This window comes from Meleagris gallopavo, chromosome 1 (genome assembly GCF_905368555.1).
Source record: "Meleagris gallopavo chromosome 1, MGAL_WU_HG_1.1, whole genome shotgun sequence".
Lineage (NCBI taxonomy): Eukaryota > Metazoa > Chordata > Aves > Galliformes > Phasianidae > Meleagris > Meleagris gallopavo.
Window position 1 is genome coordinate 69,678,945 of NC_139404.1, and position 288,358 is coordinate 69,967,302.

Below are 288,358 nucleotides of genomic sequence, written 5' to 3' on the forward strand. Positions count from 1 at the left end.
CACAGTGACCCTTGAAAAGAAAGCCAGAGCTTTTCACTTTAGAAGTATTAAAATTTTTCACTTTAGAAGTATTAAAAGTTTTCACTGGCAAATTTCACATGTATCCCTGTACCACCTCTTTATTGACATTGGTTTTAATTTTAGAACAGTCAATATCTTAGTTGGACAACGGAGAAAAAAGGTTAATTTAATGCAGCGTCACAATGTCTTTGAAATGGTTGCTGTGAAGTTATCGTGTAATCTGTAAAATAATTTTTAGGAAAAGTCAATGAGAAGTTACCAAGATCCGTTTTAAACATGCACACACAGGTACATACACATACATACTCATGCTTCTTCCTGTGCTTTATCCTTCCAGTGGTAAAGTGAATATTTATTATCATCTCACATAAAAATTGTAAAAAAATGTAGACATTACTGTTTTTGAAGCAGTCAATTATAATTAAACCTGTAAGGATGCCTTTGAGAATATTTATTGTTACGTGTAGAATGAATTTGAATGATCGTAGTATGACAGAGGATCAGGCAGTGATCACTGATGATACAAGAAGGTATCAATATCTTCCATTTACTGTTCATAATTCAGCATGTCTATGAATGAATTTAGGGGCCAGAGAAAAATGAAAATGCATGATGTAATGAAAGACTTTGCAACTTCTGCATTTTTTGGAAGTAAAGTATACTCTCCAGTTATTCAGAGACTTGAGAATGCTGCTATAAAAAAATAATTAAAAGGAAAACAATCACATATATCCACCACATACTTTTGTTTCATGCAAAACCACATAAAATAAGGACTTTCTCTTTGATAAAAATTCAACAAAAAGTGACAGAATGAAGAAAGAAAATGCTACTTAAATTGACAATGACTGTACTGTGACTATCCTTGGGACAAGACTTTGAAGGCTGGCTTCTCATCTGGGATGTGTTGGCTATGTACCAATGGAGCTATGCCAGTCTAGAAGTGCTAAGGATATGCTCATGGGTTAATAACTACTATAAATCTTTAATGTAACTATCTTGGATAGGCTATCTGCTTTTTATAGCATGCAGCATACTTGGATTTGGTTGTTAATGAAATTGGAGTGAAATTTCACATCTGATTATCTAAGAGGCTTATGAAAATAAAAACAGAAAGGATAGCTATAAAACAATATGACATTGTTTCAGAAACAAAGCTCGTGTTCCATTGTAGTTACCATTTTCTTTTGGGGCTTTTCTGATCTATGTTATTCCTAATATGTACATTTTTCCTATACTATCGAAACTCCTTACAATTTTCACCCTGTGTGGTGAGATTATTCCATTTGTAACTGAGAGGTGGGATCCAGCCTCAAGCTATCAAGAACCAGAGCAGCACTTCACCTCCTTTCCCTATTATTGCAAGCAATGACCCTTAACACCTAACAGGAGACTGTGGTGATAACACCTCTTAGGGATTTTTCACTAAGAAGCTGTTTCTCCCCTGCCAGTCAAAGCTACAGCATATATAGTCAGTAAAAGACAAACCTCTCAACGGATTCAGTTTTTGCATGAAGCTATTAAAGCTTTGCTAAAATTAGAAACCACAAGAAAAAACAACCCTAGTGTGACTTGCTCTGAGCTACACAGGGTATAGAACAGTTGGAAAAAGAGTGACGTCGCTCAGCTTTCAAAACACATGGTTAAATGTAGACATTGCTTTGATTTATGGATACACCTGCAGTATGCTAATTTCAGAGTAGGTTTTCCAAGTTTTCATATGGGACAAACCAGGACTGCAAACATGACCTATGATCTTCCCGCTGCTATTACAGGAATCCTACTTGTGCCTCTGCCTGGCCACACTTGACCCAGTAATGACTCAGGCAGCGTATGTCTGTGTTTGTGTCTGTACACGTGTCTGTCTGTGTGCTTGCAGGGCTGTGAGGTCTTTCTTACAAACAACACTCACTCCTTTTTCTTATGCCCTCTGATAGCAAACAGTATTAGGGTGGGGTGCTTTCTTACTTGGGCTTTATTGTTTTATCTCCTTGTCTAGCAATAGCTCCAGAACTGCAATAGATAATTCCTTTCTGAGATGAGACTCAAACCATTATCAGTGTTTCTCAGTTATACCCAGTGGAATTAGAAAAACTTGTTTTTTTTGCTGTCATGGCTGCATGGATGGAATTAAAAGAGTGCAAAAGTAATAACATAAAAGCAGCTATGCTCTCAGTTCTCTCTGAGAAACAGAGGCAGGATTTAGGAGTCACGCTTCAAGGTAAGTTCTGGCTGGATATATGTTCCTTTTTCATGTGGAAAAAAAATTCCCAGATAGTGTTCTTTCCATGCAGCTTGAGAAATGCACTCAGCCTGGTGCTGTGGAGCTTCTGAATGATTTCATTTTCTATAAAAAGAAGATGATCTCATCCTCAGTACTTAAAGATATATCACCCCATCATCTTCCCTTGCCTAGCACAAAGGGGAATTTGAATTCATGAAGCTTGAAGCCTGATTTGACTATAAAAGGACCGACCTGAATGGCATAAAAGCATTACCTTAAACCCCTTCCCCACTTCTAGCCTGCACATGCTGGTGTTCTGGCAGGAAGAACAGCCTGAAAGCAGGCAGAAGAGAAGGCTGATGAGAGCTTTGTATGGTGGGTGGCAGAGACACTGTGTTGCTTGGTTGCCAGTAGCCTCACCCTTCAAGCTATAGAGCCACTGACTTGAGGCCACAGAGCATACAGCATGCTGTGCTCTAGGAATAAACGGTGGGACAGACTGCTCACTATGTTATCTGGATGGACTGTCAGGGGACTGACAGCCTCCCAGAAGAGAGAGATTGTCTTAGTTTCAGGTGAGATGGAATTGTTTTCTTCACAGTGCTTGGTATGATGACGTCTTGGTTCAAGGAGATAAACAATGGTGATAACTCAATGGTGTTTACAGTTACTACTAAGCGTTGTTGTACAGAGCCAAGGCCAGTCACAGTGAAGGGCCCAAGGAGCTGGGAGAGAACAGAATTAGGACAGCTGACTTAAACTGGCCAAAGGGATATTCCATACCATATGACATCATGTGGAAAGGAGTTTTGAGGCGGGTGGGAGTTCATCTCACTCACTTTCACTGCTTGAGGACTGAGCTGGGCATCATTTGGGGGTAGTGAGCAATTGCTTGTGCATCACTTGTAATATACAGATATATATTTGTTTATATAATCATAACTATTGTCCTCTTCCTTTTCTCTATTTTAGTAAATAATTTTATGTTAACCCATGAGTTCTACCTTTTTTTTTTTTTTTTTTTCTGATTCTCTCCCTCATCCCACTGAGAAATGGGGGGTGAGAGAATGAATATGTATGCTGAGCTACCAGGTTAAACCAGAACAGAGATTCTGTATTTCAGGGTTTTATCAATGATGTCTTCAAAACTGGGAAAAAGTGCCTTGAACTCTGAAGTCATGCTTTTCTGTGGTATCATTTAGTAAGCTTAGTCTAACTCCGGCATGAATCAAACAAAACCACAGAAGGGCAATATAACTGTGGTGAGAAAAGTATTGTGTCCCATACTTCTTACATGCTACATTCAGACTGTTGTGTATTCTACAGTAGATTCCCATGAATAGAAGAACTAAGAGGATGCAGACTACAATGCAGGAATTGTAACCAGTATTTTACTAATTGCATTTCTAGATAAATATTCAACTCTTTATTACCACTTTGTTCCAGGCTACAGCTGACAGCACATACGCTCAGACTGTAATTGAGCCCAATGCTTACATTTCCATTCCCTCTATTGCACTGCTTCTTGAAGAAAAACCGTTATAACTTCATTAAGCAGTTTTTAAATGGTCAAAAGAGATACTGCATTACTCTGAACACAAAAGTTGTACTAACAAGAAAAGAAGTTCCCAATATTACAAATTGTCTTTTTCTCCCTTTCAAACTGATTCTATCCAATAAAGTTGAGTTATTTCAGTTTACCTCAGCCAGCACCGTACTCAGAGGTTCTGAGAAAATGTTCTATGAAGACAGTGATGCTCTGTACCAAAATTCACTTTCTACTGCCTTCAAGTTGAGGCTCAGTTCTCACTGCCACTTGCAGCACCTCTCATTAAGAGTAACATGGTTAATCTATTACTGCAGCAGAAGACACAGCTCACACGGAAGCCACAGAGGCACTGTAGAAAAGGGTGACTTCAAAAGAAATTATTTTATACTTTGAGCAGTAGATGAGCTGATGTTATGATGCCCATAGATTTTGTTTGGTGGGGAAATTGGGTTGCTCTTGCACAAAGCTCATTTTCCTTTATTTTTCTCATTACACTTTCCTCAATCCTATCAGAAACAATTCAGAAGCTTCCCAAGCACTCTGAAAATGACCGAATTTAACAAATTAGAGAAATAACAGGAATAAAAAAGGACAGAAATAATGACAATTATGAGTAACAATATTTTGCTTGTGTATTGTGTCTTTCAACAAGACATTTCAAAAAATCTCTTAAAGTGTTAATGAAGCCTTAGAAATCTCTTAAAGGAAGATGTTTGTGTGTGGTTTACTGCTAAACCTTTATTGCTGTCAGGGTTTAAAAAACAGCCACATAATAACATACTGCAACGTTACAGTTCAGAAAGGAAGATATAAGGATTACACAGCTGAAAACATAGGGTGAGTTAGCAGGAGTAAAATGCACAGTGATCTTATCTGCAAGTTGACCAGAATTTCAGGAATTATAGCTCTATGAGGTCTCTCATGGCTGACAACTGGCATCACATATAATGTGCAGTTGTGATCTCCCTAAAATGTCAGTAAACCAGAGGGTGATGGAAAGTGTTGTATACTAAAAATACTTTTATCATGTGATTTTTTAATACATATTTATTTAAGGGGATGGTTCAGAAGGTGGGAAATAGGGGAGCAATGCTCCTCCTGCTGTAATTGAAGATCAGGTTTGTGACTGCCTGAGGAACCCAAACATCCACAAATCTACGGGTCCCAGTGAGATGCAGCCCAGATTCCTGAAGGAACTGATTGAAGCAGTCACCAAGCCACTCTCAATGGTATTTGAAAAGAAATGGCAATTAAATGAAGTACTGGGGACTGGAACAAACATGATGTCATACTCATTTCTAAGAAACACAGAAAGGATGACCTTGGAACTTTCGACCTGTCAGCCTCATCTCTGCCAGGGTCCCTTCCAACTTAAACAATGCTGTGATAACATGATATTATAGCTATTAATGAAAAGTCTTCCTAAAATAAAAGATAAACATGAGGAGAGGAAGATGCTTCCTGAAATGTCCTTCTACCCTTCAGCCATTCTCAGGCAATCTTGAAGGGCATCTTGTAAGCTGTCTCACAAATGCCTTAGGTTGCCCTCAGGGAAGAACCTTTGAAATAAAGGATTTCTGTGATAGACTTGTAAGCATCGCTGACATTCAAGAGCAATCAGAAGGCAGAGACAATGAGCCCCAGGCAGCACCCTTGAGGCTTAGTTCTGTTGAGTCAAGCCCTGGAGACTGCTGCAGTGGTGCACCTCAGACAACTCAGATGAAATCCTAAGGCAAGGCCTATTGAAACTCTCTCTTGCTTTCATGCTTTCATTTTCAGTTTTAAATAACAATTTAACCATCTTGTTTGAATAAACTGCATTGTTTTCATTTTCTTTTAAAATGAACTCCAGTGAGTCTGATAAATGAGGAATGCCTTTGATTTTTCAAATGAGCCACAGCAGGACTGCAGAGAAACCAGGTGAGTCTTGGATGAACTGGGGTAAATCTTCACCAAAGCTGAAATGCCAGCATGTAGCGTTGTTCAGGGCTAGAAGGGGAAAAGTCTCAGCAACTTAGAGAAAGACAATCAGCAGCTTCAGAAAATCCCAGATCACTTAATGTAGTTTGCAGTTTGAGTTCATCTCAATAATGTATTGGTGTTATGTCAGCAGGCCCTGAATCAGCACTGTTATTATCACCAGTAAATGTTTGCTGTGAGAAAAAAAAAAAAAAAAAAAAAATATTTCCCCCCTTTCTTCCATGCTTTTTGTCTTTATCACTAAGAATGACATTGATAATGCATTTTTCAAACTCATTATTGCATTGAGAGCTAGAGTCCCCAGACGGGACTGCTGAAAGTACGTAGCCAAAGGATCAATGAACCAAAGTGAAAGATGCTAATATAGTGTTATTCAAATGACATTTTAGTGCTAGCAGTTTTTTCTAATTGCAGAATCTACAGAATACATTATGGTGCATTACCTGAATAATGATTTTTAAAATAATTGTGAATCACACCATAGATGTATGACTATATAATGAATCTGCTCTATTGCCAATTATACAGAGAGTATGAGGTGATAAAATACATCCGAGTTTTAAAGAAAATGATTTGTTTAAATCCACAAGAAGCATATTTTTAGTAGTCATTATCTCTCACTTACATTAACTGGAAATGCAGGTACCAGTTCTGAGAAATAGTTCTTAGTCATCTAGTTCTAATAGAAAGCAAGCGGAAGTAATCCATTACAAAAATAATATTTGAAAATCTTGGTTTTGAGTCCCCAAAAGAAGACTTTTACCAGAAATGTGATAGGTAGGAGAGTACATTTAGTGTAGTAATAAAACTAGCATCTCTGTGCTAATGTTGGGCAGAAAGTTTTTTTATTCTCTCACATTTCAAGCCCAGTGACCAGTAGTAGTTAATCCCACAAATCCTACAGAACTGATTCCTTGTTTGTGGGCTGTCTGGGTTCATCCTGGATGGCCAGCAGAATTAGGGGAAATCATTCTGAGTTTGTCTTTTAGGAAGAAAATATGGGACAACCATTTCTCAAAAACTGAATGCAAATCCTTTGCTTATTTTCTGCAACTACAGAATTGAAGTTTATGCTGATGTTGAAAAAAACATTAGTTGACTTTCATTTCAAATTCAAAGTTTTTTTTTGTTTTTTTTTTTTTTTTAATCTTGCAATAAAAAGAGGCAGTGAGGAGTAGCACAAGTACCCTGGTTTGTCATGTTGTCCAGCTGTGCAGTTACCCACACTGTTTGCATGGGAGTGCACCCTGTAGGGGAGGAGCCCCTGTACGTTTGGCACTTACTAGTGCAAATGCAAATTCATCATTTACAATGCAATGTACGTATCATAGCTGTTAACCAAAGATGAAGATGTTTTATAGAACAGACAGAGCTCTGGATACATGCTGGTTTTTATATGCCTGTAAGGCCAAGCAGCAATAAACTGTGTTTCAGCTGAGGAAGGCTGTTGTTGTCTCATCTAATTAAATCCCTTTTGAATCATCTTTATTACTGTTAATGACACCTCTCAGAATTCATATTGAAATTTGTTAAGTTCCCACTAAGTTTTGTTACTGCTATTTATTAAGGCTAGCTTTTCTAATGTTGGTCAAACTCTTATAACCACATCAGTAAGGTAGTCACATTATCATCTACAAAATGTAAATCTCAAGTGTACTATTGTTGAGCTGTCTGGTGTGTTAAACAAATGTTAAACCATTTTGTATATAATCACTGTAACACTGTAATGTGATGGAAAACACAGCAATAATAGCAGGGCAGCAAAGTCTTTAGCTACAACAAACAAGGACAAACCCAAATTCAGCAGCCATAGATACAGAAATAATAATAAAATAATAATAATTAAAAAAAAGCTGCTTATCCATAGAAGGCCTCAAGTAGGGAAGCATCTCCAGTGAGATACCCTCACCTCCACTTCCAACCCTTAAATGAGGTCTGGGAAGGGGTGGATCCTGTCTCCACCCCTTCTGGTCACTCAGGTACACTGCATGCACCTGAGCTCCCCTGGGTTGGCTCTGCCTTTCCACCAGGTGCTCAATCATTGGTTCAAGCCATGACTTATCATTTCCACTACAATTACCCATTCTGAAAATATAAAAGCAATGTTATAAAGTTGAAATGAAAGGATGTTTCCATTTAACCATGAGTTCTATTTTATACCGTTCACCGAAACTATGTTGAACTAAAAATACTGTCTTAGCTTCAGGTGGGATGGAATTATTTTCTTCAGAGTGTCTGATATGATGCTGTGTCTTGGTTCTAGGAGAAAAACAATGTTGATAACATGCTGATTTTTACAGTTACTGCTAGGCAGCATTGTACAGAGCCAAGGCCATTCAGCTGGGAGGAAACAGAATTAGGACAGCTGACTTAAACTGTCCAAAGGGATATTCCATACCATATGACATCAAGTGGAAGGAGTTTTGAAGGGAGTGGGAGTTAATCTCCCTCTCCTCTACTGCTCAGCGGCTGAGCTGAGCATTGTTTAGGAGGTAGTAAGCAATAACGTGTGCATCATGTGCCCTTATTTTTTTATTGTTTGTATATATAGTCGTAACTATTATCATTTTCCTTTTCTCTATTTTAGAAAGTAGTTTTATCTCAGCCCACGAGTTCTACTTTTTTATTCCTCATTCTCTCCTCATCCTACTGGGAAGGAGGGAGATTGAACAGAGGATTGTGTCATGCTCAGTCACCTGCTGGGCTAAAACACAACAAATATAAATCTAAGTCTTGATACAATATTTTTATATCTTTTATTTTCATTAGGTACCAGAACATTCAAGATGTTCTGGAATAATATTGGCGATGAAGTTTTTTTAAAAGCCTTCTTCCAGTATGAGAAGTTTGAGAGTGGCTTTTACTATCCAATTATCACTTTGAGAACTACTCCTACGGTAAAAGTCTAATGTCTGCATGTTTTTCTAGAAAGAAGAGCTACTTACTCTTTCTTTATTTTTCTGACTTATTTTACGCTGTTCAAGTCAGTGCTGTATTTGCCAACTGAAGAACGACCCATACACATACTTAGGTCATAACTGGCATTTTGTTGCAAAATCTCCTACTTATCTCATAGGTTTTTGTTGTTGTTGTTTTGTTTTGTTTTTAAACTCTTTGATGATTTTACTGATAACTATGTCAATTTCAGCATTTTGCATCTGATTTCTTTCGAAGCTTGTCATTTTTACCTGAAATTGCATTGGTTTTACCCAGCAGAGAGATTTTTCCACAGCTTTATTACGATGTGAAATGATTCAGTTTCTAGCTCTGGCTGTTCAATCGTGTTGTAGAAGCCATTGGTTTCCCATGATGCTTGCCAGTGTTCCATCTCTATGTATGATTTGTTCATTGACTTGTTTTCTTTTTGCTATTTCTAACAGTTTCCTGTTTATTTGAAACAGGTCTTCCAGTTTATATAAACTTGCCAGCTTGAACATTGCTTTCATTAGTTAAGTGCTTTATAGTGATGCCTTTCAGAAACTGTTTCAGCTTTTGTAGCAATGTTAATTCACATATTCCTGGTTTCCCCTAGTGCTTCCTTTTCCCGCTGTAAGTTAAACAGTGTTTGATATTTTGTCTTGTTTTCTTTGTTGTTGTTGTTGTTTGGTTGGTTGGTTTTGCTGCTTCTTCTGGAGTTTTTTTTTTAGACATGGATACATGCTTCAGCTTACAGCTCTTCTTTCACACTGCCTCATGTACCTTAATTCATCATACTTCAGATCTGCTCTTCCTCAGTATTGTCACAGCAAAGGTGCCATGGTACTGGTCTGAGAATCTCAAAACTTGGAATTTTTTTTTTTTTTTTTGGTTCAATTTGATATTGCTATGCTTGTATGTTAAGCTTTTGCTCTCTGTAAAATGCTAGAGCTATGAGGATTCATGTTTCTTTAAATTTCACCTCAAATCTTACTACACATTAACTACTTTTGCTTTCCATGGCAGCACGTGCTCTACTTAAACATTCCTATGGGGTTTCTGCAAGGGCTCTTTTAGGAAGGTGATCGGGATTAATAGCAGCCTTTTGTTTTCATTGGTTGAATTTAACCAATTCACTTTTCACCATCCAAATGCTTGTGCAGCCACAAGGGACAGCAGGCACTTGCTGATGAGCACAGGTAAGTAAGAAGCACCTCTACACAGCTAAGACATTGGATATGCCAACTTCAATAGCTGGTGGAGCTCTGTTGTGAGGAGATGATCCCGTCAGCAGTGCCATCAGTCAGGACCTGAAGGCAACTGCACATCTGAGCTTCAGCTGTACCCTATGTGAGAGCTCATCACAGTGTAAATCGTTCTGCATGCATCATGCTGGGATGTCATTTCACTCTGGTGGGCTTCCGGATTGGAAACATTTCACAATTAATGCTAGTTCTACTGCGCTTTGCTTCCCTGAAAAAAATTCAACTCCATTGTCACCCGCCTGTTACTATTATCAGCTCCTGAACACTGATGGTAGCTTCTTCCAACAGTTCTGAAACTGCACTTGTACATTTTTTGCCACCTCATAGCATACACTGTTGTACCCATTTTTCTACATGACTCAAGCCTACTTTGCCTTGTCTTTAAAACAAAGGATTCTCAACTCTGCAATTACCTAGTAGCTTTTGTACACTTATCAAGCGTGCCAAGAGAAAACCTATTATTAAAGTGGGCTGCTTGCCAGAATGGCTCTCTTAATATGTTCTTGCATCTTAATTTGTTTCCACTGGGATATCCCATGAGTTTATGAGTTTATGACCTTGATAAACTGGGTGCTTCTGATACCTTCTCTCAAATTATCCAGTCTGCATGACTCTGTCCAAGCTAAACGTCCTGTTAGTATAGCAAACAATAAGCATTTTCACCATAGTGCACACTACAGAGAAGGAATACGTGTGAAGCTGTAGGACTCCTCTCCTAGAAGGAACTGGAAAAGTTACAGCCCTTTTTCTATCCCATCTGTTGGAATAAATAAACAAAATTAAAATTCTTATCATTTTTTCATTTTTAATTAGCTGAAACAGTTTGAGCAATCTTAAAATACACTTGTTAGGCTCAGCAAGTCAGAATCAGATCTGTTGAAATGTGCTGGAAATATTAAACATATCCATATAGATTAGCTGCAACTATGTCCTACTCTCCCTTGTCATAGACAGTAATGTATTCTACCATTTCTAACGTCCAACATGATACAAACTTCAGTATATTTTCTTCTTAGAAAATGTATGCATTTAATTCTTATGGCAAGCTCAGTGAAATTTCTTGTTAGTTATGAAAAGCAGAGTTGTTCATAAAAATAGCTTGGGAAGACTGCTGAAGAAAAACAAATTTCCATCAGCTCTGAATACAGACAATCTAAGAAGTTCTACAATTTGTCTACGTAAAAATAACTTATCTTACACAAAATGCCCTGAACAAATAATTTTCCATGATAAATAATTCTGATGGGGAATTTCATCAGCTTTTGTGTAAGCAAGTGACTCTCATTACAACTCCCATCTCCTACCCACTTCCTCATCTGTGCCTGCTGGCACACAAGCCTACTTCTGCCCCATCCAGAGCATAGAATACAAAGACAAGGTGGTGCGGGAGAAGGGACAGCACAGGGCTCTTGCTCCTTGGGAGAGATTCTTACTTGGCTTTCATAATTATACTTCTTCAGAAAGTAGGAAGGAGGCAACGAATGTTGCTTAAGAAGACTGCACAGTGCTCTCCCTTGTCCTTCCTTCTGGCACTGAGGAGGCTGGTCTCACACACAATGCAGAGACACAATAGCAGCTGTTAGTCTGGAGTTACTGTACATTGAAAAACTCAAAAGAAAGGGTTGTTTATGAGAGCTGCTACAGCTGAGGTACTCTTTAACTTCCACAGCGAACCTTTATATGCAGTATAAAACATTAAGCTACTTTTCAGCTTTTTAAAGAACAACCTTCTCATGGGTATCTTCCCTCAGGCCTTTTCAGAGGGATTTGCTGGCAAGCAGCTATGGACAAAGTCATAAATAGGAGCTTGTCCAAGAAAACACAGAGCAGGAAGAGTGGTTGCATGACTGAATGAATCCTCCTTGCAAACGAAACTCAGTTCTTACTCCTGACACTGCAGTAAGTCAAGCAGTTGAAGAAAGCAGACTTCATGGCAGATACACCTCCCTGTAATGGCAGTGCATTTCCTCAGCCACTTCAGAGATTAGAGGACAAAAACAGTTTGGAGAGGCATGTGTACAGAATAATTACCAAATGCTGGCTCAGGCAAGAAAACAAGGCAGAAAACCTCTCTGAATTCTGTGGGAAAAGCTGACAGAAATAGTACAAGGGCTTTTTTGAGTAACAGTTCAGTCATCCAGCTGTGCTAGATATATAGGTCTCCATAACAAGATGTGAAAGGGCTGGGAAGTTCCATTACAGAGATTCCAATTAGACAAAATGGGGATAAAATTGGTTAATACTTATGCTGATTCAATGAGCCATATTTAAACTTAAAAGCCAGAATAGTAATCATTTCAAGTATGTTCTCAGTCATGCAAACACGACAGCCTGAGGGTGAGCCACTTGAGAAGATTCATCCGAGGAGGCTCGTCAAGAGCTGGTTGGCACACATCATTTGATTTCTATTTTGGCTTCTGCCTTTTGAGTCAATCACTTTTGTGTTGAGAATTTACACTGATACACTCATTAATGCACTGACTCACTAACATTAACACTTAAAAAGATATATATAACTCTTAAAAAGCGATAGCAAAATCTAAAGCAGAATCTAGACACGTGGCATCTATCGTAGTTTGTATAGCTAGTTTACTGTGGTTATAGACACACAGAACTGTGTTTTTTAACCTCTTTTCCAGTCCCCCAGAATATAAGCCAGACCCAGTCTGGTAGCCAATTTGCAGTATTAGCACAACAGAGTGACTGAGCTAAACTGCTTAGTTCTCTGCAAAACCCCTTCTTAAACTCAGCACTGCATGAACAGGAACTTCTTGAGATATTAGTCATTTGTTGAACACAGAAAATATCCCTGTTCTGAACACAGACTGGAAATATTTCCCACTCTTTCCATTAGTGTATCAGGCACTTGGAGCAGGCAGACAGCACATACACTATAAATTATTCCCTGAGTTCACACCACTGCTCTCCTTAGTCCACCATTTGGAGTGGCTTTACAGGATTCAGCTTGAAAGAACTGTGAAAAATCCCATTGAGAAAATTTATAAAAATAACCTATCAGAAGACTTTCCCTCTAAACAAAATGTTAGTGATCAGTTTGAGTCCATCACTTTCCAGCTCAGATGTTTCTATTTCATAGAGAAGAACAAAGATAAGAATAAAATTTGCCGACAGAAATATGAGTATCTTTATACCTAAAATAAAATTTAAAAGTCCACTTCAAAATATCCCTTAGCCACTTATAACAGAGTGTTTGTACCTGAAGAGAACATGTGTTCTCAATGTCCTTTTGTGGCTAGCATCTGCTTACTTTTGAGCCCATTCATGCTTTATAGAAACACACGGAATCTTTTGAATATGCCATTACCACTGAGATGTAGTTCATGTTTATCAGTATACATCCCAGTTAAGCGTAGAGAAATGGTTAGATGTGCCATGCATTAGCTTAGTGTTCAACAACAATTCCTTAACAATGTATATGAAATCTTGATATGCTGTTGCACGTGTCTACCTGCTCTAGAAGATGTCAGAGCTATTTTAAGATATACATAGTTTTCTGGAAACTTGCAAAGCATCAACTATTATGTCTCTGCTGATAGTTTCACTTTTGTATTCATTTTTGTTTTCATGCTGAGGCTTCAAATCTATTAGTAATATCCCTGTGGTATTGCACAGTACTATCAAATGCAGCTAAAATACCTCTCATTCCACATTTTCTGAGAGTTCTTCAATACATCTTTCTAAATTCTCTTTAATCTAGAAAACACAACATGGAAGATTCTTTGTATCTAACCCTGAGTACAATTCCCTGCAGCAAATCACTTATCAAAAGGCATTTCCTGTTCTTCATTTAATTATATTTGATTTTCTGTGAAGGATAAAAGGTTCCATTTTAAAGGGATACCCATGCAATGCAGTGCAGAGAATACTTTGCTGGAGGGCCTGCAGTCCTGAATTTGAGGTCTAATCTTCTACCAACTTTTTGGTTTGCTGGGATTTTTTTTTCTTTTTATGTTTCACTGGGTCACTTTCTCCTACAACCTTCTCTCCATGATCTTGGATCAGACTGCACTAAAAGAGATTCTTAATCTATGCATATGCAATAATGCTCAGGAAGTGATAAGCAAAAAAGGGCTTTGCATTCTTCATGTGCACTGTAAGACAGGACACAGCAAAACACTGCACAACACCATCATATCAAATCTGTACTGGCACTACTTAGTGTCCATGAAATCATTTCTCACTTTTCTGGTCCTTCTTTACCCCCTCGTATGGTCCTATGGCACAAAGAAATGGATGGTTTGATTCTGAAACAACAAAGTTTGACCTTCATTAATAAATTAAACTTACCCTTTAGGAAATTTGGACTGTATTAACTTATGTTATTTCCTTTTTTGTTTTGTTATTAAAGGATTTCTCCACTGGAGAAATCACACTGTTACTCTTCAGACTTCTACTACAATGTCCTTTTCCATTTTGTGGAAATTCTCTTCTTTGTTTTAATAGGCCAAACTACAGTAAAATGTACAATTTGTTCTGGCTTAGATGTTTTACATTATTATGTGGCTTCTGGGAGTAACAGCTTGGGAAGTGTCAGAGCTGAGAATGAACATGCTAAAACAAAAGGATAAAAATAAAGCGTGAGGAAGATAGCACAAGAACAGGAAGAAAACTAAGGGAAAAAAAGAAATATGCTTGTCTTTTTTATAATCACAAAGAAATAAAAGGCAAAGTAATTTAATAAGGACTACAAAACACACTCATTTTAATACAATTTCATTCATAACCACAAGTCATCCACATTACACAGTTTTAAGGTGTAGAAGCTGTTCATCTATAAACAGCGGCAAAAGTATCAGTTCAAAGCTATGGCTGGTTAGGCTGGTTAGACAAAGGACGAGCGTATGTGAAACTGTTGGGATGTGCAAAGCATCTGTATTCATAACTCAACATCCAGTAGCAACTGAGTTGTGCTCAGCTGTTTGCAGAAAGAAGGCCATAGAAATTTACTGCCAGCTGTGGTTCAGGATGTGCTGGAGACAGTACAGACTGCTACAGGAAGCTCTAGAGAAAGCATTTGAAGCAACTGAACCTGAATCTAGACCATCAAGTAGCTTTTTTTCAAACATTGTCATCATTAATCATTCTTATTTGAAATAATGTTGACTTTAATTCCTTTATATTTCAAAACAAAAACCAAAGCTATTGGAGAACTTCTTTCATTGAAATGTGGTCACTGAAACTAGAACGCTAATTATTTCACTCCTTCCTCAGCTGAGGAACATGGCTGAAGTCATGAACTTCTTCCACCTCTGTTAGTTCTGAGCCATGTTTTACATATTTTCTAGAGGTTTAAGCTGATACACTTTCCCTTCCTCAGTGTCCTTCAGCAGAAGGACTCTTGATTGACCCATTTCCTTTCATTCTTGGATTGCCCCCAATGGAGCATTTGTCTCAGCAGATATTTGGTTTCACTTCCTGTATGTCTCAGGACTTCTCCCAGTAAAGCTGGTGGGTTATACGGCAATTTTAATAGGATTTTGTTATGTTCAGACATATATTTTCCTGAGGCACTGCCTTTCAAATGGCAGTCCAAAGTTTTTCAGAACACTGGTGGATTTCAAAGTTTCATAGTTGCAGATAAATGGAGGAATAGTCTTTGAGATGAGGATTTGTAATTCTGTTTTAGTTTTGCAGACTCTGTATCAGAAGTTGACAACACCACTTGCTTTGTGTGTTCATACGATTTCCTTCCTTTCTGTCTAGCTTTCATGAAAGGTACTCTACTACCTAATTCAAGGTAGAAGATACACTAAGAATTAGACCAAGCTTATAGTGGATTTAATTTACTCCTCATTCATTTAATTTACTCGTAATTCAACACTAATGATATAATCCAGCCCAATACTTACTGGAATTTCTGCCATCAGATTCCCTTCCACCTCTCCCAGTTTCTTCCGTACCCCACAGAGTGTAAAAGCAACCCAACAGACTGCTATACTGAGTCTGCTTAATATATCCAGTGCTACACAAAAAGGAGGTGTGAGTCTTCCTACATCCATATCCATTCAAACTCCAAATTGTGTATCAAGTACAAAATTGTTCAGTAGTGCTCGTGAACAGCTGTGAACAGTGAAGACATTTATACTTCCAGCTGGGAACAAGCTCAGCATTGCTTTGTTAATCTCAGAGATCACAGGGGTTAAGCTTGGGGAATGTTATTTCTAGTTTAGTTACTGTCAAAACATGAGCTTAACTGAAGCACCCACAGACTCCCCCTCAATCTAAGTCTTATCACCATCTTTCCAGGAAGGGAAAAGTTTTCTTTCTTGGCTATAGGAGAACATTTAGTTGAATGGCCAAAAGCCACACTGATATGGAACACAGCCTACAGCTTTGCACAGTTAGATACATATTAATTTTGAGCTTTCTTAGAGTCTTAATGATTTCTATTTGAGTGTTTTATTTTGCAGTTAGTATTTGATGGTATTAAATCTATGAAAGAATTTGGAAGACGTTCCAGAAAAAAAAAAAAAAAAAAGCAGAGGCCCAGCGCTCGCACACCTGCACATCTGCACGAGTTCAGTTCACTAGAGGGAGCTATTGCCATTTCGTTTCAGTTAGCAGCTCCTACACCGAAATTGAAGAGCCAGAGGAGAAAAAAAAAAAACCTTTTATAAAATGCCTACTGATGTCCCATCATCAGCCAATAATTTTCTTATACACGACATAGACAAGTTCCACTGCTTTTGACAGAAAGACTGGATAAAAGGCAGAGAGCAAGTATGCCAGATTGGAGTCAAAACTTGACAACAAGAACAATGTTTTCTATGCTTAATAGTGTTCACCTCGCACCCATTTAAGAGTTCTGCTCTTTTATTCTTTCCATCTAATTGATTTTTTTTATAAGCAATATACTCAAGATGCAGAATCATAGAATCATAGAATTGCATTATCTGAGTAACATCTCCTTTGTACCTTGTTGTTATCCAATGATGACTTGAGTTCAAGAGTAATTAATTAGTACATCATTTATCATGGCTTGTTCAATTAGTTCCTGTTTATGTTTATAAAATTACACTCAGTTTTTCATTTGTGCTTAACACCCTTTGTTTTCCTTTGTCTCCTCTTCCTGCCCTTTTCTTTGATGAAAGTAATAGATTGGAGTACCCAGAAGTATTCCTGCTGTAACCAGATTGTCTCTTCATATGTTATGTTTTAACAAAATGAAATCCTTGTCATAGGAAACACTTGGCATTTTTTTCAGGCGTCATTGTTTCCATTTCCAGTGATCTTTATCTTACTGTCTTAATTTTTACGTAAAAATACCTCCCATTCTACTCACAATGAATTATATTAGTCATTTTTATTTCAGCATCCCAACAGCATTTTTCTCTCTCTGGTTCAATTGACTCCTCACTATAACTTTTCTGTCCTTCCTAGAGTGGGGTTTGATACTTTGCATTCCCTTATTCATAGGCAAGGTATACATTCTTTGTTCAGATGTGTAATGTTTGCACCCAGCTATGCATCTTATTAAGCCCTCAAACTCAGATCGTGTGTTGCTTTACTTCTGTCATTATTATATTTTTGCTGATTTTAGTGTCACTTGCAATTTTGTCAGCAGTGTCCATAAATGACTTGTTCTGCTACATTCATTTATGTTGCTGTTAACAGCACTGAGGTACCTCTGAGGTATGTGCAAATGAAATTGGAAAACGATTATAGACTACTTGGTAATAGTAACATGCCTATAGATGGAATGTCCTTGGTATACCTCCAAGAATGGTAACATAACCATATGGAAGCACTGAGTTTGGAAATCTTCAGCTACCTTGGAATTACAAGGTATGGAAATATCTATTAATTCTCTGACCTCAGATAAAAATTCTCTTGATCTCAGGTGCTAGTTTTGAGTCTGCCCTATCAAGACTAAAATAAATATGTGCTTTGAAAAAAATCACCTTTTAATTCTACCAGCTTTTTGAATCAGCAGATCTTTTATAACTTATAAATGACGTACCTCTGAAACTAAAGATCTCCACCAAAGATAGTTAAATAGATGTTTGTAGCTTCCAAGAGGTTGATTATTTTTGTTTCTAAGATTTTCAAGTCTTTCAGTCTAGCAATTTATTGCTTCATTTATTTTATTAATTGAACGGGAGATGTTTATTGGAAGAATTATCTTGTTGAGATCTTTCATTGATAAAATTAATAAAATAAATAAAATAAAATGTAATGTCAGAAACCTTGAAGAACTTAAGTGTCAACTCAAGTCAGTAAGATTGTTATTTGCAACAGAATTGTGGAATTGTGGTAAGTATTGACTCTTATTTTTCCAAGGAGTAGAAATGAAAGCTTTTTATCTGTTCTATATCTCATATTACCTTTCTGAACAGAAGGGACACAATGGAACAAATGAAAGAAAGAGTGCCAGGTAGTTAAAAAAAAAAAAAAAGCCCAAAGAAATCAACAAAGCTTTGTTTTGGTGCAAAGAGGTGTTTATTATATATCAGGTACTAGGATACTCTATCTGTTGACATGTTCTGTGATGCCTATTTTCCACCTTTTTTCCGTGAGAAAGGCAGACTCCCAATGCAAAGTATAAATACAAGGGGCACTCTCAGCTGAGCAGCTGAGATGAGTTACAATTTACTGACTTGCTTAAGTCAGACAGAAAACCAGAAGAGATTCAGGAACTGAATTAGGTTTCCAAGAACCAATTTAGCATCCTAGAAGTCATCCTTATATCGCATCTCTTTTCTGATGTTTCAGGGGCCATAACAGGAGTCAGAATTAGGACCAGTCAGAAGAGTTTCACTTGTATTGCCAAAACATATCATGACTATCGTGAGGAATATTTACTTCCCAAATACAAAATAGAGAAAGTGTCTTGCTCATTGGAAGGGCAAATGGGAGGGAAACAGCATAAGGACCAAAATTTGAAGGGGAAGGGAGGAACAGAAGCAGAAGGGAAGAAAAGAAGACCTTGGGGCAAGGGGTGATAAGGAGGAAGACTGTTGTGTCACTGGGAGAGTAAGAAACAACACCTTATGCTGCTTTACTGGTGATGTACCAGGCACCAAGTCTACACTTAGAATATGAAAAAATATCTATCAGCTGAAGAGCTTATGAGAGCTTCCCCGAGTTTGCCCATTTTGACATATAGCAAAATAACATACCAGAAAATCTGCCAGAGGAGCCTTTTTCCACTCTTTCCCTACAATGAATACAGTTTCTGAAGTTTCATTTTTTCTTTTTCTTTCAGAAAGCAAACAAATAAAAATCTCAAACAAGAAACAAACACACAAACAAAACACAGAGCCATCACGAATCACCCTTGAGTTCACTAGATGGCAACAAGAAGTAAGAAATCAGCACTGGAATCATTAACCAGAACATCTGGTTGGACCTTTGCAGCCCCACCACCCCTTCATCCCCGCCAAACAAACTGAATCTCTGGTTGTTCAAATGACCACCTTCTAAACACTAAATAAAACATACTCCCTGCAGATGTATAAATATTGTCTCAGTTGGCCAGTGCTCATGCTGACTGACTATCAATGCATTTATCTGGTTTTACTCACAGCCACGTTTGGGTGGCTTTGATGTGGCATTGGGGTTACCAGCTTTGACGTAAGCCCTATATCTGTACCTCTCTTTGCCTCCCAAAAGCAGAGCAATTACTTTCCAATCAAGCAGTTTAGGAGTGGGAAGGAAAAAAAAATCATTCATTTTTTTGAAGTATAAATCAATTACATCTGTTGATATGTTCCCACTTCACTGAATATGGGTTTCCAAGGAAGGCAGGGCCTTCTATGCCCTTCTTCACCTAAGATAAAGGCAGCTTTAAGTAAGTAAACAAAGTAATGTATAATTAAAATGTGTATTTCTCTTTCATTTAAAATACGCAGATTTTGTGTTTATTTTTCTGTGTAAATCCCTAAATTGAACCATTAAAGAAAGAAAGAAAGAAAGAAAGAAAGAAAGAAAGAGAAAGAAAGAAAGAAGGAAGGAAGGAAGGAAGGAAGGAAAGAAAGAAAGAAAGAAAGGAAGAAAGAAAGGAAGAAAGAAAGGAAGGAAGAAAGAAGGAAAGAAAGAAAGAAAGAAAGAAAGAAAGAAAGAAAGAAAGAAGAAAGAAAGAAGAAAGAAAGAAAGAAAAAGAAAGAAAGAAAGAAAGAAAGAAAGAAAGAAAGAAAGAAAGAAAGAAAGAAAGAAAGGAAGAAAGAAAGGAAAGAAAGAAAGGAAGAAAGAAAGGAAGAAAGAAAGGAAGAAAGAAAGAAAGAAAGAAAGAAGAAAGAAAGAAAGAAAGAAAGAAAGAAAGAAAGAAAGAAAGAAAGAAAGAAAGAAAGAAAGAAAGAAAGAAAGAAAGAAAAGAAAGAAAGAAAGAAAGAAAGAAAGAGAAAGAAAGAAGAAAGGAAGGAAGAAGGAAGGAAGAAAGGAAGAAAGAAGGAAGGAAAGAAGGAAAGAGAAGAAGGAAAGAAGAAAGAAAGGAAGAAGAAAGGAAGGAAGAAGGAAAGGAAGGAAAGAAAGAAGAAGGAAGAAAGGAAGAAAGAAAGAAAGAAAGAAGAAGAAGAAAGAAGAAAGAAAGAAAGAAAGAAAGAAAGAAAAGAAAGAAAGAAAGAAAGAAAGAAAGAAAGAAAGAAAGAAAGAAAGAAGAAGAAAGAAGAAGAAAGAAAGAAGAAAGAAAGAAAGAAGAAGAAAAGAAAAGAAAGAAAGAAAGAGAAAGAAGAAAAGAAGAAGGAAGAAAGAAAGGAAGAAAGAAAGGAAGAAAGAAGGAAAGAAAGAAAGAAAGAAGAAGAAAGAGAAAAAGGAAAGAAAGAAAGAAAGAAAGAAAGAAGAAAGAAAGAAAGAAAGAAAGAAAGAAAGAAAGAAAGAAAGAAGAAGAAAAAGAAGAAAAGAAAGAAGAAAGAAAGAAAGAAAGAAGAAGAAAGAAAAGAAAGAAAGGAAGAAAGAAAAAAGGAGAAAGAAAGGAAGAAAGAAAAGAAGAAAGAAAGGAAGAAAGGAAGAAAGAGAATACTAGCAGGGCATCTTTCAAGCTTAATGCTTTTTTCTGTTCTTGTGAAGAGCCAACTCTACAGAAGTGTCAAAACCTTGAGAGCACCAACAGACCTTAATGCCCTTGGTGACCCTGCCTGGGGCCACCACCATACTCCTACCCATATTCTATTTAAGCTCATCTCTGGGCTTTGGCCTCCTTCTGAGCTGTGTGGTAGGAGACTTGGTCTTCAGCCCAATTGAGCTGTGGCCTTGCCTTGCCATGGACTCCGCTGATCTGCACCTGTGGGCCAATCCCCTGGCTCAGCCTCAGGCCTGTTGTGTCACTGTAGAGCTGCCTGCTCTAGCTAATCATACTGCTATCACTGGATTGGATCCAGACTTAGGGATTGGTTTCTTGGCTGGACCTGCCTCATCACTGTGACCTTATTTGGTGACCTGCACCTTGAGGTGATCCTGGCTGCAGTTCTGCACTGTTTGCTTTGCTTGGGGCTCTGGGATGAGACCTGGTTGGTAAAACTGCTAGCCATGGCATCTCCTTGGCTCCTGGCCCTTATGGAGCAGTTGGCCCTGTCTGTGCTGTGTCCTGATATGTGGTCTACAGTTTGAGATGGAGAATAGAAAGGTCTGGGGAGGCCAGATAACAGCTTTTCTGTATCCAAATTGGGACTATAAGAAAGAAGGGGACAGACTCTTTAGCAGGGGCTGCTGTGACAGGACAAGGGGAAATGGTTTCAAACTGAAAGAGAGGAGATTTAGATTGGATATAAGGAAGAAGTGCTTTACAATTAGAGTGGTGAGGCACTGAAACAGATTGCTGAGAGAGGCTGTGGAAGCCCCATCCTTGAAGACAGGGTAGTCGGGGCCAGGCTGGTTGAGGCTCTTAGCAACCTGATTGAGCTGCAGATGTCCCTGTTCATTGCAGGGGAGTTGGACTATATGACCTTTCAATTCAAATGATTCTATCACTCTGTCACGCAAAGTACCTTGTTGTAGAAACAAGCATGGGCAGAAAATACAACTGAGCACAAAAGAAGCAACAGACCCCATCACATGCCGCAACTCAATCAGCCCATTGCCTGCCCCTAATGAGCAGGCTGAGATTTGGAAGCACTTTGTACAAAATGTGATGATGATGGCAGTCTTCTCCAAGCATCAAGTCTCACATGGACCATGCAGCCTTCTCCCTAACTGTCCCAATTGGATTCAAACTGGGAAAGGGTGTCACATTTCCAGCAAAAGACTTGGGCACTTCTGGCCCAGTGCCAAGCTTGGCACGTGGCTGATTTTTGGATGCCATAAGAGGGTCACCTCAGAACCTCAGAACCTAGAAATAAGATTCTGTGCTATCTTGAAAGAAGTAGCAATATGAGTTAGAGGCTGTGAGCTTCTGCTTTCCCTGGACTTTCCACCTTGGCTGAATTTCCTCTTAAAGAAGCAAGCTGTCTCCTCTTAGCTGAACAGCTTGAGATCACCTCAGAGCTCTGCTTGGTCTTCTAGCAGTGTATCAATCATTTATCTAAGGTATGATGAAAGATCTCTGGCACATCACCTTCATTGTCAGCCTCCAGTCTACATCTCATACAACTGATGAGGGATGGGAGGCAGATGTTCATTTCCATTGTCACCCCCTTAATTCCTGTGAAGTCCTGTATGCATGCCATTTTACTCTGCGCTCCAGCTCTGCATATGTAAAATGAGAATAGCACTCCTCAGATTCACACAGCTGGCATACAAATATGGGTCTTTCAGGCTATATCCTCTGTGGACTGTGTAGTGGGGTGCATCAGCAGCCCAGTTCATACAGTGAGCGATAATGAGAACTGCATACCAAAATGTCTTTTTCAGATGCAGTTCTGTACACAATATTTATTCAGCCATTCATTACCTAATCCCACTGTAAGATGTCAGCTTCCTTTAAAATGGACTCTTCACTGGCACTGCAATTTGAAAGTGCCAATACAGCGCAGATATGCACTTCATTAAATCTAAGCCAAATAAAAAAAGGTTGGTTAATTCATGGGTAGTAAGTGCTCTTTAGATTCCTTCATCTTCTCTTACTAAATTTTTAATCCTTATCTAGGATTGCTAGCACTATCAATGCTATGGACATCCTACTCAAAGTGCCTAGAATGTCAGTAAGCATTGTACTGGTTTTACTCTGACCAGGTGAGTGTGTGCTGCATTTCTCACTTCCCTTCAACCATGAGTAAGCACAATGACATCTTTCTGTAGGATATCTCAAAAGACACAGAGGCCCCAATGAATCAGCCATGAAAACATTCACACATTCACTTCAGTGGGCATAAATAGTATATAAAATATTGTACATATACAATAATGGTTATTAATTAACTTTCTGCTATTTTACTAGTATAGTGATATATCGGTATTTATATTTAATGAAAGAGAAAGAACTAAGTCACTTAAGTGCAGTGGTTAGGCAATGCAGTAGCAGTCTTGATTATTAGAATCTTGATTTATTTTTTTTGCCTTGCCTCCTAGTTCTCAACCAGAGACTCATAATCTAAAGACAATTCCCCTTCTAAGCTTTTCTTTCACATCTCTTAAGTATTGTCTGAAACACTGTAAGGGACACTAAGTTTGAAGTGCTTAGTTTCTGCAAATGCAACTAGAACAAGCAGACTTTTCACTAGTCGTGACCATGTATTCACTGTGCATTGCTTTAAGCATGCACCTGCAGACTGAAGGGACACCATCGAGGGAAAAATAACAGTTTAGAAACATCTGTTCCCAGAATCTTTGTGCCATAACTCTTCTCCTTCTGTTACGCGTTTATTCCATAGTATCAGCAATTGCAAGCACTGCCTTCCAAGCCAGATCAATGCCATCTGCAAGGTTCAATGCCATCTCCTGCAAAGACAGGAGAAATGGGCCTTCAGGAAGAGACAGATTAATGAGGTCAGGGCTGAAATCAAAGGTTGGATCAGTTAAACTTACTCTCTTGTGCACAAACAAGGGATGGTGAACTCTGCATGTTTTTCTCCATTCACGGTGTAAAATCGTTCTGTGATTTTCTGAGTAACTCATAAGCTTTAGCTGGAGGGAAGGCAATTCTGGGGAAAAGACACCTTGTCCTTCTATGGGATATAATGGAATAACACTCTGACAGAAGCATGCTACCTGCACAGTTCCCCCACAGATCATACTAACACTGGGAAGGAGTGTGGGTTGAGCTGTTCATAAATCAGCATATAAAATAAAGTTTAAATCCAAGGGATCATTTGGAAAATAAACCTCACGTTGACATTCATAGCTTTTCTAGAAACATCACCAATAAGACAACAGTTATTTCAAAGGATGTTCTGATTTGTAACATCTAGACTCTCTGCATGCTTTCTTTCCTCACTTGTTTATACTGCATGTAATGCTTCACTGGTTTGATGTCCTCAGATGCCGCTAAGACAGAAGAATACTGAACAATGAGACATAGAAACAAAAGGTCAAATTCTGATATATAGCTTCACAAATATATGATTACATTTCTGACAAGGTTGAATCTCCCCTTAATCTAATGAAACTGTAGGCACTAACTACCTTGAAATAACTTTCTTTAGCTATCACTAACTAAAGCCAAGTAGATTGTCCTCAAATCCTGACTTTCAGAATGAGAGCGCAGTACATTCAAGTACAAAAGCCAGTGAACTTCCATACCAACAGAAAAATATGTAAAATTCAGGAATTGTTAGGGAAACTAGGCAAATTAAGTGATATATAATACTATTCTTCAGAAGAGATCTTGATGACCTGTGGATCTCTGTGGAGAGGCAATGAATTTAAGAGGTACAACCTAGTACTCTATTTCAGAGTTCTCATTTCTTAGAACAGGCGTCTAGCCCAGCATTCCCAAAGGGCTCTCAAAAGCAGAGGATTGAGAGAAAAAAAGTCATAAACAGACAAAGAAAAAATGAATTTCTGTTCACAGATAGTATAATATAACTTCTTTCCCCAAGATCTCTTCAACAAATTCTTCTCTGTTCCTTTCTTTCCTGTTCAAGAGTCCTTTATAAAGAATTACTGGTGGCTCTAAAGAACACAACAAACGTCCGACATATGCAGCTTATTTGCTTTTTCACTCCTTTCTGAAGGAAGAACTCATACATGTGGAGTAACATTTTACTTCAGGAAGGCTTTGCTTGCACTTTTTTTATATATGATGTGTTCTTGGATGGAAGGCGCTTCATTTTCTGAAGTAATTAGTTGTCATGGAAGTTTATCTTGAGAGCTGAGAAGTCTGTTCCCCTCTCATGTGCTGTACAATGTTCTTCATCCAACCTCTCTCTTTGGAGGATGTACAGGTGTGCCTTCACCTTCCCTGTATCTTTCCCTCTCATTATTTGCAGGTCACTTAAAGAGACTGTCTATTAACAGAGATTATGACTTGGAGAATACTATAGATGTAACTTGGTATAAATTTCTGTATATCTACTGGGTTCAGCTCATCATTTTAGCTTTGTAAGTGGCATTCACATTTATGATGTTGGATTTATGATGCTATCCTTTCAGATGACAGCAATCTAGTGCTATGTTGCAACACAGCTGGAATAGTGGTAATAACTTTTTATAAATGTTTTATATACTTTTTATTTTAATATACTCTACAATGTACTTTTGCTGCCCTAATTAGTGAATTGCTTCAGTATTTAATGTAGAAAGCTGTGTATGATAATGTTAGAACTGTGTTAAAAATGCTGTATAAATTCCAGCATGTCAGTGCAAGTACCACTAGACAGCTTTTAGAGCAAAAATCGCCTTGGCCAAGCAAGACTATGTCTATGTAATACGGCAGTAAATGCCTGAGCTGCTTGATGGTAGTTATTAAACGTCTATGTTGCCCAATACATCCCCTACATTTAGTAGAACCAGCTCTAAAGAGCAGAGTTTAGGCCTATACACCAATTACTTGATGTAATCAAAACATATAATAAGCAATCTTCTTTGGAATTTGCAATTTTTTGTTAACTGATGCATTGAGATAAACAGAGAATAGAGCAAATGACATATAAATAGTGGTAGCTGAAATGTAGTCCTTTAGTAGGTAAACAAATAAAAGTATTGCTATTAGAAGTTAAATGTTAAGATACAAATGAAGCTTTGCTTGATGGAGATCTCTGAGTAAAACGTTGGAGATTTTCTTTCAGTTTTGTAGCAGCTTAAGTGCTGCCACTACCAGATGGGACATCTGGAATAGCAGAGCTACTGGTAGGAAATTGTCAGGTTGGACAAGTGCTAAGCTAATGTAACCTTTTTTTAAGCCAGAAGAACTAGGAAATAAATTAAAATTACTCAAACCTTTCTCTTGAAGTTACCAGTGAGACTGATGTGTGATCCACATGTACAGACAGTTGAAAATGCTCAAGTTTCTCCATTTTAATGCTCTGTTATTCATTAAATGAGATGGATTAACTGTGCTTTTACACTGTTGCAGATGTGTAATGAAACGATTGAATCAGATGATCTTGGAGGTCTTTTCCAAACTTGGTGACACTATGATTCTATGGCAGTTTGAGTGCTTTAAAATAACCCATTTTCCTCCACAGTTGCAGAGAGTCCACATACCTTCATTTCACATGGCTCAGCTGGAAAGATGGAAACTGGTAATCACAGGAACTTGTTAATTACCTGTGATTATTTTTACACAGTCACTTTTAACACTTTTTTATCATACCAGTTACTGTGAAAGAAGAAATTGGGTACATTTCATTCCCAGTTATTAAAAGTATTTGAGTCTAGACTAGCACATAATTCCTTATTTTTTAATACTGTCCTGAGATGCTGAACTTTCAGATTAACCTCTGCTGAAATTGAATAATTTCACCAAACATGAATGTCCTCTTGGAACTGCAGTTTGCTCTTGAGTACTTAACAAATAGGATGGGGGAAAATATCCTGAAAATGTAAAAGGCAAAAGAGCAATGAGCAATCTGGTCTGTCCAGTAAAACAAAAGTACAGCTAGACCAAAAGAGGATGAAAAGCTCTTACAGATTTGACAAAGTGTTCGATACCTTTTCAATCTCATTTTCAAGATTTCTGTATCAGGATACAATTTGGCAGGCAACGCACATTAACACTTGCTTTCAAAAATAAAGCCAGCATAGAAAATGAGGTGCAGAATTTATCTGTATCTGTTTTATCCCAAAGGATCTGACTGTATTCTTGACTTTGTATGAGAGTCAAGGATCAGCAAGGTTGCTCAGAGCCCCATCCAACCTGGCCTTGAATGCTTCCAGGGAGGGAACATCTACAACCTTGATGGACAACCTGTTCTAGTGTCTCACAACCCTCACAGTAAAGAATTTCTTGCTAGTATTTAGTCCCTTCCTAATATCTACCCTCTTCCAGTTTAAAACCATTTCCCCTCATCCTGTTGCTACATGCCCTTATAAAAAGTCCCTCCCCAGCTTTTCTGTAGGCCCCCTTCAGGTTCTTGAAGGCTGCTGTAAGGTCCCCCCAGAACCCTCTCTTCTCCAGGCTGAAGAGCCCCAACAATCTCAGCCTGTCCTCATAGGCGAGGCGCACCAGCCCTCTGATCATCTTTGTGGCCCTCCTCTAAACCCTCTCCAACAGCTCAATGCTCTTAATCTGTTGGAGGCTTGAGAACTGAATGCAGAGTAGAGGGGCAGAATCAACTCCCTTGACTTTTTGGCCACGCTTCTCTTGATGCAACTCAGGATACAGTTGGCTTACTGGGCTGCAAGCACACATTGCCAGCTCATGTTGAGTTTTTCATCTACCAGCACCCTCAAATCCTTTTCCTTGGGGATGCCTTCAAGCCATTCTTCGCTCAACCTGTATCTGTGTTTGAGCTTTCCTTGACCAAGGTGCAGGACCTTGCACTTGGCCTTGTTGAACTTCATGAGATTGGCATGGGCCCACCTCTCATGCCAGTCCAGGTCCTTCTGGATAGCATCCCTTCCCTCTGGTGTGTCAACTGCACCACTCAGCTCGGTGTCATCTGCAAATTTCCTGAGGGTGCACTTGATCCTACAGTCACTAACAAAGATGTTAAATAGCACCAGTCCCAGCACTGATCTCTGAGGGGCGCTACTCATCACCTGTCTCCACTTGGACATCGAGCTGTTGACCACAACTCTCTGAGTGTAACCATCCAGCTAATTCCTTATCCCGTGAGTGGTCCATTCATCAAATCCATTTTTCCCCAACTTGGTGACCAAAATGTCATGTGGGACAATATCAAATGTTTTGCACAAGTCCGAGTAGGTGATGTCAGTTGCTCTTCCTTTATCCACTGATGCTGTAACTCCATCATAAAAGACCACCAGGTTTGTGAGGCATGACTTGCCATGCTGGCTACCACCAATCACCTCATCCTTATTTTCCATGTGCCTTTATTTCCATAATGCTGACAGACACTCCATTGTAAAGTATTCAATTATGTTCATTAGGTTCTATTTTTCCACATGCTTCTTTCTTTGTCTACCTTCTAGTTCTAAGTGCCCCCCCATCAGGTGTTTATATGCATTAACCACATCCCTGAGCTTTCCCTACTTGAGGCCAAATGGCTGCAGTACTCAGCCTCTTATGACAGATACTCCAATCCTTTAATCTTCTTAGCAGCCTTTCCTTGGACTCATGCTGGTTATCTCCACCTCTCTCCTGCATGGGGGAGCCCAGCACTGAGTGCAGCATTCAGACGTGTCTGCACAGAAGGGAAAGATCACCTCCTTCAAACTAATGGCAATGACCTTCATGCAGCCCAGGGTGCTGAGGGACCTCTTTGCTGCAAGGGTATGTTGCTGGCTTTTCACTGACTTTCTTTCCATCAGGACCACATCTCTTCTGCAATGCTGCTTTCCGGCCATTTGGTTCCAAGTGCATACTGGTGTTTACATCCACCCCACTGTCCCCTGTTTTTCATCAGCTTGGCAATGAGAATGTGCATTAGGTTAATTACATAGATTAAACATTGTGTTTCAGAGTTTGAGCTCTTGGTATTTGGCAAAACTGAAGACAAATTACTCAAGTAACCAGCCCTGTCATGCTGCAAAATGCTGTGTGCATTGAAAAAAAAATAAAATAATTCAGGACTCCATTCTTGAGCAGGAATATCTGTTTAGACTATGTTCATACAAAGTACAGTCTTGCAAGCTAGATGTATTCAAATTATTTTGATATATTGTACATATAACAAGCTGTGGAGTATGGACTTTATTTCCAGACGTACTGCTTTCACGCTTGGAAGCTGAAAGTGTTCTTGAGAGTTGTATTCTATGCCTGCCCAACTTGATCAGTGAATTGTATTTCACTGAAGCCTAATTCTTCTTTTAAAGGCTAAAATAACCAATACATGTATATAATAAAGACTAATGTTTTCCCCTAAGCACATAATCTGAACAGACAGGAGCACCAAAACCTGAGAGAGAAAAAGTTTTATTCCTATCTCATAAATAGGCAGCTGGAAAGTAGAAATTCAGTAGGTTGCTTTCAGAAGGAGTCCCTAACTATGTGTAATTTTTTGGATCCTCAGTCAAGATTCTAACCACAAACCAGCTCTTCTTAAGGGTGTAATTAACAGCTGATGGACATTCAATGCCTCACTTGTGTGTTACTCCATCTTTCTGCACAGTCTGCACTTCAACCATGGACATGAAGACCAGGGACCCGTGTACCAGAATTATTTCGCAAAACTTCTACTCTTTCTAGAAGGCAACTGCATGAGGTGTTTCTGTGGTATTATCTGAAGAATGCAGACCCAGACTAATTAACATATAATTTGTATATGTCATTCTAAAGGGTAGCTCTGTTCTGGCATTTATCTGGATATTTTCGAACAGCATCTATCAGAATGTAACCTAAAGTATTTCAACTGCAACCTGTAGACTGTAGGCAGGATAACGTGTACTTTTTGTCCTCCTGGAAACAATAAATATTGTGGTTAAAATTCATGTGTAAATGAAGTCCTAATGGAAAGCTTTATCCATTTGAAATTATGACATTATGGACTTAATTCATCACTTTGTTAGAAAACTTTTACACTACTCTGACTGCAGTGAAATTCAGAGCACTATGATCAGTACAGGAGTCTGATGTTGTATTTCATGTTCATTTTAAACCACAGCTACTGCACTGATGTTCAGCTAGTCCCCAAGGTATTAGAATAGCTCCATGCAGTGACGCTTCAGGATGCTAGATTTAGAAGACTTCCAAGCCCTAAAAAAAATCTCCAAGAGCAAAAAACTTACTCTCCAGCCCTTACACAGAGATTCCTCTCAAACATCAAATGTTAATCTAGTTGGATTTCATTAAATTCACTCTAGGTTGCAAACTCAGAAAGCTAAATATTATTTACCTGGTAAAACGGAGTTACAAGGGCTCTATCATACAGATACTCAGGGCCATCCTGGAGGATTACACTGTTTGGAAAGGCCTGCTTCTCTACATCATCCAGGGAAGGGTCATTTCTTTTGCCCATTTCATGCCAATACAGTCAAGTTACTTCTGCACAAAGCCAGTAATAGAAACTGCAGCCTAAGGAATGTAGTCATAGGCCGGGAATATTAACTTGATCCCTTGTCATCTCTGCTTAGCTGTTCATTGAAAATTGTATTACCTGTTCATAGATATAACACACCATTATCCAACCACAATGAACTACCAACAATATTTTATCTTCTTCTTCTTCTACACCAGCGTGACTCCTGATTGTAAATGCTGTTTAGATCAAGTTTCTCAATCAATGCTAAATTAGGAAACTATTATTATTACAATTTTGCACGCGCAGAAGTGTGTGACTGCCCTATATACCTGTCTGGCACAAATGATCCATCATAACAGCTAGTTTTGAGAAGGCTGCAGCAAGGAAAGGGTACTTGGTTTTTATTAGGGGCATCTCTACTCTCACATAAGCCCAGGATTTTCATAAACACAAATACCTCTTAGATGTTCCCAGCAGTACGAGATTAAAGTTCAAACAGATATCTGTAAGCAGTAAGAAATTTCCTCAGCAAACACAACAGTAATTTTTGTGTAACAAAGGGGCCTTTCATTTTAACGTTCCTCCAAACTGCAGATGTTTCGGTGAGATTGTTTGGAGTTTACTGCAGTGATAAGATCTTACATGAGATTTCTGAGGGGAAAGCTAGAAGGACCAGTTCTGTCAGTAAGAAATTCACCTCAATGGAGCTGTGCCAATTTACATTAAACAGTGGTGCAGCCCTGATTTCTTATGTAGCAAGCTGTTTTTCCCTTCTTATTGTTACCACTGCTTGACCTTCCAAGTTTGAACCAAATTAATTGCCACCAGATGATAAGTTCTAAAATTTCATCTTTATAACTGAGCCTTCCCATTTCCTTATGGACACATGAAAGATTTCTAATTTAAGGAGATCTATGGTTCAGTGCATTATGCTGCCCAGATCTGTGCACAGATGAGATGCTAACTCAGCAGGTAGGACTGTTCCTGTGTAGAATGAGGATGGAGCTTATCTCCATCACTTCAGTCCCTTTTTAACATTTCAGAGATCATCCTGAGGCCCATAATCTTTAAACACAAAGGGACTTCATTAGGACAGAAAGAAGAGAGCCTCCCAAAGTGAATCCTGAAGCCATGTTGATAGGCATGCAGATTTAAAGATCTGAAGTGAGTGCCCCTTGTGGCAGCCACAAAGGACAGAAACACTCTCCCGAGGAGCCAAAGATGTATCAAAGAAATTGCAGAACTGCGCAAAGGTACCAGGCATCCATGTGGCCTCTGTGCAGCAGATCTTGAGATGTGAATCTCCTACTCTCCAAGTATTCTGGGATGACTTTGAGAGAGAAATGTCATAGAAGGCATTTTGCCTCCTGCTTCAGTGGGCAGTTTTATCCCTGGATAAATGGGAAATTTCGAACTTTTATCTATAGCCCTATGTTATAAATACATTGTGGCAGTGAGTGCAAGATATTTGTTGATAACTGGAAGCTTTAATTGCCAGGATAGCCTGGATTTCTAGGTACTATTATTATGTTATTAACACTGGCCACGAGAACAACCACTTCTGAAGTCTATAGCTCACAACAGACTTTTTGGTTTCAGTGCAGCTCTCAAAAGGTCAAACGCCTTTACCACCATAGCAGCACCACAGCAGCTCTCCTTGCAGGTACCCTCTGCAGGGCTGATGATGCATGACCGAGCATCAGAGGCAGTTACAGATCCCACCAGGCCATCTCAGGTAGGGCGACTGGCAGAAGGAGAAACATCTCCATTATTTCACATCCCACCTTGTCCTCACTTTCAGGATTTTTCACAATGTTACATCTCCATACTTGCCCATTTTTATCTGTCAGTTCTCCACCACTCATCAGTTTATCAGTGTTTTTAATGATCTCCAAATTCTCTTCCACATCTTTCATATTCATTGAATTATTATTATTTTTAATTAATTCACAAAGGCATTACTACTCTATTTTTTCAGCTCATTCCTCACAATCTATATCCACCAAGATATCTGCAGGAAATTGCAAGCTTATAATAGCTTTTCAGACAATCAGTGGTGATGCTCAAAGCACTTTAAAATGTATTCTATGTTTTACTTATTGTTTCACCCTCTTAACTGGATTATTTCTGAACTGACTGATGTCACCCTCATGTTTTTAATCTCTTTATTAAACACTGCAACGTTCTCTACAAGGAGCTGTGCTTACAAGCTGGACACAAATTTCAGGCTATGTAGTGAACCAGAAAGATGGAACACAGCAGAAAGTGGGGGTTATTTCCACCCTGCACACAGCTGAAAGATATAAAGAAGGCTTCAACTACATATCCTGGGAGACTCTATACACTTCATAGCCTTTGGAGTCCTATAATCCCCAGCTCATTATGGGCTTCATACAGCCCTGAAAAGGCAGGGATGGTTACAGATAAATTTTGTTCTCACAGAGCCATTAATCCAAACTGACTTTAAGGGCTTCTATGGATTACTCCAGAATTAACCACAAGGTAACACAGAAGAAGACCAGCATAGTTACTTAAACAAAGGCACAGAAGTTTACACTGATCTCATCTGCTTGCTTTAGGGGACACTATAGTTACACTGCAGTTAAGTTCATGGTAACATGCTGTAAATCCAGACCAGTTCTCCTGACTTCAGTGGAGACAATAAGGATTTACATGAGTGTAAGCAAGGATGGAATCTGGTCCTAATTTAGGACGAATCTGTCAACACAGATGGAGCTGAGAGAGCTTATTGTCATGTTATTTTCCTGTTTCTGTTTGAGATTCTATTCACAGTGGAGTAAACCCAACAATTTTAAAATCTCGGAACACAGGCAGTGTTGTCCCCCCTTTTGTGTGTCTAGTGAATTCTATCAGAGTGTGAGATAGTCTGGTACTCAGGCTAAGTTACAACAGCTTAAGAAATATTCTCATGAGAAATAATGGATTAAATTGTCATCCTGTAACCACTTAAAAAGTTGATTAACTTTTCTGTGATGAGCAACTCTTTTGGCATACTTCGGACAGTTGTAAAATTAATCACATGAGTTACAGCTTGTACAATCATATCCCATAGAGTGCTGTACTACAGCCTTCATCCAGGCAAAATTCCAAGAAAGTCATGTGGAGCTTTGTCTGAGTGGTGAATTTATTGCTTGGTGTCTGCAAATCTAAAAAATAATAATAATTGTTACCTTTCAACCAAAAGGTATGTTGTGATTCTGGGCCTTAACTTGTTGCTCTTTAAACTGTTATTCTTCCTGATGTCCATCTGTTCTAACCACAGAAAGTACTTTGATGCAAAGCATGGAAGAGCATTCTGTAACATTTGTATGTTACAGAATAGACTGTTTCTTTTTCTCTGACATCCAATACGTCCTGGTAGTTTATTTGCTCTGTTTTAATTAGGCAAATAATACGTGTATTTTCTGACTTAAAAAGAAAAAAGACTGCTGCTGTGAAATTACCTATCTAAAGAACTCATAATCTGGTTCCACGGGAATCAGTGTTTGGAGAAAGTAATGATTTTATGATCTAGAAAGAAATCATGTTGTTTTTTAAGCTGTGCTGTTGCTTTGTGGCTAGAAGCCTTCTAGGTTTTGGACATCACTGATAATGTTTTAAGGAATAAAAACACTCTTGAGCAGTTGAGTACCAATTTTATGCAACAAATAAAAAGCACAAGTATTAAAAGTCAGATTCCTAGTAATAAAAGACAGAAGGGTAAGTTTTTTTCTGATTTACATGAGTATTTTTAATTTGCTATACCTGTTTATGCCAGCAATGGCTTGGAGTGTACTGTGAAATGAAAAGGAATACCAAAACACATCCTTGCTCTAAAGCAGTGCAAATCTGGGATAACTCCAGTATTCAAAATTCTCTCTCAAAAGTAGTGTGACAAAAAAGTCAAACCAAATATATGCTGACATGCAGAATTTGAAACAAAATGAGACACATATGGAGAGAGGAAATTACATTATAATTATTTGATTATATAATTCAAATGAATGTCAGGGTCTCATGACATATCCACGAAGGAGATGGATTTGCTAATCTACCAGTATCCAGATTACTGTAAATCTGGAGTTGGTTCAATGGCTTCAAACTATTTCCAAATATTCTGTAAAATCGTGCAGATATTTTTCCCTGCTGTCTACTTTAAGCAGGTGGTTATTAGCTTTGTAATCTGAACTCTCATGTAATAGACCATTCTTAATTTCAATACTCACAGGCGTACTCTCAGATGAACAATTCAGTACAACAGGTTCAGCTTTCCCAGTGGCTTGTTATTTATGTTGTTGTCCTGAAATTTACTAAGGTTAAGAAGAATTAGAATCAGAAAACTTACATTTTTCAAGACCCAGTAAACACAATTCAAAATGCAACTGTGATCTAGTGGCTGGCAACCCTGCCATGACAGAGAGAGTTGGAACTAGATGATCTTTAAGGTCCCTTCCAATCCAAGCTATTCTATTATTCTATGATCTCTTAGTTACGGTTGCCCATATTTAAAATTCTGAATCAGAATCATTTATGATGTTGAATTGAAGGTTTTGATGTTCAATCCCAGAATTTCCGTACACAAGAGATTTCAAAAGCTTTTAGACAGAGAAAGGTAAAGAAAGTAAAACACCTAACAATTACGCACATGGGAAAAACCCTCTCTGCTTATGGCACTAAGCAGAGCTAAGATGCTGCCCACCACCAGGTAAAAATTATACAACACCCTACCTCAGCTGGATGCTTGTAAGATCTGGGATGATTGGCACTACCTGAGAAGGAGGGTGAAAAGCATAGAGGGAGGTGCTAAGAATGGAGAAGCTTGTGGAAGGGAGTGGATATAGGAGATCTTTAGTAGGGGCTACTTGCCAGTGTTATTTTTCTTTTTGTGGCAGGTGTTCAGGAGAGCTCAGGCATGCTCAGCCATTGGGTTGTGTTATTCCTCTGCTGTTTGGGACAGCTTTGTGCAGGTAAGTGGTACTTAACTCAAGTCTTTTCTCTTGCTCCTCTCTTTGTATCTTTGTTTTTGTTTTTGGTTTTTTTTTTTTTTTTTGCTTTTTCTTCAAGCTCTTTCCTAAGACCTGTGTTGAAAAAGATTTTCCAATATTATTTTGGCAACTTTCTTTTCCAGATCAGAGCATGAAACCTCAGCTTGCAGCCCCCCAGCTTGCAATAAACAATCCCACTCTCACTACAGTTGCCTTAGAGAAACCTTTCTGTACGTTCGATAGCTCACTACATCCAAACAAATCTTATGCCATCTACTTGTATGTAATGAAAAGTTCAGGTAAGTATCAAGCATTATTTCATCTCTAGAAATTAACTACATTATATGGCCATTGCATGCTATTCTTCAGAATTTGATGGGAGCAAGTATCAGTGGAAGAAAACAGAAAAAAAGGAAGCTGTAAGTTACATGTAAGCTTGACCTCTGGTCTCCGTTTTCTTCTAAGGTCTTACTATAAAATAGCTATAGGAATTCCATGGGACTGATTAAAGCTGTGTAAGCTGACTCTCTGTAGGTGTGGAACAGCACTATCAGTTATAAATAGTTTGCCCTGATCTTGCTAATGAACCCAAGTGGATCAAAATCTGATACTTTCTCTAAACGTGAATACCTTGAATAAAAACCCCAAGTCCTCTAAGTAAATATGCTGAGAGAAGATGGGTAACCTCTGCTGTTTGTTTTATAGTTAAGGTTGCATAGACCTAATTTATTTGTAACTAAGACAAGTTACGCTCATCTTGTGAGCAAAGATGCCCGGCACTTGGGTTCATTTGTAAAATTAATTTCATCATTGCTTGGCAATGAATCATTGCTGGCCATGACCAAGAGCTTCCTTCACTGCTTCCTGCTGTTCTGGCCGACTATACAGACTGCCAGCTAGAGATGCTCCTTAAGCTGACAGGAATGAATGACTTTATAACATATTATTGCTCCCAAATGCCATCTGCAGCTTCCTTTTTTGAGGAGAGTTCTTGTGGGGTGGGAGGGAGGAACAGGTCAACAGCTCAAAAAGGCTAAAACTTGCACTGCTGAGTAATGCTATTTTGGAAAAACGAGTTTTCTTCATTGCCTTGGACTGGTTGAAACCTTAACCAGACACACTGTCTGATACAGCTACCAGTGCAATTATGAATGTGCTGCCTTTTGAGATTGTTCCCAGTAATGAAGTACACCTCTTTGTCTGTCTAAAACAGATTGCAAGTACATTATGTGTATATAAAAGGCTACAATGACCTGAAAGCAGTTATAACTGCAAATATGCATCTGGATCTGACATTTTGTGTTAGAAAAGACATCAGCCACCCTGTCTCCTATGGATTCTGTGGGAAAAGCTTTCTAGAGATGGATGAATCTCGACAGAAGAGGTTTCATAAAGAAAAACCTCTTCTGCTGCTTTTAAAACAGGCAGATGCAGACTTGTTTCTTGGCAGAAGTGGAAGGAATTCTGTTTGGATTTTTTTATGGTCTGCAGAAAAGCACATTGTCTCACTCTTGGTTGCACTTTTGAGCAGGGAGAGGCGAAATTTTATATAATTTGATTTTCTAAACACCTTATGTTCAGCTCTGCTGGCAAGGAAATGCATTGTGAAATACACAACAAAACTAAGTGCCTAGTAAATTTCTGAAGAACGAATGTAACCTTTAGGTCTACTCTTGCTAATGACACTATCAGACTTGATCTACCTAATAAATTTAAAAAGCAAACAAAAAAAACTGCTTAGAGAATAGCTCACCACAGCCATGCTGAGGGTTACTGAAAGAGGACACTGGGAGAGCAGGGAGACCTAGGTATAATTATTCGCATTTAGGGAAGACAGCCCCAATAGCTCATGTCATGGCTAGTCTTCACTTTCATGTTCTTGACACTGTTCAAATAACTTGAGCACTGTCTCTGAAGCCAGATTTTGAACCCTTATCTTTCAAAACAAACTTAATTTTGCATTGTATCATACCTAAAAACTTCTCATGGTCAAACAGTTTCAAGAACTCTGCTCCAGGAGCACAGCAGAATGCTTGCGAACTTAAGTAGTTCCCAGTACACTGCAGCTGCAGAAAAACTGGCAATCCTTCAGCGCTGACAGCACTGAACAATTGGAAAGATCTCTCAGATTAAATTAACTCTCAGTTGCAGAGCTTGGGAGCATCTCTTGACACTTGTGCTTTGGCTTTGCAATAGGAAAAATGTGAGAGTTGGAACTGAACTTTTTAAACGATGCTGTAGAGTTGGGTGCAGATGTATAGTTGGCTTGAAGACATGAAGACTTTCAGACTTTCTGTCATGTCATCTGGAAGCATTAGCATGCCTGGCTGGTCAGGAATGCAGATACTGCATCTGCTCATGTATTTCCTACACACTGGTCTGCATATTGTGATGTTCTGGGAGGTGCTATTGTATGACTGAGGTCTCAGGGTTTCTGCTCCACTAGACAGCTTTGTGGCTCTATAGAAACTGCCTTGGCAGTAATATCAAATCAGAAGTGGCAGAACTTCTGGATGCTTTTTGGAGCCACATGAGGTAGGGGTGAAAAACAGTCTTTGCCATCACGGTCTGTCAAATCCTTGAAAAGAGGAAATGAGGAAAAAGGAGATTCCTTGAAAAGAGGAAATTTGGGAGGGTTGTAATGAAAAATATTGCCTGAGATACGTTGTATATGCTTCCTGGTTTCTAAGGAACAAATGTAAATAGCTTTGACAACAGATGAAGAGGAAGCAGTAGGATCACCACACAGACTGTTAGCAGATATTTGGCTTCAGGTGTTTTGGGGAAGAAGAGCAAGTTGTCAACTAAACAAAAGATAAAGGGAAAAGACTGCACTAGTTCTAACAGCCTTGTTAAAAACCACCTCTCCTGCAGCAAGCACAATAAGCTCTGTGGTAACTGACAGCAAAAACAAGCCACTCGACAGCACATTCCAGCAAACACTTGGGGGAAATCTTGGACCTTACAAGGCTGCTTCATTCGATGTACCCAACTGTGTGTCACCCCCCAAGCTTGCTGATGCAGGTGACATCAACAAAGTTTCCGATGTCCTGAAACAATACCTCTTCAGAGTTGGGGACGATGGGACTTGTTTGTATGACCCAAACTTCCTAGACGTCTGCAACCCACCTCTTGCACCAGACACAACATACAGGTATAACTCTTATTTCTTACAAGGTGATTGCTGCTCTTAAAACTCAATTAAGAATGAAAATCTACTCTCTAGAGTTCCCTTTTGATAGTATGATGTGAATTATCAGTACCTAACTGGAGGCTGAAATGCAACATTGCAAGGACAGTTACGAAGAAGGCTTGACTTTGGTCTACCACCCTGCAGATCGTGCCCTATGGTGCTCTTGCAAGGGTGAGCTCTATTGGGTTAAATCCATGGGTCAACAGGAAAACTCATGTGTGAACTTCTGGATCTATACCTAAATTGGAGCAGATGATTTAGGGACAGTATCTGACCAGAAACTGATGGAAGAAGTTTGAAGAATGAAGTTGAGAATATTCACCATGTATTTTGTGTTAGAGGGGTCTGCCAAATAGCAGACATGAGTTTGGCCCTGCTTGATTTGTTTTGATGGGATTCTGGGAAGCCAAAGTTTTCTGCAACGTCCTGCTCCAGGAAGGTCTCAATGTAATTGGAGACATCGCAGTAAGGGCCAGGCAGCTAGCAGGCTTGTCCAGCCCCTGCTGTCTGTTGAAACAAACCATCTGGGGAGCATGAGCACACTCACTGCTGTTACCCAAGATACTGGGTTTTGCTGTTATCTGCTATTTAAAAGCTGTAGTAAAGATGGCAGCCATATGAAGCTGTATCTTCTGTAGAAACTTTTGCTTCTGAAACAAAATACTCTGGGATCTTTTGAGAAAACTGTCTACCCTCCTCTGTCTCCAGGTATTTATTAAGACTCAAACTATTGTAGAATGGAAACTGAATTCCTTTGTCAAGTATTTTGTTGGCCTGTTTTTTCAATGCTTTTCCTATCAAAGAAAGTGCCAAAGGTTTCTGTTGTTGGACAAAATCTTTGACTTCCATATGGAAATCAAAACCACTTGCTGCTCTAAATAGTGAGGCTTTTCATAAGGGAATAGCAAACTGGGAAAAACTAGTTTTGGAAAGCTAATACCTGCCAAGGCTCATAAAAATGGAGTGCAAACTCTACATGTCATAGCACAGAACATTTCTTCTATTAATACTATTTGTTCCTTATAAGGTCTCTGAAAATAGTTATCTTTCACTGTTTCTGCCTAATGCTTCAACCAGAAACTGGAGTCTGAGTAGCTAATCTACAAAAGGAAGCTCAAATTTTGAAATACCTAATTTAATGCTCTCTTCCCCACAGGTTTAAATACGTGTTGGTTGATAACATTGAAGGTATCGTGAAAGACCAAACTCTTTGGTCTGATCCAATCAAAACCAGAAAAGGTAAGTAGTTTTGCTCAGGTCTTCTGAAGTAGCTTTGTTTGCCTTAGGACATTACTGATTTCCTAATGAGCATTGTCTAGTATTTTTCTACAGCTTTCATAATTCTGTCAGCCTTTCAGTACTGGAGTAGCAAATATGAGATAATGGTCTGCTTCTTTTGTGTACTTTAAAACTTTGATAAAATTTGTGCATGTGATTGCAGACTTGATGCCTGTTCATGTAATCAGGCGTTGCCAAAATTTCTAGGTAATACAGATATTTGTCAAGTTTATAACTTCAAAATGCTGACACTGAGTCTAAAGCTTCTTCACCATAAATCACCTAGACATCAGTTTTCCTCTCCTAAATCACCTGCTTTCCCCCATTTAGTAAGATTGTACGTAGCGAAAAAATGATTCCTAGGAACATTCTTTCCATGGTTTTCTAGCTAAACTTCCCATGAAAATTGATATTTGGCCTGGTCGAAGGAGTGGAAGCATGATCGTCATTACGTCAATTCTAAGTGTGTCAGTGTTCCTTCTGCTTGCTGGCTTGCTCGCTTCTGTGTTTTCTGCTCTTGTGTAAGTACTGCTACACCCTGCAACTTCTAGTAGTAGTACCTAATCCCCTGACAATCAGCATTCTTTCCTATGGTTCCATGCCACTGTTGCTAGTGGTGCTCGATATGACAGACCAGATGATATCCTTTCAATTTTGAACCTCTTATCAGGGGAAAAGGAAACTTTGTCAAATAATCTTCCTTACCAAGGCTAACTGAAATCAACAACTCTTGTAATCATTACGCATGCTAAAACGGTCAGACTTCAGTATGGACTGATGAAAAAAAATAAAGCCTATGCATTGTTTTACAGCTTTCCATCTATGTAGAATTTGGAAACTGTCTTAGGGGGTTTATGCCTTCATAGTGATCATATAGTGTTTTAATTAATGCCTGCTTGATTTTAATTGATTCAGCTCTTCCACAGAATAAATAAATTACCATTTTGAATTAATAACTGAGGTTTTATGGTGCTGTATAACTGAACAAGTCCATGCATGTTCTCAGCTCTTCCATACCTCCCGCCCCAGGAAATCAGCAAGGCCAAACTGATTTCCAAATTGGGGAATGAACTAAATTTCAGAAACAGTGGGTTTCAGGGATGTTGAAACCTCATTATTTCACTTGAAAGTGATGGCAGAACTCTGTATTCAGTCAGTTCTGTCAAGCTCTTGGATTAAAAATGTGGAAAGCAAAAATTGCACTGGCACATCATAAACAAATAATAAACAATGATTATTTAAAAAAAAATAATCTGTAGGCTTCTCTGATACTAAATGTTGTAAGTAGCAATTGGCCTTTGCAAAATATACTGACAATAGGCTCCACTCAGTATTGGAACTTACTGAATTCTTTCCCATGACCACTAGGGAATCAGAAGATCCTTCTGCAGAGACAAAGGACACATCTGGGACTACTCAACAGAGTGAACTGAGACCACAGCTGAGCTCTGAGTGAACAGTCAGGTTCAAGTGAATTCTGGAAATAAAGCTAAAAATGTGCCATGCTCTGCAGAACTGACTCTTCTACCAAGCACTGGCCCCCTGCTACAATATGCAACCAACTGGGCCTGTACAACACAAACAAAAAAAGGACTGTTTTTTAAGTCTTACAGTGGATGATATCCTGTCTTGTCCTAATAAAATTTTACTTAGGTGATTGCCTTTTATAGCACACGTCATGTGCCTGTTCTGAAGATGAAGGTTTGTGAGATCCTTCAGCTTCAACATTCCAATGATAAGTTGTCTAGCACACACTCACATGTGGAGTAAACATTACAGCAGACATGATCTGCTTCTCATGTTCAGATGAATATGACATAGCCATTGGAGTTTCAGCCTTTCTCTATATAGAATCTGCTGAAGAATTAAAGAAAAACTGACTGCTTTAGAAAAAAATGTTGTAAGACAAACGTAGGGATTGAAAGGTGGACAGTAAACAGGGTCTTCCTTCCTCAACATTTTAGTGACTATTTGTCATGCCTTCAATTTTTTCTCTTCTTTCCAGAAAGGAAGAAACTAAGTTCCAATTACCCTGCACATAGCAGAGTAATCCTGACCTCGTATGCTTAATTATCCTCAAATTGTTTTGCAGAAATGGTAGCTAATAAAATTGCTTCAGATTTCTTCAGAGCTAAGTATAATTGTTTATGGACTGGTAAAGGTGTTATACGGCTTTGATGGAAAAGCATAAGTATGTTCACAGCTATCAGGCTTAGCCTCACTTTCTGCCTTTTCTTTATCTTAGGCAGCAGCGTCTTCACATTTTACTATCTATTCTGGTGGGGGGCTTAGAGATGACTCTTTGTGTTATGATTTATTGGTGATTAAAAATAAATCTTTGCACCAGGTTTAAGTTATGTACTGCTTTTTTTTTCTTTTTTTTTTTTTCCCCACTAATACCAACTTGCAACAGGTTTGTCTCCATAAATGATTAATAAGGATTCATCTTCAGAGTCCTCTTCTGTATGTATGAGCAACTGTTCTACTGTAATTACTGGTGATGAGCAAAAAGCTCTCACTAGTTATTACTGATGTTCTCCTAGTTTATTATTACATTAGATTAAACTGTCAGGGTAACTGCTCTTTTTTGACACGTGCCTTCTGGCTAGAAATGGATACTCAAGTACCAGGAATAGTTTGGGTTTTCTTGTTTCTTTCTATATTTAAATTGGTGTCTTGCTGCTCTAAACACCATTCTGAGGTACTTTCCCATTCATGTATTGAATCAAGGGACATCTGGAGAAAATTGCACATCTACAACTCATACTGTCATGTTGAAAATTAGAGTGTATGAGAGATCCTTGTACTGTTCGTCTCCCTTATAAGCCCAAACAAGTACTTTGTTTTCAGAAGGCTGTAACTCCTTGCTCTGACCCATTTGAAGAATTGGCTAACAGTAGGATCATTAAAATGAATGAAGCCAAGTAAGTTTCCTTTCAACTGCAGGCAGTAAAAGCATTATATTGGAAGCCATATCAGTTAATTTTATTACTGAAATAACTTCTTAATTTTTTTAAGAAAAGTTGCATGAGACTGTCAGCACCTACAGCTATCATTTAAAACTAGAATAATCCAGTTTTGTTTTCTGCCAGTATCTTTTCAGACATTCACATCAAGCAGTTTATGTCACCCAACAAAAAACTGGTTTTATTCAGTTTAATGCCTTTAGTAGGTCTAGGGGAATAGCTTGCTTTCGTTTTTATGCTTCCCTTGCATCTTTCCTTCAAAAGATTTTCACTTTGCCTGATTTCTTTATGAAAATTTTTAGAATGGATGCTAGTTTTTTCCTCCCTCACTACTTAACTGGAATTAATTCTGTCTCAGACACTCCTATATTAGCATTCATACATGCTCTGGATTATTTTTACTTAAGATTTTCAAAACTTTTCCAGTGTTCAGAAAGTCTTTGGCAAAAGAATTCCGCCTTCTTAAAGCTCCAGATCTTATGACATTTCTTCCTCCTCAAAGAGAATGAAAAGAAAGAGAAACTCTAACATGGTTCAGTTCTTATCAGAATTTCCTCTTGAAAACATGAAAATAACATGACTAAGACTACTTTTTATGAAACTCCAGTTTTAGGCAGGAAGAACTGTGCTTGGAACAGCCTCAGATTTTCACAAGTTAATGTATGTCAAGTGCCTATTTGTTTTACTGTGAACCATATTTCAGGACTGTGCAAAGATAAAATGGCAGACAAGATGAATACCAGAACAGAATCCCAATTAATTTTGCCTCTCTATGTGGTATTTTCATTAATCTAAATACTGACTTTTCCCCTCTGCTTTTGTCTCCTCACTGAAGAGACAATATGAAAATTTCTGTTTGGATCCTATCAGAAGTATGTCCTGACTTTCATCCTGGTCACACAGAAAAAGCATAAGGTATCAATTATTACTAGCATTTCTTATGTATGCCGGTTTAAGAAAGAGAAAGGTTGAGGGACACTGATTTTGAAAGGACTGCAAAAAAAGACCACATCAAGCTTTTTCAGGAGTTGTAACCAAATCTGGCTCCATTTTTGCTCAAATATGATATAGATAAAACAAAAGGATGTTTTCCAACACTTACATATGTTTTCATTAGAAATATCAACAGAAATGAAATGAAATGGTTGTCTAGGTACTGTAGCTGTTAACATTTCTAGGTTGAGCTTAAGTTCTGTCAATATTGCACATAATGACTGTGAACAAGCTGAACTTGGAAAGCTCTGAGACTTTGACCATACCTGCTGTTCTGCACAGAGGTGAATGTAATCCTAATGGATTTAGGTTACCCATAGTTTTGAACTCCATTTCTGGTATCTTTTATTTGGTTCCTGGTACTTCTCTGGGTCAAGTTATGTAGAAAAATTAGTGCAAGGAAGCAGTTACGGTACACATTTTCAGCTGTACTCTAGGTTGAGATTTAAATGATGGACAAATTACATTAAATTATGTTTGCATCACTTATCCCAGTATGCTCTCTGCTGAGGTCCCAGCAGAAATGTTGCCTTAAACTTGCTAGCAGATGGACTGACTGCACTGAGATTCTGTACAATTGAAAGCTGAAGTTCTGCTATCTTGCATTCCTCAGTGGGTTTGTTGTCTCATCCCTGTTAGGCTGTAAATTCCCCAGGATAAAGACTATCTTTGGGTAAACATACCAGCACTCTATATTGCTATTTCGCAACTGGATATATTGCAATGCACAACTATAATGCTAATATTGACAGCAAGTATAGATACTCCAGGATAGAGTTCTGCCTTTGCAGAACATAAATATCTAGGAGTTTACATGGTGAAGGCACCACTTTATCCTGTGACATTACCACAGAATCACAGAATGGATCTAGTCAAATCCTCCAGTTATGGGCTACATCAAGCTGTTCAAAGCCCCATCCAGCCATCCTTTAAACACTTCCAATGTTCTTTTTGATTGCAAACCATAGCATGTCATCTACTCTCATTCAATTCCTCAACATACAGCATCAATATTTGCACATAATGCTTCGTTTGCACACCTCAAGTCCTAGACAAGTTTTAGTAGTGGTGATGAAAATCAAACACCCTAGGCCTGTCTTTTCTGTAGAAATGTTTCCAATATCACAGTCAGTATTAGAAAACTGAGGTTATTTGCTATCTATCCTTCCTCAGGCCTTCTAAAGTAACAAATACTCCAGGAAAGATGACTTATTTTCTCTAAACAAAGTCAATGGTCATTATCTGCATTATTGCTATATCTTTATTGATATAAAGAGTCTGTAAGTCTCCCTAAAAACTTCAGTGTCTCGTATACAGAAAAAACTACTTCTATATAGGATGGATTTTGCTGCATCATTGTCTCATGGACTGAATCTTAACAATCTCTCACGTGTGCTAGAGTAAACTGAAAGAATATAAATCTAGTCAGAATATAAATCTAGTCAGAAGGTATTGTTCCTCATATCTAAATGATAACGACTCATTATATTCATGCAATAGCCTTAATTCCAGATAATATTCTCAATCCCTTCTTTACATAATCGTGCACAATATTTGGAAAAGAAAAAATGGATGTAACACCAACAGAAGAATACTACTGCTCTGCCCTACAAACTGTACAAACTCAGCTCAAGCTTCCTCCATTGACAAAGAAGTTACTGAAAATTATATGCATCAGCATCTTCTCTTTTCTTTTTTCCATATCTTCCTTGATTTTTATTTACTGTACTTATTTATTTGGAAGTAAATCTGTCCCTCTTTCCAATGATGCAAACTCAACCTCTCAAATGTTTGATAAGCTAGGCTACCTCCCCCTCTGTGCCTTGGAATAGAGAGAGCTGTTCAGGTTAGACGGTGTCTCCAAATATCCCTTTGTTACTTTGCCATTTGGGTTTTATAACATAATACACACCATACTGCTATTTTGGAGTGTTGCAAATGGATGTTGTAACTGAAAAATTGAAATGCAGAGGATGAGCAAATGGTAATAATCAGTTTAATATACTGTAGCAGTTCCTAAATACCTAGTTCTGTGTGTCTGTTGGTTCTGATTATTTAGTTTAATGTTTCTTATTTTTTTATTTTAGATAGTCTGGATACATTCAGCTATAAGATATATTGATCTTTCAAACTGCGTCATAAAAGCACATCTGCTGAAGAATGAGAAAGGAATAAGAATATAATCATTAAGGAATAAGAATAAATCTTTATAAGTCTGGTACTTTACTAATAATGGTATTTTTATTTTGCCTGAATACAGGAACTTCTTTCTTCCAAGGTAGCTTGTAAAAGTATGTATGGAATAAGGATGTGCTGCAGTCTAAGTGTTTTGCCTAGCTCAGGCAGAATTTAGCAGTGTATATCTGAAGGCTCAAGAGCCCTTGGAAGAGTTTTCCTCATATTTCCCTGATGAAAGAAGGTAAAAAGGATGGTTGTTTACAATATCCAGTTCCACATCAGCAGCTTCAAGACTAAAAGTTTATACACAAGTACACAAGTGTGTATAGGTTTGCCACTTCTGTTCACCTGAATAGCTTAGGACTTTAATGTGTGATAGAGATGGCATTGTAATCTAGGAGATTGATGTTTTTGAGGGCAATGCTTCATTTCCTGGTTTAGCTTAAGCTAATATTTTTAGACAAGATCTGTGAGTGTCCACATTGTTCAACTGTTATGACATTTCATTCTTGCACCTAATCATGTGATGCTTCATGGACAAAAATGAAGTACCAGCTGATTTTTCTTTTAAATACCTCTTTTTATGACTTTGAGGAATTATATATACATTCTTTGAAACATTGCAAATTCCTTCTGGATGAAAGGACTTATGTCCTTAATGGTATAAGTAACACTGGGATAGACTCTTCCACACTTGCCAGTATAATACCTGCCAAATCCACTGCCTCTCCATTTTCTCTGCATTTATACAAGCATAACTTAGCAGCAGAATGTGTTCCAGAACTGTAACCCTTTCTCAAGAAACATCCCCACTTACAAAGGTTTGAAACCTCGTGCACAGTTGGATTCAGTTTATGTTCAATTTCTTCTTCTGCCTACTGGCATTAGCACAACTGGCCATAGCCCAGCCAGATCACACCAGAGAACCAGAGCCACAGAACATCACTCTGCAGACTCACTGAAATTGTGATCTGCTCTTTGCAGCCACAGGAGAATCCCAGCGTTTATCTTAAATTTGGCATAAGGAAAAGAATTCTCAGCTTAAATGTCAGTAAAGATTCATGCATTATTGATAGTATATGAGGCAATTATAGTAGAATATGATTGAAATAACACCATGTGTTCTTATATCCTTCTCAAACCTTAGTTTAATAAGGAGTTTGAGCCTGAACATAGTTTTAAGCAAGAGGTTAGAAAACAACTTTAAATACAAAGAATTCTCACAAAAAAATATATATTGTTGTAGTCTGAAATGTGTTTTTCACAAAAGGAAAAAGGAAACTGAGATGAATATGCATACATTTCTGTTGCATTGTTGTTTTGAACACATATTGTTTGGGTTATTTTTTACATTTGTATTTTGAATGGGTGAGGGGCAGAAATAATTTTCTAACCAGCAGAAATAGAGATGGTATACTTGTTTTTATTAGATGTCCATCACATGTTTACTTGGAAAAGAATTTGCTCTAGTGATGCCTTTTACCTTTAGTATTGCATCTTTTTGTCTAGTTGCAAACAAAATTATAGCAACAAGAATGTTTATTTCTTAGACTATTCATATTCCACAAAATATCCTTCCTTTGCAGTTTACACTCAAACACCATCAAAGCAGCAGTAAGACTCCTGTTTACTCTGTTAATTTTTGTGTTTGCAAGTGTTTTTTTAACTTACTGGTGCATTACCAGTCATCAATGTGGGAAGCATTACCACCTCAAAGGCATTTCTGATATTCACCATAAGTCAAGGAAATGAAAGTATTTTCCTCATTCATGACTTCTAGTAGATCATCCCTGTATGAAAAAAAGTTAGTTTAAGACTGTCCAGATTTTTGAAGACCTGGTTATAATTTGGCAGTGCTGTGAGGAATGGCTGGATTTCATATATGGTTAAAGGGAGTTTTATGAGAAATGGGCATACTCTATGAGTGACTGAAAGTCACTGCTGGGGTCATGTAGGGGAGCAGAATCTGGAAAGGTCAAGAGCACTCACCTAAGCCATCTCAATGATATTGTAAGGCCAAGATAACCTAGGAGACAGTATCAGAAATTACACATTTGGATATATGTATGGCAAAACTGGGATCAGTATGGAAAAGGGATGTTATCTAAGAAGGAGCTTAACTGAAGAAAGGGATGGATAAGAAACACAAAAAGGTAAACAGGGTATGTAAATGCTGTAACTGGGACTGTCCATAGCTCACAGGCAGCACTCTGATCATTGCAGCTTGGAGCAGGACATTAGCCATCACTGTTCTGATGTTACAACAGATCTGAAGCCTGCTTCCATAGTCAAGAGAGCTGCAGTGCCCGTTCTTCCTAGCAAAGAAACCCCCAGGAGAGACAAACGCTAGTTATCACTGTGTAGAAGCCCTTCGCTGGCCCAGCAGCTTTAGCACTATCCTAACAGAGTTCAGATTATGCCTTCCCCATGTTGAAAGGGATGGATATAACATGTGACAGCTATCTTCAGCTGGTTTCCTCCTCATGCTAATGCTCACACAGCCATTGTTTGTGTCTTGGAGAAAGAAGAATATAGCAAGGGACATTGCTTCCCCTCCTGCTTCGAGACTCTCAATGCCTATACAATAGATCTGTCACCAGCTGCCTTTTCATGCTTTGCTTTACAGTTTTATATCCTAGCTAACATACTCATAGTATAGTATAAATATTTTGTTGTGCTTCTCCAATTGCATAGTTAACACCTTTTCTATTATGCTTTTCAAGCTGTGATAGACTTGAGTCAGATCACATCTGTGCATAACTTCCCTTATGTACAAACACGTTCTGCAGAACTCCAGTGTCTTGTGTGACAGCTGCTAGGAATCTTCTTTGAATGCATTTTGATGGGAACAATAAAGTGATGACTGTCATCAGCTGTCAGGTGGGGATATTTCCACAAATAAGTCCTTGAGTCACCATCGTTTTAAAAGTACTGCATAAGCAAATGAAATAATATTTTTATGAGTTGAACTTGTTTAGAAGCCTTGACTGCTGAAAAATAAATAACCAAAAAAGAGAACTGATGATAGGAAAGCACAAGTTTTTCTGGTGGGCTAGGGTCATCTATTTGCCTAAAACAAACTTGTAGTTTCCTGATTATATTCAGCCCTTATGTAGAACCAGATATACCAAAGAATTACAGGAAGGGCTAGTCCATGGGCAGTAACTTTTAAAAACTACAACAGAACTGATAGTAACAGAGCTAGTTCATTCTTAAAACCAGAGATATTTTCTTGCTTTCCCATCACAAATTGTTATCTGAACACTCAACTCCCAGATAGTACAATATGACTAGTATTTGCATTGTTTTGCATGTTGGACCATTTTAAGTCCAAATGCTATCTAAAATGTAATGCATCATGTTTAAAAAGCACTCCCTTTTGCCAAATATCACAAATAATACCAAATTCCAGTCTTCCTTATGATAAATGGCTTTAGACCAGACTCTTAAAATGTCTTGAATGCAGAGTGATAAATAGCCTCAATTTAAATGGGTAACCTAAAAATGGAAGCATATGTACAAATTTAGAGTAGGTTTGAAAGTAAAAATAAACATTTCATAATTGGATAAGAAATAGTGCCAAGATTAAACAAATTTCTGTTTACAAAATGGTAAATTGAATCCTGTGGCAAGCTTTGATCTAGGTACTTCAATCAGCAGATGCCACATGGACCTATTCTGCTTAGTCTTCCTCTATTAAAACAATATTTATTATTGTTTGGACTGAAGTGATTATAGATTATAGATTAAAAATAATGCAGAGCTAATGAATCAAACAAATATAATATTTTAATTTCAGTGGACTCTAATATCTGATGTACTATTTGCTCTTAATTTGGTCCAGAGTTAATTTCTTTGTTTTGGATGAAGAAGCTACAGTTAAGTTTTTACACAGGTTGGTCTTTAAGGTGTTTGGATAATCTGTCTGCTAGACTCATTAATAGTCTTTAGTTTATCCAACCTTGCACTGAACAGATATCCAGTGAAGAAACCTTTTTCAAAATTTCTACCATTCTATTGCATCTCACATTGTGTCTATGTATGGATGTGTGGATGTATATCATATCCAAGAGGCAGTATTGTTTTTTGCAGGATCCCTGGCTCCATCTCTGCTGGTAAGTAGAAGAGATCACAGCTCTTTTTCTGGCCTTGTGGGCAAGAGACATAGCATCACTCACTTCCGTTTTCTCTGTATTTTTAAATTTAAATAAACCTGCTCAATAATTTAGAGTTGCACCTGAGCACGTATATTAAACTGAGCTGTGAATTCTTGAAATCCTGTGAATGTAGACTTACAAGAAAAGCCCTTGTTTTTTGTCATAAGTGCACGTTCACACTGTGGGGGATGATTCTGGTCATCTGTGAAGCACTGCTGTTTTGTGCAAGACAATCAGAGTGTTTAGTAAAATAGTGATTTAAAAGCAGTATATTCTGGCTGGTAGCATCTGCCATAGCATAAAGCTTGGCAGAGGTGTGGGTGAAGCAGAAGTTGGCTATTATTACATCTCAGGGAGGGCTGTAGTACATGGAGTTACATCAGGATGGCAGCCAGTCATTAGTGGGGTTTCCCAGGGCTTCATATTAATTTTCTTTAATGTTTTTATAAATGACTTGGATGTAGGACTACAAGGTGTTTTGAGCAAGTTTGCTGACAATACTAAAGTGGGAGGAGCTGTTGACGCTGTCAAGGGTGAAGAAGATTTTCAGAAAGATTTAGACAAATTAGAGAGCTGGGCAATCACCAATCATATGCTGTTTTCAAGATTAAATGCCAGGTTTTGCACTTAAGAAGGGGCAACCCTGGCTACACATACAGACTGGTGGATGAGATGCTGGAGAGCAGGCCTAATGAAAGGGATGTGGGAGTCTTGGTTGATATCAAGTTGAATATGAGTCCACAGCGTGCCCAAGCAGCCAGGAAGGCCAACTGTATCTTGCAGTGCACTAAGCAAGGCATTGCTAGATGTGCAAGGGTAATAATTGTCCTGCTCTATGCTGTACTCACCTTGAGTACAGTCTGCTGCTTTGGGTGCCAATGTATAAAAAGGACATAAAACTGTTAGTGTCCAAAGGAGGGCTGCAAAAATGGTGAAGGGTGAAGGGGAAGACCTATGAGGAGCTGCTGAAGTTCCTTGGTTTGTTCAGCCCAGAGCAGAGGAGGCTGAGGAGAGGCCTCATGGCAGCTTGCAGCTCCTTGATTGCACTTGTTCATATAGATATATCCTAACATCACGATAGTTTATATTTCTATATTATCTACAGGATAAGAGAAGCTAATATATTTCATTTCAAGCAGATGAACTGGTTTTGGACCCGGGGATGCTGAGTGGAAGAAGGCACTATAACACTTCTCAGTCTGCAAAAACATTGATAATTCCAAATATTGCCTTGAAAGTTTCTAACTGTCACCTTGTTACTTTTCCTCTTCAGCACTTTTAGATGATAATTGCTTACTTGGAACACTTTCAAATAAATCATATACAACATCTAACCATGTCTAACTCTCCTAGATACTAAAAAAATTCACTAGAGAAGTGTAAAAGATTCTCAGCTAACATGGAAATGTGCAGACAGGTGAGTTCATATACATAAGATTTAAGTTACATGTGTCCAAACTGTATAGAACATTTTGTGTGGTGCACAAAACACAGTAGATCTTGGGTATATATTTGAATTGGGAGGGGTGGCCAGCAGGGACAGGGAGGTGACTGTCCCTCTCTACTCTGCTCTGGTGAGGCCCCATCTGAAGTAATGTGTCCTGGTCTGGAGCCTCCAGTATAAGAAAGACAGGAAGCTGTTGGAGAGGGTCCAGAGAAGAGCCACTAAGATGATCAGGGAACTGGAGCACCTCTCCTATGAGGACAGGCTGAGGGAGCTGGGCTTGTTCAGCCTGGAGAAAAGAAGGCTGTGGGGTGACCTCATTGCAGTATTTCAGTAACATAAGGGAGCCTCCAAACAGGAGGGGAATCAACTCTTTGAAAGGGTAGATAACAGCAGGACAAGGGGAAATGGTTTTAAGTTGATGGAGGGAAGATTTAGGTTGGATGTCAAAGGGAAGTTCTTTACTATGAGAGTGGTGAGGTGCTGAAACAGGCTGTCCAGAGAGGTTGTGGATGCCCCGTCCCTGGAGGTGTTCAAGGCCAGGTTGGATGGGGCCCTGGGCAGCCTGGTCAAGTATTGAATGGGGAGGTTGGTGGCCCTGCATGTGGCAGGGGGGACTGGAGATTCATGATCCTTGAGGTCCCTTCCAATCCTGGCAATTCTGTGATTCTATGTGATTCTGTGATTCTGTGAATTCCATACAGATGTTTTTAAATATGATCAAGTGGATATTTTTAAAGTTATAAAATATGTCTCTAATTAGTGGTAAAATGTCCATTAGCTTGCATGGATTGAAGACTTCATTTTTCTTTTTCTCCAGGTTTTCTTTCCTGCATATGAAAAGTCTTGGGGTATTTTCTTTGTTAATTTTTGGAAAGTCTGTATACTATACAAGGAGAGAGAAGTGCACCTGGCCTTCTTACAACTGAGTTATCTCAATCCAGGGCTCATTTCAATAGCTTTATCAGAGTTAGCAGTTAATAAATAACACAAGAGTATCAAGTCTCAATATTTACTAATAACCTGGATGGTAGTATGTAGTATGCTCTCAGCAAGTTTGTGGACTGCACTAAATTGAGATGAGCAATCAATACACTGAGGTGCAGAACTATCTACTATTTTGTCGGACTATCCCTCTACTGCCATCTATTACATGGTAACAAAGTTACCATGTGGAGGCATTCAAGGCCAGGTTGGATGTGGCTCTGGGCAGCCTAGTCTGGTGGTTGGTGACCCTGTACATAGCAGAGGGGTTGAAACTAGATAACCATTGTGATTCTTTTCAACCCAGGCCGTTCTATGATTCTATGATTCTGTGAATCTATTGTTTTCCCTAACCTTGCTCTTAGAAAATGCTGAATTGTTTAAGTGAATTTTCTGGAGTATTTTCTACCTCTTGAAAAGTGTCAGTCAGCGTGGTTAGACATCGGGAATATCACAAAATATCTAAAAACGAAGTTCTTTAATGGGAAGTGATCGGAAAACTTCATTATCAATGCTTATAAGAAGGTAGCCCACAGAACAGAGACATGATAGGAATTCCAGATTATTTGTGAAGAAACTTCTGCCAGATATACAGTGGAATATTTAACCTGATGCCTATTTTCATATGGTCAGTAGTGATGTAGAGATAGCATGCAGTATGAACTGAAAATGCATGTGTTTCTGGTGTACGTGAGAGAGATTGGTGCATGCATCTCTACTTAAAAACTTAATTTAGTTGTCTGTCATCCAAAAATTTAAAAGGTGTTCTAAAAATCTCCCAGAACCTACTGCTTCTGGGAGTGAATCCAGGACTTGCGGGGTGAGTGCCCTGGGCACATTGTAACTGAGACAATATACACAGATTCCTCTGCAGATGATTCATTCTGAGTATAGATAAGGCTTTGGAAGTAATGACTTAAATATTCCATTTCGGCAAAAATGGTGCATAAAACTGGGAACGTGCCAGGCATATGCACTGCTCCAAGGTTTCAAATACAGTGGGGAAATAGAAAGGGACTATATGAGCTAGAAGTAACAAAATGCATGATACTAATATATTTTTATTCCTCAGGAGAAGTATCTTGATTAATATAAAGGGAATCCTGCAATCCATTTACGATTTTTGTGATACACTATATCCATACTAATAACAAGATAATACATGTACAACTGTTTGCAAAAATCAGCCTTTTCCACGTGTGGGATCTGGAGCTTTCCTCAGTTGTATAGCAAAGTTTCTCTGGTGCCATATGATGAAGCGTTTGGCTGCTTTACCCAGATGAACTTTGGGCCAGATTTGCTCTCTGTTTCTGGAAGAGATAGCACAGTGAGGTCTTGTTTTTACAAGAGAGGAGCTCTTAAATGTTGCACAATGCAAACAAGGGCAAAAGTATGTACACAAGTACTTTAACTCTCAATAGGCTTATTTTTTATGTATTTTATGTATTTTAATGGTTCCTAGGAATCATAACTGCAAACTCGAGCAATAATAGCTCCATTTAGAAATGAACTCTGTGCAAAATTTTATGATTTCTGTGACATTTTATGCATAGCTTGGCATAATGTCCTGGAGATGAGTCATCTGTCACATGGTAGTTAGAGAAGAGTAACTTACCATGTGATATAATACTTCAGAGGATGCCTTCTTTATTGGATGAGGGCTGCTCTGTAAATGATGCCTCCAATTTTATTATATTGGCCCATTACATCAAATGCAGATGTCTGCAGTACAGCAACAGAGGTTGAACTTTCCTGTCAATATTCCACTATGTTTTGTTATTGTGTGACAGATGGCAGCAGAGGGGTAGGCTGACAAAATGGCATCTGACATGGAAATGTATACAAAGCAAAGGTGTGTCAATGAATTACTCCACGCAGAAAAAAAATGGCATCCACTGACATTCACTGATGCTTTCTGAATGTTTATGGAAACCAAACAGTGAATGTTAGCACAGTGAGGTGGTGGGTGGTGCATTTCAGCAGTGGCAACAGCAACAGTGGGTCACCTCCACTGGTGCAGGTTTTGACAAGTTCAGCACACAGGCTCTTGTTCATCACTAGTAAAAATGCATAGCTAAGGGTGGTGATTACGTTGAAGAATAGTGTTTTGTAGCTGAGAATTTGCTCTATGAAATAGTGTTATTGTTATCCGTGTAATAAATAGGAAATAAATAGGAAGCATTACTTTCAGAGTGACTTATGTAGTTTTTAACACTACTGCCATGACATGAGCAGGGGTGCTAATCACTAAATCAGGCACTAATTCTCTGTGGAGGGGGCCATCATCTCCAGAACAATCAAACATGCCTTGTCTCAGTCTTACAACCTGGAGGATGCCCTGCCTGTAATGACTGCCCAAAGGCAGCTGAAGATTTCACTTGATGGGATTTTCAGACAGTGGTCTTGTTTCCCTCCATAGCTAAGTGACTGCAAAGGAGGTAGGGAAACATTTTGTTTAAATGTCTCAGAAAGAGAAGAGATAATGGGAGAGGAAGAAAGAGAGGGGAGCAATATGGTGGAGTTGTAGGTAATGCCAAAGGAAAGAGCAGGAAGTGGCTCTGAACAGGATTTACTGAGCAAACAGACTAGAATTAGGCAACAGGAAGAAAGGGCAATAGAAATGTATAGTTCGAGACCACTTAAATGGGAAAAAAACATGAACTAGAGTGAAGGCAGAGGAGAAAAAGGGGTAATAGACGGATGAAGTTGTCCATATATAAAACAGGAGGGACTCTGTGACTCCATGGTCAGTGGTAAGCCTGGTTTGGCAACAACAAATCTGACAGGGGGTCAAGATGCTCAAGGAAAAGGGGTTTTTAGGACACAGGAAGCCAGAAAAGGGACAAAGAATGGAACCTCGTTGTGCTGAGAGAAAAGAATAGTTTAAGTCCTGAGGGATAAAGAAAGAGGAAATTAAATGTGACCTGGTAATAAAACTGTATTGAATATATTATCAATCAATGGCTACCCCTAAAAATTAGAGAACAGCTGTCTGGGTAAAGAAATTAGAAATTAACTAGGGAGAGTGAGGAATGTGGAAGAAACTAGAAACAAAGTTCAAGATGGCATATAGACAAGACAACAAGAGGTTAGCAGGAGCAGAACAGAGGTGATGTTGCATGGACAAAATCAGCAATACAGAATATAAAACACTTCTTTATAAATCCTGAACAAGAACCCAGGATTCCTGAATCTTACCATTCCTCTGCAGTCCCCTGGTTATCTGTGAAACCTACAAGAAGAAATCACCATCTGTCACAAGTGTCTCAAATTTTAGGTACCGACTTCTATCCCCACCAATGCAACTCAGTTTCTGACTATTTAACAATACAGCTAAAATACTGACTTGAACTTATAAACCCAACAGATTCTTTCTAAATCTAATCACTGTGTTTCTGTATAAAATCATGGAACAGATCAAACACATGGACAGGAGGTATCCAATTAAAATTGCTGGAGGAAGTTATTTGACCAAGTTGCAAGCATTAATACAGGGCAGTTAAATTTGTGTCATCAGAATAGTTTATTGTTCTTTCCTTTCTTTAATTGTATTTGAGAGCTGGTGACATATTCTAGAACTTACAGGAGTACCTCTGGCCAACAAATTCTATGTATATTAATTTCATATTATCATATTATTGGATAGAATTCTTTGCCCAAATACTAATTTCTGTAACCTGTGCTATGTAAGAACATAACCACAAAGGATGGCTGCAGACTGAATTCGATTTTTCTCTGATTGTTAACAGCTGTGTATTACTACAACATACTCCAATGCCTTTCCAGGAAATAGTTCTTGGATGCCTGTATTTAGAACTATTCACTATAAATGTTAATCAGATGAATATCTGCGGTGTATGAACACTTATGCAGATAGTGAATATTTTCTTTTTTATTTCTGCAGGTCTTTTGTTAGATAATTTTTTAACAGCTTTTTAGTTTGCCGAGAAGTTAAAGAATGAAACATATAAGGCAATAGATTTTTGTACTGAGACTCAAGAAAAGCATTAGTCATAATGTTGGTTCATTTCAAGATGCCAAATCAAGTCTTAAATTTGAGTGTATTACTTATAGGGTCTCATTGTACAGGATTTCTTCTTGCTCAAGCATATTGTGGAGTGCAGTGCAAGTATTTGCTCTAACTAGCAGATGAGAAGATACTGAATGAAAATGAACAATGAGTCTGAACAAGCTTGAAATCCTAGAAAATTCCTGTTACTCAAACCTTTTAACTCTCTTATCTTCACACACATTTACAAAGGAAAAAAAAAAAAAAAAAGAAAAGAAAAAAAAAAGAAGAAGAAACAAAACAACAAAACAACAGAGTATAATTACCCAGGTGAACCTTTCTGGATTGTCTCACAAGGAAGATTTTCAGCCTGGAACATATTGCATAGGTAAATTGGCTTTGATATTCTTTTATTATGTTTTTCTTTTCTACTTCCAAGATTCATCATAAGGGAAGTAGCAGGAGAAGACTGACATGTATTAGAAAGCTAGCCTTTAACCACAAATGAACTAATCACGACTGCATTAACAGAGGAAAACTAATTCTAATTATATTGTTTCTTACTAAAAATAGGAATGGGGAATTCTGGAGTGAGTCATGTTGCAATATGACTGAATATTGGAGTTCATAACTTCCAGAATAAATCTAGTAAATTTAGTGAAAGAAAGGTATGGGAATACAAGAAAGACTATTCAGAGCAGCAGCTATGAAGCAAGATAAACAGCATGAGAAAGCAAGGCTGAGAATCAAGGACATCTCTAGAAGAAGAGAAAAGCAAAAGGAACAGCCTATGGCTCTGACTGGATGAGCACCTGTATGCACGGTTAAGGGGTGTTAAGGGGTGGAATACTTTGTTGACATGTAAAGAATGATGGGAAAGTGGTAAGGGAAGATGGGAAAGCCAAAAAAAGGAAACTTGTGAATGTATATAAGTTATGTGAGCACCTGGGGGATAAATGATTTGGATCGTTTACATCTGAGTCTGTGCCTCATTGCCACAGAAAGGTGGAATATGTTTAGATTATGAAGCCTTTTGTGCCTCATTGGAGACTTGGAACCAGCAAAAAAATAAATAAATAAAAAATGTTTCTTACAGAAATTTCTTTCTCTGTTACATTCAAGTGAAATTTTAAATCTCAAAAGTTGCCTAGTAGCTTTTTGATTTTTCTGTAGAAACTAGGACCTTCACATTATACCTTTTCAAGGTATATAATTTGTTAATTACCTATTTCTCAAATGGCTAAAGCAGAGACCTGAAGACATTGCCGTTATAATCTTCCTCATATGTCTTGCTTTAGTGTTACAGTATCTATAGGCTCCTGCATGAAAGCCCAGGTTCTCAAAGAAAAGAATGAGAGAGAACCCAAACATCCCTGAACCCTCGGCCTGGATCTGCAATTCTCATTAGAATGATAGGATACTAATTAGAATGATAGGATACATTATAGCAAAACACTTCATTACAACATGGTGTTACTGGAGAAACATCAGTAAATTCTGCCCATGGAAGAACTGACTGGGAGTCAGACAGTGTGAGAGAGCTACGTGCAAGGTAATGCAGAACTTACATGAAGCTATGCTCTGTAAAGTAAAAATCGACTGTAGGGAGAACTCTGTTGGTATCTGTCACTCATCACTTAGTAATTTTAAAAGTAAACTCTAATGTGCTGTTGCAGTTACATCCTGAGTTATTTTAAAGATTATGTCACAATGCAAGTTTTGTGCATATACAGTGCTGGAAGTGAAAACTCAAAAAAACTCAAGGTTTACTTAGAAAATTCATCTCTATATTCAATCATAGTTAAACTCAAAGTGAACTGACGCTGGCTTTTGAAAACATACTCTGAATTTTTGATAGTATCTTCCTTCTTCAAAGCATTTTACAAACTATTCTGCTTTCAGAGATGACAAACTAGTAAGATCCAGCTAGCTCTGCATTAGAAAAGAGCGAGCAACTATCAGGGAGTAACTAGAAGCTCAATTGTGCATGTAGAAGGAATTTTATCTCAATCAACAAGGGCATGCAGGTTTTCTGTTATGAAGTAAATTAAGATATGAATTTGTTGATCTGTTAAAGATGCTTTTCAATAAGCTCAATAAATTATCATTGTGAGTTTTGTTGTTTTCTTTTCAACCATGAGGATCTGGCGTATATATTGTAGAATTTACTCTATCAAAACTTATTGAACAGCTCAAAAATCAGACTCAGTGCCTCCTTTAGCCAAAACCAACCAGCTGCACTGTTTATCCTGATTACTTCACTTTAATTGGTATTCACAGAGGTAGCAATAAAGCCCAAAATAAATCACAGAATGAATATTTTTTTTGTACACTTGGATAAACATATGGATTTAGTATAATGTGGGAGATTAATCTGAGGTTGAATCAAGTGGTAAGCTTCTACAGTTATTTAATTTAAAATGTGTTCTGCCTATCCCTGAGTTTCTCACTTGCAGCAACAGTACACACCTTTCCTTGTTGCTTCTTGAAAGAAATTGCTTTCTATTTCAAAGTTTACATTTCAACACATTTTACCATTCTCTTCTCAGTATGGCTTTTGCTACTGAGCTTTTTTCTCCCAGTTTTCTAGCAAAATTATTTGCTTGTCTCTGTCATACACAGCTTGAATTATAATAAGAAAATGTAATTAAAAATGTAACGAAAAAATACACTGTTGCTGATTGTTGTAGATTTGGAAAATTATACTAATCCTTTTTAATTTTTTAATCACTTTGTGTGACTATGTTTGGATGTTATTTGGTTAGAAAATATTAATATTCCTCACCCTTAGTGACTTCTGCAACTCCTTGTGAGCAAATCTAGAGCTTACGTAATTTGTTACTGTTGTGATTACTGTTGTTTTTGAATAAGTTATTGTTGTCTGAGAATGTAAAAGGGGCAAGACGTACTGGGAAAAAGTAATAACATTTATGAAAGAAAAAAAAAAAAAGATATGAGGGCTTTTCTATTTTCTCTCAGTTTAAATTTAATCCGAAACAAAGAAAATTAGGTATCATAAGACGAGGGGTTGTGACCTTGAGTCAACTCAGGAAAATATTTAGCAAGCCTTTGTGACTCTATCTACAGCTGTAAAAATATTCAGAGATATTTATCAAATTATTTAGTAATACATTCCAACTGTACTGCAAGGCAGTGTCAAACTGTATTCCAAGCACAAAAATGCTGGTTTTTCACCGGGGCTTCAGAGCATAATATCACTGGCTCTTTTAAAACAGAACAGGCTTGACTTTCAGGCGTACTGAACCCAAAATACCAGCATGTTAAATTGCCTTTTGGACTGAGTGACCACAGTGAATGGTGAAAGGCAAAAGAGATGGAAGTACTGCAGGGCTTCTCTTAACTCACTCAGTCTTGAAATTTCAGGTGCCTCATTCTTGCTTCTCCCTTTCTGTTCTCTATGATCCTATCCTTCATCTTCCTTATGACTATGAATATGAATCTCCACATTGTTTTTTAAGATTTTCTGGGGACACTGTGATGTAGTAATATAAAAAATGACAAAGTGAGAAGTGATGTCTAAGGAAGATTACATGTATAGTTCACAAGGACACAGTGCTCTTATGTAAACTAGGAGTTAATAAAGCCAGTGGGCTGAATACAACTGTACTTGTAAAAGTATCACAGGATATGGAGTGAAAACCTTTTTTTGTTCCAGCTGTAAAACTGGCTGTCTTTATCAAAATTCTTCTTAAAACTATGCCAGAATGTCAATACAACTGACATTTAATAGACAAAAGAGAATGCTTGTATACATGCATACAACACTTCTGGATCCTGACTGTACACCAAAACATGGGACTACAGGAAAAAAACAAAATCATCTACAGCCTATGCTTAGGAAGCTTATGCCAATAAGCATTTCAGAAGTCTGTTACCCAGAACATGGTATCATGTTATCCAGAAGAAATTAAAATCAGGCAACGTCACATTTTCAAAAGTTTTACAGCTGGAACTGGGGTAGCAGTTCTTGCTGAAAGCACCCCTAGTTGCAATGTGCCTTTGCTCATCTTGGGTTTTCCTTACATATCTGAGCCCTCTCAGGACATGGCCTAATTGAACACAAAGCACTGCAAATAAACCTGGAAACTGCTCCTAGAAAATAGAATAGAACTGAGGTAAATGTTATTGATCAAATACTATAATAAACCACGGTGAAGGAACTTGAGCTTTTAGACTTTGCCTTTAAGAGAATTAAAAAAAAAAAAAAAAGTAATTTGAAGAGGATGAGGGCTGTAGCTATTGGCTTTCAAACGTGACTAGATAAAGCAGGCTATCTGTGTCTGAATAACACGCTGTTTTGCTGTCCCTGCAGACAGTGCATGCCACCTGCTGTTAGCACATCCCAATGCTATGCTCAGATCAGCTCAAATCGCTCGACCCTACCCATGGATGCATCCACTGATAGTAATTAAATGGTGTCTTTTCTTCCTTTTCTTTCTGTGTTGTTTTCTCACCAGTCTAACTTTACCATTTTTAATAGTTGTATGGTCTGTGATTTCAATTGCACAACGCCATTAATCTTCAAGGTTACCCCTACTCCCCTTTCTGTAACTGCAGTAGACTGCTAATCTATATTTTTGCCTTTAAAGTGTTTCTGGGATTTTTAGAGGCGTGCAAACATTGCGCAGCTCCGTTTTAGGAGTGAAGAGAAGTACAGGAGCGTCTCACACTTTGCCAACATCCCCTGGCATACATGGGAGCGGCTCTGTGGAATTCAGGTGCCTCTCTCACCTGACGGCTCTGACTGACTGACTGCCTTTCGTTTAAGGAGAAAACGTGTTGCAGCAACAACAGCAGGAGGGAGTGACGAGGGGAGCAGTTCATAGCAGAGGACGGAGGCTCCGGTTAGGGGCAGCACCCGCTCCACTGCGCTTTCTCAGGGAGGACACCGTCTGCTGCGGAACACCGCACAAGGGGCGGCCGTTTCCCAGCAGGCGGGGAAAGCTAAGGAAGAAGCAATGGGAGACCTCTGCCCTGAGGTAACGCACTGGGCGGGGCCGCGCGAGGGGCGCTATGGCGGCGGGAGGCGGGGCAGCTGGGCGCTGCCCGCAGCAGGTGGCTCGGGGCGGGGCGTGCAGTGCCGTTGTACCGCCGCGGCCGTTACACGAAGTCTGCCATGGGTGTCCGTGTGGCTGCTTCGTGAAATGCTGTACGGATAAAAGCAAAAACTAAAGCCTAAAATATTGGTGTTGACAGCGTCACGGGATGCGACTATTTAGAAGTTTTGGCAAGTTATTCATGTGATTATTGAAGCTTTTTTGGAGACATCTTCCCAAACACTTTGCTGGATGGAACAACACAGTCCTTTTCTGAGGAAACAATTTGCATCTCCTTTGTGAATCTTTTTTGCATTGTGAACCCTTCACAGAGGACTTTGTTCTGTAGATTTTAACGTGTTTTGCTGTAAATTGGTTGTTGTCTGTGCTCTGAACGTGCCAGAGTTCTTCATAGCGCAGTATGTTGTAGGATACTGACAGTGAAAGAAAATAGCTTGGAGATAATATTATAAGAAAAAATCTTATTTGCAGATGGGGTCTGTTGGTTTTCCTCAGAAATGCTGATGCCCCTCTGTAATAGGGAGCTTTTAACTTTCCTTCTTAGTCAGATGATTTCCAGACATAGGCCTCTTGCTTCCAAATGAGCTTTCAGCATGTGAACCTTGGAGTTGGCAAGCAGCCTTGTGAACTGTAGGCTCTGGCACGGTGCTTTCTTGAGGGATTGGGGTCTGAAGACTGCATTTTCCACAGCCACACACTGAGACGTGTTTCAAAGCCAAATAAAAAAAATACATCCTTATATTAAAAAAATAATAAATTTAAGGAAGAAACATAGCCACAAGAATTAATGTAATGAAACTTAGGGATTTCTAAGTGATGATGCTGTAGCCAAAGTTTCTTGCCAATATGCATTTTGTTATAGATTTAAATTGGCTTTAGAAGATTGTTGGAGAGTTAAAGGATGTTCTCTGTACTTAGAGATTGTTGTGGAAGGGTGACATTTGAGATCTTATGCCTGATGAAGGATCTTCTTGTGAGGAGTGTTATAGCAGCTTGCTAATCCTGTGTGGGAACAACAGAGACAAAGATCTGTTCTATGTGGATTTCAGGATGGGGAGAGATGCTGAATTGCCTGAGTACATTCTGTTAAATTGTAAAACAAATGAGATCAGAATCCTGATTATTTAGATTCTGTTTTTCTGTATCTGATATATCATATTTACCAGATAGAGCCTAGGGGAAATATTTCTGTGGTTTCATGGATTTCAGAGTATGAGACACAACTGCAATTTTGATGACAACAGTTTAAAAAAAAAAAAAAAAAGTAACTTCTGAGTGTCTTAGATTTATAGTTGCTAGCTGAACTTCTCTTCATTATGTTTTGAATAAGTAGCTGAAACTTGTTCTGCCTTTTAAATGTATCAGTTTCAGTGAGTTAGAAGGTAGAATCAGAAAATTCATTTCATGTCTAATTTCAAGTGAACTGCTCACTCAGATCCTTCTGCATGATTCTATTTCTCCTGGGTCAGCTAGTGCGAATAATCTGTACAAGATGACACATTCGAGATGAAAACTTACAGGCAGCTACAATCTGCCTGCTTTAATATTTGTAACCTTGCTTTAGCATCGTCTCTGTGTTAAACTGTACTGTAGAAATAGGAATTGTTAATTGCCTTGATGTTTTTAATTAGACTCCTTCTAGTAACTGGTGAGCTTCTTGTTTGGAAAGAAATACGTTTTCTTTTAATTTGTTGAGCCTGTTTTATAGCATTTTGAATATGTAATTTGGTTTTTGGTAATAAAAATGTAGTATTTGTTTTAGGCTGCACTGAGTTGTTCTACAGAACACACAATACAAAAATTCTGTACATGTAGCTGCTTTTCTGGATATCCATCTTATCTGGATATCTTTCTAATATCTGGATTTCTTTTGGATTCCTATGTTTGTTTTTGTTTTTCAAAAAGGGAAAGCTTTTTTTTAAAGAAATATTAAGACTTACATTTTATTTTTTGTATCAGTTTGGTTTTGGTAAAATATTTTTCTTTTTCAGGAACATAAATCTTTTTCATCTCTTCAATAGCAAAGTAGGAGACATTACAGACAGACTATATAGTACTCTTTAGTATAAGATTTGTAAGATCTTGACAAAGATCCTGACTGAATACAGAAATAATTTTTTATTTGAAGTACTTCTGACACAAAAGCCTTCAGTGAGTAGAAATGTTGAAGCTGGATTTCTGAAATGAAGTCTTGAATATTCAACGATTTTATTTTTAGGCAGTGTAATAATTTCTGACCATGGAATACTTAGTGCTGGGGCAAAACAAACAAGCAAACAAAAAGAAACAACAAGACAACAAAAAAAGGAAAACCTTGCACTTATTTACTTGAAATGAATAAACATTTTTGTGAATATGATAAACTTTCTTTTGTTTAGATACAAATATATTTTAGTTCTGTCTTCATTAACTTCAAAATATCAGTTGGCTGAGCTAACAAGGAACCATAGGAATCAGCACTCATACGTCAGCTTTCTTTCTATGAGTGTGTTACTTAACTGAAATAGAGATTGTTGATTTTAAAATAGTTGCTGGAAAAAAAAAAGAAAAAAAAATGTAACAGTGACACAACTGTCTTTAAATTTGGCCTTTTCCAAGGTAGATGCATTAAGAATTATTTTACTTTTTATTTTAGGTTTCAGAGATGGATTTATCAGAAAGGTCAACAATGTGAAGTGAATAAACATCCAGTTAACTACTGTTGCAAAGGTTAATTATAAAACTGTTAATGAAAATCTGGAAACACAATGGAAATGCATTATTGAAAATGGGGCATGAAAATATCATGTCTGAAAGTGTGAAATGATCTTTAGAAACTGGTTTCTTCACTAACCATGCGCCTCATACTCAGTTAATTTGTTACTGAGGAATAAATAACATTCTAGTTGAGAGAAAACAATTTGTGCTAAATGTAGTTGGAAGACAAGGAAATAACCAGGAATGTTTTCTTTGTTAGCATTAGCTAAAAGCCTTGGAAAAGGGGAAACATAACCCCCATTTTCAAGAAGGGAAAAAAAGACCCGAGGGAACTACAGGCCAGTCAGTCTCACCTCTGTGCATGGCAAGATGGTGGAGCAGATCTTCCATAAGGCCCTATTAAGGCATGTGGAAAATAAAGATGAGGTGACCAACATGGCTTCACCAAGGGCAAGTCATGCCTGACAAACTTGGTGGCCTTTTATGATGGAGTTACAGCATCAGTGGATAAAGGAAGAGCAACTGATATCACCTACTTGGACTTGTGCAAAGCATTTGATACTGTCCCACGTGGCATCCCGATCACCGAATTGGAGAAAAATGGATTTGATGGATGGACCACTCATGGGATAAGGGATTGGGTGGATGGTTGCAGAGTTGCAGCTCGATGTCCAAGTGAACGCTACTGATGAGTAGCATTCCCCAGGGATCAGTGCTTGGGATCATTGTTGTTTAACATCTTTGTCAGCAACATGAACAATGGGATCAAGTGCACCCTCAATAAGTTTGCAGATGACACTCCAGAGGGAAGGGATGCTATCCAAAGGGACCTGGAGAAACTTGAGAGGTGGGCCCATGCTAACCTCATGAAGTTCAACAAGGTGAAGTGCAAGGTCCTGCACCTTGGTCGGGGCAATCTCAAACACAGATACAGGCTGGGTGGAAAATGGCTTGAGAGCAGCCCTGAGGGGTAGGATTTGGGGGCGCTGGTTGATGAAAAACTTAACATGAGCTGGCAATGTGTGCTTGCAGCCCAGAAAGCCAGCTGCATCCTGGGTTGCCTCAAGAGAAGTGTGGCCAACAGGTGATGATTCTGCCTCTCTACCCTGCATCCAGTTCTGGGGCACGCAACACAAGAATTACATAAAGATCTTGGAGCGGTTCCAGAGAAGGGCCACAAAGGTGACCAGAGGACTCGAGCACCTCTCCTACAAGGACAGACTGAAAGAGCTGGGGCTCTTCAGCCTAGCTCTCAGTCTGGAGGGAGCCTTCCAGAACCTGAAGGGGACCTACCGGAAAGCTGGGGAAGGAATTTTTAGAAGGGCACATAGCAACAGGATGAGGGGAAACAGTTTTAAACTGGAAGAAGGTAGATTTATACTAGATATTAGGAAGAAATTCTTTACAGTGAGTGGTGAGACAATGGAACAGGTTGCCCAGCAGGGTTGTGGATGTTCCCTCTCTGGAAGCATTCAAGGCCAGGCTGGATGGAGCTTTGAGTCTAGTGGGAGGTATCCCTGCCTATAGCAGAGGGTTGGAACTAGATAATCTTAAAGGTCCCTTCCAACCCAAACCATTCTATGATTCTGTGATACAACTGATGTTTCTGCTCCACTAGTGCCATAGCCTGCTGAATACTCTTTCCAGACCAATGAATCATTAGTTCAACATAGTGCCTCCAGCCTCTTCTAGAGGCCGTAGTTCCAAGGGATTTTGGCTCCTATGTTATGCCATTAGCTTGGCAATCCCGAAGTCCTCTTTCGATGGCTCAGCTGCAGCTGCCTGGGCTGCTTGAGGAGGTTTACTCTTTTTTGATGGGACTGAAATCCACCAGATTCCACGTTTCTATTCTCTAATGGAATATGTTCTATGATTGTAACTCCTTCTGCTTTAATTGTCTGAGTAATTGTGATAGGACCTGATTAGGCTGTCTGCCAATCTTTCTAAATTGAACTCCTGCCCTAATCAGGTCATTGAACATTTGCTTTCTTAAAACCCTAATGGGTCCATATCAGACTACTTTAGAGGTTGGTCTCCGAGGTTGTGGTCATAGATGGACCTCTGACCTCACCAACCCCATTCAGACATTTTGCCTGGCCCATCGGTGCTCTGTCTCCCCCAGATCTGCCACCAATCGGATGGCCTGTTGTATTATGGCCTCTGATGCCACCAGGGGGTTTAGTATGTATACCGAAGTACCATACTGGTGTGCTGGAGCTTGTTGCAGGATGAGATCTCTTATTCCTGCTGAAAATTTCATCACATCCAGACTTTCAAAGGCATCCTCACAGACTGCCTCTTTCATTCCTAATTCTCTAATATAGTTTTGTAAGTCTCCCATAGATGTTGATGAACCTGTGTTTAAAGGCATATAATTTTTATTTGGCTACATAATTTGGAATGCATCCGTCAGTCACTGAATTAATAAACAAGGGGAAACATTATCACTAAGAACAAGGAAAAGGCTGAGGTTCTCACTACCTTCTTCTGTCTTTAATAGTCAGGTCAATTATTCTCAATGTATTTGCATGGGCCCATATAAACTTTCAACCAAGTGTTCTGTGTAAACTGCTATAAAGCAAAATTTCTCTGTTTGTGTTGATAACTCGTGTTGATAACACAGTGTGATAACTCATGGATCAGAGATCCCTGAAAAACATTATGAGTCTGCTTTCCTTCTGTTCATCATTCACATCAATAAAAGCACTGCCATGCCTAATACATTAATACAAAGGAATTAAGCTTACTCATGAATTATATTCAGGAATAAATAACTTTATTTAATGGAATGGGGCTACAATGTAACTATTTGATAAACCTTTGTCTACAGCTGGGTGGACAAATTTATGTCATTGGAGCGTTCTTCCTAGGAACACTATCTACTGTTTGCATAGGTCATTCCTTCCTTATGTAGTAAACTCAACTGCTGTGTGCAACAAGCACTGTTATTAGCAACACATCACAAGATCTAAGTATATAACAGCCATGGTAGACTTCAGGAAGTTGGCATATGAATGCAAGAAATAATCAGGAACAAGCACAAGACAAATAAAGCTCATCAGTAAACACCAAGGTGCAACAGAGGCCAGATTAAGTGATTCTAGATCTCAAACTATGCTCTGTAACCGACTTTATTATCCTTCTTAGATGAAGCACATCCACCTTGAATGCACTGGGACACCTACATATTAAGTCTTCTCAACTGCAAACTAACAGAAGATACTCTTTTTCTAAGGCTTGTCTGGAAGCTGCCTCACACCTGTTTTATTCTTTCCCATTTTGTGTGGGGGAAAATGCCTTGGGAATTTCTTCCAGGGTACTTCAAACCTCTGGAGAGATGAGGTGAGCTTTTGTAAAATTGACTATTTTCATAATACTACAGTGGACAACTGATGTATTACAGAAGTCAGAGAAAGCAACAGCCATATTCCATATATCTTGGGGTTTTTTTTTGTTTTGTTTTGTTTTGTGTGTTTTTGTTTGTTTGTTTTTCAAAAAAGCAAATAATCTCCCCTGAATGTAAACAGAGGCAGCTGCATCATAAAAAAAGAGACTGTAAAGCTCTTGAGATCAGTCCAGTGTTAGCATGCACTGGAGATACAACTAAATATATCTCTTCCCATAAAAAAACAAGTCTTATGCTCCATAATAGTGTGCTTATAATTCATCTTAAGGCAGCAGAACAAACAAACAGAAACTTGAAGAAAATGCTATTTTTCTTTCTTTCTTTTTTTTTTTCTAAGATAAATAAGTATCTATTAACCACTAATGGCCACATTCTAACTTAGATTTTTAACAGTCAGCTGTAAACACAGTTCTACCTGCTGCCTGACCCCGAATCCATTCCTGTTTTATTCTAAAGAACTGCGTTTGTGATTCACTGTTTCTTCTTCATCCTCTGGATACTGGGTAAGATCCAAAGTCAGAACTCGACTGAACACATAGTCATCATGCTGAAAAGGGAAAGGATCATACAATTTAAAACGTCTGAAGTAAGCATTTTGTAAGCTCTTAGACAGTCTTAGAGTAACGAGCTTGAATTACCAAAGTGATTTTTTCCATCAAGACAATACATGTAGTTATTTCTAAACACAAGATACTTCAAATCCAACAATACAATTTAATACATGGAGTCACTACATTAATTCTTAAAATGTAAATCAGTACTGCAACACAATCAGTTTGCATTATTTAACAAAAATATAAGTAATAATTGTTACCTCTGGACACACTCCGATCAATGCGTCTGCTTTGGAATAAAACTCTTCCTTTAGAGAAATAACTATCATTTGAAACTGTTTATGTGCCTGTTCCCTAATGAAAATTGATACCTTTGGAATGAAGACAAATAAGTTAGTTCTGGTAGACTTAGACTGTGCTGTAATTACTATAATTAAGCAATGATGAGGAAAGAACTGAACTACATTACATTCAGCAATTCATTTGTTAAAAAAAAGTATCTTAAGACATAAATTGTATTGTCTTATGGAAACACCTCAGATTTGCTGCTTTTTGAAAATGTATATGAAAACTATCATTCACTCTGTATAAAGCTACAGAAGAACATTACATAAAATATTTTTCATTGGCACTAATGCAATTGGAAGGGAGGTAGAAATTCCTGAGTATGGAAAAAAAATGCAAAAGGGCAGTTACTGGTTATATACTAAGTTCACTACAGATGGCAACTTTTTTTTTTCCCCCTCAATGATCTCCAAAGTAAAACAAAAATATTCAGCTATAAACTGGAGACTGAAAAAAGGCAATATCCCACAATATAAATTAAATAAAGAAAACCCAGCACTTTTACAGTTAGTCTGTAGTTTTATCTGTGATTAAAGTTATTTTTTTCCAATGAAAGAACAGCCACTAGTGAGTTACATCATTAACATTCATCTTATGGTACAAATAAATTATTAAGGATTTGCTAAAACAGATCTCAAAACTGAAAAAGCATGAAGAAAAAGATTTCTTAGTTCTAAGCATAAAAACTAGCTACCATAAAGTAATAGCAACATAAAACACTTTCATACATCAGTTTTGTTTGCTTGCTGTATTTAATTCCTCTGAAGGTTTTGGTGCTTTCTAGTATCAGGCTGCTAACAACTGTATCTTACAGATTAAGAAAGAGTTATGAAAGACCGAGGGATCAGGGAAGCTTATAAGTTTTACTTGCAGATCACTGCAATGTTGATTTTGCTCATTCTGCAATTTAAGACACTACACAGACCTACACAGATGTTCAAGCTAGTGAAAGATTTTATTTTAGGGCACCAGTATTTTGTTACCCTTTTTCCTGCATCACACAGGCAGTCAGGCTCCACACATGTAAATGTTCAGCCTTTGTCACAGCTTGCCTGCTTTATGTTGCTGGGGTGAAAAGAGCTGCCATTTCAGTAATCCCCACCCGCCTCAGTGCAACTAGTTGTAGGAGCAGCAGACAGGAACTGGTTAACAACTGTTAGTGCTCTTTTGAAAACATTTAACAGGCTAAGAACGTGTTTTTTATCTGAAGAGAAATCTGTCCAATTAGAAACATGTCTGTCTATAGCATTCTGAAGAGGAATGCTGCTTAGTGCATTCCAAGGTATAAAGTGGAGATCTGTATCACATATATCAGAATATGCCAACTTGGAGAGGCAAACTGCAGAGAAGTGCCTCGTCATCAGCTGCGTTAATGCATGATTCATAACCTGTATGGGAAGTTGGTAATACACCAGAAGCCAGGAAGCTCACAGAATGCATAAATAATTGAAAAGAAAGATAATAGAGTGTGGAGGCAGTGTGGGTAACTGTGGCCAACATCATCAGCCGTAACACATTTGAATCCAGAATTAAGAGGAACATTCAGAAAACACAACATATAAGCAGAACACAAGATCTTCAACTGGTGTGACAAGGCATAGTGGTCCTGAAAGACTAATGATTAGAAAAGAATGCTGTTAAAAAGTGTAGATTATAGAGGTGTTTTGTGATCTTTATTTGTAGTCTTGTTTCCAATGGTGTCATTAACAGCCAGAGCCTAATAACACTTAATTATTTTTGTTACAGTTCCATTACATCTTATCTAGTATTGCTGAAACATGGTGGACTGTGTTAAATGCAGTGTGTATCGTCTCAGAAGTAATGGATTATTGGTATCCCTCACGGGCTTGCACCCCAACAAATGATTAAGGAAGTCTGGTTTTGGAAAAGGCTTTCTCATAGAGCTACAAAGGGTCAGTAACCTCCGAGAAGGTACTCTATCTGGCAGGCAAAACTAATTAATCTTTCCCCAGCTGCTGGTTATAGAGGTATCTTCAAAGCAAACTGCAGTGTACTTGGCATAACACAGTTCATTAAAAAAAAAAACAAAAACACAAACTGTGCTCATGAAACAGATCCGATTCATTAGTTTTTACTAAGACTTGGCATCACCATTAATACTGTTAGAAATATCCCTTTGCCTTATTTTATCAAGAAAGGAGTAATTCCATAGTAAGAAGTCCGTAGACATGTGGAGATCTTTTTCCCCCCTAAAAGACATCTACTGTTGGCAATATTTGTGTATTGTATTCCATTCTACTCTATTCTACTCCAATTTTCTTTCTAGTGACTGTTACCAATAGGGGAAAAATAAAGTCAGAGAGCAACAGGAAGCTTCTTCCGTCAAACAAGAATTCTAAAATAATGGGAGTTACAGCTCCTAATTGGTATTAATGGAGATGAAAATATTTAGTAGGACAGTAATATAAAATATTCCAGTAATAGAAAGAATTGAATTTCAACACCTAGATACACTCCATTCTGCTTTTTACAATTAAGGGAATTTAAAGTCCTTAAAAATTCCAACTCAACAAACCCAATCAGCAATTCCCAGACGGCCTTTGTGTCAGATTGCACCACACACATTCATGCTGCACATTTTCTACAGACTTGATTTGTTTTCTCAAAGTCACAGACTGAAGAATGCTTAAAAGACATTGTTAGATTTATGAATTAAAACCTAGCCTTAGTCAAACATCTCATGTACGATCATTATTTCTGTTCTAAACACAATGTTATTTTCAAACAGGTTCAGACAGTGTAAGCAATCTCTCTAGCCCTACGACATCTAATGAAAAGTAGCCATCCTCCTGCAAAAGATACCATTATATGTAGATTAAAAAGACAAGGTAAGAGAGACCAACTTACTTTATCAATGTTTGTGTTATCCAGGGCAGCATCTATCTCATCTAAAATGAAAAATGGTGCAGGCCGAAAACTGTAGAAGAAAATAGTGTTTTGCATTTAAATGCAAATATATTGATAAGTGTTCTAATGACTTTGAGTCATACTACCAAAAAAATTATTCTGATAATGAGTAACGACAGGTAAAGAACGAAAGACTTTTGTAAATATTAAGATACAGTACTAGCAGATTTTTAACATGTTTAAGTATGCATTCTTCCTATCATTTGTACAGCCAAATACTTGTATAATACCAAAATATTTTACCTGTGTACAGCAAATATAAGAGCCAGAGCGGCCACAGTTTTTTCTCCTCCTGACAAACTGTCCATTGGCATAAAGCGCTTTCCAGGTGCCACACAATTGAAGCCTATGCCTTCCAGGTAAGGCTCCTCAGGATTCTCAGGACTAAGGAATGCCTGGAAATGCATACATCTCAATATTAATAATGACACTTATAAAATTGTTGCAATGTGCATTTTTTAGACTTAAATACTGACTGAGCTATGCTTGAAGCTGATAAATCAACTTCACTTGTAGGATGAAGCTTCTTATCGCTTCGGAAGATTAACACTATTAAACTTCCCAGTGAATATTCCTCTTGAATGATGAAGAAGGCTAATTAACAAAACCATTTTGGAAATGGCTCCACATATTCTTACAAACTTTCAAAAACCACAATGCTACACTTGCACTGATTTAAAGCAACTTCTGTGATAAACAGCCATGCAAATAAGATACAGTCTTTGCAGCACCTTTGTTTTTTTGGAACTAATGCATGTTTTCCTCTTTTTCTCCACTGAGAAAATGCCCTTCATTGCTATTCAGGCTGTATACATGTCAAGTATCTTGCAAAGCAATTTCTAGTTCTATGCCACTGCAAATATCTCAAATGGATTTTTTTCCACATATATGGACACTTAGCAAATCACTGCTAGCAAAAATAATCTTGTAGCTCCTTGTATGTTGCTCATACATTCCTTGGTCATCATTATGAAAAGAATGGCATTTCTTTCTCTACAGAAAAGTAATGGAAGAGAACTAGTGGAGAAGCCAGCAGCAAACCTGTGTATGTGTACAATTTCTTAGGCAGAAGTTTCTTTTGAAGTACAACAGACACAGTGTGCAGATTAAGTTTTCTTATTCTGCATAGCAAAGCCTCATGGAGGCATTTTAAGCCAAGTACCAGAGAACATGACACACCTGAGCACTATTGTTTCTGCAAAGTTTCTTGTAGACCTGATCAATAACTATGGACGCATGCTCAAAGCACTGGCTAAAAAGTTCGTATCTCTTTTTTTTCACCTCTTCAAATTCTTGCTTGGATACTCTGGCCTCCTTTCTGCTGGTCTCAAAAGCTATGAAAAAAATTCTAAAATTATTTCATAATAAATCTCCAAGAAAATATACAGAAGAAATAAGTGTACTGTGTCCCACAGCAAGCATCAAGGAAAATACTACAGAAACAATTCTAACACACAAACAGACAACATACCAACATTATGAGTTTCCTCCCTAATTTTAATTGGTGGCCTCCAAAATAAGAAAGTTACATATATTCAGTATACTCTATGCCATACTGCTCTGAAGCAATGAAGTTTTTCTTTCTAATTGTTTCTCTAGGCAGCGTGGCCTTAAGCAGCACAAGCGTTTACTGGTTACAGATTCAGAACTCCTTCAGTTTGGTAGTATTTCAATGTCTGCAATGCTCTTTGAGGACATCGGTAATTTTACAGTAATGCTTATGTCTGAGATTCTGGACAACCTTTTAATTAAGAAAAATTAAAATGATTTTATAATTAAGGTCAGTCCTTTTAAGAAAATATTTCACAATGTCATTTGGTCAAGAAATTACTTGTAACCACTTCTACAAAGTGATTCTTTCTAATCATTTCAACTGTGTTTCAATGAAATACTGCAGAGTGTATGTCAATAAATTATTTAAATAAAGTTAAAAGACAAACTGAGGATAAACACTTAAGCACAAGAAATACCTTAATACCTGAAAGTAGCAAAAGTAGCAGGACCAACCCCATAAAAAGGAATTTTAATTAGGGCAAGAACTTTCAAGGCCATTAAAGAAACAATAAGGAAGACTCAGTGTTACCTTCCATTGATTCCTGGAACTTGGTCCGAGCTATTTGTAATTTCTCTACTGCTCTCAGGTTTGGAACAGCTGTCTTCATTAAGATACTCTCTTTAGATTTTATTTCCTGCTGAATCTGGTTCAGATGAGCCTCTATCTCTTTATCAGACTCTAGATCCTAAAGAAATAAACAACAACAACAGAGAAAAACAAAACAAAACAAACTTCAGATCGTAAGATTTGCTTTTAGGCTAAGACATTTCCATGTATAAAACAAGTAGTCATGGTTTCTGGATAAGCATTCCACTCATCTGATAGTTCTATCTAGAAACAAAACTAAAAAAAAACCCAACATCTAATATTCCCTATCCAGAGTCTTAGTTCACAGAATCAATCTACTAGGTCCCAAGTATTGGATTTTACAAATTCTTTGACAATAAAAAAAGTCTCTTCAGCCTAGATATCCATCAAAAGTTACAACACAGGAGAAAGCTCAGCTGTCTTCATTCCTTTATTTGCAAAGTAAATATTTCATTGTGGTTTACTGAAGACTTTTTTTTGAGAAAAGTTCAAATTCCTCCTTGCTCTGTACCTAACATCAATAATTCATTTTAGCTATGATGGTTAAAAAGAAGTATTTACGCACATACAAATGTGCTAAGAAAACATGATTCTAATGGAATCACAGAGTTCTAAGACTCAGTTTCTGAAAATACAATGGGAAAGAAAATGATACATTCCCTCCCACCACTTCCAGTAGACAATCCCTAGTTTCTAGTGTTATGTGTTATAAACTTTTGTGGTAGAACTTGAAGGCAGAAGGTAAAGAAGAAGGAGGAAAAAAAAAAAAAAAAAGTCAGAATTATATTTACAGTATTTCCATGCTCTTCTTACGGTTTAGGTAAACTTTTAGTTAAATGTAACAGAAAAGATAGCTGACCTATCTAATAACTTCATATATTTGTGTCACATACAATTGCAAAACCAAAATAAACGCACACAAATATTTCAGCTTGCTGGTGTTTTTAAGATGTTCCATTTGTAGGCTAGAGTGAGGAATAAACAAATAATTTCAAGAAATGAAATATTTTAAATAAAAAATAAACTCAATCTGTGTTTATTTAAAATGAGATTACCTTCAGTTCTTTAGGTAGGCTATTGTAGTCTATTTTAATTGCCTCTTCCCTTTCATAGATACCTGTAATCTGAGTGTCTTCTGTTTCAGTTCCTACCTATAGGCAAAATGGACATTCCATTTCAGAAATACAAGATTTGTAAATCATTTAAACAATACATTGAAAAGACAGAAAAAGAAGACACAGTGGTAACAGGGTATGAGGTAAACTACTTCCACTGCTTGACCCCCGTCCAAAATTGAGCTAACAGATCCTATAATTCTAAGAATATAAATGCATCTTTATATGAAGACAAAAACATCTGCCAATTTCACTTTAAAGCTACTATGAAAGCAGCAGTAATTTATCTGAAATATGTTTATAGAATAATATGCATAATGGAAGTATACTGTTCTCTCCTGATGGTAATTCATTCTTCTTTCATTCTACACACTGAAGTGTGTAAGTCAAGGTGCATCTTTTATTCAGCCAGCTTGAAAAAAATGAACTTCATTTCTGTTTGACATAAGCAGAGTACCTTCTGGACACTGTGAGCCTGAATTCCAAACAGCTACTGGTCTTTAAATGAAACACATGCCATGCTGCCTTCATCGTCAGTCTTTTCCTACCAAGCTTCTTAGAACCAAATATTTCTGTCTTTTCAGTACTGTTATCTAGGAATCAAATTTGTTATTCCAATTGCCAACTTCCTTAATTTTTTCTTCCTTATTCATACACCAATAGCTGAGCTGCCTACAAACTCATACCTATTTAGACCTATCCTCCAGTGAAAGCACTTTTCTAAGGAGTGGATTCAACAAGATTCCTTCCAACTTTGTAGGCACAAATACTTCAAAGTAAATAACTTCTTTTCTTTCACAAAAAGGGACAAAGAATAATTTATCGCACAAAAGATACTGTTGCTGAAAGAGGGAAGATTGAGAAAAGTAGTAATGTTCAATTCCCTCATAGCAGGAATATTTCTATTTTAGCCTGTTTTTTATTTCTGTGAATATCTACATATACTGAAGTCAAAGGGATTTTAGACCATATTTATATTATGAGTAGGTAATTCACCAAATATTATCTCAACCCACAGACATGCTATATTTGTTTATGATTGACTTGATCCCCTGTGCCCTCTTATACACACGTATCTAGAACACTCCTTCATGCCATTTTGTACCCCAGTGATGATTTTACATATTGACCAGGAATACATCATAAGCATATGCAAAAACAACTGCAAACAACATCTCTGTCTTAAAAAATAAACAAAATAGTTCTCCTGAATGGATGAGGCTTGATCACACAAAACCAATTAATTTATCATTATTATTTAAGACAATTAGCCCTGTAGAGAAAAGAATATAATTAAATGGAAGGCTAAATAATGACTCCTACATGCCATCTATTTTTACTTATATAAAGTACCTCTACTTCACTGATGTCATTTAACGATCCAGACAGGAGACGTATTTTCAAGTCCTGCACCTTGCATTCTAGAAGCATATTATGTCTTCTTAATCTTTTATCTTCCAGAGAAGCTTCTATAGCTGCAGCTTCCTTTTGTAATTTTGCAGCTTCTCTACGTACACAAAAGGCAAAAATACACTGAAGAGCAGCAGCATCACTGCCAATAATATCTATAGTCATACAGCACGAAGACCACTATCTCTGTAATCTTCATTAAAGTATAATGCAAATAGCACTAATTTTTTTCCACGCCCTTCATGCCCTGAAATCACTGAGTTTGACATGGGAACCATGCATTATTCTAGCATGCAAAATAAAGCTCTGTTGTATTGTACTAACTCTACACTCTATTACAATGCAAGTGCTAGTAGCAAGGATATAATCCCTACATATTCCAAGTTCACACTATAGCATCCTTTCCAACTATAATAATTAATAACCATGTTCTGTTCTGCTCCGCTTAACATATATACAGATTTGATACTTCTCAAGCTGTAATCAAGTTTTTTTTTTATCATTACTCCACTTGCAACACATTCTTTTGATAGCATTAAGTTATTTAATGAGGCAGAGACAAAACAGTCTTGCGCTGTTCTTAATCTTAAATACTATAAAATGCATTATTAGGCATGTAAATTAAGGGCTCATTTTGAATTCTGAAAGTTTGTGCCAACATATAATTTTTTTTTTCAAACATCAAAAGAACTCCTGAATAAGATACAGCAGTAAATTGAACTGTAAATTGTCTCTAAAGCAGTTGATTTAAAAGAAGGGTAAGAACAAAACACTGACCCTAAATTAATGTTAGTGTAAGATGCCCAACACTTGAAGGAATCAGAAAAAAAACAAACCACTCATTAAATAAACTCAGATGAAAATATGAAACAACCAGCAAACAATGTGTGCAGTGAAACACTTCCAGAAATATTCAACATCTTTTAACATGCTCCCCTGAGATCAAGTTGTAAGCTAATATGTACTTATCAGAAATCAATACATATTTATTAGAAATCACAAGAATACTAAACAGCTCAACTACATAGAACAGCGTATCTTATTACGGAATGGTTTCATAAATATTCTCATTCAAATTACGTTCTGGAACCAAGTATCAAATTAGAAGCTCTTTTTAACTAATGCATATTGTAAAAGCAAGTTACCATGTCTCTAATCATTTTTCACAAGACAACAGAACATAAGGAATTCAAACATCTCGTCGCTAGAACTCTTCTAAAGATTATTACATGAATCATTTTTCCCAAGAGTGTAATAATTACCTATTAAGAGTTAAAAACGTTTTTCTCAACTCCTCTGCTTCACTTTGGGTTTTTATAATCTCAGATTTCTGAACACTTAATCTATCTTTAAGATGCTGCTCCTCCTCCTCAATTTCTTTCACCTTTTTTAGACGCTTTTCCTCATCCTGCATAGAAATATTAATATTTAATATTTTTTAAAATGAAAGATTGATTTAAACCTTTGAACAAAGGATCTTTAACATACAAAGAGTTACATGAGAGTTGAAGTTTAAACCTGTTACAATACTTTCAAATGTGCTGCAGCATAAAGTCTGAAGAGCGCTGTGAAAAAGGCCTGTATGATATGTTAGAAAATCCAGTTGTTTTTTATACATAGGCATGGCCAGCTCCAGTTTTGTGACTGCACCAGACTGTAACACCATCAAACAAGGCAGGGATCCTAGAACTCCTACAATCTGTAGCCTACTCTCTTTTCCTCGGTTATTCCAGTAGCCTCCAAAAAATGTTCCCATCTGCTGTACTTGTACAAAATATTTAACATCACCTCACATAACCTGAAATCGTGCAAAAAGTATTGTTCAATAAAGATAAATCCTAAGGTAATCTGCAGAGAACAACGAATCTCTGCAAAGAACAAAATACAAGTGGAAGGACTTTACATGAGTTTACCCCTGTGTAAGTCATACCATTGCTAAATTGTTAAAACTGAGGTGTAGAAATATAGTCAACCTAATACAACATGCAGGAAGGCAGAGTCCTTAAGAGATCAGCATTATGGAAATTTAATTAAGATTTATTGCTGTTACAGTATCAGACAAAAATACCTTCACAATTTAATACACGCAGTCCTTCTCTAGGACAAAAATATCAGAACTTAGAGCTCTAAGTTGTATTTCAAAAGAATTACATACAGGCATCAAGTCAAGTTTTTGTGCAGGCCTGAGTCACACTGTTGTTTTTTCTCAGAATCAGATATACACATCTTCATACTTACTAAGTATGCTTGTTTCTTTATATGCTACTAGAATACAGATGTCAAACGATGCACGTGGCTTCTTTGCCTGCTTTGGAGCAGTTTTACTTTTCAAACAAAGCACTGCACCGCATCTTTTCTCCATCACTTTCTAGTGCACCAGAAGCACAGTTTATTTAACAAACAACATAAATACTTTGAAAATTAATTATGAATGTGTATTTTTATTCCACAGTCAACAGGATCTTGCTGAATTAAAAAACAAATCAAAAACACTATGAAGAAAGAGTCTCTGCATAATATTTCAATTAAAAATCTGTATTTAGTTTCCAAACTTGGTTATTTTATGCCTATTAGTATTTATGAAGCACCTTAAAAATGAAAGCACACATTATTTACTGCTTCACATAAAATCTTCTAGTGAGTCCCAGTTCCACAGTTTTATCTGTAGTCACATGCTGCCTTTTTATATACACTAAACACAACTCTGTACAGTGATTCCAGTTTTACTTTTAATAAGTTTATTTTTAGTAATTAAGTATCCTTACACAAGTTACTCTGAGTTTAAAAGAATGACATGCACATCTTTTTTTCCTATACTTACACCATCAACAATGAATTAAGCATTAGAATTTCTCTACAGAATTAACTATGTGCGACTGAATGCAGTCCTTCCTTTCAGCCCCAGGTATTTTCTATATGTATGTTAGTTACCTTCTGTAGTCCAGTTATCTCAGATTCATCTTTATTAATAGTATCTCTTAACTTGCTGACAGTTTCTGTTAGTTTCTGTAGATGCTCACGATTATATTCCAGCTGAACACTTAGTCGTGTCTTCTGATTTTCAAACTCCAACCTGGTGAAAGAACAGCATTTCAAGCCAACACTTAGAAGTAGGCTAGTAACCATGACTTGATGTTATTAGTAGATAGATTTTCAACTTCTCTCTCTCTCTCTCTTTTTCTTACTAGATCACATGAACTTACATATATTTCCATCATTGATTCCACTATACCAAATCCTACGCATATACTGGAACTTAAAAAAATACAGTAGTAATTCTTCAACGCATATGTTATGAAAGATACAAAGTGGTCAAATATTTGTTTTACTGTGACATGCACTTGTCAGCTGAAGGTGTCTGAGAAAATTAAGATGCCATTTTCCTTAGTAGTACATTTCTGTACCAAATCACTGCATCTTACAGTCAGTCATCCTTTATGACCATGAGAAAGCCTTCATATCATCCTGAACTGCCACTTCTCATGTGAATTTAAGAAAACTATTATTTACTTTATTTTTCTACAACAGTACAACCAAAATAACACATTTTTATCTTCAAGTTTGTTGCAAAATGTCACTGGCTGTACTGTCTAATAAATCCAAAACACAGCTGTGCAACTGCTAACTAATTATTGCAATGGTAATATAACATTTTCCATTTTTTTTTGGTTTTTATGGTATGACAGAGTTACTCAACTACTAGCGTGCCCAATCTCATACACTACACTGTTTTCACATTTTAATTACAAATACCACCTTCTCTTATCAATCTCTTCTTGTCTTCTCACATGTTCTTGTTCATACACACGTATATTTTCAATGCCAATTTCTTCACAGAATTCCTGGAAAACAGCATCTTCCGCCTTTGAATAAATGGAAAAGGAACAGAGAAATGCTTATGCTATTTTGCAAATCACAGAATTAAAATGCTTAGATGATCATCTCGTGTTACAGGTTAGGCTTTCACAGGAAACAAGCTCAGTAAGGAGAAAGAACCTGTACTTGACATTTTCAAATAAAAGCTTCAGCACAAATGCCAAATACAATGTGTATGATATGCAAAATGTAACTTTCATCTAAACTCTTCCTGCCAGCACCTGGTCATTATAAAGACAATTAAAATTATTACAGTATAAGCAGCCTCCCCAGTTTTGTCTGCGGTTCCCATTCACCTTAAGAAGAGAAACAGTAGACACTAATGAGCTTCATTAAGCTTCTTGATGTAGCTGCATTCATTTTAATCCTTTCAAAGAAGAGCCATAAATATTAATTGCTACATCTCATTTACAACAGAGCCACAGCAAAAAAATAAAAGTAAAAAAAGAACGCAACAATGTCTGATTTCCTAACTATACAGTGTACAGTTAACAGTAATGGCAATGGACTGAACAAAACATAAGACAACTTCAAAGGCAAAAACCAAGTTCGTATATATTATTTTGGTTGGTCTGTAGGCTTGTTTAACCTGATATCAAATGTTATATTCAATCAAGTTATACTATTCTTAGGAAACTGATGGCCAGCCTTTTTTGTTTTGCTGTTGTTTTTTGTTTCCCCCCACTACAAGCAAAATTACCTGGATATAGGATTCTTATGGCCAAAATACTAATGACTTTCTCAGTGCCTGCAGATGACTCACACCTGCACTCCCCCACACCTGTACCACAAGCAAGACAGACAATGCATAGTACTTCTGGTTTCTCTTCACATACAAAATTTCACTCCTAGAGTAATTCAAGAAAGTTCCTTGACTCTGAGCCTCTCATCAGTCTGAATTACTATACACCTCAAATAACTCCAGGCAGTGGTTATAAATGGTCTACAGATCTACATTTACCTAAGTATTTAGGCGCAGGGCTTTGAATTTTCCTGTTAAAACAGCAGCATCACTCTTCAGCAGTCTCTACCAGATTCCCTAGTGTTTGGCAAAAGGAATGAGAAGGGTGGATTCCAAAAAGGAGGGAATGACGTATTTTTTTCTAAGAAGGTACAGATTTGCCAGAATTCTAGTAGAACACAGTATGAAACCACCTTTGTTGTCAGATTAGGCTTTAATATTATTCACCTCACTGAATTCCTTCAGTCTTTCATAGTAACAGAACTTTTGAATGTCAGCTGTCTGTATGAACTGTTCTGGGGACTGTCTGAAGAGAATGATGGGAACTGGGTTATGAGGTGGCAGAACAGTCTCAGAAAAGACAGTCTGGAAATCTAAGATTTACATCGTGTAACATCTTAGAAAACTTTTCCTGTTGCTGACAAAAAGTGAAAAGATCAGGCTTTCATGTAGAAGTTACTCGGCAGAGAAGCATAGAATTGCTTAGATTGGAAGGGATCAAAGATCATTAAGCTCAAAACTCCCTGCTACAGGCAGCACTGCCACTAGACAAACTGCCCAGAGCCTCACCCATGCTGACCTTGAATGCCTCCAGGAATGGGGCATCCATAACTTCTCAGGGCAGCCTGTTTCTGTCCTGACAAGAATAGAAGGACCTACCTCATTAATCTGCTTCTGAAATTCTTCTAGTTTTAATTTTCTTTGTACTATTCCTTCCTTTATCATATCATGCTGAGACTCAGTATTTACTAGTTCACTTTCCAGCTTTGACTTTTCCTAGATAGAAGGGAAAAAAATAGTAACTTTTCTTAACAAGATGGTCAGCTTTCTAGAAACTAACACATTTCTGAATCAGGTTAACTGTTTTTCCAATTAAAAATACTAAATGTTATTTACCCACACATTGCAGATTCGCCTGCAATAGTAAAACAAGTAACATAGGCATAATTTATAAGCACAGTTTGAATTACAGAGGTTTGAAGATTACTAAGTGATAGACCAAGCTCAGCAGAAATTCAAATTAATTTTAGAACTAATTTTTAAAAAAATCATTTCAATTGTTTTTTGACTAAAAAAAATATATGTTTTACTAATTCTTTAGTCATAATTGCTGTATGTAAAACAAAGTAAAAAGCCTCTATAAGGAATTCGTATTTACTTCACTGGTAATTACAGCTCAGGTAAAATAAAAATACAGTGATTAAGCATGAAAATTATAAAGTCTTAGTACTACACCATATAGAGATTAGGAAGATGTTTCTTTTTAATAAGATCTAGTTCACTCTGTGAATATTTAAGTCTTGTCTGAGTTCCATGGCATTGAGCTTGCAACTGTTTCAAATCAGTCTCCTTGCGTTTTATCTTCATTAAGTCCTAGAAAAATATTAGAGTGGGAACAAAGAAAAAACATTTAAAGCAAAGCTTTACTTATTTGGAAACTCCTTGTTTTTCAAATTCCATGCGCTATTCAAGCCAACCTCAATGAGAAAGGCCATGCTGAAGGAAAATGCTGATAGCACTGGTCATATTCAAGAGTCATTCTACAAAGATTTATTTGTCAGAAAAAAGCATACACATACAAATTTCTACTCTCTTCTCACGCAGTCTGAGATTACTAGATGTATGGCAAATTTTACATTGACAGGTTTTGGTTCTGTGCAAACATTTTCATGTGGGCAGAATGTATTGACTTTTTTGCTAAAAGTCTTTGGGAACACAATTCCTTTCCCCTGGAGTACTATATATTATGTTTGACTGGTTCTCCACCTCTATACATGTGAACCAACCCACGAGCCAAACGCAGGGACCTATAGTAACTTACTAAAAACTAAAAGAGTATAAACAACTACTCTCTTCTCTTTGCTGCTTCCAGAAGTTTTGAGACTCATCTTTATCTCTCTCCCACAGCTAAGTTAAAGTAAATGCACCTTACTGCCTTTTGCAGTTAAGCACTTTTTTAAGAGGCCTACCTTCAACTCGGTAATCAATGTATCTCTTCTTTCTTTCATTTTATTTATTTCTTTATCATCCCAGCATCTAGCTTTAACTCTCAAATCACTAGATCCTCCAGAAATCACTCCAGATTTCAGAAATAATGTTCCATCAAGTGACACTGTCTGCAAGTAAAAATTAAATTAAAATTCTTCTTTATACAAACCAGTCAAAATATCCCATGAAATAGAGCACCAAAATATGGTGGTTAAGCAAGTGACAAATGCATGTTAGTTGGGACTACGTACTTCTACCCTGTTCCAAAATATGTTAACATGAAATACACAAAAAAAGCCTGCTGTTTCTTGGCACAAGTCACGTTTTAGTATTATTACAACAGATCAAAAAGGGAAATGAAATTTCCTTGCATTTGGGAAATTAATGAGAGATTTGTGTACATTGGCAATGAAGGTTATAGCCAGGTCAGAAAAGCAAAACAAGCAAGGTGATAATGGAGAGGAGGAAATCTAGGCAGCTGGAAAAACAAACAGCTCATCTGTAAAAACAAAACGTAAATTTTAGTAAAGAAAGTGGAGATTTGGGGAGTTAACCTAATTTCAAGAAAACATGACTTCACATTCATCTTCAACTTAGAACTGTTTCAACCACCATTTTTAAAAGGTTTAGTAAGTGCGTAAAAGTGCTCTACAGACAACGACAGAAGTAGAAAGATGGCTGAAAGAATGGTACGAAAGGAGAAAGAAGCTGCCTCATCCATTTACAGTCTACATCTGCAACTGTCTAAAAAAAATAGAGATTATTAAAATAACTTTTGAAAGCACTTCTTCATGGAAAAGCTAGAAAGCTGATGTTTTTATTTTTAAATTGGATAGTTTTAACAATGTGATTATTCCTTTTTCCTCATCCTTCCTTTCACAAGTAGAGGACCATGTCAAGAAGTATGCCTGGACACTAACATAATCTTTTCTAATTTATTTCCTTTTCCCAGGAAATCATTTATATGTACCATACAGAGGAAAATGTAAGCATGTGAAATATCTGGTGGCTTATGTAGGAGGAGTTTGAACAGCAAGGTATCATTTTTGTGTTTTTACGCAGTAGTTTGTGGGATGCTCATAGAAATATTATTTAAATGGCATCAAATGCATAACACGTACAACCAAATTCATCTTCTTACCTTCAATCTCACTGGTCCATCAAATGCTATTTGTCTTGCTTCTTTAACCGTTTCACAGACCAAGCCATTCCCACTCACAAACTGAATCACTTTTTTCAATGGAGCAAATGGAGTCTGCACAACATCCACAATCATTTTAGCTCCTTTTATCTCTCTTAACCTCTCATTGATGGGCTTGACCTTTAAAGCAAATATGCACTGTTTAAAATTCAAGCTGTAATAGCAAACCATATACAAAAACTCAACGGTCTGGAAACAAGACGTACAAATCAACAGAATAGGTATCAAGTGCTACAAGACTAGAAACACCTGTTTTTCATGTTTTGTGTGCAATACCAGTCCTGGAATTTATGTCTCTTACTGTACATGAAGTGCACATACACTAAGACAGGCAGCATGAGAAATAAACAAGATGAGTTTAAGAGATCTGTATGCAGTTGCAGGGCAACAATCTTGGGATCATGTAGACATATTGCAATGGCTCACATGATTAGAGTGCTGCAATGGAAACACAATCTTTTGAGGAAGGCCAGTTTGAGAACATGAGCTGGAGCTGCCCTGTATGCAGGAAACAGCTGCATTGACAGAGCTCTGCTTGGAGATGAGTGAAATAAGAGATAGTTTTGGAAAGGACATGGAAAAAAAAAAAGTACGTGTTACACGGTAGTGGGTGTCTGCAAAAGGACACTTCACCATGAAGACAAAGTGGATTAAGGCTGTTATCTGCTCAAGGAAGAACAGAAGAGGACATGAGTAATTCAGGAGGCTCCTGAAGATCACTGACAACTTCTTCACACAAAGTGAGGGAGGAGTCTAAGAGGAGAGGAGCTCTGCTGGACCTCATTCTCACCAACAAGGAGAGGTTTGTTGGTGACCTGCAGATAGAAGGCAACCTTGGCTGCAATGATCAAGAATGAGGTAGAATAGCTAAGGAACCTGAGTGAATAGAGTAGGGCAAAAAGCAAGATCATAATGCTGGACTTCAACAAAGCTATTTTGGACCCTTCAAGGATCTGTGTGGAAAAGTCCCAAGGGACAAGGTTCTGAATTGAAGAGTGGCCGCCCAAGAATGCTAGTTCATATTCAAAGATCTCTCCCCTAAGAGTGGTCCATACCAACAAGCAGTAAGTCAAGCAAAAATGTCATGGAAGAATAAATTATTATTGGTAAAAAGAAAAAAAATTAAAAACTAATAATAATAATAATGAGAAGAAGGAAGCATACACGTGGTGGAAGCTGGAAGGATAATCTGGCAGGAAAAGAGGCACTGGACAAGCATGCAGATATGCTGTTAAAGAAGGCAAAGTACAAATGGAATTGAATCTGGCAAGGGATGTCAAAATTACCAGTGGTGTCCCCCAGGGGTCTGTGCTGGTTCCGGTCTTGTTCAACATCTTCATCAATGACCCTGATGAGGGGATAGTGGCCACCCTCAGCAAGTTTGCTGATGATACGAAGTTGGGAGGATTGGCTGACACGCCTGAAGGCTGTGCTGCCATTCAGCGAGACCTGGACTCCTGTATCCCAGGAGTCAATACTGGGTCCCGTCCTGCTGAACATCTTCATTGATGATCAGAATGATGGGGACAAGGGCACCTTCAGCCACTTTGCAGATGGCACAGAACTTGGAGGAATAGCTGGCAGGCCAGATGGTCGTGCATCCCTCCAGATGGACCTAGACAGGCTGGAGAGCTGGTCAGTGAGGAACTTCTTAAAATTCAACAAATGTAAGTACAAAGTCCTGTCCCTGGTGAGGAATTACCCCATACTCCAGTACACTCTGTGGGCTGACAACCAGAAAAGCAGTCTGGCAGAAAAGAACCAGTGTCTTGGTAGACACAAAGTTGAACATAAGTCAGTAATGTGCCCTTGGAGAGAGGAAGGTTAAAAGCATTGTAGGCTGAATTGGAAGCAATGTTGCCAGCAGGCTGAGGCAGGTGATCCTTCCCCCTCTCTTCAGCACTGCTGAGGAGGAAACTGTCCAGGCTTGGGCTCTCCAGTAAAAGAGACACAAGGAGCTGCTGAACAAAGTACAACAAAGGGATGCTAAGATGATTAAACGGACTGGAATATCTTCCCACAGAAAGACACCTGGGTTTGTTTAGTATACAGAAGAGAAAGCTTGAGGATCTTGCTTGCATGTACATGTATCTGAAGGGAAGGTATAAAGACTACAGAATCATGCTTTATTTTTTTGGTGCCAAGCAACAAAACAAGAGGCAGTAAGCACAAACTGGAATACGGGAGATTTCATCTGAACATGAGGAAGCGTTTCTTTACTGCGTGGGTGACTGAGCAATGAACCAGACTGCCCAGAGAAACCATGGAATCACCATCCTTGCAGATTTCCAGAAATCACTTGAGCAACCTGATGTAGTTGGCCTTGTTTGAGCAGGGTGGTTGTACAAGATGACATCCAAACTTAACTGGTTTGTGATACTATTTCCACAGGCATAAAACATCTAAATATATAGGCAGAAGATAGCACGACATTTTTCGAGCTATCGTGTTTGCTTTCCCTTAACACGTAAGCCTATTTAATGAGCCAGCATTAAGATTTAAAGTGTATTAACTTGCTGATGACAAGAAAAATATACTTGCCTCAAGGTAATCCAAAGCAAGGAAAGTTTCAGGTTCAGCTCGCTCTTGTTTTAGGAACTGAATGCAATCTCTTGCTGTTTTTTCCGTGGCAACAACAATAGCAGTCACATATTTGCTGAATACTTTGGTAACAGCAAGCTGATATTTCTTATGAATAGGATGGCACAGGTCAAGCAATCTTCCAAACTGAAAATAAAATATACAGAGAGAAATAAAAACTTAATTACAGATATCAAGAAGTATTTCTGCATGCAGTATTTTGAAGTAGCAGAAGTAAAATGTGTTACATCTATGCCTTCTTACAATGGGCGTATGACAAAAATAGAAATTGCAGCAATCACCAGATCAAACACTAAAGTATGCTTTCAAAATCTGAACAGATTTAATTTTTATCTAAGGTGACTGTTATTGTCTTACTTGGAATTATTAGCAAATACTTTTAGAAATATGATATAATGACAATAGTAAAACTTGCTAAGCATCTTTCTTTGCAGAAGTGAAACTACCTAGTATATAAGACCTTTGACTGTGACTATATGGTCCTAAATACAAGGGCTGCTCCAAAAGTAATGCCTCCTATTTTATTACATTAGCCCACAATATCAGGATGGATGCTGGCGGTAAAGGTTGAACCTTCCTATCAATATTCCATTACATTTTGTTGTTGCGTGACAGGTGGCAGCAAAGGGGCAGTCTGACAAAACAGTGTTTGACGTGGAAGTGCACATGAAGCAAAAGTGTGTTGCTGAATGCCTGCATGTGGAAAAAGTTGCAACACTGACATTCATTAACGTTTGCTGAATGTTTATGGAGACCAAACAGTGGATGTGAGCACAGTGAGGCAAGTGTGTGGCTTGTTTCAGCAGTGGTAACAGCGACACGAAAGGGAAGTCACATCCTGGATATCTCTGCACAGGTGTCACACCATGAAATGAAGAGTGTCTCTATCAGCTCATTCAAGAGAATCAGATAATGGTGGTGACTACGTTGAAAACTAATTACTGTACCTGAGAATTTGTTCTATCAAATAATATTACCATGCTCTTCATATCTGTTGTAAGTTCTATGGAAATAAATAGGAGGCATTATTTTCAGAGCAAGCTATCTAATTAGAGCAGTTCACTGGAAAATGACAACAAGAAAGGCACTATTGCTTACTACTGCAGTTTTAACTGAAAAAAGAAGTATCTGCATCTATGAGTAGCATGAAACCAGTTCAATCTGCTTTTCTTGTACTGAACAATTCAAATAAGACTATTTTGCCTCATACTAAGACACGACCTCCATAGGCAAAATTAATTCCATGTGCATATTAATTCTGCAGAGTAACAGTAAATCTAAATCTCAGTAATCACTGATTATTTGCTGCAGACAAAAGCAAACTAAACTATCAGATGCAATAAACAAATACCTACCACAAAAAAAATTACAATCCAGAAGTATTCTTTCAAGTTTTACAAATATATTCACTTTCACTATCATTCAACAATAGCTTCTGCCCATAATATGATCCTAGAACAACTTAATTTATTTGCTCTATGTACTCCCTAGAGGTTGTTTTTTCTAATTCTGAAACTTTAGATACAGGTGACCTCTCTCTGAAAGATTGAAGCTATGCACTAATACATATCCTGATCATTATAACTGCAGGTGGAATGCCATACTGTTATGGAAATAAATATGGGCAGTCCAACCAAATCTTCAAAAAAATACTAATATTTCCAATCCAGCAATGCAGGAATGATTAAAAATAAAACTGTAATAAGCTGTGATATTCATTTTGTTAATCAGTCAGATCAATGAAAAGGCACTCACACAGCAGGACTCACACTGTTGCATGGCTATTTCAGTACCACAAATGTTCACCAACTATTAAAAGTATCTTTGAATAGAAGTATAGAAACTTTTAGATCTAAGCATTTAGAAGCAGTAAGCCATCACTACTTTCTACTTATGAATTCAACTGACACTAAAACTTCCCCCACTTCTGACTTAGTGGATTATAAGAAGATAAAATGTCTCAGGATGAAAGGATCATGACTTTAATTTGGACTGTATTCAGTAATCTTACATCAGAATGTAAGAAGCAGCTCAAAAGCAATGCTGCTACCTTACATGCTGGTGTTTCAACTCATCCACCTTTCATTTGTTTGAAGCTATTCATTTCCTTTCAGGAGCTGCAAATAGATTGAGAGCATCCACAACATCTGATCTCCTCTAAGCCAGCAAAACACAGTCCAATTCTCATGTAGGGTTTCAACACAAAAAGCTAGCAAAAACATACATGCAATCATGCCTTTGATTATTATTGTTTTTTTAATATCTTATGAATACGAACTGAAAAACCTGTGAAGCAGAATCAGAAACCAAATTTCTTTCTCTCTTCAAAAAACAGACACCACAGTTTGAGAAGGTTCTGACTAAGACAGAGAAGCAAAACACAATATTTTATGTTTTTATGCTAACGTAAGAACCACAGATGTCACCTTACAAGCATTATTTTCAAAACAGTATCCCTAGGCTGTATGTCTCAAACAAGAATGAATGAGGACATATACACAAAGATATACCTGGAGATACAACTGATTAGATGTATTAAAGAGCTGGAAACAACTCCCAAGTAGTAATATCAGAAGGAGTATGTTTAAAAGTGTCTATAAAATGGTTTAAATATTAAGTCATAAAACAATCTTGGTAAATATTTTGAGGTCTTAAGAAAATGCAGTATCACTATCCACAAAACAGACAGTACTTAAGAGTAATTTCAGTAAAATATGGTACATGCTAAGCAAAGACAAACCATGTGGGAAAATCTCATGTTCCTGAGTATTCTTTTTGGGATAAGTGGTCTTACAGCTAACTTTCCCATTGATTTGTTCAAAATAAGCACGTTAAAAACATGTTTTGAAATAGATAGAAGAAAACAAACCCAAAAACTAAATAAATCACACTCCATAAAAAGCACACAAAATCAAAATTATTTTTGGATGTAAGCAATAGTCTGCATGCTCCTAGTTTCTAGCAGCCTTTCAGTGTCTGAAGAGGGGCACACACTTTAGCAGGGTTTGTTCTGATAGGAAAAGGGAAAACAATTTCAAACCTAAAGAGGGAAGATTTAAATTGGATAAAAGAAAATAGTTTTTTATGATAAGAGTAGCAAAGCACTGGCACAGGTCGTCCAGAGAAGTGGTGATCCTATCCCTGGAAACATTCATGGTCAGGCTGGACTGGGATCTAAGCAACCTGATGTGGCCATAGATGTCCCTGCAGGGAAGGAGGACTAGATGACCTTATAAAGCTCATTCCAACACAAATGATTCAATCATTATATTTTGCAAAGGGCGCTTAAGCTGAAAATATCATACAGGACAGTCCAATTCACTCTAGCTGCTTATTCACGCTAAAGCAGAGCTCTCAGTTTGTAATACTGAAATAAGGCATTTAAATGAGGTCATTCAATTACCACAGAATCTGGATACAGTCTTTTAAGGCTTTCAACAATCTCTGCTCTCATCTGCTGACGCTTTCCCTCATGGTAATCAATTCTGGCATTCTGTAGTTCACCAACTATTTTGTTCAATTCTTCGTTCACTTCAGCTATTCGTGTTGTTGAATTCTCCATTTCTTTAACTAGCATTTCCTCCTTCTTTTTTTCTTCTGTCAGTGACTCGCTTTGAACAGAAGCAAAAACAGTAAAGCAATTTACTTTTACAATTATACAAGCTTTCAGCTTATAAAATTAAAGTCGTTCACAGGTTATAAAAAAAATTAGTGGTGAAATGCACCACCCATACCTTCACAGTGCTAGCATCCACTGTTTGGTCTCCATAAACATTGCACAAACATCAGTGAATGTCAATGGGTGCAATTTTTTCAGCATGAAGGAATTCCAACTCCACACCTTAGTTTCATACACGTCTGTGTCAGATGTTGTTTTGTCAGCATGCCCCTCTACTGCCATCTGTTGCACAGCAACAAAATGTAACAGTACATTGGCAGAAGGTTCAACCACTGTTGCCATTCTACCAGCATCTGCCTCTGATGTTGTGGGCCAACATAGTAAAATAGCAGGCACCACTTTTGGAGCAGCCCTCATGAAACAAGTCACTTACTGAGTTGCACTCCACAGCATACGCATCTTTCAAGGTTTCAAAATTAATTTCAAGTGAGAATATATGGCTGTGTGTATATTAAAATACACTATTTTACCTGCTACTAATAAAAGGTCTGATACTGTAAAACTAAAAAAACCTGAAAATTCTCACTCATAAGTATAATGACACTGCACCCTTTCAAAGACTCTACTATTAACTACTTGATTAAAATAATTTTTTGCATCATGGTCACAATGGATTGGCTGCTCTCTGTCCATGGCAGAACTTTTTTCAGTACGCAGACAGCATCGCTAAGCCAAAGCACACGTTGCAGATGCACAGAAGAAGGTAAGTTGAGAGCAATCTACCCCAACTTCTTGCAGAACACAGGGCTAACACAAAAGCTGGATCAAACTGCTCAATGTACAGCTTGCATACTCTATTTCACAAAGAATGAAAACAACACAGGAAACAAAGGGACAACTGACATAAGCTTTTAATGCACAAGGTTGATATTAACTTGTTTCTAAAGCAGCACTACAGAACTGCTCTATACTCTCACTCAGAATTTGTCCATTAATAACCCCAACCCCTACCCACAGTAACATAATCTACACATCCACAAAAAAACAGAAGCAAGTATAAAACTGTTTCAAACAACAGATGAGTCATCATAATTCCAATACGCGTAATTCATCATAATACACAACTGAAGTAACTAAAATATTAACATCACAGCAAAAAAAAAAAATCACAAACCCTGAAAATACATAATATAAAAGAATGAATTTTCATTTTTAAACATACGTGCATTTTTTGGTATATTCTTCCAACTTCTCTACTCGTTTTTTATATTCTTCTATCTGTTCCACAGTCTGTACAATGGTTTCCTAGGCAATCACAAACAGATTGTGTTATAAAAACAAATACTATTTTTTTTTTCCAACAAGACACAAAGCTCTTAATTCAGTTTAAGTATTAAACCGTTACCTATTCTTCCTTTCAGGTATCACATGCTGAAGAAACAATATACTTCTCATCAGTAGATAAGGTACACCATGAACAACAAAATAATTTCATCTTACAAAGGACGCTACCATAGTTTTTGTGTTCAGCAACAGTTCAGAGAAAGCCTCATATCAAATGAAACAATTTTAAACACAGTGTTAGTGAATTGCAGCTTTTAAAGCAAAAAAGATTCTTTTCTTTTCAAAAGGTTAATAAAAGCTTTATCCTAAAAACAATACGTGAAGTTGACATGGAGATTCTTACCTAAAATCATTGTATTAGCATAACCAAACCAGCAACAAATAAGTCTTTTCAGTTACCTAAACTGAACGAAAATCCATAAACTACAGCAAGTAAAAGAAAAACACAAAGTTACCTAAGTATTTTATTAAGTCATACCTTCTGAAATCCTCGAGACCTACTGTTTCCTTTCAAAATATCTTACATATCTCTATCATCTACAGTTTTAAATATATTGGTCTCTTTCAATCATTTGTCTTGCAAAGATAGATTTTCTAGCAATGTACACTAATGATCTGATATCTGTGTTTCCCAGAATCACAGAACTGTAGGGACTGGAAGGGACCTCTAGAGATCATTGAGTCCAACCCCCCTACAAAGCAGGTCCCCCTACAGCAGGCTGCACAAGTAGGTGTCCAGCCTGGTCATGCACATCTCCAGGGATTTGGAAGAGGTAAGTGGATTTCTGGGCAAAATACAGAAGCACTAATTTCATATACTCAACACTTAACAGCTGTTACTGAACTACAGAGTAACAGTTCGAAAGGGACCTCTAGAGCTTGCCTAGGTCACCAGCTGATCCAAAGGAAGGTCATTCATATAAGCTTGTTTTGTGGCCTTGTCCTGACAAATTTTGAATAGTTCAGGGACAGAGACTCCAGTCTTCCTGCACACTCATTTCAGTGTTTGACTATTTCCAGTTTACTCAATTTCCCACATTCCAAACTGCACTTGTTGTATCCCATTCTATCACTGTGCACCTCCAGAAAGAGAGCGACTATTTTGCTCATATCCTCCCACTAGGTAGTTGCAGGTAGCACTAAGGTCTCCTCTTTGCTTTTCTTTCTACACGATGAAGAAATACAGCTCAAAAAGCCTCTCCTGATATGCCAAGTGCTCCAACCTCAATGAGTATGGTGGCCCACTAGTGTCCTTGGATGCCACCATCTTTCTTACATTGGCAGTACAAGCTTGATGTGGTCACATGCATATCTGAGTGTGGCAGATGTCAATAGCATGGATGAGTAATGCCAACTCTTAATGGTCAGACACGCATTTTCTGAAATCTCAGCATCCCTTATTTCCTTCTGAACACTAAAATACGATTCATGGAGTTTCAGAAGCAAGGGAGTGGAATTTTTTTCACTTCTGGTCAGTAAATAGTTTCTTCTGGTAACCAGTCCTTCAACAAGAAAAAGTAGTATCATAAACAGCAAACAAATGTACAAGCATTACCTCAAATCTGATGGCAAGGATGACTTCACACTCTCATAGTTATCAAGTAAAATACTCACTTTTCTCTACAAGCAAATTTATATTTAAAACAATTAGATGTTAGGACTCCTAGAACTGGTAACATCTCATCTGACTAATTTGAGTTTTCCCCGAACATAAGAGTCTCCTCCAAACCTTGACTCCACAACTAAATGGTGGGGGGGGAAAAAAAAAAAAAAAAAAAAAAAAAAAAAAAAAAAAAAGCATGTTGCCATGTTGGCATAGTTGCAAAAAATAAATATAAAAACACTGTAGTGCAAGCATTCTATCAAAAGAAAGATCATCAGTTGAGCTTCTAGAAGCATGACACCAAGCAGAACAAGCTTGGAAATATTTTTTCTAAGAGAGCGTATCAAACATAGTAACATCAGATGTGCAATCATGTACATCAGAAGCAAAATGACAGTAGATATCTATATTCACAGGCATTCTCTGTGAACGGCAATACCAAAGTGATCACCATGATTCTCCCTCTCTCTCATTCTGGTCCTTCAAGTTCCATTCAAACTATTTCAGCTGCTGTAAACAAAATAAACCTCACAAGGGGATGATAGTCATACAGATAAAGAGTGCTGGGGAAACTCAGAAAGAAGAATTAAGTTTATAAAACCAGAAACTTCTTAGAGTTACATACATGTCCTAAGTAACTGTGAAAGGCTAGAGCCAGACTGTTCAAAGCAGCCCTTAGCATGGACCCGTGCAATCATTCTCTGAAAAAAATTAAGTCATTTTTCTAAACCTGCTGCAATATGAGAAATGCATGAGTACTTGCAATTTATCTCCTTTGCCAAGGATTTCTGTCACAGCATTTAACACATTTATGTAGACATTCATATCAGAGGTAGGGGGGCAGAAAAAGTACTTTTTTTTCCTTAAAGCATAATTCTAGCTTGATACAAATACCTTAATTTCCTTTTTCTTCCTCTGATAAAGTTTCACCCTTTCTTCATCTGCTTTTTGCTCCCAACGAAGTTTACCTAGCTGCTGCGTTAGCGTAGCTACTTTCCTTCTTGCTATTTCCTTTAGTTCTTTATAGCGCTCCAGCTGAACAAATAACAAAAAATAAAATCACTGCACTGAAAATGAAGCAACTCATGTTTTTATAGTCTCAAATAGTAATTTCCTGCCCTATCAAAATTAATATTATGAAAGACACTGAATTCTGCAGGCCTTTCCATCCATTACGTTTTATTAAGGGAAGATTCAGTTCAAAGCTTACACTTAAGTAAGACCACAGGCAATAACTAATCTAACATTTAACAATTCCTGCTTCATCAAGTTGACAGTACTTTACAGTGAATATTAAGTTTAAAACAATGTCTTCGTTCAGTCTAAAATTAGTGCAAGCTTTGAATCTATCATTACAACATAGAAATGCTGTGATAGAATGGTATCAAATCTATATTTTAAGGCTAACACATGAAATGGTACTTGAAGCAATCCCACAAAGTTAGGACTAACTTAAGAAATGTGTTCAAGGTGCAAAATAACATTCACATGCTAAATAAGCAACTCTTCAAGCTCCCTGTTAATTGATCAGAAAATACTTTGTGGAAAAGACAGTGGAGAAGCTAATATTTGGGCATAGAAGAGTTTCTGGGCAAATGGTTTCGAAGGCAGATTTTCAAAATGTGAATTTGCAGTAAAATAATACTGTACTTTCCAACTAAAATTTGAAATAATACAAGTTATGTCAGCATTAGATTCTAACCCACAGTAGATGGGATGTACAATATGAAGCCTTGCGTGCATTTGTCATCTATTTCTTTTTCCTAATTGAACACATATTTCTATAGCACAGCGACATGCCATTTCTCAGAATGAATCCTCTCAGCCCCAAGACCCTATCTTCCCACACTGTACTATCTGAACTCCTATAAGAAAGGAAAACAATACGAAGCAAAACAAAAAGAGTTCTCAACCTAGCTCTAGATAATTATTTATGTAGCTATAGCCCTAATCCACAGAGGAGAGACCCTCCATACAACCCTTCTGAAGTTTCCATCCAATTCTTCTCTATTTCTTTTTCACTGGAAATTCATTGCTTCGTCCACTATCTTCTCACATTACTAAGAAAACTGATTTTAAACACTGAACTGCATATCCTTTCTAATCTTAGAATAGCACATTTATGATTCTTTATGCAACTTAGATGTATTTCTTAGAACTGTTCCTCACTCAAAACTTCCAAATTTGTCATTTTCTTTGCCTTCTCCCAGAAAGGAGATGCTCCACTATCCCAAAAAGCTGAACCATCAATTCTATCTAACTGATTAAATAGTCCCCCCCAAAAAATTAAGTTTTGGTTTTGTTTGAACTCAACAAGAACAGCAGAAAATCACAGATTACTGATGAAAAAAAATTTAGTTTCTTTGTCATCAGTGCAGATTTCAGACTACACTAGTAAACAGTATTTTGTTTCCTGGTCCAATTCACCTGGCGTTCTCTCAGCTCAACATGTTCCACTCTCAGCAATATCTCCTCTTCAGTTTCCTTCTCAAATGCCCTCCATGCCTTTTCAGTATCATGCAATTCTATCTCCAGTTCTTTTATGTTCTGTTTTTCCTTATCACTGTATTTCTCCTTGTCCCTTAGAGATCTTTTAGACATTTCTACTTTCTTGATTTGGTAGGAAGTATTTTCCTTTGCTTTTATATAGAGGGCTTTCTGCTGAATCAGGGATGCCTGAAGAGTCCTGAAAGAACAAAAAATAAAACAACACCTCCAAACTAATATGCAAATCAGCCACCAATTGTCAGCTGCAAGGTTACACACCCACAGGTGTTATTTTTAGTTTTTAAACATCCAGTGAAAATAAAAGCTTAAGAAATGCAGCATAAAATTCTGAAATCTCACAACAAACAAGTAATTAAAGTACAGAAAACGTACGTAATGTTGGGGGGAAAAAATAATTTTTTTAAAAAAATGTTTAGTTATTACTCAAATAAAATGCTACAACCCAACTTCCATAGCATTAGGAGCTATCACCCTCCTCACTTCAATAGGATACGCCCACCTGCCAAGCAATTCCCAGTGCAGACTATGCTTTAACTATCAGAGAATTTGATTGGGAAACCTACTTCATTTCTCTTTCTATGTGTTGTTGGTCTCTGTTTAGTACACCAAGCACCTTTTTCTTTGCTCTAAAGGCATCTTCTGCTGTAAGAAGGGAGTCTTTCTTGATCCTAGCCTCCATATTCTTTTCATCCAAACTCTCTTTCAGAGATTCAATGCTTCTTTCATTGTAATACAGCTGGAAAAGTTGAAGCTGTATCCTGTTTGCATTCAGTTCTCTGACAAGCATCTGGTAATGCTCTGCCTGCCAACATTAGAATTTCATTTTTAGCTTAAGAAAGGATTTTTAAATCACTAGCAGTCTAATCTGAAGTCCAAAGTGATGTAGGCTGATGTACCAGTAATGTACACTATCAAAACTCAGATATCTAAGTCAACCCTTACCGTAATAATACTGGCTACTCCTCAATTTATTTAGTTTTTATAATAATCTATTTCAAATAGCTTAGAAATGTGTATTTTACAGCTTACTGAAAAAATACTAGATGAAAAAATGGTATTTTTTTCCTAAAAACTAAGTTCACAGAAGACACAAAAACACACACACAAAAGTAGTAAGTTTGAGTTACCTCCTCTTTCTCTATCTTTGCTTGCTTGCGTTCTGCTGCAATATTTTTTTTCTTGTTATAATTGAAGTGTGCATCCTCTTCCGCTTGCAGCATTTTTCTCTTTTTTTTTTCATATTCCTCAGCGTATTGGCACGAGTTACTGATTTGTTCAAAAAGTTGAGTTCTTTCTTTTGGCTTCTTCATTGCAATTGACTCTACTGTTCCCTAACACAAAATTGCAAACAAAAAATGAACCACTGCAGATCACATTGTAGAACGATAAATTTCATCTCTAAGAGCACATAATACAGATTTACCTCCTGATATTTTAATGATTAGCATTATTGAAAACATATATAGATTCAAACGCAAGGAAAAGACTATAATCTAGCCAACTAAGCGAGTTACATTATTAATAATTTTATAATAACAAATACTACTTAAGAAATATATATTCAAATTAAATCTACTTAAACAAAGGAGTGAGCAGTATCAGAAAAACAAAATTCTATCTCACTGGCCTCTTTAAAAGAACTGAAAGACATTTACAATGAAAAAAATTTCAAAAACAGCTACTTCAGGTGAGTAATTGCTCAAGTCAGGGTATTTGAAGATTCTGTAACTCCCAAAGCTAGCAGGCTCACAAGCTTTGTCCAGACATTAGCTTTCAAATCTTCACTGACCTGAAGCAATATCATTTTCAGAAAACTGCATTCAGTAAATTTTCTGACTTCAATCTGCTGTTATGTTGGGCAAACGCCCTCACAATTGGAGTTATGGTCACAAAACGAATGCATACCCAGGTTTTGTATAGAAGAAAAATAGTAGTACTTCCTTGGGAATTTCACAATCACAGTTCAATAAAACGTAAGAAAGGCAATCATGTGAAATATACTCATGAGCACATAAGCTTATGTGTCATAAGCACACAACATTCATGACTTGTATCATTAAATACTTTTGAATTAATAACTCAATGGGATTTTCAATCCCTAAAAGATAGTCCTACAAATTTTCGTATCTCTTAATTAACATTATATGATGCAAATCTTTTTCTTTTTATAGTATTTCTAGAAATGAACACTGCAAGCTTTTAAAAGTAAAGATCCACATCTTCTATTTTGAAAAAACATTCTTCCAAATGAGCCTCTCTCTTCCTAATATAATCCTCTACACACAAGGTTTATTGTTCCCATTTCAAAGACTTAAAATTCTTTGATAAGGCCAAGATAAAGTTTATTGGCTTGAAAGCACCTTGAAACTAGCTTGAATATTGAATAGATAACTGTTACAGATATCAAATAATCTCAGAAACTTGTTTTCTTTATGAAGTACCCTAAGTGCTCACCTGAAAAATAAGACAATTCCTAGCTTTGACATGTATGCCTATTTTTTCAAGTTCAGATATGTAAGCAGACCGGGTAATAGACTTATCATTGAAAATATATTCTGAACAACCATCTAAAAGAGGAAAGAAAAAACAATAATGATAAAAACACTACAACAGAAAATACATAGGTAAAATTATTCCACACTTTTTTCCTGAGCAAGTTCCTCAAAGAAATGGACTTCAACTATTCTCTTAAACCTTGGTTAATTTTTAACATTACCCATAGTATATGTTTTCTGCAATTTTTACACCTGGTATCAAGATGCTGCTGATGGACTGTAAGAAGTATTTGAAATTCAATGTTAACTATTCTTGGTCTTCATTTTTTAGGTATCAGACCACAGAATGTATATCCAAAAGAACCTGCCACCTACCACGGATAACTCTTGAAAATGTTTTTTCTTCCCCATCTTCTTCACAGTATACTATCTTTACACTTGCTGTAGAAGAAACTGGTTTTCCAACATGTGCTCCGTGAATTAGTTCTCGAACACTTTTAACTCGCAAATTAGCTATTTTTTCACACAGCACAAAACTAACAGCATCCATTATGTTAGATTTTCCTAGAAACAAACAAACAAGTCAGTCTTTGACACAGAAGAAATTGAAGGAGGGATATGATTAACAATTAAAAATACAAATGCAGACACAAAAGTCTTCAACAATTCTAATTCTGTATTTTGTTGAGGAAAACGTATCGCGTACAATGAAGAAATACATTTATGAAATGCAACAGAGGCAGCAGATAAAAAGCCAATCTTTAATAAAAATCATCAAAAAACTCACCTGTTATTTATTTAGCTTGGTAGAACAAATTCTATTGTCATTATTTACACTGAAGTAACAATATCACAATGCTTACTTCATAGAGCCCTTTTTTATCTTGCATGTCCAATCTTTCGGCTTGCCTGGGCTGCACTGAGTCAAGAGGAATTGTCTTGGGCCACTTATTAAATGTATAGTAAACTTAATGTATGTAAGAAACAAAACTTCTTTAATATTTTTTTCTATAACATTAAAGAAAGGAGAACAACAAAAACAAAAAACTAGTGGACTATTTGACCTCATTCTTGCAAAACAGTTGCATCAGTCTGGTTCAACGGAAGTGGGTGCAATTCTTACTCAGTTCTCAAGGTGCTCATCAGAGATTTCTGATGAAGTATTACTCTTCCTGTGCTTCATACTTAAAAGTATTCATCCACAAATGTCCATACTACCAAAAAGTGATGATGTGAATAAGGCATAATTGTGAAGTGAGGGATATTTCTCTCTGGTAAGATAGGCCTTATAAAAGCTAGTAAAGAGATACGATCAAATTTCTCAGTTGATTATGTAATTACTACTCTACATTCCATCTGAAAATTTGCAGGTAATATATTTACAAAAAATTGACATTTTTATCCAGCAATTTTGGAACTTTCTCTTGAATCCCTTTATCAGAATGGAAAGCAGGGCTGCCTGTTTTTCACTGTTGACAGGACTGCATTTAACCAATGGATCGAAACAATTTTTTTTCCACAACTTGAGTTAGCACAGCACTGCACCCTCCCCATGCCTGGGTTTTATCCCAGTGCCAATCATACAGCGATGTCTGGCTGTTGCTGAGCAATGGGAACAACTGCTGTGGAAGAACAGTTGCCATGATCGTGCAGGACAAGACGTGGAGCACAGCATAGGCTGAGCCAGGCCACCTGCAGCACGCGGGTTGGGCACGCCTGCTATGTTTAACACTGTCAGTGAATTGTGCTGCACAGGGACTCTTTCATATAACTTGTGTCCTGGAGAACTCAAGTACCCAGATGCATTCACTACAGCAATAAAATTTGCTGAAAATACATCTCAGATTTAAAAAAAAAAAAAAAAAAGTCTCTTCACTGAATTCTTTTTGTTTTTCCCCTTTAGAGTTGATAAATTCTATTGCTAGATTGTTTTGTTTTCAATATTGCTACTTTAACAGTATATTGAATCATTTGCCAAAACATCAGAAGAGTAGTGGAAAACAACAACCTAAAATTCAGAGATTACAAATATTCACGTTATTTTTTCCTGATTCATCTAGAAAGTTGATTCAGATTTACTGTGAAGAAGTCTTGGAAAAAAATACGCAGAACGTTGAGACTTTCCAGTATGAAACAGTGAGGTTGTGATAGGGAAATTCAAAATATGACAGTAACGCTGGCAAAAACTAGCTATTTACTTATATTATTTATTGATCTCATTTGATATTTTGATATAATATTGATATTATTTATTGATCTCATTTCAACTGAAAAAATGCAGGAACAGCAGGATCTAAAATCAAGATCATAAACTAAATCACTAATGGACAGGGGAACTAAGACCAAATGCTAAGCCTGTCCTTGTGGCTCTTCATTAGAACATCACCTTGTTCTCTGCCAAATAAAGAATAAAATCCCATTTGCTTGAATAGGGCTTTCAGCAGAAGTGAGTCACATTTTTAAAACTTCCAGCACCCACCACCTAACTACACTGAGACACACTGACAAAGGCTCTTGGGAACTAAACTGCTGTGTCCACAGTAGTTGCCATCCCCCAAAAGCCACCCTCTCCCTTCAGAAGGCACTTAATTGTAAGGCAAGAACTACAACAGAATTAAGAAGCCATTTTGCATTATTACAGTTTAGAACCCAGAGAATTAGAGTAAAACCATCTTCATTTGACCATACCAAGCTGACCTACACAGCTGCATGTGCTATTTGCAAACTGCTTGTTCTACAAGACCATGAAAATAATAGAGAAATCAACTGATAATCAATATCTTCCATTAGAGAAGCAATGGATGCTCAGAACCTTCCAGAAGTTTGTGCAGCAAACATAAAGAACAGAAACAAAATGAAAGCAGCAGTTGGAAAAAAAGAGTAAAAAAAGTGATGAGAGAGAAGGACAAAGTACACCCAGTGTCACAGCCCAAGCCAACCAAGTTGAGAAATACTACAGAAGGGAACAGTGTGAAATACCATCCCCTAAAACATCACTATTTTAACACACGCATTTCATTAATACTTCCAAGATTTTTTCACATTATTTTTATGGATCATACTAGAAACAACGTATGTGTTCCCTCTACTGGTTCTTCTCTAACAGTGAAACTATGTCTGAGGCTGTTTGGTGGCAATACTGCTATTTTCCTAAGCGTGTGAAAGGGAAAGCATTCAAAATATGATGCAACTTGACGCAAACAGCTTTCCTTGGATTTCTTTTCTTAATGTTTATTTATTTTTCCTCATCAAATCTAGACCAAATCTTTCCTATTCATTCCCTGCCTCTAATGAAGCCTGCTACATTGAACTCTGTCTTCATCATGTGGCAGATTTTTACCCTGTTTTCCACAATGTAAATAGTAGACGTTTAAAAGATATTATTAATATCATTGCCCTTTATTACTCTACCTTCTGGGGGTGGGGGGAGCTGAAAGATGATAACTGACATGATAAAACACTTCCATGACAAAAAAAGCCCACAAGTCCCTGCAAAGAGGCCCACGTAAGTCTACATCCCGTATGCAAAAATCAAGCAATTCTGCTCCTCAGGGGACAAACTGCTGCCATTCCAGCCCATTTAGTGCCAGCTGTGGTAGCCCTATTACCAGGCACACACTTGGATGCACTTGCTGTTACGGCTTTTTTCCTCATCAGGCTTGAAGAGACCTGGCAAAGAGCCCAGAACTAAGACTGGGAACAAGCCTGGGAAAACAGGGCAAGGGCAACAGATACCTCCAACTTGGCAACTGTGGAGACCACGCATGGCCACCAAATGCCCCTGACCCTTTCCCAGCCTCCTACCTGATCCATTAGGCCCAATTATGCAGTTGAACCTCATGAAGGGGCCGATCAGCTGCTCCCCACGCCAGGACTTGAAGTCCTTCACCATCAGCAGCTTCAGGTAACCCATCCCTGAGGCTGTGGGTATGGAGGCCATTCCCCTTCGAATTCCAGCCTCGCACAAAATTCACACCACCGAGTTGTTTTGTTTTTTTTTTTTTTTCTAACACTTTGTCTTCCGGAAAGAGGCACAGGAAGAAAGAAAGCTCTCAGCGTACGCGGCTGAAGCAGTGCCCCCAAAAGGGCACTGGGCCGCACTCCTGCCCGACTCAACCTCGACCCTCAGGAGCCGACGCACAACGCCCCCGCCCGCCTCGTGCTCGCGGCCGTGCGGCCTCGCCTGATTGGCCAGCGAGCGCTGAGGGGGGGAGGGGGCGGGAGCTCGTCCCCATGGCGACCCGGTGTGTTGTGCCTTAGTGGCGATTATCGCTGCTCGCGCTTCTTGCCGGCGCTATGAGCGGGCTGAGCGAGCGGCGGGACTTGCAGGAGGCGGCTGCTCTGGAGCGGCGGCGGCAGCGCGAGCTGCAGCGGCAGGGCCGCATCTTTAATGCGCGAGTGCGGACCATCGGGGTGAGAGCGCGAACGAAGTCTGCTCGCGGGTCGGGGCTGTGGGGCCGGCAGCCCGCCTAGGTCTGTCTGAGTCTGGCTCAGGAGAGGGGAGGGGAGGAGGGGGGAGGGGGGGAGAGGAGGGGTAGCGAATTCCCCGAGGCTCTCTGTGAAGGGCTGACACACTTTGCGAAGGTTGCTGGTGGGAGTGAGGTGCGGTTTTCTCTAGCTGCGCTCCAGTGGGCTTTGTCTTCAGTTTGACTATCAGGAAATCAAGTGGTGGTTATCTAAATAGCTATGAAGGGTCCGTACAAGGAGTTACGGTAGTTAATTTTCCCTTAATGCATCCAAAGTCTCATGTTAAGATTCTGGATGCATGCGTGGGGGGGAAAGTGTTGCGAAATAAGCTTAAATTTTGCTGCTAAGTTGCTTTTGAGGGCAATAACTAGCAATTTTGATTGCAATAACTAGCCTAGAATCAAAGTTAGAAGCGGTGGAAACAAGTCCAGTCTGTTAACTTCATCATGCAGGTAGGGTTGCAGCAGATGACGGGCTGATCTAAGTAACCTCGGGTAATGAAGCATCTCGTATGGCAGCAGAAGGCTATATTTACCTGGTCTGTGGCAGCACCTTGGAATTGCTTTTGTGACCTTTGTACAGCAGTCAATGACATTGTAAAGTAACGGGCTGGTACAGCATCCTGAGGTGCGGTAGCCAATGGTACAGTTAAATGATAGGAGCTAATAATGTTTTAACAAAGTTGGGTGGGCACAGTAAGACAGTTCAACTTTCTTTGCCAGGAAGCACAGTTTCTCTGTAAGATGGCTTTTCTCAAGCCTTAAATGTAAAATGCCCTTTCTCACTTCGGGAAGATCATTGGATCTCTGTACTTTACTGAGCAATACTGATTTATACAGTCTGGAGATCTTACCCAAATGCTGTTGTAGAACTACCTTTGGACAGGTTTTGATAGATCCATTTACACATGACAAATATCTAAAGAGAAAATGAGTCCGTTGGAAGAATTCTGTAAATATTTTGATGAACATCATTTAATAATACCCTATTCATTGACTGAGCAAGAAGCGCTTACAGAAGAGACTATTCTTGTGGTTTGAAATTAAGCCAAGTCCAAAACAGGAGTAAACAAAGCTATGCAGGTATAGAGTATATCTCAATTTCCAGTGAGGTTTTAGATTCTTTGCTTTCTCATTCTGTCACTAATTTAGTGGAGTGATTATCTGTGACTATTCAAAATGAAGGCAATATTTGACAGCTTCAAAACTATTTGAACCACGGATTGAGAAGTTTTTAAAATGGGATAAAATGTTGTCTGTAAAGCAGAATGGGAACTAAGATTTTTTTTTCCTTGATTATTACTAGTTACTTTGACTTCTGTATGTTTAGTTGTCTGAGAACTGGGAAAGCATGGTGCATCTCATTACAGATTTAAGAATTAAGCCTCGATAATTCAGTATTTTTCTGAAAGAGTTCAGATGAGCAGTTCTAATGAAAAATGATGAATGACTTTCCATTTACATAGTTAAACATAGTTATACATAACTACAAATTAGAAGTCAACTGCTTCAAATTGTTTATAGCAAGGAATTTATAATTTAAATCCTATTTGCATATCCCAGTCTTAAATTTGCTAATGTTTCAGCTACAGGAAGCATGGTTCTAGAATGAGCAAGTTAAATCTATAGTTTATCTTATACTTTGCCTTTTTGAATGCAATGAGAATTGCACGTATGACAGAGGTAAACGCTCCATAGCTGTTGTGCTTCTCATCCTCTGGTGTGCATGTTTGTAAGTGTGAGGGGCATCAGGGAGATAGTTACCCATCATCTGAGTTTAAAAAAAAAAACAGAGTAGGAATTGGAAAAAGAGGTCAGAAAAGCACAGGAGGCATGTGGAAGGGAGAAAAATGATTAAAATTAAAAGTGAGGCAAATGGTTGACTTCCATCTCGTTGATTGTTACAGAAACGAGGCAAAATATTTATAGATCACTATCCCTGGAGATGTTTGAGGGACATGAAGATGTGGCAGTGAGGGGCATGTGTGTTAGGTGGACAGCTGGAATAGATAATCTTAGAGGTCTTTTCCAACCTTAGTGACTCTATGATTCTAATAGGCAAAAGCTATTAAAATACTTTATCAGGCTCTTGAAGAATTGTCAGTGTTTTTTATAAGTCTTACAAAGACATCCAGTGACAGACAGCAATAGTTGATGTGTTGTTGTTTTTACCTTTTTTTTTTGTTTGTTTTAATAGGTTGATAAAGATGCATTGGATGCCCAGGTCAAGGATAGGAAAATTCAAGAAGCAATTGAAAAAGCACGAAATGAAGAACTTGGTATATTCACAGATAGTCTCATGTTTGTATGAAGTTAATGTAAATAGATTTGTCATGTATTTCATTCCTTCCTTTTCTTTTCATATGCGTCCAGCTTACTAGTTTTCTTTTTATTGCCCTATTTTTAATGTTTTAATAAAAAATATTTTAAAAATAACTGTTTTGTTACTTGTATATACTAACTATTTTTGTATATGGCCAAAGATGATTCATTTTCACTCAGTGCAGCCCAGCAAACTGAAAGATTGGACACCCATATATTTTGAACAGCTGTAATTATTTTCAAATGAAGTCTATCTCCTTGAATATCAACTTTGTATATCTATGTATTTATAAGGGCATGTGCAATTAGGCTTTTGTCTAAATACACGCTTACAAACTGAATCCTTTGTGTATTCCTACTTATATTTATATGTTTGCTTTGGTAGAATATGTGTTTTCCTTATTATCTGAGATAGGGTCTCATGGATTCGTACTGTCATGAGTAAATTGGTGTGTATTTCTGAATAGGTTTTAATCTTCAGTGTTTTCTTTTAATAAGTCTTGATAAATAGCATTGTTAGGGACCTGAAGTTACAGGATGATTTGGAAAAATAATAATTCTTTTTCAGGCAGAAGTGGCAAAATTATTTTACTGCTGTCTTGCAAAATAAGTTTATGTTCTTTCTGGCTGTTCTTATACAGAATCAGTAGATAAAATATTTAGCAGATTTCTGTTGCTAAAATCATAGAATGGCCTAGGTTGGAAGGGACTCGTATCATCCAGTCCAACTCCCTTGCCATAAGCAGGGACATCATTTACAAGGTCACGCTGCCCAAACTCCTGTCCAGGCTTACTTTGAACACTTGAAATGATAGGATATCCATAACTTCTCTGGCCAATCTGTTCCACTGTCTCACCACTCTCATCGTAAAAGAAATTCTTCCTTATATTCAATCTAAATTTACCTTCTCTAAGTTTAAAATCATTGCCCCATTGTTTTGCCACTACAGACCTTAGTAAAAAGTCTATTTCTTGTTAGCCTCTTTTATATATTGAAAGGTTGCAATAAGGTGTTCCAGTAGCCTTTTCTTCTCCAGGCTAAACAAGCACAGTTCCCTCAGCCTTTGCTCATAGGTGACGTGCTCCAGCCCTCTTTTATTGGGCCCTCATCTGGACTCATTTCAACAGCTGCTTGTGCTGAGGGTCCCAGAGTTACACGAGACCCCACCCTTTACTGTGAGCAGAGGAGGTGGGTATAATTGCCTCACTCAAACTGCTAGCTGCACTTCTTATGAGGCCAGGATATTACTGACATTTTAGGCTGCAAGGGCACATTACCAGCACATATTCAGTTTTCATCCAGCAATATCCCCAAGTCCTTCTCATCAGGGTTGCTCTCAATCAATTCATCTCCTAGTCTGTACTGACGTATGGACTGTCCCAGCTCAAATGTAGAATTCGTACTTAGCCTTGTTGAACTTATAATAGAATCATAGAATCACCAAGGTTGGAAAAGACCTAAAAGATCATCCAGTCCAACCGTTCACCTATTACCAATAGTAATGACATTAGTGGTATCATTTCTAAAGGTCTCACAGACTGGGCACTCTACACGTTTCAAAAAGAGTTCAAATGCAATTGACAGCTTCCATGCTTCCTTCCATTTCTTCCTTCCTCCACTGTTGGTTTTGATTATCCTGGTGGAATACCTGTCGGACTCCTAGGAAACTGTCAGAAGTCTGGCATCGAAGGAAATTATATTTCATTGTGAATTATATTTGAATGGCTGTTGTGTATGCTTTTTTTTTTTAACTTTTGACTGGATTATTTAGCATTTTTATTAAATAGATAAGAGCTATTAAGCTCTTCAAAAGCTGTTAATGATAGCCAATTCTTTTAGTACTGTGCTTAGAAGAATTACTGAAACTGTGAAATAACTACGAGATTGCTCAAAAAGTAATGCCTCCTATTTTATTATGTTGGTCCATGACATCAGAAGCAAATGTTGGTGGGATGGCAGTAGAGGTTGGACTTTCCTGGTAATATTCTTATACTGTATTGTTATCATGCAACAGGTGGCAGCAGAGGGGCTGTCTGAGAAAATGGCATTTGGCATGGATGTGCAAAGGTGTGTCACCGAATAACTTCATGCAGAAAAAATGGCACCCAGTGACATTCATTGATGCTTACTGAGTATTGATGTAGACCAAACAGTGGACGTTAGCACATGGATGGTCTGTTTCAGCACTGGTAACAATGGGTCACCTCTGCTGGTACAGATTTTTATGAGCACAGCATGCAGGTTCTTGTTCATTATTGACAAAAATGGTGGTGACTGTGTTGAGAAATAGTGTTTTATAGCTGAGAATGTGCTGTGTTAAATAGTGTTGTACTCTTTTTATTTGATGTAGTTTCCATGGAAACAAACAGAAGGCATTACTTATGGAGCAACCTATGTATCTACATGCCTTAAACTGAGAATTCTTAATTGTGTGTGTTTCTTTATAAGGAACTTACTGTATTTTAGTCATAATGGTAAATTGGAAGTAAATATGAAGAATTAGTAAACAATACACTTCATCTGTTAATGTAAGCTTTCATCAGATGAAATTTTTTAGTTCTGGAGGTACTTATTATTGTATTCTTTTCACATGCTAATATATAATTTCACATTAATAAGAAAATTAATTCCTAGAAACATTAAAGTATTCTATAAATAAATATTACTGACATTAGAGTGTTTTGCAGAATGACCATTTGTAGATCAAATAGTCATTCGTAAGGTGTTGACCCTGGAATACATGTATTCCCATTTATTCCTTTTGAAAATGTCATTTTTCATTTTGATTTGTATACTCTTCTAAGAATTATATGTTCGTTGTGCTCTTTTTACTCTAGCTAATGAAATGAAGCAAAATGACAAGATAATGTGTATGTTAGAAGAACGACAGAAATGCAATATCAGAAACGTGAACAAGGCCATCAGTGACTTTCGGAAGAATTTTCAGCAGCCAGAAACAAGACGTGAATTTGATCTGTCTGATCCCCAGGCTTTAAAGAAGGATAGACCTGCTCGGCTTTCAGACAATGATCCTCGATGCACTGTATCTGGCTTGCAGAAGTTTATGGGTGAAGACTTAAACTATGCTCAGAGGATGAAATTTCAAAAGGAGCAGTTAAGAGAGTGGTCTCTTCAGCAACAGAGAGATTACAAGAATGCATTAGCTGATAAAAAATTTTTAGGTAACAAGAGAAGAGGGGGAGGTTTTATCTGTTTTCTCTGTAAGTCAGGTGTTTAGGACATAACTGTGGTATAGCCTGTTATGTAAGGCTCTGACGTAGCCTTACATAGTAGTATTTTGGTGTATTCAGCTTTTAGAGCTTTTAGAGAAAGAGCAGTTTTTTCTCTACAACTTGTAATGTATTTGATATATAAATGAAGAATTTAATAACTTAATGATTGTATTATTACCTAGGCTTCGTTTCTGTTTTACACCTTGCGTGAGGTATCAGAGTATTCTGAAAAATCATCTATACTTTGCATGACATATTTATATATATATATATATATACACACATATATATGTACACACTTCAGCAGGCCAAATCATCCAGTCTTTACTTTTATAGAGCAAACAAAATAATTCTCATTTTTTCTTAACTTGCTGTTAAACATGCTTCGTGTTATATATTTATTATTATTATTATTATTATTATTATTATTATTATTATTATTATCTTTGTTTACCTGCTAAGACAAGATTGATTACAAAATAAACTGATTTTGTGAATCGTCTGAAATTCCAAGATGGAAAGCTTGGGTGACAGGATTGGGAAATAGTTTCCTAAATCAGCTTACTACATCTGTAGCCTTCCCTTCCTCCATATGACACATAATGTCCATGAAAGTTGACTGCATTTCATTTTAATCTAATTCAGATGATCTTCATGACAAGAATAGGATTGAACTGGACCAAAAGATAATGGAGCAACAACGAATAGAAGAAGAAACCAGACGTGCTGTTTGTGCAGCTATCAAAGACTTTAACAAAAGCCAGGTAAATTCATCTTGTTGGTTTTTGTTTCTGTAAATGAGTGGAAGAGGAGAGGAAATGGAGAGGAAATTAGATGACCAGTGAGCAAAAGTACAGCAAGTAGTGATGTTTTCACAGATGTTTGATAGCAGCTACCTTTCAGTATTGATTCAGAAGATTTTTTCACTTCTTTGTCATCTGCAAGGATCTGGCTATCCTCTACCTAGTTACCTTCTATGAGAATTCTTCCTTCTGGTTCTCAGCTTGTTGTAGCATGCAGCCACTAATCCTGTCTCTCTGGGACTTTTAGTCTGTAAAATGGGGTACAGCAAAAGCCTTCAGCACTTCCTTCTAGTTGTTTTTTTGTTTGTTTGTTTGTTTTTCAGTCATTGATAATTTTAGCTGCTTCTGCTAGCTTTTCTTTTTCCTTGTGTGGAAAAATTACCGGTAGCTTTTTGTCTTTATCACTTGTATTAATGCCCCAAGACCATTGTTTTTAGCACATGCTGTGTATCTGTTTCTAGGTTGTTTTCCAGGCAAGCTTTGGAATTCACTGAAACATAACATGAACTTTTCTCTATCATTGGTAACCAGACCAATTTCTTTACTGTGATGGTGGTCAAGTACTGGAACAGGATTCCTAGAGAAGTGGTTGATGCCCCAAGGCAAGTGTTCAAGGGGCATTCAGACAATGCCAGAAATAATGTACTGTAACTTTTGGTTAGCTGTGAAGAGGCCAGACAGTTAAACTTAATGGTCTTCCATTCCATTCACTTCCATTCCACCTGTCTTTGTACTGCAACCTGTCATGCTCTTCATCTTACTGTACAGATTTTCTTACTAAGTTAATCCTGTGTATCCTCTATGTACAGCTTAAAGGGCTAGATGGACACCGTTCGTTTTGTTAAACAGTATTTGGTCTGAATTACCTTTTTTTAGTCACAACAAAATAAGTCACAACAAAATAAGTCATGTGCCTTACCTACATTACCTACATAAGGTATGGTATATTTTGATTGAAGTGTGATAGTATGTATGCACGTTTGAGTAAGTGTTGCCGGAGTCCTGCAAACCACATTGAGCATATGTGTATACATATATATATGTGTGTGTGTATGTTTATACGTACACAGCTAGACCAAGAGAATTGAAAAGGATTTTATTGATTGAAGTCTAATAGTGTAAAATAGTCTAAAGATTACAAAATAAACTGATTTCGTGAATCGTCTGAAATTCCAAGGTGGAAAGCTTGGGTGACAGGATTGGGAAATAGTTTCCTAAATCAATTTACTGCTTTAAAATAAAATAGTGTAAAGACTATTTTACATCAGTACCTGCAAAAGTACCCCAAATGGTACATCTACGTGCACTTTAGTTAATAATAATATGCAAAATAATTGTTGTCATGCAAATTTGTTCCATGGAAAAGTTCCTGAATTTGTGATGGGGCTTGGGAAATGGGGTGGAGTAGAGGGGAAGTTTGTGTCTGGTGTAATTTTTTTGTTTGTTTGTTTTTAATACTTGAACATGTACATTCTACTTTATTTGTGCTCATATTAAATACATACAATATTTGTTTGTTTGTTTTCTCACAAAATGGCATAATAATAGAGAAAGAAGCAACAATCTCAGTGTAGTTCATTTTTACTATATTGTACAGGTTGCAGTTGTGTCTAAGAGAAAAAGGCTGTGCGACAGGGATTTTCTATACATCTTTTTTCCTGAGAGAAAACTAGGGCACTCAGCCAGAGGATGAATTTTAGAAAAGGAATTTTTATATCTGACCTCAAATTTATCAGTCCAGAGTCCCCAGCAAATTCAAAACTTTGAGTAGCTAGTTTGAAGCCTTTTTCTCCTGAAATAAAATATTTGTTTGTCTAAAAATAGAAGCATGGTAACTCTGTTTTTAAGCATTCTTTGAAGAGTGCTGCGCAAATATCTTTTATCACTCATATCCTATTCTTGGTATATACATCTTTTCCAAGCTCATAAGACCATGGATGGATCACTCTGCTCATTTGTGAGCTTCATGACTTTGATAAGGACTTCAGAATACATAGTGTACTCTTTTAGTCCTGTGCTGGGAGCAGTTTAGTTCCATGTACACTCAGAGCTTGGCATTACTCTAAGTGTGTGAAGACCTGACCTTGCAGTGCTTCCATGTACATTTATTTTGGTTTTTTTGGCTTGAATCAGCAGAATGGAAGTGTATAGTATGAACGCTGGAGCACAAATTAAAATAAATGAAGTAGCATATATTTGTGCATCTGTTTGCTTGTTTTGTTTTCATGCTACACCAATGAATTTTCTTTTGTTGGGCAGCTGACTTGATGGAAAATAGATCAGTCTTTATTTCACAGTGTCATTAATCATTTTGTAGTGCTACATACATAGCTATGCACAGGGTTGAGAGTTTTCTCCAGTATGATTCCCAGGCAGCTCAGAAAACTTTAGGCTCTCCCTCTTAGTGAGAAGGTTAAGATAACAAGGTATAAGTGCCTATTTTGGATCTGTTTCTAAATCGCAGTGAAACTGCCTTAATAAAGTGATGTCAATAAAAATGACACTGTTTAAACTTCAATAATTCATCATTGTTCAGGAATTATTTATGTGAAATCCATCCAAAATGACTTTCTATTAAATGTGCTTTATTTTGGAACATTCCCAGAGTTAAAAATAATTGCTCTATTTGTAGTATTAATAAGCTGAAAGTATACACCAAGATATTCTGGTTTGGTGTCCCAAAAATATCAAAACGTTGAAAATCTTTGTGGTTTTTGCTTTGTCTTTTTGTTGGCATTTGTAATCTCTTAAGAATCACCTAATGAACATAGTATTTTCTGCATAATCTTATTTAATTTGAAGCTTGACTAATTCATCGTTAAGAAAAAGAATTCATCTTTTCTTAGTTTGCACATCTAATACTTTTGTTATTTTTTCTTCTGTCCAGTTTTTAATGGGTCATTGTCTGTGTTTGCCCATAGCAAATAAAAAACCCTTTGACATTCTCCAGGCCTGATGCTTGGGAGAACTCCTGTCATACAAAACTGAAGTCCATAAATGCAAGTGAAAAGATAAATCCAGGTTAGCAGCCTTCTCTGGTGGGATGGATCACCATGCTTGCTGAGTGGAGAATTCTTCTTTGTAACTCTTGCAAAGGACCAGATTCCTACATTTGAGTCTAGATAGGCCTGTCATTCTCAGTTGTTGATATCTTCTAGTTACTCTGCCTTAGAGTTTTCAACTTTTCACCTTCAAAGCCAGTAATTTTCAGCAGACAATGAGAGAATCTTGGAAAAACAGGAAAAATTGGCATCCACTGGCCTGTTGCAGTCATGATATATGTGCAAAACTGTATATGCAAGAGACAGGTCTGACAGCCCATGCTCTTTGTGCCCTAGCAGGGAGGAGATATGATAAAATTAAATCAATGCTACTATACTTATTTAATTAATGCATGCCATTAGATTTTCAGTCTTTTTGACAAGTAGGGCCATGATCATAATATTCACATGTGATACTGTTGATAATTGTATGGAATTTGAGAATAAATCTATATGTAGGTGTTAATTTTTTTGTATCCCTTTAGTTAATATTTTCTGTCAGAAAAGCTATTAGTTCTCTTCTTTTGTTGACTTCAGGCTGCTGAACTAGCTGAAAGAAAGAGGCTGGATAAGTGTCAAAAAATGAAAGATGATATGGATGAAATTTCCAGCCAGCTTCAAGGAAACTTACTTTCTGAAAACCCTGAGCAAGCCATCAGTTCCTTTGGTACACATCGTGTGATCACAGATCGGTGGAAGGGAATGAATCAGGATCAGTTGATGGCAATCCGCTCCTTTCAACAGCAACAAGTTCTGGAGAAGCTGGTATTTAAGCTTATGTGCATATTCTGCATTCTTGGTTGTAATAGCACTGTAAACAATATATTTTGAAAAACATATTTTGAAGTTGCACTGCATATCCAGTTTTGAGACTTTTTCTGTTGTTCAGAGCTTCACCAAACGTTAATCATTCAAACTTAACATGGTGTCTCTGAAGCACTTGGGAGGTGCCAGGGAGGAGCAAGAGCAAGCTGTAGCCTTCCTTGGGGTTGGGCTGAAAGTTAGGTTGCTGTGAAGATCAAGGCCAGGGGGCCTTGAGAATCTTGGAGCATTGTCCGTGATTGCCCAGCTGGGGATCAAGGCCCTACACAGCCCAAAGGCCAGGCTTCATGGTGCTCAGTTTAGGACTTGAAACAGCATGAACTGCCAGCAAGAGATGAGCAGGAATAGGAGTGGTCTGCTCCATAGGGGAAGAGGAGCCAGGAACTGACAGTCACAGCAGGACAAAGAAATGGAGCAGTGTTCGCATGGGCACATGAAACCTGAGCAAGACAAAGAGAGCCAATCCAGTGATACTACTATGTATATTTCACAGTCTTAGAAGTTCCTGAATTTCCTTTCTACTTTCCTGCACATTTATGACTCATGCTCTGAGATGGGATTGCAATAGAAAGACTAAATATTGCCAGTTATTGATGCTCTACAGGTGGATGGAAGGAGGCAGTCTAAATGAAGAAATTTATACCTCCTTTGCAGTCAGAAGTGTGTTGGCATAGATATTATTATATAGGAAGCTACTTAATTCATTTAGTGCGGGAGCTGAATGTGAAAGTGAGAAGGTTTTTGCTGGCTTGTTCTTGATTCAGTTCATGCTGATATCAGATAAGAAATGCAGTAGAAGTGGTAATATAACAGCGATGATAGAGAAAGAAATTATTTGGGTCTGGGAACTTAAAAAACAAAAAAAAAAAAGGTAATCTTGCCAATCTATGTGTTTTGGAAAGAGCTAGTATGTAGAAAAGAAATAATAGTCTACTGACAGTATTTCTGACAGACAGCAGACCTATATTTCTTACCTTCTTCTTTTGCAAAAGTAGGAGACTCTTCTAGGGTGTGTTCCTTAGAAAAGAGTAGCTTCCTGATCTGAACTATTTTAGTACTGTCTACTGTGCATGCTCCTACCTCATTCAGAAGTGTATACTTTTTCTCCCTATTTTGAGTGCTACCCCTAGTGTTCAGTAAAGGGTAGCAAGTTTGTTGTTTGGATGAATTTACCATTAAGACTTTATATAGGATTTTTGTTTTTGAGTAAAGAAAAAATGAAGCTTTTTTTTTCCCCCTGTTTAGAGATTAAAAGAGGAGGAACGTCAAAGAGATGCTGAATGGGACAGGCAAAGCATGCAGGCTGCAAGAGCACAATTAATTTTAGAACGGCATCAAGCACGACAGAATCGGGAATGCCGCCAAGCTCTAGATAGCATAAATGCACAACTATCCCAGGAGCAGAAATCAAAGTAAGTGCCAAGAGAGATTTCTTCTTTGCAGAAAAACTCTTTGCCATTGGTACAATTGCTTGGCTTTCAAAGAACTTCTCTGCTTGTATTAAGTTTGTTTCTTTTCTAACAAATTTATTGTAAAATTATACTTTTTTAAAAAAATAGCATTTTAGATTAAGGATACTTTTCATTAGCATTGGAAACACCTTCAAAGAGTAGATTGTGATGTTTATTGATCCACGTATGTGGAATAGTAGCTGAAATTCTTAGCAGTGTTCCACTGACAACAGACTGCTAAGTTTATATAGACAGCAAAAGAGCAAATAAATACAGTTAGACAGCAAATCATATTAGCAGGTATGAAACAGTATGTGTTTCTTTCATTTACCTTCCTTTTCTGAAATAAATAACAGGATAGGTGTCCACCCACTTCATTAAAAGTTTCCAGTTTCTGATAGCTCTAAGTGAAATTGATCACACAAACAGAGCTTTGACATTATGACAAAACTAGCTGATTTTCTAGCTAACCACTGACAAATCATGGTGTATAGGTGTTGTTTCTGATGTGCTGAGAAAGAGGGAAGATGATACACGACAGGGAAAAAAATCAAGCCAACTGATTTCTAGTGTTCTAATGTGTTCAGTGTTCTAATCCTCCAATCTGATTTTTTTTTCCTTCTCATCCTATATCCATCCATACATCTTGCAAAAGAATTCCTAATACCTGGTGCTTTCTTATTATGAAAGCAAAAATTCTGAATTGTGATAATTTAGTTTTTCATTGTGAGGATTTGAAAGGTTACTTTAGACTGAAAAATAAAATTTGCTATATTGAGACATGATATTCATATTGGAGATACAGTAACATTTAATTCCATTCATAATAATTCTGAATTTTATGAGCAGTTATGAATTTATACATTACATCTTTCTTAGGTTTCTCGAGTAAGTTCTATGTACTGAGAAAGCAGTCACTAACTGCTTTTTTTGTTTGTTTATTTGTTGCTAGGAACATTTATCTTAAAGAAGAAGAATATTCAAATTGTCCAACAAGTCAGTATTTTGCACAATTTAATACAACCAGTCGATGACATTCCAGATGCATCAACCTGAAGTACACAGAAAATTAAAACATTGCAGTTTCTAATTGAGCTGTAGCATTTTTTTTAATGCTGTTATTTTACTGTTTAAATATGCTGTTTGAACAGTACACTTGAAATAAAGGACTGTCTGTTAGGTTCTATCTGTGCTGAGAAAAATATTGTAATCATTTTTAAATTGTTTCTAAAATTGCTAGTTGATTCTGTAGTTAGATTGTTTGACCATTGTGTCTCAGGCCTAACTGTAATACTGATGTTATACAAGTCTTTAGAAATTAATTTCTAGAATGTGATCACAGTTTAAAATAGAATGCTACTTGTTGCAGCTTGGTCAGAGAGAATGGTATCTAAGTAAATCACATGAATCACAAGTGGTAATCTCTTACTTAGGAGGCTCTGTGGGAAGGAAGAAAAGTAACGTAGACGGAGAGTTATGAGTTTTTTGTTTTATCCTGAATTGTAGAAACAAGAATGGGTTACATAGGTTGCTCTGAAAGTGACAACTCCTATTTATTTCCACGAGAAGTACAACAGATACAAAGAGCACAATAACACTCTTGTGAGAGAGCACATTCTCAGCTACAAAACACTGTTTTTCAACATAGCCACCACCATTAGCTTTGCGTTTTCGTTAGCAATGAACAAGAGCACCAACAGAGGTGACTCACTGTTTCACAGCTGCTATGATGGCATCATTGCTAGGAAAATGTTGTCCATGCAGTCCATCTTTCACTAGCCCAAACAGATGGAAGTCAGAAGGCAGCAAATCTAGGCTATTTGGTAGGTGTGGAAGGATAGTCCAGCAAAGATTGGCAGTGTGCTCCACAGTCTTCAAACTGGTATGGGACCTGGTGTTATCATGTTGCAAGAGAAAGGTTATCTTCTCTGGCCTGATTCTGGAAATTCAAGCCTTTAGCTTAGGCAGTGTTGTGATGCAACAGTTGAAGGTGATGATTTGTCCAGTTTCTAGGAAATCCAGGGGAATCATTCCTTTCCTATCCCAGCAGACCATGCACATCACTTTACCTATTGAGAACTGCATCTTAGACTTTTTCTTATATGTGGAATTAACATGTATGCCACCCCCTGGTTTGCCCTTTTGGCTCTGGCTTCTAGTGGTGACGCTACCTCTCGTCACCAGTAATGATACTTGCGCAGTTTGCATGGATGAGCTGATTGAGACACTCTTCATTTCAAGGTGTGACAGCTGAGCATGGCCATCTAGAATGTGGCTTGTCTTTCATGCTGCTGTTGCCACTGCCGAAATGCACCACCCGCACTGCGCTCACAATTTCTGCATGGAGGAATTCAATGGCAGACCTTTGTTTCATATGCACTTCCATGTTGGAGGTTAATTTGTCAGATAGCCCCTCTGCTGCCATCTGTTGCACAGCAGCAAAATGTAATGGAATATTGGTGGGAAAGTTCTTTGCTGCCAAACCATCAACATTTGCTTTGGATGTAATGGGCCAACGTAATATAACAGGAAGCGTAACTTCTGGAGCAGCCCTTGTATATATTTACCAAGGCAATTATAGCAGTCATGCATGATACAGAAATTGAATGTGTGTTATAGTAAGTGGGCAAAAGAATGGGAGAAAATATTCCTACATGCACCATCACTCATTAAAAATAATGGGAAAAAAACTTCAAGACAGTGTACTTCTAAAGAAGAATGTAGGGACAGCTTAAAGATGTGATGAAAGCAGGGAGAAACAGGTAGGCACCATACAAAACCAAGGAGAAAAATCTCAATGTGTTGCAAGGTAATAGTTAACTGTTTTCCATCTCTATGATTAAGAATTGACTTAGGAAGTGAAGAGCCAATCAGAGGTATTTTAAAAATGGGGAATTTAAACGCATGGGAAAAAAATGTGTAGAAGCTAGGTAAGTACTACATAAGATGGATATGGAGATACTGAAAAATGAAATCTATTAGGGAAAGAGATTACATGCAAAGGACTGGAAAGAGTGTTAGAAGATTTAAAAGATCTAAAGCAGAAGAGATGTATGTCTGAATATTTGGTCATATTCAATTCTAAGATCTCCATAAGATGGCACACTAAGTAAAAATAGGCTGTTTGTGAGATTAAGTGCGGTTTGCCCTAGGTTCTACAATGTGAACTTGCAGTAACAGCATCCTGATGATGTTGACATGAAGTCCACTGGTCTCTGTATTGAGAGAAGTGGTAACTGAATTCTGGTGAAACAGGTTTAAGATGATTTCCACCAACCTAACTAGGAAAAATGTTAAACTGAGACAGAGATAAACTCAAGTGAACTATTCTCATCTTGGTGAAAATAATGAAGGATACACAGGTTTCAAAGTAGATATTAGATGGATTTTGAGGTGTTTGAAGGAAACATTCCTTGAAAGGGACTCAGACAGCTCAGTTTTCTCTGCCGAAGTTGTGATCCCATGGGATCAGGCTGACATTACTATGTGCTGTATTGAACCAGGTAGTAACAACAATAGTTTGGTAAAGTAAAAAAGTTTGGCTGACATTACTATGTGCTGTGTTGAACCAGGTAGTAACAACAATAGTTTGGTAAAGTATAAACATTTTATACTTCTAGATAGGAAAGTAAAAGAAACTCAACTAATTACAACATGACAATGGGAACTGAAGAACCCACAGCAAGAATAAAGTCTCCCTGTGTCAATGAATTAAAACTGCAGCTACTCAATTACAATATAGGATAGAAACCAGCAGAGAAAGGAGTGTGGCTGGGAAACATGAACTGAAAAATGTGCCATTCAGAAAAGTGGGTAGATAAATCTGGGAGGGAAGCATACTGCATCATTAGTGATTAGATGAACTAAAAAGTGTTAAGAAGGGTTGGTTTTCAAGAGATGCTAATGTGTTAGCATTGGGAAATTCTTTGAATTTTCAGGCTGGGATTCAGACGTGGCTAATCTTTATCTTTGTATTATTGTGACGTACTATGTTGTCAATCTTGGGAGCTCATCTAGTTGCCTTAAAATAAAAAGGCCACCAAGTGAAGTGGGAGGACAGAAAAATAGGCTTTATTTAGCTGAAGTTATTCTTGATCTGTATCGAGTATTTCAGGCTCTGACTCTTTTTCTTTCCTCTTTTTTTTTTTAGCTTATATTTTAGTTACTTGACAGAAAACCAAATAAAGAAAGTGTTGAAAATGTTCATGGTGTTGTCTTCATTTGTTCATTCTGTGTGAGTAGGTATCTACAGCTTTTACAGTAGCAGTACAGTTTAAATAAAATGTGCTGGACCTAGTGAGGTGATATTTAAGTTTCCTTAAGGAAGGAATATACGATCAAATCCTTTTTGTATTTATATGCTTAATTTCTTGAAAACATTGATATGAAGATAGAAAAAGGATAAACTTCTCAGTTACCCTATGATAGAAATTCAAGTAAGAGGACTCTGACCATCTTTAACATTTTTTAAATCATTTTTTAACTTTTTAAAAACGCTATAAATACTGTTGGAGGTATCCTGTTCGGTCATGGCTTGAACTGGTGATTGAGCACCTTGTGAAGGGGTGAGGCTGGCCTAGGGGGCACAGGCAAATTTTTGTACTCCTCTCCACATGACTAGAAGGGGTAGACCCAAGGTGGAGCCTTGGGCTCATACAAGGGCCTGCTACTGTAGGGAGAGCCTGTCTTGGACTAAGCTCTTTCTCGACGTGGAATGCTGTGTAGTCAGATATCACTAGTTGGGCAAGTTCTAACTCCTCTTTCTTTATATGACTACTGGCTTCCCTCTGAATACTTTGCCTTGTATTGCCATGAACCTATCAGAAGCAATTCTGCTTCTTTGTGAGCAGAACAACTATGAGATGTTCCTAATGCTGTGTAGTATTGTCCTTATGATTAATCTATTTAGTTAGATACTAGTACCAGAAAATTGGTGGCATTTACATAGTCTTCATGGAGTATCACCGAAGTAATTAGGGTATGGAATACATGTTAGGATATGATGTTGAGGGGAAAACAGTGATCAATTCCTAACACTTTCTGTGTGTATTAACCCAGCCTTGGGGAGTACAGCCAACCAGGAGTGTGGCAAACAGGACATGGCATGTCAGATGGGCACGATGCAGGCAGTTTCTCCCTGGGGGGAGGCAAGCAGGGAGGATATGGACTATTCCTCCCCACTTAGGACAGTGGTTTGCCTATGAACTGCCTCCCAGACAACAAATCTGTCTGTGGTTTCCACGAGGCACAAAACTCTTGACAAAAAGAACATGGTGACTCAGATGGAGTGCCTGCCAAAAAAATGTGTGGCTCAGGGAGTGCCTGAGCCTGTTGCTGCCAGTGGAGGGCAGCAGGGATATAATTTGTGTGAAGTGTGAGCAAGTGGATGATCTGCTCAGTTACATGGTGGAGCTTGAGGAGGCAGAGAGGTTAAGGATCATTAGGGAGTGCGAGGAGATAGAGTGGTGGAGTGACTCACTGCCATACCTGCAAGACAGGCACTGGGGTGAGACCTCTCCAAACAGTGGTGGATGCCCTGTTCTGACACCATTGGGCAGAGGAAAGGGATTTATGAGATGAGCAGGGGTGGAAACAGGTCCCAGCTCAGCATTGCAAGCAAACCCTGTCCCTATCTATCTCGATTCCCAAGTGCCCCTACATACTAGGTTTGAAGCTCTGGAACTCAAGGGTGCAATGGAAGGTTCATCCAGGAGGTTGCCTACGGTGAGGTGGTTGACTCCACACCTCAAGACTGCTTCCACTGAGAAGGAAAGAAGTAGGTAATTGTCATAGGTGACTCCCTTCTAAGGAACAGAGGGCCCCATATGTTGGCCAGACCCTACCTGTAGGGAAGTGTGCTACCTCCCTGGGGCCCAGGTCAGGGACATTAGTAGGAGGCTGCTCATTCTTGGCAGTCTGTTACTGTCCATTTTATTACCCTGTTCTGTAGACTTTGTAAGTGGCATAACTGTTTGAGACATCTTCCATTATGTTCCATGTAAGAAAGTATTCTAATTCAGAAATACCACTCTTGTCCTCCGCTATTCTCACAATAAAATCTTTTAATGTTTTTGCAATGACCTTACTTCTTCTAACTGCTGCTCATATGAATTTCATTTACGGGCTTCTCTTTCAGGTTTCCTGCCACTGAGGCATTCAGAAATGAATTTATTACAAATGTCATGTGTTTACTGCAAAGATCCTTGAATTTCTTTTGTTTCTGTATGTAATTTTTACATTTAACTTCCAGAGATTTGTTTATTTTTGCCATAGCATCTGATACTGACCCCTGAAGGCATCCTTGAAAAAGTTTCCCAATGATGTTTGGTGAAACATTGTTCTCTAAGATTTTAATGATAGTTAAATTTGCATAATTTATTTTTCAGTAATTTTATTAAGTAGGAATTTTCATAATCTTTAGCAAAAGAATTTGAGAGGTCATGTTATTAAAAATATATTCTCATTGGTTTTATTTTTATGTACGCGAGAGAGACAACATAAATAAAACAAATAAACCCTCTTAAGCTGTCCACTGGCATGAGGATATCTTCAGCCAAGAATACAAAAATTTTCCAGTTTTATCTGCTAACTGAAAGTTCAAGGAAATATAAGTCTGTTGATTTGTTTGCTGTTTTACAAGGATATTTATTTGGCTGAGGCACTAAGTTGTGATAATGTACTGTTATCTCTTTCTCTAATTTGTGAAACCCAGAAAAATCTTCTTTCAGATATTAGTAGGGTTAGGATCAAAAGTGAGCTGTCAAGATTCAGCTCTTTTTTGGTCAATGTAATATCACAATTTACTGCAATTAAACATGACAGTAGTTGATGAAAGACATCTCTGAAGTAAAATTTAATACTCCTATCAAAATTAAAAAGTTACCGTGTTCACGTTGTACGGGAAAGATGTTTAAAGTCTATCACCAGCCTAAGCAAAATATGTTGAGAACTGTATGAGAACCATTGGATCATAGCCTGAACCAGTGATTGAGTACCTGGGGAAGGACTCAGCCAGCTGTGGGAGCGCAGGTGCAAGATGCTCACCTGTAATCTCATTTAAGGGCTGACAGCTGAAATGGAAGCATTTCTACTTGGAGATTGCCTCCTTTAGGAGTTTCTAGTGAGCCCTGATCTTTGGAAAGGGGGTAAGCAATTCCTTCTTTATTATTATGATAATTCAATATGAATTGTGACCCCTACATTTCTTGAAACTGAAACTGATCTGAAACTGGTTAAAGGCAACTGTATCTACTGCCTCCTATTGTCACAAGAAACAAGCTAAGTTTGTGGCTTAAAAAACCCGAACAGAATGTCATAGAATCACAGAATGGCCCAGGTTGGAAAGGACCTCAAGGATCATCAAGCTCCAAACCCCTCCCACAGGCAGGGCTACCAACCTCCATAATAATACTAGTCTAGGCTGCCCAGGGCCCCATCCAACTATAAGTAAACAGACCATATAAAATAATTTATTAGTACTATTCTGACTCCAGTTTTATGTCTCAATAGTTTTTTTTCATCAGTACTGCTATTAATATAATCACTGGTAACTTAATTCTATACAAATAGTAGAAATGTCTACTGATAGAGAGCGAATCTTCATGTATGATGTTGGCATACTGATACAGATCTGAAAGAGTTCGCTTCTTAGTTATTTGCTACTTTGGCAGGTTGCATAAGCAAGTAGTGGAGATTCAAGTTAGTAATGCTGAAGAGATTTCTATTGTTGTAAATGTAGCCTTTTAAAACACTGAGAACTGATTGTGGAAGCAAAAAACAGTAAGGAAACTGTGATCTTCTATTGTGTTTCATATTTGTAGAAGGATCTCGAGTTACTTTTTTGAAAGGAAAGCTCTTCTTAGAGCACGTTCTTCTCCTAACCTGATTTTGTTTACTCATGCTCAGCTAAGGTTGTGTTTGGTGCACAATTCAATTCCCAGATGACATCAACCTCAAAACTTAGTGATGTAGTGGCTTGTGTTCTATAATCACAAATTAAATTAACAAATCAACAAGGCAAAGAATATTTATAGACAAGCAGGCATAGAAATTTTGATACTAGAATAAAAATAAAATCATTTGCTGAAAGAATTAACTGAATTTTACTGAGATTCCATGTTTTTCTGGCTGTAAGGACAAAGTTGAGCTTAATTTGTAGAGTTTAGTGAGATGGTAGGAGTACTTTCTTATCTAGTGTTCTTTTAGTAGTGCAAATGAACAAATAAAAGCACTTAAGGAAGCCTAGTTGGTTCTGCTTTTCCCACTTTAAATGTACTTTATTTCCTTTTCATGTACCTGGACATTTCTTTCCTGAGAATATTGCATTAATTCCCAACCTCCTAGTACAGTACAATTGTACTTGCAATTCTTCAAGGAAGTAAATGCTCTGTGTGAATTTGGAAGAAATGTGGGTCTCTTCTAGTAAACCGTGTGTGATATTTCAAATGATGCTACGTTGCAGTTATTAGTGGATTGAAATGCTTTTCAAATGGCAGGAGAAGCTGACTTCCTAGCAGCCATTCTAATCAAAGGCTGAAGATAGAATGAAAGTATGAAGGGTACTTCAAATGATTAGCATTAGATGCTTTTTTTTGAAAGCAATTTTATTGAAATTGGAATTTATTCAGCATCTTTGGATTGTTTTAGATTGTTGTTTTGTTTTTCTTTTTTAATTAACCAGATACATTACCACTACTTTTCTGTAAATTTATGTTATTACTAACATGCTTTTGTGCCTTTCTCTGCATATATCTTTGGATAATCTATTTTAGGACTTAATCCTGCTTTCTGTTGGTTTAAATATTTCTTGGAGAATACTATGCTCTTCAAGATTTATTACAAGGCACAGACAGATGCCTTACAGATTGTATGTACTCCCTGCATTTTATATAATCAGCTTCAGAAAGATAATTCTTACTGCAGTTTAAAGCAGTCGTTCTTTTTTACTAACTACCTGCCAGGAGAATTGATTAAAATATACAAGGCACTGGTCATGAAAATTGACTGCCATGTAAATATAGGTATGTCCCAATTCTAGAAAAATATGCATTAGTTTCTTGTGAAGTATTTGCATGAGAATTTGATAGTCAAGAGAGGGTGTTGTTAAATATTTTCCTTTCTATGGACAGTCTCACTCACAGATCTAGTGCTGCTTAGCAAAATTGTAAGCAACTTTGACCCTGACAAATCTAATTCCTGTGGCTTCTTATTAGCAATCCTAATTCTTTACAGAAGAAACCATAAAAATTCTGTCTGTAGAAGAAACCACAGAAAATAAACAACAGCTACTAGACGTCATAGTAGAAATTGCACAATTGCTGTTAGCACAGCAAAAAATACTTTCATTAAACTCTGAAGACTAACAGCCTCCTTCTTTCTATCCATAGAAAAGATGGATAAGAGTTGTTTTTAAACCAATCTTTCATAATAATACTTTATCTAATCTAATTATGCCATTTTGCAATAAAATAGAAGAATGGAAATACTGAGGATCTAGATGTATCATCTTTATGCCAAGTTGAAACAAAGCAGCAGTTCGGTATGTGGTCTGGTTTTCCTGACAGAACATTTGCTGTGATAGTGGTGGCGCTTGAAATAAGTTTTACAAAGAAAAAATACCATGAGCACTAGCTATCTATTTATGAGTCAGCATGTAAAAAATGAAAATTACTCAGCTTTGAGCTTTATAAAATTTTCTACGGTGTTCTTCCATCAACATGCTTTAAGAGTTTAATTATACAACTTCAGTAATTGAAAGTGCTTTGGAAGATTTGGAAAAAAAACTGCATACGCGGGGAAAAATTGACAAGAAGGAACAGCAAGTAACATAAATATGTTGGTTTTATGTTTTTGTTTTTTTTTTCTTTTTAAACAAAAGATTTCATTTGTAATATTAACTTACTTGCTCCTTATGTTATCACAGACAACTAAATGATGAGATGTTGATACACAGATGTCAGGAAAATAAGTTAGAATACTTGAAACCAACAACACTCCTCTGGCAACAGGGTGAGTGAGGTAATGAGTGAATACATGGGTAAGAAAGCAGTAAAACTGGATAGCTTAATAATGTACTCTATGAAAAGTCTTGGGTATTAGAAACTGCACAGCAACATAGTAATTGGAGTTTTATTATTTTACATGTCTGTTGCTCAGTGATCAGCAACCCATCTAGCTGGAAAAAGCTGTCTGTCTTACAGCATGTCCTTTTGCATGTGCTCGTTTTCCAAGTTCATGCTCCTGCTGGACTAACAGTCTCAAGTACTAACAAGTTTGAGTTATTCTTGAAAGATTCAGGTCTCCCTAAGTCTAATTGCAGTGGATCAATTCCTTAGCCTACCAATATGTATGTGCATGAGCATGTAATGTCTGCATATATTGGGGGGTTGGTCTCGATGATCTCTAGAGGTCCCTTCCAACCCCTACAATTCTGTGATTCTGTGATATAGATGAATATGCATCCATATAAATGAAAATGCAGTTTTCAAAGCCATCTGTTTATCTCCTGCTGACTTTAAATAAATAAAAAATGACTGGGCTTCTGGAGGGATGATTCTCAACAGAGCTAATTCCAACAGAGATCATAAGCTTGTTTTCTACAAAGAAAAATGTGTTTTCATTGAAAGCCTCAGACACTGAAGAATGAGAGATTCTGCCAAGGCTACCCAAGTGTTATGCAGATGGTGCAGAGTTGGGAAAGAGATTGTTTCTTCTATGAATTGCATTAAGGGTCTCAAAGCTCCTAGCTTTTCTATTTTGAGACCTTAGCAGTATATGTTACAATTCCTTCAGAACCAGAAGCATACGTCATGTATGGTTCAAACGAGAGCTCTGGTGATGCACATATGTGTATGTATGAAAGATATATAGTATGTAAAAATTCAATCCCTGGGCAGAACCAGGATTCCATCCACTTTCTTTTCCTCTTCTCTTTCCCACCTTCCAAGCTCAGCGTAATGCCTTCAGTAGGTATACTTTCTACAAACTAGACAGAGAAGACAACACCTATTTTATTGGGTTCACATATCCGGTAATGAAGAGAGAGTTAGAGAGCTGGGGCTGTTCAATCTGGAGAAGAGATGACTGTGAGGTCATCCGACGGTGGCCTTCCAGTATCGGAAGGGAAGTTACAGAAAGAGGGGACAGGGTCCATAGTGATAGAACAAGGGGAAATGGTTTCAAGCTCAAACAGGGTAGATTTAGGTTAGATACAAGGAAAAAGGCACTGGAACAGGTTGCCTAGTGATGAGGTTGTTGCCTCATCCCTGGAGATTTTCAAGGTGAGACTGGATCATGCCCTGGGCAACCTGATCTGGCTGTGCACGTCCCTGTTCATTGCAGGTTAGTTGGACTAGATGGCCCTCAGAGGTCCCTTCCAACTCTAAGGATTATATTAAAGAGAACATGAAAAGATAATGTCCCAAACAGATGGTGAGAAATGGCTTTACATCTCAAGATCTGGAAGGAATAGGAAATAGATCCAAACAATCAACAAGTGACTGTATAGTAAAAAAATAAAAATAAAAATGCACAAATACATATTTTAGCCTATCTGAAATCAAAAGTAAATGAAGAATCTCTGTAAAGCTTTCAAAGAACCACCAAATTAACATGGGTGCTAAAATTTTAGTAAAGTTTATGTTGCATAATGTATGCTTTCATGTAAAAGCTTTGTTCCCATTTTAAAAAGTACTTGCTCTTTACCTGTTTTTGTTAACAAAACAACAGGAAAATTATATATAAAGGGTTTGTATTTTCTGAAAAAAAATATTAACACACTATATAAAGTTATGACTTGTGACAACAACTGACAACAAATGAGGAAACAGCATTTTTTAATTACTGCTTTCCAGTCAGTACTAGGACAAGGCATTGTTTGGTAGCATCTAATGTAATCATAAAATGGTTTGGGTTGGAAGGGACCTCTAAGATCACCTAGTTCCAATCCTACTGCTTTAGGCATGGACACCAACCATTAAACTGGGTTGCTGAAAGCCCCATCCAGCCTGACCTTGAGTGCTGTCCTCCCTGATGCTTTTTTTTTAGGCATATGAATATAGTCTCTGTTTTCTCTGGCAACACCTATGCTGTGTCAGCCCCTCTCAGGAGAGCACCTGTTCTCTGTTTCCCTGGTAAAGGAAATCTCTGAAACCCACTTGTATTTTGAGATCAGTAGCTCCAGTTTGGGCTGGGCTGCCTCTAAAGCAGCTGCTCTCGATGACAGAGAGATTATATATGCAGATATATAACAGATTTCACACTACATAACTAGGATCCTGTATGTTTTCAGATATCTAACCAAGAAACAGAACTGTAAATACAAAAATAAATATATAAAATAAAAAATAATAATATTGGTGGGAAAAACTCCACAAATTTTAAAGGATGGCCGCATTAAAATCAGGGTAAATTATGCAGCTAACTGCTATTTCTGGTTTCTACACTTTTGAGCCTCTTAAGGGGAATTTCTGAACAAAATAGGGCAGGATTCACCGAAGTTTCCGTTGTGATTACAGATCCTGTTGGCTGCGGGCATGATATGAAAGTGAAAAGGTGTACAGCTTTGATAATCCTCTCCCAAAGATGAGAAGTAATATGCACCCAAGACTGAGATAATGCAAGGTTACAGTTTCTGACAGAAGGATGTTTGGGAAACATACAGTCTGAGTACTTCTACTATGGGGTTAAACAGAAATCTTCAAAATTCTTCCTGCACAATTGTACCCAAGAACCAGCTTGTGTAGAGATGAAAAAATTACAGGCTACCAAGAGAGCATGTATTTCAAGTTACATTCCATGTTGGAATTAACAAACCATGAAAAGTGATTAAGCTTCTTCAGTATAAAAACAGAAGGAACTCTCAGCAATGTTTTGACTTGCAATTTTCTTTCCCCTCTTAAGCCTCAAAGGCAGCCTCAGTTTGAAGCTTAGCCTGTCTATAAAAGTGCTGCAGAAGTCCTGCTTAGGAGGAAATGTATCAGAGAGGAGGAAAGAACTTAACTAGACATGAGGAAGGCTGAAAAGACTTTGAAGTAATAGTATCTTGGAAATATAACTTATGCTAAAGAAAAAATGTTTTGTATCTGTTGGGGGAGAGGGGGGGATAAATATGCCCTGAAGATAGTAATTTATAGCTCAACATACCAAGGCTTAGGGAACAGGAAAAATCTTGGTCTCCTCCACCTGCTAAGTCCTAGAAGAACTATTTTCTTGTCACATAATCATTTGAGTTGGAAGGGGCCTTTAAAAGCCACATAGCCCAACTTCTTTGCAATGAATGGGGACATCTATAGCTAGATCAGGTCATTCAGAACCCCATCCAACCTGATGCTGAATATCTCCATGGAAGGGGCAACCTGTTGCTGTGCTTTACCACCTTATTGTGAAGAACTTTTTCCTTGTATCCAGTCCAAATCTTCCTTCTTTTAGTTTGAAATAATTTCCCCTTGTCCTATCGCAACAGATCCTGCTAAACTGTCTTACTCTTTCCTGTAGCTCCCCTTTAGATGCTGAAAGGCCTCTATTAGGTCTCCCTGAAGCCTTCTCTTCTTCAGGCTGAACAGCCCCAAGCTAAAGAGGTTGAGATGAAGGATTTTGGAGATGAGAAATGAGAGTAAGAAAAAAGACATTGAATTTCACAAAATTGTCTGTGCAATAACTTAGAACACCTAAGACCTTGATGGTATACTCTCTGTCTACTATGCATTTCATGTCTGACCACAATAATATTCTTTAAGCTTTCTGCTCTTATATTTCCAGTATGCAAAATGAAAATAACAGCATAGAGAGAAACAAATGTACACTTATGTTACGCCAACTCTTACCTTCTATGCTCCCTTGAAATTTGAAGAAGCTATTGCACAGCTCTAGTTAGATAACATTATTTCTTTTTTTCCAATGATAAAGACAGGTTAAGCAGAGGGACTGAATAAAAAAGATCAAATATATTGAAGATTGTATGTGGCTTTAAGAAGATAGAAAATAGGTAAGAAATTGATAGTTACAATATACTTCAAGTTTTATTGGGTAAATGGATAGGCTGATATACCCGTACATTGAGCTATCACAGGTCTCATACTATTCTGACTTGTTAGTTCTGTTCTTCTCTGTGGACATTCAGGTGATTTATTACAAACCCTGTTCAGGTTTGTGAGGACTTTTCTTACCTGTCCTCTGTGCCATGTTATAACACGAACTGCATTTTGAAATGCAGCTAGATTTGAAAGTAGAACAGGTATATTCATACAGAATTGCGAACTAAATTAGTCTTGATTTGGGCTGCCTCAGCTGTCTCCATACTTTCAAGCTTTCCACAAATAGTATAGCTGTGAACATAGGAAAAGTGAACAGGCATTTTATTCATTCTCAGAAAACATGATAAAAGGTAATTAACAAAACAAAGACAGTATACTTAAACTTAGAAGGAAAAATTTGAAATCAATACAAAATGTGATGAAATAGAATCTCGAGGGTAGACAACCTTAGATTCTCTTAATCTATATGGTTAATGAGAATCCATGGAACTGCTTTAGGTATTTTGAAAAAATTATTACATAAACAGTCATGTTTTGAGTCTCAAGGCAGTTATTAAGACCACCATCTGATGAATCACTGGAGCATGTTAAGAGTAGGAAATTATTCATGCTTAAAGGTGTTACACACTCAAGTTTTACTGGCTCAGGAGCTAATATTTAGAGGTAGAAAGACAACACAATCATGGGTAGATTCTTTCTTTTCTCCGAAACATAAAATGAAAGTTACTGTCAAAGGCAGAATATTGCAATAAATGAATCACTGGCCTAATCCAATAGATAATTCAAATTGTTATATTTCCCTTTAATGAACAATTTTTCAGTCTTGTTTTTCCTACTTGTGCAGTACACAGTGACAAACTGTGAGCCTTATCTCCTGCAGAATCTGTTTGACATCTAAAGATAGAGAAGATGTATCCTCTAGGAAATGTAAATGTGAGATTTGAACATACAATGAAGATTACCTTTTTTAAACACACAGCATTCTAAATTTTAAGTAGGTGGGTGAGTCATATCATTCTTCAGCAATGATATCACTAAGCTTGGAGCCCAAATGTTGTTCTCATTCCTGGCAAGTAACTTTAAACAAAGAATGTATGGTTTTCAAATGTTCTTCAAATTCAGTAAAAAACATTTATGCAAACAAAAGCTGTTGTTGTGTCTAGAAACTGTTGTTTATCTTTAGAGTGGAGCCATGTTAATAGTTTTAAGATGCTAAAATGTGAGGTCATTGATGCACAGAATAATCAAATTCTGATAATCTTTCTGCATAGTACTGTCATATTACAACCTGAATTAGGACTACGTGCAAGAGAAGGAGAAGATTTGAACGCTGAATCTTCGTGCTCTGAGTAAGTTGTGTAAAAATTAGGTACCAGAGAAGGCTTTCTATTCTTACTTTTCATGGAAGGTTTCTCTAAATAAGTATTTCTAGGGTATTTCTAATTTTTAGCTATGTTTTCTGGAACGTGTAGAGAAAATATGTGTAATAGCTGCATCAATATACAAGTGTTCCAATCTGATTAAACTGATATCTATTCAGGAATCCTGAAAGCAAAATACATTCAGCAGACATAACGAGTCTTAGTTCAGAGTTGTTACTGTCACTATCCAAATCCATTAATTTCTCTGCCCCTAACAGCTAATGGGTAGAGGAGAAGTGAGGAATGATGAAGAAAACCAAGAACCATATTAACTTTTCATAATTTACAAGTCTTCTCATGGAATAAAGTCTATGCAATTACTCTGTATATATCAGTTTATCTGCATTGCTCCCCTAATAAGTTGGCACTCTTTAGGCATTTTTAATCATGTTTAGCTGAGTAGAAAAGGTTTCATTGAGAAGTTCTCATGAGTTTGAATATAGGTAACAAGTTGTTTTCTTTTGCAGGAGGAATTTTTAACAGGTTTAGCTGAAGAAAATTTGCATCTGTATTTGTCTCCAATAAAACTACATGGGGTGGGAAAAGAATATAATTTCTTCAACCATGAGAAACACCCACAGGAGTTTGTATCTTTTTAAACATCTGCTTCAAATAATGACAAGGAAAAAAATGCCAGAAACCAAGTTTAGTTTTGCTATTTTAATGTAACTTGTCTTAATATTTATGTAGTGTCCAGGAAAAATGACGAGAAGAAAACAAGAAAGGAAGATTGGAGGAGAAAAGAGAATTGGCTGTGATTAAAGAGAAGTTTTAAACAGCGGGTAGATAGAAGTGGAAACAGTGGATAGATATATGAAGTAGATTTTCTTTTCCAGATAAAATTTTCATCTGTGTATCGAAACATCTTTTCATCTAAATGTCATTGTAATGTTCAGTGAAACAAGGGAACATTTGTACGTCAGCTCCATACAATAGTGCTGTAAAGCATAACTTCCAGGCTATTTGAATGGCTACCAAGGCAAGTAATACACAAGTCATTTCTGAAGTAATATACAAACAAAAGTAGATTGTTACATCCCATGGGTTGATTATCTATTGCTTTCATTTGTTTTTCTATGTTATTAAAGTCTCAAAAGGCCTTATGTAGGAGAAAGAGAAAGGAAAAACATTAAAATACAAAAGGAACAGAAAAAATCTGAAGTAGTAACAGGGGGGTGGGAGGAAATGTTAAATGAGTATTATAATAAAAATAACAGCTATTTATTGAGAGCAAAAAACTCTTGGTGGGGTAAACATTGTATTTGCAGAACTAGAAAGTTTTAAATTCTTTTGGGAAGAGTTTAGGGTTTCAGAACGTAGTACTGTTTTCAAAATTTATGCAGTGTTGTGGGGTTTTTTTGTTTTTTGTTTTTTAATAGCCAAAGTTGCTAATTCTCTCCTCATACTGAATCCATAGCAAGGAACATATAAAGTGTAGTTCTTCCAAAGACAGGTATTATGCATTCTTGATAGTGGCATGAGAAGCAGGATCATTGTTTTTCTATCAGTTCAACAGGATAAAAACACTCCCAGCTGCATAAATAATGCCAATAGACTGCAATAGACATAGGAGGAAAGGTACTATTGTTTAGGAGACAGGCAAGATTGTACTTTTTCCTCTGCTGCTACAATACAGCACTGCTTCCCAGTTGAGTTAGAATATTCAAGCTTGATGTGGCTCTGGGCAGCCTAGTACCTTTATCTTTTCCCCTCCTCTTTATCTAGTGAGGATGTATACAATACATAGTATGAATTTACTGCTGGTAGAAAAAGCCAGTCTAGTGGTTGGTGACCCTGCACATAGCAAGGGGGTTGAAATTAGATGATCATTGTGGTCCTTTTCAACCCAGCCATTCTATGTTTCTGTGATTCCGGACTATTGTGGAATGTGAAGAACATATTTAAGACTCAGTGTATGTATTCCCTCCTCAGCAATAGTATGGATACAGTAGCATTGTTACTAGGTGAGGCAGCCATGCAGTTGTAGATGCTACACAACTTGTCATTTAGAAAAGCAGGATTTTCTTTTGTTATCTTCCATCTTATGAAATGATGTTTACTCTGATTTAATGACAGAATCAAAGATCTGATTGCTCATATTCAGTTGCAACAGTAAGTATAGTAGACCTCTTACATACAAAAGTGCATGGTGTCACATTCCAGTTCACAGATCTGCTCCCAGCAATTAGAAACTAATATACTTTCACACAGCATGATGCCAAATCTGCTTAACATCAGAGCTGCCAGAATTAACTAAACATCAGTCTGCAGTGCAATCTTCCTGGTGTGAAACTGAAATTATGCTGTCTATCTGGATTACTTTTTCTGTTTCTGAGAATCTTTGAGGGAACTGCATAATGCAGTTTGCAATGCCAATTACTAAGTGGATTGCTAATGTTTTTTTTTATAAAATTATCTGCAAAATAATGATGAATAGTGCTTGCTTCATACATACTTTTGTCTCAACTTTGGAGTCTTAAGAAGTTTTAGGCTAACTTGGCTTCGGCCAAGGCTGAGAAATTGGTATGTTATCTCTCTCACCCAGTACCTCTCATATCAAAATTCTCTGCCATCTAATTAAGTAGCAAACTTAGATCAGAGATGGTCTTTCTTTATCCAAGTACCTGTCATCACAGGCCTTAATGGAAGTTAATTATGTTTTTGGATATTCATGTGTCTGTTGAATCTGACCCAGGTAGCAAGAATGTACAAGAGACAGAAGTGTGACTGCATGAGGGGGGGAGGGGGAAAAAGGTGTATTATACAATCCATTTTTTCCTGCATTTTTTCTTTTTCTTTTTTTTTTTTTAAGCCTTTCCTATTTGTCTTGTAAGACATCTTGTTTACAAGAATTTACCAACCTAGCTAGAAATCAAGCAGGAGTTAAATGCAAAAGGTAACTGTTGAAATTCAGTTGCAGTAAAATAGAACAAGTGTGAACAAATGTCAAGCAAGAAATTCTAATATGCCAAGGTAAAAACTGTTTAACTGTTTTGCACATTTGACAGTGCGCTGCATACACAATGCTGGCATATTGTCACTTTTCACTAGTTCCCTAGAATGTCACATAACATTAGTGATTCCCAAGGAAGCAGCATTTCACAGTGGGAAGTATTTGCCATCATTTGCCAAGGCAATTCATGATCAGTTACCCCTAATTAGGTTTTTATAGCTGACTTTTCTATTGTCTTGGGAATAGTTGTTACCTGATATTGAAATGCAGTATGAATGCAGTATGAAGTTACAGTGTTTTTATGGAGAAAGGAGGGATTTTTATTGAGATTCTGAACTTCTAAGGAAATCTTGAGAAGATTCCTCTCTTTTGGAAATGTCTTGAATCTCACAGGGGCACTGAAGAGGTAGGTAAATTATATTTCAAACTAACATTGAAGATAAGCCTGTCGGTATGATAGGGTGTGGGGTACTGAATATCTGCTTTTCTATGCAGACAAATCAAACTCACAGCACCTTTCAGTCTAAAGTGGTTACAGTACATTGGAAATTTAACTAATAACCCAGTCCCAACTTTTTTTCTCTATAGTTGTATGTAATTGTAACATCTGTTATATTACAACCACTAAAGGGCAAAAAGTTATCCACTCACGTGCACAACTTCTATTGCCAAAGGCCCAGCAATTGCCCCTAAAATATTCAGATTTTCATCTGGTTGCTATAGCTACCTCTTTTGTCCATGCTGAAGCATACAGTAAGAATGCTGTAATTGTAGCATGCTCCCTGCTGTCTTAAGTAGTTTTCACAGCACTGTTTTCAGAGTGTTTGTGAAGTATACCATATGGTTTCCGCACTTGAGAGCTGACTGGACTCTGGTTATTACCAAAAGATGTGAGCAACATATCTTCACAAACTTGTGTTCTTTACTCCATACCTCCTAGTTGCATTAAGGGGTAAAGAAGTTTGGCAGAAAAGAAACCCCCTTCATTTCCAGCTTGTCCTCAATTATCAGAGGGGCGGGGGGGTGAATGGAGTTAGACTCTGAGTGATACCTGATTAGGTTCTGCAAGTCTGATTGCGTTTGAATGAGGTATCATGGCTACCCTAAAAGGAGTTTGGTCGTGCTCAGTGAAAACTCTCAAGGCTAGATTAATGAAGAGTGCTGCTTATTGGAGCAACAGAATGCAAATTATTTTCATAAAATCGTAGAGTTGTTTTAATTGGCAGGGACCTTTAAATGTGATCTAATCTAATTCCCATGCAATGAACAGGGACCTCTACAGCTAGATCAAGTTGCTCAGAGCTCTTGTATTGCCAGTGATAAATATACTGTCCGCAGAGCATGTGCGTGTACCAAGAATGTGAATAATACAGCTGACCAGGAACACATTAAACTATGGAATAACTCTACAGAGATTTCTAAATTTTCCTGGGATGCACTTAGTATGTGCAAATCTTACCTACTAGGTGCCCTTTTGGGGAGGAGGAGAGGGCTGGTCCCAGAAGTCAGCAATATCCTCCTGACTCACCTGTGATGTTATCTTCCCCAAGTACCTCTTAAGCAATTTTTATACTATTTTCTTACTTTCAGGTGGAGCTTGAGCGACTCTAGTCATACCTATCTTTGTTGCAGTTGGTGCTGTGGAAAATGGAAAACTGTTGACTCAGGATGACAGCTATGGAATCAATCTATCAGTTTCGTAGTACCACTGAGTTCCTATCCCTGCTGCATTAGCACAGGGTCTGGTCCATGATGTCTGCACTCCATTTTACCCTCCATGCTGTATCTCTTAGAGTCAGCATACCAAGCTGCCGTAGTGTTATTAACATTTAAGGCTGCGAGTTTGTCTTGCTTAGGGAACTGTCATGGAACAGATTCCTTGCATATTCACCACATTCCACCCTGGAGGTTTCCTCAGAGCTGTACCTTTTCTAAAGAGGTGGCCATCTCAATCAGTCACTACCAATTACTCTACATAATCCATCCTGTGACTATATTCGCTCAATCTTCACAATATTTAGAAGAAATTGAGGACTGAACTCAAGTGGTTCTTGGGCTGCTCACTATTTACGGGGGCAGGGAGGAGCACACCATTGCACTCCTGCCATCGGTTCATTTTTGCAGAAAATCTGTAGTAAAGTAGCATTCATTAAAATAGAATAAAATGAAATTGATTTTTCGGCATGTGTAAATCTGCTGCCACATCCAGGACAGGCTGTGACACTAGCATTAGTAGCATTAGTAGCACTAGCATCCTTGTACGCCTCTTGAATTCACTTTCTAGTGAATAGCTCTGTTCAGAATTAATTTTTTAGGGATTATGAGCCAATGTGATGCGTAAAGATTAGATGACAGTACAGCTGGTTATGGACACTGGCTGTGGGTATCACATTTAAAATGCTAGTTTAGCTAGTACAATTACTTTTAAATCCCATAATCCCATTCAAATTGAAGGAGGAAGAAGAGACACAGTTAAATGCTGTTGGGTTTTTGGGGTGTGGGTTTTTTGTTTTTTTTTTATTTTTTGAAGATTTTTTACTCTGCCTATGAAAATTTCAAGCAATAGCTGTGCGAATTTGTTTCCCAAACAAGTTTAGCCTTCCAGATTTCTAGATTTTCACAATTAATCATTTATTTCTTTATATTTCATTATATTCCCTTCTCATGAATTAAAGAAAATGAGTAAATCATTTAATTGTACATTTTCAGTAACACTTGTGATTTTGGCTCACAAAATTGTGCATTAGGATGAAAGTAAAAGGCTAACAGTTTTCCAACAGGGAGGAGTAAAATAGTGGTATACAAATTTGACTGACATACATCAAATATTAGCAGCAGCTACTTTTACAAACTAAGATATCTAATATTAAAAACTGTATCAATAGCATGCCTATGTCGTACAGCAAAACTGCTGGTGTAGACTGAAGATCAGCAAAACCATGTCTGTGCTCTGGAAGATGTTGTCTTCTAATTGAGCTGTGTGTGCAAGTTTCAGAAGCAGAGAATGGCTTATTCTGCTTTGAGAATCTCTCTTACTGCACAACAAACTCTCTTTCCTGTTTTCTTGATCCTGAGTGGAAGTTTAGAAGATGGTAATTCAGTTGCATATCTATGCAAGGAAGTCAAATGGAATAAGGCATTCTATTTTCTTGAGGATCTGACGTATAAAAGTAAAAGGTGCAACATAACTTTTCTCCCTTTCAGACTATGCACCCTGAACGTAAATGAGCAGGATTAAGAGTATCTTGTTGAGCTGAATACTGAGCTCAGCTTCAATTAGCACACTACTACTAATTTGCAGTGAATGCTGCCCATATATCAATTTGTATTTGACAAAAGTGCTAAGATAGCAAGCAGGGTTTTCTGATTTTCTGAACCATTATTATCGGAGAATAAGAATACAAAGTCAGTTTTGCAATTGTGGTCACTGGTAAAGTTTGGTAGGAGTCTGTGTCAAGGTCTACTCTACTAAACATATTCATAAATAGCTTAGAAGTGGGGGTGAATGGTGAATGGAAAAGGTTTGTGGAAAATACTCTGCTATTCAAGGCAGAAATGAGAAATCAGTAAAGAACTTATTAAAGCTGAGATGCAAAGTATTAAAATGACAGTTGAAATTCAGGGTAGAGAGATGTCAAGTGATACACACAGTGAAAACAAATGGAGTCATGTATAAAATTGAACCAGCTGTTACCACTCAAGAGCAAGATTCTGAGGTTATGATCTTTAGTTTCATGAAAGCATTGATTCATTGCTCAATGACATACAAAAAAATAAATCAACTGTTAGGCATTTCCAGAACTGAAAACAAAACAGAACACCACTGTACCACCCTCAGCATCTATAGTTCAGCTGTGTTTTAAATGCTGTGCAAGTTCTGATCCCTTGATCTCCAAAAGGAGGATATTAAAACTGGAAAAAAGTTCAAAAGAAGGCAAAAATGGTGTTGAAAATATGGAACAGTTTTTACCAAAGGAGACTAGGCATTTTTAACTTGGAAAAGAATGACATAGAGGGCTGATGATAGAAACTTATAGAATCCTGAGTTTCATGGAGACTCTCTATGGGGATGAGATATTCACTGTCCCTAGTCATACAAGAGTGAAGGTCCATCACGTTAAATAGACTAAGATATCTAAGCATTACATGTGCTCAACATTTACATGTATTTTAAGGGAGAGTGGACAAACACGTTGTAGAGAAACCCACTGAAGTTTACTAAGTAGAAAAATTCCATTAAACTCTGGAAAGAACATGACCTGAATATAATTGAAGGCTGAGGGACTATTAAGGGAAATTAAAATCTGCTCTGTTGCTCCTATTACTTACTCTTCTCTGAGAATCCACTTATGGCTACTGTTAGAGAAAAGATACTAGGTAAAGTATACCTTTGGTTTGAATCCATAGATGTGTTTCTTCTGCTCAGCTCCAGATGCTGAATGCTTGTGCTGGGAATATATGAAGTGCAAACAATTTTTCTCTTTTCGAAAACAGTAAGGATTAATGTTACCTAATTAGAATGATAGCCATAAAATCATAGAATCAGAATGGTTTTGGTTGGAAGAGACCTGTAAGATCATCTAGTTCCAACCCCCTGCTATAGGCAGGGACACCTCCCTCTAGACAAGGTTGCTCAGAGTCCCATCCAGCCTGGCTTTGAATGCTTCCAGAGAGGGGGCATCCACAAACTCACTGGGCAACCTGTTCCAGTGTCTCATCACAGTAAAGAATTTCTTTCTAATATCTAGTCTAAATCTACCCTTTTCCAGTTTAAAACAATTTCCCCTCATCCTATTGCTACCTGCCTTTATGAAAAGTCCCTCCCCAGCTTTCCTGTAGGCTCCCTTCAGGTATTTTAAGGCCATTATAACATCTCCCAGAGCCTTCTCTTCTCCAGGCTGAATAGCTCCAACTCTCTCAGCCTGTCCTTGTAGGGGAGATTCTTCAGCCCTCTGACCATCTTTGTGGCCCTCCTCTGGACCTGCTCCAACAGCTCCACGTCCTTCTTGTGTTGAGGGCCCCAGAACTGGATGCAGTACTCCAGGTGGGGTCTCACGAGAGCAGAGTAGAAGGGCAGAGACACTTCCCTCGACCTACTGGTCGTGTTTCTCTTGATGCAACCCAGGGTACTGTTGGCTTTCTGAGCTTTAACTGCCGTATTGCTGGTGCATGTTGAGCCTTTCGTGTACCAACACCCACAAATCCTTCTCTTCTGGGCTGTTCTCAAGCCATTCTTTGCTCATCCTGTATTTATGCTTGGGAGTATTCTATGTTACTAGGCTATATAGGTAACAAAGAAGGAACTTAGAGCTGATGTCAGGGAGCCTGTCTTCCCAATGTGACTGAATTGCAATCAGGCATATATACCTCGTTGTATCTTACGTCCTTGAGAACTTGAGCATAAAATATCACACAAACAAATTAGCAAGTTATGATTCCAGTAAAATTATATTGACATCTGCGCTTTAGTTAACTATTCTATGAATGTGCTATCTTGTTTATTTGGGTACAATAGTGCTCTCTGCTTTTGCTAATTCACTGAGGATCTTACGACACTTCAGAACGTGTAAACCTTCAGAATATCTTTTTTCCTAAAAAATCAACTGTTTTTCTTTATTCAGCTAATACTCAACAAAAAATTATGTGGTTACTTAATGAATATATTTCTTAAAACCTCAAACTAAACAGTCTAAGACCTAGAACAATATTGCTGTCCAAGATTATATTAATGCTTTCAAATATTTCTTCTAAGAATTTATGTATGAATGGACATTCTCAGAGCATATGCATTAGATTAACAGTCAGTCCACCACAGCTACAGTGCTTTATATACAGTTCTTTAATGAATTCCAGGGATTTCAGAAGAGTATATTTTACAGTGTTAACTTCAGCTTAATGCTATTATAGCAATTAATCCTTTTTTATTCAAGCTTATGAGATTTATGTAAGTTTAGGACCTTAAAGATAACATTATTGTATTAGCATAAATCTACAAAGGAAGGGATAAGTAGTCAAGAAAAATCTGGTAATTCGCTGTCTATCTAGATGCTACCACACTGCTCATCATTAGCATGCCCGAGTTCATCATTAAGTAAGTCTTCTAGTTAGCACACTAGGATTCTGAATTACACCTAAAACTTACTGACTAATTAGAAAATAAATACATGTATTTATATACATATCTAGTATATCTAGTAATCCAGTACAAGATTACTGATAAAATCCAGAATTTGTTTTCTACATCAAGGTATTTTGGTTGCAGTGTATTCTAATCCTCAGAAATAATATTGTATGGGGCAGCACATTAGTTCTTAACGTCAGATACATGTGCAATATAACAATGTGAGGTACCACAGTTTTTTTCTTGATCTACACATCTAGTAAGTAATAAGGTGCAGAAATTCAAGATTTTTTTAGTTGGAATACTGAGAGTATTTCTAAAGTTTTGAATGAAGGAGGGAAAACTCACTGAGAATTTTCTTACCATTTCAGTATGTCCAAAAGTTGAGTCAACTCTAGAAATACAAGCAATTTAGATAATCTTTTTGTTCTTTTGTTTTTTTCTTTTTCTCTTGCCTTAACAAATAATTTTATTAGTCAGTGTTCTTGATAGCATATTTAATCTGTTAGCATATTACTTCAATCGTAAGACCATAAGACAGAGTGCGTCAGTTAGTCCGTATTGGCATTCATTGAGGAAGATTCTTAATGCAGTTTGTCACATTAAATGAGGGTTGTCGTGTTCAATTAAGAGCATATTTCAGGTACTTAAGTTCATGTTCAAATTCCCTGCAGCATGGAGATTTATTTCTTGAAGAAATGCATGCCACTTTTGACATAACCAGTTTCTGTTTTGCCAGCAGATGATATTTGTCTGGATCTGGGCAAATTGCCAAAAAGCATCTGCTATATTATCCTTCTGTTATTAAAAATTTGCTCTTAGTACATCAGAGGGTTTAGCACAAGCAAATCTGTAGTAGTACAGACAAAACATAGCACATTTATTTTTCCTGTTACACACTGGGAAGACAAATTTGCTGTTTGAAAGGAGACGCAGCATAATACAAAAAGAGTTGTATTAAAATTACTTAAGGATGTTAAAGGTTTTTAATTTTTCCTTTAGGCTAAGTAAAAAGCCTGCTGGACCTTTATAGACATGTGACAGTAACTGTGCTGGAAAGAAAAGTCATGAATTGTAGTGCAGCAGAAGTACGTAAGTCACTCCAGAAGTAATGCTTACTATTTATTTCTGTGGAAACTACAATAGATACAAAGAGCAGAATAACACCATTTGATAGAGCATATTCTCAGCTACAAAATGCTGGTTTTCAACATATTCACCACCATCAGCTATGCATTATCTCCAGCCATGAACAAGAGAGTCTGCATGCTACACTTACACACATTTACAATGCGACCCACTATTGCTGTCACCACTGCTGAAACGTACCACCCACTGTCTCACTGCATTCACTGCTTGGTCTTCATAAATGTTCAGCAAGTGTCAAGGAATCTCGAGGGGTGCCATTTTTTCTGTCTAGAGGAATTCAGTGACGCCCCTTTTTTAGCTGCCTCTCTGCTGCCATCTGTCACACAGCAACAAAACGTACCAGAATATTGGAGGGAAGGTTCAACTCTACTGCCATAGCTCCAATATCCGCCTCTGATATTGTGGGCTAAAATAATAAAACAGGAGGCAGTGCTTTCAGGGCAACCTCATATAATGAACTAAGTATGATGGAAAGAACATAAAATTAAGAGTAAAGACATTTTACACATTAATAAATAGCATCCAAGAATAACACATACATGGTTGATTATTATATGAGTACATACCAACTGCCTGTTAGTTTTCATTTCCTCTGAAGGACAAATCTGTATTAATGTAATTTTCCTACATAAATACATATTTTGTGTTTTGCACGGTACTAGCTAAAGCTTGTTATTATCATGCATACTAAATGAAAGAGGCTAATGAAATAGGAAGTTGTCAGATCCCACATGATGAATTGTAACTTCAGGCATTTCTGTTTAAATCTCCCTGCTAACCTGTTACCAATTAGTGACATCTGGGACCAGATTTCTTTCATTTAAAGCAGAAGCTTTTGGAAGTTTTGTCTCTTAAAAAAAAAGGCATAAAAAAGGAGATGGGAAGTGTAATAACAGAAGAAACTTTAAATCCAAGTCCTGTATACAGTATCAGAAGCAATGTCAGAATATTTTTTAAGTATCACAGCTAAGTGCAATGCTTTACACCATGGTGTATGAAAGGTCTGATTTTCGCTAGGATTTCTTTAAAGCCTTTTTTAACATTGTTTTGTTTTATTTTATTTTATTTTCTACCGAGATGAACTGCAATATCTTCGAAGAAACACTAGTAAAATTTCTATCTTGCACATAGAAAGAGATTGGATATTTACCTCCTTTCCAAGAGTTGGAAATCCTCTTGTATTGTAAGTTGGCACAGTTCATTTGAAATGAGTGCAGCCATAAGGATTTACACAGTTGAGAATCTTGGCATGCATATATTTATATTGCCTTTGCATTGTTAGTGCTAATACCACTTCTGTTTTTCTTCACACCATGTATGATTTTTTAGACTAAGCATCTGTTGTCTTTCAATGAAATTATGGCTGGAGTGAAGGAATCCTGAGGCAAAAACATCTAATTTGCTGAACTATACAAGTGATCTTTTATACATGAAATCTTAATTTTGAGAGAGCATTAACCTCTCTTACCTTTCAGCTGGAACACAGGAAGTTAAAATTTGAACATAAGAAGTTCCATACAAACATGTAGAAGAACTTCTTTACAGTATGGGTGACAGAGTACTGGAACAGGTTGCCCAGAGGGGTTGTGGAGTCTTTAAAAGAAGATATTCAAGAAAGATCTTCTAAAAGAAGATCTTCTAAAAGAAGATATTCATATTCATATGGAGATATTCAAGACCTGACTGCACACCTACCTGTGTGACCTATTGCAGGGTACCTGCTTTAGCTAAGGATGTGAATGTGATGATCCTTTGAGGTCCCTTCCAACCCCTGCAATTCTGTGATTCCATGTTATGTTGAACCAAAGACTAGACAAATGTAAAAATACAGATGCATAAATACACAAACATGCAAAAAAGTATATGTTCAAGCTTAGCAATTCTGTGGTAATAATTTAAGTAAATTCAAGTAAATTATTTGTTGGTGTTCCAAAAAGTATATACACTTTTCTTGTGATAGCTAAGAGTGCCTAAGTAATTAGTTGCATATATGTAGTATACATGCTGTAATGACAGATACAATCCCACACTGCAAAGGAAATGTCAGGCCAGTGTCAGATGTGCAGTGGAAAACAACAAAACATTATACTTTTGAGTCCACTGAAATACAGAAGGGAACACCATGAAAATGCCTCCAAATAATGTACAACTTGGGTGGTATATGGTAATGCAAAAGTCAAAATTAGTACTCACAAACTAAGTAAAACATGAGCCAGACTCTGAGCCTACTCACGCTGGCTATTTTCTTTTAAATAAAAAAAAAAGTAAAAATTTTGAAGAGTGTCATGGAGGACAGACATAGATGGACAGACACAGATCACTGTGCAGGTTCAGGTACACAGGCTGAAAGGCACACAGGTGTAAGGCCCTTGTAGTCAGCTACTGTGTATGTTGCTCAGCTGTGGCTGTTAGTAAGAAAGAGGATGTAAACAGAACTTTTTTTATATTTCTCTGGATAGAACTGAGGAACTTTAAAGTGAATTTATTAGTCGGTGTCCCACAAAAGCATAGTAACTGTGGAATACTGTAGTTGTGTAACAGCCAAAGCGTTCAATAAAATGACTGCAAAGAAAAAAAATTGCAAACAAAACAAACAAAACAAACGATTAAAAACGATAAAAGAATACCAGGAAGGAAATGTTTTAAACAACAGCAAGTACTTGAAATGCATGAAAAGCACAACTGTTTTGTCATTCTTTGGCAGTATTTGTAGATGGTTGTTACAGATGGTTGTTCCTAGACATGATAGAAACTTCCTCTAGAATCCATATTAGTTTAAAATAATAATAATTCTAGAAAGAAGTACTTTAATCTTCTCCCATCATTATATGCTTGGACTCAAAGGTCATACAAGAATGAAGATCCTAGAAAAACATTTAGAAAATACTGTGAATACTCAGAGTATACTCAAAAGAGCCCATGCTGAAAGCAGTATAAGGGTGTTAAAGTCTTTCCAATAAATACTTTTGGGCCTTGCTAACTTGCTAGCATAAATAGTGACACTTGTGTTTAGTCACAGTTCAGTCCCCTGTCCAGCCTGGCTGTGCTCTAGAAGCTGTCATGTCTTTCAAACAACACAGTTATTTCATTAGTCTCCCATCTGAAACGTTCCCAGGCTGATGATAAGCTGTCAACAATTTCAAGAGCTTAAGGCTTGATTATTTTAACTGGCAGCTAAGACAAATATTACATATATTGTAAGAGGAAGAGCCATGCAAGAAAGAAAAAAGGACAGATGAAAGGAATTCTTTAGGCTGTTATCAAAAAGTTTGCTGCACTTGCCATTTATTTAAAGCATGTTATTACTATTATTAGTTATTATTTATAGCAGGACAATATATAGAGGTCTGTCTCACAAATGGGATCCCACAGTGCCATATATTCTAGCAGCATAAAGCTAATGTCTGTGTAATCAAGTAAGGGAATAACTGTGCTTTGTATAGCTGTACCTGAAATTTAGCTAACAATGAGTAATAGTTCCAGTGATGTGACAGCATGGTATTGAAATAAAAACTAGCAACCTGTATAGCTCCCTGAAGCCTATGTATATTTGCTCTTATAATTAGCTCTACTGCATAGATTAAAGTTAACAGGACATTTTCAGAGAGTTGCAGGGTGTCAGTTGGTGGGAGATGAGTAATTGCATTGCAACTATATATATATATTGTTATATTTGCATTTTTGTTTCCATTTTCTTTCTCTGTCTCAGTAAATATCTTTCATCTCAACAGATGCACTGTATTTTGTTTCCAGTCCTCTCTCTCATTCCTTTGGGTGGAGTGTGAGTGTGTCTCCTTAGATTCTAAATATCAGACAAAAAGACATATTGAATTAACACCTTTCCTAAATCTAGGTTCACTTTTAGACACAAAAGCAATGCTGAAGTTATTATTCATAACTTCTTCTCCAAAACTGAGTGAAAAATCATTAGTAGCTCTAGCAAGAATTTGTTACTGGGAAATGATCAGGAAAACAGGAGAGATTGTGCTGACATTTCTAGTAATGGTGGCTTTTCTAAAGGAGGAAATAGCTCACTGTGACAACAAATGGACTTCAAACTGCATGAGCTGTCAGGAGGTCCAGAAGGAGGCACTAGGACTATGCACATGGAAACAGTTCTTTTGACCCTTGATGGATTGTGGCTAATGCTAACTTTTAAATAGCAGTTGAGAAATAGTAATGAAAGATTGCAGTTCCCAACTTAGCATTACAAAGTGAAAAGCATGAGTGAGCTTCTCTGTTTAGGACACTTTGTATAACCCCAGTCAGTAAAGAATTTAAGGAAACCTATAATTTCAGGTGTGTGAATAATCTCACTGAAATTAATAACATCTAATGAAGTACTTTGCTATATTAAAATCAGACTATATACCATCTCACAGGAACAAGTCTTCAATATTCCAATAGCAATATTCCAATAGCAATAGTTTATTTCTGCAATGGTTATTTGCAAACTTAAAGGTATTCTTAGCTTTGCCGTTTTAGGGTAACATTTTCAGAGAGCAGCAGTACTTTTAACACTCACTGGAAAATTCTTCAGAGTTCAAAAGAAAAATCTGTTTAAGCAGCTTCAAAGACTATAGAGAAATACAGACATTTTATTCAATGACACATATCTGAATTCACTGTGCTTAGGAAAGCCTCTTAAATGTGAAATGTCCTCAGTATATCATTCTGGGGCCCCCAAAACAAGAACAATACAGAGCTGTTGGAGTAGGTCCAGAGGAGGGCCACAAAGATGGTCAGAGGGCTGAAGAATCTCCCCTACAAGGACAGGCTGAGAGAGTTGGAGCTATTCAGCCTGGAGAAGAGAAGGCTCTGAGAGATGTTATAATGGCCTTAAAATACCTGAAGGGAGCCTACAGGAAAGCTGGGGAGGGACTTTTCATAAAGGCAGGTAGCAATAGGATGAGGGGAAATTGTTTTAAACTGGAAAAGGGTAGATTTAGACTAGATATTAGAAAGAAATTCTTTACTGTGATGAGACACTGGAACAGGTTGCCCAGTGAGTTTGTGGATGCCCCCTCTCTGGAAGCATTCAAAGCCAGGCTGGATGGGACTTTGAGCAACCTTGTCTAGAGGGAGGTGTCCCTGCCTATAGCAGGGGGTTGGAACTAGATGATCTTACAGGTCTCTTCCAACCAAAACCACTCTAAGATTCTGTGATTCTGGAGAATATTAATGGTTGGATTTTTAGAGTTTTTTTTGCTGTATGACTATACTGCTATACTTTCTTTCAATTCATTCTGTTGAATGCAGAGATTCTTGTTGTCTGGTTATAGTTCAGCACCTGGTTTTCAGTCTTTGTGTGGTAATTAGGAGATGGGCAGAAATAAGTCATGCATAATGCCTTTGGATTATGGATCATTATGCCACCAAACCATTCATGATTGTAAAGTTTATTTCAGTAGCATAATATGCAGTAAAAGGTCAGATTGTGATAGATATTAATGCCCTATCTTCACTGAATGGAACAAATAAAATAGCATTGGCATCTGGTATTTCTGCTGCTAGGTGGAACAGGTCTGAGGAGTAAGGCACGTTATAAGAATAACTAAATAAATTTAGAAACTTCAGTAGATTACTGAAGTGGATCTGAGTCTATGGTGGATGGTGCAGAAATTTTATATGTGTATCTTTGTGTATTATGTCTTAGAAGTTTTTTTTTTTTCTCTTCGGATTACAAAGTCATCTTTCTATTGTGATGAGAATAAACAAGCTGAAACATACCAAGTGTAGTAATTAATAGTCTGGTGTAAACACATAATTATATCATCCCTAATTTTGATAGCTTCAGGAGATACGAAAATAACATAGTAATGCATCACCAAATTCTGATTATTTTAAGTGTATTTATGGTGAAATGTCAGACCTGAGGGCAAAACATTTCATCAGTGTACACTTAACAACATGAGTTTTCTTCTGTAACTGAGAATTACTTTTAAATTTCTATACAAGCAAAACTGTCATTGAAGCCTTCAGGAGATATGACTATGTAGGTCCTTTCACTTATAAAGTGAGAAGGTATGTTTTACTCCAGGGTATAATTCCGGGGAATATTTATGATGCTAATTTTGTCTTAAGGATTTGGCAAATTCTCAAGAACAGCCTTAGTAGTTTGCAAGGTCTGTTCAGCTGAATCAGAGTCTTAACTATGGCAGGTCAGTTTCATAGCCAGTCTTGATTTTTGCTATACGGAAGAGTTAACAGCAGTACTGGCCCCACTGAAGTCAGTGGGAATGTTGCCAATGATTTCCATATAGCCAAGATTTCATTTGTCTTTAGCAGAGCTATTAAATACAGTATATAGCATAAACTGAGGAAAAAAAAGAAAGCTGAAAATAAGGAAACGTCTTCTGGATTCATGATAATGATTTTGTAAATAATTTTCTTACTAGATTTTTCTTTATAAGATCTAAGACAATTTATATTACCCTCAAATAAATAGTTAATGACACCTTCTTAATGAGGAATCTAAAATATTAGAATAATACTATTTTTTGACTTGCAATGAAGCTATTACTTACACACATAAGTTAGATTGTTGTAATGACTGGCCTGTATGTTTGTGGAACTTTTCAGAAGTAAAATTATGGAATAACAATCCAAGCAAACGTATGTACCTGCTATTCAGATGGAAATTTCACTGTGCCTGTACATTTCTATATTTAGAGAAAAGAATATGAAGGCTATGCTGAACACTAACATTACTCCAATACAGATGACTGTATATAATATGACGTTTTTAAATAAGAGCATCTAAGCTAACGTTGGACTGAATCACTTCACATCACATGCATGTGAACTTAATGGCTCACAGTTGCTAATTCCTAACAGCTAAGTTAGCAAGTTTATAACAGCTAACTCTAACATAAGCTGCACCTTATGCAGCTTGTTGAATTTTATGGAGCTCAAAATGTTTTACAGGTCAGGTTATTCTTATAGATAAAACGAAGCACGGGATTGTAAAGTATTTTGCCAAAAAATGTCTCATAAGCCAGAGAGAAAGCTGGAAGCAGAGCCTCTATTAATGACTGCTCACATGTGTTATTTACCAGGCCATGTTTCTTCCAGAAAATTAATTCTTGAACAGATGGGTATTGCAGGGTGTGGAGTGTCATTTTTTGAGAGGAGACCGAGCATGGTTTTTCTACTTCCTTTTAGAGTAAGTTGCTGCTGTCTGTATGTCACATCCTTCTATACATTGCACTGGTGACTGTTCTTTCCTCTAGCTGGAATATCTCACTGATCAAGTTCCAAAGTGTGACTAGATCTAAGAACAATTGTAAGATTATAGTCAAAAGAATTAAGTAGAAGAGTGAGAGAAAATAGTTTGCTGGAATAAACAGGTAGTACAGGGCTGGTTGGTTAGATCTCATTTTCAAATGGAGCCTCAATTCTACTGCTAGGTCTACTTCGAAAACTCAGCAAGGACCTAATATGGGAACATCACAGTAGTCACTGACAGATAGAAAACTCAATTTTAATGCAGAGCTAAAAATAAATTACAGTACTCTAAAGATTCTGGGATAATCCCCACATCTGGATAGGCTGTTCCTAATAATGTAGTATATACAGTTGAAAATGTCTACCTTGATTACTGTGAACCATAGGGTACATGTAGCATGGGATATTTTAACCTGTTTGTGTTCATTTAATGGGCCTGTTGGCTTTTGTTTTTTATTCTTTTACAGCTGCTACCATCTGTTGAAAGACAACAAAATGTAATGGAAGATAATGGGAAGGTTCAACCTCTCCTGCCATACAACCAATGTCCACCTCAGACATTGTGGGCCAGCATAATAAAATAGGAGGCACTACTTTTGGAGCAGCCCTCATGAAATCAGGCCACCAAGGATGATCTCAGCTTCCTGAGACAAAGACATCGCAGCCCAAGTCTGTAAAGTCTATAACGTGGCAGACAAGTAAATGAAGTTTGGGAATCTCTGTTTAGGAATCCAAGGCTAAGGAAAAGGAACAGACACAGCCTATGAAGCTAAAGGAAGAGAAGGAAACCCAATGTACATTGACTTGTTGAAGAGGTTTATGAACATTAATGCTCTTTTCTGCTGACTAGCTGCTTACATTATCCTGAGTTTAAATCTCAGTCTTTATTGGAAAGATAAAGGTTTTCTGGCAGGATTGGGACTGTTTGCAGATGGATCTCTTTTTTCCTTGTTAGACTTATCAAAAAAACATTCATAGTAAACACAGCAAATTCATAAAATAATGAAGTAGCAGTGAAAGAAATAAACTTTAAGTGACCACGAGGAAATATAGAAAACTGCATGTCCCTGATTTTGAGCTGTTAATTACTCTGGAATTTTATTTATGAAAATCTGAAATGTCTTGTATTCACTTGTGTATTTTCTCCTTTTTAAAGATCACATGGTTACATACTTGGATATTGTTTTTGTTTGACAGGGATGGAGCTCAGATTTATCAGAGATGTCAGAAAGGGAAATGGCTTTTTGCCAGAATAGCCATTTACTTTATTGATGGCTTTTCCCCAATCTTTATAATGCAATTTTATTTTTGTTTGAACATTGAAACTAACTACTGGCACAGATACTGATAGGCAAATTTAAGTCACGCTCCAACAGACTGCAGTAAAAATAATGACTGATCCATGCTGTTAGATTTCTGTAGGCCCCAGGCAGAATCTAAGGCATTGTCCCCTCCAAGCCATATATGCATGACTCATACTGCTCTACATCTTATGTAAACTGAGCCCAGCCTTCCTAAGCCTCAGGGCCTGGCCTTGACTGTTCACACAGAAGACTAGCTCTTCCTGGAGTGACATGAGAGAGTCTAGAAGGGGGAAGGAAATTTATGGAATGGGGGAGATCTGAGAGACTGCAAGGATGCATCCCTAGAAGGAGAGCCAGGAAATACCTCATGAATGTCAGACTGACTTATTCCTGAATTCTACAAGGAATGCCACAAGGGAAATGACATGAATCATCAAAGGATTCCTTTATCCCTCAATAAGCTCTTCCTTGTCTTAGAAGAAGCCATAATAATAGAAAGCCATTATCTCTTCTGAGTGTCCAAGATAGCTATATATATATGTTTTTCTCAATCAGACAGAAAAAAGAAAATAGGCAACTTGCAAAATGAATATCAACTCAAAAATGGATAAAAACTCAAAATATTTAGAAGAAATTATGTTGAAAAAGACTCAGGGTTGAGTCTCAGTCTGGAATATTAAAGAAAAAAAAAAAAAGTTGAATTCCGCCTCAGTATTAACAAACTAATCCACTCAAAGAAGAAAAAAATGTTGAGAGATCTATCCAGCAATGAAAGGTTTTCTCAGCGTGAGGAAAGCTCTATGAACTATCCTCTCATGTATTTGAGCTATAGAGAACAACTACACTCCCTGGTTCGAATGCAAGCATCTGTATTGCTACCGATATGGTATAAGTGGCTTGGGCTATAGGAATTCACATTATTTTACTTATATGTTTATATACAGTATAGCTATATATTTGTATAAAGAGCAGTTCAATTTTAGGATGGTTAAAAATTTCATCTGACATTGCAATTATTCTGGAAAGATTCTTGAGCCAGATTAGCTGCAGGATGCCATACTAAACCAAATGGGATATGGGATGGTTTCCAGGTCAGCCTTCTTGACGCAGCTGGAAGCACAGTTTAGGGAACAGAGCAGGCTCCCAAGCATCTTGTCTTCTTTTGCTCATCTAGGGCTTGGCACAATTCAGGCCAGTATCTGTTTGGTATGGATTGATTTTGAGGAGCCTATGGCTTGGGGTACAAACTGGCTTATCTAAAAGGAGATTTATTACAAGCTAATCCCTAGTGATATGAACTGTCCACAAGCTGCATTATCTAAGTTATTTTGATGGTCACTTAGGATGCATAAAGCACTGAATACATAGTGATGGAGTGATGGTAACTTCACCATGAGTACGAGCCCAGATATCTATCAAGAATTTAACTAGATTGATATAGTTCAAAATAACAAATAAATTGTCATCTGTGATGACACTAACAATTTTGAAAGATAACTCAGAATTGTTGTGCATTCATTTTTGAAAATTTTGATGTGGATTTTCTGTAAAATGTGTGTTGTACTTCTATCAGAGAAATTAATGCCCAAACAGGACAGGCAAGAAAATCAGAATGGTGCCCATAAACCTCGAAAGTCAGTTTCTAGTATTAAGTTGCTAAAAAATATACATAGGCCAAATTTCCAGTGTTAAAATGATTATTTGACACAGTTGTTTCCATGTCTTTCACAAAGAGAAAGCTTTATTATTACAACTATATTTTAATTCAAAAAAGATTTAGGTAGTGTTTTTTTCAGCAAAGAAACTGAATGCCAGTTATACTTCACACATACCAATGGTTGGAATTAATTTGCATGGATCATCTGTACTCCAATAACTACGGATTGATTAACTGTAGAATTTGGGGTCTTACTTTAATGCTGGGAGATAGACTCCATGGACTTTGCTTGATCATTGTGCATTCATAGCAGTGAGTAGAGTATTACTCTTTTTAAGAAAGAAAAAGAGGCCTTTTTATGCATCTTTATTTTAGTGTATTTCCTTAATGAGAAGAAAACATTGCTTCATTTTTTTTTTCCATCGGGGCCAAGAAGTTTTCCTTCCTTCAATGGACAGATTTAATTTCTAGGTACATTTATTTTCTTCCCTGCAGCAGGGAAGATAGAAAAATTTCCTTTCCTTTTAGTTTCTCACAGCTTCTGGACAAGTGAGTCGAGGGCAATAAGAAAGCAGGATGTCAGAGCTGTAGTAAACCGGAAAGGCTGAAAGGCTGGGAACATGGGTAAGCTTTGTTCACCAGGCCTTACACAGGCTTGTTAAAGCCACTTCAAGAACTGCTGTTCCCATGAAACTAAGTAGAAAAATGACAACTGTGAACCTGCTGCCATAGATGGTAATGGGTTTGTTGGAGCAAATTGAAATTCTTTGTCATTCTTCTCGATTGTATCTACTCGCAACAAGACCCTTGGAAATGACTTATACAATGATTTGTTACACTGTCATTACTCGATAATCTGAGCTTTTGCAAATGATTTTTATTCTTCTGAAGTAAAAATAAAATCATAATTAAAGAATTTGTTTGTTTTAAAAGCTACACAAAGGATTACAAGGCTTTTGCAAACAGATGTAAGAAAAAAATGTGGTTGTGCAAAATGTTCCCTCCCATAAGCCCTTACTTTTCATGGACTTCCAGGAGCTTTGAACTGAGCACCAACTGCATGGCTTAGCTCAATAAAAAGCTTGGGGTCAGTAATTAGAATCACGTGTGCTTGAAGCCACTGAATCTGATTGTAGGTGAGAGTATCAATTTATACTGGAGATATGTATTAACATGAAAAAGAAAAAGGCAACCAAGAGCTACTATCAGATCTTCAGATGGCCATAGCTGTGAGGGTTTCTAGAAATATTTCTTAAATTCTCAGTTGAGTTTGCCTCATTCCTAGTAAACAACTTGTGGTGGCAAACTAAGCAGGAAGAAGGAATTCTTACTCTACAGATGATGTTAATCAGGGTAAGCCCATGTGTGGACTAGCTTTTATGTGTGACTTTATATTGCTTCAGTAAAACTGGTGAACTTCTTTATATTCATCTTTTATCAGGTTTAAAGTAATGTGAAATAAGCCACTGTAGAACTGACTCTAGGGTTTCTATGAGGAAACACTGCTGTTCCAGTTAAGCTGGTGCAAAATTTAGACAAGGTGTGATCTTTGTTAGTTGCCTCCTGCAGCTGTCTGATGTGTTAAAAACTGCAGCTGGGAGGTTGTGAGGAAACTGCCTAAGTCCCACTATAACTGATGCAAGAAGACTTGAAAACAGGGCATTTAAAAAAGAGACAGAAATTGACAGGCATGTGTAGAAAAGGGAAGCAAAATACCCCTGAATAAAGTCAGTTCTCCATCCTTCCTCAACTTTTTTAAACTGTCCCCTACAAATGAAATAGGGGAGGAAAAAAAAAAAGGGGGGAGAGGGGGAGAGAGAAAATAAACAGTGGTCAAGAAAGTATGACCTGAGCATGATATGTTATGGCACGAGAAGTAGGGATAGGACTCAGTTCTTTGATGTGTCTTCCTGCAGCAGTGAGGAGGCATCGGTAGAAGATGGATGAAGCTGGTTGCAGAGGGAACAAAATGAAATGGTCTTTCACACAGGCAGTGGAAGATTGGTGTAAATCTGTTGCCAAAGGATATTTCAGATGATAAAGGTTTACGAGAACTCACGGTGAGACTGGATAAATACCTGGAATAGGAATTCACTGAGGGCTACTAAGTACACAGAAATTACGTTGCTCTGAGGAAATGTTCCAAACTCAAAGCAGCTGGAGGCTGGCAGGATAGCTGAGAGAAGGCTTTCCTTAGGTTTGCCCTTCCTCTGGTGATCACTTGCAATCATTGCTGAGGGCAAGCTATTGGATTAGTTGGACCTTTGGCCACATGGCCTCGTGTTCTTTTCTAAGGAAAGAAGAGAGCAAGTCACCAGGGGCAGAAAAAAAAATCCACATACTTTCAGCTCTCATGTGTCTTAAATGCTGTTTTCCAGTTGGATGTTTTGAGGAGAGATACTCACACACATTGAGTTACTGAGTGCTCACAAAATGAATAGTCCAATCAGAGTCCCCTGTGGCACAACTGTAAAAGAAACATAAAGTAACTTACAGCTGTTCCTGAGTAAAACCGATGGCAAAGTGGAGTGGAGCAATGAACTCCCTGTTTGTTTCCACATGTATTTGCATGTAAACATTGTCCCCGCATTATCTGAAAGATCTCGGCAGCAGCATAACCAACTAAGCACCTCCAACCCAGCTTTGCCTTTGACCACTATCAGTGTTTGTGTTCCTGTTTAAATAAGATAAGGAGGTGGGGGTCGATAGAGCAGAGCTGTCTGCCTCACCTGGGTAGAAATTCTCATCCTGATATTTTACCAGAAGTAAGAACGGTGGTGTTTCGGTTTTTTTTTTTTTTCCTTTTCTTTTTTTCCCCCCAGTGAAGTTTTAGAGATTCTGAAATATCTCTCCTTTTTATAATCCTTTGTACTGAGGGGGGGGGGAAAAAAAAAAAAGTTATTGCAGAGTAAAATCCATGGAAAGACCAAGGGGGGGCAGGGGGTGTTGAAAATCTCTCCAGAGGTTAAACCTTTCCTCCCCTGCTAGGTGGTTTCTTTTGTTTTTCTCTGCTTTGCCTTTGTTTGTGGCTTTCTCCCACTTGGCTCCGACAGAATTCGCCGCGTTTCTCGAGCACGGAATCAGTCAGGCCGTCCCTAGGTTCGTGCTGAGGATCTGTAAAGTTTTCCGAGCCGAAGGGAGTCACATTTACAGCCCAGCCTGTGTGGGGGTGGCGAGGAGAGAGTAGGGGTATCAGCACAACAGGGGCTCTGCCTCCGAGCCGCGGTGCCGCTCAGTTCTGCTGAGCACTTGCAGGCTGTGTAATTAACCGTGGGAGGCAGTGAATTAAATCTTTGTAAAGCCCACCGAGCGGGGGGTTCCTGCGAGCTCTTTTCCAACCGGTCTCAGGCGGCTGGGATATAACATCAGCCACAGCAGCAACGGCGGCGAGCGAGAAGCGGGGAGAGCCAAGCCCCGCTCGGTTCGAGTGCTCCCGCCGGCCGATGGACAAGCTCCGCGGGGCCCGGCCGCTGCGGCTGCTGCTGCTCCTGGCACTGCTGCCCGCGCTCCGGGGCCAAGGTAAGTGCGGGAAGCGGCACCCAGCGCGGGCGGGCGGCGGGGGTCCCGGCGGGCTGCCCGAGGGGAGAGCAGGAGCAAACTTACGGCGAGGGGCCGCTGAGCTTCCCTGCGGCTTTCACCCCCCCCCGCCTCCCTTCTCGCCCGTGCCCCTGGATGTCCCGGACAGGCTTTAAAGCGCCGCTGCCACGTTCTTGTGAGGAGAAAGGCGTGGCGAGCACCGCGCCCGAAGCTCCGGCCAGGCAGGTTAGCTGTGCCGTGCGGAGCCGGTGAACCGGCCGTGGCGGAGACACCCGGGCGGTGGGGCCGGGCGCGGCCCGCTGGGTTCGGCAGCCCCGGAGCAGCAACGCGAGGGGCCCCGAGGCCGGCCTCGGAGAGAGGGCAGGTGTGAGCCGCCGGGCAGCCGGCTGCACCCCAAAAGTGGGACGTGGGTCCGAGGGGGAGCTGCTCGAAGCAGGAGGCAGTGAGGCAGGGCGCAGGCCTGTTAAAGAGAGAACGTGAAAAGTCCGTGTAGCACTGCGTGGTGGAGTTGGTGAGGAGGGCGAGGACCTGGGTCCTGCTGGCCCTGTCTCTATGCCGTGCACGTATTTCCCTGTTCTCTCGGCACCGCATCAAAAGAGGATATCGGTTTGGTTTAAATCGGCGAGGCATATGAAAGTGTAACTGTTAAGATATGTCAGAGAAGCTACTTTTCATGCTGTGACGGTGCGTTCATCATAGCTGGCGGCTAAGTGGCATCTGTCTGCCTAACTCTGAGGGGCCGTTCATAGCCCAAGCTGGATCATCAGCCAGCAAACATTTGCAAACACGTGGCCCCCGGCCTAACGACGGCAGGCAAAAGCCAATGAGGTAACTTATTATTTACTATCACTGCATTTTGGCTCTTGGATTTCCCAATTGCATGGCGGTTGTCACAGCCGTTCCTTTGAAATACTTGTCTTGGATGGAGATGTTAGCCACTCCTTTTAAAGACGGAGGAACAGAGTAAGGAGGGAACTGGAAAGCGAAGTTCAGTGCTAAAATCCCAGGATAACTTCTACTTTCTTTCTGAGGACAGGGTACATTTGTGGCTTTGATGCTTCACAAGGAAGGGATGTAATAATATTGACTGCTGAAAATTGCTAGAAAATACTGAATAACTTCACTTTGTAATTCAGTGTACCTTTAACCTTAGCTAATTCACTATATGTCATAAAATATATGATATAAAATACATCATTGGATGTGCAATATCACGTTTTTGAAGTTTACTGCAAATTATAGACAAATGGGGCAGAAAAAGGTATATCAAGTCTTTATTCTCAAATAAAAATCGGAATTCCAATTTCACTGGGAATTGCTGTGTCTTCAGAATTCTAAAACAGTAAATTAGATAAAATTAGACATAAATTTCTAAGGGTAAATGAGGGTCCTTGTTTAGGATACTGCTTCTTGAAGAGAAGACTTTGCTCAGATAAAGCATTATTCGAAGGTGTAGATATGCTATGGAAATTACTACTAATTGTAATCACTGTAAGATATTTTTTTCTGCTTTCTTTCACAAAGCCATCTGTGTTTTGCAGGCAAATGAGCTACTTACATGGCGAGCTCATGTTGTTTGAGTGTATGCTCTTTGGGGCAGAGTCTGCTTTCCTCTGTGTGAGTAGTGTAAAGAGACTTGGGATAAAGGCAGTCTCCTGAGGGCTTTAATGATGTAATTGCCAAGTAACTTTATCAACATATTTCTGAAATACAGCCTCCTCATAAACTTGTTTCTTTCAGTTTTCTTATTTGCTTTTCTCTTCTAATGAATTATCAGATCATCAATATCTATTAATTAAAGACCTGGGACTAAGTTCAAGGGAACTGCCCAATGCACGTGAAGACAGAATGCTTATAAGAATGTGCATACTTAAAATTTATGATGCAACTTCATTTTATTTTAGACATTACACTTTTATTATAACAATTTTTGCTTATGGTATAAACTGCCATCCCTACTGAAAAAGATGGATTAGTCACATCATTATGTCCAGTCAGTGTATGAACAGTTCACCCTCTTTCTGGGTCTTTGGCATGTCTTGGTACTACAGACACAGACAGTTTAACTCACTAAACATCTGGAAACATGTCTATTCAGTGTGAGCTTATAGTTTGTAATAAAAAAAAATGTTCCACTGAGTTTGTGGAATGAGTTTTATTTTAAGATCATGATTTTTACATGTGCTTTTATAGCAGTAAATTTATAAGAAATATGTGGGTGGAGTAGGACTTATAAAAGGCTGGTTTTCTTCTTTTTTGCCTGCTATCATAGCTAGTCTCCCTAATCATAGAATCATAAAATGGCTTGAAGATGATCTAGTTCCAACCCCCCTAAAAATCACGTACCGCTAAAAAATCTAATTCTAAACATGAGTGCTGTCTACCTCTAAATTGGTTTTCAGCTGAATTTCCTTTTAATAGACTATTTTCAGGCATGATGTTTTATTGCAATCAGGGGAAGAGCAAAATGTTAAACTCTTGTTTTTCATCTCCGTAATTGAAAGCAGACGTGTTAGTCAAATCCAAGATGAAAATTCATAAACTAACTTATCAAGTTACTGCAGTGTGTTTATATGATTATTTAAGATTTCAGGCAAAATGAATTTTCAAAATCTATTTATTTATTGCTACGTAAGCCTATTCTGCAAGCTTGATATCAACTCTACATGTACTGTCAATAAATAGCTATGTCAAGACCAACTTTTCAGCAGTATTTTTGTTAGCATTTTTGAAAATGAAAGGTGAATCATAGCTCTTCCAGAATTTGACTGAGATAGTTACCTGGGACCGTAAAAGAATATAAACTTGTTTTCATGAATTATGGATAGACCTAAAGAAGTAGGTGTCAAAATCAATTTGATAAGCAGAATAAGTGTCTACAGTCTTCAAAGAATGCTTGTAAAGAACACAAGGGGAATGAGACAGAGAAGGTCAAGAAAGAGAGAATTGAAATCTAAATTAAAAAATCATGGTATGGGCAAGAATCTTCATGGTAGGATAAAATGGCTTAATGTGAAAAAGATAAATAAACAAAACTTTGTGAATACAAGTAACAAAAAGTGGTGCTTGCCAGTGACAAGGAATAAGGAAAATTGAAGAAGTTGGGGAAGGAAGAAAATAGCAGATAATTTTAGCCAGAATAGACAAATGTTTTTGTAAAGCACTCAGGAAATGTTAGGCACATGTATTTACACGTGGATTAGATGAAAGGAAATAGGTCAGGAGCTGGGATTTTAATAGTTAAGTCATTACATGCAACTGGAAGAGTGTATGACATTGTTCCAAGATAAAATGTGTAAGTTGAGGCTGGAGACTAAGACTCTGCTGAGTCAGAAATAAGAGAAAGGTTGTCCACAAAGAAGTTAGTGAAGGAATCGATAGGAGCAAGGGGGAACATATTGCAAGAGGTCACGTGAAGCCGAAAGAATATGAAGTAGAGGAAGGGTCAATAAAGATCAGTGAAGAGCCCTAGAAGAATGTGAAGAATTCTTGGGCATAATATGGTGTTAGTAAAACGTAGCTTGGAAACATGAATAGTCAAAGTAGTAACTACAAAGGCAGCATACTGGGTATTTTTCAGTGACAGGAACATGGCATACAGTAAGGGAAAAATTACAATAGTAACTTGCCAATTTATCAGTCAGGATGATGATTCTTATCCTGCTACAGTCATCTCTGGCAAGACAGTAGGGCACTGCACTAAGAGTTATGCTGAAATTATTAGTAAAAGTTGTGTTGAACTTCTTCTCTTGTTGACAGAACACAATAATCTTCAGTGCTAATGTTTTCCTCAGTGCACTGGCACATCTTCTGTAATGAAACTACTTGCCTTCACTTTAAAATAAAAAATAGCACTTTTTTTTCCAGCACTTGTGAGTCCCTTGTGCGTAGTATAACCTACTTTAAACTTTTTAAACGTTTGAGAAATTGTCCTCTGGTTTTCAAGTCTGCGATGTTTGATCTTGAAAAGGAGTTGAATAAGAATTTCTAAATTCTCAGGAATTCTCATTTGAACTCATTTCAGTTAATCAAATCTATTTAAAGTTTTCCTTCAGAAAGAGCTGACAGACACCTCTGATAAAGATTTACGTATTTACTGCTCAAGTACAGGAGAGTCATGTTATTTTTGGATTGATTGTGGTAACAGCCAATAGCTCGTAAGATGTTTTCTGATAAGGAGCTTTTAGTATTTACTAAGCTCTTCACTGTATGAATGATACCAGCACTACATCTGAAACAGAACAGACTGCTCTGAAGCTCTTATTACTGGCTGAGTTCTGGGTTCAGAGTACAGAGTACCTCTAATGTCAATACTTTGGAAGAAAATCTCAAAGAGCTACATAGCAACTTGTGGTTCAATATACATAATTTGAATAATGAGGAAAATCTCATGTAAGACAGTTATAATAATGTCTCTAAGAGAACCTTTCCTAACTCATTGCTATATAACTATATACAAAAAAAAGGATCTTTATTTTCTTCAGGTTCCTTCCATATTCATTAGTTACTCGAACCTTGTCCCATTGTGCTGTACATTTTATACAGTCTGTCTCCAGACTATTCTTTAAATGTAACAATAGAAGAAAATAAGAATCATTCATCTTTGTCCATCTTAATCTTATATTTTCAATAACCATGCTTACAGAGTAGATGTATGTCATTTAAACAGTATATAATAACATTGTTATTATTGTTATTATTATTATTGTTATTATTGCTGATTCTCTGGTCAGATGAAAATAGAGAGATCCCAGTGTGAAACTGACAACAATTTTACATGAGAAGGTGCAGGAATGTTAAAGCATGAATTTGTTTTAAGCTCTGAGATGTGCTGCTCAGTCATATTTTCACATACTTCCTACTTCAATTGCTTTAATTTAAATATATATGTTCACTTGGACTTGCTCCAAAGCTATTTGAGGTCTGTCTGTTATTTATTAAAGTACATTTTGGATCATGGCCTTTATACAAATGAACAGGACTAATAATAAATAAATTGTAACATCTTATATAAAACTTCTCAATGACATATTCTCTGAAGATTTTAATGAGAAATCAAGAGAAGATAAAAAAAAAATTGTTCTTAAATGAGAAAGGCAAAAACACTGCTTAGGATTATCAGCACTCTGTGAAGTAATTTTATTTTTAGAGTTCAGGGTTGGGAAAGCAGCCTCTCTTGATATTGTTGTGAACAACTAAAAAGAGGTCTGCCTGGAACAACCTACCAAATTTTATTATTTCTACCAGAGAATAGTGGATATAACAAGATAACCTCTTGTAGGCTCTTTTATCCTTGTTTTCTATGGCATTCTGATATGCATTTGGATTGCCTTATGGTTTTCCTGCAATAGATGGAGTCTTTTCTAATGGAGTCTTTTTTGGGTAGGTGATTGCCTTCTTTTTTGAAAGATTTTTTTAATCAGAATTTAGACAATTTTTTTTTTTTTAAAAAGCACCTAGTGTTTACTTTCTCCATCAGAAGAAATAAGGCATGTTACAAAAAAGCATTGCATCCCTTATCACCAAACACATCAGCTACTTCATCCCCAGCTGCCACCATCAACAGTTTTAAGAGCTTCATTTTATAGACTGCAAACAGACACACCTCATAAATTGAGGTTTGGCCAGATTTGAAAAATCCCCTTAATTGTGTGATGGCCACTGCTGGTGCTACCAGAGCCACATTCCCCATAAATGAGTGTTCTCCAGACCTAAAAAAATTTCCAGTAAAATGCTGGCTGTTTTAAAACCAACCACAAAACACTCTAACATACCAGGCATTTCCTTTAGGGTGCTGCTACTTTAGTTAGTATGCTAGCTGGGTTTTCTCAGTAATCTCAGCTGTCCTGAAATAATCACACTCAGATGAGAAATCATCTGAAGGTAGAAACTGAAACCAGTAAGGGTGCTTGTGGAGAATATTCCCTTTTTAAGCAACACGTGAACCGTGAGTGAGTAGCTGTCAGTCCATAACTTTTAAGCCCTCCTTGATTGGAGAGAGGCACCATTTTCACATGTTCCCTCAGAGTAGCCTTGAGCAGCGCTGGGGGGGGGACCAGTGGGTGGTGAAGCTGGGCCTTGTAGGATGCAGTAGATCCACTGGCTTGTGTTTTTGTCAGGAGGGCATCCTGGCTTCAGGTTTTGTGCATGTGTTATGAAGCTCAAGCTGGTATCATAAAATCATAGACTGGGTTGAGTTAAAAGGGATCTCAAAGATCATGTATTTCCAGACCCCCTGCCATGGGCAGAGCTGCTATCACTAGGTCAGGTTGCCCAGGGCCCCATCCAGCCTGACCTTGAGTGCCTCCAGGGATGATGGGACATCCACAGTTTCTCTGGGCAGCTTGTGACAGTGCTTCACCACCTTCTGAGTAAATAATTTTTTCCTAATATCTAATCTAAAATCTTGCCTCTTTTAATTTAAAATCATTCCCTCCTGTCCTATCACTATCAGACTGTGTAAAAAGTCAGTCTCCCTCCTGCTTTATAAGCTTCCTTCAAGTACTGGAAGGCCCAATGAAATCTCCCCAGAGTCTTCTCTTCTCCAAGTAGAACCAGCCCAGCTCCCTAAACCTTTCTTTATAGAAGAGGTGCTCCAGCCTCTGACCATTTTTGTGGCCCTCCTTTGCGCCCTCTCCGACAGCATCATATCTTTCTTGTGTTGGGGGCCCCAGGCCTGGATGCAGTACTTGTGTATTTGTTAGGAAAACTGTAAGAGCAACTTAATGGAAGGACTAAGAATAGGTAACTGTCCAAAGGAGACAATGTTTACAACCTGCTTCTCCTTTCAACCCCCAGATCACTCCCTTATTTACCCACTCAACTTTTTTTTTTTTTTTTTTTTTTTTTGGCTTGATATTTCCCTCACAGAGGTGTGGACAAGATTCTTTGAGAGAAGGAAAGGAGGAAAAGTACCCATTTGCTTTACTTCTTTCTCTAGATGTGTAAGGGAGGAAGAACTTAATTCCAGTTTAATTCTGAAGAAATCCAGCAAATACACCATCTCATGCTGAGGGATGCTGTGCTTTCCTTCCTCCATTTCCTTCCTCCATTACTCTCAATTCAAAGTGTTTGTTTCAGGAACTTGTGAGGCAAAGTTTTTCTTTGTATGTTGTTCTCTTTCATCATTTCTTCCTTGCTGTGTGCCTAATCCCTAGGTTTACCGGCAAGATTGGGTACAACATGGCAGTCTTATCCTGTTACTCTGTTACTAGTTGGACCTTTGAAATCAGCTTTCTTCCCTTGTCTGAATGTGTCTCTGTGTCTATTTGATCCTGTATGTTGCCAGCTAGTGTTTGCGTTGCCAGAAAGAGCTTTTCTGCAGTTTGCAGTAAGGATAACCAAAAAATTGAAACTACAAATTCCAGCCACCAGTTCTTCACTGCCATCTTTGCTACAAAGGCAGCTGACCTGTCTACCTGATATTAGTCAGGTATCATTGTTTCATGAACAATTAGTATGGCAGTGGCAGAGCTGGCCAAGCACAGTGAATCTGCACTGAACCTACATCACAGTGAAGCCTTGGCCAAAGGGATATGCAGTTTCTCTGAATCCATCAGAAGAGTATAATTTTAAAGGGAGGTTGGGAGACAAAAAACATGACCCTGATTAAAACAGATTGCCAACTTGTCATTTTGAGGATCAAATAATATATATAGACTTTGATTATTTTTTTCAGCTAGGAGTTAGATGAGTACTACCAGTGAGGGAGTTTTCTTGACAAGAGAGATATGCTGTAAAAGTTGAAAATATTTTTTCTAATTGGAAACTTAAACTAATGCATGTCTGCTGTAAGCAAGAGTTCCAGAAATTCAGGATGACGTACTGTTGGACTGGTGTTGAGCTTTCACAGAGTCTGTCTGCTGTCTGTATCTGCATATGCTGAGAAGTGATAATCATGTTCTGTTCTCTTGCATTCCATTAGTGCTGAGTCTCTTACAGAGTAAATTGACGTGCTTAAAAGATTGAAAACATCTTAGTAAGAAGTTGTGACTTTAACCTCTTGCCCCGGCCTTATTTCCAAATCTGTACCCTACTACAGCTGGTTGTGTGTGCTGGGGAGTCAATGAATATCACGGTCACTTCACTTGTAGTGAAGAACTAGAAAGCTTGAATAGCACTAGCTTGGTAAGTTCACCTATACTTAGGTGTAACTTCGGTCTGATAGTATGATCAGTGATAGCAGATTTAAGTGATCCATAGATCAGCACTGAGTAATGAACAGCTATCTTAATCCTGGGTTGTGCGTAGGCTTTTCCATCAGCAGTACAGCTGTACAGAATAGCTGCTATTGTACGTTGTTAATTAAAAAATCTGACCTTTTTGATCTAATTGGAAAGCTAGCATCATGAGAATTATCCAGTCCATTTTAATCCTGCTTACTTTTTTCCATGATTCCCAGCAGCAATTCATGGTTTCTCATTCCAGGAATCATGCTTTTGGATAACATTCTTATGCTTATCTTTCTTTTACAGAAATTATTAACTGTAGCAGCTGAATAAGCAGTTATTACATCATAGAAGTCTAAAGTTATAGAAATTTTTACAGAATTTGACCACATTTTTTGCTTTGAACTCCTTCACAGTATAGCAGTCCTTTTAAGATTAGCAAACTACTTTTTTTAAAACAACCATATGCTGCTGCATGTTTTGCCAATGTCAGCATAATTCATAGCTAGCAGATGAATGCGTCATATGCACAAAACATTTTAATTACTGTGACCTTTAACACTTGTTATCTGATAAGTCCCTTCATGACAGCTTTTATAAAATTAGAAATCTGAGTTCCAGCTGTGTTTCTTCTGTCCTTTTCCTTGAAGAGAACTCCTGGAACTTCTCTCAGAATACTGCACGAACCACCTTAACATCAAGATAAAGATCCCAGCTGTTCTTACATTAACAAGCAGAGTTTTTACAACTCATGTTCTCATGGCTGCCCTTCTGCACATACCTTTTTACTGGGATAAGGTAATGATGGAGGTGCATCTGATTTTATCCAAATTAGGCTTGAATTTTCTCCTGAATTGGTCAAGTAACCTGCAAAATCTGAATGAGAAGCAAATGTTACCATCCTAACAGATCTTGGTTTTATCTTCATGTCTTTGTCTCATGATATCAGAAAGCTGAACAATTGCTTCAGAAGCTTACGCAATGGATCACACAGTGTATTCCTGCATATTACAACTTTCCTGTAGAGTTCTTCCTTCCAAATAAAAGTGCATATTTTATCTGAATGCAAACAGTATAATCAGCCTTTTCCCAGAAATGTTTTGTCTCTCAGACGCCTGAGATTTCTTTGTCTGAATTGCATATAACATTAAGCACTTGGCTAAACAGTTTTAGGGGCACTAAGTTCAGAAGATCAGTACTGTAATGTGTATTTAATCTCTAGCATTCCAGCACAGAGGGGTGCTATGAGCCACTCAGCTGCAATAAAAGCCATGTAGTTATGTTCAGAAGGGAAAAAAGAATTATTACTTTTTACACAGTAAGTGAGAATCCTTGAGATGTTGCTGTCAAGGTAGTTTCTATTGTCTGCTTTCCACTATCCCTTCTTTCCAGGTCTTCTATATGAGGAACTTCCGATTATTAGAAGTGAGACATGCCATGGCTGCCCCATGCTGTTGGTCCCCTGAAGAGGATGAAAAAAGCACAAATGGCCTGAATACAAACTGCTTGCCCAAAGACTTCCAACTGGAAGCCACATGAGTATACACATTTACAGTTCAGTCCACAACACTGGAAAAATAAAGTTACATGGCAATAAGTCTATCCTGTTTCTAAATAATTATTAGTAACTCTTAACGCAAAAAAAAATCAGAATAAATTCCAGTGCGGTCAGGAGATGAACCTTGAGGTGAGACATGCACTTTTAGAGATTTGGCAAGAATAGGGTTTTATCCATGAAATACCATTTTAAAAGGCAAACTGTGAAGCAAAGCTAGAGAAAATGTTTTCCACTTTTATTGTTATGTATGAGAAGAATGGCCTTGAGGGTGGAGTCCTTTTTTTTCTGCTTGTTTTCCACTTCCCCCTGTTCTCCAGAGAGTTCTAGCAAGATCTTTGAAGGATATGAATTCTGATGTCACAAAAGAAAAAAAAAAAAAAAGAAAAAAGGGATATTGGACCACAGTTCTGCCTCAACAATCTATCCAAAAGCCTTCTTTTTCTGGACACACTTCTACAGAGGAAGTTGCTTAGCTTGGCCTGCTTTGAATTCTTGAGTTATTTGGTTGGAGTAGAGGTGTATTGCCAGAGCTGGGAGGAAGAATCTGTGTCCAGAGCCAGGGATTGTCCTTCTGGGGAGGAATTTGGCTAAAGACCCATTTGTACAAAGCCATGCAAAAGCCTGCAGCCAGCTCTGCACTTCAGTTAAATGTGTATCATTTTTCAGCATGAGTAAGATTAATTGCAGTCAACAGCACTAAAAAATACAATTATTTGTAACACATTGTATGAAATTCAATGCATGAAATGTTTGTTAGCAGTATACTGGCAGACAGAGAACAGCAGACAGGATCCCCTATTCCCAAAGAAAAGATCAGACACAAATGTATGTCTTTCACCACAGGCGGATATTTATTCACAGGACAGATTTTCCCTGCATCATTATAAGCTGCAATTAGCTTTCAGACACTGACATAAATTTTGGGCACAGTGAAGAATTCAAGAGAAATATTGCCTGGACTTCAGAGTTACAGTTTTGATCAGTAGTTTGGATATGCAAGTAAAGCTAGAAGTATGACCTGGGTCATTGAGTACAAAGCTCTCTTATAAGCTAACATTAAATGCAATTCCATTTAGAAATATAATGATTTTCTTATTAAAGAATATTTGGCTTACTTGATCCCATCGTTCTGATTACTGTTTACCCCTGTAATATTTGTTGACAGAAACCACATCCTTTCACAAGCTTTACTTATCTAGGCTTAAAATAGTCTGTTTTTTTGTTTTTGTTTTTGTTTTTTTTCTTCCAACCTCTCCCCATATACCTAGATTTTGATTCCCTTGACCATCCTCCCAGCCTTTCTTCACACATTTTCCATTTTGATTTAATCTTTCCTAAAGAGAGATAGCAGAATTATTCTTAGTGGTTGAGAAATTTGCACAGTAGGAGTAGTAGATACATCCTAAAATCTTATCTAACCTTTTCCTTTTTGTTTTGAATTGTTAGATTATAATCACTTATCAGGAATACAGGTTATTCTCTGAAAGCAACTATGTTACTGGAGAGGGTTATCTTCTGACTTTCAGCTGCTCTTTACTGCTCTGTGAATGAAAGTCTGTCACTTGAGGAACTCATGTAAGTTCCTTCTGGTCTTTGTCAAAATAAGTGTGATCATGAACAGGTTAAATAACATTCTGATTTATTTTAATGATAGCAACAGGTTAGGAGGTGGATCTGCAGACAGGTGGAAGGAGGCTGTAACTCTCAGACAGCAGGAACACTTGGAGAATAACCTCATTACTAGTACAGGGAGAACCAGAGGAGGCAGATGGATGTTTTTACCAGGCTCTGCAGGAAGTCGTAGTGTTGACTGCCATTGCCACAGAAGCATTGATGGTCATGGTATTTGCTCACAAGAAGCTTGGTGTCCACCAGGACACTCATATCCTTCTCTGCAGAGCTATTTTATAGTTTATCAGGCCCCAGTGTGTACTGGTGGAGGGGTTTTATTTCTCTTCAGATGCAGGACTTTGCATTTCCCTTTGTTGAATATCACGAGGTTCCTGACTGCCAAGTTCTTCAGCCCGCTGAGCTCCTTCTGTATGGCATCTTGGGCATCAGCCACTCCTTCTAGTCTTCTATCATCTGTGAACTTTCCGAAGATACACTCTTCCCCAGTGTTCTAGTCATTAGTGAAGATGACCTGAAATCAATATTGAGCCCTGAGGTACACCACTAGTGACTTGCCTCCAGCTGGACTTTTGTCACTGACCACAGTGCTCTTGACCCAACTGTTCAGTTTTCAGTCCACCTTACTGTGAACTCTTAAAACCTCTTAAAGCCTGTACGCTGTCTCCTTGTCTCTGCAGAAGTATTAGGAGACAGTGTCAAAAACCTTAGTGAAGTAAATCTAAACAGCAGCCACTGCTTTCCCTTGACCCACTAGGGTGGCCATCTCATTGTAGAAGGCCTAGAGGTTGACTGAGCAGATTTTTCTCTTCATAAATCCAAGCGGACTTCTTTAATCATTTTCATATCCTCCTGTTCTGAAATGGTTTCCAGGAGGATTCTCTCCATCAGCTTCCCAGGTTGTGAGATGACACTGGCAGATTTGTACTTTCCCCGATGTTCTCTCTTGCCCTTTTTGAAGATGGAGGGACGTTTTTTCTCCCGTTCTTCAGGAACTTTTTTCAGAGCAAAGGTAATCGAGAGTAGTTTCACAGTGACATCAGCCAGCCACCTCAGCACTCCTGGGTGCAACCCATGAGGTCAATTAGTCAAAAATAGATGAAACAAAGGTTGCATATTTGTTATACAAGGAGCTGTACAGTGTGTGGACTGCAAAATAATTAATAGGAAAATGTGACTCATGTTTTATTCCAAGTTCTGATACACCTGCTGTGCAGTGAACTTTTGCACTTGGAATATGAAACAAACATGTAGTGATTGTCAGTTCATTATTTAGTTTTCTTCAATTAGAGATTTCAGCAAAAATAATGCCCTGCACGGATAATTATCTTAAGTATGCTTTTGCTCTGAGTTTCAGAGTTGGTATCAGTTGATTTCCATATAATTTTTCTTTCATATGTTAAGTGATTAAAAAACTGTATACTTTCTGTCTCTCTGTACAGTATTTTTGCATTACAAACATAGTTTTGGGTCAAACAGATTAATTGGATGATAACCTCAGGAAAAAAAACAAACAGTTCTGTAAATTACTTTATAATGAGAGTCACTCATCTTTCGTATCACTCAGTTATTTGATTTATCCTGTTTTCTTTTGGATTTCGATGGTTCCTTATGATACCTTTGATAATAAAGAAATGCAATGGGACATACCTCTTTATTACGCAATCTCTGTCTGAACTGTTTTCTGCTGGAGTATCAGTCCTTGGTCTGTGTCTTTATTTGGAAGGGCAAGGGAAACTGTAGTTTACTTCACAGATGAAGGAGTACCTTGGGCTTATTGCAAGGTATTAAAGCATGTCTCATTGGGCCCTTGACTGCCTTTCTGGATATGTGCACTGTTTTCTGCATAGATTAGGGAGGGAAAATGAACTATCCTTCTTTGTTTACACTGACAGATATGGTGCTATTTATTAAGATTGTAATAAATATATTGTTGTGTTTTTCTTTCTTTTCTCATTTCTGCAGATCTTTCGATGGAAGAATGCTGTGACAAGGGTGTTGAATGGGCAAACAAAAACAGAATATGTACTTCTCTACCATTAATTTCTGAGTCCAGAGAATGCAGGTATACTGTTATGCATTATACATTACATGAAAATACAAACTCTTGTATAAAACCAGGGAAGTGGAAGGTATAAAAGCTGATTATAAGGTGAAAAATCTAGCTCTTAAGTAAGAGTTTTTGATATCTGTGTTCTCCAGCCTTGAAGTAACCTGAGAACCAAATTCACTTCCATTAAATCTTTTAAATTTCTGCTGTTGGTCTGGTGCAGAGTCACCCTGCTCTAACCTGTTCATTGTGCACCGTGTCTCTTAGAAGGTTTTCCACTGATATCTGCTCATGGGGCTTGAACTCAGCCTACAGTCAGTGTATCTCGGCATGGCTTTAGTGATGTCAGCAGAGCATCTTTACTTTATGCTGAAAATGTAGCCCAAGTACAAATTTTTGAGTAGACGTTTTTGAAGAAACAGCAGATCATGTACATGAATAATATATAGTCTCTATACATATGTATATATTTAAGACAGTCTCTTAAAACTGCCTCTTCTCTATGATGCCACACAGATAATTGTCTGCAGCTCTTAGTTGTATTTCTTGATGGGGGAGCTTTAAACTTCAATCAGGGGGACTGCTAGTTACTTAGAGCATCTGACTTCTTTCAAATATATTCTATTGTGTAGAACAGTAACCTTTACTTAATGAATACATTTCTTAATTCAAATTAGACTTTATATGATACTAATTTATTTCTTGCTACCTAGCAAATGAAATAACAAAGTTAAACCTTAAAATTAATTGCACAGTAGTATTTTGGTTATATTTAGTGTCTTATATGATTGGAGACACGTATTTTTTCTCTCAGTTTGTTGTTTTTGCCATTAAATACACTTGTTACACTTTATTTGTGGAACTAACAGTTTGTGGTTGGTAATTTGAGGGGCAGCTTCATAGACAATGCAATTATAAACATTGCATTGCCTCCTCTATCTCCACAAGTGCATTGCAAAATAATTTAACTTCAGTAACTGTAGAAATGTTGGATTGATCTTTATTATGGAAAGAATGTTTCTCACAGTCCAGTCTTTTCATGTTTTCTGACTTCGGCATTTGTATTGGCATTGAAAGCAGTTTCTTATGCAGAAAAATCAACAGATAGGACTTAAATCCCAGTTTAGAAAATACTTGAAGTATCAGAAGAGTTACAGACAAAACATGAGGGAAAAACAGGAAATCAAGTTTATTGAGCGATCTGGGAGCAAGAGTCTTTATGATTATCATTTAATTACTCTGATATGTGATTCTGCTGTAAATGTAATTCATTTTCAAAGACTGCCATTTTAAAGAGTCTCTACGTCTTCATAGGAAAACTGCAAAAAACCCCTTATTACTACTTTGCCTAACTTTTGTGTATAATTGACAAAGTAAGTGAATTATAGTGATGTGATAGTAAATCAGAAATGGGTAAACTCGCATATTCTGTGAGAAGTATGAGCGCTCAGTTGACAAAAATAGAAGTGTATAAATTCAGTTGCATCTATTCATGGCTGTGGCATAAATAAACATAACTCCCCTTGAAGCTTGGCTCCACTCTAAAAAATGGCTAAGGAAAGTTGGCACTCTTAACTACTTTCTTATTTTACTCTAGTTATGGTTGCAGACTGCCATATCTGTGAAAAATACAAGAGAATCACTTTATGATGCCGTTTCAGACACAAAAGTAAGAGCCAAATTCTACTCTTTTTTATTATTGTAACTGGAGCCAGAATGAACGATGAGGGAACATGATTCCCTTTGCAAGCATGCTTGGGTAACAACACTGATTTTGCACACACATTCCTATTTCACAGAGATGTGAGCAAAACCAAAATCATTACATTTGCTGACATCTAGGCAGGGAGAATATGGCACAGGATATCTTATTGGTTACAGATTTCAAAAAAGAGCTTCAGATTTCAAAGCTTGCTTTCTATTCAGACACGTACGCAACAGGAGCTGCTGGGGGCCAGTCTGTCTGATGTCTGTCGTTTATTTAGTTGTTTAAAGCGCAGCTGGGATCTTCTGAGTATTTACTGCACCATGATGTTGAACAAACAGTCTGAAAAGCCCCTTGTTTAAAAAGCCATGACCTCCTGGGTGCAGAATCCATTAATACATTATGCCAGAGGGTGCTTGGTTTGTCCCGCATATGCAAAAGAGTGCCATGTTCACTGGTTGTATGAGGAATAAGCTGCCTTATTGAATTACATTTTACCCGCTTGACCTTTTTACCAATCACTTAAAGCACACTCATAGGAATCCAGAAGGATTTCCATGCAAACACTGCCATTCTAGTAACTGTGGTGCTTCCTAGAGACAAGCAGATAGTTGTGGGCTTCACTCTCTTTGGGATCCATCCCATGAAGTCACTTGTGGTTGCTGATGGACTTGCCATCTGTGTGAGCATCACCGAATACAGAACAGTTCATAATGCAGGTGTACATGCTACACCAAAGGTGAGCCAGCTGAAGTACACCTGAATTCCTAAGATCTATTTGTTACTTGGTTGCATTTAACTTGAAACACAGCTCCTAGCCTAAAGTCCAGTCACCTCTGCAATCTTTTATTGTGGCTTCTTGTCTACGAATTAGTATAACTCCTTATATTATCACTCTTTAAAATGACAGGTTTTTTTTGTCTGTTCTCGTAACTCAGAAAGGGTGAATGTAGGGTTTTGATGAATGATGAATTTGGCTGTCATAACAGCAGCTTTTTGCCCATTCATCCATTTTCTTATAATGTGATCAAACTCACAGCAGCTGGAAACAGCTGCTTTTTTTCTTTTCTTTTCTTTTCTTTTCTTTTTTTTTTTTTTTGGAAACTCAATCTGACCAATAAATCTTCCTTTCAAAATGTAGAGTTTCCCCTGCTCAGAACTTTTAGCAAATGAACATAATTCCTGTGCCAGAAACAGCATATCTTCATTTGACAATTGCTTGCTTTTAGCATTGCGTAAAGTTTTTTGGAATTACCTTTGGAATAACATTATTCACAATCAGTTTTGCAAGAATGCATAAAAAAAAAAGATACACAACACGCTGCTATTTGCTGTGCACAAACAGAGCAAAAAGGTGATCCATGTTCCCAAACAGAGACCAGCAGCAGCACTTGAATTCAAACCCAAATAGGAACACAAGGAAGTAATAAGACATGACTGTTCGGAGTGATAGAAACCAGATGTTTAAGTGCTGGTAGATGGTTGTTGATTTATGCCATTGAAATCCTGGAAGAGCCTGAGACTTCAGACATCAAAATTGTGACAGTTTTGTGTCTGAGAAAGCTGTTTACTTCTTGAGAAATTTGTCATCTCTTCTCTTTAGCTTTCTAAGTGTGCCTCAGTCATTTTTTGCTTTGCAATCAGATGGATAGAAGACCAATGTTATGCTGTCAGAGTTTTATTGCCACTCATGTAGGATGATTTGCTTAATTCATCACATGAATAAAGGCAGAATCAGTCCTTTCTCTGCATATCTGTGAAAAATACGGAGTTATCAGTATCATTTCTCTAATTAATCTACAGCACCAAGTATAACTTTACTTCTTTTCTTCAAGAAAACTTTTATTAAGTAAATTACAAAATTTAGATACGGATTACAGCTGATTAATTTTGAGGCTTGTTAAATCAACAACTTATCAGTCCCTTGCTAACCTGCAACATATGATCAAATACATGTATTTTTAATTGTTGTGGAACTCTTTACTAACACCTGCCGTGTATCATTCATAATATCAGATCTTGCTCTTGCTTGTATAGCATGTTAAACTTTTAGCTGAAAGGATGAAAGGTGGAAGATTCAGCTTGTATTTGCAAAATAATTCTAGAGTGGGATCATTCCCTTTTATATCAGTTTGGTTTACTTTTAAATTATTTTTTCAAAGGCCTTTCATTATGCAAGCTATATAGATGCATGTCTAGCACCTACATATTCTGAAGGCTAACAGGCAGGAGAGATGGAGAGGCTAATGAACAGATTTTGTTGCTTAAGTGAGGGTGACAATAAGTAAATTTGTTTTCAATGCAAAATTGTTACAATAGTTCTATGGAAAGAAATAGAAAAATAAGTAATTAGGAAATCTACACTGGTTTATATCATCTAATCTGTATATAATCTAATCTAAAATCTTGCCTCTTCTAATTTAAAATCATTCTTCCTTATCCTGTCACTATAAGACTGTGTAAAAAGTCAGTCTCCCTCCAGCTTTTAAGCTTCCCTCAAGTACTGGAGCTTTCTCTCCTGAGTCTTCTCTTTTCCAAGCTGAACCATCTCAGCTCTCTCAACCTGTCTTCGCAGAAGAGGTGCTTCTGCCCTCTGGTCATCTTCTTGGCCTTCCTCTGGACCAGCTCCAACAGTTCTGCATTTTTCTTTTGCTGAGGGCCCAAAACCTAGATGCAGTACTCAGTCCAGGTCAGGCCTCAGGAGGCAGAGTAGAAGGGGACAATCACCAGCCTGTCCCTGCTGGCCAGCCCTCTTTTGATGCAACCCAGGATACGGTTGGCTTTCTGAGCCAACACACTGCAGGCTCAAGTCCAGCTTTTTATCCACCAAGACCCAAAAATCCTTCTTGTCAGGGCTCCTGCCTGGGAAAGTTCTCCTCTTCTGAATGGCATTCCTTCCTTCTATTGTGTCAACTGTGCCACACATCTTGGTGTCATATGCAAACTTGCTGAGGATACACTCAATCTCCCTGTCTGTGTCACTGATGAAGATGCTGAAGAGCACCGGTCCCAAGATGGACTCCTGGGGTATACCACTTGTAACTGGACTCCACCTGAAAAGAGAGCCACTGACAACAGCCCTCTGGTAATGACCACCCAACCAATTCTTTATTCATCAAATAGTCCAGCTTTCAAATCCACATCTCTCCAATTTAGAGAACAGTTTATTTTGTGTGGGACCATGTCAAAGGCCTTGCAGAAGTCCACACAGATGTCATCAGGTACACTTCCTTTGTCCACTGATGCTGTCACTTCATCCTAGAAGGCCTTCAGATTGGTCTGGCATGATCTCCCCTTGTAACACCATGCTGGCTGTCTCAGATCACTTTTTTATCACGTATGTGCCTTAATTTTGCTTCCAGGAGGATCTACTCCATTTCTTCTCAGGCACAGAGGTGAGGCTTACTAGCCTATAGTTCTCTTGGTCTTTCTTTCTCCCTTTCTTGAAAATGAGAGTGATGTTTTCCTTTTTCCACTCGCCAAAGACTTCACCTGACAGCCATGATTTTTTTAAATAAGATGGAGAGTGACTTGGCAACCACATCCGCCAATTCCTTCAGGACCCCGGGATGCATATCATCTGCCCCATAGACTGGTATGCATTTAGTCTCATGAGGCAATTTTGGACTTGCTCCCCCAAACCCCATCTAAAGGTTCAGGATAATGAGAGGTGTGGGAAGCCTGACTGCCAGCCTTCTCCATGTCTGTTGTAGCCAGTTTTTGCTCCTTGTTTATCAGAATGGGTACATTCTCCTTTGTCTGTCTCTTCTGATCAATGTTTCTACAGAAAACCTTCTTGTTATTTTTCACATCCCTTGCCAGGTTTTGTTTCTCCTGCACCTTGGCTTTCCTGATCCCCTCTCTGCATGTCCAGACAGCATTCCTATGTTCTACCTAGGCCACCCATCTCTGCTTCTACTGCTTATGCTTTACCTACATGTGGTCTTGATCCCTTCAGCATCAGCATAATTTCTTAACTTCATTTATAATCTAATTATCTTATAATGGAATAAATTGAATTTTAAATTGCCGCGGATTGTGTCCTAATTAGATTGTTCTCAAGAGGGGAAGCATGACAGTACTCAATATGAGTGATCAAGCTTCACCTTATTTTTGCACACACAGAGTTTATATATGATTCCAATACACATGTGTTCACTTATTATTGGAGCACAAGGTGGGCGGTTAGGTAGGCTGCCTAGCTTCAACCAATGCTCAGCCAGCATTCACACACTGCTGCTGAGCTCATCCACTTATCAGCCCCCCACATATCCACAGAGCACAGCTGCGGATGTGGGCCTGCTGTTTACGTGCTGCCCCAAGAATGTTGTGACTCCCATCTTAACTCCTAATGCTTTCTCATGGGTATGCATTCTGTGCTGCCGCACCAGTTATGCTCGTACACAGCCTCATGTCCGCCCTGCTCCTGCAGCCATTCCCCAACATTAAATGAATATCTGCAACGGAGAATAAGTATTTTTTAAAGATCTGAGTAATATCTGTTAGTGATCCATAAATAAAATCCATCTTTCAGAGACTAGAATATGCATGATATTAGCTGAAATATCCTGAGTGAGTACTAGTTATGATGCCACATGGTCCTAGATATCCCATATGTAATGGTTTCCATCCTAGTAAGATTTCTGCCATATTGTAAATGCATATTATAAGAATTTAATTCAGTAAAGTTTATTTATGCTGTTTTAACTGAAAATCAGAACAAAGCAGATGAGGAAGAAGTAGCTTTTTTAATCAGTAGGAGTAATTAAAAACAAAACAAAAGAAAACAACCAGAACCAAAAACAAAACCAGGAAAGTACTTCCCTAATTTATTTTTTCAGAAATAGTAAACAGGATAAGTTGTTTTTTTTTATTGCAGAGAGACAAATCTGGATGTCCTACTAACCATTACAATTGGTTCCTTTACTGTGAAGTAGAAAGCGAGTATGGATCATAGTAGGGTCTAAGCTAGGGGAATACATAGCTTAGCAAAGGTAAGGAGAAAGAATATTCATCTCAAAAGTCTTGAGTCTAAATTGCTTCTGGTGACATGCTGTAGACACTGAAGAATGGCTTGGGTTGGGAGGGACCTTAAAGATCATATAGGAAGGGACTATAAAGATCACCAGCATGGGAGACGGTGAACAAGGGAAAAAGGCTGGTCAGCTGGACGGAGCAAATCAAGGTTAAGACCAGTAATGTACAATTTTTGTAGCATTTTTCTCTGCCATCTTTCAAGGGTTTGTGCCTCTATTATAGCCACGCAAATGTTTACAGTCTCAAGCAGTATTTGTTACCAATGTAGCTTCACTGTAGGATTCGGGCAATGAAGTGTAATTTTATTGTTGTTGTTCTGAGAATGAACAAATGGTATTTTAATCTAGTATTTCCATTCAATTGGAAATTCCTTGTTACAGTTGGGGTGGGCCACATGACTTACGAATACAGCTGTGGGAAACATTTTGAGAAACTTTTTTGTTTTGGTTGCAATTGCCAATTTGTCAGGGATTTCAAAGAGATGTATTTGAAAAAGAAAAGAAAAAGAGAAAAAAAAATGCTACACTGGAAATGAAACAGATCTACTGAAAGACTGCTGCTGATTATTTATTTGTTTGTTTGTCTGTGGCCAGCATCTCTAGCTCCTCAACAGGACTAAAAGGATCTGTAAAGTTTCAGCTCCCCCACTCTTAGGCCTGAAGCTCAGGTTTTACAGGCCTGCAGAGCCCTGACAGGCAGACCACCTCGGAGCTGGGCAGGGATTGGAAATTCTGCTTCAGAGGGAATCGCAGCAACAAAAAAGCTGCATGGTCTTCCAGACTGGAACTAAATCAAATATCAAAAACTTCATATATTCTGCCAATAAAGTTACCGTACTGGGCATAACTTCTAGCTATGACTTTAGAGTCTATTTTTGAATAATTTGTTCATGAAGTTTGCCTTTTGTTCCTATGCCTTGAAATTCCATAGCTGTTTTTGTCCATGTGAGAACTGCACTGTCAGACCATTACAAAATCCAGTAAATAAGAATTAGAAATCTCCAGTAACGTAGCTTGATATCCTTGCCTTACCAGCATGCACAGCAAAGCAGCCTAAGCCTCATATTAATGTATTCAATGCCATCAATCTGTAACATATGCAGAGCTTCTCATGCTGTATATTTTTTATAGAACTTTAATATATCTGGGCATGCCTTTTATGTGCTTCTGTTGGACCAGGAATAGAATTAATTTAGCAGCTTGGATTACTTTGGGAAAGTTTCCTTTCCCCTTAGAAACGCCTGCAACTTTATTCACAGTGAATGGCACTATCAGAAAACTGATGAGTATGTTTATATCTTGTGTTTATATTTTGTGTGTAGTCTGTTTCTCTTTTTTTTTTTTTTTTTCCCTTGTCCTGTTCTCTGCTGTTTGTTACAGTGTTACAGGAATTAGTGGTGGGAGGGCATTAAGCCTCAAGCTCTACTGACAGTGCTAGCCCATAGAACAGAGCTGCACGTTAGAGGAGTGATGACAGGGGGCCTGTCTCCTTGAGTGGATGACAGATGTAGTAGAATTTAAAGCCTGCTTGCTCAGTATTTTTCTACAGGAAGGAGGAGACATTTTTTCAGTTCATTCAATGAAATGGAGAGGAAATGATTTTATGAGCAGCAGAACTACCAAAACTGAGTTTCCTTCTTCATTGCCTTTCTTCTCCTCTTTATTGCAGTACACTCTGTTTCTCACTGTCCTCAGTATCTTGAGTCCATGCCATATTTTCATTCTCCCACAGCATGACTCTTTGAGCCTCCTTCAGTATGTTGGACTTGTTTGAGCAATGGTCAGCAAATGCCGGTGTCGATTGGCTATAGGATTGCGGGTTCTTAGCGTCCAGAGCCTGACTTCCCTTTTCCATTAGTAGGAGGTGCTGACTGGATTCTTATCATTCTCTGTTTAGTCTCCAGCTGTGATAATGCTTACCAGATTGCAGTGTCCTAGAGTACTGTGGCAAATGTAGTTGAAGTTATGCATTTACTTCAAAAACAGTTGTAAGAAACTGCAAGGTAGACAGAGAGTTTAATTGTATTATACATATTACCTTAACTATTAAACAAGTCATCTAGACGTTCTGCCTATGCCTAAAGAATATTTTCACTCTGTGAAATTTCATTAATGTCCATAGGAACCTCTTTCCATGTGATTAGTACAAGTGCTAATTGTCAAACCCAGCTGCATATCTGTTCTTAACTTACATGTCACATTCTTCTCCTGTTGCTTCCATGCTTTTGTCAGCATGACTCAGGTGCAGTGTTGTCGCAGCAAGCTGGAGGAGCACTACTGTTCAGATGGGATTGAATTTGCCAGCGTGCGTGAGGAGTGTGACTCACACATTGGTGAAAATTCCACCTGTGAAGCTGAATACTTTAAGGTGAGATATCAGAGCTACTCCTGTTCATCTGTTCAGAAATTGTATTAACTAGATTAGTATTAAGGTTGATCCCACAGGTCACTGTACTCAGTCCTGATGCACGTAAACAGTTCTTCCCCACCTACGCCTCTTGTCTCAGTTAAGACAGTGAGCTTTGTGTTTCTTTGAGAGAACAGTCCCTCTTTGGGCGAAGCAGTCTACTTAATTATATTTTAGCGAAGACAGATGGTAAATACGAAAGGGTGGAAAATCTCAAATGGATAATTGGATAGGAAGCTACTTTTGCATCAACACAGTGTAGGAAGGGATGGGTATGAAACTCAGACTCAGCTTCAGCTTTCATTAGTTTCATTGCCTAAGATGGTGGTCCTAGGGGTAGGACTGAAATAAATCCTCACAGTGCACTTTATAATTCCAATAGTGTACATATCTTTAGTTAGCTGACTTTGATTTACAATTTGAGACATCTGTAAGCTTGTAATAACAATATTTGATACTAGAATAAAAATGCCCATCAGCGGCATCTTTATGTGTTCTATCCTCCACCTTTATTACTGCCTGTTTTTTTTTTTTAAATCATAGTCTTACCATTCTGCAGAATGTATTTGGAATAAAGTTCTACCAATAAGTCTGAGACCTTGATCTTGACCATGACCCAGTCGCAGACAGTCTGATCCTATTATAGATTTTGTTCAGTGATGGTGAAGATATGAGAGTGATTTTACTACTTCACACTACTCAAAAATGCTGAATGTTTTGGTATCATAGAATCATTGAATCAATGAGATTGGAAAAGACCTCCAAGATCATCTAGTCCAATTGTCTTCCCACCACTCACTAAACCATGTCCCTTAGTGCAACATCTAAACATTTCATGAACACCTCCAGGGACGGTGACTCAACTACTTCCCTGGGCAGCCCATTCCAGTGCCTGACAAAGCCACAAAGATGGTGAAGGGCCTGGAGCATCTCCCCTATGAAGAAAGGCTAAGTGACCTGGGTCTGTTTAGCCTTGAGAAAAGAAGACTGAGAGGGGACCTGATCCAGGTTTATAAATATCTGAGGTGTGGCGGCCATAGTGGTGAGGCCAGTCTCTTTTCAGTGGTACGTGGAGACAGGACGAGGGGAAACGGACATAAGCTGCAGCATAGGAAGTTTCGCACGAATGTGCGTAAGAACTTCTTCACGGTGAGGGTGACGGAGCACTGGAACAGGCTGCCCAGGGAGGTTGTGGAGTCTCCTTCTCTGGAGATATTCAAGTCTCGCCTGGACGCCTACCTGTGCGACCTGGTGTAGGGAACCTGCTTTGGCAGGGGGGTTGGTCTCGATGATCTCTAGAGGTCCCTTCCAACCCCTACAATTCTGTGATTCTGTGTGATTCTGTGTGATTCTGTGACCACTCTTTGTGAGAAGAAGTTTTTCCTAATACCCAAACTGAACCACCCCTGATGCTACTTGAGGCCGTTCCCTCTTGTCCTGTTGCTACTTATGAGGAAGAAGAGACTGACCCCCACCTCACCACAACTTCCTGTTATGTAGCTGTAGAGAGGTATAAGATCTCCCTTGAGCCTCCTCTTCTCCAGCCTAAACAATCCCAGTTCCCTGAGCTACTCCTCATCGGACTTATGCTCCAGACCCCTCACCAGCTTTGTTGCCCTTCTCTGCTCAGAAGGGCCTGAAAATGAACACAGTTCTCACAATGCATCCTCACCAGTGCTGAGTACAGGAGGACAATCACTTCCTTGCTGCTGCTGGCAACACTATTTCTGATACAAGCCAGGATGCCGCTGGCCTTCTTGGCTACCTAGGCACACTGCTGGCTCATGTTCAGCTGAGCATCAACCAATACCCCCAAAGTCTATTTCTTCCACACAGTCTTCCAGCCACTCTGCCCAAAGCCTGTAGTGTTTCCTGGGGTTTTTGTGGCTCAAGTGCAGGACCTGGCACTTGGACTTGTTGACCTTCATCCCACTTGCCTCAGCCCAGCAGTGCAGCCTATCCAGATCCCTCTGAAGGGCCTTCCTTTGGTGTCATCTGTAAACTTACTGAGGGTGCAGTCAATCCTCCTGTCCAGTTCATCAGTAAAGATATTAAATAGGACTGGCCTCAGTACCGACCCAGGTGAGACACCAGCTCCCCAGTTGCATTTAACTCCCTTCACCACCACTCTCTAGGCCCAGCCTTCTTGCCAGTTCCTTACCCAGCAAAGAGCGTACCAAGCTACGGGCTGCCAGCTTCTCCAGGAGAATACTGTGGAAAACACCGTCAAAGGCTTTGCTGAAGTCTAGGTAGACTACATTGACAGCCTTTCCCTCATCCACTAGGTGGGTCACTCTATCACAGAAGATCCGGTTGGTCAAGGAGGCCTTTCATGAATCCACACTGGCTGATAATTCAGTTTAAACAAAACCCATCTATTATATAGAGGATGGCAGAAGATGTCTAACTCAAAAATTGCATTGCTCTCTGGATGGACTGAATGGACCATGTTCCTGGCAGTAAGACCCCACTGATGGTGCGGCTGTGAAGTAAATCACATTCTAGCTGTGAACCATAACAGATTCTGTTGAGTCTGGCATTGGCTTGCCACAGACTTTGCACATACATCACGATTTCTTATTCATGAGATAACAGAACCACAGAGGGGACATCTCTCACTCATTGACCATGGGCAGGATACACTCTGCTCTGTCAAGGACAGGTACATTGAGATTCTTGTAGCATTAAGAAGCTTGTCCATATGAATATGGACAATATGGAAAATATTTGGAATATGGAAAAAATATTTAGCCCTCTATTTCATCACACTGGGAGACAAGGAATGAATGAACAAGGACTGGGATGGCAAGTACTCTGCTGATTCAAGTGCTTGCTGTTAGAGATATGTTTATAATGGCAGTACAATTGTAAACACATGACAAAGCACAACTCTAAAACAGAATACAACTGTTCAAGGAAAATCACTTTCCTATCTATTGATTGGGGTTTCCATATGTTGGCTTGTCAGCATGAGGAAGAAGTGTTAGTGATTTTTTTTTAAGAAGTACAGGCTTCTTTAAAGATGTCAGGTTTTTATGTTGACAGCTGTATTATTAAATAAAACGGACTAAAATGAGCTGAGCCTTGATCTTTAGCCCTGGGAATAAATAACTCAGGCAGTTGTGAACATTTTCTGACCTTTGGTAACTTAAAAATATGCTTCAGGGCTGTCCAAAAGAATGTCAGTAGTCACTAGAGCTTGCTAATACTTAAATGGTAGAGAAGTTGTGGGCTAATATCTGAGCCCACATTCTGTCCCTGTTTAATTTGGTTGTATAAACATTATCAGTGATATTTAACATTTGTGACCCACATTCTGTTTTCTGTTCCCTAATACAAATATCAACATGCACATGTCTAGCTGTAATACTAATATTGTAAATAATCTCCTTAATCCAGGATGGTCATTTTTTTGCTGATATTATTTTGCACCTGATTGTCTGGGTTAATTCAGTATTTTTGGTGATTATACTCTGCTTTGGTAAACTGACATTCACATCAAGCTTATCTCACATGGACTTGGATCTCATTTTGCCTAGGATGGTCCATTTTAGTTTAGTTTAAATAGCACAGGTAATCTTTTGGATCTTTTGTCTCCTTCAAGAAAACAGAAAGAGTGGTTTGGTATTTCATTTATTAGAATCATAGAATCACAAGGTTGGAAACAACCTATAAGATCATCTAGTCCAACCATCTTCTCATTATCACTGCTACCACAAGCTACTAAACCATATCTTGTAGTTCCTCATCCAGATGCCTCTTGAACACTGCCAGGATCACTAATTACTGTTAGGATTACTGGATCAAATGAGGCAGCTAGTTTTGTTTTGAATCAAAAACTTGCCACTGGAAAGAAGATAAAAAGACCATGTTGTGAAAACATTTCCCTCAATTTTTATACTTTGGCTGTAGACATAGATAATAATGGACATAATTCTGCTTCTTCAGGTTTTTGGAATTACAACTTCTCTTGCCTTAAAAAAAATGAATGCAAAATTAGTAATAAATCTTTAAAATATTCCTCAAAAGATTGTAAACAAATGCAGGTTTTAATGCTGATAGAGGAGATTTAGAAATGTGTGCAGCTCATTGAAAGGGGAGAAATTTGTAGACATTTCACGTTCTCTAAGATGCTTGGATATCTTATCCAAATCATAGGTGTTTTCTTTTTCCAAAGATCAAGGTACATTTTTCTCAAATTTTGTCAAAAATATTTTGTTTGCATATATGAGTTGAGCTTAGCATTTTCATTACTTTGGCCTGCTGAACATAGTTTTAATTTCTGTTCATCTCTTCAAAAATTATGCAAAATTCCACTGAATTGCATGTATTTTTTCTGACAATTTTTCATAGCCATCTACAGATTAGTCCAGATTTCAGCAAGTGAGAGACCTCTTGTGGACAAACATAAAAAAAAGTGTTAGTATACAGTTTAGTCTTCAAGTTTTGGTACCTTAAACAATGACATAAATAATAAAGAATTATTATCAAATGTAACTAATCAAGAAAGCTTATCAGCGACATAAATTTCAGATGATTTCTAATCAAATGAAAATAAAACTTCAGACTTTTTGTAAGTAACTGTTGTTGGACTGAAATATATATGCAACTTCATTTTCATGTTCTTAGGCACTGGTGATTTTTCACTTAATGCAGTCAACACCAGCTATCAGGACAGTACAGTAAATGCTTATTTCTAAAACAACTGTAATTGCAGCATGTACTTGTTTCTTTCGGTGAGAGAGCAAAATATGAGAGCAGTGGAGGGATCATAGGAATAAAGGTGGGACACAGCTTTCAATCACAGAAAGGATAAGGTTGAAAGGGGCCCTGGAGGTCATCTGAATCCAATCCTAGCATGAAAATCAAGTCATGTCTTTGATGCTGCATGAACTTTTGCAGGTGAGAGACAAAGCAAAAATGTTTGACACAATTATTAGGATCACTTAAAATGCAAAAACTTAAGAGGCAGAGAAAATTTGGCATACAGTGGTTCTAGCAGATTAGTAAATGGTCTGCCTGTAGACAGCTGGCAGCCTTTGGAAAAAAACTGCAAATACATTAAGAACAGAACTAATACTGACTCTAGACTGCATTTCAGTCTAAAGGATTAAAGGCTATCAAAATAAATTAACAAACCTGGAAAAAATTAGTGTGAAAAAGAAAATATTGAAATTAATTTTATCAGGGTAGTGCTATAATGACATAATGTGTGTTATAATGACATAATGCCTTGTGTCTTGGCATAACAGAATGCTCAATTAATATCAATTAAACAAGCTTTATTGCTGCTATCTTACCATTCCACGATGGAAGAACTGAAAGAAAAAAGGAGAATTAAGTGACTTTTTGAGTTCGCAGATGATATGTGTAGAGGATTATGAAAGTATACAGGGTTCTGATTGTGCTCTGAGTATGAGGCCATCCATCATCTTACTTCTGTAGCTGAACAAGGAATCTTAGGCTTTTGAACTTCCAGTACAAAATATTCTTGAGTCAACATTAAAAGCCACCTACATTAAACATCAGTTAAGAAAATGTTTGACTCTTCTCATGTCTAGATAATTTTGCCATGGTGCATGAACCTAAATTATTATTATTATCAAGATTTTAAATCAAGATGGATAGTGCTCAGTTAAAATAAATATAGGCTTGAACAAATGTTTCAGTGCATGCAATTATTTTAAATGAGGATTCCATTTCTCACAGACATTGCAAGACATAGCAGGCTCTACAGGTGAAGATTCACATTAGCTGGAGACAGAGACTTTTTAAGTAAATGCTGTCTCAGCCTGAAGGAGATAAAGAACATAAAGTTATTCAGCACTTCAAGAACAGCAGGAATGAATGATCACTCCCTACAAAAACATCCAGAGAAACTCTTCCCATTTTGAGCGTTCTGTGACAAGACAAATAATTAGATGTGAGTTACTTCATGCACCTAACAGTAGAAGCCATTGAGAATATCCAGAAGGATGTAATAGGATAGTTTGGCAAATTGTCAGCTGTAATTTAACATTTGGTTGTCAAAAATACATGATCTTAATCCAAGCAATCTTCAGCTCAGTTTTAATTTCTGTATTTTAAAAAGTGTTTGCAAAAATTGGAAATCCACCAAAATTTTAGACATGTTTAAAACTTTGAGAAGGATGCCTCAGGAAAGTATTAGACAAGTTAGGCAAAATAAATATTCAGAAATGTGGGAATTCTTGAAAAAAGGAGATCAAGTCTTTCTTTTTTATGTAATCCAGAATATGAGAATATCCCAGACATGTTGGCTATGAAGCCAGAGCATCTGTCACTGAAAAAAATAAAAAAATAAAAAAAAATAAAAATAAAAAAAAGAAAAAACAAGGAAAAAAAAATTTTTTTAAATTATTTTACCTTCATGATACCCTGTGCTTTAAATGAGCATTTTACTGCCATGTAATGAGAGAAACATACATACAATGCCCTCTATGGGAAAACAGAATATAGGCAGGTCCAAAGTAGTGAAAGTAATGCAATGTAATGTAATGCTTACCTTCTTTTCAGTAAGTGAGGTGCTTAAATTTACAAAAATCTGCTTTGCTGTTTATTTGTTTATTCCATCTACTCTGTTTAATGGTGCAGGCTAGTTTTCTTCCTTCAAGCGAAAAAAGAGTCTGGAAGAATAATAAAGTTAATAATAAGAGCTTACATCTGCTTTTCACATGACAGTAGCAGTTAGCAGATAACAATTCCAAAGAACCAAATATTTTTGGCACTTTTTAACGGCAAGAAAGTACAGCAAATGAGTTAGCAGTGTCCCCTCAATAAAAAAATTGAAATAAATATACACAAGAGTAACTTCCCCTGCGTTCACTTCTGTGGTGTATTCCTGGGCTGTAGTTCAGCAAGTCTGGAAGATGTGGATATGTTTAATTGCTAGAAGTCATGTCAGTACTAAGATGCTCTTAAATAATACTTAAAAATGTGGTTTGTTCTTCAGAGCAGAGTAGCTTCTTTTTCTGACCAGTTAACTCTAGCTTTGGATGAATCATGCTTGCTTGCTTGTTTGTCATTAGTTTTGAAAAGGATGCACCTTATTGATTGTGCCCCGATTTAAGGAACTGGACACAAAAGAGACACAGAGATGTTAAGAGTTCCAGCTGTTCACTGGTGTTTGCAACTGAGGTGTGCAGGCAGAGAACCATGTAATTCCATATACATGGGTGGATAGTTCTGGTCCTCCACAACACCATACTGGTGTATTTGTGTAAAACATTCACATATACACATCATTTATGAGGTCTAGATCCAAGTACTAAGTTTGGATCTATATAAGCAGATCCAGAGCTCACTGAATTCAATTACTGATTAATATATCTGAGGTTAAGTATAGCAGAAGTTGTTGAAGAATTTGCAGAAAAATTTTGATCAGTTTGCCAAGGTGAGATAACACTATTTATACTACTGAGAAAACTTCCAGTGATTTGTTTGGGGCTAAGATGTGACTCTCTTGTATTTTTAAAACAGAAATGTTGTTACTGTTGTCTACTGGGAAGGACTGCCCAAGTTCAAGGCCAGAGCTGTGAACCCAACCTGAAGATAGGATACCAGTGTGGAATTGTCTTCAGAGCTTGTTGTGTGAAGGGTCAAGAAGGCACAGATGTGTCCATCAGTGATGATGCTCCTAAAAAGGAACAAGGTATTTTATATTGCGGATTATAAAAGACTGAGACAGAAAATGATATGGGATAGAAAGAGCATTTGTATTTGAAAGAATTTCTGCTGCAATTCCTCTAATTTGAGATCTCCTTTAACAATTTAATGATGCATGTATATTGGAGCTCATTTTTTCAGCCATCGTCTAGTGATGGCTGAAATGTATATTCCAAGAAGCTAAACAATTGCCAACTATATGGAATTCAAATGTTGCTTTTTGTGTGAGACATGTGCCCATAGATTTGAAATGCTGGGAGGACTGATCATTTCTAGACAACATTGTGTCTGCATTTATTTGATGTTGTGAGAGGAGGAGGAGATCTAGAAGCAACAGTTCTTGATACACCTCTCCATATCTAGTCCACAGATCTGAAGAGAATCAGCATGGACATACTGATCCTTACAGACCTATTTTTGTCTTTTTTCATCTTTCACTCAACAGACTTAACTGAAACTGCAGGAAAGTCATGCTGTAGAATGTTATCCCCTTCATGGACAGCTGAGCACTGACAATATGTGCTCTAGCTTGTAGATCATCAGTAGCAAATTATAGAAATGGACTACTTAAACTCAAACCCCACCACAACAACTTGCACTAGTGTGCCTGAGCCAGTGTTATCAGACTTGTTTCAGATCTTTGAAATTTTGCTTATGTCAGTGTACATCCTTATCAAGTAACTTTTAGAAATAGCCTGCCAATTTCTTTGTGTACTGCTCGCATAGCAGGGAAATTGCCCTTGTCCATTTGTTCTGGCTGAAGGGTATGTAACTGCAGGGTAGATACCTTGTACCTAGCTTACTCTATACTAAGAATTTGCAGACTCAAATTATTTGCATAGCAGGAGAAATGTATCAGTACCTGAAAATGCAGAATTGCAAAACACAACGTGCAGTATTTCCCCACTTAATTCCGTGGGCAATTGGCACTTACAAAGACCCTTAATGTGAAGATAACAGCAAGCGGGGCAGGACAAAATTCTCATCACTAAGCCATGTGGTTGAACATATGTCAGGTATCCTGTAAGTCAAAGAATCTATGTCAAAGAAAGGCAGAGCAAACAACAAGAATCGACACCTTTCTTTCGTTTTGTAATACAGCAACTTGTGATTGTATTGTGCAATAGCAAGGCACACGGGGGTTATGCTGCACAGGGTAAGACAGAGTGACTCCATGTATGATACCTTCTTGGTCACCTAAAGAGAAATCTCTGGTACTATGTCCCAAAAGTACTCTATCAAGTCAGACCAGACTTGAGCAAACTATTTACAATAGCTTATGTCTTGAGGAGTCTGTGTACCAACTCAACCTTGTGCACACAAACTTGCTCCCACATCCATGATGTAGTATTTTCTTGTAAGTGACCATGGGTTGAAAGATATGTGGACAAGTATTGAAATGTGACTAAGCTTCCTATTCAATAACCAGAGTATTTTGAGACTGTGTTTTTACACACATCACTACCAGCCTACCATTCCCAAAGTATTCAAATTAGTGGGGATTGGGGAAGTCCATTAAACTAATTCTTTGGCCAAGGAAGGGGATTCAGAAAGTGGATGTATCCAGCCCTTTTATGCCTTTCATGTAGGGGGAAATAATGCTCAGAACACATGTATGAAGCAAACATATTGCTGATCATAAGGTATATTTGAAAGAATGCTATAATTAGGTTCCCATAGGTTGGGTGTGGAGTTTTCTTGGAATGGAGTCTAAATAAATAACTGAGGTTAATCTGATTTTCATTAAAACTGTAAGTACCCCAAGCTAATGTGTAGTCAGTGGAAACCAAGCATGCCTCAACAACATGTTTTATGAAATCAGGTTAAGCTCTGGTTAAAAGCCTAATGGTAAGAACCTGCATTTGAGAATCTCAGCCCATATATAAGCTATGATCACAGCGTGACTTTCATACTGAAATGGTCAGATGGAAATTGCCCCATGGGCATATGCATTTGAATGTCAAATTTAAGTATAAAATAGCTGTAAAATATGTAAATAATGCTTTTTAATTTTGTCCTGCTGTATCCCAAAGCTCTGTTCTGAACCCCATCCCAAGCAGGCAGCTTTTTACTGTTAGAAGAAAAGTGTTTTCTCTTCTATTGCTTCTCTCTCCTCTTTTTAGTTGAAATTTCAAAGGAGGAACTAGACCAGGAAGATCCTTATCTGCATGATGGCTGCAGAGGTAAGTCACATGACTAGTCCTGTTAGCCAGGTCTTTTGTGATTGCCTCCAATAAAGTTTAGCAGACTTAGATCTAGAGATTAGTCAATACTTTTTGCCTAAGCTAGTTTTGAGTAAAAATAACAGAATCAGAATCCTTTTAAAGAAATAGTAGATCATTATGGGATGCCTCAGTTGTTCTTAAAGGAAGACATTGTCTATCATGATGAAGTTAAATCTTACCCAGCTGAAGCTTGGACAATACATTCAACTTTCACTTCTAGTTGATAATACCTCTATTGTGTTACTTATTGAATACATGGAGTATTCTGGATTCTTCAGACTATATGGATGCTATATTAAATATGAGGGTTCTTCTCTTGGGATGATCAGAGTGATTGGATATAAAATGGGACTTGTTTCCTTTTGAGATGCATCTCCTGAAAAAAAGGAAGTGTCTAGTGTCCTCATTAATTGAACAGTTCTGTCTCGTGGGAAGAATGTGTTGTTGGGGTGTTGTTCTGCTAAGTATTCTGATTTACTGCTTGTCACATGTGATTTATATGTCTATAAACTTAAAACAGCAGTGATGTATTATGTTCTACAAGCATTTAAGAACTAAGTAATGTATTTAGGTTAAAATCAACTTAATGGACTTCAATTCCAGTTGAGAGATGATTTACTGTGCTGCATGTTGGATTGCTATTAAATTCTAGAGAGGTTGGATATGTGTATTAGGTCATTAGCTAGTCAAAGCCAACACAAGTGCTAACTCTTGTCTCTAGCTGCCAGTGATGTACAAGAGATGACATAAAAAATGTATTACATATTTTCCTAGCATTATTTCTTGATGTAATCTGTTGTTGCATTTGTCAGTTAATCAGCTGTCTTCAAGAGATGTATTGTTGTGACTAATTATAAATGAGAGTTTCTGTCTGCAGTATATTTTTTGATAAACTTGGCAAGCTAAAATTACATGTGATTTTCCAAGCTTCACCAGGGGGAAAACTTAAATGTCTTAAGTAGAACTCCCAACAGTTTGTTTTGGAGCACTGTCATGATATGCGAAGAAATAAATTCTATTATGCCAGCACCTCAACAATAGATTTTACTTTGCTTAACTGGACCTCACATTATTAGCAGAGGTTCGAAAAGCAGTTGCTGGCCATCTCTGCTCAAGACTATTCCATGTAATGTCATTGCCTTTGCCAGTGCTTAGTCTGAAGAACGAATTTCCTAGGTTCTGTTAATACCTCTCATTAGAAACTGTGATAATTTTAAAAATTGTTTTCCTTAATTCACTTGAAAGTTTTAGTTATGATAGCTGCATTTGCCCACATTGGTTGTGCTTATCTCAAACTTTTTGTTTAGTGCCTATCCAACCATTCTCTTGAAAAACAGAAGAAGATAGATTTGTACTGAGAGTTTGTACTAATATCATCAATATTGTTAAAACAAATAATTGGAAGATTGTAACCCTTTTTCTATCCTGACAATATTAAAAGAAGAGGCACCTTGGTCCCCGGTGACTCATAAAAATAGGTCTCTGCTTCAGTCCCTTCCTTCCAGCTTCAGATATGAAGCTTTTACATCTATACTCATGACCAATGACCAAGATACCAATGACCAGGACCTGCAAGAAGAAACCATACTAGTTTGAAATGGATATTATAAAAAGAAACACTATGTGCTTGTAGTGGATATCTCCCTGTTAAAAGGCACTGAATCTCCCTTCTGCTGGCCTGACAGGGAGTCTCAAGAGTTCTGCTGCCTCCCAGGAGCCAAGATCTGGGATGCTGCCATCCAACCAGAGCGGTTGTGGATTCTTCTTGTCTGGAGATATTCAGAACCAACCTGGATGCTTTCCTGTGTAACCTACTGTAGAGAACCTACTTTAGCAGGGAAATTGGACTAAATGATCTCCATAGGCCCCTTCCAATTCCTACAATTCTGTGATTAATTTATTTCTGAACAAGAACAGAAAAAATAAGTTTTCTTCATGATAAGGCAAATTTTGTGTAAATTTTGTAGTGTCCTCTCTTTCTGTTGCCAGAACAAATGCAGCCCTCTTCCACATCCTTTGCGACTCCTGTACATATCTCACTAAGTCCTTAGTATCTCAGTAAGAAGTCTTCATTCTTTTATGTTCTCTAAACCTTTTGTCACCTACAATACTCTCTTCTCTCTTTCATGTTTCCTGCCTGCAGAATAGGAAAGAGCACATATTTTAGCTAACTCAGGAGTATGATTCTAATATTGATAGGCTGAAAATAAAGCCTCATGCATGTAATAGTGAAAATGATTCATTAATTTTTGGTGGTGCATCTTGTCATCCCTATCGTACAGTAGCAATCATATAAAGCCCAAAGTTTTAGGAGGCATCTGAGCTCCCAGCATTTTTACTTCAGGTTCTAAAAATGATGAGTTTTGGGCAACTGTTTAATTTACTTCCTCCTTGTATTCTTTAGTGATAAAAAGAATCAGTAATTTCAAAAACTTCTTCCAGTGGTTAGCCCTTTCCTTCTTTTATATATGTGTATGTTTAGTTACTTTTAAAATAAATCAGTAAGCAACCTGTAAACAAATGGTTTGTTTCACTTCCTGTAAAGAGCCTCCTAATTTTATAAGACTTCTTAAAATCTAATTAGGTGGTGGTCCCTGCTCTCAGCAGTGCAGAGACACGGGATCCAGTTATGTCTGCTCGTGCTTTGTTGGATATCAGCTTCAACCAGATGGTGTCAACTGTGAAGGTAAAAGAACTGAAAACATTTCCTTGATGATTATCAACGAATTTATTTTAAAAGAGCAAGAATAGATTTAAAGAAAAAAAAACATCCAGTCAGAAGACATCAGAATATTCTTACATATACTTATCCCAGGTGGGGAAGGATGTGAGATCTTAAAGAAGTTTGTTTAAATAGAATGTTGGAAATAGTTTGAAGGTGAAATGTTAGATCAATAGAGCAAGTGGAGGATTTAGAATAGAAAAGACCCAGGAGATCTTGAGCTTTTTATTGTGAGTAACAAAAACCTGTTTTTTTTTACTGTAGTATATAGTAAATGATAAGACAGACGAAATAGAGTAGAATTGTTCAGCTTGCTGACAGAAAGTTTGAAAGTTGTTGATACTATTAATCAGAGGGGAATACTTGAGCTATTCAATAATAAAAGGTGTTACGCATCAGGAGTGCCTTTTTCTCTCATTGACTGAAGATGGAATCTGAGTAAGTAGATCTGATACAAAATTCAGATTATAAATTAGGTACTGACGATTGGTCAGATTAACACTAGCCTAGTGTGAAATATAAAAAGGAAGAATTTTTACATTTGACACACATGGGTGCCAAATACTCTCATAGATTCAAAGGGAAAATGAAAAAAATCCCAAAATAAATGTTTTTCAGTATCTAGAAAGTAGGAAGTGGATAGTTGCAGTCTGTGGGTTGAGCGGTCCCTAGGCAATGTGTGGGTGGGATCCAGAACAAAGTCAATGTTTCTGAAAGTTTGCTTCATTCATGAAGTCACTCTAGTTGTCTGCAACTGGACACATCCAGATAGTTGCTGGTCCTTTGCTCTCATTTAGCACAACTTCTTTCCATTCTTAAATACAGTGAGCCAGCAGCTGTTGGTCCTGTTAACAGTGGGGTCAAAATGTCTTTATCGACTAACACTCTGAGAACACAGATGAGCAGCCACGTTGTGAGCTTGAGTTTGAGGCCAAATCCACACAATTCTTTGCATCCTTATGCTCAAAATAATGACTGCTTGAAGGTATAACTACTAACCTTTGGCCTGATCTTTTCATAGGGATTTCTTTTGTTTTTTTTTTAATTTACTCTCATTTTTTTGTTTGCTTGTCTCTCATTTTGCATATTCTAGATATTAACGAGTGTATCACTGGGACACACAGCTGTGGGATTGGACAAACTTGTGTCAATACATTAGGATCTTTTCGTTGTCAGCGGGACACGAGCTGTGGAACTGGTTATGAGCTAACTGATGACAGTCGTTGCAAAGGTATGTCCTGGGCAGAGAAACTGATATCTTCCAGACTTGTGTAAAAAGAAATAAAGAGTAACCAGGTGTTTCAGTTTCAAAATGCTAAGGTAGATGCAGCCTTTGTCCTCAGGAAGTTTAAATTTGTTACAGAGGGATTCAGTTCTTAAACAAAATATTCTTAAGGATGTAAAACTTGAAAAAAAAAAAAAAAAGAAAAGTTAAAACTGGTGTTGTTGACTAGCTATGTTTGAAAAAAAAAAAAAAGGGAGTTAAAAAGTCTTTTCTTTTTATTTGTTCAATAAATGACTGATTCCAAGTTGCATCTAACTCAAAGTATACAGTTAGCAAACGCCATTTGTTGTAGAATTGATTTTCACCATGAAGAAGTACGTTCCTCTAGAGCTTAGAATTGTTTAAAAGCAGACTATAATTTCGTGGCATTGAGTAAGTGAACTTAGCCAGAATTCTGGGTAAGGTTTTATTATAGGAGCTGATCAGTGAAGCATAATAGAGTGCAGGGACGGGCGAGAACAGAAATAAAAAGAACTGATGAACAGACTCCAACAGAAAACCCCCCAAATATGCAGACAATAATTTTCAAAGTATTATGGTCTAGCTTTGCTCCCTTTCAAGTAAAATTTCTACTGATGTAAATTACATCAGTTTTAGGCCAACAAATTGCTTACCAGCAAGTATTAACAATATTTCTCTGATGGAAAAGTGGGAGTACAGCCATTAAATTATGCATGCTGCTACCTTTAGAAATTTCCTATCTGGATAAGATATGCTAATAATGTTAATTATTAACATTATGCTAATAGTAATGAAAATAGAAGAGGAATGAAATTAGAATATAATTTTTTAAAGCCTCGTAAAATGACATGGAAAATACTTGTCTCATTACTGAATTGAGCAACATGTAAAACTCTGCTGGTTTATCCCAATTCAGTATTAAACCATCAAAAATTTAAAGCAGGCTCCATAATTATTTTCTGAATCTCACAGGATTTAGCAGTTTGCCTCTCCTGTTTTGTCCACTGTATCGATGGGAAAGATAAGGCAGATAAGGCATCCTATAGCTAGGAATTGCCTTCATTTTAGTAATTTCAGGAGATTTCTTCCCATTTTGTCTGCAAGGTGGCAGACACAAAATTTTAGTTACTTGCATGTGGACTAGGCTACATTCCTGGATAAAGCCTTGTTACTCCTTATCTGTTTTGTCTGAATGACAATTTATTCACAAATATTTGTTGTCTGTGATGAATTAGAATGGAATATTAAGGTATACAGAAATCATGTGCATTTTAAAGCAGAATAATTTAAGGAGACCTTAGTATGGATGAGAATCAAGGCCAGCTAATTCCCTTTTGAAAGAAAGGAACAAAGTCCACTTTGAGTTTAATGTTAAAATTAACTCTCTGACATGTAATTAAGTTGCAATGACTTCAAAGTTAAGCCTATGCATAAGCACAGTGCTGAAGCAAGACTGAACACTGCTGAACATGGTGCTTTAGTTGCTCTGTAGTAATTTTGAACCTTTTAGTTGTGAGAGTGTGCACACATACATGATTTTTTTTTTCCTGAGATTGATTCTGGTTCATTGCACTGAATTGCACAAGGTGTGCTGTGGGTTTAATCTGTCTGACATTTTTAACTGTGTGTTGTATTTTAAATGTCTTGAAAATGTTTGTCAAACTCCTAACAATTTTTTTTTGTGATGTACCAGATATTGACGAATGTGAGACTGGTACTCATAACTGCCCCCCCGATTTTATCTGTCAGAATACTCCAGGATCTTTCCGTTGCCGACCCAAGCTACAGTGCATGAATGGGTTTATACAAGATGCTCTAGGCAACTGTATTGGTAAGATATTCTCTTATCTCAGCGAATGCTTAAGTGCTGCTTATGAGATAAATTATAGCTTCACTGGGTAAGTTCTGAGCTTCTCAAGTCATTCTTCATGTGCGTATGTATTTCTCTATTATGTGTTTTTTCTCTTTTTTAAAGATTCGTGTTGGTCCTGCAGGTAAAATTTCCGGACAAAAGTCTTCTGAATATGACTTAAATATTGAAACTATGAAATTTAAGTATTTAAATTACGTGGCTGTGTTTGAATTTTTTTTAAGTCTTTGGGGATTTTATCTGGAAAAGGAAAACTGGGAAAAAAAAGTGATGTGTATAATCTCCCACCATCCAAAAGATTTTAGCTAAAGCTTAGTATAAAAACTGTAAGTTATGATATCCTCTGTAACAACTTTGTTTATACTAGCATGCAGAAGTTCTACAGATATATATGTATATGTATCATAGTAGACCTATCCCCATTTAGTTATGGCTTATGAAGAGTCTTATTGTGTACAGGTGATGGGCTGGTTATAATACACTGTAGAGAGAAGTTTTATTTTAATGAGTGCTTATAAACTGTTGTGCTAGTGCCTTGTTTCCAAGACCTGTCAAATTATTGTGAGGCTTCTACAAAATAGAATTAGAACCTTATTGTAAATATGTTACAATTACTACTTTCCAGCAGACTCTAAATGAAATTGTCTCGTGACCTACCAGTCTATCAGTTACACCCTTAAGTGTTATTTTCAAATCTCAACCTAACTAAATTACCCCAGAGGCAAAGCATGTTTTGAACTTGTGGAACTGGCTGAGCAGCAGCAGCTGTCAGTTCTAGCTCACTGCCATGTTCTCCTGACCATCTCATACTCTGCAGCACTGAAATCCGACACCGGCAACACTGATGCTGAAAACAAAATTGAAGCCTTTAAAATGAAGGCAGCTGATGACTGTGCACAATAAACTCTTTGAAGACATGCATCTGCCACAGGTCGCACTACATCCATGGCTGTAGGAGTTAGCATTCCCACATTGACATTAGTAAAGCCACACCAATTTGCAGCATCCCCTGAAATAAAATAATCACTAAAGCAATTTTACAGGTGGATTTTACAAAATATGAATCAAAGGCTGCCCTATGTGGCAGTAGAAGGGAAAAAGAATGAAAAATTTACATCCTTTCCAGCAAAGGAATATTTTGCTTAATACCATACCAAGTGGAACACAATGACTCTTCAGCAGTTAGCAATGCCACAGTACAAAATATCTCAGTAATGTAGGAAGAAAAATTTTAGGCTAAGTACACACATGAAACTGAACATTGCTGAAGGTTATGAGGCACAGGCTCATATGCTCACCAGCAGCAACTGCTCCTACAGACTTCCAGATCACAGATACATTAACATTTCAGTTTGATGAAGGTTGTCTCCCGTAGCCATTGATTTCTCACTCTGAAACTCCTTTTCCCCAAACTAATGGCACGTTGCTAACCTTGGTTAACAGCAAGTTCTCTGTTTTCTTAATTAGATACATTGCACTAGATCATACTCTAGTATAGATTAGTTTCATCTCATTGCATATTCTGGGGTTTTACTTCTTAGGCTTTATTTTTAATACGTAAAGGATATCTGTTTCACTAGACTGATATGATGTCTAGTTTGTAAAAAGATAAATAGTGGAGGGATGCATAGTCTTTTGGATACATACAAGAGCTCTTCAAGTTCTTACATGTTTATATGGATAGCCTATTATGAGACAAGGCCCATTATGAGACAAGTATCTATGGTGAATACCTGGTTGAGCTGATAAACTGAGTTCTTGATCATCTCTTTGTGCTTTTAGGGGAGACTTTCAGAGGCTTTTAAATAAATACAAATTCTATACCCAATTTCCACTGCTTTTCCATACTTCTCCCAGTCTTAATAACATAGGCTAAATTACATAAATTTGTGCTTTCCCATGAGTAGAGCCTTTCAGACCATGAAGGATGTAAGAAGCATGTTCAGGGAGTAGATAATTACATTAACTTGTTGTGCTCTTGCAGATATCAATGAATGTTTGAGTACCAACATGCCATGTCCAGCTGGTCAGATATGTATCAACACTGATGGCTCATACACCTGTCAGCGAATCTCACCCAGCTGCGGCCGAGGTTATCATCTCAATGAAGATGGAACGAGATGTGTAGGTAAGCAACAGTTCTGAAAAATAAAACAATTTAAAGAAAATGAACCACACCTGTTTATATTGGCATGTTTCTTGAAGTCTACCCAAAGTTTTTCTTGTTTCTACAATCAATTCTTGACCCTGTTCTTTCCATCATAACAGTCCCAGCACATAAACAGTGACAAAGATCCTCTCTGTCCTTCAAATAACTCATAAAACTCTATATGCTGAGAAGAATTAAAGTGATGATCACCCATGCAAAATGACATTATCAGTGGCCCACCTGCCATTTGATGTATCTCAGAAGATAGTCAAATACAGTTGAAAGGCATACATGCCTTGATCTGACATTTAGCTAAAGTGGCTTTTTTAAAGAGAGGTGTTCTGCATGTGTTTTTAATTATTGTAAATGTTTATCAAAGCACAACTGACTGTGGTCCTCTGACATCTTACCTTAGCTGAAGAATTGTTCCATGAATATTGAGTATTCTAATAAAATAATTTTGCACCTGATTTCCTCCAAAAGTTACCTATTTTCCTGATTATTCTTACCTCGCAAGTTCATCAATATTTGCAGCACAAGTGCTGGTTGTTTACCTGGTTCAGTAAAAATTTAGCATTTGAAAGTTTGCATTTATTACTCTTTATTCTTATTGAAGCTTGTAGTTTGATCAGTCTTCCTTTCTGTTTCAAAACACTTTACAACTACCACTGAAGAAAGCTTGTGACACGATTGTAAGGCAGCAAGATTTTATACTTTATTTTATAAATGAAAGGGGCACAAAAATATGCATCTGAAATAAGGGTTAACATGTTGCTCTTTTCTCAACTTGCATGCTCATAAGTATACTTTCAATCACTTCTCTTTTTTTAGATGTGGATGAATGCTCATCTTCTAATCAGCCATGTGGTGAAGGACATGTTTGTATAAATGGACCAGGCAATTACCGCTGTGAGTGCAAGTCTGGGTATTCTTTTGATGTCATCAGTAGAACTTGTATTGGTAAGTTGCACCTATTAACAATGGCATTTTAGAAAATGAACCTATGTAAAAAACATTGCTCTTTGCTCTTTCATCTGAAAGTAAAATTGACTGCTATATTGTTTATATAAATCTAATACCATACTAAAAAGATACAGATACTTTAAAGGGAGATGTATTAGTATTGTCAATGTGTACTCAATTACATTGTTATAAGGTGAGATGATGAGAGTGCATGTAATTATTTTCTGTTTAACATGCACTTACAGCAAAACATTCCTTTGAAAGATCAAGGTGATTTTCTTCTTTATACAGTTAATTCAGTTGTGCACCGGGATTCATCTTAATTAGTATTTTGAGCAATTCCTTCCCTTTCTATCAAGAAAATAAAAATCAAACTCAAGACCACATTCTCATCCAGAGTACTACTTTAGGGAAGCCAGACAATCCACAGATCTCTGTATATATTTATCATTGCAGATATCAATGAATGCAGACGCTATCCAGGTCGCCTTTGCGCTCACAAGTGTGAGAATACTCCTGGTTCCTACTACTGCACTTGTACCATGGGATTCAAACTTTCATCTGATGGCAGGTCATGTGAAGGTACTGCTGTCATATGTACTGACCATGTAGTGGGAGATGTAGTTGTTGTCGTTCAGCTATTTTTGTTTGATTTTAGCTCACAAGACTGCACTGGGATAGCATAATAAATAACCCATTTGGTGCCTTTAATTACATGAAAGCTGATATGAATAATCAAAGCCACTGCAGTCCACAGTTCCAATATATTGCTCTTTGGCTAGATGATGTGACCAGTTCTTCACAACCAGCATTGCTGATACCCAGAAGTAAAAATGCAAGTGTGTTACTAATGACTCCCTCCAGGTCACACACCTTGAAGGACAGTGGGAAACAGCACATAGTAGCTTATACTGCCAGACCCTGTTGAGAGTAATACATCCAAAGCCCATTACTTCCAGTTATTTTTTCAAAGTTCTGCTTCAATCCTGTAGCAGGAGTGACAAATATATCAAGAAATTTGAATATCACATATTTAATTTTGCGTTTCAGATTTAAATGAGTGTGAGAGCAGCCCCTGTAGTCAAGAGTGTGCCAATGTGTATGGCTCTTATCAGTGTTACTGCCGACGTGGCTTTCAACTTAGTGACATAGATGGAATTTCATGTGAAGGTAAGAACTGTCTTTGCAGATAAAGGATGAGTTAGCATTTTTTATTCACACCAAATCATGCATAAACAGTTCCATGTAATCGTAATTGTTGCATTTTATCATCTGATTCTTCTTCGTATTTTCCTGTGAAAAACTGAAACTGTACTTAATGAAGATCTTCCATCCATGTCTTAGTCTAGAAGTACCTGTGCTTGCAAGGTATCATTTTGTTGTTTACAATGAACTCTATCTTTGCATACTCTTCTATCTTAACAGATATGTTTTGGTTTTTTTTCTGATCAACAAAAAATTTCTTGTCTTCAAGAAGTGAAGATACAGCCATGTTTATGTAATACTATGTAGTATTTTATATATCTTCTTTTTATGGCTTGCTCTGAACGAATGTTTAAGTAGCCTTTGCTCAAATACTAGGAAGATGTGGTTGGCAAGGATCTTGAAAACACAAATCAGATGTCTGGGATTTACTAGACAGTAAGACCTTGAGCAAAACATCTAATTTTCCCTTTTATAAAAATAGAGATAATACTTCTCTCTCCCTATAGTAAATTTGTTCAATAATGCGTCAATGTAAAGTGTCACTACCCATATACAAAACAAAATCAGACTGCCTCTTAGACATTTATATTGATTTTAATTTTCATTCCTCCATTTATTCCTGACACTCTTTATTGACTAGAACCGCCCTTATTTGATTTTTTTTTCCTTACCCCAAACAAAAATAGTGTTTGAACCTCACAGCATGAATACCATACATGTGTTCTTTGTTGAACGTAATGCAGACATAGTAAATTAATGCTGTTTTCTTCTTGCAGATATTGATGAATGTGCTTTACCTACTGGAGGTCATATCTGTTCTTTTCGGTGTGTTAATATTCCTGGGAGCTTTCAATGTACGTGTCCCTCCACGGGTTACAGGTTGGCACCCAATGCACGCAACTGCCAAGGTATGTCCCTATAGCTGCAGGGAAACTTAATTGGGGGAGATTGTGGGCTTCTGAAAAGTTTTGAGAAGGTTTTAAATTTCAAAACACGCCTTTCCTACATGTTTATAGGCAAAGTAATCAATAACAATTTGAAATCTGTAGAGGCTAATATTTTATAAAAAATAAATAAGAGCCTATAGAAATTTCTATAGAATTCCTATAGAGTGGAGTAAAAATTTTCTAACTATATTAAAGAATTCTAACGAACTCAGTGAAGACTCCCATTGTGAAATGAAGTTTAACTATCAAAAGGAAATATCATCATGCTATAGATATTTCATCAAATATTTAGATCTTGTCCACTTAGTGGCACTGCTGCTCTTCCTTTTCATGTTCTTGCCTGTTGTTTGGGTTAGTTTTCTTCTTTTTTGTTCTCCTGCCCTTGCTACCCAATCCTGTAATAGCGCTTAATTGCACCCCATATTCTGTTGTACATAATATGATACTTTCATCATCTGGCACCAGCAAATAGAGGAAAAGCGTGTATTTAACCCACTCTTCTTTTTCCATTTGGCAGATATTGATGAATGTGTTACAGAAACTCACAACTGCTCTTTCAATGAGACCTGCTTTAACATCCAAGGAGGGTTTCGCTGTCTGTCTTTGGAATGTCCAGAAAATTACCGCAAGTCTGGAGATACGTAAGTACTTTCCTTTGCAAGGTACAATCTTCTAGGGTGACTCTCCTTAATGTCATACTAATGCTGACTGAATATGTAAGGCATTCTGGCAGATAAGTATGTTATTGGTAGGCTTACACTATACTTTGCACACACTCGTATCTCTTTTTCGTAGTCCTGTTTCAGCCCCTTTAAAAGTTGCCACATGTCAATTGTTTGCATTGTAATGATCTCTAGAGGCATAAAATGATGTTCTCTCTCTAGCTGCCTTGTCTGTTAGGAAAGTTATGTTCAGCTACAAAATTCTGACTTTTCTTTCACCCTCAGTTTTTGCTTACTATTACACTCCAGTGACAGTCATCTTTTATACTGTCTCTTAACCTAGGTTAGTGAAAATTTATGCATTCTGGTTTCTAAAACAGGAGAAATAGATATGGGAGGAGAGGCAGCTGGCAGCAGCTAGCAATGTGGAAAAGTTGCAAAATATCAGTAGCATAACTATATGGCTGATGCAGATGTATATTTTTCCACCTGTCCCATGGCTTTATGGCCACCCTGTACTCCAGATGTTTTTTAGAAGGCTGCTCAACATTCTTCTAATGTGCACCACACCCAGGTAAGTGTATGCATCAGCTGGAGAGGAAAGCTGATAAATCACATTGATCATCAGCCCACTATTGCTCTTCTCAGTGTTCATACATCCATAGTCCCTTTGAGGAAGTTGAGTATTCTGTAATTTTACTGTAGAATAAAACTGGTGCTTTTCTTACTCTGAGAGATTTTGTGGGGTTATTTAGTTTCCATTTAAACCTTAAGCTGTAAAATGTAAATGTAAGTAGTTTAGCAGATGTATTTGATAAGAATGTTATAGAAATTCATTGTATAAAAACAGGTTTTTATAAAATATGCTTGTATTTTAAAAAGCATGAGTTGTAATTAAATTTTAAATTACTTTTGTCACGTTAGTAAACAAGAAGTGTCTCATGACATGAATGGACTGTTTATTATCAATATCATGTAACCTAATTCAAAAAAAGTCATTTACAATGGGCCACTAAGCAGAATTAGCAGATTTTCACTCTTATAGAGATCCTAGAGTTAAAAGGTTCATTGTACGAAATAGATACAAATACACACTCCATTTTCATCTTGTCGGGTTTTTTTCTGTATTTTTATGTATTGAAAGTGTTGGAAGTAATGGCTATTTGAGAAATTAAGGATCTTTTTTGGAAGTAATAGAATGTCTGAATTGTTTTTCTGTCTGGGTTGTTACAGCTCTGTAATGGCTTACTCTGCCTAACTCAAACAGATTAATAGGGAGAGATCCATCTGATGTGCCAAGACTATAATTAGGCAGTGAGTCAGACACAAATCCTGTAGCTGCTCAGTAAAGTTCTAATTATTTTAATTATTTTAATTATTATCTTCTTGGATTTATTAGGCTTCCCCCTCTCAACAGCTGCAGACAGAGATCCTAAATGTATTGTCAAAAAATGTCATTTCATCAATGAAAGAGAATATACAAGTTATCCTTATTGCAAGAAGTCCAAGTTAATGTAGTGGACAAATAGATATTCTTCTGGTAAACCAGAATGAGATTATTATACCAGCATGCCTGAATCAAGGTGTATATATCGGGTTACCTTGTTCCCACCGGAGATTAGTTCCTCAGGATAGCTCTTTACCACTTTTCTACATCCAAACTAGTTTATACATTCTTGAATCATTTATTTTTTAGCATATATGAGGCAACATACCTGATAGCTAACTGATCCTTGTTAGCCTTTGCACGATAAATCACTTTTTCACCTAATCTCGTGCCAAGGCTCTAAAATCAAAATGGTTTGCTTCTTGTAACACCTACCTATTATCAATACTAGTTTCCTCTCTTTCATTCAAAACACATTCCAGTTTCACTAATTTGGCATATCATAAGAAAGACAATGCATTTTTCCTGTCAAGTTGGCACCTCACAAGATTTTTTACTCTATACCCCTAATTTTCTTTCAATCAGCTATAATTTAATGAGTCTCAGTCCTTCAAACAAAAGTTTTTTGAATCTGATTTTTCCTTAAAGTCCTTATTTACAGTTGTTCAGTGATCTAAAAATTCCATACCTAATACCTTTAAAGCAGAGATTTTTGCATGGTGGCTATAGCAAAAATGTTTGCCACTGGGTGATGTAATTGCAGGATTGTCAGAAGCTACAGGCTGAAAGCTCAGAATGGTGTACAGATATGCTCTGCTTTGTGAGCAAACACCCTGTGTAAGCTTCCCTGGAGACCAGCAAAGCGCCTGGTATGGTGTGGTCCGTAATGTAATAACTTTTAACATTCTGAAGGTCGTAACACTTTTGCTTAAATTCTGTCTGGTTGTTGTTTTTTTTGCTCTTAGAAACCCATATGCTTGGTAATTTTCCAAGGATAATTATGACTTACTTACTACTCCTCACAATAGGACTTAACGTGCTGCACTGCCCTTGCCAAACACTTCTTGTTATCAAATTGCATAACAATTAAATTCCCTTTATGTGACACTGAAGTCAAACATTTGTAATACTTAAGCCAAGAAAAATAGTAGTAAAGATAAAGAAGCAGTTATGGTGGTGTGTGAAAAAAAGTATGCCGCACTGAGCCAGATTGGGAAATATTTTCATATTTTAAACCTACGTGTGTATTACTAAGTCTGTCTCTTCTCATTATTAGTACCGGCTTTTAATTGCTTAGAAAGATGCCAAAATGTAACCAATGTCTGAAATTTTATATGCCAGGTGTCTGATGCAGTCTCAGGTTTTGGCAAATTTCTTCCAAAGCAGTTCAGTTATTTTCAGGAACAAAGATAGGCAGAAACAAGTTGTTTCGTGTGCATGAAGTTTTTTGTTGTTGTTGTTTTTTGTTTTTTTTTTTTTAATTTAACTGTTTGGAGCAGAAACCTGAAGTTGTTAGGAGATTACTTTTGCACTTATCTTCATCCTTACCAAAAGCCTCTGAAATTTTTGAAGTAAAAAATTGTTGCAGCTAGCTTTTTTCATAATCCTTAGAAAATAAGGACCTTGATGGTTAATCAGCCTTTGTGTATCAAGATAGGATCGTGTCTACCAGAGTATTTCTGAAAGGTATTTAACTTTTGCTGCAAATCCTTCAGTTATGAAGATTTCTCAGCATAACAGAGTTATAGAATGGCTTGGATTGAAAGGGACCTCAAAGATCATTAAGTTCCAATGGCAGTTGTTCTCTGTGTCTGACTGTCCTTCTCAATGCAATTTAAATTCTCTTGTCTGTGGAGAAATCTTTCTGTTTTAGCAGCACACAATTCTCTTCTCATTTAGAAGACTATCTTCTTGCAGCCCTTAAGGCAGTCTAGAATGTGCATGTACCAAGACTGTCTTAGCCTGTTCTCACATATAAAGCAGCCAGATCTTCCCTGAAATGTTAGCTCTTAGCTGTCCTGGGCCCAGCACTGCCAACCTTGATAGCTCCTCAGCATCTTTCTTTTGAACTTTTACATGCTAGACTTAATGAAAGGTGTTTCTAGTACAAGTAAGAGAAAAGCTAAGAAGGAAAGGCATACTTTGGGCTGAGGCTGAAGTAAGGAGGCTGAAGTAAGGAGGGCCAGATCTGAAGTTGTGATCAGGAGAGGAGAATTAATCTGGGAGGTGCTTGAAGGATGGAAAGTAAAATTGGGTAAAACAATTCAGAGACAAGGGGGAAAGAAACCATGGAAATCAGTGCAGAGTCAGCACCTTGCTGGTAAAGATTGATTAATGCCAAGTTTGAGTGCAGACCATCACAGCAACAAATAGTTTGGGGTGGCTGCACAGAGATACTAAAGAAAAGTGGGGCTAGGGCAGTGAGGTTGAAATTGAGAGAATCAGGTGTCAGCCAGGAGAACATGGAGCAAGAATAGGAGAATTGGCACTGTAGAAGATTCTCATAGCAAAGGTTTGAGTAAGCAAAAGAAAGGTGATAGGAGGAATGAGCCTGGTTGAGAAAGACAGACGAAGAAATCAAGGATCATAGAGTCACAGAGTGCTTAAGGTTGGAACGGACCTCTGCAGGTCATCTGATACAAACACCAATTCCAGGGAATAGGACAACATGTAAAGGCTCAGTTCTGAGAACTAAATGGAGATGGGTCTGTGTCTTCTACATCTTAAAACTAAAGTTTCCATCTCGAGAAGGGAGGAATATGCAGAGTGTACGTCAACTCTACCAACTACATACCTGTACTTCCTCCAGCCCATCCCTTCTCCTATAGGTTTCCCTATGATCCTGGGCACACTATCCACAGTATGATGGTCAGGCATCTTGAGATGTCAGAGAGGTGGAGCAGCACCCAGGGTCTCAGGCTGCTCAATCACTAGCTACTGAATACTCCTGCTGTATGATTTTCTTCTGCCCATGAAAGGTAGCATTTAAATAAGATCTAGAGAATACACCATGACTTAAATGCTCGTTGCTTATTGCCTTTGTGGTGCATGACCCCAGAATGAACTCTGGCTCTTGAAAGCAATAATATTTGCTATCTCTTCTTTGTGGTTATTTGAAGGAACAATTAGCACACATTAACTAAACCTAGAGTGAAGTGTGCAGTGTGTAAGTGAGTACCACCAAAGAATAAGATAAAAGATGATGAATTTTGAATAATTCTTAACTCCTATCCCCAGGCACATCTGTCTCCACAAATACCTTTCTGAATCAGCACAGTATCTTTTTCCAAATCTTATGGAGGTTTTTTTTTTTGTTGTTGTTGTTCTTTAAAAAAATCTGACTATTGCAAAACTTTTTACATTTACAAAAGAGTAAGTTGTGGCATTTTCATGAATATATATGGGCTTCCAAAAATATTTACATGGAGAAAACAATTTCAACTAAGTAATTAACTGTGTTTTCTTGTTTCATGATTTCAACAAAACCAAATAGCCTCCGGAATAATATGCTAAAGCTGAGTAATTCTCTTTTGTGGAGTTAGTGATGACATTTCAGAAAAGATTGCAGAACTTACTATACCTGAAAATATTCCTAGAGAATCCACACTTAATTAGATAGCCATCCTGTGAAGACTTGTGTTTGCTCTTCACACATATGAATAAAATTAAAAATGCATTTAAGTCTTCAAAGAATTGCTTTGTACTTTGGTTTGCAAGTGATGTTAAAAGAAAACATACAACTCATTAACTGAAGAACTGAGGGTGCTTTTAACTACTCTTTTTGAAAATGCATATTTTGCATATAATGAGCCACAGTTCTTTTGATACCAGATATTCCTGATAAAAGCTTAATTTTATATGTCAAAATAAAATAAATGAAATGGGCAGTCAGATTTCTTAACACACTGTGAGGGAATAAGAAGCAAACTGTCCTTTCTGGCTGGAGCATTCCTTTGTAAAGAAATGAATGAGCATGTTAGGTTCCAAAATCTCAGCATGTGGACTGAATATTGTACAAAGTTCAGAGATTCTGGAATATACTTTCATTGATTCATAGCTATTGTGAGGCAGATTTGGAGCCATGCTCATAACCTGATCTTCCCGAAATTTTTTGAAGTCAATATCCTTAATTGTGTGTCTACCTCTACTTCCATTATCTATCAGAGAGCATATTTGGATACCAATTTTAATTTGATGAATTGGGCTTATTTTTCATCTGAAATTTATGTGATCTTCCCTTTTATGCAATATTCTAAACATTTCTCAAGTCCAACTTTACTTCTTTCAGTAGCAGGAAAGGATGAGATTTTTTCCTTCCTTTCATGAAGATCTGGATTTCCGGTGCTGACACTGGAACTGAGTTCAATGTTTGCAAGCCTGTATGGGCGATCTCTTTTTATTAAGATGAACTTGTTGCTATAATATAGTGCTCAGCGATAGCATTAGCAGACCAGTATTTCCTCACTCGTGAGTATCATTCCTGTGATTTGAGCCTGCCTAAGAGTGTACTGAATGTGTAGTGTATATGCTGGAGACATCAGGGTGTTGGATTTTTTCAGTTCTTGCTTAGGAGTGTGTTAAATTGACTTACTTAGGTTGATTTTGTTAATGGCACAGAGAAATACTCTACCATCTCAGGAGAAGGAAGAAAGTTTGTTTTTAAAGCAAATAAACTTGAACATACAGCAAGGGATCAATTTTTATGTTCTCCTGAATGCTGTCAGATAACGAATGTACACAGTGCAGTATTTATAGTACCTCTTCTCTAATAAATATCAATGTCTTCTACAGCTTTACTTCTAAACCTACACTGTTGGTGTTGTTGTCAGAATACTTTGGTCAGTCTTAAAATCCAACCCTAGAAGGACATCCAAACTAGGACACAACTAACTCACCAGTCACTTAAGATCATCTCCTTTATTTAATGTATACACAATCAAAAAGATAGTAAAACTTAAAGGTAAAAAAAACTGATGTTCTTCTTAAAAAGTATAGTCTGAGGTGCCAGACCAAGTCCACCTGTGTTTGCAAAGAAAGAGCAACACTTCCAAAAAATGGCAACCCTCCTTCAAAAGCACTAACTACAAACAAGTTCATCCTTATTTAATAAATGTCCGCTGTATAACTGAGCTGCCAGGCTGAAGAATGGATACAGTATGCAAGTCAACATATCTTTTCCCATCCCCACTGCCCTTGCTTTCCTATCACGCTTGCTGAATGTACGCTAATCTTCCTCTTGTCTTGTGTTCTCACTTTTCTTGCAGTCGCTGTGAGCGCTTGCCTTGTAATGAAAATAAGGAGTGCCAGAGCCTGCCTCTGAGAATAACCTACTATCATCTCTCTTTTCCTACCAACATTCAAGTACCCACCGACATTTTCCGCATGGGCCCTTCCAATGCTGTCCCTGGGGATAAAATACTGCTGTCCATCATCAGCGGGAACCAGGAGGGTTTTTTCACCACAAAAAAAGTGAACAACCACAGTGGCATTGTGGTCATGCAGCGACAAATCACAGAGCCCAGAGACCTTCTTCTGACAATTCAAATGCAACTTACCCGACATGGAACTGTCAACACATTTATTGCCAAACTTTTTGTCTTTGTCTCTGCACAGCTTTGATCTCTAACTTACAGGCATAAGTAAGACTACATTTCTTCTCTTGAGAGTAGCTTGTTTTTTTCCCTCCAATTTTAATAAAGTTTTAGTTCATCTGTTGCATGCTGCACTTGCATTTTATTTACCATGATCATTATAGTTCTTCACTTTCCCCCATCACTGAACATCCGAATTTCGAGAGATTGTTCTGTCTACTCAGCATCATTATAAAAAGCAGAAATAAGTGCACATGAAGTAATTATCTGAATATTCTGAAGACTGAAACTATTAAGTTCCTTCACTCAATAGTGGAATTGGTGTCATCTGAAAAGACACAACTCCATATGCTTTGGTCTAAATTTTACAAACAAAGTAGATACATAATTTGCTGAAACAAATTTAAAGAGTTTCATCATATGGGATATATATATATAAAAGCAAAGTGAATCAAAATGGCACAAATGAGATGCCTTGGCATCTCAAAGATGCCCCAGCACAGAAGTTGCTGTGAAAGTATGGAGCCAGATTCTCAAGCTGCACCAGTTGTCACTGCTCTGATGTAGCTAGTGCACCTGTGATGATACACACTAGGTGCAAATCTCACTTCTGTCTTATCAGGATGATATAAAAGAGAATCTCCTCAAAATAAGATTTATTTTAGACATTTTTTCATCCTCTTTTCTGTAGAATTTCCATTTAATTGTACAACTAATTATGACAAAATAGCAATGTACTCCTAGTTAGTAGCAGGGAATTACAGGCTATGTCCTGAGAAGTATTAGCAGGAATATTTGAATAAGATATTAGTCTCATAACATCTTAATTTCTCTGACATTCAAATCAAAGCTGGTAAATTTGAAACTTTAAAGACTTTACCTGCCAAAGTAGCAGCCCTCAAAAGTCAGCTAGAATTCTAATATCCAAATCTTTCTTGCCTTACTTCTATGATATCAAGAGCCGTATAGACAATACAACTGGATTTTTTTTGAAATTCTTTTGTACTTTGATTTGGAAGAGGAATTATTTTACTCTTCAGTTCTTGCACTAATACATATCAAAAGCTCAGTCCCAGATGATCTACAAATCAGTGTTCATTGACACCATCCTGGGCTCAATTTCTCTACACAGACAGAACAGTCAGTTGACAGCTGAATGAGGAATAATCAGAGTGAAAATACATATTGAAAACATCTACCTATGTAAATATAAAGAACTGGCAAGGTACAAGGTTAGAAACTGGAAACCTCCTAAATCAAGTTCACAAATCTTTATCACCTGAACCTAGAAATTTCTTTATTTGAGATCTTGGGCAGCCTGATCCAATGCCTTAGTGGTTGGCAACCCTGCCCAGCCAGTGTTGGAACTAGATGATCTTTGAGGACCCTCCCAACCCAAGCCATTTTATGATTGAAACGATAATGATTAGCTGCAAGCTGTTGGCTCTTGGGCTCATTGTAAACCAAGGACTGGACTGGGACATGATTGCAGCACTCTGCCAAACAATTATATATTCCCCACATTAAAGCTTATCCCAGCTTGCTGACAGGAGTTCAATTTCATTGAGGAATACCAATGTTTAATGAGTCTGTTGATGCATACTTATAAAGCTTCCGGAAGTTGCCAGTGGGGATAGAGTCCCCACATTAAATACTGAAAGCACAATCCCATTCTACTTGAGCTAAAGGGATTTCTTGCTGCCACAGAATATGCTTGCGTATGAATGCCCTCTGGCTACCAGTTCATTATGAGGCCATAATTAAGTAGGATAAAGATTCAAAAATAACATTTGTTTTAGCAAGCATCAGTATATATTTATTTGGCAAGAAAAAAAGAGAATGTAAGAATCTGGTCCTCAGTCTTGCAAAATTCTTCCATATTCTATCATTTCATTGCATTCAGCAATAAACTCAAGAAGACAGAGATGCTGCAGTGTAGCTGGAACTTCCAGGAAGATGTAATTATATAGCACAACTTATGTGTATGGGTCTTTCCAAATGAAAATGAAATCAGGGCTCCTGTTCCAAAGAAATTACTCACTGAATCCAGAAGAGAATATGAAAATGAAAGACTAGACTTCAAGAAGAAAGAAAAAAACTATATTCACGAAAACATTGTATGCAAAACAATCAATGCAACTGAGCTATTTCTTATTTTTTTTTCTTTTTCTAAATTAAAAAAAAAAATCTGGAGGAGATAGCAGTTCCAACATTCTAATTTGTGACAGAGAAGGCAACTTCAAGGAAATATTTGAATAAATAAAGCATTTAGAAATAAATTTTGTCAATCATAGCAGCCACACGTAGATTGGAGAATGTGGATAAAAAAAAGGAAGTCTTCAGCTAGCTAAAATATCAAATTTTGTGTAAGGGCAGAGCACATCATTAGTAGTAAATGTTCAGAATTTGGAATGAACAAAGACATTGTTCAAGAAGATTCCTAAACATGTGCAGTCAAACCATTGGAACAGCAAAGTGTTACCAAGTGCATTCTGGATAACTGACTGCAAAAGAAAGGACATCAGAGAAGGAAAATTTAGGCAGTAGAAAATGAAAGCACAAACTCAAGTTCATCAGTGTGGATGGAGCACACGCGCAAAAGTTGAGCAATTTCTAACAAAAGAGAGAAAAGATGCAAATAAATAGAGCTGACACAAAACCTTGTCATGTATATAATTACAAGCTGGATGGATCTATTCACTTGCTTTAGTTAGTTGCTAACAAGATCACTTGTGGTCATTGTGATCTTCCATTTCCTAGGTACATAGGGTACCTAGTTCAGGTCGGAATGCTTTACTCCAGTGAATCAGAAGATAGAATTATGAACACGTATATTACTTAAGGCTTAATTGTAAGCAAATTAATTACTTTTTTTGGATGAGAATTTCAGAAACATTTTCATTTGTCAAATGTTCAAGCTGGGGTTGAGGGTAAAGCTTCTTTTCCTTCCCAGGAAGGAGCAGAGGTACTGTGATACTGAAAAACTTCATACATTCCCACCAGAATGGTTTTGCATAGTAATCCTCATATCTAACAATAGATTTGAAAATTTAGGATTCTGTATGCATTGTACCAGTACTTCATTAGTTGTAAAAGCCTAAAATGAATTACACAAGCCATTGGTTAATGGTGTCCCTCAAACCTTTAGAAGACCCATTGTTATTCTTTATATGTTATGTAAAGCAAAGAGTACTTTCAGTTAAATGTTTCAGGATTCTTAAGTATGCTATTGGAAGTAAAACTCGCCTGACTTAGATGTTATGACCCCAGCACAGTAAAGACTCTTCGTTTGTTTGTACGTCTGTGTATGTGTAAACATCCACTAAACTCCCATATACACAATAGGAAAAAAAAGAGGCAGAGAGGGAAATATACATGACTGATGCACATTACCTCTATTCTATTTCTTAAGTATTTTGAAATAGCACTGGAAGTAGTCTGTACAATTGAGCTCTTCTTTATTGCAGAGATGCAAGGGTCATCTAGCTGCTGGAAATCCTTTCCTAATTTGACAGCTGGGTTTTAAAATAAGAGAGTACAATCTGTTGTTGTAGGTTAGACTATGTCCATAAATGCAGAATCAATGCCATCATGAGGCATTTCAGCAGAAAGCCTTGTTCTCTTCACTAAATCATGAAATTTTGTACCTGGATAAACATAGGAAGTGAAGGATCTCTCTTGATCTGTATCTCCATTCTCTAGCTTCACTTCTCATTCTCAGCTATGGAATGAGAATAACAAACCAGCAAAGGTAAATTAATCGAGCTTCATTGCCGTCTCTTGGAATATCAGTTCACATTTGTTGAAGCATGATTTCCTTTTATTATTAATAAAACCATAAAGGCCCTTGAAACACTTTAAAAAGATGGCTTCTGGGTGTGAGCTTGGGTAATGCATTTTGAAAAGAGTGAGAACCATTTGTTTCTAGAGGTATCCGACAAACTAAAGCTTCCATTTTTGTTTCCCATTTACTCAGTGAATTTTTCTTTCTTTTAATCTTTTAATTCCCTCGCTCTGACACTGCAGTCTTTTCTTTCTTTTACTTAGAAATATGAAGAAATGGGCAGGTCAAAGTTGAGATCATTTGTGGGGCTTAGCCACATTGTAAGTCCCAGCACAGCCCTTTCATCTCTCATGAACACAGACTGGGTATTGTGTGAAGTTCTTGAACTGTAAGTGACTTTAAATTCACTCTGGTGGACAAGGGTGAGAAGAAGTCATTTAACTTTTAATAGACTTTCAAGGCCGAGTGAGCAGGTGGTTGAGATAGAATATGGAATGACCCTTTCCATTTCCCCAAACTTAGAATTCAATCTTTGAGGTTTTGAATAACGTGGTTAACTTTTACCTCCCCCAGTTTCCATTTCTCTATGTTTTCTCAGTTTAGATGGAAAGGGTTGTGTATGAAAAAGACTGAAGAGAGGCTTTTCTGTTTCTTGCTGCACAAAATATTGCAAAAAAAAAAAAAAAAAAAAAAAAAAAGTGGACTTTTCTGAGATATCCTGCCAGATTTCCAGAATGGGAACAATTGTTTCTGCTTTATATGACTGATATCAAATTGATTACAAGGAGGCTTGTGTAAATAATTGTAGGTCTACTGAAATTGGTGAGACCATGCCAAAGCAATGCATGTGAGGACCTGGTTTTGTTGTAAGGTGACTTTACATGGTATCTTATACTACAGTTCTCCCAAATTTTACACACCTGACCTGATGAAATGGGCTTGAGGTGATTTTGACTGGAACTCTTAGCCAAGTCTGTATTTTTTTCTTGTTTCTTTTGTGGTTTTGTTTTGTTTTGTTTTTTTCTCCTGTGGACTAGCAATTCTGCTAATCTGCTTTTGTCGACGCTTTTGAGGAGAGAACTGAGTACTTACATCCAGTTTTTAGCTCCCTAGATTGCAAAACACACACACAAAAAAATAATTTTCAGAACATATATGCATCTCTCTCTTGTTTCTCTTAGTGTCAGACTTGAAAAGACAGATACTATCCGTTGCATTAAATCTTGTCGACCAAATGATGTCAACTGTGTGTTGGATCCAGTCCACACAATTTCCCACACTGTCATTTCACTACCCACATTCAGAGAATTTACAAGACCTGAAGGTAAGTGGTTTGTTCCTTGCTCCATTTAATAGACTACAACGTATAAAACCTCCACCGGAAATCCTTGCCTAAAGCCAGACTAACTACCAGTGCAGTAAAATGTTTGCACAGTTCAAAATTATAGTGTACTATTCATTTAATTAAAACCTTCAATATCCAGGAGTTTTAATTTTATGGGGCAAAAAAAGTAAATCTGAGCTCTAACTCATACAACTTATCAGTCTAAGGAAATAGTGAGTCTGAAGTCCAATTTACCACATTTACTCACATAATAGCAGTGTGGCCCATTGCTTTTTCTTCCCTCTTGCAGATTTTACTGTAGGAGGTAGGTACTCCTTATACTTTTCTCGTCTGTTTACAGTCTGTTGCAAGCTATTGGCAAGTATCTTGTTCCAAGGATATGGCCTTTATCTCCATGTAGGTCCTAAATCAGAAGATGTAGTATGCATTTATACATCTAGTACTGTCATTTGCTGACTTTTGACCTCTGAAAAATTAGTGTACATTTTCTAAATATAAAACAAAGGGAAAATTCTATAAAATAAAGGAAGAGAAGGATTGGCCAAAAAGCTTTCTAAGCTAATATTTTCAAAAAACATCCCAGTGAACAAACTGAGTTTTCCAGCCCTATGTAATGCACTTTAGTGGGTATTTCTTCAATTCCTTCATTTTCCATGCTACCTGGGAGCCTTTATGTCCTGAAGTTCCAGAAGGATTACACTCACTTTGCTTAATTCACATATAAAGAATCAATCTTTTGCTACTTGCCATTTGTATTCACTTTCAGTCAGCTTTACTGAGATTTACCCACACATCAAGAGCTGGAATGACTGCCTTCATCTCAGCTTCTTTGTAGGATGAGCCACTCGTCAGGCTCACAGGGAGAGAAGAAGGGGAAGGAGAATAGGAAGATCATTATTAAATTTCTATTTCTTATCCACCCAGAGTCTCAGCCTTGATTCTTCAGGAAACTGTCCTAAATGAAAGCCAAGGCTGATTCTTCATGTCTCTATCAGTCACTCTCAGTCCCTTCCAGGTAGGGACTGAGAGCAAGGCAAGAGACATCCCAATCCCTGTTCAATTTAGCCACCAATAACTTTGATGCAGAGGTCTGCTCTAAAGAGTACTGGGCATGCTGTCTGCCTTAGCTGGCCCTACTTTGCAGAAAATGGAGGAATGCTCCGTAGCCACCTTTATTACCATACACACTCCATGTGTTTTACCAGGTGTATTGGCAGCAGAGCTAAGGATTTAGCCCAGGACTCTTCCCAAGCAGTCCACTCACTAGTCCATCATGATTTAATAACAAGAGATAAAACTTAGCAATCTGAGAGTAATACCAGAGCCCAGAAGACAATCCTGAACTGTAATTCACTGCATGGCCTTGGGTGAATTCTTACAGATCCATGCTTTGGTTTTATCATCTGTAGAGCAAGGATGATAATGTGAATAATAAAATTTATCTCCCTCACATAAGGCTTGAAAAATAGCTTATTAATTAATTTATTTATTTGGACCTATATTCCTCGTCCAATTCTTAAAAAGACTCTACAATTTGTAATATCAATACTTTGTGTAACTGCCTAAGGTGATGAGAGTTCAAAGGTCTACCTGTTTGGACCCTCTCTTATCCCCATCCAATGGATCCTTAGCATTGTCCTTTTTATGTACATGCTAGAGATCTTATGCATTTCTAAGAGTGGTCTTTCTGGACTCTAAAGTAAAAGTGTTTTGGCTTCAGGGCTTCTTGGATGGTACAGGGGGAGAAAATAAATCCATCTGAATGTTCTCTTCCCCACAGAAATTCTTTCTTTTCATTTTAAAAGACAAATGAGAAGGAAAGAGAGAGGGATATTAGTCTTCCACTGGCTTTGAGAATAAGTCATTTTGGATCAAATGTTTTGGGTTTCTCAGTGATATTTTCATTACTTTTCAGTATATTCTGTGATACCTCTTATTTGCAGAGATTATTTTTCTTCGTGCCATTACACCTACGTATCCGGCCAACCAGGCAGATATCATATTTGACATAACAGAAGGAAATTTAAGAGAATCCTTTGATATCATCAAGCGTTACATGGATGGTATGACAGTGGGTGAGTAGTCATTTCTACGTACCATACAGTTTCATATTTCAATAATATTGTAGAACAATGTCAGAGATTTGAGCAATTCTTTCACACCTTGATTCTCAAGGCTCCATTGATTTAATGTTCTCTTTCTCCAGTCCAGTATGACTGATTTGTACCCATATCACCATTTTTTTAAAAACTATTCTTAATGTAAGTGGTCTAAACCTTAATTTCAGAGGCATTTTAGATTTTTTTTTTTTTTTGAGAATTAACTCTAACTGCAAATGCAAATGACTTAGCTTTAAAATTATGGGATTTGGCTATTATCAGCAACCCAAATATAAAGTGTATAGTCTGTCAGCAGAGAAACTGTAAATTTAATTAACTCTTCTTTCTTGTTTAAACAGCATGGCATCAAGTTTTTTTGGATAATAATCAAATTTTTATTGCCAGAATAAATTTTCTGAATCTGTTCCCTATTTTAATGTTAAATAACAGGCTTGTTCAAGTGTAAATTAATATCACTTTCTATTGAAGGTAAAAGGGATCTGTCAAATGCCGTGGTTTACAATAAATTTGAAAACCAGAATGGATCATAGACATTTGATCTCCAGCCTCATTTTGGCAGAGGGGAGATTTACCGGTGTGTGTGATCATGTGCTAGACCTGCAACTCATCACATAGGAGAGAGAGGCTGCAGGACAACATGGGATTGCATATTATGAAAGGTTTCTTCCAGAGCAGGCTCTTTAGGATGAGAGAATGAATATACGAGGGCTGCTCTGAAGGTAATGCCTCCAGTTTTATTATGTTGGCCCACGATGTCAGAAACAGATGTTGGAGGCATGGCAACAGGGTTGAACATTTCCACCAATATTCCATTACATTTTGTTGCCATACAACAGTTGGCAGCAGAGGGGCAGTCTGGAAAAATGGTGTCTGATGTGGAAGGTGTCATTGAATTCCACCAAGTGGAAAAAATGGGACCTGTTGGCATTCATTAACATTTGCTGAACGTTTATGGAGACCAAACAGTGGATGTGAGCACAGTGAGGCAGTGGGTGGTGCATTTCAGCAGTAGTGACTGGGACAGTGGGTCACCTGCGCTGGTGTAGATTTTTACAAGTGCAGCATGCAGGCTCTTGTTCATCACTGGCAAAAATGCATAATTAATGGTGACTGCATTGAAAAATAGTGTTTTGCAGTTGAGAATTTGTTCTATCAAATGCTGCTACTATGCTCTTTATATTTGCTGTAGTTTCTGTGGAAATAAACAGGAGGCATCAATTTTGAAGCAACCTAGGTAGCAGGTGTGCTTTATTAAAAAGTAATATTTGGTTACACCATATTAATGGTTATTTATGAAAATAAAGGATGACAGTTCCCAGTGAACGATTGTGCTTCAGCATGTGAATGTGTATTGCTCAGCTTTATACACTTGCTCCTAGGCTTGCTAGAAGTATTTGTCTGGATGGAGAGAAAAATCATTGTTCTTCTATAAATTTTGTGATAAGCCATATTCAGCATGATCTGAAGGTGGCACTGTTGCATTTCAGAAGCATGATAGTACAGTGTCAGCTGTACAAAGGTATTATGAACTGTAGATAAAACAAGTCATTAGGTTTATATTTCTTTCTTTATCAAACAGAGGTATACATGTGAATGCTGAGAAAGAGGGAGAGTCTCTTAAAGCAGGATGATAAGATTACAGATTTCAAGAACTGGGTTGATTCTTTAAAACAGTATAAATGTTATCAGATCCCGCAATAGTTACAGTAGTTTGCTTTTTGTGCTATGTGCTTCTTTCTGTCTGAAATAAGAAAGAAGGATGTGTTTAGAAACTTGACTGGCTAAGGCATTCGCCTGAGGGAAATGTTTCCATTTTGAATAATAGGACTGCATGTCAATGGTATTTTACTTGGTAAACTGGATATATGCCTCACAATGAGAGATATTCCATGTTGAAAGGATATGATATATGCCCAAATACATTTCCAGCTCTACTGAAGAATTGGGCAAAAATTTCATCACCTCAGTTCCCCCATGTGCAAAATGGAGATGATATAACATGCCTACTGTCTTAATTAATTCTTGTATGTAAGAATCTTAATTAATTCCTCTATGTAGAAGTACTTCAAGATTAATGGATGGAAGCTGCAAAGTAAACTGCCTGCAGCAGAATTAGAAAAGAAAAATTAAGCCCTGCCCCTGGAGGGCTAGGGGCTCAGGACAGCAGGTTGTCTGGTGAAATTAGGATTGCAAATAATTCTGCCATCAGCAGTTCTGCTGTTCCCATCATAATATCACTTTTCTTGTTAATAATAATCAGAATGTTATGTGTTCCTGTAGAAGTTTGCTAGACAAATAAATAAGACTGCATCCTAGTCTACAGGAATTAACTATGCTAAATTCCTTTTATAAGGAAAGGGGAAGATTTTGTATAATGATGGAATAAGAGGAAAGTTGTAGGTGATATCAGAAAGATTTATTGGTTATCCCATTAAATTAAAAGAATGTAAAAACTATGAGAATGTAAAATACGGAATTTAGCAGAGCAAATGCAAACTAGCTGAGTATCCATCATCCAATGTTGTAACAAATGAGCACTGAGGAATTTTTCTCCAAAAATAATGACTCAACTGTTCTAATCATCAGTTTGTATGCTTCTGATTTCTGGGAGAGCACATATGAACTTCTTAATGACCACTAATGGACATATTCCTCTTGAATCTGTTCAGGTTCTTTTCTTTGCTTCTCAAAATACAGAGGAAAGAATATATATACCCTGATAATATGTCACAGATGCACGTGTAAAAATACTAATGTTCATGTTTCATTCTGTTGTAATATTTCAGGAGAAATTATCAGAATATCAAAGTGATTTTATCTTATAATGGAAAGTAGGTCACCATTAGATCACCATTTTCTACAAGAGTAAACATAGAAAACCTCTATAGGAGTAGCTGCATTTAAGCCGTGTTTGTGTCTGTGGAAATGAGCAATATGGTCTTAAAAGTATGACATTTTAAAAAATGAAAACATGCAGCTTTCTTTTGGAAAAATGCTTAGAGAGAATGAGGATCTGTGAAAGATGGATTTTCAGAAGGAAAACGAGGACAATGGCATTGACAGAAAATTATGGCCTGAAGAGAGTCAGATCATCAGTTTTAGTCATTATTCCATTAAGTTGACACTGAGCCATCAAAGAGAAGATGTAAAAGAAGCTGAGAAATATGTAGGATTGGATGGAAAATGACTGATCAGTTTGGTTTGTGATTTGCTGATGGAGAGATGGGAGCTGAGGTCATAGGAGAAGTGTAGGAGCAGGTTGTGAGGAAGGAAAAAGAGCACTGGAAACAAAGGAAGGATTTAGGTTAGAAGAAGAAAGTACAAGCTTTCCCGAAAGAATTGTAGGAGGAGCCACCACCAAGGTAGGAGATGAACGAGACAAGGTCACTATTGCAAAGTGAAAGAAAGAAAATATATCAAACGGGAATCAATGACCAGCAGTAGCAGAGGAGCCAAAAGAAGTAAGCACTGACTACAACAACTAGCTATTCTGCCCTACTGAAAGTAGCTTCCAATGGAACAGAAAGTATCTTCCAATGGAACAGAGGGAACAAAAGCCAGCCTACTGGGGTGGCAGTACATAGACTTCATACAACTTGGAAAGAAAAAAAGAAAGAAAAAAAAAAGAATTGTACAAACAGTTACCTCCAATATTTCTACCCAGTTGTATTAGAATGCCAGACTCCTTTCTTTCCTTGTACCAAAAGTGCTAAACTCTCTGTTGCCTGGTGTAGTTACAGGCCAAGGGGCCACTGAATCCAAAAGATTCAACTTGAAGTTAACAACTGCACATCGCTTGTTAGCATGGGTGGGAGAAAAAAAGAAGCTCAGACCTATCCAGTTTTGTTGTTTTTTTTTAAAGCTTTTATAGACTTCTCACTGCATTCCTCCTTTAACCAGCTGTCAGTGAAAAATGAAGAATGCATTTTCAACCTGTACAAAAATGTCCTATTAAGGCCTAAGGTATTATCAGATACTATAAAACATTTTTGCCCTCAGCTATGCATTCATTTCCTTAGGTGACTGTAATACCACCTTGTAGTCTGGTAAACATTAGGAAAGTTTTAAAATTTCTTAATACAACTAAAAGTACTGTTGGCAGGATGAAATCTTCCCCACCACATTTGATGGCAACATAAGCCTATATTTTTTTGCTTGTTAAGCAGAATGATACTATTCTTAGCAAAATCCAGAGCCAATACAATTAGGAGAGCTTCCCAGGGGTGTTGTGCTGGTGCTTGAATGTGCTGATATCATCAGTTGCTTATAATTTTACAGATATGCACTACTGCTCTCTATTGTGATTGGTGTATACATGCATTCATATTTTTCAAATCATACTGTTACTGGAGGTATCATTTATATTGTGCTACTGAGTATGTTTTTCAGCTTGCAATGAGATCTAGGATCTGTTTGATGGTTTACTTAAAGCAATTATTTGAGGAAGTTTAATTTACATAGTTCCTATCATTTAAATTCTTCTTCTGCCACCAAATAGCAAGAGACAATGATGTCACTTACATTTGCAAGGGTTCCACTGCTGAACTCTGTCCCCTTTCCAGGCTCTTTTCCATTTGCAATAGCTCATAATGTTACTGTTGAACCATTACAGAGAGTGTCTTAACTATTGGTGTTACAACACTGGATTTATTGGTAGTCTAATTTTTACTACGATACCATGATCCTCTAATATATTCCAGAGTCTGGACAGAAACATTTTAAAAATGAGCCTAAGGTAAACCAAAATAGATGGCAAATGTAACTGTGCTTGCAGGATCCCATACTGGTTGGAAGTGAAAGGAGGAAACTGAACACTATTTTTCCTTTCGGGCAAACCTGCCCTTAGCTCAAAGACACAGTATCTCACAAGCAATTTGTCCATTCCCAGTTACAGAAAGTGTTTTCACAGTCAGCACGTGCATGTTTGTGTGGCCTGTTAAATTCAGTCACTGGGCTACTAAACATGGGTTCTGACCTTTGTCAGGGAACACTCTGAAGTGCCAGGCAAGTGCCTTCACATTTCTCTCTGCTCCTGTATGCTGTTTCTCTGCTCTCTTTACCTTTCAGCCAGAAGCTGGCTGGCTCTTACTGTGCCTTTGTACAGTATTTAGCATAATGAGATCCTTGAACTGATTTGGGCTTTCTGGCAGGGAAGTAATGCTGAAAGTAGCAACTCACCTACAGCTGCTTTGATGCGCTGAAATTGAGCCCAGGCGAAGGCAGGGCCGGAGTGTCCAGGAGAGATCCAGTGTTTGCAGGGGCGAGGATTTCAGCACATACGTTATCTTCCCTTGTGGATACTCTTACTGGAAAGTAAGCAACAATAGTCAACTTTTGTCATGACTATAATGTCATTAGCATGAAACAACAATGGTGTCTGGCAATACAAAAACGATGCTGTCCAGTCATTCACAAATAGCACACAGAGCAGTGACATAATTCAGCAGGTTTTTAGACAGGCTCTTGCAGCCTTACGTTAAAAAAGACACAAGCCCTTTCAGTATTTTTGTTCTAATTGTAGCCAGGCTTGCCCCTTTCACAATAGGAGCCCCTCTGCACAGAATATCTTGCAAGTTTTTTTCTATACCAGCTTGCCCTCTCAAAATTAGTAGCTACACATTTGCAACTTGGGTGCCCAGAAGCTATTTGGTAAATGGGATCCTAGATTTATTGCCTGAACCTGCCCTTCTCGGATGCTGCTGACTGCACTGTGCTCTAGTCAGATCTCTCAAAACCCTCCCTTCCCTCCAGAAAAAATGGTAGGCTGCAGAGCTCTTCTGGAGGCAAATAGGCATCTCTAGCAGGAGGTGAATTTTCATTTCACATCTGAGAATTGCTGAAAGTTCTTTTCTGGTGAGAATGAGTCTCATGCTGGAACAAAATGTCATTCCTAGTGCCAGATTTTGCCCCAGTACGTTGCAAGTATCTGGTTAATCCCACTTTTCCGTGATCAATATTTATTTCATCCCTTGGGTAGGAAGATGTAATGTATTACAAAAGCATTAATCCAGACCTCCTTTGATTGCAGTTTTCATAATCCGGACAAATAAATAATACTGCAACTCTGACAAAGTTTTGTGAGCTGCTGCATGAAGCATAAACCCTGCCAGCTTGGGAGAGAAAGTGATTGAGTCAGAGAAGAGCTAAAGGGACTGCTGAAGGTTGTTGGCTCACATTGCGTAGCGTGCATTTTTTGGTATTAATTTCAAACTCTGGGCAGAAATATTATATGAATGAGTGAATAAAGGCACATTTGTAATCCAGTACACCAAGAAACATACTATAGAATTCCTCTTGCTTTGACCTAGTTTAAAGAGTACTGGAAAACCTGCTTTTCTGAGGATCTCCAAGTGTGAAATATTTGTTTAGCACATTAAGCTACTTTAGCTGCTGCTCCTGAGTTTGTGTATTCATACTAGGAATTTCATTCTTGCAGTAGTTCCTACACCCTATAAAAGCTGGAGATAGAAGATAAGAAACTCAAAGTATATCGTAAATCTTTCCCTACATGATGCAAAAATGCACGGCACATATAAAAAGAATGATTTTATTTTTAAAGGGGTCAAATGTCGTGGTGACCTCTTATTTCAGCCTTATTTTGTGAATTTAGTCAGGAATTAATCCACATTAACATTCAGAAATTATCTTTCATCAAAAATTCTGCAAATAATGCCAGCAGAGCTGTTGCCTCTACGCGATGACTGAGTAGCTATCTAAAGGCCTTCATGGCAAATCCTCAGGATTAGGTACATTTTCTTCCTTGATAGATTGAATCACAGAGCCTATAGCATGCTGTATGCCATAATGTGACTCTTTGCCAAGAAATGTTTAGGGTTACAAAAATTAATTGCCCAGGTGTCATGGTTATACTACTGTATCAAAACTTGGCTGAAACTGAATAACTTAGTAGTGGGATGAGGTTGGGTAAACTCAGCCACTCTCCCTTACTAACTACATGCATGTTAAGCACTTAGATATTACTGTGATGGACATTAAGTCTCAAGTAAAAAGGACTGTGGAAATAAAATATCAGGAAGCTGATATGTGTAATTTTGAATGATTTCAAAGTCTGATTTCCAATTCAGCCTTGACGTTTTTCCACCTGTTTTGTAATACATAAGATTCTTATACTACGCAAAGTGTGATGCATTCTCCAAGGAGGAATAGGAAGGATTAAAATATTTATGGTGGAAACTATTTTTTAATGAGACTACCTCAAGTACAGTTATTGCATTTTAGGCGTGAGTGATTTCACAGCATTGTCAACATTAAAAGCCATTGCAAGTTTTGGCTGGAAGGCAAACCAGAGATCTAAAAGCACTCTAAGTTTGCCAAACCAAGTTAAGAACGCATCTCTCTGAAGTTATTTGGTATCCTTAATAAAGATCATAGTATTTGTAATCTAGCCAAACCTCAGTAAAATCAAAGGTTGTTTTTAATTCTTTCATAATACCAAGGCTCCATGTGATCCAACATGACAGATAATAGCTTTGAAAACATTTACCATTTGTTTCTGGCCAAAAATATATTAATACCATGAGGCCTCTTTATTGCCTCTTTATTTGGTGCATTTCAGCAATCAAGGCGTTCTAGAGAAGCCCAAGTGTTAATGAAACAACTTTGTTGAGTAGTTAAAGGATACAATTTATAATAAATTGAATCCCAAATTTCTAATCTGTTGAAGAAGGCTAATCAAAAAGATCCTGTTTTCTTAGGTACAAGCTGAAATGCAACTCATTTACTGTAATTTCATTCTTCATTTTCCTTTATTCAGAGATAAAATGAAAGGCAAAAAACAGAAGCAGGTAAAAAATTTAAGCTAAGCTAAAGGAAGACCTGTACTGTAGGTGAGAATTTCAGAGATCATGAGTACCTGTAGAGTGTTAGACACAATTATTAGATCAGATTTTAAATGAGAACTTTGTCTTTACACAGTTCCTAAGTGATCACTCTGTCCAAGAGACTCTGTGTACATATTAGGCATGTGAGCAATATCCATCAAAGTTACATGTTCTTCTTTTCTGAGGGGTGTCTTCCTCTAAATCTGATACTCCTTTACATCTTTTGGAAAAGGATCCAGTATGTCTCTCAGCTATGCTGTCAAACTTCTGAATGGACCTGAGGACAGACATTTTGCTTGATTCAGAAATAATGTGCCACTACAGTCAATGCTGTGCCAACTGACCCACATCATTAGGAGTCACATTCATGCTATTGGTGCGATATTCACTGTTTCAAATCCTGAACTGCTGTTGCCCTTTTGTTCCCTAGTGGGAAAAACTGATGTTGTATTAAGGGATCTGGAGTTCTGTTGATGCTCAAAAGGGAAATCTCCAGTCTACATTTGCAAAAATACTCTGGCCTTTTCCCTTCTATCAGCACTAGTGCTTCTATAGCAAATTTCATTTTTGTTTATCTTTCAAGTATTGATCCAAGAGAAGGGGTGGAGGATATAGGACTGTACTGTTTTTTATCTTAAACCAACAAAGAAATGTAGCTTATGAAAATGTAATTGTACATCTCCAAACTTACTTCTGTACCATTTTATAAGCACTTGTTTTCTCAACAGTTGATAGGAATTTGAACAAAGATCTGGGAAGACAGTGTTTCAAAAGCACATGTTTTTCAAAATCTTGTCCCAGATACTTCAGCAGAGGTTTGTACAGCAGTTACAATCCTATGAAGCAATTCTGCATTAGCATGGAAACCTTGAAAACGCTGAGCTCTAAACTTCATTCTCCTAATCCATTCTTTTATGAAATGCTCACCATCAAACTTGAATGAAGGTCTAATTCACAATGTTGTGAGGGCAATACACTTCAAAGCAAGAGGAAATCTATTTCAGTACTAGCACTTTGATTAATGAGTTTTCTGAATCCTTTAACCGTATTTATGTTTGTCAGGTGTGACAGTTCCAGAATTAATGATATCTTCAGAGCTATTTTTCTGTGTATGGTTTGATGCCTGCAGTGATGATTACCATGAAATATTTCATTTTCCAAAGAACAGCCACTTATTAATAAAGCAGATTATATAGAAAGCTATAGAATGCCACGTAGCAGGAGTCTACATTGTTATTGTCACAAATAATTGAGAGAAATATAGATAGCTTTCACACACACACACACACACACACAAGTGATAAAAAAAAATGAAAAGGACTGTTAAGCTTTTGAAAGATGGAGGAATCTAAGGTGTGCATTAACCTTCTGAAGTCAGCAGACATCTGGTGGACTGGGAAATACCTGCAATTTGACAGCTAGATTGTGCCTTTAGGCACAGTCATGAACTAGGGGAGTGGAGGAACATACTGCTTGTAAGACTGCCTACAGAGGCACAGCCTTCTGCGCTGAAGTGCAACAAGAAGGGCTTCTACAAGTACATCAGTAGTAAAATGAAGACTGCCCCAGTTAGGACAGGAGATCTTGTGACAAAAGACACAGGGAAAGTTTAGGTATTCAACACTTTCTTTTCTCATTCTTTACTGATAAAACTGGTCTTCAGGAGTCATAAGACTCTCAGAACAATTGGAAGGTTTGTAGCAAGAAACCCTTGTCCTTACTGAAGGGGGATTATGATAGGGAGCATTCAAACGAACTAGACTTACCAAAAGGTCTGTGAGACCTGTTGAGGTATGCGCACAAATACTGAAGGAACTGATTGATGTCATTGCAAAACCATCCTCAACTGTTTTTAAAAGACTGTGGTGATCAGCAGTTCCTGAGGACTGGAAGAGAGCAAATATCACTTCAATCTTCTAGAATGGCAAGAGGAGGTTCTGTGGAACTACAGCTCAGTCAGCCTCACCTCAATCTCTGGGAAGGTGATGGAGCAAGTCCACGTGGAAACTATTTTCAAATATACTGAGGACAAGAAGGTAACCGGGAGTAGTCAGCAAGTGTTTATGAAGGGAAAACAATTCCTGACCAACCTACAAGCCGTCTACACAGAGATTATTGGATTAGTGAAAGAGAGGAAGAGAGCAGATGTTGCTTTAAAAACTTTAGCAAGGCTTTGAACACTATCTCCTTCAACAACTTCATAGGCAACCTGAGGAAATGTGGACTAGATATATGGATAGTGAGGTGGTCTCACTAAGAGAAAAAGAGCTAAACTACAAGGCTTAGAGCGTTGTGAACAGCAGCATAAAATCCAGCTGGCAGCCAGTCACTAGTGGTGTATCTGAGGGATCAACCAATACTGTTTAACATCTTCGTTAGTGACCTGGATGAAGGGTAAAGTGTGCACCTTAAGAGGTTTGAAGAGAACACAAAATTGTAGGAGTGGCTGATATGCCAAAGATTTGGGCTACTGCCCAGAGAGGCCTTTGCAAGTTGGGGAAAACAGGCTAATAGGAATCTCATGAAGTTCAGTAAAAGGAAGTGCAAAGTTTTTTCCCTGGGCAGGATTAATTTCATACTCTAGCACACACTGGAGGCTGACAAGCTGGAAAGTAGCTCTGGAGAAAAAGATCTTTGTGTCTTGGTGGACACTCTGTTGATCATGAGTCAAAGGCAGGCAATAGCCTCCTGGTCCGCATTAGGAATGGTGTTGTCAGCAGATTGATTAAAGGAGGTGATCCTCTTCTCTGTTAAGACACATCTGAAGTGCTGTGTCCTGTTCTGCCCTTCCTAGTACAAGACAGATGTGGGTATAATCCAGAAATATGTGCTGAAGAGGATCAAGGCACTGGAGCATCTGCTGTATGAGGAAACTCTGAAAACTGGAACTGTCTTGTCTGAACAAGAGAAGGCTCAGGGAGAATCTTATTGATGTGATGAGGGGAATAAGGAAGGTAGAGTTAGAGTCTTCACTGTAGTGTCAATGAAATGGCAAGTCAAAGGGTATAAATGGAAATACTATAATTTCCATTAACATATAAGAAAAAATTCAAAAATCCTTTTATTATTTTTTTTATTTTTTTTTATTACTATGAAGGTAGTTGAACACTTGAACAAGTTGTGTCTTGAAGTTTCCATGCGAGAAACATGCTGTAGGTGACTGCTTTGAGAAAGAAATTGTAGGAGAGAGTCTTCAGAAGTGTCTTCCATTCTCAGCTACTCTGTTATTTTGACTGTGGTGTTGTTGAAACCATGACAAGACTGGATTGCTACAGAAACATTTTGTAGCATTTACTCTATGAAATGCAGTAAGACATTCCCTAATGTGCGACATTTGAAGTGTTAGATTTTCAAGTTGGAATTATCAAGGAATCAAGGAATTTTCCAATATCAAGGAATTATCCAAGAGGATGTTCACTTATCTTCTACTCAGGCATGGTATAGGAGTCGGTAACTACTCCAGTAACTAGCTGACAGAAGTAATTTAAGGATTGGAAAGCATTACATTGACACAACCTTTTAGAATAAAGAGAAGCTACTAGGAATGGAATTTAAGCTTTAATTCATGCAGAGCTTTAAATATTTTGACAGAAAAAAAAATGGATAAAATAGCTTAAACCATATGTTTTCTGTTTGCAGCCAGTCTGTCAGTTGTTTTTCAGCCTTATTGATGAAGTTTGTGTGTTTGTAATGAATATGAAGAAGAAATAACCCTTTCCTTATAAATCTCAACATATATTCTTTGAATTGAGGTCTACAGAGCCAAAAAAATAAAAATAAAAATAAAAAATTGACCTGTATAGTTTTTGCTTCACACAGTAGATATGTTTTTACATGTTGTAGACTGATATAGTCTAGTATTCAAGCCTAACCTGCAACTTGTCTGTGTTGTCTGTGGTTTGATCCAAAGAAGTATTTACTCATGGCTGGATTTTTTTTCTGCTCATTTCTGGAATGATCCTATCACCACTGCTTTTTAAAATAGCCACTGCAATATTCATTTCCCTAACCATAAACTTCCTAATTGCCTGAACATCTCTTCTGAAACGATGACTAGGCTGTTAAGTAACACTGATGCATCTGAGATGTTACTCTTAATTTTGAAAATCTTGGCCAGCAGTATAAAGCGAGAGGCCTTGAGGATAAAAGCAAATTTCAAATTATAGTTCAGGATCTTGCATTAACATGAGGAGATCAGCCTTCTTGTATTGCTTAAGGGAAGCTCATAAGCATGCTTTTCACCTACAAAAAGTTCATTGCACATTACAACTACTGTGCAGATGTTTGAGGCTAGTTTCCTTTAACAGCCATACAATAGCCTTAAATTCCAGGAGGCTGCAATGCTTCATTTTTGTAGACTTAAAGAAGTCTGCTAAAATTAGAGGATAGCCTACATCCCTCCTTTCTATGCAGTCTTACATACCTGTAGCCTGACACGGGCTAGCAGACCTTATGAAAGCTACTTTCGAGATTCAGAAGATCCATTGCTTAGAAGAGGGTAGTTACTGCATAGTGGCAGCTAGGGCTATTCATGTCTGACAAAGCTGTAAAAAAGACCAGAGAGCTTCTTGTGGGGAAACAGAGATCTAGGAACAGCCAGATATAGGACTTCATAACATAGGTGGAGATTATTTGGAAGTTACTATGAAGCCCAATTGTTAACTGTTTCATGTTCTAAGTGTTCATTCCAAGGACGAGGAAAACAGGCAGAGAAATGGTCTCTCTTGTAGGTGTAATTCATCTGAGATGTTCCATCTGAACAAAAAAGACAGCACTAACTCTCACCATGTAATAGCACATTTTCTTTCTGTGAAGACTTCTGTGATATTTTTCAAAAGGGCCACAAATTGTGATGGACTTCAGCTTTCATTTACAATCACATCTGTAGTCTCATACCCTGAAGATTAGGAAATATAGGGGGAAAATGGATTTCATTGTGCTCTTAAGCATCTCACATAAGATTTTATGATTTATCTCATTAATAATCTCTGGAATAGAAATGAATATATTGCTACCAAAGCATCACATTCTGCATGAGAAATCTCTTTCTTTTTATTTTTTTTTCTTTCTTTTTCTTTTCTTCTAGTATGTATTTCTGCCTTTCTCTTGTTAAGCGTTATACCCTGTTCACATTTTCAGTCCAGCTCTCCTGCTTGTCTCACTGGCTTGTACTTGATTAGGAATTGCCTGGGGATCTCAGAGCGATAGACCCAATGAAAGAGGCTGTGCATCAGCCTGGTGAAGCTTCACCACACACAGAATTACCATGTGGATCCTGGGAGATTCTGTAGCTTTCACAGTCCTTAGAACCTTTGCCATCTATGACTGTATTTTCTAATGGAGCCATATTCCACACAAATTCATGTCATATTTAATATACTAAATTTCAGTTAATTCCAAGTAATGCAAAATATTCTTTTTTTCCATTAATATGGTCAGTATGTCCACTTTCATTAGAGTGAATGAAGACTAGCTCTCAATTGCGTTGTTAGATTCTGCTTTGTGAAAGTTGATTTTAATAATACAATGCCAGGATGCAGATGCAAATGCAAATGCAAATGCAAATGCAAATACAAAAAAAAAAAAAAAGTACTAGCTGTGAGTGGTTATTTTGAAAGAAAAGTGAACAACGAAATATGCTCAGACTTGTTTGTCTACCTATAGTATTTCAAAAATCTCATCCTAGCTATTTTAGATAACTTTTTACACTGTGCTTATTTTAAAACAAAATGAACCAAAAGATGTGTTTTGTTCTATTTAGGGTTGGATTAATGTGTTCAGTACAGAATGGAGATTCAGAAAAGCAAATTGGTTCTTTTTTTCCTCTAGTTCAAGCTCCTTCAGTACTTTCACACCATCCATCCCAAGATCAGTCATTTTGTGGTCAGTTTTTAGTTGACCACAAATCATACAAGTAAACAATGTAAAAAAAAAAACTAGAAATTTTTCTTAAGTAAATCATTTGTTGCCAGAAAAGTTGGCTAAATTAGTATTGCCTGTAATGTCAAGCGTGAAGTTTTGTACTAATGAGAAAAGAGTCATGCTTTAGATACAACTGATAGTAAAAGTTGTGTCTGTTAATTTGCCATCTGAGAAGAATCACGGGAAGGATACTGTGTGTGTGTTATGAGCACAAAGAATACCAGCCTTCAGCATGTGATGACCAGAACAAAACAGCGTACCTGTAACACAGCATATAGAGAAAAAGATGGAAAGGTGGTAAAAAGAAAAGAGAATCTGTGCTTGTTCCTTAACATAAGGCTTGCAGTCTTGTTGAGGGGATTGATAACATTTTTGATAACTGTGTTTATTGTACTTCCCAGAGAGTAGCTCACAGGTTATTGGGAAGAACAGCATTTGATTTGGCAGTGGTGTGAACTGTTTATATATACACAAAAATGCAGGCCTGCATATACATACTGAGGTAAGACAAGAGGAGATTTACTTCAGCAGATCCCCTCTTCCAGCAGCCAACGAGTACAGCTCCCCAGTCATCAGCTGCACACGTTGCCTCTCCCTTCAGCCCCTGATCCCTTGCCCACTCCTCTAACACTTCCCCAGTTGATTTTGTGGGGGGATCTGAGGATTTCTTTCTGAAGAAGAGTACTTTTGAAAGGATGCAATTTATATTTGCACTGTTCTTGTGTAATTACAAATACAAACATTTGAATAGAATCAGGAATCTCCCCTGTGGAAAATCTTTGCCTCCAGAACAGAAAACATATTGTGATTAATTCTCTCTGCCAACCCAAACAACCTTTTCTAGTGGCAATATGAAAATAAGCTTCATGCTCACTGTTTCTGCTTTGCTTTCTGGCTAGCCACGGAGATCCTGTTAAAGGAGCTTTCTCTAGAGAAAATGCAAATGCAGTGTTCTGCAAATGGTGTAAGGAACACAATGACCCAGATTCAGTGCAAGTGTAATTGCTGCAGATTTTTTGGTTAGTAGTGAAGAAAAAAAAGAAAAAAAAAGTAAAGTAAAGTTTTAAAAGGAAGTATTTTAAAGATTTTTGGCATATTGGGCAGGAAATAGTGCAAAAATCAGAACCAGGAGTTAGGATTTCTGGAAACCAAGTGCTAATGTGTGATGACACAGGAACTTGTCATCCAGAATGGGTTAATGTGTTATAAAACAGCAGTGTTTCTTCTGAGTTCAAAATGGAGCTTCTCAGTAAATTGGCTGCATAATGCAAAAATACAAGCAGAAACCAGACACAGAGGTGAATTGCCTGAGGGTCCCACATATTTCAAAGCAGAGAAGTGTAATGATATCTTAAAGAGGTATGGACAAGCCAAGGAATACCTGTGTCATCTGATTACAATAATAGAAATTCTGCTGAAAGGCTTAGGAAGATTAACAATATTAACCTCGCTGTCTCATTTATCCCATATTCTTTGATAAGCAGAACTTCAGTAATCCAGTGATGGTATCTCTAAGATACTGTCATTATTTTCACTTGAAAATAAATATTACATATTATTCAGAGTAATGTCTTCACTACACGATGCTTTACAAGAAAAATCTCTTCATTAAAAGTGACATGCATTTGCCTTAGACGAAGCTGAAATGCAATACATAAAAGGAGAAGACAGAGCAGGAGAACAGCTCAATGTGTTAATTACGGAGCTTTAAAGTTTGGACTGTGGAGTGACAATCACTGCAGAAGTAATTGTGACATCCAAGAGCTTGCTGCATGTCAGGCTGAAGCTGTTGCTCAAACAAGACAGCAGATGGAAAGGATTGGCATAGATCTTATTTACAGTATGCACAAAGTGTGCAAGAAAAAGAAGGTTGTAATGTTTTCTAAAGGAGGTCATCAAACCATGAAAATTTGGGACAAGTAATAACATCTCTGATCAGTTAACAAAAAAGCAAAACCAAATAAATTGGAGCTGATGGAAAGCTACCTACCTGGCTTGTGACATGTAGGACTTCCTGTAGATTGAGTTAGTTTGGATCAGATTATGAACTGAAGAGGATAAACAGCATCCTCTTTATTTAATAGGAGAGGAAGGGAAATAATTGTTTTGCACTAATGTTCTGAATTTCAGGTCAGTGACAGTCTAGGACAATGTAATGCATAAATCAATACTGCGATAATATTTTGTTTCACAGAATCACAAATGGCCCAGGTGGGAAGAGACCTCAAGGATTATGACTCTCCAACCCCCTGCCACAGCAGGGCCACCAACCTCCCCATTTAATACTAGACCAGGTTGCCCAGGGCCCCATCCAATCTGGCCTTGAACACCTCTAGGGACAGGTCATGTTTCCTTACATATTCCTTAAATTCATTACATCTGCAGCATTTAGTTTTTAAACTATCAATATGCTTGATTTTAAAACTTCAGCAGAACTATGTAGAAACCTAATCCCCAAGGATCATGGCATCCTACCTGGAAAATAGAGAGAATATCCAAATACTGTGAAAGTTAATCATTACTTTGAGCGCCATGTCAATAGTGTATGGATAAATGCTATACTGTAATATAGATCAGCTTGAGTAGAATTGTATCACATCAGGGAAAAAAAAAAAAAAAAAAAAAAAACAGCACAATTTGATATCACACTTCTGGACAAAGTGGAGCAAGGACTTGTAGAGCACTACCAAAAGATTACTAAATGGAAACATCAGCCTTTGTCATCTGATGCTTGGTGATTGCTACATTAGACCTTAACTGTGTGGGTTAAACAACTTGCCAGTATTGAGTGATTCCAAAGCTATGTGTTTCCGTGGTTGTCAGTTAAATTGTTGCCTGCAATAATGTGATGTGTTGTTAGTAAAATGCTTTAAATGCTACCCTAAAGGGAGGGCAATTTAAACAAGGCTTTTCTTCTTCCATGTTTCATCTGCCAAGCCCAGTAATTTTTATAAGGTGCAGGAGAGTGGCCAAGAAAACTAAAAAATGTATATATATATTAATATGTATGCGTGTGTAAGTATGTACATCTAAATTATGGGGGGAAGAATGCTTAAAAAGCATATTCGTGAAATAAGGCAAGCAAAGTAAAGTGGTGAAAAGTTTGCAATTTTACTGGATGCTGAAGATATTAGTCGGTATTTGAACAAGACAAAATTGTAATGTCATCACTGCCTTGAAAAAAGGTGCTGACAGCCTACATAAGCAAACATTTATCTCTCCCATCAGATCTTAAGCCAGTGTGTTTGTTGGGGAGTGCTGTAGGAGTTCGGATGGGACTCCAGGAAGCTCTGGTGTGCCTGCTTGTGAAACATAACCCCCAGCATGCAGAAAGAATATGTCTTGAATAACTCTTTCATAAACTGCACATTTCCTTCTGAATCCAACACCACATCAGATAGGTCTGTTGTCAGAAGGAAGCATCTGAGGAGGGGTCTACACAAGGCTCCAGCTGCCTGCAGCCTTACCTCAGATTCACAGGATTTTGACCTTTTCTGATACGTAGAGTTTGGTAGCTCCTCACTCTAATAACAGCAGGCCTCAAAAATAAATGTGAAGTGAGAACATGCCTGCAGACTGATCCTGAGCCAGTTGGAGTCTATGGCAAAAATCCTGCTGACTTTCTTTTGTGTAGGTCCAAAGCTTTAATGCTATTCATTTTAGCCATGTCATGTCAAGATCCCGAGGGCATTGATACACCCTTGTGGCCCAGAAAGGCTTGCCCTACACCTTGGGTGTCTAACCTTTTGGCTTCCCTGGGCCACGTTCAGTGAACAGGAATTGCCACAGGCCACATATAAAATATACAATAAACTTATCTATGTAAGTAACAAAACTTATTTGTTTGTTTGTTTGTTTGTTTGTTTGTTTATTATTAAAACATAAAAACCAGGGAGCAACAAAAACATAAAACTAAGGGGATGTTTGACTTTGTTTTTTGAAACTAATGCATTAGGCTGATTCAATGGAAGTTGGTGCCATGCCTGGTGAGTTCTCAAGGAGTTCATCAGAGAGTTTTGATGAAATATTACTGTTCCTGTACTTCATCCTTGGCAATAACTGCTCACAAATGTACGTAGTGTCAAAAAGTGATGACATGAATAAGGCGTGACTGTGAAGCAAGGGATATTCTTCTCTGTTAAAAGAGGTCTTATGAAAGTCTGTTTAAGAGACATGACCAAATGTTTCTTTGAGTTGAATATCTGATTCCAACTCTATAGAATCCATGTGAAAATTTGCAAGTAATTTCGACTGAAAATGGAGTTGCAAAATACAAAAAAAAGATGATTTTTTAAATTCCTTTCTCAAAATAAAAAACAAGGCTGTATATTTTTCATTGTTCACAAGACTGTGTTTAGCCAGTGTATCAAAATACACTGAGATTATTTGCTATAACTTCACCTTGCCATGATAAAAGTTTCATTTCAAATGCTGTTGTTGTATGAAACATAGCACAGATAAGGTGATTTTCACATTGAAGACTCACATTAACTCATTTAAATGAGTGGACAAGTCCACCAAAAATGATAAATCTGTGAGCCATTCTTAATCTTCACTTTCTGGCACAAATTTTCCTTTTCATGCAGCCATACTTATAATAAACTCCTCGAATTAGAGGTGATTCAGTCCCCGTGACTTTATGAAATTCACAGCTTTGATGACATTATCCATTTTTAAAGCTTTTGCACATAATTTTTCTTGATTTCTAATGCAGTGATATTTCATAAAATGTGGGTTACCAGTGGTAGTTGCATCATTTTCTATTAATTTTACAAGTCCCTCCTTTTTCCCAACCATCACTGTGGCACCATCAGTAGCTATATCAGATAGATTGACAATGGATATAGAAAATCTTTTTTTTTTTTTTTTTTTTTTTTTTTTTGCTGCTTCATACAAATCAAGGGTTTAGTTGTATATTTCAGTGGCATCAAAGAATCCATTTCTTTAGTGACATTATATTCATCATCAATACTGCTAATGAAAATGGCAAGTTGAGCCATTTCTGCAGCATCAATACTTTCAACTATCACCACAGCACAAAATTTGAAATTAGCAACTTTACTTTCCAACTTTTTTTTTTTTCAGTAGATTTTCCTGCTTTCTTCATTTCATCATTTCATCTGACTATAGACTGGTGAGACAAACCGTTTTCAGAAAAATCAATTTCTTTTATCAGGGCATATTATATCTGCCATGCTTTCCATACATTGCTTAACAAACTCACTATCATGAAATAGTTTTGATTTTTTTTTGCAATCAGATTTGCTATCACATAACTAGTGTTTTTAACAGAGTCCACTTGAGTTTTCAACAGAGTCCAACTTGAATTTTTTCTTGATTATGCAGACTTTTTTTCTCTGAGTAAAAAATAAAATTTAAGCTAATTTCAGAATGCTGCCATTAGCAGCATTTTAGTGCTATTTCTCAAACTTCTGCAAGGGATTTTGGACAAAACTTTATATTTTATTCTTATATTGCAGGTTTTCTTGAAAACTATTTACTGATCCTGTTGGTAATTTTCTTTCAGCTATATTGAAAGTGAAGGGGAGCTTTTCTCTTGCAGAAACAAAACAGGCTATATAACTCATAAAAGCCCATTTGATTCCCGTTAATCTCAGCAACCTCTCTCTGTCCCAACAGGCGTGGTGCGCCAAGTGAGACCCATTGTTGGACCTTTCCATGCCATCCTGAAACTGGAGATGAACTACGTCATGGGTGGAGTGGTATCTCATCGTAACATTGTCAATGTTCACATCTTTGTCTCTGAGTACTGGTTCTGAGAGAGCTTTTAAGGTCCCAGAGAAGCAAGCTGCTCCAACCTAAGTCATTACAACAAACTACTATGTCATATACTTGTTTGTAAAACCCAGTAGAGTTTTTTGTTGTTGTTGTGTTATTTTTAAATATTTGTTTCTTGGTTTAAGCAAAATGACAAGCGGTTATGGTGATTAGATATAGAGTGGGGCAAATTAAGTGAGTTGATTTAGTTGTGTGTATAAATAAGTAGTGTGTGAAAGTGCTCAACTGCCTAATGGAATTTAGGACTTTTCTAAATGTTTATGCAGACTTAGCTATTGCATAACTATTGGCCTGATAACCAGAGCGACTGAGGATGTGGAACAAACTACATATCAGAGTTCACTGGGATGAATATATGGTATCTTTGGATGGAAGAAGTTCGGTAAGGATTAGTTATTTCAGCTCCACATAAATTACTTTGAAGGAGTTAGGCTGTCAGAAAGTGCCAAATACTCACTTTTGGGCTCCAGTACAGTAATTCTGAATGGACACCCCAAATTACTAATCATTTCTGAAATGTTTAGTCTACATATTCAGGTATGGTTACAAGAGAAAGTACAAAAAGAATTAGAAATAGTAGGAGACTAACAAGCTATTGCACATACTAAAAAATTACTTTTTTTGTTACTTGTTATTTGATTGTAAAGTTATGTTTGATTCTAATTAAACAAATACCTCTCACTGAAATTATTTGTTACAAGGGTAATGAATGTTGCTTAAATTCCAGTCTCAACTGTACTCAGCAATACATGGAAACTCAAACCTATATCTCCTGTCTATCCTGACACCTTTTTAAAATTGGTATTCAGATGAGCATGTTAAACTATACATCTCCTACGCACCAAATCAAGGCATATGTACTAATACAATGAAACATTCATAAATAAATGAATTTTTAATGTAATTTTTTGGGCATCAAAGTAATGTATCATTTTTATTGCAGAACAGAATATAACTAGCTCCATGTTTCATTTGTCACATTTGTTAAGATATGAAAAAATAAAGAAAGTCAAATGGGAAATACTCAGAAGTGTGCTATGGTTTCTGTTTACCAGAAAAACAGTATAATATACAAAAATATATACTCAGTAAGGAAATTAATTATATGTGTATATTATGCATTTGCCTCTTAACTTAATACAAAACCCCCTCAAGCTAAAGGGAATCATTCTATTGAGCTGAATGAACTTTTAAGTTAAACTAAAAGAGTCCACTCTGATCTACTGCAAATGACCACAACAACTTTACTGTGAACATACAGAAGCTTTCATGCAGTTCTCTGTGGTAGGGAAAATTCTCTGCCTGCAGCTGTGTCATTCTATAAATTCAGATTTTATGATAACACATTTTCATAAATATGTGTTGAGTAAAGATTACCCTCTTGGCAGTGTTTGGTTCCCTTCCTGCACTTACAGAGAATTTCAGCCCCATACCAAACCTGCTTTTTAGGATGACTTATATTGCTGCATATATTGTAAGTATTTTCAGTGGCTGCATGTACAGTCCGATTTCACTAAATCGTTGTTATACTTGAGTAGAAAAATGCTGTGAAACAGATCTGTTTGTAGCAGATGTATTTGTAGTGTTCATCATTTAGTTACCTTAAGGGGATTTTGGAAAAATCCAAATTGTGAGAGTTGATTTCAGTGATTACCAGCATAGGTAATTCTGATTTAGATTGGAAATAAAAAAATGTTTTATTATCTTCTGCTCCAAGAAGAAGAGGATGGAAGACTCCAACTATGTTGTCAAGTTCTTTTTCTTGCCAGAGTAGGGAACTAAGTAGCCTTTAGTACCAAAAATACAAAAACTCTTTCCATCTAATTTTCTAAACTGTAATTTTATTTCTTTTATTTCCTCTGTACATGGTATTTACTTGCAGTGGAAAGAAATTTGGGACAGCAGAAATCTAATTTTAGGATCAATCTGATGAACAATCCAATTTACACACTTATTTTTGTAAAGGAGAAACCACACAGCACCACACACCTCTCCCTTTCTTCTCTCTGCATTTTTGAGTAAAAATAGGGTAAAAAAAAAGGATTGCCGCTACTTCTTGGAAAACTGTTCTCCTACAGTGTCCCAAATAACACTTAAAGAATTGCAGCCAGCTTTTTAAATAGTCTTGTTGTCATATGAGAATGTTAATCCAGTGGACAATTTTGTTCTGTGTATAATCAAAAGTGGAGTGAGTGCTTAGTGCCGTGGTCACTTTGACATGTCCTAACTTTTAGTAGACCAGCACGGAATATCTGGAAAATTCCATAGGATAGATTAAGTATTTGTGTCTTCTAAACTTGTTGCAATAAACTATAATTTGTTATAAATGGGACAAAATAAACTCATTTCTAATTTTTATTGGAAAATCATTAGAACTGTTCAAGTAGAAGAACGTGCTTACAAGTAGTCACTGAGATCCCTTCACTTCAAGGGCTTTTCTTTTGCTGGGCTCCATTTGGGTTGATTAGATACAAAACATTTTAATCCTGGGGACACTGAGAATCACATGTAAATGAGCATTTAACAGAAAAAAAAAGAGTAAGAATACACTTCCAACTGTTTATTGGTCTGCTTTTTAAGACTCACACAGAATGATGTCATGTGCCCCAGAAAAATAAGCATACACCACTAAAGAATGAGTAATAACAACAAAACAAGTACAGATATTTCAGAGTTATTTCTAGGGGCATTAGGACAGTTTGGCTGAAAAATTATGCAGTGTACAGAGCTGTCCTTGAGTAAGCAGGGCCGTAGCCTTAGTCTTATTCAAATAAATAAAACGATGAATAACAGAACAGGAATATTTCAGATAATAATAATATAATAAGCTGGTCTACTTTTACTTCATCAGTTAAAAAAGCACTTTCTTGATGCATCTGTAATTTATTAGCAGACAGAGAAGGCAAAATAACATAGTAAATGTAATTGTAGCACAACTACTACTTTTACAAAGGGCTTTGAAGCCAAGGACAATAGAAATAAAGAACAAACGTTTCATAATAATGCTCAGATGAGTATGTTCCATGTATGATAGCTGGTGCAGTGATGACAAAAGTTGTTTCATGATTTGAGAGAAATGCTGTGTGTCATTCCATGTTAACTTTCCTAACTGCAAGGTATGATAACACTTGGAAGCCAATAGTGACTGACTGCAATGATGCAGCATGGCAAATAGCTTGTCATCACCGTGAATATGTATGTTATTTAGAGATTGTGCACCATTAATGTGTTCCTGTCTCAACCACAAAATCACGCTATGCCCATGAAAAATATTATAGCATCCATTTTGTCTATCCTGTTCAGGTCTGCTTCAGTGGCTGAACACATGCAATCAATCAGTGCTGCAAACATTACCCATGTGAAATCCCCTGTGAGAGAGCTTACCTTGTGCAAGGCAGGGCGGAGTGAAAAACTTGGTGCAAGCTGATTTCTGGAGCAGGTTGATGTCTGTTCAGTTCATATCTACTTCTGAAGACTGGCACCAAGCCAAGTGCACTGCTCAGCTTGGTGTTGTCAGCACCAATCCCACTGTCTATGTCATTGAGTGGTAAAGACGTTGAAGAGTACCAGTTCCAAGACTGACCCCTAAGGGACACCACTTGTGACTGGCCTCCACCTGGACATAGAGCCATTGACAACAGCCCTCCACCTACAGCCATCTCACCAATTCTTTATCCACCTCTCAGTCTAGCCTTTCAATCAATCTCTCTCCAATTCAGAGATAAGGATATGGTGCAGAACCATGTCAAAGGCCTTGCACAAGTCCAGGTAGATGACATCAGGTGCTCTTTCTTTGTCCACCAATGCATCACTCCATCATAGAAGTCCACTACCTTGATTCATTGTGAACCCCCAAAACTAAATTCCTCATCTATCCTTATCCTTGTTCGCTTGCGATGCACCATCTATTATCATTATCAAAACTTTCCCATTTTTCCTGCTATTCTTACAAACAGTACCCTAAGAACTTTTTAGGAGAAAGAAAAAGTTAACTGAAGAAGATATATGAAAAAAAAACATGATCACAGTGAAACAATAATTTTCTATATTATTAACTCTTATTTCTGTGCTCTACCAGCTGATTTATGTCAATCTGTGTTGAACTCATTGGGATCAGCCCTGTACAGAAGGATCTCGGGGTCCTGATGGACGAGAAGCTGAACATGAGCCAGCAGTGTGTGCTTGCAGCCCAGAAGGCCAATAGTATCCTGTGTTGCATCAAAAGAGAAGTGGCCAGAAGGAAGAGAGAGGTAATTGTCCCCCTCTACTCTGCCCTTGTAAGGCCACATCTAGAGCACTGCGTCCAGGCCTGGGGCCCCCAGTACAGGAAGGATGCAGAGTTGTTGGAGAGTGGTCCAGAGGAGAGCCATGAGGATGATCCATGAACTGGAGCACCTCTCTTATGAAGAAAGGTTGAGGGAGTTGTGTTTGTTCAGACTGCAGAAGCGAATGGTTTGAGAAGAGCTCATTGTGGCCTTCAAGTGCTTGAAGGAAGCTTACAGGCAGGAGCGGGACTGTCTTTTTATATGATCTGATACAGATAGGACAAGAAGAAATTGCTTAAAATTAAAAAGGGAGATTTAGGTTAGATGCCAAGAATAAATTTTTCACTCAGAGGGTGGTGAGGCACTGGAACAGGTTGCCCAGAGAAGTTGTGGGTGCTCCATTCCTGGAAGCATTCGAGACCAGAACGGATGGGGTCCTGGGCAGCCTGATTTAGCATTGGCAACCCTGTCATAGCAGTGGGGATAGAACTAGATGATATTTAAGATCCCCTCTAACATAAGCCATTCTATGACTTTATGATATGATTCTAAGTGAATCTGAAACAAAGTTGTTGGAATTCAGTAGAATCAAAATATGTAAATATTCTCTTTTATTTTATTAAAAAAAGAAATAAAAATCTGCTTACAGAAACATCCTGCAATTTTTCTTCTGCAGGCATACCTACTGGCTTGCTATTATGTGTACTCCTTTGAAAGGTGTTTTCAATAGAAAGGTTCAAGTTTGGGTCCATTGGATGCAGATCTGTTTTTGTTTTTCAGTAGGTTTAAGGCACAGTCAGAGCTAATTAAATATACTCCTCTTGATTTGTGGAATAGGCCATTCCGTCTGAAAGGAAAAAAAGAAAATCGCTCTTTCCGTCCGCCGGGATTTCTGCTGGATCTTTAAAAGATGTCAGATGAGGACTCCTCCAGATGCTCGTTCCAAGGGCTGCAGTCAGTCGCCCTCGCAAATAGCACTTGATTGTTCTGTCTTGGCTGAGCCTGAAGTGAGCACAGTTTTGATAATAATGCCAGAGCCACTTCTGGTTGGCCAGTGCGCACTTAGCCAGTGAACAAATGCTGCTTTTTCCAGAAGGGCCCAGAGCTTGATTTAATGCCTCACGCCCCAGCTCTGCCTGAGGTTTCTGACACACACGCAGGCCTACCACACCCTCACTGCCCTCTGCACCTCTGCCCCTGCCCACCATGGCCAGGCTGCTGGGCCTCACCGCGTGCCTGTGGAGGCTCTTTCCTCAAATTACCCGTGCGGCTGGGCGCTGAGCGCTACTCTGCTCCGCGACTGCATGGAATTCCACAGCCGTTCCCAGGATCGTTTCTGAGTGTCTTTGTTCCCTGCTGCCTGCGGTGAGCGCAGGAGGTGTGAGGCTGTGTAGAAATTGCTGCTCCCAGACAAGAGAGACATAAAGTACACCCACCAAGTCTCCAAAATCATTGATCTGATGAAAGATTTTTCATTCCTGCTGGGGCTAATAATGCACTATCTGTTCTGTAATAAGCCCCTTTTTTGCTTTCACCTTATCCTATTTCATCTTCTCCAACCCTTTCAATTTATTGTACTCTCTTCTCCCTTTTCTTATTCTTACTTCCCACTCTACTTTTTCTTCTATCACTGTCTGAGTGTTTACTTGAAACTAAGCAATTGGAGTTAAACATGTCCACCAGACCCACGGGAGAGACCTTGAAGAGATGCAGAAAGAAAACCCACCCTGGCATCTTGGTAGATAGCCAGAGACACATCTTGGTTTCATACCCCAAAGATTTTATTGTGGCATTTACAGATTACGCCAGGATGGACACCTACCTTGGACAGTTGATGCCTACTCTCTCCTTTTTTTTTTTTTCCTAACAATTAACAATTAAATCAATGTACTTCTTCCTTTTAAGGTGGAATGGTCAATGTGGGGCAACAGAGAAGATTCAGAAGCCCCTTTTCTGTAGGGTTTTCCCATTTGGGATGGTACTCTGTTACTCCCTGTTGGAAGACAAGCCACAGACAGAATCACGGAGCTTCCAGATTTGTGGCAAACAATGTTTTTGAATGCACCATGCTTCGTCCACAGTGTGTCACATGGTCCAGCTAAAACCCCTGCACACAGCCCTGTGAGCATGTCTGTATGGGCAGATTCCAGAGAAAACGCTGGGACCAGAATTAACGACTGCTTACATAGGTTATTAGTGATAGGAGAAGGGGGTATGGTTTTTAACTAAGACTGGGAAGGTTTAGGTTAGATATTAGGAGGAAGTTTTTCACTCAGTGGGTGGTGACACACTGGAACAGGTTGCCCAAGGACGTTGTGGGTACCCCATCCCTGGAGGCATTCAAGGCCAGGTTGGATGTGGCTCTGGGCAGCCTGGTCTGGTGGTTGGTGACCCTGTACAGAGCAGGGGGCTTGAAACTCAATGGTCATTGTGGTCCTTTTCAACCCAAGCCATTCTATAATTCTGATTCTCTGAATTAGCTCCACAGATGAAGACAGGAAAATTATGAGAAATAATACATTTATATGGAGATATAAATACACTTTCTTCCTGCTGCTTCCAGATTTATTTTTCTGAGGGTTTCTCTGTGAGTACATATGATAGAAGTGGGTCATTGGTCTGGTGGAAATGGATTCTCTCAACCCCTTTACACTAAAGAACTGAAATGAAAGAAAAACAGTTGTGTCTTGCCTGACACCTGGTGATAGATGTTTTGGGCTGGCAATTAGCACAACATGATTGGTGCAGGTTGTTCTGCAGGATGGTGATTAGCTCTTTTGATGAGCTGATGAGCTGATGTTTCTTACACGGGTGAGATATGGTGCAGGTCACACGGGGTTGATGAGAGCGAGCTGAGAAAAGGGGCTTGGTTGCCCCAGTCATACTGACCCTGAAAAAGGCAAAAGTGACTTTCTCCGAATCTGCCCCATCTATGACCTTGAACCTGATCTGAAGGACCACCCTCATCTCTGGACGCAAAGCAAGTTAAATTATATGCTACTGGATTGTTCTAATATTGCCAGCGTTCTGGGCAGAAGTTGTAATAATGATAAAAAAGCACCAGTGTAATGGATACCATCATAACTCCATAACTACAGTTTAGGTTTTGAAAATTACAAATATGTGTTTAAGTAAGGCTAACCAAAAAGTACTAGATGGTGTTTTAACTGCGGCCAGCTGTCTAGTATTTAGAAATTAGTAAAGAATGCTTCTCCCTTCTAAAGTGGAAAAATTGCTGTACGTTTGTTCATACTGAGCTGGTGACCATTTGTCCAGTCCACCAGGAAACATCAGGCTATCAGCTGTATGCAAGCAGCCAGCAGATGACAAAGTACTTTGTAAGCATTCGCACAAAATATAAGCAGAAAGGGTCTCCGTAGCCTTAACTTCACAATGCACTTCACCTCTTTTGGGTTAAAGACCTGATTCATAGCCACTAATTTTTGTTGGCTTTTTATCAGTCCTTATCAGTTCACTTTCTATAGTAATTTTGAGGTTCATTTTGCCGTGAGTTGTACATGAGAGACTTATTTCAGTGATATTTCTTCAGCTCATGCAGGCAGCTGGATTCTTTCTAACTTATGTACTTCTTCCTGCTCACCCTTCTATGAATGTGTATAATTCCCTTATAATTCCATTTCATCCTTACTTCAAGTAAGCCTCACACCTGATCCCCTGTTCCACCTCCAGTTCTGTAAGCTGGGAAACAGCTGAGAACAGGAAAAGAGTACTTCCTCTGCTGATGTTTGTGCCAACTAAACTGAAATGAGCTGGTTTGTCCCTTCAAGTCAACATGTTTGTATAACTTCTGGATCCATGTCAGGGAGAGACCTAGCTTACGTGGAGGAAGAAGACTATGTGGACATGATGTGCAGCAAAGCACTGTTCTCAGCCAGCCAAAAAGTTGGCATCAATGCTGTTTGACAACAGTGTAGGTTTCCCTGAATTCCTCTTAGGTAAAGATTAGACTGAATTCATCGGCGGATCAGGCTTGACTTTGTTTTTGATGTCTGGCCAGGGTTAGCTGATAGGTGTGTGTGACTGAAAGATTGCTCTTACTGAAGGACCTTGACAGAATGTGATTAATTTATTATTATTTCTTCACAAAACCCAGATTTGCAAGCAAACAGCCTACTGAGAGTGCATTAAAGAGAGAAGATAAAACTGATTTTCATTATATATGATGGAGGACTTCAAGGACACGCACCCTTCTGTGAGCGGGTGGAGACCGGGGCATCCAGGGTGTCACTAAGTGGTTTTAGCATGTTAGCCTCATTCCTATTTCTCTCCTGTCTGATAAGCAAGAGCTGTGGTTAATCATGTAGGGCTGGAGCCATTCGTTAGTAGAAACAGGGATTTGACCATTAAATTCAGCAAAGTAACTGCTGGCAGGGATCTGTACTAGTGGGCTTTCATAACCGTATGTTGGCAAGCCACTGTAAAAGAGGAAAATGAGGCTTGATCTCAGAGAGATAACAGAGATACCAGAAAAATAAAGACTTATGTAGACAAAAAGGTTGTTTTCTGTCATCCCACCATGCTTTTCAGAGAGGATAAGCAAAAGCAGATGCTATCAATAGGGGAAGGTGTCTGCAAGCAATGAAGAAAGTCAGGAAAGGAAGAATGTTCAGTATGATCTTAATCATCTGAAACATAGAACATGCAGACCAGGAAGGAACTGGGACAATAAATATTAAAGCCAAGACTGATCAAAATGGCACAGCAATGTAGGCAGAAAGAAAGATTTAACACGGAGATGGGGAGAACTGACAGTTTATCTATTTGTTTCTTCCCTTTTCATCTGATTAAAGTAATTTTGGTGCAGTGCGTTTACAGCTGGGTGTTTGAGTGGCTGCCAGGGACTATCAATGTAACTGCTCAGATGAGAGAAGAGCATGCGATTGATACTACCTGTATGTCAATCAGATAAGTTATGTATAGACCACAAACTCCGATATGGATGAGAAGTGCTATCACTGGTTATTTACAGAAACAGCATCAGACCTCCCAGTCTGCCCAAAGCTGTGCTCATGGAGACCTCTGCATGAAGTACTTCCATGTTTAGGGATCTATCATTAGGAATGACCAGCAGCAATTTAGGAAGCTTAAATTGCATTATTTTTCCATTACATATGAAAGAGTTATATGAATATTTTTCCCAGTTCACAGGAAACACACTGAGATTAGGGTTCAGGATGATTTAGTGGTGAGGCAGGAATGAAACTATTCTCCACCCTATTTTAAGCCATATTGTATTAGTCTCCATTAATTTGCATGTTATATTAAAATATATATTTGTAAATATAAGTTTTACAAAGTCAAGTTAATTTAATAACACAGGAAACTACATTAAATCTATACCAAAAGGCCATCAATATCTTTTCAGAGGAAAATGTCATTGAAGGAACTCAGTTTTACCCGTGATCTTCCTTGGCCAGTGAATGCTATCACAAGGCCAGTGAGGGTCTGCAGCTGAATCCTTTTAAAAAGGCTGTTGAACTGAATTAACTTCTTGATCACAAACTTCTTATTAAACTGGTGTGACCTTTAAATGCAAAACTCTAAATTACACTCACACTACTCTGCCCCATTTGATTGGAATTTGAGTTCAGTCAAAAAAGGGTGCAGTAGAATAAACTTATTATTACACCAACAGATCCCCAGAGTGGGAGGGATGTCACACAATCTTGAGACTGTTACAAATTCTTTTTCCTGTTTTAGTTAATATGATTAATATGATTGGAAGTCAAAATGGCTCTCTGGTTACATGTGCTCACAGCTCAAGTTAAGGGGACAGGATTCAGTTCTGCTCTAGATCATCAGCATTTGGAAAAAGTCAACACAGATAGGGTAGCTGCAGTAAGGATAATGCATAACAAAAAGATGTCATAATAAAGTATATAGGTAAAGCATAGATATAACCAAATTAGCTATGACTAACTTAAAATGCAATATCAGGAACTATCAGATGCAAGCAAGTTCAACAAATCATCTTCAAACCACATCCTACACGTGAGATTAAAGGAAATATAAGAATGTAATTATTTGCAGTATGCTAAAGAGTTTACTTTTTTTTTAAGGGCTCTGTAAAAGCAGGTATATACCAACTTGGTAATTATGTTCAGCTTATTTAAATTCCTTTGCAAGACTAAATATGTACATAAGTCATCTTACCCCATGCACTGTACAGCTCTTTGGTACCTGCCATACTCTCTAGTAATTCTTTGAAATATCATATAAGCCACTGTGTCAATGTGAACTCTGTTCTGCAGCTAGTAAACACTGTATGAAACATCATTCATATTCAGATAAAGAGTGCTCAGATAAGCAACATGGTAAAATGGCCAAGTAACATCCGTCTCTGAACTTACACTTCAGCAAGATCTTGTCCAGACTCTGCTTCTAATCTCTTCTTCCATTTATGTTTCAAGGCCTTTGATGGCTTTCCTGGAGTCAGTGGAGCTTTTGCACTACTTTTGACTAGAGAAGACTCACAATTCCATTAATGACTGAATCTCTCTCTGCCTCTCTTTCACCCCACTTTTTTTTGTCTTTTTCTTTTTACTCTTTTACAATCCTTAATGCAATAAATCCTTTATAATAATTCAACATTCTTTTTCACTCACTACAAAGGAAACTCCTGGGGAGAAAAAAGAAAGAAGATTTGATAGGTTCTGCAGATTCAAAGCCATTTTCCACATTGCCAGGCTTCTGAAGGTCTGATACCTAGTGAAGTTGTTATAAGAGTCAAGGCAGATCTGTGGCTTTTTTAATCTAGTCATTAAACTCCTGAGAAAAGCTGGTTGTATTACAAATAAGTAAATACATGCCAAAAAATGTACAGAAATGCATTTTTAAAAATATCAGTCTTTCTTGACAAAAAAGACATGATACCAAAAATGTATTTGACTTCCTATAAAGTTGCATTTTCCTGCTGCCCAGCCTTACAATTAAGCCAGAGTTTATATACATAAAATTCCAAACAAATGACAATGGTATTGGCCCTTGAACTGGGACAGAGGAATAGAAACGCTGACAGGCATAGAAAATTTAATATCATAAAGGATATCTGTGAACTATGAATCGACTGACTGTAAACCACCTACAGAGTAGAGAAAATAGTCACTTGTTATACAGTGGGTGAAAGTCTACTGGTAGAAAGACTTGCAGCCTCTTCACCTTCAGCTCATGGTCAATAAATCTCATTTGAAAAGCAGCACTGGCAATTTATTCTTTCAGCACCAACAGCCTGTCATCACCATGTTATATTTTTTCTGGCCTCACAGTATGTGCACTGCTGATCTATTATTAGTCATGCTATATCATCATCCGCAACTAATTTGGTTTGTCAGAAGTCAGTGGGTAGAATTGTCCCATTTCACTGTGGTACTCACTGATGGAAGGAAAGGCACTTTACTGTGGAAAAGAAAGATGTGAGGGATAGGCCCATGTAAAGGGGGGGCATCTGGTCTGACCACAGCTGGTGGCAGAGCAGATGTGCATCCTGACATGAGGTTATATCTAGCCTGAGCTGTCTGGATGCAGTAGGTTATATATAGCTGCACATGTGATTGAGCTGAATGTCTTGAAGAGATGAAAAGAAACTCAGTAGGGCTAAGCAGTCTTCCCAGTGCTGTTGACATATACTCCATGGCCTTGAGCAAACTGTTTAGGCTTTGTCTACACTAGCAAGTAGTGAAATGGAACGATTAGAGCTGGAGATCAAAACAACTGAGGATAAAGAGTTGACGCTCACATCCATCCGTCCAGAGATTTTTTTCCTTTGGTGAAGTCAAGTCTGATCCTTTGCAGTAAGTGTCCATGAGGCTAGAGCACAGTGGTGTGCATCTCTGGTTTAGTTTCATCCAGGTTGAATCCATCTTTTTTATGACTTCTCCAAAGGGCTACCAAAGAATAGCAGGTGGGGAAAATCAGGAGATAATTTCAGAAGCGCAGTAGCAATGCAAACTTAAAATGCTAAGGTGAATAACAATTTTACTCCTCTTGTTTCATAAAGATATTTCTATAGCAAGCTCATTGAGATGCAAGGCACGTTTAGCTTTTATGATAATGACGGTCATGTAGGAACCTAACAGTAAATAAGATAGTATATACTATTTGAGTCCACTTAGCAATATCTACGCAAAGATCAATAATGTTTAGCAGGTTTGCGATAAGCAGAGGTTAGACTGAGAATATACAAAAAGTGTTTTTTCCCACATAGTGGGTAATTCAGCTGTGGGGTTCCTTGCTACAGAATATTGTAGATACTGAAGTTCACTAAGTCACAAAAGCAGCTGCTCAGATTTTGGAGGAAGAATAATTCATGGAGGGATATTTCTCCGACATCTCAGGAATTCTGAGCTGCAAACTCCCAGAGGATGGGAGAGTATCCTTAGGAAGAATCATCATGTACTCAACCCGGTTACCCAGTACTGGCCACTCCCAGAGGATGGGAGAGTATCCTTAGGAAGAATCATCATGTACTCAACCCGATTACCCAGTACTGGCCACTCCCAGAGGATGGGAGAGTATCCTTAGGAAGAATCATCATGTACTCAACCCGGTTACCCAGTACTGGCCACTCCCAGAGAGCGGGTAATGGGACAAGGTGCCCCAGTGATCTAAAATGCCAGAACAACTCCTGAATTGTTCATTTCCATAAAATCCTTCAGAAGCTTCCAAATCTAATTCATATAACTAAACTCAAATGAAATTAGTTTTAACAATTCGAGTGTTTAATTAATTATATTTGAAATACACCTCTTTGGAAAAAGATGATGTAAAAGGAAACAGCAGAGCTCCTTCTGCAGACTGTCAGTCACAAAGTAATGACACGTCTCTCCATCTCGATAGAGGATGATCTGTGATGAGAAACAGCCTCTCTTGAGCATAGGATATAAACTTCGGCTCCTCAGCATTATGGTGAAGTGCTGAAAATTGAACATTTCTATTTCAGCCTCAGCATCTAGGGGACTGGGCATTCAGACATTTACACAGAATGGTCATTTCCCCTGAAACCAGACACTCTTTATGAAAATGAATCTTGTACAGTTGGAAGAGTAGCGCAGTTAGGATGGTACTTTACAGGTGTTATAGTTGGAAAAATTATCGTGGTGAGAAAGAAACTATCAAGGAAGAAATGCTTAACTCTATCGGAGGATCTAGGCTCACAGTAGAAAACTCCAAAAAGGAGGGATTTCCAGAAAGTCTTCCTTCCCTAGTGGCAATCAGCCCTTAAATGGGGTCTAGGAGAAGTGAAGCCAGGCTCCACCCCTTCCAGTCACACAGCTGAATTGCCTTCACCTGTGCTCCCAAGGCTGACCCAGTCCTTTCCCCAGGTGCTCAGTCAGTGATTCAGGCTGTGACTCAAGAGTTCCCATACAAGACTGTTACATAAAAATCTTCAGAATCTACCAAAAGGGCAAAAGTTCGCTCTTAGATCACACCAAAGCAATTAATCTGCTACTGGAAGAAAGCCTGAGCTCATACATATGATGCAGGATGCACCTACAGCTGATACTAGTTATGTGCTCCTGACAGCTTTTCTTCTCAGCACCAATTTCAGAAGCTCCTACTACTCAGAAGACTTTTCAAACCTTGCATGCTATTTCCTTATCCTATACTGTGGTTAATGCTAACCTTGTGTCATTTGTGCTGTAAACTAAGTCTTTTTTGTATTTAAAAAATAAATACATCTCTCTTCTCTGGAAGGTATTTTAACCCAGATGCATTTAGCTGCACACTATATTACACTAAAAGACTGCCTAAGCACAACAAAGGAGCTACCAATAACTACACAAGGATTTTTTAAAAATTTTGAAAAAATATCCTGGTTTTGCAATAGAATTAAGTTACATATTGTTTGTTGTACTTATGCTTGTAGTGACTCTCATGTATTTGTACAGATTTTGGCCTCAAAGCCGTCAGTTTTCCTTCACAGACCCACAAAACAGCTATGTTCTTTGTGCAATGCAAAATGTGGACTTTTTATCAATCAGTCGATAGAACCTGGGTGACACTACAGGAAATAAAGTTTAACCTCTTACCCATAGACTAGGTAAGGTCTGGCTTTGTGTGTTTTTTTTCCCTCCTTTTGGATCTCTCATTCCTAAGCCATAAAATTTTTTTCTAGGTGTTGGGGATAAGGAAGTCCCAACTCTAGCAGTGAGCCAGCTGGTACTGATCTATTGCTTCCTACCAATTAATCACTTTAAAAAATACATATATGTTGTCAGCCTCCTAGTTTATAAAGCCCAGGTATTTTTTCTTTTTAAACCTAACCCCATCCTTTCAGACTACCCAATTACTGCAAGAAATTCAGAGACAGGCCAAACCAGGTTCCAAAGCTACTTGAAAGCACATGGATTTTCTTGAATAGAAGCATGGTGTGCAGAGAACAGTGCACACTATGTGCTGCAAAGAGGTAAACAGTAGAATGGAAAATGCTCTTAGATGGAGAAACACCTGCAGCAGTGGGGTAAATATACTGATGACATTAATTCTTTGTTTTTCAAGAAAAAGCTTTTATTTACGTAAAATTTCCCAAACTCAAGGCAATTCTCAGTCCCTAACCTTGTGTCATGTAATCATGGTGTAGCATTCAGGCTGTTCTGTTGCAGGAGTCCTCTTCAGCTGTAATGCTTGCCAAGGGTTAAAGGTGTGCTATCTAGCTGCTGGAGAACAGAGCTGTGACTGTAAACTTCAGCTTAAGTGATTACATTTTAAAGGGGGAATCACGTATTCGGTGTAGAACTAGAGAAAGTTTTATGGTAACTCAGTCATAGTTGTGTAAATGGCTTTAAATGGCTTAGCAGAATGGTAGCACTGTACTTGCCATCTCAATTTTTCCTCCTTAGAAGGTTTTCCATTTCTTAGGCTGCTTACTCTTTTCCTTCTGGTAAGATTCAGCATGCAAGTTGGGTTGGGTGAGGTAACATTTCAACAATATCTGGATTAGTTCATTTGTTTTTTTGTCTTTTATGTTACATTGATGTATACAATGCAAGATGCCAAAAGCATGACTCTAAAAGCATAATACATGTCCTTTTTAGCAGCAGATCCATAATAAAAGCAGGATAGTTTGCATGTTAAGAGCTGCTTGTAGAGATGTGCAAAGAAAGCTGTTTGCGATGCATAGAAGGAAGTTTGATCTGGTCCATGAGAAATAACTAAAATCTACTGGGATTTTATCCATCGGCAATTAGCATGTCTGTATAAACACATCTGCCATTCAAGATATATTAGTATGCTCATCTTTATTTTCAGGTTTAAACCTCCTGAATTAAAGTTGTGTAGTAGTAGCAGAAATGGCAGGATGCTCAAGGAGCCAGCACAAAACAGTAAGCTCAGTAACCCGGGAGGGCAGAAGAGATAGATGATACAGTAGTTTTGTTGAGTTTCACTCCTATGCTGGAGTATATTTACCCATGCATTAATGCAGTACTTCATCTCAACAACATCCAGGGGCACGCAAATGAAGGGCAGAAGCAAGAAAGATGCTGTCCAGCCCAGCGCCTTGCAGACAACATACTGGTTATCAAGGAAATTCAGTCTTATTCAGCCAAAGCAGGTAATGGAAACAAGGGTAGCCAGGCAATCTTCTCTGCTTTTGCTTTTTATATCGCAGCTGCTTTTCTGCTTTGTATCCTTTGGTCCAAGATGGAGAGCTAGACCTTTGGTCTGACCCACGGCCGTTGTGTTTGTTGCTGTTGTTGAGATCCTGAGCTATCCCCTAGAAGAAAGTGGGATGCTAATGCGTGAAGAAGGGCTCTTAGCTAGGAGCATGAGGCAGGTCTAGTCAGGAGTCTTGGTTCAGCCAAATTTCTCTTGCATACAAATGAGGTGTAGCAAATGCTAGAGTTCTCAATAAACCAGGATTGAAAAGAATCCTAAAATCAAAATAATTCATGGAAGGAAGCTTCAGTTTTTCCTCTAGGCAGTCCAACCTAGAGACCAGCAGATTAAGCTGACAAAAGGACTGGAAAAATATGGTATACGCAGATATGTGTAAGACAGACTAAATAGTTACCTGTAAACACTAGGCTTACAACACAAACATACTGCTTTCCATCTTACAAGTGTAGGGATGCCAGTGCAGAACTAAAATGCTGGTTTCTATACCATCATCAAATAACCCATTATTGACACTTGATAATGTATGGGGCAAACTTATGTAGAGCATTCAGCTAATGAGCTGAGAAGCAATCTGCTCCTCTAAATGTGTGGTGTCTCCTGGAGGTGCTGAAAGAATGATTCAGGTGTTTGAAATTAGTTGAGATGTTTGAGACTATCACAGCCCTCCTTGTCTCTGTCTGCCTCTCCGGAAAGCTGCGTCTTCCATAGTTCCTATAGCCCTATGTGGGCATCTCAGCTAGCCTAAATCATCCCAAATGGCACTACACATCTGTGTTCAGGCACCTGGATTGCTCCCACAGGGATCTTTGCTGGAACCTGTATTTGGATAGAATTATAGTCAGGCAATGGTTGATTTTCACCATTTGGAAGACCCACACACTGTGGAAGGAAGAAAAAAATTATAATAGATTACATAGGGATTGCCTGACTAAAATGTTACCAGCTGTGCACAGAAGCATGGAATTTTGTTGCTGCAAGCAAGAAAAGGAGTAAAATGCCCACTTTGTTAGCTGGGGGAGACCCAATTTGTAAAGTTCAAATTGCATTCAGACCAAAGTCCAGGGTTACTCTGATCAAAGAAGTGAGCATAACCTGCTATAGAGAAGGGAGAAAAAAAAAAAAAGCCAGACCGGACCAGCAGAGCGAGCTGAAGTTTTCAACCAGAAGCTTCACATTTTCATTGGGAACTGAACCTGGACAGTGCCCAGCTGCCCAAGAGTGAATTAATTCAGAAAAAAGCTGCACTTGGGAACACAGAAGTTATCTTATGTAGGTAATGCACCAGAGGTGGACTATATTAAATAATTAGCTCCCTTCAGTGTGCTAAGGAAAATCTAGTTTGGAGAACAGAAAAAGTAACAGAGAATATAACATGCAGAAGCTAATTTTTCATGGTATTGATAACTTTGTTTGCTCTTCAGCTTTGGATACTCAATGATTTTTTCTTCATTTTTCCATTCCTCAGTGGAGAACTTCCTGCTTCTCACTGCTGGCAAGATGTTCTTGCAGGAGGTCCCAGGTGTTGCACATAATGGAAACTGCAGTTGAGAAGGGCCAATTCAATGTCAATGTGTGATTTAAGGTGGTGAATCACACAAAAGAGTTTATGATGTTGTATAAGAAGCATCTGCACTGCTCAGCGATAGTCAAGAACTTTATTGAAACACCCATCAGAATAGCAACAGGGATTTAACAGCATCAACACTTTCTGCTCTCCTCCTTTCTCTCTGCACAGTGCTCATCTGCCATGAAAAAATAAACATAAAACTGGTCCTGACAACTGTCACTTCAAGAAATAAAAATGCTGACAGAACAGCAGTAGATACGAATTTTATGCTTATAGTTGCAGAAGCTACAGAGAGCCCTGAGAGCTGTGTTCCCAGTGAGGAATATATAATTGATTTTTTTTCATAAGTTCACCTGTCTCTCACTGATAGATGACTGCTTATTTTGGTCGCTAGAAAACAGTTCTGCACAATAACATAGGTGCACTGAATGCTCCAAAGGTCAAGCAGCTTGAGCATGGGAAAATATTTGTGAATGAGGCCAAAAAAATCTACTGAAAGAACTGATTTCTGGCTCAAAGATTAGTCTTCATTTAGAGACTGAGAATTTATTGCTGCCAAAACCAGCATTATCAGCTTTCTGTCAGCAACAATCATCAGGATTTCCTTTCCCAATCAACATGAGCTGTGACCTCATCGTTGCAAAGGTGAAACCCTGACAGGGATTAAAGGCTAATAGAGAGAAATGAGGTAGCAGGGCTAAACAAAGGGGAGATTGTTACGTGGCAAGAGTGAGCTGAGGCCGAATGTTACAGCTGAAACTTGAACCGGGAGCCGAAGGGAAAAGCAGAGTATTTTTAAGGAGAGTCAAAGTAACGTTGGGTCTCTCGGCCTTTGGTGGAGCAGTAAGGCAGGCTGCCATCCTAAGCGTCAGGGTGTTTTGAAGCGGGATTAACATAGTCTTGTGGTTTGTCAAGTGCTTAATTACAATTCTTCAGGGACACAGCCTGAAAGACACTGGAAACCAATTTAACAATCGTGCCTATCATTATATGCACCAAATTGCTCCTGTGCACATATAATATTTAGCAGTATGAAACAGAGGCTGAGTCTGGGGGCAAGGTTTAGAAATCGAAAAGTGATGAAAGGCAAATGTGTGCTTTATATTCATCAAAGCAATATAAACCATGGCTGGATAATAAAAAGAGGTAAAAAGGGCTTTATGTTGTTGATCTGTGAGTTATTAGCTTTTTTCACTTATCCTTCCCCTTGTGGAACCAACAAGTGAGGAGATTTATTCTGTGGGGATGCTCTTCTCCTGAAGGTCGCTCTTGGCTGCTGCAGAACCTTCTGATCTTGAATTTCATTGCAAACTTGAACACGGTCCCAGCAGAAGCAGTGTTTGTCATGCTGTGCAGCGGGCTTTTAGGTTAGGACCTTCTGCAGCCTCCTGCACAGCCCTGTTTTTTTCCAGCAGAGGTAGACTTCTGCTGCAGTGCAATTCCAGACATCTGGTAGCTCCTGGAATCCAGGTTTCTGTCTGTGTAGGCTTTAGATATCTTTATCCCACTAACCTGACGCTCTTTCTGCCATGTACTGGGCCCTTTTAAAAGGCACCACACAATCTGAGTTCTTGCTGGAGCACAGAAGTTACCCAGTGGTGTGAAAGAACTCAGCATCTTCCAGCATGAAGTCTCTAAGTTGCAAGCACATTTATATCACATATAAAATGGAGAGTTAGAAACAAAATTCAACTTCAGTGTGCAAGAACAGTACAGAATTGGAATGGACTACATGCTGTTATATTTGATATGGTCTACCTATATCCCATCTCAATCTGGCACAATGATTTCAAGTGAATCTTGAACAGAAAGGTCAGATGAAAACTTTTTAATGATGATGATTAGAAGTATATATGCCAGTGTCCCTACTGATACTGAATGGCCTTCAGAAATTACTCTGAAAAGAGTGTATCCAGCAGAACATATTTCAGGGCCTTCTGTGAGGAACCTTCACTGTACGTTATTCTTTATATTCTAGACATGATCATCAGCCATAAGTACAACAAGGTTAAGTCTCTCTTGACTAAAGAAATAATCAGTTCAAGCAATCTGATTGTTCCTCAGCTCCCAAAAGGTGGAGCTGCAGGAACAGCCTTTGGCTGCTTTTGAACAGTTTTCAAGTTTGCTCTGAAAGGTGAAGTCACATGCAGATAATCCCTAGCCCCCAGGGAAGCATTCAGATTTAAGGTTCCTATCTGTGGAAGGTAGCCAGGCCGAAGTTTACCTCTTGACTAATGATAAAAGCACATAGCAGCTTTGAGAGATTGGGAGAAGCTTGTGTGCTTTCTGGGCTGAACTGCGTTTCTGTGGAATGGCTCACACATTAAAATATTTAATTGCATAAAAATACTGGAAGTATTAGGATTTAGCAACACTGTGACTTAAGCCCTATTTTTCAGTGCAATCAGGCTAAGAAATATGAAGCTTAACAGTGTAGGGCAATAAAGAATCTTGTAACAAAACCTGAAACTATCTACCATCAAAAGACAAGTGGCAGGCTTTAGATTTGTTAGACAACAGCTTTTGGAGAGGAAGACACATATATCATGCTGAACTGAAGGGGAAATTTAAGTAGGCACAATGTAATTACCTTATCTGGAATCCAGCCAGAAAGTCAGACTAGGATCCTTTATTCTCAATAAAAACTTCATGGATTTATGCTTGGCAAACTAATTGCCATGAATAATTTATTAATTTATATGATCTCTTTTATTTTTAATTTAATTTTTTGTGACCTGCAAACAAAGTTATTTTTTCTCTTTTCTTCCTAACTTGAGTTGTAATCAAACACTGGTCTGAATCCATTTCAGTTGCAGCAGTTCTTGCAAAGTTCTTGTTTTACTTTCATTTGCTCTATTTCCATGAAGGGATCCTAAGACACAAGAAAAATAAATAGATCTGAAGATGTCAGCCTGTTTGAATGTTGGCTTTGATCATTTTTACAGAGTACTGAGTTTGAGGAAGATGATTTTGCAGACTTTTACTATTTATATTCTGAAAACAAAGGCAACAAATACCATGACACTCGTTACCACATCTTTGCTAGAAATGAAGCCTGGAAGTTTCACACTGGAGTGGGGCATGAAGTCTTGCTTTCTCTCTGAAACTACATGGAGTACAGGTACCTTAATTCCCACTAAGCCCTGTGCAAATTCTTATCCTAAAGAATTATAGCACATTACTTTGAGATCTTTGGTCTACTGTTTTTGAGTGTGTTTTATTTGTATTACAATCAACTCTAAAGCATGACAGCTAGAGGAAATAGCTGTGCCTTCCACAACATAAACTATTTAAGAGCCAAATTCAGTATAACTCCGCAACTACTATCAGAACCCTCTTCATTTCACTGCTCCCTCTCTTTGCATGCACATTCTAATTTGAAGTGATCTGGAACTATTATTTATTTTTCACTCTATATATGGAAGACAGACTCGGTGTTTGCATTGGCTTTGGGCCTGATATGGCATTTTTTAGGATGAACCACATGTGTATGTGGTATTCCAGCTAAATTGAACTGAGAAAATGTGCACACCAACCAGAAACTCCTTCCTGCTCCACTCCACAGTTTCCAAACTGATAACAGGGAAAGTGCATGTCAAGCTTCTGCTGGCTAATGTGCAGCCACAGCTTCCTCTCACATCCCTCTACTCTTCTGAAAGGCACACATTGAAACATTTTTGTAACAACAGGTGTGGCCAGAACTGTCTGAGAGAGATTGGTGGGACAGCTTTTGGAGAGGTGGGAGGGGAGGAACATGGAGGTGGTCATAAACGGGTGGAATTTTTGCTTTTTTCCTATAATTTGTGAGTGTTCATGGAGGAGAAGATAACGTACACCTAATATAAGTACTAAACAAGAAAGTTCCCAACTGGAGCAAGGAAAAAAGAATGCACGAGGGAGGATGTCAGAACTTGATATTCTGGTTTACCAGTGGGCTCTTGTAAGCTCTTCTACGGCCTCAAGCTGCCTAACACATATCTATGCATTGCAGCCAGCAATATTTTGCTGTGTGATACAAAGACAAGTTCTGTAATAAGATGAATCTTAAGTGGTGGGATGGAGAGGCTTGGTGTGTGAAGCAGCTAATGAATTGCAGAACCCTTGGCTTGATGGCCATTGGTTCAAATCTCACCCCTTGGTAACAGCCAAACTCTCTGAGACAGACATTCCCCTGTTCTTAGGCATCCTTCACAGTCAGTCATGGCCTTCTAACCACTTCCACAACACCCAGTACAAATAACACCTCTCTGACTGGAAGCTTGCCGGACATGGATTGGTCCTATGCCAACAGTAGGTATTGATCGTGTTTGAATGCGTACCATCTTTTGGTCACCAGGGAAAGGGCTTCAAATCGAATACAAACTGAAATGCAAGCTGTTCCTATCTTTACTGGAGCACTATGGGAACAGCCATAGTACTGCACTGCTGGTATTTGTACTGAAGTCGCTTAAGGGACAGACCTTGGTAATTTTTCCAATAAGTTCACAGACTGATGTGATGGGAAGGAGATGAAATTTATGTTAATATTTATAAATCATACCTGACATGTAAGTGTAAGGGTTTTCCATCTAACACAGTGCAAACCAGCCAAGGTTCAGTGACTGTGCATTGACAATGATGCTCAGAGCTCAGGAAGAGAGCAGTAAGGGAGAAGCAACAACTGTGCACGGTAATTGCAGTTTGCTCTTTGTTGTATCAGTCCAGTGGAAGTTTCTAAATTCCTGAGCAACTTCCATTTCCAAAGCAATTTACTTTCCATCTGTGCTCAGCTGAAGATGGTTCATTGTAATGAACAATTCAGATTTTTAAGACTGTCCACAATTTGGAAAACTTCGATCAGCTCAAAGACAAGTAGACTAAAAATGTTCACAAATGGAACAAAGCCTGATGTTTGGGGATTTTTTTTATTTTTTAAATTTTTTTGTGTTTGAAATAGGAAAAAAACACCTTATTATCTGCACATTTAATATTAGCAAGAGCTAACTCAGTCCACATTAGCAACTCATCTAAGTGAATTATTAAGAATTCAAAGGTAGACACATTGATAAACTGCCGTTAATATGTTTCTCTGATAGATTCCTCAGTCATTTACACATTCTCTTTTTGTTTAATCATTAAATTGATCAATATTTTCTCCTTCATGGGAATTTTACTTATATTGTTTTGCAGGGATCTGAGATATTTTTCCCCTCAGAGAAGTCATAAAGGAATTAAGAAGACACTTTTATAAGTTAAAGGAACAAACAAACAAACAAAACAAAACAGAACAAGAAAATTGCCTCTTTATGTAAGCAAGTTGGCTTTGCTTCTTGTGGAATGTTTCTCTTTTATTCATGTTTAAAAGACTTACCTACCTAACTAACTCACTGTGAAGTCCTCTTAGCAAGATTCTTAAACGCAAAAAACAAGCAGAATGGTATTTTGAAGAGAGATTTTTGGACAGAGTGCCTGTGGAAGTTAACATACAAGTTTAAAAAGAAGGTATTTCTGAGAAACTTGGCTTGAGAAAGGAAGTTGGAAGCTGCTGTCAGCTCAACTCTTTGTTTGTCAGAGGTCAATGAGTGATGAGAAAAGATTATGCAGCAGGTAAAGAATATTGAGCTTTGAACCTCTTCTGAAGCTTCAAGCTTGCATTTCTTTCTTTCATTTCTTTTCCATCAGTATGAATAAATCCCCTTAATTTTTTTTTTTAACTTTTTTTTTAAATCAACATCTGGAACAAACTTTGATTTATCATGTAAACCACAGTGCTCAACAAGTCTTCTTGTTTTTTCTGGTTTCAGCATAGTGTGGCGGCTGAGCGCATGGCTGCTGTACCTGAGCTGTACCTGCTCCGCGGATGGATGCTGTAGGATTTTGTCCACCCTCTCTTTCTCAGCACTGAATGGGCAAGCCCTGGACAGTAAGAGGGGCAGACACATGCCCCAGTTAATGATGCCCCTGTAAAATCCCAGTGTAGCAGAGCAGAGCTTCATTGCCCTTGCTAAAACGAATTTATGAAAGGCCAGACAGTTGAGAATCGAAGTATCCTCTAAAACAAGGAGAGGAATTTCTCAGAAAGGCTCTTCAAGTCATATTGGATGCATCAGTATGGGAGTAAAGCACCACAACTCATTTAAGTATCAGAAAACTGTTAAACTGTGAACCCAGTGGCTGAGTTTGTGGCTGTGTTTAAATCTCAGGTATCATTAGTGGGACAGGAGAGGGGTGGAAAAAAGACAGAACTGACCCATTCAGGACAAAACAAGTCATTATTTCTTCCTTTGCAAACAATGGGGAAAAAAGTAAAAGTGCTCTCATGAGAACCTGTATGAATTTCCTTAAGAGGGTGTACTTTAGATGGAGAATAGGCTAATTGTGTGAGATATTGAGGCTACTAAGGCAACAATGCAACTTTCTGAATATGAAAGCAAACAGATGTAAAAACCCAAAGTAAATCATTAATGTGCATCAGTATTTTGAGATGAGTTGGAGTGACTTATATATTGTAGTCCCTCTTTATTTAATATTTCAAAAGTGTTCTTTGATTTAAAAGCAAACACTTAATAGGGCTCTTTTCAGACAATTATGCTCTTTTCTATACAGCACTCTGAGAAGAGACTGGTTATTGATGCCCTCTAATAGAACAAACACATAAATCTGATGGAGTTAAATTAAACAGGAAGGCCTTGATACCTCAAGAAACTTAAACAAAGGCATAATGGTAAGGCTGTGAATCCTCCCAGCCTTGGTGAATACTCGCCTTCTTGCAAAATTGCACGGGCTTTAGCATGCTGCTGAAGTAAGCCTTACTCAGCCAGTCTGCACTGTACTTTCAGTTGCAACAAACATCTTTCTATAATAGTATTTTTTAACCAAGCCTTTCTATAACAAAGGAAGATAGGGACTGGGTGTTATTTTTCAGAAGAAAGAAACCTACACTGTGTCTAGCATCATGGAACAGAACTAAACTATGATTTGCAGCTTGAAAATTTTTCTAATTGCTTTCTAGTCCAGCAGAGAAATAAAATTCTTCTCTGATATACGAAGTGTTAAATCTGTGGTAATTTACCCAATGCTGGAGTTTTTCCAGTTCATAATGTATGTGAATGATTACACAAATAAGTTCTTAAGAATTTAAGTAGCGCTTCTTCCCACAGTTATTTTTGGCACATCACATTTGCTGTATGCTATTCATGTTCCTTCTGTCTTCAAACGTAAGTGACTGAGTTTTAAGCAGTTTCTATTGCAGGCCTGGAGAAGGACTTGGGCACATGAGAACTCATCTGGTGTTTTTCTGAGAGGGACTTAGTTAATGGTCTTACAAAATGTACTATTTCTTGCAAATTTTGCTTCTTGTAGGCTATCCCAGCTGCAGCAAACTTCCATCACACAGAGGACACAGGCACAGAGGACAGCCGGGAACTCAGAGCAAATTTGTCTGCAAAACAAGACGCTTTATTGGGAGACTTCCCTTCCAGGACATTTTGCTGACTGTGCTGTGAGGTGACACAGCCATACAGAGCTGAGAGGGAAGGGGGCTAAGGCATGGCACAACAAGCAGGGAAACTCCCTCGATCTCCCCGTGGAAGCTCCAGCCCAATGATTATGCCACACCACATCACTACTGACAGTTCCCCGAACAGATTCCTTCTATGGCTAATTAGTCTTCACGAAGCATGAATGGACTCGTTTTCTATCAGGAGACTGAATTTTAGCTGACAAATTAGACAGATTCCCTGAGGCCAGAGTTATGCAGCTTTGCCAGTCTCACTAAAAATGTGATTTATAATAGATTCCTAGTTGCAGGCACTCCTTTCTTCAGGAATGAAAGCACACACCATACTTTGCCTAACACGACGGTCTTACAAACCTTTGTCCTTTGTTAATGAAAGCTGACTCCATTGCTTGCTTTCGTGCTAACAAGTGACTCCTCTTTTTCCCTATTGAGCATGATGATATTGGGAAATTTCAGTCTTTACGCAGAAGTCATCTGTGTGCAGGTGAAAATAGCATTGTAGGTGGCAAGTGTATATGTTAGCTCAATACACCAAACCAGATGGAGCTTCTAGCTGGAAAAACAGCTCAGGAAATTTTGACTAAGTTCTTACTTTGTGAGGCTACACCTTCAACTCACCACTGTGTTTTCCTCTTATTTACCCCTCCAGTGAAACTGGTATTTGTATTCAGCAAATATCAGCACTCGCTCAGATCAAAAAGGAAGCTCACTCATCCCCAACAGTTTCTTGAACATGTCTGTATTCGCATGGTATTAATAGTTAATAGTTGTTTTAATTATTAATTTATACTATTTAATAACTGCTCGCAGCATTATTAAAGTACCATCAGACTGGAAAATTATGTGAGAAGAGGCTAATAAAAATATACATTCTGGATCTAGTAAGTAGATAATATGAGGCAGATGGATACAAATCCAGGGGGGTGGTTTTATTTGTATGAGTTTTGGAGAGCTCTGCACAGGTGAACAGCTGGACAGCCCCTCTGTTAGAACTTATCTACATTTGAGCTGTTCCATAACATTATTATACTCAGGCATTAAGAAGTGTGCTTTGTTTTTTTTAAACTTAAAAAAAAAAAACTTAAAGAAAGTTAAAGAAAATCAGAATCCAGTCACGTAAATTTAATGACTCCTGCAGTGGCTGAATCTTATAATCAGCACATGCAAAAAGGAAACTATGTGACTTAATTTTAATTTTATAAAAATCACAATAATTTATAGATCACTTAACCTTTGTCTGCTGATGCGATCTTTTGGGAAACAAATCATACAGAACAGGAATGGATCAAAGATCCATTTCAGCCTCGAAATTAGATGCACTTTGCGGACAGTCTTTGAATATTTGTTTAAAAGAAACACTTCTTCTTTTCAGGTCCACAGGGATAACAGCAAAGTTGCAGCAAATTTCTCTTGTGTTTTCAAATTAAAGGCAGTAAAACATCCCCAAATCTACGGCTCTTCTGAAAATGTTACTTTGGTAACAATTGTTCCCTTTTATAAAGTTTTGGTTGTATGCTTCTCTCAAAGGAAAAAAAAGTCAATATACACAATTACTAAGAAATTAGTTAATTAGAAATTAGTTAAAACTAAGATTTTTAACTAGATCTTCATGTGCTTCAGAGTATTATTTCAAAATAAACATTCACTAGTTTTCACTGCCCTTTTCTCATAATATTAAGCTCTTCTCACAGTTAAATAATTGAGAGAGAGACCAAAAAGAAGATTCTGGAGAACTGATGTTTGAACCCTTTTATTTCTTTGTTCTGTATCTGTTCCTCAGTCCAATAGCTCTCCTTTCTCTTTTAGAGAGATAAAGAATGTATATAGTATCTTCTGAGTCACCAACAGAATCCTCTAAAGTACTATTTCTTAGGGGTGATGTAAGACTGGCTTTCAGAAATGCTCCAAAAATCAAATGTTTTTCTTAACAGATACCATATGAATCCTAGTCCTGTTGCCCTACCTTATAAAAAGAATCTGCTGGTAAAGCACTGTTAGATGGGAGACCTACATTCTTGTTCTTATGGGATTTATTTAGAACCTAATCTGTCTGTATATGCTAAATGAAATGCTGTGAATATAACTGTGTCCTGCTACTTTAGTTTATAGTAAGTATTAATAGATAGACTAATTAAATTATTTTATATTTCATAAATTGAATTAACAAATGAAGTAAACTGAACATCCACGATAAATACATTCAATCTATAGGACTGAAGAGATGATGAGAATTTCAGTTTCGCAGCTCACATTTTACCTCCACTAGATGTCAGTCTGTGGATGGACCTTGAGGGATTTGAGCCCATAGTTAACCAAAAACGTTCTCAGATTCACACCCTCCATTGCCAGTCACTAGTAGTAACCTTAAATAACAGATAATCTGAGTCACGATATTGGGTGTTGGTTTTTTTTGTTGTTGTTGTTGTTTCTTGCTCTTCTAGCCCCTATCTTTTCCCTCCAGCAAATTTCTCAGCACTGACAGTGTGCACTGATGCTGATAAATGGGAGCAGCACTGTGTATTGCAGGCTTCCCCATAGGCATTTCTCTTCACTCATCCATTCATAAAGGGCCAAACATGACACATCTACTCTTGAGGACTACCTTGCTTGCAAGCTCGTCAAAAATATTTGAGTGCATGCCTTTAATCACTGACAGTGGCCAGGTGATGAGAAGGTTTTTGTTTATTTCCATTCTGTAAGAGGGATATTTGTTATTGTTTTCTGTGAAGAAAATCTATTTTCAGAAAGTATTCTGACCACTCCAACAGTATCTTTACTGTCTTTACAGGATAGCCAAAGGCAGTGAACTGTTTGCAGGTTCAGCAGGTGAAATGAATTTCTCAAGCAGCAGAATCAGAGTCATATTTCTAGGTCTGCTCACAGGACTTCTGGAGGTGCTGTTCATGAATGCTGATGGCTTCTGCAGCCTCTACAAGGTGTCTCACATGCAGCTCTGTGAACATAATGTGATCCCAGCACACAGGGTTTAATGTGCCTGTGTTACTGCACACACAGGCTGAGATTCTGGATGAGCCATCTGCCTGAGAAGCACCAGTGCTGTGGGAATGCACAAAAGCCTGGTGAGCTCAGGGTTGGATGTAAGAGCACAAGAGAGATTCATGTGCACGTACTTTGTAGTTAATTACTGCATGCTCAGCTATCTGGACTGCTGAAGTCCAGAAAAATTGTTGCTGCTATCAAAACACAGGAAAAGCCAAGAATTTCATGAGAGATGTGATCCAATCATATGCATATATGAAATCCGTATTATATGGCACAGTTCTCAAACTTAGCACTACTCTTGGCATTATCTTCACACAGGAGTTGAGAACTTAAAGTAACACTGGGTAGCTGAAAAGGTCACAAGAGGCAAATTGTAACTGCATAGTCTCACCTTCACAGTCTTCCCCAAGAATCCTTCTTCCCTGCAAAACCTTAAACAAAATGCTTGCAACTTGCATCAGATATGCCTCTGCGCAGCCCAATCCACCCGTGGGCATGCCTTTCTGTAAACCTATATCTTCCTGTCACCTTCCCCACATCCATCTTTTTTCTCATGTCTAGTGCCAATGACAATCTCCCCTGCAGAGGGAGAGGTTCTTCCCTGCTTTGTGTACTGCCTGGAATATCCCCATCCTTTCCTACAGGCATTAAACTGTAGGAATTAATATTCTTTTTCCTGAAACCCTGGGAAATTCTCTATCCATGAGAATAAATTGCTGAACACCCTGGCCATAATTTTTGCTTTGCTTGCTTGCTCTTTGATGGCATGAGAATTGCTTCTTCTCGCCACTAAATCAAAATGGACTGGAGGGAGGAGGTTGTGAAGCAGACAAGAGAGCCAGGAGAAGGCATAAAGAAAGGGGGCGAGAGCACCTTGTTAGCAGCTAGTATTTGCGATTAAGCAGCTAAGGATATTTTCAAATCAGTGCGGGAGAGGCTGCAGCTGTGCAATGTGTGGAATGTGACCTGTTGGGAAGGTGTGGGCAGAGCAGCAGGAAGCAGATGAAGGTGGAAGGGGGGAAAGGGAGCAGGTGGCAGAGCAGAACTGGATTTTCCTCCATTCTCTGAGGGAGCTGTTGCCAAAGACAAAGCCATAGGCAACCAGATTAAAAAAAAATTACTTTTTCCTGAGTGTTTCCTGGTTGATAACCTCATTGTTTAACATCAGGGTGATGGAGAACTTTAGAGATGATGATCCAGGACTGGACACAGGCTGACACACACTCGTGGTGTGTATGACAACCTATGTCCCTAAAGAAAATTGCAGGATTCTGTGTTAGAGTACACAGAGTTTCCTTTCACACAGCACCAACCCTCCTGTGATTTAGCTGTGTTTCTTGCTGCATCAGACCAAAATGTAAAGTCAAACTGTACATCATATAAATCAGCTCATCCATGAATGAGGTGAAAATTCCTGATTGTCACAGAACTATATTTCGGTTAACAGCTATCCTAAATAGCATGTCTCTATTCTTGTTGAAATATGCTTGTACAGTTGCCCAGTAGGATGATGACAATGCTGATCCTGACGAAAACACTCCATGCAGATATGATATAAAAACTTTGTCAAGATAAGCGTTATGAAGTTCCTTATTTGCTCTGGAAACTGGACTGCATCAAACAAATGAATCGAGCATATCTGCAGTGACTCAGACTGAAAACTGAACAGAAGGTTAAATTCATTCCTATTTATACCATTCATTTTTGTGACAAATGGCAAGCTCTTTGAACATCTCTAGGACATAGTGGGGTTTTTTTCTACCCAGATCTCTTATTCACGAAGGATTGATTTGTGCTATTATATAACAAATGAGTGACACGTACACCTCAACATTAAATGAATCCACTCTTACGGTTCCTCAAACATATGTGCAATAACTCATCTGAAAGCAAATAAACTCTTGAGTTCTTCATTTGGGACAGCAATAACTAATTCTGGGATTAAGACAGTCTGCAGAATCTATTTCATATAGATTCTTAATTGCTTTCAAATAGCCCCCAAAAAAACATAAGAGTTGTTTTTGTTCCATCCCTGGTTGTAAAGATAGTTCTATCCACTATTAGGTGTGCTTCTAGTCATAATAATGTTCAAAATTCTTAAGCCAATTTCCATAATTTGCCCAATGTAAGTGGGAAACTGAGGTTCTGGATGTGGGTAAGTTCCATGGCACTGCATGGTGAATCTGCAGTGGAATTCACTGCTCAGCAACAAAGGCTAACCAAAAGCATTTTCCTAAGTGCATCAATCAGTTTCACTGGATCCTATTAAATACTAGACCAAAAATAAAATCTTTGGTCTATAGCTTCAAAGCTCGTGGCCAAATAAGTACTTAATCTAATACAGTCCCGAATAAGAGACAGAAAACTAATGTTTGTGCCGGAAAGAAAACATGCTGAGAGATTTGTTTCCTTAGTGTAAAGTAACTTTTTCCAGAACCTACATTTTATTTTCTGATGGAAGTACTTTCATTAAAAAAAGGCCAAGCTAACATACATGTTTTGATTAAAATTAATGATTATCTCTCAGCATTTGAGACATGAAGATTCAAAGTCTGTGACCGGCTTTGTTATGACCATCCTGTAGAGCTACCATTTGTCAAACCAGGGGAACTGTCTCCCTCTAGAGTCTCAGCTGTGGCAGTTCTTTCTCACTTCAAATGTCTTTCTCCAGCTTCAAATGTCAGTGTCTTAAAAGACAGTTCTACATCTTAATTTCATATAGAATTCTTAAAAGTAGGGCTTGAATTGTTTATTCTCAGGTAGAACAGCCAGCTTTGGGTAGATTGTTTTCCTTCTGGTAGTTCACTACATCTGTGCTAAGACAAACTAACATTATTTAGACAGTAAGCTATTTAAGGGAAGACTGGATTTTTCAAGAACCTGTCTGATTTCACAAAATCGGCCACAGCATAGGCCTATATAGCTGCTACATACCTTCCTAATAAAAACAAATAGAAAACAATGGAAAGATCTTAAATGATTACTTTGGTCTCCTTTTGCTCAATTCAGTAGTTCAGAACTAAACTTAAAACACCACTGATCAGTTCTGGTCTCAGACACTGAAAATGAATGAAATATTATGTGACTTAGCTGTTAGAGGCTAGAAATTAATTTTAAAAAAATTTGTGAAATGTGAAACACTGTCAATAGTAAAGGTGAGTTCAAGAAATAACATCTGTGAGTAATCTCATAAAAATTACTAAAACCTCAAAAGAGATCAAATATATAGGCAAAACTATTTTCACATGGATTCACAAGCAATAATCAATAATACTGATTGTGGAAGCATTTGACAAAACAGGCAATCTGAACTCTTGTTAGAGAAATTCCCCATCTTGATGCTTGGGACTTCTATGGTCTAGTTGGTATTCTCAGATATTTGAACTACAATACTTGGCAATGTAATTCATCAGTTACTATAAACCTACATATTTAATGGAGTAAGAGCTGGTTAACTTTCACATTAAAACATCAAATGTCATCGAAAAAGAATCCCTGAACAGAAATGTTTACAAGGGGTGAACAAAAATGTGATGCTTACAAGATTCATGTTTTGTAAAAGACAGGCAAAATGACAAGTAAAAGGCAATGATGGTGAATAAAACAGGGCTGCTGGCCAAACTGTGCCAGCACTTTCCTAACAGTGTAGAATCATAGAATCAAGGTTGGAAAAGACCTCCAAGATCCACTCACCACCAATATCTCCTCTCGAAACTATATCCCTCAGTACAACATCTAAATGTTTCTTGAATACCTCTAGGAATGGTGACTCAACCACCTCCCTGGGCAGACCATTCCAGCGCCTGACCACTCTTTTGGCAATTTTTTCTTTCATCCAAATGGAATCTCCCCAGTTGCAAATTAAGGCCATTCCCTTTAGTTCTATCACTAGTTACACGGGAGAAGAGGCCGATCCCCACCTTTTCTCAGGTAGTTGTAGAGAGCAGTAAGGTCTACCCTGAGCCTCGTCTTCTCCAGATTAAACAATCCAAGTGCCCTCAGCCGCTCTTCATAAGACCTGTGCTCCAGACCCCTCACCAGCTTTGTTGCCTGTCTCTGGACACACTCCAGGGCCTTGATGTCTTTCTTGTAGGGAGGTGCCCAAATCTGAACACAGTACTTGAGATGCAGCCTCACCAGAGCTGAATACAGAGGGAAAATCACCTCCCTGCTTCTGCTGGCTACACTATTTCTGATACAAGCCAGGATGTCACTGGCCTTCTTGGTCACCTAGACATACTGCTGGCTCGTGTTCAGCTGAGTGTCAACCAATAGCCCCAGGTCCATTTCTTCCATACAGTCTTCCAGCCACCCCGCCTCAAGCTTGTAGAGTTGTCTGGGATTGCTGTGGCCAAAATGCAGGACCTGGCGCACTGCCTGAACCTGAGGAAAGGGCCCAATCTTCCCTGGGAGCACAGGCGAAGGCAATTCAGCTGTGCAACTGGAAGGGGTGAAGCCTGGCTGCACCTCTCTTAGACCCCATTTAAGGGCTGACTACCACTAGGGAAGGATCTGTTGTTGGAGATCTCTCTCTTGTGGTTTTCCCTTGCAAGCCTTGATCTCTGGTGTCAGGTGAGCACTTTTCCCTTGTAATCCCATTCTATTTGTGCTAGTCCCTTTGCTACTACATTTCTATATCACCCTTCCACTATGCTGACCTTTCTGATTGTGACATTGAACCTCATCCCATTGGCCCCAGCCTAGCAATCCAGCCTGTCCAGATCCTTCTGTAGGCCCTTCCTATCCCCAGGTGGATGAACACTTTCTACCAACTTACTGAGGGTGCTCAATGCCCTCACCCAGGTCATCAATAAAGATATTGAATGGGAGAGGCCCCAACACTGACACCTGGGTAACACCACTCATTTGCAAACTTAAGCTCCATTCACCACCAGATGTGAATGGTGGGAAACAACCTGTGTTTTTTTTGTATCACGCTTTCTTTCAGAAGCATTATTTTTGAATTCCTTGTAATATCTCTGCTGAACTAAGTTTGGTTCCTGTCTACTGAGGCCTTCTGTAGTATGTGGCTACAAATACTTATTTATTGGCACTCATGGTTAAACTAAGACAAGAGTAAACTTTAATAGGTCTAAAGAAGGTGGAGAGGGAAGATGGAATATTTTATAGCTCTTCTGGGCTTTGAAATGAAACTGGAATCCCCTTCTGCTAAGTGAAATCGCTGGCAAAGTATGCCTAATTTATCATTCCAAAATGGAGAGAATCAGTTGTTGCTACAAGAGACTCTTTTCGTATAGTAAAGATATATATAATAGCTGAACATGCTCCAGTTACTCATGACTTTGATTATTTGTGTTTGTGTTTTTCTTTCTTCTTTGAAAGTACAGTAGTATATTTTAAAGTTGCAAGGTTATATATTCAAAAACTAAGATGCTAGGAATTTCTTGAGGCGATGTGATATTGGAGGTGGGGCTCTAGTTTTGAGGGGTGGGCTTAGTGCTCTCTGTCTGTCTTGTACCACTGGCTTAGTACTCTTAGAAGATAGTTTGGTTAAGTTGTGGTTGGATTCGATGATCTTTAAGATCTTTTCCAACCTGAGCAATTCTATGATCTTATTCACTGAGAGCTTTAATACTTATCCCAGTGTAAATATATTTTGTATATATATTTAGAACATACAGTATGACCTATTTGGACCATTTGGAGGCAGGCATCTGTGAAAGTATATGGGAAGAGAGGGAGGAAAACATTTGGGAAATGCTTGGGTGGCACGTGGCAAGCATTCACCTTTCAGGCTGTGCAGAAAGCCACAAGATGGTCCTGAGGGCCGACGAACAGAAACTGAACGGGAAGATATGCCTACAGCTAGCTTGTCAAGGGCATTTCTGAGGAAAAGGCAATGTTTTGCAGAGCACGGCCCAGAGTGACTGCTTTGCCCCATGGGCCAGCCCAGCAGACGCCCTGCCACGAACAGGAAATGTGGAAAGCAGCGAACAAAGAGAAAAACAGTATCCCTTCAGCAACGCGGGACCTGAGCAGCTCCGGGTGCCGCGCAATGCGCCGCAAGTCCGCCTGCTCACACGGCCCGCTGCCGGGGCCGGGCCGCCGCCATTTCCGCGCGGCGGGGGCGGAGCTGGGCCGCGCCGGGGCACGCGATGGCGGCGGCAGCGGTGAAAGCGGGAGCGCTGCCTGAGGCGGCGGAGCGACTGAAGCGATTCATGGGGGCCGAGCCGTCGGCCCGCCTGGAGAGCGTGCGGGCGCTGACGGGTCTGTTCCGGGAGGCGCAGCCCAGGTAGCGTGGAGGAGGGCCCGTCTGCAGCCACGTGCGCCAGGGGAGGGAGCTCCGGCCGTGCCGCCGGGCCTGGGTGGTCCCCGCGGCTGCAAGCAATGCTTGTTGTCTGCCGCGAGTTCGGTCGTGAGCTCGAGGCGCTCGCCTCCGCGGGAGGCATTGCTAGGGAGGCCTTGGAAAGCGGCCACCGGTGGCTGAGCGTCGCTTATTCCTGTCGTTAAGGCTGTGGCTTACCTGGGAGGGCCTGGGGGTCACTTGTGGGGCGGGGACCAGTGAGGTGACCTCCCACGGGTGGGTCTTATGGGTACGGGGCAGGTGGCAGCGGTTTCTCTGCTGGGCAAGAAGTGAGTTCATGTGGATAACGTACACACGTGGTGTTTTTACGCTGTGTTGCTGCAGTCCGAGCAAAGCCTTGGGGATGGGGGTGGTTTGTCCGTGCTGGGCAGCAGAGAGTGAGCAAGAGGAAATGGGGATTAGCCTCAGTAAGTTAAAGACATGAAGAACAGAACATACAGTTACTGAGGAAAGCTATGGGCTGACGTGGAGCATCCTTGTTCTGTAAAGTCAGAGGTAGCACCATGTAATCCTGCTGGCTGCAGCAAGGTGCTTTGGATATGCAGTAGTTCAGCTGCATGGTTTTAGTTTTTCCTGGAAGGCAGGAGACAGGGTATGCTGATGGGAAGCTTGTGCTCTGTCCTTGTAACAGTAGCTGAAGACTGTAATGTCTAGGAAGTTTGATCTTTCCATAAAGTTGTCTTGTTATTAACTCCCAGTTCTATTTTGGCTAATTAAACCAACATTTTGAAGTTTGGAGGGGATATACTCAGAAGTACTCTCTTATGTGTACAGGAGAAATCTTTCTGGCTTTCTTTTTCTCTTGGGAGCCGAAGGACCTGTACAAACATTAGATTTACACACTAATGCATTCTCTTTCTTGCCTCCATCCCTGCCGTTTCTGAAACCAGCTTGGACAGAGGAGCAGATACCCCCACAGTAACCAATGTTCTTTGGCTGTGTTTGTATAGATGGTGAAGTGGAAGAGAGCATAATTCTTCTGAGAGGGAGAGGGTGTAGTGTGGGTTTACAGCCCATAGGACATGACAGAATGAACAGGAGAGCAACTTCAGAGTTGGCCAGCTGTGAAAGTTAATGTTCTTGGTGCTATTGAACCAGAAGAGGCAACCCAGTGAGCCCTTGATATTTAACTTGTGACATTTGTTGATAACTATTTTGTCACTATGCAGTTGATAAATCTGCAGTGCTTTTGTTAACAAATGTAAAAAGGGAATTATAGTGTTCTGTAATTCAGAAGCAAATAAGATTAGCAAAATAGGGCTAAAATAACTCAGTTATGCGGAGTTTAGCTCAACTCAAGTTTCCCACATGCTTCAATTGAGACTTCAAGTGCCTCTGAGGAAATGAATTGATTTGTTCCTAATTTACACATGGAAGAAAGTAGCTTTATTCTGTTCCAAGCAATGCTGTACTCCCAGGAGGATAAGTACTTCAGTGCATGAGATGTGTAAGTTCCTAAAACATAAAGTAAAAATAGAAAATCCCAACAAGTAGCAAGATTTTTTTGAAGGTTTGGTCTTTTGAACAGTTGCATTAATGTTTTTTAAATATGCGTTCAATAGGATGCCATTATGTGTGGTTTCTTTTTTTAACAATCAAGCACTTAGGTCATACAAGGAGTGACAGTAATCTTTCTTTTGGCATGGATAAGTGAGTTCTAACGTGTTGTTTTGACATAACAAGAAATTGTTTATTTCTGAAGGCTGGGCTGCTGTACCCTTTGCTTCTGCTTCTTTTGGTGTTCCTGCAGCATGTTTTGTTGATGCTGAAAACAAGTGGCAGTGGCGAACTGTAAAGATCTGGCTTAAGGAATAAAATGCAGGAAGAAGTTTCTGGAATATTGACAGAATGTTCTGAATGAATTTCAAGGCATGTTTAACACGAAAGATATCTTTTCAGGTAAAAGCTACTAAAAGGACTTATTGCAAATTTCATAAAGTAATGCTAATTTTTCCTAATAAAAGATGAGGAAAATATTATGAAAGGAAGATATTTTTCTTTTCAAAAATACATTTTAAATATTTGTAGCTGCTGCTTATATCTTTACGAAAATCTTTTGGCAAGAAAGATCTGGAAAGAGGAATACTTAAAAATAAAAATAAAATAAAATAAAAATAAAAAGTGGTAAGGATTGTTCTATAACAGTTACCTGAAATTGTTCTTGACTGATTCTTTAATGTTAGCTAAACATTTCCTGCTCTCCTCACTAGTTTGAAAATTGAGTTTTATGTCCATGGAGATAATTTTAATTAAAATGTATTTGTAGCACACACTCAAATTGCAATGATCTATGAAAGTTTAAGTGCGAGAGTCATATTTAAATTTTCTATAATTATTAACTGCTTTACTGAACAGCTTTTAAATCATTACTTCTTTGTTCAGGAGAACTTCTGTGTGTTCACATAAGCTTTTCATTTCTGTTGTAGAAAGAGATTTGACTTCTGCACAGAAACATCTGGCTTGATTTCTTTCACAATGTATAAGAGAGTGTTGGAAGGCTGTCTCTCCTTGTTGATTCTTGGAAATCCTCATCTACTTCTGTGTTCACTATGAAGACAGGCACTTCTGTGTGTATGTCACCTTTACTTTCTTAAGTTAGGCAGAAATTTAATCTTTGTGTTTTATTGGATTTTATTGGTTATTAATTGAATGATATTTTTCTCTCTGAACTTAATATTAAGAGAAGCTTTCACAGGAGCTTGATACCTTTGTGATCCACTATCTGCTTCAGACTATCATCCTGCTCACTCTAACAAGAATGGAATAGAAACTTTTCCAGAATCAGAATGACTTTAAGATGTTCTTTCAAGAGCAGTAGAGCTGCTAGTACATGCACAGAAGTACATGTACTTTTTTTTGCTTTACCTTTTTGTGAGTCTGTTTTACCATTTAAAATAATTGAATGTTGTACAGTAGTGCATGTCTTGCATTGACCACTGATTTCTTCATTTTGAAGTTGACTCTGAAAAGGACCATTTGAAGTGATATCAACACATGGCATACAGATACGTAAGGCAAATTGCAACCATAGAATCAGACTGAGAGGTTTCCTGTGATAGAATAATGTCAGTGTTGTTTTTAAGCTCTGTATGGCATCTTTACAGAGAAAATATGCTTTCTCAATAGAGAAGACTGGGCCTAGTGGGTTATCCTTTGCCAGAACTTAGCTTGTGTCTGCATACATTTGCCACATGCATGGTGGCATGTTAACCACTTAATCTTTCTTTGGCATGCATATCTGTGTTGAAATGGCAGGAGCTGCAGCACTTATTGCAGATGGAAAGCTTGAGTCCTGTGAATGTCTCTTCTTGTTTTTTAAAACCAAATTCCAGACCTGCCTTCAGGTTATATAAGCTCTACTCTTTTCTTTATGAGTGAGGACCTGGTCTGCTTTTGTTCTTTCTTGTCACTTCGTGTATTTCCCTTCATTTTACTCCTCTGAAAAATGTAGCTTTTTTCTCCCCTATAGATAATTCTCACTGATAGCATGTTGTGGTTTTCTTGTGTGTCTATAAAGTAGCGGGAGATAATGTTAGTGTACTGGCCTTGATCTACGGTGAGGTATTAACATAAAATACGTATTTCCTAAAGATCAGTAATCTGATGTTTTATTAATTTAACTATGTTTATGTACGTGGTTTGATTTATGGAAGTGTGGTCACTTTTGTAAAGAACGTGTAGTCCTATTAGTTGTGCATATATTTGGATATTTGGAGGAGCACAGGTAAGTGCTATATCATTTTGCTTGACCAAGAACTTTTAATGCTCTTTAGGAAGGGGGTTATGTCTGAACACAGTATTACTTACCATTGTATCTTACTTTCTCAAGACTTATTTCTTAATCTTATATCTAATAACTTAAAACCTACCTGTTCGATCTTAAATATGCTACAAGTCTGTTTAAACTTCAGGGAAGGTGCATCTGCATTTCCCTTTCCTCCCTTAATCTAGTCAGAAGTTTTGCATGAAGAAATTCATGGTATTGTACAGGAATATTCAATAAACACTCTATGGTGTTGCTTCTTTTCTTAACATGGTATATCAAAAGTGAGTAATCAGTAGTTTAATGCATTGGCCTCAGCTTGAACGTAAAATCAGGGGAGTGTGTGAATAGCTGCGCTTGGGAAATGTTGTGCATATGTGTGTGGTAGATCTGCAAATGTGTGTGTTGGTCCTGGGAATCTGCTGAACAAAGGTGCTGTACCGTGCCCAACATCTTTCTTGTCAATTTGCATAATTGTTTCCGTGTTTGGAATTTTGCACTGTTCTTTTACTAAGTAGTGGCATAGTACTTACAGTACTGGTGTATTTGTCTGATGAAGTAGGCAGAGTGGGCTGCTGAGACAATTAGTGCTAGTGCAGGTGTGTTATGTCCCACAGTGAGACCTCATGGTGGAACTGAGGAGCCCCCAAGGTGAGGAGTGTGCTGCTGGGAGCTGCCAGTATCCTACAGCCCTTAGGGGAGTGGCTGAGGAGGTGTGGATCGGTTTGCTATCCACACAAACTCTCTAGAGATGTTTCCTGCCTGCTGGGGGCCATCGTTCATGATACTAAGATGCTACTGGGCACCTAAAGATGAAGGACTACTGCCCACTTTTGCTATTTCAATTCATTCATGTAAGGCTGCAATAAAGAGATTACAAAATATTAAAGAGGATTGTTATGTCCATTGGAAACATGTTCAAGGTTGCATTCTCTATCCTCCCAGTTGGAGATTAGTACCTGAGGAGAGGGAAGATCAGGTGAGTTGTTGGCTGTGGGGCTGGTGGCATGCTCAGAGCTTTGGGCTTCGTGATCTCAGATCACCTTTGAGATACCACAGCGTGTTGACGTCAGGTGGGACACAACTGACCACATCAGGCATGAATATTCTGGGCAGCAAGCTGGCTGGGCTGATTAACAGAGTTCTAACCTAGATTTGAAGGGAGAAATGGGGTAACAAAGAAGAGCCAGGGAACACTGTCACTTTAATAGGCAGCAGGGAAAAAAAACTCAGAGTTCTCTCTCAAGGAATTAGGAAGGGCTTCTTGAAGAAGGACAGTCCAGCTGAAGTGCCTCTACACTGATGCATGCAGTGTGAAAAGTTGGTTGGAAACCAGGGTGCAGTTAGAAAACTATGACCTGATTGCTAAAATGCGAACATGGTGGGATGAATCATGGAACTGAAACACCACAATCTAGGGCTACACTCTTTTTAATAGAGATAAGCAAGGAAAGAGACATGAGGAAGTTGCCTTCTATGTTTAAAATCTGGTTAGATTGTGAAGAGCTGCCTCTGAGAAGCAGTCATGAACAGGCTGAGAGCTTGTGGATAAAAATTAGGGACCAGACCAGTAGAGGACATTTTGTGGTTGGGAGTGTACTACAGGCTCTCTGATCAAGGAAAGCCTGTTGACAAGGCCTTCTTGCTTCAGCTACAAGAAGCGAGCTCGCAGGCTGTCATCCTGATGGGAGATTTTAGCCACTACTGGGGATGCAACACAGTAGGCTGCAAGCAGTTCAGAATTACACTGAGGATAACTTGTTGGTCCAGGTATTGGACAGCCCAGAGTGAAGAGTTTCTAGACCCTGTGCTCACCAGTGCAGGTAAGTTCATCATAGAACTTAAGACAGGAGTTGGGCTGGGCTGCAGCAACCATCCTATGGTTGAGTTTGTGAACTCAAGGAATATAGGCTTGGGGTTAACGTGAGGTCAGAACTTCAGAGGAGTGAAGTTATGTATGGCTTTGTAAGAAATTATTGGTTGAGATTCCCTTGGGAACTATCCCAGGGCAAAGGAATGGCTTAGAGCTGACACCTGTATTCTCAGAAAGGTATCCTTAAACAAGAGCTCTCCAACCCTCAGTATAAGAAGTCAAGCAGAGGAGGCAGGAAACAGGCATGGCTGAGCAAGGACCTGCTGGCAAAACTGAGGGATAAAAAGACAGTGAAGGCTGATAATGAGTGGTGTTCCCCATGGGTCTGTCTTGGGTCCAGTGCTCTTCAACATCTTTATTCATAACCTAGATAGTGAAATAGAAAGCGCCCTCTGCTGGTGTGCTGATGACACTAAGCGGAGTAGTGCAGTTGATAAAAACAGAAGGAATGCCATCCAAAGGGACCTGAGCAGGCCTGAAAAGTGAGCCTGATGAGATTCAACAAAGGTGCTGCACTTCAGTCAGGGCAATCCCAGGCAGAAGTATAGACTGGAAGGAGAATTGAGAGCAGACCTGCAGGGAAGGACTTGAAGATTCTGGTGGATGAAAAGCTTGACATAAGCCAGCAGGGTGCTCTTGTAACTTTGGAATACCAACAGAATCCTGGGCTGCATCAAAAGAGGAGTGACCAGCGGAGAGAGAGAGGTGATTGTCCCCCACTGCTCTGCCCTCATCAGGTCTCACCTGAAGTAATGTGTGCTGGAGCCCCAGGTTTCCACAATAAAGATGTGGAGCTGTTGGAGTGGGTTTGAAGGACATGAAGATGATGAGAGGGTTGGAGTTTCTTGCCTATGAAGACAAGCTGAGGGAGCTGGGCATATTCAGCCTTGAGAAGACATGGCTTGGGGGGGACCTCACTGTAGCCTTTCAGTACATAAAGAGAGCTAATGAACAGGGGGAAGACTTTATGCAATTGGGTAGTGATAGTAAGGGACAAGGGGGAATGGCTTTAGACTAAAAGAGGGGAAACTTAGATTAGATGCCAGGAGGAAACTCTCTACTTTGAAGGCTTGAGGCACTGAAACAGGTTGCCCAGAGAAGCAAGGTGTTCAAGGCCAGGTAGGTTGGGGCCTAATACATGTGTTAATATGTATTTAGTAGACTTTTTTTATTTATTTAAATGATCTGAGGTGGTGTTGGAAAGCTGTAAGGAATATCAAGGCAACATGTAACTCTCTCACAGCTCTTTTCCTGAAAAGACTGGTGGGATGATTGTACGCACGTATTTTGTGCTTTCTGCTTCAGGGATCTTGTATGCTAAGAACAGTTTCAGATTGTTGCAGAAAAATCTTAGGGATAAAAGTAAGTATAACTGACCTATAACTGGACCTTACGAACTATCTTATTAACTGAGCATTTTTTTTGTGATTCACCGCAAATTTATTTATTTCAGAGAAATGGCAGAAGAAAATCTATTCCGGGATCTCATGGAAATCCTGATGAGAGCTTCAAATGAAATTGAACAGGCCTGTAAAGATTCCTCTGAACCACTGGATTTAGACACCTGTCTGGTGCTCATAGCAGAATGTTTCAGATGTCTGAGGAATGCCTGTGTTCAGTGTGCCAAGAATCAACATATCATGAGGTACAGTTTTGATCCATTTTTACTCATACAAAATTATAATCTTCTGATGTTTGTGTGGTTTTATACAGATATTCTTATTTTACACTGCTGTGTTGATTTATTAACTGCTATTTCCTTTTTGATTCGGTCACTTGAAATGATGTATGCAAGTAGCAAAAATAGCTGACCTGTCTCTAGGTCAGAGTTTGGGGCATTGATGAATGATAGAAGGAAATTACAGTTTGTGTTCTTAGTATAGATTTATTATGAAAATTGTACAAGCCTTTTGTAAGTTTGACTGTGGAACTAGACTTATTTTTTTATAATGTAACGAATAAGTAAACAGCCTTGACAGTTATAAGATCAGTATTTTTCCTTAAAGTACATGTAGATCTGCTTAGCAGTCTTGGCAGAGTATACTATCTAGATAGCATATATAGATATACTTAGTTTAGTGTATTTCAACTCTGATATGTATATTGAATCAGGCTCATTAAGTTATTTAGGCTTTTTTTAGCCTGTACCTGTTATGAAGAGATGCTTGGAATAGAGCTAGCAGTTGTAACTGAAAACCTGGTAGTCTACCCTGCTGTTTAAAAGTAACTCCAGATCCAGCCAAGCCAAACAAAAACCCCTAGCTGAAAACCAGACCTGTTTCAAAGTTGTTAATTCTTCAAGAATTGAAATACAATCTTAAAATTTGGTTTCTTGGGACTTCTCAAACTTTATTGAACTAAATAAAATAGGGCCTGGGACAAAGTTCAACTCCTGTGCTGCGGCAGAATTTTTGTTAATAGCACAAAAGTTGCAGGGCTTTTTGTAGAAATCATTGGTTTTAGAATAAGTTAAATCTAAATTCCGGCTCCTAAATGTTGTTTTCTTGATATTGCTAGCACTTGTAATTATGTTGTGGGTCAAGAAACTGATTTGACAGAAAACTTATTTTTTGCTGAGTGAGTGTTCAAGCAGCCTGGGTTTCCTTATTTGTTACTTCTTGTAGCTTCTTAATTATTCAGCTTGACAAAAGGGAGGGAACAAAATTGCATGACTAGGAGTTGGTAGAATTATCCTTCTTGGCAGCACGATAAAATATTACCTAGTAATGGGTCTAATGTTTTCCTTCTAATGGAATTCAGGTATTGAACCTGCTTTTTAACGTGCTCTGCACAGCTTATGCTTGTGTTGTATGCTTACCCTTGGTATTATAGTTATTATAGTGTTATAGAGTTGTTGTAACACAGCATGGAAAGCTAGGTGCTAATAATTGTAGTTCCCTGTAGATTGCAGGAGGTGGGGAACGCCTGTCTGAATAGAAGATTCTGACGATGTTTGTAACAGTAAATGACATCGTGGGTCACTCTGAGGGTGCTGTTTTTGCTCTGTAGCAACATAACAACGTTTTATGCCCTCCAGTAGGTGCTTTGAGCTACCTTTATATGAGTCATGTTTGTGTTGATTTTTAATCAGTTACAAATGCAGAATTTATTTAAGAATTAAATATCTTGAATGATAAAAAACAGTGAGTAGAAGAAAAGTTATGTCTTTGATTTTTTTTAGTGTTCAATTTTCAGGTTTAAAAAACAAAACAATTTTTTTTTTTACCCAAATCAGAACTGTTTCTTTATAGGATAGAATGCAATGATTGTAAACACATGGGTTGTTTAATAACTTAGAAGCTACTGGGGAATATGAAATGTTGTTCTTTCCAGCTTCTGTTTTGCATGCCATGAAGAAATTTGGGATCTGAACAAATGGGAAATACATAAAATTCATTAAAACATACATGTGTATTATCTATTTATAAATGCATCTCTGGTTTCTTTTCTGTGTTAGAACATAATCAAGAAGATAACGTGTTTGTCTAACAAACCTCTGCAGAAGAAAAATAATCAATGTTCGTCTGTAATGATGTGATATTTTTGCAGTAACTTGTGCTTGGGCGTGGAGATTTAACATAAGTGGTATTACGAGGTTTCAGCCACTCTCTTAACTGATTTTAGCTGATCTCTTCTCAAACAGCTAAACTATTTAAGTATACAAGTGAGTCGAAAGCTGAACTTCATCTTTTTATAATGTATTCTTTGACTTATTGGCTTTTGGTTTGGTTTTGTTTTTTAACTCCTTTGCATTCCAATCCTGGCACATATATTGTCTGCTTTCAAGATTCTGATTTTTGGCAAAATTATATAATTATTTTGGTATTTTTGATGCCAACTTCACTTCTGATAGACTGTAAATTAGTGCATATTTACTGTCACCCTGACGAATTATTAGAAAAGGAATGAATGACTGCTTCATCTTCTTTGCTTCCTGCAAATACTTTGAACCTTCCCTCCACCAGGTATTATTAGAATATGTCTTAGTGAGAGATAATACATAACTAGGTTGCTTGCTGGTCCAACAGTGCAACCAGTAAATGAATATTATGTGTATTTTCTTGAAAGTTCCTGCAATGGCAATGTAAAAACTCATTCCTTTCTAGATATTCTTTTTCTAATGTCTGCTTAGTGTTTGCAAGGCATGAAGAAGTGTTAAGAACTGGGAAAGGGTACAAAGATGCACAAGATGTTGAATGTCAAACTGTTGAAGTCTGAACCAAAATGTACACCCGTTCCTTTTCCTTCTAATGGCATATTAGTATGGCTATTGTTAGTCAGACACAGTAAGAGAAACAACTTCTTATTTCAGGCTTTCTGAAAACACTGAAGGCATGCTATTAACTGAAGTGAAAAGGCTTTTTTGCTTTATTTGGGAGTGCTTAATACAAGATTTTTTTTCCCCCCAATTTCATGATAGGAACTTGGGTCTCATCACTACCTCTGTCCATTTGATCAATTTGCTTGATGGAATGCAGGTCAAAGAAGAACCATTACTGATTGGTAAGGATGTGGATTTTGTTAAATATATTGTCTGCGCTGTATTTTTTGTGTGGGAAGTCATGTGGTGTATGATGTCACCTTAATGTTTGTTTTTTTTTGTACACAAACTTTATTGTTTCTGGAACTGCAACATGCTAATTCTGTTCTCCTTTCTTTCTAACTTGATGTGAATGGTGGGATAGAAGGGCAAAGGTAACTCTGCCTAGTTGGTATTCCAAAAGTCGATTAAAAAGTTAAGAACTGTGGGCCTTCTCTTATGCTACTTGGAAAAAATCTTAGCTCTAATTTTTTTCCTCATTGCCTTTTCTCCCCTTTTCTCCTCCTTTTCTTTCCTTTTTTTTTTTTCCCTTCAAAATATGTTCTGCTGTTTTGCTGTCTCTTTATTTGATCTGTGAACATACTGAGATGAAGGAATGCTGCCATTATTTTGAATGCCATTGAAATAAATTATTCTAATAAATCTTGTCTGTGAGGGTTTTTTGTTAGCTTTTAGTTTTTTTCATATATTGTTTTTGCTGGTTGGCTGGGTAATAGCTGCCAGGAACTGAATACTGATTTGAGTACTCTTCACATGTCCTTAGCAAATGAAGTTTTTTTTTTTTTTTCTTTTTCACTCTTTCATATAGTGAAGAGGAGATCTGTCTTGAGTATCATTCCTGCAGTTATTACGACTGATTTCTACCAAATTCCTTTTAACCAAAAATTAAGGCATTATCAGTAATTTTCTTCACGTTCTGTGCGTGTCTGGAACTTGATACAGGGCAGTGGACCCCACTCTTTATTGTCTGTGGTTGCAGGGAATAGAGAATGTTTTGTTTCTCCTGCTGCTTTTATTTCTTTTCAGTTCTTTTACTTGAAATAAGTTTTTACTGAGTTCCTGTTGCTGCTTTTCTATAATTCTTATGAAAGCAAATGAAACTACTATGTCATATAGTAACCTGTTTTCAAACACCTTCGTGAAACTGGAAGAATCAAGGATACTGCTTTTCCTTCTGATGCTGTATTTGGCTCTAAATGAAGCCATTGAGGCATGTAAAGATGTTGTGCATAAACCATGTTCACTTCTTCATCTACTGCTGGAATCCTAGAAAAAGATCAGTGATGCTAGCGCAGGTCTTCGGTGTGGGAGAACAAAGACTAAATCCAGTGGATGACAAAAGGAAGGCTTGCTCAATGGTTATTAAGAGGAGAAACTGATAGCACACAGGAGTGACTCTTAAGACGTGTCTCAGAGTCAGACTAGAGAGACTGAAAAAAATATATGAAAGGCAAGAGTGTCCTGCCTGACAGTTGTGAAGTTGTGAACCTCATTTTTAGACCAGTAAGAAAAAAAGAAAAGTGATAGGAGCCAGAAAGCTGATCTTGACCAGCAGAAAACTGTCCATAGTGTAGGGTCTTTGGCAGGAAGTTTGAATGGCTGTCCTGGGGAATTGGGCCTCTCACCTTCAGCTTATTCACAGCGTCTGGAATTGTGTGGAAGTAACACCATTCAGTGACCCCTTGTAGCATCTGTGGGAGAGTTGAGTAAGGTAGAACATTGCTGGTTACTTAAATGGTGTGAGATTTGCCCATTAGTCTTGTGGCTGCTGTCCCCCCCCTTGAGGAGCTGTTGTACACATGTGTGCTGCTCCCTTGCTGTTGGGATCTGAAGAAGTAGCAGTGAATGGCGCTCAGCAGAAAAGCAAGGCTGAGGAAGACACAAAAACTTGATTAACTGCTACAGACTCCTTTTCCTAGCAAGGTGTTTTAAAATATTTTTTATCAACTGATCAGAAAGTTTTTAACACTATTTCAATTAAAAAAAAAAAAAAATTGTGGCTGTTACATCACATAGCCATTCAACATAGATTTCTTATGACGAGATGGGTTTGAGTTATAATTGAGATTTGATACAACTGAGTGTTTGTCCGTTTGATGCTGTGAATGGTATATATTGGGAAATACCTGTGATTACAATGATTTAGTACTGCATTTATATTAGTGCCATAAAAAAAAAATAAAGGCAAGCGCGTGTTGTTAATTCACAGAATGATGGAATTATAGGGTTTGGAAGGTACTTCAAGAGATCATGGGGTCCAGAGTCCCTGCTAAAGGAGGTTCCCTATAGCAGGTCATGCAGGAAAGTGTCCAGATGGGTCTTGAATATCTCTAGGGAAGGAGACTCCACAACCTTGCAGGGCACATTGTTTCAGTGCTCTGTCACTCTTACACTAGTTCTTTCTAGTGTTAGTGAGGAAATTCTGATGTTCCAGTTTCTGCCCATTGCCTCTTGCTCTATTGCTGCACACCATTGAGAAGTGTCAACCCCCATCAACTTGATTACCACACTTTAGATATTTATAAGCACTTACAAGATTCTCTCTCAGCCTTCTCCAGGCTGAACAGCTCCCGGTTTCTCAGCCTTTCCTTGTACAGGAGATGTTCCAGACCCCTAATCATTTTTGTGGCCCTCTGATGGACTCTTTCAAGGATATCCTTGTCATTTTTGAAGTTAGGAGCCTGGAGCTGGACACAGTGTTCGAAGTGTGGACTCACCAGGGCAGATTAGAGTGGGAGGATCACCTCCCTTGACCTGCTGGGAATACTCTTTTTAATTCATCCCAGGATACTGTTGGCCTTTGTAGCCTCAAGGGCTGACTCATGGCCCATCTACTGTCCGCCAGGACACCTTCTCCACAGAGCTCCTTGCCAAGTGATTGGTGAACTTTGTTGCTTCATACACCCTTCCACATCAGACACCATTTTGTGAGATTGCCCTTCTGCTGCCATCTGCACAGCAACAAAATGTAATGAATTTTTGGTGGGAAGGTTCGACTTTTACTGTCACACTACCAACATACTGACATGCTGGGCTAATGTAGTAAAAACATGAGAAATTACTTTCAGAGCAGCCCTTATAAGTTGTTAAGGAGAATATTTCAACTTGTTTTTTGCATATGTCCTGCTTCCCCCTTTAAATTGGTGCTTGAATCTGATGATTATACTTAAATGCTTTTTTATGCCCTTAAGGTATTTTAAATACCTTCTTGTCGCATTTATAGCAACGGTCTATGTAAAATACAAGGATAAAAAGGTAATACTGTATTGCAGAGAGAACAACACTATGTAATGTTTCAGTTCATGTCTTTCTTAAGATTTTCCTGAATCATGTCTCTGTAGGATAAAAAAAGTTGAACTTCCAACTTTATTGTACTTATGAAGAAAATAAATTGAAGATTTTGGTTCAATCTGAGAAAATCTTTTAATCTCGTCTGTGATTTGTTTTCACTCTTAAATCTGTTGGTGTCAGTTAAGTCTCAGAAAGATGTGGTAAGTTTTGTATAAAAGTTCAGTGTACTTACAATTTTTAATGGATTAAAAAAAAAAGAAAAAGTATATATAACGGCCAGCACTGTAGCCAGTGTGGTGGTTTTCAAGGGGGAGAAGAACTACTGTTCTAATGATGTATTAATGATAGAAGCAAAAAAAGATGCATGGGGAAATTTCTTTGCATCTTCTCTGCAAGGAGAAGTAACCATATAAATAGTTTTTATGCTTATCTGGGTCCTCACTTCATTACATTTACTGAAACAACTACTACAGATTTTCAGCATTTCTCATTGTTCATCTTCAGTAAAAAGATAAATTCCAATAAGCTGCAGAAAAAGCTGTTGTTTTGAGTACATGTTATGCTACTAAGGCAGTGGACCAGAAAAGCTGGAGGTGAGTTAGTATGTCCTGGAATAGCTCTCTAAGACTTTAGAGAGTTTAAAAATAGCTAGTTAATTCCACATATGGCACATAAAGATAGTCCTACCCCACCTGCAAGCCAGCCATCCCTTTAACAATTATTTTCTTTCTTTTCAGTAGGTACACTAGAAGAACATTTTTGGACCTTCCAGTTACAGTGTTGCTTTCAAATAGCTGTTTGTCCCTGCTCTTCCTCTGTTCTTTCTTCCTAAGTCTTAGTTTTAACTGCACTCTATAGCCTGATTTCTCTTGTATTTCCATAAAATACATGGTGGCAATTTCCCTCGATCATTTAATATCTGGTAGCATGTGGAGAAGGGGGCCTCCTTTAAGAAATGTTGGTGAAAGCCAACATTTAGATAAGTGCTGGGGCTTGCTGAACAGTGATCCTAAACAACTGTTTAATGATTTGTAGCCCTTCCATGCAGAATCAAGACTGATCTGTATCAGTGAGTTGCACATAGTTGTAAATGTGCTGTTTTCTTACTACTCCCTTCTCCTTTGGAGAGCAAAGTTTCTAATCAAGCAGAGAAAATCTGAGACCACGTGATCTTCCAATAAACAAATAGTAAAAAATTGAATAAGTTATTAACAGTCTAGTAAAAAAAAAAATGTGAATCTGCAGAATATAAGATTAGTGGAATTTTCTTAGTACCCTCTCCACATCCTTTTTCCCAGATAGCCTCTACAACATCTTTTTTTTTTTTTTTGCTGTGGGTACAAAGACCAAGAACGCTTGCCAGAGGAGCAGATGAAGCTGCTGGATGAACTTTAACTGAACTTGAAGCAGACCTAGATCTCCTAAGAGCTGAGAAGTAGTTCAGTATGTTAGGGATTGCAGCAGACGTAGGAAATATCCTTGTCAGAAGCCCAAATAGAAAATCTGCACGTGATAGTGTGTGTCTTGGTTTGGTTTTGGGATTTTTTCCACCTTTTTCCTTTGGAAAATCTTAAAAGCTTTCCAACAAATTTAGGAGACCTGTGAAAAGTTACATTCAACCTTGTTAGGATGATAGACCTTCCTCTTCAGATTCCACAGTGGAAATTGGATGTAGGATTCATCTTTGAACTCTGAGGAAAAAAGAGTTTTGTTTTTCCTTGATAAATTTCAGTGGGGGCCTGCCTGTTTAAAGCTGATGTTCATTAGTCTGATCCTTTCATTGACTACTTTTTTTCTTTTACATTTTGGACAGAAGGTGCTTTAATCTTGTTTGTAAATAGATCTCATCAAGCCTTTCACCGCTTCAAAATATTGCAGATGCTGAAGAATGTGCCCTGAATTCCAACATAATTGCTGAAAAGTATTTATCCACCAGTACACTTTGTTGTGCTCTTGGATGAAAAAGCACTGAATGCCTGATAAGTGCTCTGTGAGGGACAATTTGTTGTGCAGGTTCTCTGAATGAGCTGATTGTACTTTAAAGCAGACCTGAGTTCAACTGTGTCAGCTACTGAGAGGTACTGCACTGTGTGTGCCTGAGGGAGGTGCTCCAAGCTTTACACTGATGTTCCTTAGCTCCAGGCTGCTGGTGATACTTGAGCAAGCTTTAAACCTAGAAGCAGAACTGTTATTGTTATGCTGTCCTGATGCATCAAAGTTCTTGTGGGTTTACACCAACCAGGGAAAGCTACATAAAAATGACATAATAGGAGAGTATTAACAACAAATGTCAGTGTCATGGGTACTTTGGGCGAGTTCGATTAGAGTCAGTGTCCAGATGTGCAAGCTGCTGTACAGAGGTCTAGACTGTTTACTCATCATAATGCATGTCCAGAAGTGGTGGCAAAATTGTAATGGATAATAAACTTGGATCCTTGAATAGGAATTTGAGTTTGCATCCAGTTTTCTGAAAAGTACTCAGATATAGTTAAGCTGTTACAGATAGCGTATTCAAAACAGCACTTGAAATATTCCTGTAAAGACGGTGTTGAAACATGACTGTATGTAGGATTTTCATACTGCATTGATCATAGTAATATGAGCATTTTCTGGTAGACTGTTTAGCAACATGACTATAAAGTGTCTGACACTTGTTCACACTGCTTCTCCTGAAGGAAGATTTGGGGGGAAATAAAGCATGTCTTATCTTGAATCACAGAACAGCCTGGGTTGAAAAGGACCACAATGATCACCTAGTTTCAACCTCCCTGCTATGTGCAGGGTCATCAACCATCAGATCAGGCTGCCCAGAGCCACATCAGCCTGGCCTTGAATGCCTCCAGAAATGGGGCATCCACAACCTCCTTGGGCAACCTGTTCCAGTGTGTCACCATCCTCTAATTGAAGAACTTCCTCCTAATATCTAACTTAAACCTCCCCTGTCTCAGTTTAAAACCACCCCTCTCCTCCCCCCCCTTGTCCTATCAATGTAATAAGTGATAATAATGTAATTAAAAATAAAAAAAAAGATTTGCCCCTCTTGTTTACATGCTCCTGTCAAGTATTGGAAGGCCACAATGAGATCTCCCTGGGGCCTTCTTTTTTCCAAGCTAAATGAGCCCAGTAAGATCTTAGTTTAAATGATTTCAAAGTACCCCCAAGTGCCATATGCTAAGGGGAACTGTGAAGAAATGTTTCTTACTATGAGGAGAAGAGGGGAAGGCCTGCAGTGTTCAGGTAAAGAACCTGCGTGTGTGGGGGGGGGGGAGGGTTGTTTGATTTTTTGTTGTTTTTCCCCTCTACCTCAGCATTCATTATTTTTAGGGTTCATCTTCAGTCAGCGTTCTTTCAGTGTTCCAACTGATTTGGACGTGATCTTCTATCATCATGTATTTTCTTTTAATTAATGAAAAGCAAAAAACAATTTCTCTTCACTCACTGCTGCCTTTTGGGTTGGTTGCGATCTTTAATACTTTAGTTATCTTCGCAAAACTTCCTGAAAATGAATTAATATCGGGGATTTCTACTTCTTTAAGAAAGGCAAGGAGAGATAAACTTTTCAGTTCTGTCCTCTCTTGCGGTGCAAGTAAGCCTGAAATGTTTTTTTCATCTGACCTTTTCCTCAATCTGCATTCAGCTACTTGTAATTTGGAACTGCTTTGGAAAGCAGAGTCTGATAGATTTTGAGGGTGGAAGGCCACGTTCTCAAACCTGGCGATGGATACTGAATTGATTTTCCTTTCTAAATTTTTAAATAGGCATTCCTTTAACTTCTCTTAGATTTTTATCCATTTTTTTATTCACATATTTAGTTATTTATTTTGTTCCCCTAAACAAGGCAATGGCTGCAGCAGCACTGCAGGGATGGAACTGGGGGCGGCTGCTGCTCAGGGGTTGCAAGGAGTCAGTCAGCAGGGGGCAAGACCTCGCGTTGCTGGTGGCCATGGTGGTCCTATTCTGTTTCCAATTCTCTCCTTCATCCCGCTGGGGGGGAGCGAGTGAACGGCTGTGTGGTACTGAGCTGCTGCAGGGTTAAACCACAACAGTATTTTAACAGGGAAAAGAACTGGAGTGGTCAAATATGGAGCCTAAATATTCTTTACCAAATGCTAGTATTGTTTCTGTTTTATTTCCTGCTTTAAAAATTTGCATTCTGCTTTTCACCGCTTTTTTGTAGTTCTTTAAACACATTGCACTGAATGATTTCATTTCCTGTTTGCATTTTATATTGTGTATGAAAAATAAATATTTTTAAAACATGCCTGGAAAGTGTGATAGAGCAGTAAACTTTTACTGGACAGTGCATTTGGGAAACCGTTGTTAAATTTTATTGCCTATAAGCCGAGACCATTTTTTTTCTTGTTGTTTGAACAGCAACACTGACTTGGTTGTATGGATTTGATTGTAAGGTAACTGCAGCTGGAGAAGATGCAACTTCCTTGTTATATCCTGGAGATTATATAACACAGTGGCTACTAAATTTAAACCAACTGGCTTGTCCTTTTTAAAGTTAATCCTTCCTCTCTTCCCACATCAGTTCTATCTATATTTATCTGTAGAGGAGGAAGCAAACCATATATGTGTGCTGTTTCTTGGGTTGTGGGGTTTTTTTGGTCCTTCTTCTTTTCTTTGAGTAAATATTATGAATTAATATATTTCAAATCTGTTGTGCAAGTCAGATGTATGCTGATTTACATGGAATGAGAGTAAATCCTTCTAAAGCTTGAGCCATTTTACTTGTCATGCAGTGTCAAAAATACTGTCTCTTATCACACTGAGTACATATACGTGCTAGCTTTTCTTTCAAGGGAGAGGAAGCGGGAAAGAGAAATTCCTGAATGGATTCACCGTCCATGAGGTTAATTCCCAACAAGCACCGTGAAGGAAGCATACTTTAGTTACTCAGAGGAAAAGAGAATTTAAGCATCTTCATCTTCATTTTTATTTATTTATTTATTTTATTTGAGGTTTCCTTTTGCTTAGTCTTAGCAGAACTAAATAAACCAGGCACTAACTTAGACTTTTTTAGTCATATAAATAAGGGACAGCCCTGATCTCAAGAGTTGCCAGTTTCCATGTGTGATTTTTGCTTTATCTGTCTAGGCTTTTTGTGTAGGGGATTGGTGCCAGTACTTTGCTGCCACTGTTAAAGTAAAAACTATAATTACATTGTCAAAATAATATTTATAGTATTTTCAGGGAATAATTGCGGGAGTGTGACGAATATATTATACTCATCAAACTTTTATGTAAACATAAGCATGAGTTTTTTATTTGAGTTATTGGTGTTGTTTTTGGCCTTTGTGTGTTTCCAATTGGTAAAAATAATATTGGGATGTTCATGGTCTTTGTGAATTTGCAGAGTATGTGCCCTAACAATCAGTTGATATGCTGTCTGGTAGACGTAAACTGCTATTTGCACTTGTGTTGGGATTTTAGTCTCATGTTTCCATAGCTTTTAAAAATCCAGTGTTTTTAGAATTTTGTGATCCCCTAATTATTATAGCACATAGCATTTTACTACTACACCAAAGAGGAAAGTTTTAAGTAATTGCTTTGTTCTCTTGGTATCATTTGTTGGTTGGTTTTTTTTTTTTTTTTTTTTTTTTTTTTTTTGTCTTAAGCTTCTGTGAGTCTGAGTGCCTTTGAAAGATGGCTGTGAATGTCTCCCAGAAACATCTATGCTAGCAAGCAAGTACAGGGTTGCTCCTATGCTAGTTAATGGTATAGGGAGGATGTAAGTGTTCTTGCTGTTGGCTGATGGTAAGTTACCAAGGAAACAAAAAACCAAAACTCAAAAATCCTCAGTCATTCTATATCATAGTTCTAACTTTAGAGCTGCTCTCTGTGCTGTGTTTTTTGGTGAATATTTTCATAGCTTCATAGTGAAGTGTCTGTCTTTGGAACATCTGCAAAGAAGATGATGTTTCTGCAAGCTTCACTCTTCATATGTCACCCTGATATCACCTTTGCTGGATGAGAAAGGTCTCTGTTCTCTTCATGATTTGGTCCAAAATCTTTAAAGGCAGTGGAGGGACTCTGACTTCGGCGAGCTTTGGTTCAAGTCTTTGTTCATTGACTTTTTTTTAATGAACTACAAAATGGGGAGCCAGTTTTTACACCTCTTTCAGCTGTCCGCAGAAGGGAAAGAACCAAACCTGGACAAGTCAAAATTGTGATAAGTTTGCAAATGCTACATTCTCTCTTGTTCCTGTTCTATGCAGTACTCCCCCCATCTGCAGTTCTTTAGTTCCTGGTGCTGAGTGGCTGGGCTTTTATACCTTAAATTTTGTGCATAGCAGAGAGGCACCTTTGTAGTGCTGCTGCTCTCCTTGAGGAGCTGTATTTGTCATTACTGTGCGTGGCAAGTACAATCAACTGTACTTATGTAAGGCAGCAGAAACTGTCATTTTGGGTGAATATAGCATTGTCATTGTTTTCAGCCTGATACATCTGTGTTCATGCATATAGCTTGCCCGTGACTTCTATAATATTAATATGGAAACTTTGCATGTGTCTTAATTTCTTTCTCTTATTTCGTAACATCTGGAGCGGAATGAGGTTTGAGGTGAGCAAGTTCAAATCCAGGTAATAACAACAAGTTTAGGACAAGGGATGCTATTTAAGTGCATCATTTTCTCAAGGTTAAAAAAGGAAGAGGGGCAGAATGGAGCTTTGAACATGAAAATAGAAGCTTGAGGAGGGCCTGAATCATCATTTCTTGACCTATGATACCACGGTAGTTGTTGGATCCTGTTTCTGAATACAGTAAACTCCAACTTGCTGTACTTGTCCTTTGATAGTCCTGTGGAATATTGTTACACTCTCCTCACTCCCCTCATACTTAACCAAAAGAAAACCAAAAAGACCTCCCAACTCCAAAAAGAAACCCCAGCCATCCAAACTATTCCAAGTTCTGATCTAGATTTCCTCTCTTTTTTTTTTCTTTTTTTTTCCTTCCCCGTCTTGGACTTGATTCCCTGCTTGATTCCCTTTGCTTCTGTCGTGACTGACTGGTTTAAGCAGTGCTAAGCTAAATTGTTTTATTTACTGTGGACTGTAATCCAGGTCCTGGCTAGAAAAGTTCACCTTTCTGATACAGTTGAATTAGATGGAATTGAAACCAGACCTTGTAACAGTGACAGAAACATTAGTGCCTTCCAACAGTGTGGTATTCATTGTACTGATGATCAAAACTGTCCATTCTATGTTGTTTGTGGAAATTCTTTTTAATTGGTATACTGATAGACTGAGACAGTGGCTGTTTCAGATTCTCTATGGATCATTCTTCTTCTTCTAAGACCAATCTGAGCTGATATCCTTAAATTGCAACAGTAAGGAGATTAATGGGCTATCTTGTAGAGTTGCTGATACTGCTTTTAGGCAGTGTTTATAACTGATTCTTTGCTTGGTTGCTTCTTTTTTTGTGTTGTTTTTTTTTTTTTCTTTTTCTTTATTTCTCGCTCCTTCAATTTGGAGGCTTTCTGGTGCAGCCTGCCAAGATGTTGCTGATTTATGACACATGCATAGTGGTTTTATTATGTGGAATGATATCCACTTGAAGCGCAAAGGAAATGGGAGTTTGCTGATGTCTATTTAATTAGAATGGTTTCTGGTTACTTTACTGTTCATTTCAAGTCTCAACCAATGTCTGTGTTTCTGTGGACCTTTAAACACAGTGTTCTGTAAGCCATTTCCTTCCTTCCTTCCTCTTTACTATCCCCCACCCTACTAGCAAGCATGTCAGCAAGATTCATGAGGAGGCAGAGCAGAAGTAGATGTGAGTCAAAACCTATAGAAATATCTGTAGATGTAATGTGATGACCATAGGTTGACTGTAAAGGTAAAGGTGTGTAAAAAGAAATAGTTTTGATGTTGTGGATGGAAAATGTTTTTGCTGTCTCCTTCTTTTGTTGGAAGGGCTGTGGTTTTCACTCTGCTCTGATGCTGTATCAGCAGCTGTATGGGCAGCTCTGGCATGAGCAGTACCATTGTAATCCTGATGGTCTGACCTCACAACTGCTGCTTGATGCTTGTGTTAGTAGCTGCCCTCTGCATCAAAGGCAGAAGGAGGAACTAGTCTTTATCTCATAATTTACTGCTGTGCATTGGAACAGGAAAGAAGGGTGTGCCAATTGTTTACTGTCCGTATAGATCCTGAGGTTATTTGCAGTTATGGCCTAGTGCAGGCCACATGCTTCTTTTCTGTCTTGTGGCTGTAATGAAGGAGAAGCAGAAGAGATAAAGGATACATTTGTGCTATTAAAGGATATGGCCAGATTTATGTAGTTTTTGGAGGCTGGGACTTCAAGATGGTGCAATCAAGATAGGGGGAACAGGATAAACAAGCCTTTTAGTGCAGACAGCTTCCTAGAGGCAGAGCATCTGAAACATAGCGTAAAGAGAAGTTTTCACTTGTACTAAGAGGAAACGCCCTTTTTTAAGAGTCTTCCACAGACATCCAAGAGTGCTGTAGTTCATCCTGCTGGGAAAGTGAAGATGAAGGGAGGATGGAAGGGAGATAGAAAAGGTTCCATGGAAGAAAGAACAATGTGAGACACCTGCATCTGTTTGGGTAAACTGTTTCTGGTTTGAATCAAAATCCAAGCAGTAAAAAGTACGTAAAAGTTAGCCTTTGGGGCATCCTACCCGACCTTTTGATTGTCAGTATCATGTCACAGCTTCCATTCTGAAGTTATTTAGCGTGGCTCTGAGGGGACACAGAGGGCATCTGTCTATAACTGTGGCTTTCGAGACTTAAGCTATAAGATTCCTTTTCATTCTGCTGCATCCTTTTTGTTAACAGCTTTGGGTTGGCAGAGAAATTTTG

At 38.1% G+C, this 288,358-nt stretch overlaps 5 protein-coding genes and 1 long non-coding RNA gene across 20 annotated transcripts in view; 5 read left to right on the forward strand and 1 right to left on the reverse strand.

The window, feature by feature from the left end:
* The first annotated feature begins 35,154 nt into the window (after positions 1–35,154).
* Positions 35,155–66,990, forward strand: UPK3A (uroplakin 3A). Of its 4 annotated transcripts, none has more exons than XM_085233016.1 (6): positions 35,155–35,336; positions 35,498–35,653; positions 38,229–38,508; positions 39,704–39,786; positions 61,346–61,556; positions 64,270–66,990. In XM_085233016.1, exons 1-6 carry the CDS (start codon positions 35,282–35,284, stop codon positions 64,346–64,348), a joined length of 864 nt encoding a protein of 287 aa, XP_085089142.1. In that variant the 5' UTR covers positions 35,155–35,281; the 3' UTR covers positions 64,349–66,990. The 4 variants fall into 4 exon arrangements, with proteins under 4 accessions (XP_085089142.1, XP_085089150.1, XP_010714744.1 ...); XM_085233024.1 differs by lacking the exon at positions 64,270–66,990 and adding an exon at positions 61,774–61,898; XM_010716442.4 differs by lacking the exons at positions 61,346–61,556; positions 64,270–66,990 and adding exons at positions 40,214–40,346; positions 41,194–42,178 and having other exon boundaries at positions 35,159–35,336.
* A 1,051-nt stretch (positions 66,991–68,041) lies between these two features.
* On the reverse strand, positions 68,042–102,584 carry SMC1B (structural maintenance of chromosomes 1B). The gene is made up of 25 exons (XM_085233036.1): positions 102,234–102,584; positions 98,805–98,993; positions 98,389–98,501; positions 97,062–97,265; positions 96,498–96,736; positions 95,854–96,112; positions 94,321–94,461; positions 91,702–91,784; positions 90,264–90,471; positions 86,801–86,986; positions 84,200–84,379; positions 83,040–83,186; positions 82,306–82,443; positions 81,730–81,846; positions 79,989–80,095; positions 79,164–79,305; positions 77,495–77,640; positions 76,176–76,329; positions 74,763–74,858; positions 73,648–73,804; positions 72,744–72,898; positions 71,808–71,959; positions 71,505–71,574; positions 68,552–68,662; positions 68,042–68,284 (listed from the first exon to the last, which is right to left on the reverse strand). Exons 1-25 carry the CDS (start codon positions 102,367–102,369, stop codon positions 68,183–68,185), a joined length of 3,732 nt encoding a protein of 1,243 aa, XP_085089162.1. The 5' UTR covers positions 102,370–102,584; the 3' UTR covers positions 68,042–68,182.
* LOC146545398 (uncharacterized) lies at positions 78,642–100,411 on the forward strand. Its single transcript, XR_014885530.1, has 4 exons — positions 78,642–84,095; positions 91,901–91,945; positions 92,459–92,596; positions 98,761–100,411. It is a non-coding gene; the product is annotated as an uncharacterized LOC146545398 (long non-coding RNA).
* Positions 102,585–102,634: 50 nt separating the features above from the next.
* RIBC2 (RIB43A domain with coiled-coils 2) lies at positions 102,635–148,242 on the forward strand. 9 transcript variants are annotated; one of them, XM_085232965.1, is made up of 9 exons: positions 102,655–102,842; positions 105,093–105,174; positions 106,255–106,406; positions 107,233–107,285; positions 108,056–108,400; positions 109,097–109,215; positions 112,833–113,060; positions 114,363–114,529; positions 147,940–148,242. In XM_085232965.1, exons 1-9 carry the CDS (start codon positions 102,820–102,822, stop codon positions 147,971–147,973), a joined length of 1,203 nt encoding a protein of 400 aa, XP_085089091.1. In that variant the 5' UTR covers positions 102,655–102,819; the 3' UTR covers positions 147,974–148,242. The 9 variants fall into 9 exon arrangements, with proteins under 9 accessions (XP_085089085.1, XP_031411309.2, XP_085089091.1 ...); XM_085232956.1 differs by lacking the exon at positions 147,940–148,242 and adding an exon at positions 115,521–118,772; XM_085232959.1 differs by lacking the exons at positions 106,255–106,406; positions 147,940–148,242 and adding an exon at positions 115,521–118,772 and having other exon boundaries at positions 102,635–102,842; positions 105,093–105,196.
* Positions 148,243–153,382: 5,140 nt separating this feature from the next.
* FBLN1 (fibulin 1) lies at positions 153,383–233,008 on the forward strand. Of its 2 annotated transcripts, XM_085233046.1 has the most exons (17): positions 153,391–153,952; positions 167,291–167,390; positions 176,349–176,484; positions 184,021–184,192; positions 186,330–186,389; positions 189,016–189,117; positions 190,247–190,384; positions 192,093–192,230; positions 194,254–194,397; positions 195,250–195,378; positions 195,838–195,963; positions 196,432–196,551; positions 197,364–197,495; positions 198,052–198,175; positions 210,140–210,282; positions 212,247–212,378; positions 231,827–233,008. In XM_085233046.1, exons 1-17 carry the CDS (start codon positions 153,877–153,879, stop codon positions 231,964–231,966), a joined length of 2,112 nt encoding a protein of 703 aa, XP_085089172.1. In that variant the 5' UTR covers positions 153,391–153,876; the 3' UTR covers positions 231,967–233,008. The 2 variants fall into 2 exon arrangements, with proteins under 2 accessions (XP_085089182.1, XP_085089172.1); XM_085233056.1 differs by lacking the exons at positions 210,140–210,282; positions 212,247–212,378; positions 231,827–233,008 and adding an exon at positions 204,848–205,298 and having other exon boundaries at positions 153,383–153,952.
* Positions 233,009–265,931: 32,923 nt separating this feature from the next.
* ATXN10 (ataxin 10) overlaps positions 265,932–288,358 on the forward strand; it is a 96,840-nt gene continuing 74,413 nt past the window's right edge. The window contains exons 1-5 of one of the 3 annotated variants that reach the window (XM_085233079.1): positions 266,069–266,208; positions 268,031–268,179; positions 268,707–268,851; positions 273,370–273,561; positions 276,337–276,419. In XM_085233079.1, the coding sequence (XP_085089205.1) occupies positions 273,374–273,561; positions 276,337–276,419 (271 nt within the window). In that variant the 5' untranslated portion in view covers positions 266,069–266,208; positions 268,031–268,179; positions 268,707–268,851; positions 273,370–273,373. Of the gene's footprint in view, positions 266,209–268,030; positions 268,180–268,706; positions 268,852–273,369; positions 273,562–276,336; positions 276,420–288,358 lie in introns of all 3 variants that reach the window. The other 2 variants (XM_085233088.1, XM_085233068.1) reach the window with 2 other exon arrangements.

Coding starts and splice junctions, on each gene's coding strand:
- UPK3A (XM_085233016.1), top strand. CDS start 35,282: ATGCTCAGCCATTGGGTTGTGTTATTCCTCTGCTGTTTGGGACAGCTT. Junction 35,337..35,497: donor TTTGGGACAGCTTTGTGCAG/GTAAGTGGTACT, acceptor TTTCTTTTCCAG/ATCAGAGCATGAAACCTCAG. Junction 39,787..61,345: donor TCCAATCAAAACCAGAAAAG/GTAAGTAGTTTT, acceptor CTTTCGTTTAAG/GAGAAAACGTGTTGCAGCAA.
- SMC1B (XM_085233036.1), bottom strand. CDS start 102,369: ATGGCCTCCATACCCACAGCCTCAGGGATGGGTTACCTGAAGCTGCTG. Junction 96,737..97,061: donor CAAAGATAGAGAAAGAGGAG/GTAACTCAAACT, acceptor TAATGTTGGCAG/GCAGAGCATTACCAGATGCT. Junction 77,641..79,163: donor AGATAACTGGACTACAGAAG/GTAACTAACATA, acceptor ATTTCTATGCAG/GATGAGGAAAAGCGTCTAAA.
- RIBC2 (XM_085232956.1), top strand. CDS start 102,820: ATGCGCGAGTGCGGACCATCGGG. Junction 102,843..105,092: donor CGCGAGTGCGGACCATCGGG/GTGAGAGCGCGA, acceptor TTGTTTTAATAG/GTTGATAAAGATGCATTGGA. Junction 109,216..112,832: donor AAGACTTTAACAAAAGCCAG/GTAAATTCATCT, acceptor TGTTGACTTCAG/GCTGCTGAACTAGCTGAAAG.
- FBLN1 (XM_085233046.1), top strand. CDS start 153,877: ATGGACAAGCTCCGCGGGGCCCGGCCGCTGCGGCTGCTGCTGCTCCTG. Junction 176,485..184,020: donor GTGAAGCTGAATACTTTAAG/GTGAGATATCAG, acceptor TTTTTAAAACAG/AAATGTTGTTACTGTTGTCT. Junction 189,118..190,246: donor AGATGGTGTCAACTGTGAAG/GTAAAAGAACTG, acceptor TGCATATTCTAG/ATATTAACGAGTGTATCACT.